The 260356-nt window shown below is 41.7% G+C and overlaps 12 protein-coding genes across 22 annotated transcripts; 7 read left to right on the top strand and 5 right to left on the bottom strand.

Annotated features, from left to right (window-relative positions):
* The first annotated feature begins 6222 nt into the window (after positions 1 to 6222).
* Positions 6223 to 13244, top strand: tp53 (tumor protein p53). The gene is made up of 11 exons (XM_034136829.1): positions 6223 to 6351; positions 7329 to 7451; positions 7550 to 7634; positions 7748 to 7939; positions 9134 to 9308; positions 9411 to 9523; positions 9840 to 9949; positions 10680 to 10804; positions 10880 to 10965; positions 11050 to 11120; positions 11348 to 13244. Exons 2-11 carry the CDS (start codon positions 7363 to 7365, stop codon positions 11442 to 11444), a joined length of 1143 nt encoding a protein of 380 aa, XP_033992720.1. The 5' UTR covers positions 6223 to 6351; positions 7329 to 7362; the 3' UTR covers positions 11445 to 13244.
* Positions 13245 to 13426: 182 nt separating this feature from the next.
* Positions 13427 to 21507, top strand: LOC117488085 (receptor-type tyrosine-protein phosphatase eta-like). Of its 3 annotated transcripts, none has more exons than XM_034136826.1 (12): positions 13427 to 13527; positions 13601 to 13725; positions 14272 to 14360; positions 14633 to 15653; positions 16015 to 16272; positions 18008 to 18259; positions 18563 to 18680; positions 18950 to 19092; positions 19172 to 19420; positions 19804 to 20070; positions 20755 to 20852; positions 21005 to 21507. In XM_034136826.1, exons 2-12 carry the CDS (start codon positions 13677 to 13679, stop codon positions 21074 to 21076), a joined length of 2616 nt encoding a protein of 871 aa, XP_033992717.1. In that variant the 5' UTR covers positions 13427 to 13527; positions 13601 to 13676; the 3' UTR covers positions 21077 to 21507. The 3 variants fall into 3 exon arrangements, with proteins under 3 accessions (XP_033992717.1, XP_033992718.1, XP_033992719.1); XM_034136827.1 differs by having other exon boundaries at positions 13430 to 13527; positions 13641 to 13725; XM_034136828.1 differs by having other exon boundaries at positions 13485 to 13725; positions 14633 to 15014; positions 15090 to 15653.
* Positions 21508 to 22564: 1057 nt separating this feature from the next.
* LOC117488049 (C-type lectin domain family 12 member B-like) lies at positions 22565 to 26820 on the top strand. 2 transcript variants are annotated; one of them, XM_034136777.1, is made up of 6 exons: positions 22565 to 22598; positions 24322 to 24423; positions 24755 to 24883; positions 25103 to 25263; positions 25341 to 25465; positions 26377 to 26820. In XM_034136777.1, the coding sequence occupies exons 1-6, from the start codon at positions 22574 to 22576 to the stop codon at positions 26492 to 26494; spliced, it is 660 nt and encodes a 219-aa protein (XP_033992668.1). In that variant the 5' UTR covers positions 22565 to 22573; the 3' UTR covers positions 26495 to 26820. The 2 variants fall into 2 exon arrangements, with proteins under 2 accessions (XP_033992668.1, XP_033992667.1); XM_034136776.1 differs by lacking the exon at positions 22565 to 22598 and adding an exon at positions 22630 to 22843.
* A 165-nt stretch (positions 26821 to 26985) lies between these two features.
* Positions 26986 to 32279, bottom strand: si:dkey-219e21.2 (nuclear factor 7, brain). 3 transcript variants are annotated; one of them, XM_034136772.1, is made up of 10 exons: positions 32237 to 32279; positions 31545 to 31591; positions 30819 to 30961; positions 30624 to 30722; positions 29537 to 29671; positions 29317 to 29433; positions 28963 to 29091; positions 28114 to 28192; positions 27672 to 27698; positions 26986 to 27584 (listed from the first exon to the last, which is right to left on the bottom strand). In XM_034136772.1, the coding sequence occupies exons 2-10, from the start codon at positions 31573 to 31575 to the stop codon at positions 27040 to 27042; spliced, it is 1305 nt and encodes a 434-aa protein (XP_033992663.1). In that variant the 5' UTR covers positions 31576 to 31591; positions 32237 to 32279; the 3' UTR covers positions 26986 to 27039. The 3 variants fall into 3 exon arrangements, with proteins under 3 accessions (XP_033992663.1, XP_033992666.1, XP_033992665.1); XM_034136775.1 differs by having other exon boundaries at positions 29537 to 29668; XM_034136774.1 differs by having other exon boundaries at positions 31545 to 31588; positions 32237 to 32253.
* Positions 32280 to 34375: 2096 nt separating this feature from the next.
* On the bottom strand, positions 34376 to 43752 carry capgb (capping protein (actin filament), gelsolin-like b). The gene is made up of 9 exons (XM_034136961.1): positions 43615 to 43752; positions 39932 to 40125; positions 37875 to 38029; positions 36951 to 37109; positions 36695 to 36844; positions 35987 to 36073; positions 35770 to 35902; positions 34855 to 34943; positions 34376 to 34736 (listed from the first exon to the last, which is right to left on the bottom strand). Exons 2-9 carry the CDS (start codon positions 40122 to 40124, stop codon positions 34671 to 34673), a joined length of 1032 nt encoding a protein of 343 aa, XP_033992852.1. The 5' UTR covers position 40125; positions 43615 to 43752; the 3' UTR covers positions 34376 to 34670.
* Positions 43753 to 49842: 6090 nt separating this feature from the next.
* polr2a (polymerase (RNA) II (DNA directed) polypeptide A) lies at positions 49843 to 64116 on the bottom strand. The gene is made up of 29 exons (XM_034136805.1): positions 64030 to 64116; positions 63134 to 63266; positions 62908 to 63044; positions 62625 to 62798; positions 62227 to 62508; positions 61973 to 62134; positions 61668 to 61888; positions 61430 to 61562; positions 61195 to 61319; positions 60783 to 60993; positions 60491 to 60700; positions 60236 to 60404; positions 60014 to 60108; positions 59701 to 59904; positions 59392 to 59614; positions 59116 to 59299; positions 58780 to 58951; positions 58571 to 58676; positions 57854 to 58059; positions 57506 to 57769; positions 57226 to 57433; positions 57037 to 57137; positions 56847 to 56951; positions 56575 to 56757; positions 56262 to 56465; positions 54301 to 54487; positions 54097 to 54210; positions 53858 to 54007; positions 49843 to 53387 (listed from the first exon to the last, which is right to left on the bottom strand). The coding sequence occupies exons 1-29, from the start codon at positions 64114 to 64116 to the stop codon at positions 52237 to 52239; spliced, it is 5901 nt and encodes a 1966-aa protein (XP_033992696.1). The 3' UTR covers positions 49843 to 52236.
* A 13322-nt stretch (positions 64117 to 77438) lies between these two features.
* On the top strand, positions 77439 to 92075 carry zbtb4 (zinc finger and BTB domain containing 4). 2 transcript variants are annotated; one of them, XM_034136946.1, is made up of 2 exons: positions 77439 to 77666; positions 83660 to 92075. In XM_034136946.1, the coding sequence occupies exon 2, from the start codon at positions 83676 to 83678 to the stop codon at positions 89097 to 89099; it is 5424 nt and encodes a 1807-aa protein (XP_033992837.1). In that variant the 5' UTR covers positions 77439 to 77666; positions 83660 to 83675; the 3' UTR covers positions 89100 to 92075. The 2 variants fall into 2 exon arrangements, with proteins under 2 accessions (XP_033992837.1, XP_033992838.1); XM_034136947.1 differs by lacking the exon at positions 77439 to 77666 and adding an exon at positions 77676 to 77814.
* Positions 92076 to 93319: 1244 nt separating this feature from the next.
* On the top strand, positions 93320 to 97383 carry shbg (sex hormone-binding globulin). The gene is made up of 8 exons (XM_034136949.1): positions 93320 to 93585; positions 94428 to 94525; positions 94904 to 95093; positions 95246 to 95413; positions 96049 to 96205; positions 96380 to 96516; positions 96661 to 96862; positions 97068 to 97383. The coding sequence occupies exons 1-8, from the start codon at positions 93484 to 93486 to the stop codon at positions 97199 to 97201; spliced, it is 1188 nt and encodes a 395-aa protein (XP_033992840.1). The 5' UTR covers positions 93320 to 93483; the 3' UTR covers positions 97202 to 97383.
* A 1094-nt stretch (positions 97384 to 98477) lies between these two features.
* On the top strand, positions 98478 to 117952 carry neurl4 (neuralized E3 ubiquitin protein ligase 4). Of its 3 annotated transcripts, none has more exons than XM_034136832.1 (29): positions 98478 to 98678; positions 103304 to 103832; positions 103930 to 103995; positions 104143 to 104624; positions 105085 to 105196; positions 105284 to 105372; positions 105466 to 105538; positions 106570 to 106843; positions 107247 to 107428; positions 107520 to 107605; positions 107715 to 107895; positions 107994 to 108204; positions 108432 to 108508; positions 108683 to 108761; positions 110257 to 110426; positions 110527 to 110655; positions 110931 to 111076; positions 111241 to 111459; positions 112067 to 112165; positions 112264 to 112416; positions 112504 to 112671; positions 112789 to 112947; positions 113072 to 113251; positions 113473 to 113566; positions 114372 to 114479; positions 114569 to 114713; positions 114972 to 115084; positions 115756 to 115915; positions 115998 to 117952. In XM_034136832.1, the coding sequence occupies exons 1-29, from the start codon at positions 98514 to 98516 to the stop codon at positions 116200 to 116202; spliced, it is 4854 nt and encodes a 1617-aa protein (XP_033992723.1). In that variant the 5' UTR covers positions 98478 to 98513; the 3' UTR covers positions 116203 to 117952. The 3 variants fall into 3 exon arrangements, with proteins under 3 accessions (XP_033992723.1, XP_033992722.1, XP_033992721.1); XM_034136831.1 differs by having other exon boundaries at positions 108656 to 108761; positions 110934 to 111076; XM_034136830.1 differs by having other exon boundaries at positions 108656 to 108761.
* A 1141-nt stretch (positions 117953 to 119093) lies between these two features.
* hdlbpb (high density lipoprotein binding protein b) lies at positions 119094 to 134400 on the bottom strand. Its single transcript, XM_034136834.1, has 28 exons — positions 134317 to 134400; positions 132525 to 132604; positions 131330 to 131431; positions 130862 to 131013; positions 130267 to 130482; positions 129017 to 129223; positions 128630 to 128845; positions 127387 to 127593; positions 127103 to 127210; positions 126866 to 126970; positions 126227 to 126305; positions 125043 to 125182; positions 124853 to 124957; positions 124622 to 124735; positions 124450 to 124536; positions 124158 to 124289; positions 123487 to 123705; positions 123168 to 123389; positions 122606 to 122824; positions 122292 to 122433; positions 121917 to 122044; positions 121709 to 121813; positions 121428 to 121562; positions 121195 to 121338; positions 120902 to 121081; positions 120709 to 120825; positions 120429 to 120587; positions 119094 to 120235 (listed from the first exon to the last, which is right to left on the bottom strand). The coding sequence occupies exons 3-28, from the start codon at positions 131403 to 131405 to the stop codon at positions 120143 to 120145; spliced, it is 3807 nt and encodes a 1268-aa protein (XP_033992725.1). The 5' UTR covers positions 131406 to 131431; positions 132525 to 132604; positions 134317 to 134400; the 3' UTR covers positions 119094 to 120142.
* A 2126-nt stretch (positions 134401 to 136526) lies between these two features.
* si:dkey-38p12.3 (rho guanine nucleotide exchange factor 15) lies at positions 136527 to 157076 on the top strand. 2 transcript variants are annotated; one of them, XM_034136843.1, is made up of 16 exons: positions 136527 to 136860; positions 143887 to 144409; positions 146813 to 147796; positions 147885 to 147930; positions 148691 to 148758; positions 149270 to 149610; positions 149996 to 150156; positions 150716 to 150868; positions 150958 to 151087; positions 151910 to 151984; positions 152313 to 152405; positions 152495 to 152649; positions 153965 to 154135; positions 154226 to 154311; positions 154398 to 154502; positions 156030 to 157076. In XM_034136843.1, the coding sequence occupies exons 2-16, from the start codon at positions 143989 to 143991 to the stop codon at positions 156197 to 156199; spliced, it is 3159 nt and encodes a 1052-aa protein (XP_033992734.1). In that variant the 5' UTR covers positions 136527 to 136860; positions 143887 to 143988; the 3' UTR covers positions 156200 to 157076. The 2 variants fall into 2 exon arrangements, with proteins under 2 accessions (XP_033992734.1, XP_033992735.1); XM_034136844.1 differs by lacking the exon at positions 136527 to 136860 and adding an exon at positions 140118 to 140381.
* An 88-nt stretch (positions 157077 to 157164) lies between these two features.
* Positions 157165 to 195313, bottom strand: LOC117488097. 2 transcript variants are annotated; one of them, XM_034136846.1, is made up of 7 exons: positions 195236 to 195313; positions 183835 to 183873; positions 173613 to 173680; positions 160555 to 162672; positions 160352 to 160472; positions 159183 to 159268; positions 157165 to 158060 (listed from the first exon to the last, which is right to left on the bottom strand). In XM_034136846.1, the coding sequence occupies exons 4-7, from the start codon at positions 160579 to 160581 to the stop codon at positions 157266 to 157268; spliced, it is 1029 nt and encodes a 342-aa protein (XP_033992737.1). In that variant the 5' UTR covers positions 160582 to 162672; positions 173613 to 173680; positions 183835 to 183873; positions 195236 to 195313; the 3' UTR covers positions 157165 to 157265. The 2 variants fall into 2 exon arrangements, with proteins under 2 accessions (XP_033992737.1, XP_033992738.1); XM_034136847.1 differs by lacking the exon at positions 183835 to 183873 and having other exon boundaries at positions 195236 to 195286.
* Between the last annotated feature and the right edge of the window lie 65043 nt (positions 195314 to 260356).

Here is a 260356-nt window from a genome sequence, read left to right as displayed (position 1 = left end):
TTCAGCAGAGGTCGAGACGCCAGCAGGAGGCCTTTTTAACCTTAACTACTATTGGCTAACCATGAAGTGCAACATAAAACTTTCTTACAGACGGGGCGGGGGGGGGGATCTGTTTTTTATTATGGTGTCAAGGCGATGAAGGAAAGTGAGAATGCTGCTGTGATTACATATTAAGATGCCATTAATAAATTATCCCTGTAGCTCATGAGCCAGAGGTTTGCTGATGGCCAAATTTGGTATCAATGTTTATAAGCCTTAAGGCTTATAAACATATGATAATTGTTGCATACAGTTGTCATGCATTTTAAAGAATTCAGTGCTAAAAAGAGACATTCGAATACAATGATGTGGCACATCTAAATCTTTTTCTGTGATCATGAGATGCAAATTTGCAATCATATGTTAAAGGTGGGGTAGGTAATTTTGGAGAAACCAGCTTGAGTGCGCTAGAATTTGAATATACACAGCCGGAAAAAATCTGCCACTTCCTTACAGAGCCCCTCCTCCAACACACACGAACACGCACATGACCAATGAGGGCACGAGATAAGTTTGTGCACAGATGGAAGGCTGACAGGCAGGTAGGCCATCCAGTTATTTTAGCCGGGCGCAGTGGCGGCTGGTGGAAAATATTTTAGGTGGGGCTGTGGAAATGGTGATCAAACAATACTAGGGGGCATTTTTTTGAGAAAAGACCCCCTAAATTATGACTTCTGGTGATGTTAGAGGGGGGGGGGGAAGGACAATTTGAGGCTTAAAAATATGAGAAAAGACTGATCAATACCTCCATAACTTCAGTGTGGTTAGCTATGAATCTTCCAAAACTTCCAAACACCTTGTCCTGGACATAGTTTCTACAGCATAAACTGTGCTAACAAGCTGAGATTCCACAGATTCTAGAAATATAAGTATCATCACTGAGCGATCAGAACTCGCGACAGGGGAAGCAAATACAGACATCACACGACGTAGCTTTAGGTAGCAAAACACGGAGATATGCTCACCTTTTGCAGAATAACAATTCTGATCAAAAACGAGAAAAACGCAGCTGAAGGTTAATCCAATGTGTCTGTCACAAATGGTTGATGATCCATAATTCCATTTTTATGTCAAAAACTGAGTTTTCATTAGCTGCTAATGGTAGCTTCCAGAGTGTATGACAGCTTCCTGTTTTGTCTCCTTGGATATGAGTCCAAACAACTCACAGACTGCACCGGGCGCTCACGTAGGAGCCCTGTGACCATCAGATTTGACGACGCTGATTGGCTGAAATTATGTTTCAGCGGCATAGTTTAAAGATAGCAACAGTTGGCTTCTGCTGCACTTGCTGCACTCTCGTCTGGGCGCTGTGCATAGCGCCCAGACGAGAGGGAGTAATGATACACGGGCAAGGCCAGGCAGGAAACATGTGACTTATCAGTAACTTTAGACATCATAACACAATTTTAAACGAGATTTTATTGTAGATTATACATTTTACTGATACCAATTATATAATATTTACCTTGTTTATTAAAAATAAAAATAAAAAATATATTTTTTAAATATATATATATATATATATTTTTTTTTATGTGGGAAGAGGGGGGGCGGTCGCCACTGCCGGGCCGGCTAAAATGATTGGTCGTGCTTTTTACAGTACTACGGCTGTACTCGGGATGTTAAGAGCATTCCATGGAATATAACAAAAAGTGTATCTCGAGCCGGTTTCTCAAACTTACCTACCCCACCTTTAAATATCAGATTTTTTAAATCAAAAATCTGTGAAGCAACCTCCAATAGAATGTTAAATGTTATCATTGTACCGGTGTTGGACCTCAGACGAACCCAAGTCAGTGTCCAACAGCTATCTTCTATGACTCATCATTTCTCGTACACAGGGGCTCGTCCTTTGACTGCCATTGTCTGTCCTCTCAGCAGCCATAAATCCCTTTCTATTTCAGATCACATGCCAATGGGGTCGCTTACCACGTTCCCCAAACCCTCCCCCTCCAAACAAAGCTTAATCCTCCTCCAGCAGGCAACAGGTGGACCCTAAATTTGGGCCATGCCACCCGAGTTAGTGGTGTAAATGTTGTTAGGGGAAGTTTGGGGATGGAGAGACGGTGTGTCCGAGACGGGTATTAGGGGGTGTGTTGTGGGAGGGTTACACTGGGCGGGAAAAGGACAGATATGCCAAAGAGCTCAGTGGAAAAATATCTGCTCTAGATCTCTTAAACAAATGATTCAATTCCACCCCCTCGCTGACACACCTCCACATCACGCCACGCTTGCCGACTGCTTTTTCCTGCCCACATTCGAACATTGAGAAAGAGAACCTGACACCCGTCATGCAGAGCCAAGGGGCCCCAAGCATAGTCATGTGGGTCAGTGTGACTATGACTAAATGTAGAGAAACTTTACACCATCAGAACAGTGGCGTAGAAGCATCACCAATATAGTTTAATGGTTCATGTGCGCAACCAGGGGCAGGGAGAGATTTCCAAAAAGTATCACATGAATTCATACAGAGAGAGCCAAGAACAAGAATATAACTACAAGTACTGACTGAGAAAATCTTATAAATATGCGTACAGGCACAACCTTGCTCGATTTGGTCAATATTTGTAACCAAATGCACATGCTCAGCCCTATTTCACAATGCATAATGTCACCTGTGTTATCCCCAAACACACCTCACACATCATGTGATTGCCGTCTATTAAATACCAAAATGTCATGCCAAAATGTCATGCCCAATTGTGTGTGTGTGTGTGTGTGTGTGTGTGTGTGTGTGTGTGTGTGTGTGTGTGTGTGTGTGTGTGTGTGTGTGTGTGTGTGTGTGTGTGTGTGTGTGTGTGTGTGTGTGTCTGTGTGTGTGTCTGTGTGTCTGTGTGTGTGTCTGTGTGTGTCTGTGTGTGGTTGGCAGGTCAGTCAGTTCAAAATCATGTTACACTGAAGTCGCGTGATGGAAGGCAGGTGTTGCACGTGTGATCAGCGTCACAGTGTGGGACAGCCAATCACAGTCACACCAAATTGCATGTCAGTCCAGTCATCTGCTGTGAGAAAAACGATAAAATCATATGTTTAAAAACCTCAGACACAAATAAGTTCTGGGTTACTTTATCGATACAATGAATGACCATCAAATAAAACGTTTACTAAACTGCAGATCACCAACTATGATTTAACAAAGTTCAAAAAGAGGTATAGATGTGAATTCAGTTGACTAAAGTAACAATCTATCAAAAATAAACAATTGTAAATGTGAGCTATGAAATAAATAAAGACAAGCATCTTTACTAGAATGAGTACAGTAAGTATTGCTAAAACTATGGGACAAGAGGCTTAGGATAAACGTTAGTTAGTCATAAACACGAGAACAAAAAGTGTTAACCACCCGGAACTGGCTAGCTTAGCAAAAACACTGAAAACAGGGGAAACGGCTAGCCTACCTCGTCAAAAACGAATTAGGCTAAGAGAAACAAGATTTTTTAACAGATTAATTAATTAATCATCTTGAAATGTGCTGGCAGGTGGATTTGCTTACCATTGGACAGGGCAGACTATTTGTTTCCCTGCTAACTTTAGTCTTAATGCTAAGCTAAGCTAACTGACCTCTGCAGTGGCGTAACAAGGTTGTGATTGGCCCCGGTGCAAATATTGTTTTGGGGCCCACCCCCATCGCCCCAAACATAAGCGCACGCTGATGCGCTCACACACACACGGACATACACAACCACTCAGAAGCACCACATGTATAGGCTATCAACAACAGCCTGCCCTGGCCTCAGACCACCACAGCCTGCGGCACAGCGGCACAGCGAACTAAGAAGAGGATTAAACCTGTTTGCTTAGTCTCTGGGGAATGGGCCGGTAGGCCTACATAGACCGGTTGCTATAATATAGCTTTTGATCTTGGCGTCGGGGGTCTCAATAGCGCCATATCAATAGAGTCCCCTATCGGTTGGGGCCCTTGGGGGAACTGTTGGACCACCGCCGGGCACAGCCAAATCCAGCCTCTCCTCCTGGCTGGCTGGAGAAGAAGGTTGCACAGCCACGACCACGGATACAGCTTCACTTGTGGAGCTAGATGGCAATGATGGTGGTGAGGCAGGTGAGCTATCGTTATCCTCCGGCTGCCGCTGCACGTCAACATTGCTAACGTTAGCGCTCGATTTCGAGGACGATGTATGACAAAAAAAACGTCTAATTTTGTCAGTTTAGCTGTTACATCTCCTTGTTCTCTCTTGTCCTTTCTCTTTTGAGCGCCGCTCTTGTGCTTTGGTTTGCTGTACATTATAAATACAAGCTATTACATTTTTTATAATGCTGCCGAACTTGCTGCTGCTAGCTATAGTACAGTACAGGTTGATTAAACGGTTCGCTCGTCACGCAAGGTATCACATGACATGAAAGGGAGAAAGGTCATTGGACAGACAAATTACAAATTAATTTAGGTTGCTTGGTTACTTTGAAGACTGCGTGAACCGGTCAATGCCATTGGGGCCCCAAAAGAAAAATATTAAAAAAGAATATTAAAAAAAATATATATATATTCTTTTTTTTTGCATGGGCCCCTTGCCGGCTTGGGGCCCCGGTGCGTTGCACCGGCTGGACCGTTGATAGTTACGCCACTGGACCTCTGGCTGTGGCTTAATATTTACTGTACAAATATGAGAGTGGTATCCATCTTCTCATCTAACTCTCGGCAACAAAGCAAATAACGGTTTTTACCAAAATTACAAACTTGTTTTTAAGTTAAAACTGCAGCGTCTTCAAACTAAAGTGAGTGTTTGATAGTTACACATTGAGTCAATACTGACTATTGCCATGTATCTGCGTGGCAACACCCCAACTAATTATGAAGCTCTCTGCAGCACGCTTGCAGTCATTCAAGACTGTGGTTGGTGACCACTGGAAACCTCACGATAATATTAAATTACACATAACATTGGATTAGTTTGACATTTTGTTGCAACAATATGCAAACTCTCTTTTCCCTCTCGGCCCTTCTCGTGTGTTCTACTAGTACTCACTATTGTATGTGTATGAAGTGCCAGTGGGATCAAATTCATAGTGGACCCGCTGGCACCATCAGCACATTCACTCAAAGGTCAAACAGCCACCTAGCCCAAAGTGGCACCCATAAATGCTATGCACCTAGGACCAACGTTCACTGCGTACTCTTTTGATGAGACTCTTGCCAGTTCAGGATAAGACACCAGCAGGGTGGCACAAGTGGCCCGATGCAGCAGCTGCAGGCACCTAAAGTCTTTACTGGAGTTTCTCAGCAGCTCTGGTCTCCATGGAATAGAAGTTTATCTAATCAGCACAGGGACATTTCAAGAGCAGATTATGTAATCAATACACAGCGTTTTAGTGTGAAAGTAACAGATTTCATCTCAAGTTTTAAGCCCAATATACAGTACAACGGTAGGACTATCTATCATGCTGGAGAAATTCCTTTTAGTCCTTAAGTAAGGTGATGCTGCTTTAAGTTGACCGCTGACCTCCCTCGAAAGAGAGAAACATTGGAGTAATGCTGGTTCTGCACTCAAAGATAGCTTTACAGGAACTCAACCAGCTGCAAGGTGTTACGACTTTACTGTGCATTGTTTTGTGCATGTAATACTTTGGAATATGTCATTACGAATATGGTTTGTTGATGATGCTGATTGTTTTTCAATGTAAAATAAAATAAAACTAATTGGACACCCACATATGCAGTCATGCAATGCAATGGTTTGAATTAAGAAACTGTTTTAGTCATTTGAAAACTGCTTTAAGTGGGGAAAATGTAGTATATTATAAATGTTGGGCCCTAAAAGTTTGAGGTTAAACCATAGGGGGTAAACTTATTTTTTTAAATACATGTTTACCTCACAAGGACGTGCTGTTACCTTCAGATGCTCATAAGAAGCTAGTATTTTCTAAGACATAATATGTTCAGTGTTTTTTTGCGGAAAACAGAAGTAAAACCTGACTGTGTGTCACTCCAGAGTTTGTCAACATAAAGGTTAATCTGAATCCAACCGTAACCAATAATTAAACAATCTACAAATATACATCCATGACATGAAACTCCCTCTATTTTTTGTGTGGTCTTTCTCGAGTTGGAATATTTCCGGGAATCATGAATGCAGCAGCAGCAGCATATCGCGATGTTTCATTCGTTTGCGTCGACCACATGAGGCTCTGTGATTGGCCAGCGAGTGGAGTTAAAAACCTGCCCATCCCCCTTCCTTTTGGTGGGATTCCCCGACAACAACGTGCTCCGCATAGTTCAAAATATTTTGACTTTTTCGGCTGTTTACTTCGCCTCATCCAGTAACTCATCTGCCTCGGACAGCAGTAGTGGGACACATAAAGGTAGCATTGTTGGCACACATGTGTCATTCTTAACAAGTCACCCAGCGCCACTTATTTGTCCGATAAAAAAAAGTTTCGCCGCTGTTTGGCTAACGTTTGTCGGTCGGATTCCGAAACGTATTGCCAACGTAATTAGCCACTTACGCTAAAGCTAAGCTAACACAAGTGTGCGTTAATTGCGTGACGAAACCTGTTATACCGTCCATAGAGTTAAGCTTGTTTGCACATTTTGGCGTTAAATTAAGTGGCATTCATTGAGTTATTTTGGAAAGTGCCGATATGGAGGCTAGCTTCATTCAGTTTGTGAGGGCCTCTTGCTAGAAAGAAAATGGACGGTAACGTAAGCTAACGTTAGCATGTTGTCTGATGTTCTTGTTTTGAGAGTCGCTCATCACCAAACTAGCTTACCTTGTTTCAGTTGTTAACTTAAACACAGCTTGCTGTAATGTGCTTTAATATTAGAAATGTGCAATTATATTAAATGTTAGATAGGTTAACTTCAGCGTTAGTTAGCATTTTATTGAGCAGAAAGTAAATTAAGAATAAGTGCAAACTTTACTTATTTTCAACGCTGTGAATTGTAATTTCGGTGTGACAGCCGAAGTACAATGTTTATTCTTTCTTTACATTTCGTTACCCTCGCCATGAATTTCTCCTTGTCTGTGTATTGTAAGTTAGCTGACAGGTCATTCATCAAACAGAAGTCATATCCTGGTTGTCTCTATCTATTTTCAAATGTTAGTTTATTTACTCTGTTTATGCCTATTGTTAATCAAAAGTGTTATTTTTGGGAAATCTAACTTTTTATCACTTGAGAATTGAAGATTATTTTTGACTGTTTTCTGACCAATCTATTGACCAAAAAAAAAAGATGTATAACACTATTTAATAGTGGGTCAAACACTGATTGATGAAGCTGTGAGTGTTTGTTAAAGACTTGTGACCGTCTGACACCTACTTCCTGTTTATCCCCTTAGCGCTCTGCACCTTTGCTCTTCCCTTTTTGAAATTATGATGGAAGAGCAAAGTCTGGACGATCTGACATTGAGCCAAGCCATGCAGCTGAGCCAGGACTCCTTCAGTGAGCTGTGGAGCAGTGTGTAAGTTGTGTTTTTTTTTAAAGAAAACATTTCAAAATACTAGTATACTCCAGAAAAGACATGTTGACTAACTTGTGACTTGTGTTTGGTTTTTGAAGTTCAGATCCCCCCATCTCAATCTTCCCAAAGGTGAATAATGTGCCTGAGGAAACATGGAGAACAGATGGCCACATGGATATGCTGGTAAACATGCACATTACTTTGCTTTCTGTCAATACTCAAATGATGGTATGTTCAATCTGAATTGATTTATTAATGGTGGTTGACTGTCTTTGTCATTCCCCTCCTTTTTACAGTTACTTAATGATCATTCTCTGACCGAGGGTTTTGATGAGACCATATTCGAGCTGCCTACTCCGGACATGTCCACCATGGATGGTGTGAATCCGACTTCCTCCACAGTCCCGGTGACTTCGGACCATCCGGGGGAATATGGATTCCAGCTTCAATTCCAGAAGACTGGCACAGCTAAATCTGTCACTTCGACTGTAAGTAATTCCAGGCATGGTCTCTCAAAAGTTAAAAATGATACTTATTTGACTTCACGTGTATACCAGATGATTTGTCTTGTATCCGTTCTGATCGATAAGACAAACTACTACTAACACAAAATAAATCTGTACTTTATTGAGTAAAACGTTTAAAGAATTTCGTCTGAATCTAAATGTTAGAGAGAAGTTGAACAGGGCTGCAGATGATCCTGCAACCAAACATGGCAGGGTTCTCCTCTGAGAAGACAAAAGGATTTTTTCAGCTGCTAATTTCTGCCATTTCCTGCTCCTCTGAGGTCCTTCCATCCATAGTGTTTTTAATGTATAATCCTTGAACCTGTGTCGTTTGAATTCCCTTTATCTAAACCGACTTGACCATACAGAATTTAAAGGTTAAATAACTGAAATGTTTGACTATATTAAACTCACTAACAAATATTTTTACGTTTTTATCACCAACAACTCATTTAAAACATTAGGGAAAGTTTTTTCGTACAAAGTTTCAATATCTTACCTTCAGTATTGCGTTTAAAATCCATTCTTTCGTACATCTCATGGTGGCATTCGAGTGGAATCTTATTCATTGTGACGATTCGCTGAATTTGCAGGTCTTGAGCCAGTCACTGTGTTTGACAAGCCAATGGCATTAATGTATCCACGGTGACTCACCCAGCAGTGCGCTGCAGTTGGCCGGTTTAGTAGAGGTTAGGTTGGTGGGCCCTAAAAGTCCCGCCCCCTGCGACTTGTTCTGTCTGTGGGACAGCGGCTGTAAAGGTCTGCCCTGACATGACGGGGCATGTTCCTGCTGTCTTCCTCCAGCACTGAATGGGTTAAAAACAGCAAGGTAAAAGTTGTCTTTGAATTTGACATTTTTAGACTTGCTTATTTAGATACCGTGATCGTTTTCTTCTTTCTTTTTTAGACGACAATTTGGTTTAATAATTTTTTTTTTTAAACTTTTTAAATAGTGTTTTCTTTGTTAGATAGACATCTTATTGTCTTCAACACAGCATATGGTCTATAGCGTGAGCACAGTCAACATGAAGTGAAGAAAACAGTTTTAAGAAAATGGTAAAAACATTGGGAGAGCTTGGATGGATTACATGCCATTATAATATGTACTCACAGCTCTATAGCTCCACAAGTGCACACATCATGACCCGTGTGGTTTCTCCATGTGCTTTCCCTCAGTATTCGGAGCAGCTCAACAAACTGTACTGCCAGCTTGCCAAGACCACCCCAGTGGAAGTTTTGTTGGGGAAGGAGATTCCTTTAGGGGCCATCATCAGGGCTACGGCAGTTTATAAAAAAACGGAGCATGTGGCAGAAGTGGTACGCAGATGTCCCCATCACCAGAACGAAGACGGTAAGAGAAATATTTTAGAGAAAAGTTGCTTTGGATGTACAGAGGACACGTTTCCTCGTTGAAGAGGCCATTTTAACATTTTCTAATCTGTTCTCCTTTCAGCTGCCGACCACCGCAGCCACCTGATCAGGGTTGAGGGCAGCCAAAGGGCCCAGTACTTTGAGGACCCTAACACCAAGAGGCAGAGTGTGACTGTCCCCTACGAGCTCCCTCAGGTACGCCCTCCCCACCCCATCTGTCTGAGGGGTTGATCTTGTCCACTACAGCAGTCATATTTTACTCCTTCACATTCATGTGACCTTTTCTACGTGAGTATATGAACACTGTACATTCAGCAAGGAAATTCAATGTCCATGCAAAAGTTGTGAAACTATTCATGATGTGTTTCACAAATTCCAAAAGTGTAGTGCATTTTGGACAACCAGGTGGGTCGATGAAGATTTTAGGAAAATAGCAAAGTTCCCTTTTTCCCCCTTATTGTATGCACTTTAACCAGCATTGTTTAAAAACATCCTACTTTCTCTGTTTCAGTTGGGCTCAGAGATAACAACTATTTTGCTGAGCTTCATGTGCAACAGCTCTTGCATGGGGGGCATGAACAGGCGCCCCATCCTCACCATCCTGACCCTGGAGACTGCAGAGTAAGTCCCACTTCTTTTAACCTGTTAAGCCCAAAAGCCCAGTCGGCGGGTCTTTTAAAAAAATTAAAAAAAAGGTATTTTTAAATTTTTTATTCTTTTTTTTTTATTTTAATGGAATGAATACCTATGGTGATAATTCAATGTAATACATCATTTTTATAGTCTGGTACCTGAAAAAGGTCAAATGGCACTGATGGAACCAGATATACCCAAATGTGCCGAAAGCTTATTCCGCCTGGACTTTGTTTTGCTAAACCTCTCTAAAAAGGTCAAATTTAACTTGTTTTGCCTCAATCTTGATACAGGGTACTTATTATATGTTATAGTTTGGATTCCTAAAGCTTTTAGTATACCATCCCATCATTCAAGGGTGGTTTTCACTATAAGTAATGTTTTTTCTTTAGGCGGAGGTAAGAATTTACCTTTTTTTGCTATGTTCCATCTGAATTTACTCTGACTGAGAAAAATCTATATTGATTCTGACACTTCTGACCTTGCTTTGATAAAATAAATTATTCATATAACCCTTTTAGAAGTGAAGTTGTAGTCATTTGTTTTGGGCATGTCATTTTCGAGCCTGAAACCTGAAAAACAGGCTCGGGGCTTAACAGGTTAAAACCCATGTCAGGCCGCTGGTGGCGGCAGTGTTGTGGTGGTCCTGCTACATTTAAGTTGTTAGTGCTGCTCAGGAAGACTTTTGAGCCCTCCTTTTTGTTCTTCTCCTTCCTAGGGGGCTCGTTTTGGGGCGGAGGTGCTTAGAGGTTCGCATCTGTGCTTGTCCAGGCAGGGACCGCAAAACCGAGGAGGAGAACATCACCAAGATGCAGAACGGGACCGTGCAAACTAAAAAGCGCAGTAAGTATTTCCTGCTTTCCTTTTATATTTGAGCCCGTTTGCTGCCCCCTCGCTAAACTCACTCTCTTTCCTCAGAGAGCACCCCCAGCTCCAGTTCTGTGAAGAAGTCCAGGCCCACCTCCAGTGCAGAGGAGGAAGACAAGGATGTGTTTGTTCTGAATGTAAGTTAAGATACCTAAAGCTCAATTTCTTTATAAAATGTTGCATTCTGCTTGAAGAATTTCCCTCTTTGGTTTCTCCTGCAGGTTCGTGGTCGCGAGCGCTACGAGATGCTGAAGAAAATCAACGATGGTCTGGAGTTGCTGGACAAAGACAGGTAAAAAATGCGTCCTGGAAAACCACCTGAATGACTTTCAGAGATTGCAGTTCAAACTTTCTCCAACTGGATTTTTAGCCCCGTCTTTACATATAACCTGACACTAGAGGTCACTGTGTGTTATATTTAAATCAAATCTGACTACCAGGTTATTCAATCATTTTAAGAATCTCTCACATGCCATCATTTCTATCCCTCACTGGATTGGTCTTGCTTCTTCTCTACAGGAAAGCTAAGACCAGGGTGACGGTGAAACAGGAGTTTGCTGCGCCTTCCAGCGGAAAGAGACTCCTTAACAGAGGAGAGAAGAGTGACAGCGACTAAGGAGTTTGTCGCTTTGATCATGAGAACTAACGTCCTCTCTTTCTCCCTCCCTCCCTCCCATCAGGTTTATGTCAGGCTTTTATTCGCCAAAATCATACCACTTCCTGCCTCCGTGCGCTTGATCCGATAACTGTACTGCCGTCGACCGTTTACTGTACTCAGAGTACTTTACGGTGTTAGTGTTTTTGACGTTTAGAAATGAATAAAGGTTGAATAGGTTATGTAGGGGGTGCATACTGTAAGCAGGACTGCTCCATCCTCGAGGTCCTATAAAATTGCCAATTTGTTTAGGAGGCACTATATTAAATCAGTGTTAACCTTGGCAGGGATTTTCATACGAGTCTCTATCTTTACATTTGTAAGTCATGTTGTCATTTATAATGCATTATTTTTTACAAGTGTTTTTATTTTTGGCATTTTGTCTTTTATTTGCAAGAGGACAGTGTAGAAAAGAGGGGGAGAAAGAACAAAAGGGGAATAACATTTGACAAAATGTCCCAAACTAGAAACAAACCAGTATTTGGCATGTGCCGTGACCACTCGGCTAACAAAGCGCTCCCTTTACGTTGTTTTTAGTCGAGGAAATCTAAAGAAAATGTTTCAGTTTTCATAGTTTTTTTTTTTTTGTTGCAAGATTGAATTAAAACAAGTCACTGCCATTTGTTAAAAGTCACGCTTGGAGAACTTGAATGGATGTTACTGTCCATGAATGTTGCTGTAATACTGTCAGGGTTTAGACATGGACTTGAGACCAAGTCTCTTTTTGATGGGGGCACAGCGGGGGAAAATACTGATTGCAGCATTAATGGTGCAACAGCTTTTTGCCTTTTATGTCTACCCTAATAAGCTTGTTTAAGCAAGCTAATTAAGCTGTCTCTTGTGGAAGCATCAACATTATAGCCTACACAAAACCTAGTGGAATGATTTATCTGTAAATGAATAAAAACACAGATTTCCATGCCTTATGGCGCTTGGCAATGATGTGACTATACCCGCCGGGCTATTAAGACGCCGGCAGATACCCTGACGGCATCATATTATATGATCATTATATAATTCCAAGCTTTTGTGCGTCCATGTTAGGTAGTTTGATCATATGTTGCATCCAGCTCAGACATAAAAGTGAGCTGGGAAGGGGATCAAAAGCTTGGCTGCTTTTCTTTTTATCACGATGAGCTGTAACTACATTTCAGCCCTGTTATTTCCAATCATCGGTCAGTTGACCTCAGCGTTGCCGCCTCTTGAATGCTGGTGATTCTGTTTGCAGGGAACTGTAAAATGTGCTGTCATGCTTCTTTTTTTTTGTTAAATGAACAGCGGATTCGGTAGATATGGGGCTGGCTGGATCACCCTTTTACTTTATGTAACTTTTATATACAGTAGAACCTGTTGAAAAATGTTGGAACAAATACATTAGCACTCAAATTTGCATCACATCACCTTTTGTGAATTGTAAGATGCAAGACACTGTTCAGATGTTGATTACTACTGTCTGGGTAAACTAAATAAATGTGATCTGATGTTCTGTTTAAATGTTTGGCCTCAGATCATGCAATGCGTCACCAGTTCTCGATGTGACCGATCCCTGTCAACCACTTTTTGTTTTTACACTGCCAAAAAAATAAACAAAAGGCATTTGTTTCATTTCTATATCTTCGTTGATGATTTGGGAACTTAGTTTTGTATAAGAGGTTTATCTTTCTATATTTTCATTGTCATTTTTTCATGGCTTTTTTTGTACTAATTGGCATTTTTGTAACTCAAAGCTGTAAGCCAAAATAAATGCTTAACATAAATCTATTCTTGTATTCTTTTATTCAACATGTGTGTTTTTGTCTTTTGTATCTACCTGGTTATTGCCCCCCCCCTGTTTTGCATGTACAGGAGACAGATGCAAAACCAGCAGCCTCCATACTCATATTCCCTTTCTTGGTTGAATGGAGTCAATGTTTTTCCAGTCAAATGAGCTGTACATGAACCTTTGACCGTATGTGGTACTGGAACAGGTGTCTATTTGTTTCACATCTCATCCTGAGAGATCATTTCCTCCTGTTCAGAGAAGCAATATGCATCTGTAGCCTGGGTGAGTAATGAGACGCGTACAGTATTAGTTTAACTTAGTTTTAATCTATTTAACTTGGCTCCCACTTGTTTAGATTTTATTTGACAGAATCTCTTGCATGGTGACATTTTAAGAAGCTGCCCTGAATTGAGTACCGTCACTAATTCAACATGGGAGGGACGTCTCTTAAGAATAGAGTCCCTATCGTGGTTTCTCTGGGTGAGTATTTTTATAAATTGTATTCCTCTGATAATTATAATTAATCATTTTTATGGAGCAAATGTTTAAGCTGCAGCTAAATAGAATTATAATCAATTATTCCGAATTACATTTTTAGAGGTCCACTGAATACAGCCAGTGATGTTTGTGAAATTCAATCAAAGTTTGCCTTTTAATGTCATCTCTAACTCTTGGTAAAAAAAAAAGAAAATAATTATCGATAGATTACTTTGGATTGTGTTTAGAACCAAAGAGAAATATTAAAAAAAAAAGTCTTGAAAGAATCATCTGAATAGGTAATTATTAGAATAATCTGTTGGTCAATTTTCAAGAAAGAACGGTTTACTCTCACCCATCCTCTTAAATTAAATGTTAAAGATTTTTCATTTTCATACCTTAATACTCTTTGTTTTCAATCCCTTTGTTGGACAAAACACGAAATTGAAAAGATTTTATCTGTGCGTTTGAGAAATTGGAAAGGGCATTTATTTCCCTACTTCAAAGCTTTGTCGACAAATGACCAATCTCCTGTATGTCTCTCTCTAGCTCTGGTGTTTGCTTGGAGCGCCGCAGAGCGAGAATACTTCCTTCATCCGAGTAATCGCACCTGGGAGGAGGCCAGGAACCACTGCCAGGTACAACGCGAAGATCAGTATAATATACAAAAAGAGACTAAAACATGAGGCTCGACAGTATTCAAATATTCAAGGAGTAGAAAGGCAACAACAATTTGAGTATGTAGAGAACCATCTTTTTCATAGATGTCAACTCCTTTAACAAAACAGCAGGTGTCACAACTTGTATATATAAAAAACAAACTTAACTTTCTTAATATGACAGTATGACCTAGTTGCGTTATAGCAGATGTTCTGTTGAAGATTGACTGTCCCCTTCCATGTCCTCTCAGGCCTGTTTCGAAGACCTGGTGACACTGACCCCCGAAAACGTCCAAACCGTCTCCAAGTTACTCACTTCTGACTGCTGGGTTGGCCTCCGCAAGAACTCCACCAGCAACTTCAACAGCAACTCTACCAGCAACTCCACCAGCAACTCCACCAGCAACTTCAACAGCAACTTCAACAGCAACTCCACCAGCAACTCTACCAGCAACTCTACCAACAACAACAACACCATCATGGATCCCAGAATGCCGTGGTTCCGCTGGGCCAACGGAGACCCTCTGATCTTCCAGAACTGGTACCCTGGTTGGCCCGTGTTCAGATCCACCTTCCCAAACAGATACTACTTTGTCTGCCCAGAAAAGGTCACCCCAGCAACAGTAGCCCCAGGAACGGGAACTCCAGACTCGGTAACCCCAGGAACCGGAACCCCAGGAACGGGAACTCCAGACTCGGTAACCCCAGGAACGGGAACTCCAGACTCGGTAACCCCAGGAACCGGAACCCCAGGAACGGGAACTCCAGACTCAGGAACCCCAGGAACCGGAACTCCAGACTCAGGAACCCCAGGAACGGGAACTCCAGACTCGGGAACCCCAGGAACGGGAACTCCAGACTCAGGAACCCCAGGAACCGGAACCCCAGGAACCGGAACTCCAGACTCGGGAACCCCAGGAACGGGAACTCCAGACTCGATCACACCAGCAACAGCAATCCAAGCTACAGGAAACTCGACTGGTCATCTTCAAGAAACCACATTTGCAACCGCATCAGCCGCATCAGCCGCATCAGCCCCATCAGCCCCATCAGCCCCATTAGCCCCATCAACCCCAGCAACCCCAGCAACCCCAGCAACCCCAGCTCGTTGCAAAATAACGCAGTGGCCAGAAGAAGCGCATTACGTGCTGTTGCCAGATTTCCCCAAGCCTGATGAAAACTACATTGAAGACTCGTGCGTTGCCATGCTCAGCTTCGGGCCGTGGGTTGAAAGGGTCTGCTCGGAGCTGCTCTCTTCCATATGTTATGAAGGTAGGACACCTTTAAAGCCCATATTATTTTTACTTTTACTCATTGACCAGCGGTTTAATCATACTACTGCCTATTGAAAAACCAATAAAATCAGGATACATTTCCTGAGCAACTCACTGTGTATGGTTGTGTTCTTTTTGTATGTTAAAGCCTTTTTTTCGTCTTCCACCAACTCAAAGTGCTTTACACTATGTGCCAACTAGTCTAACAACCAATTCACACACTGATGACAGGGCTGCCATACAATATACATTCCATATAAATCACATTTTTGAACCCACACAACTTTTCTGATTTCTCAATTTAAACTTTAATGGATAAAACATGGATAAAACAATTTCCCTCTGATTTCCCACTGCAGATCGTTTCTTTGGCGAAGTGAACGTGACTCAGAAGACTTCTAACAGCTCCATTCTCACTTGGCGATCCGGGCCTGGAAATATCACCCATTACCGGGTAGAGGTTACCGAAGGCGACAACATGCTGGAACGCAACTTTACTACTGAAGATTTGACCTTTGGCCTCGACAGCCTGACTCCAGGCACCCGCTACTCCGTCCAGGTGTTTGCTGTGAAGTGTACGAGAGACCTGAACCCGCAGGAGGACACCTTCTACACCAGTGAGTTCACCTCCATCTGTAAAACCTGCATTATATTTAAATACACTTCCACTTGTTAGCTCCAAAAGCGACCAAGCCTTTTTCCCATAATAACTTCATATTGTGACTTGCTGAGCTGAGAAAACTATTTGATTATAAGCAATCGTAATGTGTTTTTTTAGTGTTTACAATGCACACTGTTTCCATACTTGATATTAAAGGGCCCATGTCATGGCCATTTCCACTGATCATAATTCCTTTGTTGAGGTATACTAGAATAGATTTATACTGTGCATTTTTCCAAACTCACATTGTTTTCTCATACAGCATCTCTGTAAACTACTTGTATTCACTGAATTTCACTCTCTGCCTTTAACGGCTCGTTGTAGCTCCAATAGCTCCAGCCCCCACCCTCCCTGTGAACACAGTGTGCTCTGAATGGTCGGGACGTTGTGAATCGCGCTGAGCTCCGTGGAGGTGTTGTTTCCTTGTTAGCGATACACAGCCAAACATAGCCAAACTCATCCTGAGCACACACAAAGTCACAGCCGAAGTAAAAACAATAAGTGTGGCTTGATATTGAGTAAGAAAAAGGTTGATAAACGCTGTGAGAATGGGTCTGCAGAGAGAATTTCGCCGTGATCCCAACTGTCTGTTATCAGCCTGCAGCCAGGGAGGAGAAATCAGCACAGCTGCCTGCTCCCTGCACACAGATGTGTGTGTGAGGAAGTCCGTGGATTGGTCAATTTGAACCAATCAGCGGGGGCTTAACGTAACGGCTCCGCGGACGTAACGTAACGGCTCCACGGATTGGTCCATTTCGTTCCGGGTACGGCTTAACATCATGCCGTACCCGGAAGAATCAAATGGACAATGACGTATCTCCAACGAGGCGTTTTGGGGAGGTATTTTCTGTGTTAGAGTTTTACTCGCTACAGGGTGTACTTTGAGGGTTTGTGACTCTGCACACCGTTTACATGCATAAAAACCTTCATAACACACAAGGTGACGGGAAATAACCGGAAAAGCATGACATGGGCCCTTTAAATCAGAGAGTATCCCAGAGCATTTAATAATTCAAAAACAGTACAATTTAGAGGTACTCATTTGACAATTTTTGTTACTTTCCAGATCCACATTATTGATAGTGAATTTGAATAATGTATGATATATTGATATAGATGGAATTACCCAGCGTTATGTAAAGTAATTCAAATAAGCCCCACCAACACCAGCTAGAAAATAAAGGGATGCATATTTTATTGCATCCAACCTAATATTCCAATATTATATCTTATTCGATTCTTATATGGTCCATTATGCATAATAGAAATTAAATGCAAGTATTTTTAAAAGCTTAATTTTGTTCTTTTACTTCCCTATTATACTATATTTCAACAAAAAAACATAATGGTGCTCTAGGAGGAGATTCAGGTGATAAGGTGTGGGGGGGGTTACTTTGGTTGGTTATTTGCTAATGGTTACACAACCCAAAAAAACATTGTGACATCATAAAGTGGCCCAACTCTGATCAGCTAAGTTTCACACAGGTTTTTATATATAAATGGATCGGGACAATAAGAGAGAGAATCTTTTTTACTGAGACTTTCCAGATCTCTTCACACAGAGGGGACACATATTTATGTATAAAAGACATGAAAGGGTGGATTGTTTATAATAGGGGAACTTATTTATTATTAAAAAAATGTTAGCGTAGGACTTTTGTTACCATGATTATATCTCCGTTTTCTTTCAGCACCGAACAAAGTGGAAGACCTCGAATTCACCTACGTGACAGAAACCTCCGTCTTCCTGAACTGGACCAAACCAGCTGGGAATTTAGATTTCTATCTGATTAAGATCAAAGATGGGAAGCAGATTAGTAGCAAGACAGAGGGCAAGGAGGTCAGAGATTTGATACCTGGAAACTTTTACACCTTCACTGTCCTCTCAGGAGTCGGGGATAATTCCACCTGGAGTGAAGAATCCATCGTCTCACGATACACCAGTGAGTGTTTATCGCATAACGCAAAACATAATGCATGATGGGAACTGCTGTACTTTCCCCTACGATTGAACCGTGTTATTTGATCTTTTATTTGGTAGAGCATTTCACCAGGAAGTAAACTGTATGAATAAGACCAGTGAACACTTGTTCAATAAAGGACATTTTTATTGCTAGGTATTTCTTTCTACCAGTATATACGATTTAAATAAGCAAATGAGGGCCATATCTGAGCTGAACAGTGACTCGTGTGATATTGTGATATGGGGGGGGTAAACAGTGACGTTGTGTCTGTCTCCCTTTCAGAGCCTGGGAGAGTGTCAGACCTGAGGGTGTCTCGTAATACCCATCATTCACTGCAGCTCAACTGGAAGAAACCCGTGGGAAATTTCTCATTTTTCTGGGTTGTCGCTACATTTGATAAGTATGTATTTGTAGATAGATCGTCCAGAATTAATTTTTTCCTCACTTAAACTCAGGTACATTAATAGTTTGCCTCGCTAACGTACATAGAAAAAATCGAAATGACTTTGGTCAAAACGTCAATACATTAGGTACAAAAAGGTACAACATACAGAAGGTAAAAGTGGTAATGCAGGTTGTGATGGATAATTTAAGGAGGGAACTACAAAAGGTATACCCAAATTGAAATAAAATGGTGTCATATTTTGTATTATTGTTTTCTCTTCCTAGCAAACAAAAGGTCCGTCAAAAGGTGACCGTCACGGAAGTTAACGTAACAGGCCTGCCAATTGGCTCCAAGATAACCCTCAGTGTGACGGCACTGGTTAATGACAACATTGAGGGAGACAGTGTAACCATCGAGAACTACACCGGTAACTCATATTTAACTAATTATATATACAAAAAATGGTCCTCCTGTGTCACTAACATGCCTCTGTGACTCTTCCATAGCTCCTGGACCAATTGCAGACTTGAAATTGAACACAACGGACGTGTCGCTCTATGCCTCGTGGAAAACTGAGGGGAATTCTTCATCTTTCAAAGTCAAGCTCCTGCTGGATGGCAAAGTCATCGAAAAAGACACAAATGTCTCTGAGATCATCTTCACCGATCTGAAGACTGCAGCCAAATACCAAGTGACCGTGTACGCCTTTAACGGACATCTCAAGGGCCAACCATCGATCAAATGCAAATTCACCAGTGAGTCGCCTTGGTATTTGTCGTTTTTTGTGTATTTAAAGTTATCTCAACATTGTGGTCCCGGTTGATCTGGCGACACACTGAAACGGTGACTTTAATTAAAGATTTCACATAACTGTATTAGGTTGGTTGAAAGTAAATATATTAAGTTTAAATAAAGAAAATATTAGGTTCAACTTAATATTATTGCTTTTAACTAACCTAATACAGTTTTGTGACATTTGTTGACATAATACGTTAAATTAAAGTCAACGTTTTAGTTTTTCAGGGGAATGGGGATTATTTCACGGGAACCTTTTTAACTTCATGGTCTTTATACTCACTTTATTATGATAAAGATAATCTGATAAAACACTGCCTCGTTTTCTTTGTGTTTTTTCCAGAGCCGTCGCCGCCTACTAATGCCAGAGTCTGTAATCAAGATAAATCCAGCATTACCTTCGAGTGGGATCCCCCTGCCATCGTAGGAACATTCACGTACGCTGTCGGAATCAACTCCAGCTTCTGGGGCCACACCGTATCTGAGAGAATCGAGGACAAAATCCGCCACAAGTTTACAGGCTTAAAATCAGGGACCAAGTACGATTTTCAAGTGCAAACAGTGGCGGATCAGGACCTGAGTGCAGCAGCAACTGTGTCACATTACACAGGTGAGGCTTAATTTTAAAACAAACATTTTCACCGACAAACTTTGGTTGTACATTCGTCTAAGATGACCATAAAAGCTGTGTTTCAGACAGAAGGTGGATACGGTTATATAATAACATTAAAGCAACTGTTCTGATACAAACATTACACGTTTGAACCAGAAATTGGGCCGAATGTGTCCCCTTTAATAAACCTTAAATGGGGAAAACATAATATGCTAACTGAAAATGAGCATGTTATGCTATATTGACATTAACATTCCTAAAAATGATTTAAGAATCTTAACTTTGGTTGTTGATTTAAGGCACCATATGAAGGTTGTTGCCCTCAATTTCTTGTTGATGAAAATATGTGGCAAAAACGTGAAACGGTCTCGAGTAAAAATCTTTAAAAGAAACTCCAACACCTGAGGTTTGATATTCATCTGTTCAAAAGCATACACAAGCTAAAAAGAACCAAGGACGCTAACAATAAACCAACATGAGTTTTGTAGTGATTCATTAAAAAAGTTGCAGCAAACTCTCACATTTTAAGTTTCGGAACACCTATTTGCAACAATATTGTCATTAAAGCCGACACATTCTTGATTGATTTTCTGCCACTATTTGTTTCACAGAGACAAATCTTGCCAAAGCAAACATTCTTGCAAGATGGCCGTTAGATCTAACAAGCTGTTTGTCCCCCAGATGCAGACAAAAGGGAAATCAGCCTGTCCATGATGTGCTCTTCGACTGAGTCTCTCCTCTGTGATGGAAACACCACGAGGGAAAGTGTGTTTTTACAGGTATGTCTGATACACACACCAACAGGGTTTAGTTTAAATCTAAAACAGTAGTCTCTTCTCTACAGAAACGGAGTAAAGAGCAGCTGTTATTTGGAGTGTGTGATATGGACTGGATTAGCTTTAACAGCTTGTGTTTGTGTGTTTTGTTGCAGTTGAAGGCACATTTCAACGAGGTGCTAGGGGGAAATATTATCTGGAAACTCGAGAATCTGGAACCCAAATAAAAATGAAGAGACATCATTCATTATTTTTCCTCCTTTAATTGTTATTGTCACTATTTACATTATTGTAATGTTTTCTGTCTTTTGTAGATTATTGTTGCTCTGCTATTTAGCGAAAAACACTTAAGCTTTTATTTGAATGTGATTTTTTGGGAAAACTAAACTGCTAAAATCTTTGTCATACTGGATGATTTTCACTTTGAATTTTTTCTTTTACACAATGGTGTGCATGAGTGCTCATCCTGTATTTCCACCAGGAAAATATGAACATAGAAGACATGTATTGTAGGACAGCATTGTGACATAATACATTGACATATACTCTCATTTAGTCGAAATAGCAAGATAGTAATTCAAATGACCATTTTAGTTTTTTTTAGGTTTTCAAATATGTGTCTGATTTACCTGAATAAATAAAAAACGTTTTTAGTTCATTAGCATTTTTGGGGTAATTATTCTTCTCTGAAAAGTAAACAAATGTATGTTCTAGCGCTTAATAATGTTAGGCGCTTTAACCTTTGCAGACCATTTGACTCAAGGATGGTAAAAACATATAACACACTACAGGAATTGGTAACCCATAAAAAACATAAAAGTTTTGTAAGGTCGACATTATTTGCCCACAATAAAATTGAAAAAAATCTCAATTTAATAAAATGTTCAACAGGTTATAGTTAACAAGTATCATGTTCTACTCTACCTCTTAGATTTCAAATAATTATGAAACAGAACAGATAAAATAGCACAAAGATGTACATTTCTTCGGCTATAGGAAGTCAAAAGTCACACACACACACACAGACCTAAAGTGAGACTCACCTTTACCAGAGTCTGTTCCATAACGAGAAGACCATCAGTAGATAAGCAGCACATAGATGACATCAGCAGATAAACAGAGAAGTGTCTGAGTTACAGCTGTACCCCCCCCCCCCAGGGTCTGCTGTCAGAAATACAACTTCACTAATACGCCTGCCAGCTTCCCCTGTTAAACATCTAAGTATTCATTTATAACTTGAGTTCCCATGTTTAAGAGAAGGGCTGTGATATGAGGAAGGGGCGGCACAAACCCTAACCCGAAAGTGAGAATGTGTAACAGAGTCAACAAGCATGTACAAAATGTACCGGGCCGTCTCCACGGCAGCGTTAAAAAATCTTGAAACGCTTCTGCCCATTCACTTTGAATGGGGTGACGTCACTTTTTTTCGCTTTCGCCGAAATCCATTGTGGGCAGGCGAGCGGAGATTCTCAGGATTTTCAAGATCCAAAGTTGAACAATGTTCAACTTTTGAAGCTGAGGAGGAAGCGTCAGCCAATCAAATCCCGTGTACGCAAATCTGACAGTTCAAGCTCTAGCCAATCAAACGGCGTGTATGCTGGGAGAGACATACCGCAGATCATTTCCTCATATTCCAAAAAATGGAGGAGAAATTAGCGGTAGCGAATCAATCACCCGGTGCTTTATGACCAGACCTACCGGGATATAAACCGGAGGAGCCAGGCATGGAGGGAGGTGGCAGAGACAGTGGTATGTTTTCGCCTGTTTTGGGGAGTTTATATCCAGTTTACTTCGGGCTTTTTGGCTTCGTATGTCGCGGGCGGGAGATTCATGTGATTGGTTGATCGCAAAAAAATCCCCAAGCTTCAGATACGCCCACCTCCAAGATTTTTTTAACGCTGCCGTGGAGACGGCCCGTAGAGTAGAAATAGTATCATACAGTAGCATGGATTTGAGAAACGAACAGGATGAGGCGAAAAGAGAAACACCTGCAGGTTAGTTTTTTAACCTAAATGAATAATATTTTTCTATTTTTTATGAAGTGTTTGATTAAAATTCAAAGACAAACATCACACTTCAGAAAACCTTGACTTTTTCAGAACGCACAGGAAGATGAAACTCACCATGTGGGGAAACATTGAATTATTTAAATGATAGTGGTTCCTCAATTTGAATGGTCCTTCCCTGAAAACGTATTTTTCTAAGAAATGTGATGATGGAACAAAACATTTGATGTGAAGTGGGATAGACGATGTGCTCCTTGGGAGAACAGAGAACCATTTACCTTTTTAAAGTAGAAAAATGTAGTAGTATATAGTGGTGTTCATCATTCAATCCTGTCAAAGTACTATCTCAATGTGCTCGTGATAATAGAAACCTAGTTATTTTACACAAAATGATCTTGTAGAGCTTTTAAACGTTGGAAAGGCCATTTTTGGAAGTATTTACAGATAAGAAGTTGTGATATACCGAAGTCTTTTAGGTATATCACAAAGCCCCCCTACATACAGTATGTGCATAATAGCCAATATGGCAATAGTCACCCGCATCTTTCTTATATTAAACCAACAACTTCCTGACTAATGATTCTGTTAAAGTGAATAGTAGCAGAGGAACTAGAAGAAATACAGTGTGATAAACACATTTTCTAAAATTGTAACCGGACGTGTAAAATGTGTGAAAGACAAAGGGTAAAGCTCACAACATGCATTGACTCTCCACAGAGTTTCATGTAAAACGATATTTTGTGTTGGAAATGTAAAACTGAAATAAGAACTTTCTTGCATTAAAAACCAGGTTTTTAGAAATGTTGCCCTGTTGGTTTGGTTCAAAATACATGTTTAAGACTATTTCTGCCCTTTTTTCAGGAGGTTTTCGTTTTATTCTGCGAGGGTCTAAGGACAGAGGGTGTCATATCTGTGCTCACTGTCCAGCCCATAGACAAATGTGTAGTTTGTGAGATTGGGTTATATAATATTTGGCTGATTGATTGAAATATGTGTTTTTTTGGATTTATGTATTGTAGTCATAACATAAAAAGAAAATGTGCCATGTTGGAAATAATACTACATATATATATTACAAAACAGTTTGATCTTATCTTTATCTGCATCACAGTTAGACATTGTTATACTGTCAAACTCATCAGTACTTTGCATAACACCCCATTAACCTCACCCAGTTAAAAGCTGACGTTTTTTTCTGGTTAAAAGTCCAAGTTTACTTCTCGGAGAAAGTGTCCCAGTTTTATCTTAATGGGTGTCAGAGGTTAAACAGTGAAGCCACAGGCAGGTGATAGTATGATGTGTTTTAGTGCTCAAGTCATTGGTTAACAGGTTTATGTATATCCTACGTTTAGTCCTTTTACATTGTCATTGTAAGATAACCCTTCTTGTTGACAATGACGATTTCCGAAAAACGTCTGCTTACATGAAGTTTTAGTTTCATGATTGTTGATTTTTTTACACCACAGTTGCAGGATGCTGTCACACTTGTCAACTGACAACTCGTGTGGCTGTTGTTATGGCAACATCAATTCTGGTGATAGGACTTCTAATGGGTTTGGTATTATTTGGTGAGTATAAATGTAAAATAATACATGTTATATACATTGATCCTATTTGTGCCCGCATAAATAAAAATAATTTAGGACTACAGTTTATTTTACATTTCATTATTTTCAAACCATAATAAGTCAGATATCAGGTATATGAATACATTTGTAGTTTAAAAATAACTCATTGAAACATTTAAAGACACCATGTTGTAATTGACATGTTTTTTGATAATAAAGCGGGGCATCAACATCTATTTCCTGTTATTACTATACTTGTTATCATAGAAATTACAAACCATCTTCAGGTACACTGCATCAAGTTACTAAATGACTCATGTGTATTGGCCAGTCACGTGGACAAGAGCACCAGAAGTGGATCAGACCGCCAAAACGTCAAGCCATGAGCTGATGGAGAGACTGCAGCAGTGCCAAAGAGAGCGCCAGGAAGTGAACCTGATGCTCCACACCGTAACTCAAGGTGATTTATATTCTCTTCTCTGATGCCAACATCCGACATCCTGCACATGTGACTTCTCAAAGTGTGTGGGTGCAGTCGTAAACATTTGCAGGACATTAAGATGGCAGATCTTTGATTGATGACAGTGGTGAAAGCTCTCATGAAATCTTGGCATGTTGAGTTGTATTAACCGGTGTGTTGAATGCATTCAGATCAGTGTGTGCTGCCTGCTGTGTGTAGACCCCAGGTGCAGTGTGTGTCCTGACGGCTGGCTGTGGTGGGGGGGTCACTGCTACTTCTTCTCAGTGGGACAGCAAGATGATCGTAGCTGGATCGAGAGCTCAGAGTTCTGCCTGCAGCTCAACAGCAGCCTGGCCGTCATCAGAGACCCCGCAGAGATGGTAACAACACAAACACAGAGATACAATCAGGGAGCGTTTCTGGATATAAAGTCATCTTAATGTCTCTTATTCTTTAGGAGTTTATCCAAGGTGTGATGAGACGGTTCCCCCTCTTCCCCTTCCTGTGGGTGGGACTGACGGACGCTCAGCAGGAGGGGCTGTGGCTGTGGGGGGACGGGGGGGACGTCCAGCAATACATGCCGTAAGTCCAGATTCAGATGGTAACGGGTCAAAGGTTTTTCATGTTAAGGAACAACAATAGAAATGTGGAACATCTGCTTATAAAGGCAACAGAACAGATACATGAGAGAGGTTTATTTGTGAAGCAGCAGACACCAGAAGCATTATGCTACACTTCTAATTACACTTCTTAAATTAAAGCATCATTTTCATAATATGGACATTACAGTTGAAGCTGTGGTGACCAAGATGTGCTCACTATTACAGCAAGTGATCAAGAAATGCAAAAAGATATTTGTTGATCTATTAAATAATAATATTTATGTATCCAATTTCAAACCGACAATAATGTTCGTGAAGAAGCAGTAGAGAAAGAGCATTTTATATTTATTCCACGGGTAATTTCAACATCCTAGCCAGGTGAAACACACATGAGTATTATGTATGTACTGTAGGAAACAAAATACGACAAATAATCACATCAAAATCATTGTATGTGTTTCTAGTTAATAAATCATTCAAACCAAAGAACATTTTCATTCATTTCCTTTTGAAACATGTTTTTTTTTCTGTAAACAAAGTGGACCAAAAGGCATTTCTGCAAGTTCAGCTGACCTGTTGTACACGATTCTAAGTATTAGATCAAATATCTCTTTTAGGAATTACGAAAAAATACAGACCTGTACCTCTCGTTTGGCTCTTGAATCAATTGTATAGTCCAATAGGTATCGATACGTGGATAACAAATTATTTTATATATTCTTGGAGAATAACTCACTTCATACATTTTAATGAAATATGTTTTATTATTACAATATATACATATAAACAAGCATTTACATATACACACTGACATACAACTGATTGTATTTGTTTACATTTGAGTATTTATTCACATATAAATGCGACATGTCCCCCTTTGTCCCTTTGCAGGGTGACGGTGGAGTGGGATGCTGAAGACAGGGACTGTGCAGACCTGCGGGGGGGCGGCAGTCTCTTTGCCTCCAGCTGTGAGGCTTACGGACCCTGGGCTTGTAAGAGAGGCTCCTGACACTCATGTAAACACATTTTACATGTATTTAAAATATAAAACATTTGAATAAATATAAATGGTCATGCAAAGAGAAGAACATCAGCATTGTAATAGGGTCAAGTCAAATGTACAAAGATTCACATTGATGTCAGAGATAAGAATGAAAAAACACATATTACAGTATGTATATAAATATTTATTGCAGTTCTGAAAGTGCATTATAAAGTGCATAGATACGGGATGTGTTCACACTTTCATGTCCACACATAAATAAGGAGATTCTGAAAAAATTAAGTGTAATTTTCCAAAAATTCCATGGTTTCAAATAAATACTTTACACAAAGTTTCATTTCAATGTTTTTGTTTCTGACCGTCTGATCAAAATCTCCACTTATGTCATTGCCGATTTTTCTAATGCTATGATCAGATACATCTATTTACAGCATCATGAGCACTTTGATATAGATCAGTCGTCGTTTGCGTATCACTATTTGACAGCAACTATTTAAAGCAACATGGAAGGTCAATCAAATCCCCCCCGAAAAACCAACTTTTCCATCAAGTTACAATGAATCCACCAAAGAAGCTCTCCCAGTAGCTGTATGATGGACGATCCTCAGCACAGTGCGGCCCCCCAGCGGGGCGAACAGAGGGTACAGCTTCCCCCTGAAGCTCCCAGTGAAGGTGTAGATGTGGGTCTTTGTCTCTGCGTTGTAGAAGGAGATCTGGCCCTCCTCATAGTCTAAGTAGACCCCCATCCGTTTGGGCACCATGCCGACGGGCAGAGCGCTCTCCGGCTTGGTGCAGGCGTAGAAGTTGTTGTTGCTGCGCCACAGGACCCAGTAGCCCTCCTTGGGGGTCATGGGGAACCGGCCGAGACGCTTGGAGTCTGCGGTGGTCACTCCCAGACGCCAGAAGCCATTTTTAGATATGTCCACCTCCCAGTAGTGGCGCCCGCTGCTGAAGCCCTCCCACCCCAACACGCAGGGCCAGCTGTCGAACCGCTGGGGGCTGAAAGGCAGCTCGGCCTCAGAGAGACCCTCCTGGACCTGGTCCTCCGACATGTGCAGCCAGGGGTGGTTGGTCATGGGGTCCAGGATCACATCAGCTGTTAGGGAACAGAGAAAGCATGAGGTTGTTGTAAAATAAGTGTTGTTATACAAGACAAGATAAGATGAATAAGGGTTGATCTCACCTGCTGCGCTGCAAATCCAATTCCAGACTGCAAACAGAGACATGTATGTTATTAAATGTGCAAACAACAAATGTGTTAATGAAATGCTGTGATTTACAGAGGATGGGATAAAAGGTCACATGATCAACCTTAAGCGTAAGATGATTCACAACACACTTACTAATTCTTTTTCTCAGCGTTATTTTGAACTTGCCTGATAATGTTCCTTTAAAATACTTTTTATTCTAAAAAGGACAATCCATTTTTATTTGTATTGCTCACACCTTATACAAGACAAACTGTGTTGAGTTGCTGAAAAGACAAATAGCTTTTTATGAAATGATCAAAACCTCCACCGTCTCAATCAGATCAGAATAATATATTGATCGCACTTCGGGCAAACCTGTGTCATTTTTAAAACAAAGAGTCAAAAGATTATACAATTATTTGTTTTAATTCACACCTGAGTTTGGGATGTATCTTGAAATCCCGGCTTTCCAGGTCCTTTGTTTTGCCAGTAACCATAGCTGTGGAATCATTTTCTGAAATGGGAAAACAAAAAGGTAAAAATCACTTTTTTCCACAAGAGCAACATTTTCATTTATCACCATGAATCATGTTAATGCTGTGTGATGTACCAGTGCTTCCTGTTAGCACTTTGCTACGTTTGGCTGACTGTGGTGATGACCCTGGCTTTATGAGGGCAGTAATGCAATATAGACCAGACCATGCACCACCAGTCAACGGTCATTTTCAAGTTCCTCATTGTATTTTGTGCCTCTACTACTGTGACATTTTTGCAGACCATTTACATGCACAACCCTATATAACACACTACAGGAAAGGGACACCCCCGAGAAAGCATAATAGGGCCCCTTTTAGAGCCATAATTAAACATAAATAGAGAAAATGCAGTTTACTGTTGCTGCAGTTAGTGGAAATTCCCGTTTTCAAGCATGAAAGAAAGAAAAACTGGACTCTTAATTGTTGCGATATAGTCCTTCAAACTTCAATAAAAGAACTTTGGCCCGTATACCGCGCCTTCATCTGCATGTGAAATGTAAACTCAGCAGATAAACTTTTAGTTATTAAGGACATTTATTGTGGAAGTCAGGGTCATATAAGCCAAATCATTTATTGATGCTCTGCACGCATTCAGAGAGCAGGGTTCACTTTAACCACACGTTATGTATGTAACACACGTAGCGTATTCCAAGCCAATTATTCGTTTCATGGTCAGATTAAATGTTGGTTTCTATTTCATTTCAGCCTTCACAGAAACAACGCAATGTTATGGCAGAAATGTTCTCACCGTGCTGTCTTCTCTGAGCAGGGACCAGGTGATGAACTCCAGCAGAGGAAGCAGGTTCCCCAGACGCTTCTTCTTCAGGCCGAGCTGACTCAGCACTCTGCCCAGCTCCTCACTCGGCACACCACAACTCTGCAGACACAAACGCTTCGAGATTTGACATTGTTTCCCCCTTAAAAACCACACATTCTTACATACTGCCTACTGTAAAGAGAGTAAAACTAAGTCATTTCCCTTCATGCGCTTACAATTCCCAACTGATATGCACTTGGTAGGTCGTTTATGTTGAGATTAACAGATACTAAAAACCTTTCTACAAGTGTTTTTGGGACTTCTTTCTGGTTTAATGTCCCTCACCTCAGTGGCTGTCTGCAGCTCCTTCGCCCACTCCATGATCCTCATCTGTGGCTCCTCGTTGAAATCCTTCTTCTTATTTTCTTCACTCTCCAACGCCGAGGGCATCTCCTTCAGGAACTGAGGATACAAAATCAGTAAGTTAACATTGATATTTCTTTCACAACTATAGCTGTTCCAAAAAAACAAAAACAGAATAGTATTTTTTTTGTCATGTTCTGACCTTGTCGACATGGTGCAGCTCCTCGGCCCACTCCAGGATCAGCTTCCTGCTCTCCTCCAGGCTGCGCTCAGTACGGCTGTCTGCACTCTGGGCTTCTTTATCACTGGGACCCTCGTCTGGATCCCCCCCGCCCTGCTACAACACAGCAACACACACTCTTAAAAACACAATGTTACCTGTGCAATTATTCAACTGTAAAATAAGATTTAAGATTATTTATATGTATTACAGTGAATATTTCAAACAACAATGAGTTTTTATTCATATCTTTATCAGTCCCATCTTTTACAGAGTTGTTGTTGCACATTTGTACTTCTTATGTTAATATAAATATGTAATCTATTTGTCTTTTCTCATTGCATTTTAATTAAACTCCTTATGTTTATATTAATATATTTATTCTATTTTAATTTGAATACATTTAATTCTTTAGAGCAACTTTTGGGAACTCGTTTTCTTATTCTGACTCTGACACTATGACCATAATATGACGTTTAAAAAAAAGCACCTATGCCACATGTGGGACATTTGACCTTTTACGGATGTCTAAATAGAAAGGTTACAGTTAAATAAACCCTCGATCTGTGACTCAGCACTGCGAGGCAGATAACCGGGCATCATAAACAGGTAGCATCCACCCATCCAACTTACTCATCTATCTGCGTGATCAGGTAAATGTTTCCCACGGCAACGCTCATCTGTTTTGGTCATAAAAACAGGTTCATCTGAACTCCTAACGCTCTGAATAAGGCGTTGTAACGATGAGTAATAAACCTATACGTGTAAAGCTTTATCTGTATGGACTTTTAACAGACTGAGATAATCAGCAGTCATTTTTACCGTCCAAATCAAAGCCATTTTTTACTGAGCTGGCAAACAACCAGAGTCAACATTATAAGGAAATGAATGTTTAGAAATAAAAAATACAGTATTTCCTTCTCCTGTTCCCTAAAGTCTACCCTCTTTTCTGTTGTCAGATTGTTCTTTGCCCTCTAAATGAACACGTTGCCACTGCTATTGAAGACAATAATATGAGTCTGCTGAGACACTGACTCACATCTCCTTCCTTCCTTCCCTGATGTCCTACCTTGCAGACTTGGTCCACTTGCTCCTTCCAGTGATGGATGAACTGCGCACACTCCTGCAGGCTGCGCAGATCCTTCAGGCCGTTCTGACGAGGGTGTTGCTGCAGGAAAACACAACAGGGTATGGTTTAATAGAATGTAAACCAAAACGGAATTCACAGAAAAAATAAATAAATGAAAAAGCAGTTTCCATGTACCTGTGAGCGGTGAGTGAGGTTGATGGCGGCTCTGCTCGGGGCCGAGCTGTGGATCTGCACGTCCTCCTCGGGCAGGTTCCAGCGCACGGCCCCGATGGAGCTGCTCTGGGTGTTCCTCTCCCCCCCCTTCAGTATGCCCACTCCTGCAGGGGGACACATTCAGAATCAGAGTCAGAAACAGGTTTATTACCAGGTAGGTTGACACGTACGAGGAATTTGACTTGGTGTTGTGGTGCATACATAAAGGTAAAACTAAACTGTAAAACACAGATAGAAAACTATGTTAAGGAAACTATAATGACATACAAAAATGTATTGTAAAATATAGCAGTATTTACATTGACATAGAATGGAATAAAATATGTGCAGTAATAAAATAAAAACTGATATTGTGTACATTCAGGAGGAAACATAATTTGAGTCTCATTCGTTATCACTTGACATAAAATCTAGCAGAAAATGTTGTTATTTTTCCAACAAAGTGAGCATATCAGCAGAGTATTGATACTTGCAATAATGAAACTGCAATTATTAGCCTTTGTGATTATTAGCTTGAAGCTTTAACAGCCACTATTAAAGGCTTTTAATCATGAAGGACATACTTTAATGCCTTTATCTGATTGGATGTAAGCTGCATTTTCCAGCCACATCAGACAAAAGTTGTTTTAACATGCATGAAGCAGGACAAATGCAATTGGCAGTGATTGAAAATGGATTTATACATACTTTTAGCAGGTTTCAGAATAGTCATCTCCATGGTGGCGTCCTATCTTCTGTAGCAGAGGAAAACAAATTGTTGGGGAACCAGGGGTGTAAAAAGTAACAGCAGCTGTATAATTAAATACTCCAGAAAAAATAAAAATATATGAATAAAATGTGCATTATGTGTCAAAGGTAAAATGGCTGGTATTATATTATTGAATATTATATTAGTTAAATACTCTTTGAGAACTAATTTAACAATTTGACAGACTATTGTGTAGTTTAGTTAAGGCAATATAACATGGATGTTTTATTATTATTCCAGATATACATTATTTTGAAAAGAAAACCTCAAAAACAATGAAAAAATAAGTTTTGTGGAAATGTGAAACCTTTTTTTTTTAAACATAATAATGCTTTTAATGATAAGCGACAACTACCAAAAATATGTAATAATATAAGTCATTAATTTATACTCAAATCAGTGATGCTTGAGTATTAATCTGGAAAGAAAGAAAATGTTTCTCATGTTTAAAATAATATAATAATTCAATCTATATTCAGCACATACGTACATGTTGAACTACAATGCAAAATATATTTTCTAAAATTGTGTTAGATACCATAAATACAGTCTAAATGTTTCAGCCCCACACACCTGTACCATAGACATGTACAGCATATCGTATTAACCTCTGATATTCATTGTGTCCTACCTGTAGCGGAGGAGGGTGGTGCAGCTCTGCTGGTGGAGATCTCTGGACAGACGCTGCTCTCTAACCCGCTGCGTATTTGTTCCTCTGCTCGTTCTGACCTTTGGACCTTTTTTATTACTCCCTCTGAGGTGGCGAGGAAACCTCTGACAGAAACCCTCATGCTTCTCGGCAGCCGCTGGAGGAAGGCGTGAGGTTTAATGACCGCTGTAAGTCTCTCATATCACTCAGTGACGCACAGCAGGGATTCTGCTAGGCGTTACTGTAAATAGGTATACATTACATGACATGACATGACATGACATGACATGTCACTTGTTAGACACTTTTATCCAAAGCGACTTACATACTCAATACTGTGGACAATCAACACAGGAGCAATTTGGGGTGAAGTGTCTTGCCCAGGGACACAACATACTGACTGCAGTGGGGTTTGAACCTGTGATCCCCTGATCCGAACACAAACCCCCTGATCCGAACACAAACGCACAACCCACTGCACCACACGCCTATAAACAAGATTGTAACGGTAAAGGTGTTTTCCATATAGTGGCTGCTTGGGTAAAATTGGCAAAAATAAATGAACTCATAATAGACACGAAACACTGTTTAAAATACATAAAACATTTAGTTAAAAAGGTTTTAAAAAAAGGTGTTTTGTTCTGAACTGGATTTATGCAGAGTTGGAAGAAGTACTCAGATCTTGTACTTGAGTAAAAGTAGAAGTACCAGAGTGTAGGAATACTATGCTACAAGTAAAAGTCCTGCATTCAAAATGGTACTCAAGTAAAAGTACAAAGTATTAGCCTCAAAATATTATTAGAGTCCCAAAAGTAAAAGTAATCATTTCACATTGGTCCATTTCAGAATAATATATGATATGTTTTGATTATAATTATAAATGCATCAAAGCTGGTAAAGGTGCAGCTAGTTTTAATGACTTGATTATAATTCAAATACAAAGTAAATGTAGTGGAGTAAAAACACACGATTTTACCTCTGAACTGTAGTGGAGTAGAAGTACAAAGTACAGAAATACTCATGTAAAGTATCTCAACATTGTACTTAAATGTACTTGGTTACTTTACACCTCTGTAATATTTCCAATATTTTGCAGCATACAATTACATGACAGTTATAACTGCATGTATTAGCATTGAAACACTATTTCAAGGCTTGGAGATAATTGTTTGAATCTTTTTTGATGAACTGTAATCAGTCCTTATTCCCCTCCAACATAAACTACCATAACACGGTCAAATAACAAAGCCGTTACGCTGCGTGACGGCCTCAAATCAGAATCCTACATTTTGCCTAGTCATCCATTCACTTCCTCGTTAGCTACTGGAAGAGTCGTAAGAGTGAAACACATTGCGTCAAGGTACTACATCAGCCCCCTGACCTTTTGACCTTTAGTCATTAGCTTAATACGCCCTAAATACATCACACTGGGCCAGACGACATTTATTGCCTTCAGTGTCAAGTCTGTATATGAGTAAAGGCTCAGTCAAAGTAAAATAACTGTCAGAAATCACAGAAGAATTTATATATTATACTTTTGTAGAAGTAGCAGAAAAACACTGTAAAATACTGAGTAAAATAAGTCCTGCATTCAAAAGTATAGAATAGACAGTTTATTGTCTTGTTTCTGAATGCTAGGGGCAGAAAATGTTGTAGCATTTTCAAAATCTGCTCCTAGAAACAAAAGCAGTGTTTGCACAGTTGTGAAATTGTTTTGAATATAAGTATGACTCTTAAAGTTCTCGTACTGTAGATAGATAGTCCCTGATTGAAATGTATAAGATATAGTGTTATTACTGATGCATAAAACTCCTAATATACTAACTTATGAAGAATTAAATAAAGCAGAACATCATATTGTATAAACTGATGCCATACTACACATTCAAATGACCTCAAACCTTTACACAAGTGTAGCATTTGAGTTAATATTATGGGCTAGTTCCACCATTGATTACACTTGACGATGACTGTGATGCCATCATACTGGGTTATTGTGTGCAGGTAGTCACACAGACATGGGAACAGTGAGGGGATCAATTAAACAACGTTATACAAAACCTGTCATGGTCCGAGGCTTGGCCAAAAGAAAATGATGACAAAGAAATAAACACCACTCTCTACAAGTAGCAAGCAGTTCAAGTTTTATTTGTCAAATGCAGGCAAATCTGTGACACTCGAGCATCGTAAAAAAAACCTCTGACTTTATAATCTTTATCTCGAACAGAATAGACTTTGCATTTATAAAAGTGGCATCACATCTCTTTTCTAACTATTTCAAAATGAGCTACAGTGTGCTCGGTACCTTACAAATATGTACATCGGGTCATTGCATATAAAAAAAGTATTTTGTATCAGATGCCGTCGGTTTTCAGATGTACAGCGTCTTCTTCTCGTGTGCAGGATGAGTCAAATTTTAGTTCCAGTTCTTGAAGAACTGCTTGAAGATGATGGTCTCCTTCCCCTGGGGCAGAATCTCCACCTGCAGACATTTAATGCTTATTGTATATCTGATAAAGTCACAGTGTACTGAATCTGTAAACAATCCATCACAACAACATTCTAAAAGCTATTCATTTTGGTATGAACTATGAGCGTACCTGAGTTTTCCTGGGGTATTTCATTTGTTCGATGAAGTTATCCGCCATCTTTAGGGCCGACTGCTTCTCCTCAGCATTTGCTCCTTTACCTGAAAGTCAATCAATGACTCAGATTAGGAGCAGCATTCATAGAGATTGTATACCATATTGCCCAAAGCTGGATCATACATGCACAATTTAGTTTGTTCATCTTCAATATCTGTTATAGTAGTACGTTTTCAGTTTCTCCTGGTGTCCACAAGAGAAAATATCAGCAATTTTAAGTAAAATGTTTTACTAGGGGCAATAATATTATATAAAAAGTAGTTCCCACATAGTTTTAAACTAGCTAAATAAAAATACTAATACAACCAGCAGCACTACCAGGGCTGTTTCCAATGACTTCTTGATATAATAAGAGGACATGAGTCCCTTCTACACCAATCATATGCCCATAACTCAAAACTCTGAATTTCTTTCAATGATTTCATTTTCATACTTTATCATTTTGACTGTTATTGTACATTTACTTTCCCAACAAAGAGATGTCTTAAGCTTCTCCACTCTGCCAGGCTTACCTGAAAAGTTTTTTTTGCATTGAAATTCAATTCTGTGCCAGGAAATAAACTCTTAAAAAAATGTAATGTTAATCATTGATGTAAGAGGTATGGTTTTATCCAGATATCAGAAGAGACAGCAGCTTTGTTTTTAGGGATTTCACACCCTGCACTGCACTGGGGAAAGTATAGAGCTGTAGTGAGACTTTAAATAATGCTGATGTTCTTAAAAAATGCTTTCGCTCCACATTTTAAAGAATGTGTCTTGAGACTCTCACATATTTTCCCCAATGCTAAACTCAAATCTGATTTAATTAGATAGCGCACATCACTGGCATGGGTGCATTTGCTGGTTCGGGGTAAAGCAGTATTTTCTCACCTTTCCAGACGAAGATCTTCCCGTTGGCGCCGTTATCCAGAATGAAGCAGTCATCACGAACCAGCAGATCCTTGGCAAACGGGCTTTTCTCTGACACTTTGGTCATCGTCATGGATCCTGTGGCATCAGACACCTGTGGAGTAAAATACACAGTGTTACACTGACATGTAAACAGGTAGTTTAAAGTACGAGTGCAGGTATGAAGCTATAAAGGTACCTTGTAGAGGGAGGCAGAGTTGGAAGCGTCTGCTTTGCTGTCCTCTTCTGGTGTGCTCTCTGCCAGCTGGGGCATCTTTCCCAGAACCTGCCCGGCAACAAGACAGGAAGCTCAGAAACCAAGAAGATCCAACAGTCTTTTTCAGGAATAACCCCAGAACTTCCTTTGCATGCTTTTAAAGGTCTCCTATTACACTGTTTTTCATCAATATATTATAGGTTTCGGACAAAACATGTCTCTGAAGTGTTTGGCTGGAAATACCAAACAGATCATTGCAGCATCCCATAATCCCCTCTGTTTCAGCCCTGTTTCAAAAGTGCTGATTCTCTGTCTGTTACTTTAGATGAAAATAAGGAGCCACTCCCCACGCCCCTCTGAGAGATATTTGGTTAACAAGAACACAATGGTGCTCTAGGAGGGGGGGGGTTACCTTGGTTGGTGATTGGCTAATGGTTACTCAAGCCAAAACATCGTTATGACATCATAAAGTGGCCAAAATCTGATCAGCTCATTTTCAGACAGGTTTTTATATAAATGGATCAGGACAAAAAGTGAGAGAATCTTTTTTCCTGAAACTTTCAGAATGTCTTTACACAGAGGGGACACATGTTTATGTGTAAAATAAATTAAAAAGTGGATTTTGCATAATAGGTGACCTTTAAATGACCTCCTCTATGAGTAACATGCATGATAAAAGTGTGCAGATACCTTGAGCATCTCCTCTGGCTCCTCCCCCTCGTTGCTGTCCACGATTTTGGCTTTACCGTGTCTCTCCGTGTCTCGGATCAGCGAGGCGATCTCACGCACCTTCTGCTTCTCGAACATGTTGGCCTGAGAGCCGATCCACGACACAATGATCTGGAGGGCAACGAAATCATGAATGAGATCACCCTGGTTTCTCAGTGTTGAGGTCTTCCTGATTATGAAAGCTGATATTTTTTTGTTTGACAGTTTGTGTCCTCACCTCCCCAAGGTCCAGGATGAAGCAGTCCCCTTTGTTGAAGCTGCTCCAGGACAGCTCCACCTCCCTGGCTCGGATGTTGCGTTTCCCCTTGATCTGGTACAACCTCTGCACCGTGCCGGAGCCCTGAGCCCTCCTGAAGCCCGAGTCCACACCGCCCGTCTGCACAGAGGTTCATGGGATACTCATTTAAAAAATGCATCAAGGTTTTTATATCTGTTTTGTATGTTTCGTCCTGCTGGGAAATGTCTGCTTTAACATCCTCGTTGGTTTTAACCTTTATATATACAGTCTATGGTTTTAACAAGCTCGACTTGGCGCCCAGGAAAATCAAAGGGCATGAATGAACTTTGGCACAGAGGCCATGATATCCAGAGTGCTGTAAAATAAAAAAAAGAGATTCTTCCAGTAGTAAAAAAGATTCTGGATAAAATGAAAGATATGTCTTGCATCTAGTTTATTACTTATTATTTTAAAAATAAATGTAGATTATCGTTTAAAGTATCAAAGTTTAAGCTTTTTGAGTAAAAGTAAATGTTAGCTTACAATTGAAAATACATTATACTAAGAATTACATTTCAATTTTTTTAATTATATATATTTTTAATCTAATTTACATGTGCCTTTCAAAATATAATTGTTTCCCCTTGTCTAAATGCCCTTTTCTGTCTATAGCATATTTTGCTATAATATTGAAATGAATCATAAATGAATATATATATCCAGTATATCTTTTAAGGGAAACTAACATTTAACCTATAAGTTATACCAAATGATATCTTTCCTACCAGAAATCTTACCCATACAATAAACCACTTGCACCGTGCATTTGTTTTGCTGACAATGGAGATATTTATATAATTCTCTCACATTTCAACGGCATTTAAAGCATCTGAACTTCAGCACTCAGGTATGTCCCTCCCTCACCTTGTAGCTGACCCCTCTGGGGAACAGAGCCATGAACTCGGGGGTCTCGTAGCCCTGCACGTGTCTGTGCTGGACGGGGTCTCCGCTCAGGAAGTTGTCCAGCTGAGTGGCCAGCATGGCACACGCCACCTGCTCATCCCGAGACGACTGCTCACCTGTGGGAGGAAGGAAAACAAATATGAAGCTGAAAAAACGCTAAGAACCAAAGAGAGACTTTAAGTTTTTTAATAAATGCAACAGAACATACACATCCATTTCTTATGCATGAGACATGAAGTCAGCATTTGGGTCAATAACCTTTCATTAGGTTTTGTTTCGTTTGTTTGTGTTTGATTCCCTCTTGGATCAATAAGATAAGATAAGAGGTACTTTATTGTTCCCAAATTGCAGCAGCATAAAAAACAAGGCATTGCACATAAGTAGAAATTAAAGAGTAGAAATAGACAATACTAGAATTTAAACATCTCAAAATAGAATTAAAGCAGCATTAAAAAGTAGAAAATATACAGTAGAGCGTGAAGATACAAAATCTATAAACTTTGAAAATTAAAACACTATTGAAGGGCTTTAGACAAAATATAAATAAATAAATGGACACTTTAACAAAGCCAAAATATGATACATTTAAAAGCCCTAGAAAATCTACAGGAAATGAAAAGAAGACTTTGAGACAGGAGGGTTTTGTCTGTCTATTTTTCCATGGTCAATAATTCCAACTTTCATGCTTAACTTCAAAGCCAACATTTACAATTAGTCTTACAAGTGCTAGTTTTCAGTTCTGATCATGTTGTCAAACCAAACATCAGATAAACAATAAGGTGAAGGCAAACATAAGAGTTGCAGGAAAGAGTGATGGAAATAGAGGAAGGAAGGAAAACAGAAGCAGTGAGATCACATGAGGGAAAGAGAGCATTAGGAAATGAGGTCAGGAAGGTGAGGATGTCACCATGTGAGGAACAAAGAGCCGCTGACAGAGGTGATGGGGCATGGAGACAAAAGCAAACAGAGTGTGGCACAAAAGACAACACCGGGGTCATCAATTGTAAACAAGAGGAGGAGGAGGGAGGCTTCGGGACAATCAGCTTAGTGTTACCTAAGCACCGGATACATGCTGGAAACAACAGCAGCATTTGAGTACTGTAACACAGGCCTCGTGCATCTTTCATGGGCCCTCGCTCCAAAAACTATCCCAGTTTCCCTCAGGACTTCTGCCTCTCTTTCTCTCCCTCTAATCCTCCTCTCTCTCCGCACACTAATCCTGCAGCAGGTCAGCGCTGTGTCTCGTGTGTCATCACCATCAGCGGGGGGGGGGTTATTTCGCTTTTCACCCGCAGCACAGGGCCAGGTTTAGGAGTGTGGTAAGCACAGCACTGGAGAATGGTCAACAGGCAAATAGAAAACAATATACCGCTTTGTCAAGACAGGGATACACATTTTATCCAAAAAGGTCTGAACATGAGTCTCTCCTGGCTTTCTTAAGACCAAAATAACTTGTATGTTTCAATTGATCAGCAAGGGTATTTGATTAACTGACAACAAATCAACATGGAGAGCACTTCATGAACTGAAAAAGGTCTTAGGAAATCTGATTAAGAAATACATGTTTGATCTCCGCAGGGAAATTAGGATACAATACAGCTTCCTTCATTTTGGAATAGAAATATGTGTAAACATAGAGAAATTATATATATTTTTTAATTTGCACATTACTTCTACAACTGTAAACAATGTGTATACTACAATACTGTATATAAAACAGTATAAAAGCAATAATATGCTTAAATGTGGTGAAATGCAAGAATGGCATAGATAAGAAGATTAGATGAAATGTACATTATATAAATCAATGCAGTTGTTTTATATTAGTATATAAACAATACTATATTATCAGTATGCAGATAGTATTGTGCCTGCTTCTATTTATCACTAACTGAAATGTGTATGTGCATGTTAATAATCAATTGAACTTAAGTCAGATTGCATAGATGCATGCTCAATAACCCTGCTGTGTTGTGATTTACAGACACTCAGAGTATACCCAGATGTTTGCCTCTCACCTATCCACATGTGGAGGTCTGCTCCCAGCTGCCCGCGGTTCTCCAGCACTAGATAGGAGTCCCCGTTATAAAAGGCTCCCACCTCGGAGGGGTCCAGCAGCACTGCCTTCATCTTCTCCACCCTCCACACTTTGAGGCCCTCCTCCCGGACCTCTGCACCAAACTGGCCTGGCGCTGCCATGAAGGGGAGCATGCTGCGATTAGGGAAGAAAGTCATGGTGAGACAAAGGTAGAGAGGACACACTTTGCCATAGAGAGGGCAGACAATAGTGTGGACTCCAACAGAAAGAGTGATATAGATATGATCCACAATGGGTGAGTCACACTCAGGGGTTGCATGAAACAAGGAAGTGTTCATACAGTTGTGTCACTGTTCCCAAAGGGAAATGGATAGAGAAGTAAAAGCAGAAGTCTAGAACACAAGCAGGTGACAAATGGAGGAAGTTCAAAGGTTGTGACGATCAGACGATATTTGAAGTTAGGGGCCGATGTTTACAGAAATGTACGGTTCTTCACGCCAACTGAAGTGTTACAGACACTTTCAAACACCACTTCCTTATAGGAAAGACAGAGAGAGTGTGGTTGACATGATAAGCACCCTTACACTTGGACTTGACACAAAATGAGGTGTTGTGATGCTGCTTAAAAACCACGGGCTATGACGTCCCTTTCTATGAAACACAAGACCAAACAGGCGTTACTAAAACCAAAAAGTATAGTGTTACAAAGGCGGGGCTTTATGCATGCTACATCATGTCTTGGAGGAGAATTATCTAGATTTGGGTTGAGTCACTTTAATATATACCCTCTTCTCGGTATTGTAGTTTAACCCACCCTGTCAGATAGGAATAAGAATAAACCAAACCCACATCCTGTCTGTTCTCCCTGCTATATTTTACACCGCTGAAAGGAAGTCAGGTTTGTAGCGAGCCTACCTTTACTTTGCACAGAGTGAGATACAATCACTGCTTGGTCATTTCATCATTTTTAGGTAGGAAAAACTAAATAAAAACATGTTCAAACTTTTTTAATCAACACAACACCCTAACAAAAGGTTAACTGAGTGATGGGGTGTAAAAAAGTGTTACTTTTTTAATTGTTACTTAACTACGGCTGTGCTAAGAACTGAGTTATTGGCACAGAGGTAGAGTAGTTTATATGTGTTGTGCATGATAAGTATGTTTTGTAGAAGTCCAGTATGAAACAATATAAAAGTGTATTTTATTTGTAGTTGTGTGCTTCTACTGATAATCAAAAGTCCTTTCCTGCATGACAACACACACATTTGAAGCCCTATCAAACCCATCTCGCAGCATCCAGTTTCCTCTCTTCTGATAGGGCGCTGCAGCTTTATGGCAGTCGCTATATCTCCCAATAACATTGATATCAGTATCGCGGTGCAAAAATAAACATCAATTAAATACGGGCGAAGCATTTACTACACTGTTTTCTTCTCTAGAAAACAATTATGTAACTCAGCAGTTTATGTTTCAATTTGGCTGATAGACTGACGCCAGGAAACAATCATGACTGATATGAGAAGATTAAAAAGCAATTAGCAAGAGTGATTAGAGTCAACTGACGACACTGATCCAACAGGTAAAATACTGCTGCCAAATTTCCAATAATACTGTCAGAAAAAGGCCTCATTAGGCAGCGGAAACAAGGGACATATTATCTCTACTTCAGAATTGTGGTCAGTCAAGCATTTAAGGAAGCAGCAGCTACGCCCCTTTAAGTTTCTTTCAGTTTGGATGACAGTTTATCGACTCTCCTCTCTTGATATTATCAGCATTTACATCTCTTTTACATAAACTGTAATCATTAGACAGGTGCGGTTTGATGACCACAACAAGCAAGTTAAAGAGAACAGATACATTTGTAGAGTGGTGGAGGTAAGGCAGCGATGGAAACAGAAAAAGGGCCAGAGGCAGCACACGCAGGGCCCTGAGTTAGGGTTACAATGCTTGGACAGCCGCTCCAAGAGTAAGTAAGGATGCCAAAGAAAGGCCCCGTTCCACTTAACTGTAAGATCTCCTCTGGTACCTCCGGCATGCTGTCTAACTCGGGCTCCATTCTGCGTGTCCACTGGGGTGTGTGTGACCCGGTGTGTGAGGATGTAGGGAACTGAGGAGTGTTTGCGCTCACCTGGCCTGGTTAGCTTATATGAGGGAGGTAACTGGAGCCGGTGTGATGAAAGCCTACCTGCGGCCTGCGGATAGGACGCTACGTGGGGGGGGAAGCAGAGTCGGGTTCCTGCTTTCTGGCTAAAGCTAAACACCAAGTGGATAATTACTGGGAGAGCAAGATGCTCCTCCATGTTTCCATGTAACCTTTTGCCTTCAATTCACTTATACTACGCAATGGGAAACAAAGAAAGCAACGGGTATGAATGGAAGTTTGAAAATCTCACAGTTTCCTTTCCACGCAAGGCAAGGACTTGTAGGGCTCCCTAAAGATCTCTCAGGGCACTTAATCTGAACACACCTTTTTGAAAACTCTGCAATTGAAAGAGGCCCTATTATGCTCCTTTGGGCCTTCCCTTTCCTGCAGTGTGTTATATAGGTTTTTGTGCATATTAATGGTCTGCAAAGGCTATTATCCCAAAGTTCCCTCCAGAAGGAGTTTCTCTCCCACGGATTCAGGTTGCTAAAGTGTACAAGGGCTTTCTATTTGTAAAAGCATGTGATAAATGATACGCCTCCCTGATCAAGAAGAAAAGCCCTGTTCATTTTGTGCACAGACACAGATGCAAATATCTGGTTATTTATCAAAAAGCAAGTAAGGTGCATTCCTGTTATAAAAAGCGTCCAATCTCGGACAGAAAGATAGCCCTTTAGGCCATGGCTTCTGTGGTCAGTGGTAAAAGGAGACATGGAGATCAGAGGGGTTTAGGTGGAGGTCACCGATATGCTACAGGGGTCACTGACTCAATCAGTCAGTCATGCGTCGATAACCAGACAGAAATATGAGAGCGACAATATGCAGGCGGACAGAGCTGCAGGCGAGGAGAGATCTGAGAGCAATCTGTCAATTGAAGCCGAGTGTATACAGTGTGTGTATGTGTGTGTGTGTCCTGCATTATATGAGACTGAAATCAAGACATGCTGATGTATATGGGGAGACATTGAAAGGACCAGAGTACAAAGAGGAAATAGATATATGATAGAGTGATATGAATATCAAAACATTCTTTTACAGATGTAGGGACATTTTATGTAGGGACATTTTGCCGTTTAAATGTCAAGCTAACTTTTTTTTCTAACTAATTTTCCAGATCTGAGGCTGTTACAGTACCAGTTTGATACCCCGCCCTAACTTCACGGAAGTTGCTGCAAAAAGGACCAGAATTATGTTCAGGAAGTGAGACGGGGACACATAGGGAAGAAAATTATAGGCTGGGTTTTCCTCACTGATAACATAAAGGTGGAGCAGAGAATATGCAACAAGATTGATATCAGAGACATTTGAGTCTCGCTGAAGTTCAACTAAAGATTCATTGTCCCATTGTGACGGTCCTCGGCTGATTTCAGGAGAGGAATGTGATGAGACAGGGAAAGAGAGAGTGTATGGGAGGACACATGGGAAAAGGCTTCAGGGTAAAAGCAGGAAAACAAGTAAAAATACAAAGAGAAAATCTGACAGGATCGAAGAGCAAAAAGAATGGTTGAGCTAAAACTTACCTTGGAGTGTGAGTTGGTGGTGGGACAGAACACGTCTGAGCAGAGAAGGGAGAGAAATGCAAGGAGAAATACGTTTGTAAAACACACACATTCCTTCCCTCTGTCACACACACACACACATGCAGGGATTTCCTGCCTCTGTCTGGCAGTCTAAGCCCAGCCCTCTGACTCAACCACAAAAGAAAGCATTAAGTTCAGAAACTTGATTCAATCAGGACTTTAAGTGTTAAGAGAAAAAGCAAAGTAAGCTTATTTGATCAAATCAATGTTTATCTCATTAAACAGCAACTTTTCAACGTGATTAATACTTTTATTCAGTTACACTTTCTTAAAGGTGGGGTAGGTAAGTTTGAGAAACCGGCTCGAGATACACTTTTTGTTATTTTCCATGGAATGCTCTTAACATCCCGATAGCAATGAATATCTTAAGTGCTTTGACAAAAAATCCATTAAAAAATGTCATCTGTGGAAGCCGTAGTACTGTAAAAAGCACGACCAGTCATTTTAGCCGGGCTTTCGTGTGTGTTGGAGGAGGGGCTCTGTAAGGAAGTGGCAGATTTCTTCCGGCTGTGTTTTTTTTTTTAATTCTAGCGCACTCGACTGGTTTCTCCAAAATTACCTACCCCACCTTTAATCCTTTCTTTATTAAAGCAGTACAAAAATAAGATGTTACAAAAACACTAAATGACAAAGTTCATTCCCTTTTTAAAAGAAACTCTCTTTGTAAAATCTACCCTCTCAATAATGACTCAACATCTCCACAGTTGGTAAATATCACCACAGTAACTGATCCAAACACACCTAGCAGTCATATACATGGAATCCCCTACACAAACACGCCCAAGTGTGTAGGCAGCGAAGAGCAAACTGAGATCATTTCATGACACAGTGAAACTGCTGGTTCTCACAGGTAAAGATTGACTTTCAGTAGAGGAAAGGTCACTGTCGGACTGGAATTTAAACATGCTTAGTACCACGCAATCAACTAAATGACAATAGATAAGTTGAGTTAAAGTTTTAAGTGAGGTAGAATAAAAAATGTAGTGAGGAAAAACAAACTTTTGAGCAAACAATAAAAATGTATCATTACATGACGTCAGTCATTATCATCTCGTATTGGGCAGCTAAACATTGTTCAGACGCACCAAACTTAGTTAATGCTCCCAAAGTTTCCAAAGATAGCATATAACAGGTAGGATTTTAGGAAAATGTGCATACAAATGAATCATGAGACTCCAAACAGAAACACTGTGAAACCGATTGTGTTTGTCAGTGGTAGGCTACAGCCTAATATGTCAGCCTTTGAGTGGCCTCTTCTGGGGAAACAAATACACTACAGGTCCAGCTCTAATGTTTCTGTGTCCCATCAAATAGTCCTCTGTCCACCTGATAGCTAGGTGTGCTACCTGCTGGAGAGAGACGTTTAAAACAGTGGAGATGAAGCTCAAAAAAATATAAAAAGACACCAAAGCTTTTGCTATTTTTGGAAGGCAAATAATACACATTTTACTTAAAATATTTCATTTTGGTATGTGCATCTATAAGATAGATCTATAAGCACAACTGAACTAAATGTAAGGTATTAGATAAAAGTGTAATGTGTACACTAGTCATTTAGCTTGAGCTAGCTAGGTGTATGGTGACTTAGGTGTCTTAGTTATTTGGTATATTAAAAATGAAACTTAAATCCTAATCACACCGACTTACTAAACATTTAAGAGGAACATTAAACGATATTTGGCTTACATGATCAAACTAGCCTGCAGTGGTCAAAATAAACCAGATTTAGGTTGCTAACTACTAGCCATACATAGATGTCTCATGATTACAGCGGGGAGAGAGCGCCCCCCTGCGGATAGAGCGTGTTAGCTCCCATTGAGAGGAAACGGATCACGTGGTTTACCGGCACACAGGTGTTTCCCATCTGGGCTCATTGGTCTGTTGCCTCAATAAACTGCGCCATAACAGAGGACTGTTCGTTATCAGCATGCACAACTAGTGTAGTTTGAGTTGAATAAGGAGCAATAGGCTACCACTGACTTTTTCATCAATATAATTGAAGGTGCGAAAGGTAACGGTAAAAACGTTTGGCAAATCTTAAATAAACTATTAGGTAAACATACCAAACAGGAACATAAGGTTCTAGAATAAAAAATGAATGATGCCCTGATAAAAAGACCATGCAGTGTTGGTCAGCTCTCTCAATGAGTATTTCATAAATCGCGCTCTGGACACAAAGCTTACAAAGCTCTTCCCGCCATCTGAGGTCTGTTGTAGCAAACACCGTGGTGGTGGCTTAAAGCCCACCTCTGCTACGCGCCGTCCGTCAGATGAGCCTGGTTAGATTTAATAAAAGAAGGAGTTCAAAACACCGGAATAAAGGTTATAACAATAATCAGATTTTACTGGTAAAAAACACTTATACAAGTTTACAGAGTACTCTGGACTTCCAGTTCTACTGCCGTGCAATACAGGTATCGGGACCAGCCAGTCAGAAACAGGAAGCATTTTTGCATGAATAAACAACAGTATTCATAAACATTTTTGGGGCGGAGATGTGTTAACTCTTCCGTCCCATTTTACTCCGAAGCGAATCAGAGAGTCCGTGGGGAGGAGCTGTGTGAGCTAGAGATGGGCGAGTCCTGATTCATCCGGATCATTAACCCGGATCCTAGAAATGAGCTGGTCGTGACGAGTCTCCCCTCTCCATTAACCCGAGTCCTTGAGTCCCACACTTGGTGTGACGTACAAATTAAAACTATAAATTGCGTCACTCGCTACTCTCTTTATAACATGTAAAATCACATTACAACGTACCCCAGTCCATCTGCCTACCCTTTAGCAAGTATACAGGATAGCTGCCTGCCAGAAGTTATCGTTTGGCTCAGGGGAGGGGACGCGGATCAGTGAAACTTCCTGCAGACTCGTGGGGACTCAGAGGAGCCGACGGCTCCTAACCGTAATAGCATAGCAGATCCAGCAATCCATACTCGTCATGTGCACGAGCATAGCCCCTCCTCCAGCACCCGGCTCCCGCGCTATCAACAGCAGACTCGCAGTCAACAGCAGACTCGCAGACTCGCAGACTCGCAAATCCTGACTCGCTGCAACACACAGCAGAGCAGACTCGTGCGGACTCGGAGCCGTAACCATATAGCAGCAGATCCAGAGATCCAGCAGACTCGTCGTCATGCACGAGTCAACAGCAGACTCAGATTTGCCAAATCGCAAAATAACCCTTTTTTTTGTGATCAACATTTTTTATTAAAGCAAAATACACTGTGTAGCGGAGGTTAATATAACGTCAGTTTAATAGATAGATAGATAGATAGTACTTTATTGATCCCAAATTGGGAAAGTGTTGTTGTTACAGCAGCATAAAAGGCATTTTACAATAAAACAAAACTACAAAATATACAAGAATAGAAAGAAAAATAAAATAAAATATAAAATATACATGTCGAAATAGAAAATATACATGCAGATATTATATATATATATATATATATATACAAATATATATATATATTCAAAATATATGGAATAATAATATGCTCGTGAAATGCATCAACTTTTCGGTTTCACCGATAGGATTTCTACGGTCTTGGTGATGCTGACTCATATGACTCAAATGACTCGTATGATCCGGATCTCTTCAATGACTGACTCAGAAGACCCTGAGTCCGTAAAAGGATCCGGATTTGCCATCTCTAGTGTGAGCTGCTCACTCCCCCAGGTGTTTTTACTGGTTGGATTCACTTCTGGTTGGGTCCAATACAGCGAATCAGAGTTCTGTGAAAAAAGTATGTTTCTTCTGAACAGAGCGTGAGATTTTCGGAAGTACACAAGGACAGAGTCAATCTTTATCTCTGCACCTGTGTTCACTCCTTTACTTTCCCAAGGAATATTTCACACAAACTATTCTTTCCCAGACAACCAAACATTGTACACAGATATATTGATGCCCAGAAAGGACCTTGAAAAGAATATGTGTGTGTGCTGGTGGGAGGAGGTGTATGTGTGTGTAGCAGGATATCTGGGTCAGTGAGTGTAAGTGAGAAGAGAATATATATAGGATTACTTAAAACAGTTCAAACAATACATGTTCACTAAAATACAGTTCAAAATAATACATGTTTACTTCAATACAGTTTAGAACCATATCTGTTAACTTTAGGTCTCACCTAGCCCGACTGGATACACACCCCGTTTTTGACCTAGAGGAAATCACAGAGGTTGAGGTAAACAATATAATCTCAGGTTTAAGAGGTTCTAAGGCTAGGGATGCAAATGATTTCGACACCAACTTTATAAAGACACATATCGACGGTCTAATACAACCAATTACTATGCTAGTGAATCAATCTATCAGCATGAGGGAAGTTCCATCATCCTGGAAGGTGGCCACGGTGACACCGATCTTTAAATCTGGGGATAAAGCAATGATGTCCAATTATAGACCTATCAGCATCCTCCCCTGTGTCTAAGATAGCTGAGAAATGGGTGTCAAAACTAATCACCAAACATTTAGACAAAGGTTTTGCTCCACTCCACCCAATGCAGTTTGGTTTCCGTGCTCACCACTCCACTGAGACAGCTAACTGTGTCTTTGTGGAAAAGGTTAAATGTATGTTGGACACGAGCCCATATGTAGGTGCTGTCTTCCTTGATCTCAGGAAGGCATTTGACACTGTTGACGACCACCAAGTGCTCCTTACAAAGCTGACTCATTTCAATTTTTCGGCAGTTTCGATACATTGGTTTAAGTCTTACTTATCGAACAGAAAACAGTGGGTTTTGGTCAACGGTGCAAAATCCCCCTACCTTGTGAACCCTGTTGGGGTCCACAAGGTTCCATTCTTGGACCATTACTGTTTTCACTAATGACTTGCCTAATGTATGTCATGAGTTGAATGTACAAATGTATGTCGATGATGCGGTCATCTTTATACACGGGAAAAACACAGAAATAATCTAATTTTGTCTCTCAAATGCATTGGACAAGGTTCAACACTGGCTGAACAACATTTGCTTGCAGTTAAACATAAACAAACCCAGTATGCATGATGTTCAGTAAACGACCAGTCAAAATCGAAGGATCCAATGTGTTTTTAAACGGAGCAGAAATAGAACTAGTCTCCCAGTTCAAGTATCTTGGAGTCATATTGGACTCGAACTTGACTTTTAAGAAACACATTAAGAAAGTATCAAATACTATTAAATTCAACTTGCAAAATGTTAAACAAATTAGACCTTTCTTAACTGTCAATGCTGCAAAGTCATACCTCCACTGTATGATTCTATCCCATATTGAATACTGTACTAGGTCAGAAACCAGAGGAGACTGTGAAGTCCACCGCAGACGGACCACTTTTGGACAAAATGTCCTTTCCATTAAAGGCAGCTCATTCTGGAATAGCCTCCCAACTGATACGGGATTGTCCCACTCTCAATAGCTTCAAAGGTCAACTCAAAGAATGGTTGAGAAACAAACATCCGTGCAATCACAGCTAACTGCACTTTATGTATCTCTTGTATATTCTCTTGCACTTTATGTCGTTGCTGCTAGATTGTATTACCATGTGATAAATACTTGTATATGCTGCTCTTGCTCTTTTGCACTTTTTGCATATCATGTATTTGCTATCTTTGTAAAATGTCATTTTTTTAAATGTTTTATGTGAGGGATGGAAATGAGCTCAAAGCTAAATCTGGCATATTAACGCTTGACACATTTTATTGTTTTAAGTTCATTGTCCCTGCTAAATAAACTATTACATAAAATAAAACTAACAATATAGCACAGTAACTGTACATAATTAGGGCCTAAATGTAAACGTTCATTAAAGTACAGGATAACTTACTTTAAATCATGAAACGGTATAGTAGCCATCATGAGTAAGTATCACTTTAAAGAGTGTTGTAGAAATTAGTTTCAGATGAATTTAAGTTTAAGCAAACTGTTCATTGAGCGAATTCATCTACATATTTTATTAATTGGATACTAAAATTAAATCTAAAATGTTGTTTTTCTCCCCAAGTGACGCATACATGTTAATGTCTTGAATTTGTTTAGCATGTGTAAATACTTTGCCCCATTTACAAAAATTCTGGATTAAACTGGCCTTAAATAAGCATGAGTACTTTGTTTCGTTACCTACTAAATGCAGTGTTCTCTTTTCCCTACATATTGTGAAATGCATTAATCAATACAAAAAAAGACAGACATGTAGTAAAACTTTTATTCATTTTTTCCAAGTCAAAAAACAAACAGAACAAAGATACAGAGAATGAGATAATGAATTGATTTCTATACAGCGGCAATTTCAAGTTAAACCTTCCTTTGCCCAGACATGTGAAGTCTTTCCTCAGTTTGAAACCCTGTCTCGCCTCACACACTCACACACACACATTCATACCACCTGGGAGCCCCGATGTCCTGAATTGAAATGGACGGCACACAGTTAAGACAACAGGATTAGATGCAAACAGTGGACAAAAATATCACAATGTCTGGGGCTTAGGTCCACCACAATATTTACTAAGTGCAATTACCAAACCTGCTTTATCTCAAAAGGCCAGAAGACGCAGTCATTTCAATTCAAGACCCATCTTGGTAGCAATGTTTCAAAAATCATGACAACTAATTTTAACATTCTCAGAACCAAAAAGATTACTGGCTGTGTTTTATCTCCGCAGGACTCCCAGTCAGATTCATCACGTCCCCCCTCCCCATGATTTCCCCTCGTCACAGGTACATACACTGGTAGAAAAAAAAAGAAACACTGATTTCAGAAATGAGGATCACTTGTGGATGAAGAGGGAGGGTACCCAGCTAAGTCTGATAATTTCAGAAACCGTGGGGGGGAGGAGGAAAAAAAGGTTTCCATTATCATCATCGGGCGTAGAGACGGTTCCCTAACACAGTCGAACCGAGTTGAATCATGTGAGAAAGCACCTATATTCAAAAAGAAAGTTCACACTAATGTAGTGGGTAAGGTTGTTTTTTTGTGTGTTTTTTTTTTACAGAGAGCCCAAAAGTGCTGTTTCTTTTGACAATCTCTGCTTAAAAAGAGAATAAACTGTTCCAAAGGCCAACAAACAGGAGGACAAATGTTGCCCTCTGGCATCCCGAGAAGTGAAAACCCCAAACTTTTAGCCTCCGTCACAAAATGGTGACATCATGCAACATGTTAGTGACTAGAGCAGTCGCCGTAACGGCAACAAACTCAAACTGTTTGGAGAAAGAACAGGGACGACAATAAAAAAGAAAAAGCCTCCCCTCCGTCCCCTGCCCCTTCATCCACAGTATAGGAACATGAGCCTCCTGCAAACAGGTTTACAAAGTCACCAAAAGCAAAACAAGAGGAAAAGCCAAAAGAAAAGATTCTTAGTTTTCCTCTATTCATATTCACACAGAATAGTAAACTGTCTTTCTTAAATAATATTGAATAGTCCAAATAATCCTGTGTACACATCAGCTATCAGAAATGGGACGAAGATTAGCGAGAAGTGGGAGGGATTTGAACAAATTTTAAACCTAAAGTTTGATTAAAATGTATTAACATGTGCTACTCATGCAAACAATGACAAAGCAGCAACGCCACACTACTTTTCCCTCGTCCACGCGAGCCCCATTTCCTCCTAGAATCAAAATTAAAGACAGAATAATCATTCTATTATTTTTTTTCCATATAAATCTTTTAATTCCCAGTGTCAAGGGAAGAATAGTATCTTGAAAAGTTGTTGTTTTTTTTGCTTTCGATGCACAAGTCTCCAAAAATGGTAGAGGACAAGAGGATGCTGGTGGGTGTTTTCATGACATCTTTCAGTTTTTGGGGGTGTGAAGGAGAAGGAGGAGAGGGCAATGGGTACATACAGTTATGTATTAGTGATGTTCAAGAGACATTTCTTTTTCCCTGCAAGCCAGTTTCTCTCTCCAATCCAACTTTCTTCTTTGGACAATCTGACCCGACCATTTTAACACCTAATGCTCCACTTTTGTTGCATAAAACCCCCAAAACTGGCAGCAACTATACTTTTACAAAAGCAGCAAAAGGGTCTAACAAAATACACCGAGGTGAAGTATGCAGTAAACAAAGTCTAATCCTTCCTTCCTTGTTTTTTTTCTTTTTAGTGATGAATACAATCCACTTTTCAAAAAGGCTTTTGGCAATATGTACGCTTCCCACAACTAATACACCCGATGTTTTTAGAGAATGAGAGAGAGACTGGATGCAGTACACTATAAAGTTAAAAAGGGACACTTCCTCCCCCCGGTATGTGTTCACCTCATCCTCCTCTCCTTGTCATTCCCTCTTGGGTTTGCACCGACACCCCGTGGGAAATAAAATAAAAAACTATTTCAAAAAGGCAGCCTTTTTTCTTTCCTTCAGGCAGAGCAGTCAAGTCTTCACATAATAGTTTAAACATGTGGTAAAGGGGGCGGGTCTTAGATGGAGCATAAACAGATTTCGCCCCAATCGGGACATCCTGTGTCCAGAAGCACCGTCACCTCCAGCTGGTTAAAGGGGCTGTCCTTCAGGTGACGGGGTGCTGTCCTTCAAGTGTCCCCCATGAGGTGAGTTTCTTCAGGCGCCCCCCCTTCTCCTCCTCCCCTCCTCAGTTGTTCTCCTCGTCGCTGTCGTCGGGGCTGATGGCCGGGCTGTAGGTGGGCGACGTGGGGCTGTAGCCCGGAGAGGTGGGGGAGTACGTGGAGCCTTTGGGACTAGTCGGCGAGTACGTAGGAGACGTGGGTGAGTACTTGGGTGAAGTGGGGGAGTAAGTAGGAGAGGTCGGGGAGTATTTGGGGCTGGTAGGGGTGTACGTGGGGGAGGTAGGGGAGTAGGTAGGAGAGGTGGGGCTGTATTTTGGAGTCGTCGGGGAGTAGGTGGGCGAAGTAGGAGTGTACTTCGGCGATGTTGGGGAGTACTTCGGCGAGGTGGGGGAGTACTTCGGAGAGGTGGGGGTGTACTCCGGGGAGCTGGGGCTGTACGAGGGGGAGGTGGGGGTATATTTTGGGGAGGTTGGGGAGTAGGAGGGGGAGCTGGGGCTGTATGAGGGGGAGCTGGGGGTGTAGGTGGGAGACTGAGGGGTGAAGCGAGGACTGGAGGGCGAGTAGGACGGAGAGGTGGGGGAGTATGAGGGGGAGGTGGGGGAGTAGTTGGGGCTGGTCGGGGTGTAGTTGGGGGAGGTCGGGGAGTAGGAGGGCGATGTTGGAGAGTAAGAGGGAGAGGTGGGGGAGTAACTGGGAGAGGTGGGGGTGTAGTTGGGTGATGTCGGGCTGTAGCTCGGGCTGGTCGGCGAGTAGGAAGGCGAGGTGGGGGAGTAAGACGGGGAGGTGGGAGAGTAAGATGGAGAGGTTGGAGAATAAGAGGGGGAGGTGGGGGAGTAGGAAGGTGAAGTGGGGGAGTAGCTGGGCGACGTCGGGCTGTAGCTCGGCGACGTCGGGCTGTAGCTGGGTGAGGTGGGGGAGTAGGAGGGGGATGTTGGGGAGTAAGACGGGGAGGTGGGGGAGTAGGAGGGAGACGTGGGGGAATAGGAGGGAGATGTGGGAGAGTAGGACGGAGAGGTCGGGGAGTAACTGGGGGAGGTGGGGGAGTAGGAGGGAGACGTGGGGCTGTAGTTGGGGCTGGTCGGGGAGTAAGAGGGAGACGTGGGGGAGTAGGAGGGGGAGGTGGGGGAGTAGCCGGGGCTCTGGGGGGTGTAGCCTCCGGGGGAGCGAGGCTCATACGCGGGGGAGGTTGGGGAGTAGTTGGGTGACATGGCGCCACCTGAGGGAGGAAAAACAAATACTTTAACAAAGCGTTGTTTGTTTTCGTGAAGTCCTACTAATGTGTCAACAAACACGGATCCGTTTATTACGTACTGTGAGAGCTGTTTTCTATAGTTACGGTTAAGATCATTATTTAGCACGTTTTTTTACTTAAATACAAAAATAATACTAGATATATTTCCAAAAGTTTAGAAATATTTTAAGATAAGTTTCAGCAAAATGTACATTTGATTTGTTTTTTTAATAATGAGTGAAAGCTAATTTCTTAAGACAAATTTGAAACAGATTAGATTTCACAAAATGATGATCATCATACGCATCAAAGGATCCAATCAAACAGTTGTGTTATTATGTAGAAAATATTGAATGAAGCAAAAATGTTTAACAATTAGCTTAAAATATCCAGATGTATTTATAAGCTTTACTGTCAATCCTCCCAGTAACCTGTGTGTTCCTGCAGTGTCTCACCTGGAGATGGGATGTAGGGGCTGGCAGGTCCTGGAGACCCCGGAGAGCCAGGAGTGGGAGACCAGGCGGGGGAGTAGCCGGGAGAGAAGCCACTGGCGTCTGACGCCGCGCTGGGAGAGAAACCTGCCGCTCCGGGGGTCATGCCGCTTCCTGGAGGAACGACACAAAAGGGCAAAATTCAGAAAAAGAAATCCAAAACACAAAAAAAAGAAGAGACAACAGCCCGAGGGTCCACTCACCGATGCTGGGGGACCAGGCTCCGTAGGCGGGGGTCGCTCCTGTGTTCCAGGGGGTCATGGCAGGCGACATACCGCTCATGGGACTCGGCACCGTGCCGAAGAACATTCCAGTGGCTGCAAATAGGACGGGAACAGAATGTAAATATCATAGCTCCTACTCTATAGAAACCGTTCTGCATTATAGCTCAAACTCTCTGTACTCACGTCCAGCCACGCTGATGCCAGGAATGTTTGTAGGGATCTCCATGCCGTATTTACACTTCTCCGCATCCAACAGCAAATCGAAGCATCCTGTACCACATGGGGCCAGCTGGCCGAGCATGATGTTCTCCGACACACCCTTCATGGGGTCGTTCTCAGCGTGGGAGGACGCCTCCATCAACACATCCACCTGAAGACAGAGACATGGAGAGTCCTTAAAGTTAGGGGTGGGCGATATTGAAAAATATAATATCACGATATTTTTCAAGCAGTATCACGATAGACGATATTTTTTCATGTCGGTTATTATGGTTATTTTTCAAGTTACTTAACAGTACAACCACCTACAAGGTAACAAAAACTAAAATAAAAAGGAGTATAGGGATAGTGGTGGTCTAATGGTTAATGAGGTGGGCTGAAGATCGGAAGGTTGTGAGTTCAAATCCCGCCAGGAACACCACCACTAGTGTGCCCTTGAGTAAGGCACTTAGTCCTTAGTTACTCCAGGGAGAATGTCCCTGTAATTGGTAATTGTAAGTCGCTTTGGATAAAAGCGTCAGCTAAATGTAACAGACCAAAATACAATTTCAAGCTGGTTTTAATTCTGCAATGAATCCCTGAATGAACAATTCAACAGGAATTTTGATATGGCTTCCTCAGTGTTCAAGTAGGTAGGCCTACACGTTAACCAAGACAATAAATGAAGTGCAATACTGTCTGAATCCTGACCAGACAGCTTTAGAGCATGTCTTTCACATCAGTTTTTAAAAAAAATATAGTTTAGGGTACAGTCTGGGCACCTGGTACCGTGGGTCAACTCAGCCTCACGAAACCTTTGTTTTCCACGCTCTTTATTGGATGCATATCCTTGGCCACATAAAACGCCACCGCGTCAGTTATGTCTTTCCACCGTTTGCTAGTCTTTTCATAAGGAGCCCCTTTATCAAATGCCTGCGTTATGGTAGTTTGTTTTGGTCGTACTTATGCAGTCGCTGCGGTAGATTGTGCATTCACACGCGGGGGACCTTGCACTCGTGCATTTCCACTACACGGCCTCGCTCGGCATGGCTAGGCCTCGTTATGCCTTGTTAGGACTGGCTCACTTTATGCTGCGCTTCCATTACAGTTTAGGAACTGGGGTAGTATCTATAGTAACGCAGTGTAGGCGGAGCCGTGACGTCATCTTCAATGAGCACCCCAGAAAAACAACATTAGCCGTTAGCTGTTAGCACTCAAGCTCACAGCTCCTCATATCTGTTCAGAAACTAGACAAAAGTTAAACAAGTACAAACCACAGACTGCCTGTGTCATGGCGAATACAGTCGTTGCTTTATTTATGTCTGTATAGGCCGTTGTTGTGAGTGTGGACGGTCGGAGCATATATTGCGTTAGCTTAGCCAATCTCCATTTAGACAACGCGCATTTCAAAAGGTTTTTCGCCTGCCGTCTGTCTGCAGACTTGTCAAAGCATTAATTCATGGTTTTTACTAACCGGTATCAGTATGTTGTTACTTCGGCATCATTTTGAAACGTGTATTACAATTAAATCACGGTCAAATATGTTCATCTTGTTGTAATTGTAGCCCCCTTGCCAGCGAGTCTCTCTCTAGTTTAGCATACTCAGCCCGACTCAGCCCTGTTTGTTGGCCCCGATAGAACCACGATTTTGCAACCAAAAACGGGCCCGGCACGACACGCTTAAACCGCGCCATGGTGGAAATGCGCCATTACAGACTCTGCATACTCTTTCTGGTGCTTGCGTTTGAGGTGGTCTCGTAAGCCCGACGTGTTGCCATCTGTCGCTTTCACATTTTCTTTTTTGCAAATTTAGCAAATTACGTTTGTTTGGTCCGTGTCTGTTGTGTAAAATCCAAAATAGTTCCATACCACAGACGTTCTTTTTTTAAATGGTCCTTTTTTTTCTCCTATCAGTGGATAGACATAGTAGGGTGCAGTTTATTTACCGTTTCCTCAAAGGAACACTTCATGAGCGGTCCTGTGTCTTGACGGTTGATGCCGTGACGCGTGATGGCCATCAGATGACCGCGGGAGGTCATGGTGTCACAAAGCAGAGACAAATGGCGGTAGTTGACGTAGGAACCATCAAAGGAGATGACGTGGTTCAACTCCCTCTCCAGAGCCTTCCGCACCGCCTCAATTCCCAAGACCTAGGTAGGAAAGAATGTTAGGGAAAATGTTAGGAAAAACTAGTATATGTCAATTTTTCCACTACAGTTCTTTTGTTGAAACCAATCTTTTTTTGTAATGCTTTCGTACCGTGAAGATCTCCACGATGTCGTTGGAGGTGGTCCTGACGGGATCCACGTCCTTCTCGCTGAGGACCCTCATGAGGCTCACACCGTCCGTCTCCAGGATCCACTCTTGCAGGGCCTTGAACTCACCTTCCTCCGTGATGATGATCTTCTTCTTGTTGTCAGTCTGGGGCAAATGCATGTACACCTGGAGGAGAGGAGAGGGAGGTTTGACTCATGGCCACAGGCAGGTATATCCCTTTTGTTACCAATGACTGAGGGTGGGTGGGGGTCTACCTTGCTGATCTGGTCAATGCCTTGCAGGGTCATGTCAGTCAGCATGTTGGACTCGATGCACCTCAAGAACACGTCATCGTCCATTTTGTCCACCACCTCCTCATCCTAGAAGAACAAGCAAATATTTATGATTACAAATAAAGCCAACTACAGTGCCAGTATTTTCGTTGAATATCCAATCAGTGCTCGCCTCTTGGAACTTGTTCTCGTCGCTGTTCATGATTCGGATTCGCAAAACGAGCTTCTCTGCATTGTCGTCATTGAAGATGCAGTTCAAGTCATCTCCGAAACCTTTGAGGTAAAAAAAAAAAAAAAAGGGGTTGTTAGAAAAATCCATTGAGTTTATATAAAATAAACGTCATATCTGCACACCACCCACCTGAGTTGATCTTCTCTGCGATCTGCTCCATGGTCAGCTTGCGATCGGTCATGTGCTTGCGGTCGAGCTCGATACGCAGCAGCCACGGTGAGATGCGCGTCACGTCAAAGTCGGGCATCTCATAGTAGACGTTCACCCACTCCTGGTCCTCGGCCACCACCGTGTTCTGGGGGTTGGGGTCGTAGTAGATGGCGGTGTTGGCCGTCACCTGAGTAGAAAGAATAGCTTTTAGTCACTGCTTTTGTCAGGCGAATTAGTTTAATCTCATTCTGTCGCTCACCTTCCGCAGTGTGGTGTGCTCCAGCCTACAGAGGATGTCTTTGGCCCTCTCGGCGTCACGGGCCGCCTGACCCAGCAGGAACACGGTCAGCGAGGGGGTTTTGGGCTTCTTGGAGATGTTGATCAACTCCTTTAGACGAGGCACACCCAGTGTTACGTTCTTGGCGGACACACCGGCGTAATGGAAAGTGTTCAGGGTCATCTGGGTGGCGGGCTCTCCCAGAGACTGAGCAGCCAGAGCGCCCACCATTTCTCCTGGGTGAGCCTGGGAACGGAGGAAAACATGGAGGTCAATTGAAGAAGAAATCTCCCAAAGTCTAGCAGTGAACTCTTAAGGTGCTGAACTTACAATGGACTGGTTGAATTTGGCCTCGATCTCTCCCAGCAGCCAGTCGTAGGCTTCAGTGGAAAGGCGGAACTCCTCCGTCATGCGTTTGGAGCAGAGGGTGGAGCGCAGGTGGATGTTGAAGAGCAGGGTGGCGTTCTGCTGGGCCTGTCGACTGAGCGGGTCCTCACCGTTCACGATCACCAGCTTTTTACTCAAGTCTTGAAGACCTGGAGAAGCAAAGAGCACACCGATTCAGACTCATGCTACAGAGTTTTGGTTAAGTTCTGACATTTATACAGCTTCCTGGGGTAGTTTCATATCATCTAAATAAATACAGAACATAAGCTATACAAATTGTGCACTAGCATAAACACTTTTAATGAGGCAATAATCATATTTTTTTCTCCAAGACAATGTCATATTTGAGATTTACCTCAATACAATTCTCTCTAGCTTAGCGACATGGACTTGAAGTGTTTTTCCTGTTATGTAACACATGAGGATTCACCAGTGGGCTTAAAGTGGCTTAATGGTGCACCCAAGGTCAGGCTCAGTCCACCATTTCTAAAATCTACAGCAGGTGTTTCTACACAGTTCACAAAATCCTGTAACTTAATATGTGGTGAAGAAACTGTCTGAGTATCAACGTGGCTGTGTGAGTTAACAGCTAATGTAACAGAGGAAGAACGAACAGAGAGTGGTGACATGTTGCAAAAGGTTTGTTATTTTTTAGCTTACCCTCGACCACCCTCAGAGGGTTGAGGTCTGTCGGGGTCCGAATGTTGATGCGGAAGATCTTCTGAGCATTCCAGATCATTCTGGCCAGGTTGCATGGCAGCACAACCTGAAGGCAAGGATGAGAATTGCGTTATATGATTATGTTTTTGATTTGGCAGAACAAGAGTTGTAAAAAGCAGTAGCATTTCTACAGAAGAGAACACACACACCTTACTGTCCCCGGTGGGGAAAATGGCTCGGAGGACCTCCCTGTCCTCCTTCATCCTGTCATACTCCTTCTCCAAAGAGCTCTGCACATTAGCATTGGTCAACACGTCTTTCACTACATCCTCCTGCAGTATCCGCCTCAGCGCTCGCTCATTGGTGCAATCAAACCTAAACCTAGAGACAAAAAAGGAGAAAAAGATGGTTAATATTAAATTAAAATATGTTGTTACATAGTTGAGAAACGTACGCCATGTTTGGGACCATAACTCTCTACCTCAATTATATACAAATACAAGTGAAAATGCTTTGATTCTCCGAGTGTACGATGTCTGACATACTTCTTTTCGAAGGCCTTGTGTGAGGGTTTGAGCGTTGCCACATTCTGAAACTCCACGTTCTCTCCTGCCAGGCCGTCCTCTCCGTAGCGCAGCTGCACCACCTGGTTGATGGAGTTACGCACGGTGCCGTCGTACTTCACCATCACCGACTCCATGGACTTGATCAGACGACGCTGGATGTAACCTGGTGGGATAAAACAGATTTAACATGCTATAAAAAAACATTTCCCTGTATATTTATGAAGCCTATCCTGACTTGTGTCCTTCCACACTCACCAGTCTCAGCTGTCTTGACGGCTGTGTCGATAAGACCCTCTCTGCCTCCCATGGCGTGGAAGAAGAACTCAGTGGGCGTCAGACCGGCCAGGTAGGAGTTCTCCACGAAGCCTCTGCTCTCAGGACCGTAATCATCCTTGATGAAGTGAGGCAGCGTGCGGTGTTTGAAGCCGAAGGGGATTCGCTTACCCTCCACGTTCTGCTGCCCCACCACGGCGATAACCTGGATAAAGAGGTAAGATAAGAAATGTTAGAGTAAATCAAAGCGGTCATTAATCTATGAGATGGGAAAAGGAGGGGTTCCTGTACCTGTGAGATGTTAATCTTTGAGCCTTTGGACCCGGCCACCACCATGGACTTGAAGTTGTTGTACTCAGACAGAGACTTCTGGGCGGAGGATCCAGTTTTGTCACGAGCGTCGTTCAGGATACGATTCACCTGGTTCTCAAAGGTCTGCCTCAGAGTGTTACCGGGGGTCGGCTCCAGCTCGTTGTTGTGGGCTTTCTCGATGACCTGGCAGACAAAAAGGCAAAGGAAATAATTAACATTTCTGTTGGTAATTTCTGCTGAAAATCTGGTTAAATTTGAAATGTTGGTGACCCTACAAATAGGCAGTGCTTACTTCTATCACATCCTGTTTGGCTTTCTTGATGGTGTTCTGGATGTCGAGGTAGGTCTTGGCATCAGCAATGGAGTCACCAATACCAATGGAAGCACCTGGAGAGAATATCAAGAGTATACTCGTCAATTTTAGGGAAAACAACTAAACAAATGTGAAGGTTTGGTTGCAAAAACTCCTTAAAACAATCAGTTGTCATACAGCAATAATGGTGTGTTCACGTACCCTCGATGAGCAGCCAGTGGTTGACCACAGTCTGAATGTTGGAGTAGAAGAGTCTGGTGATGTCGTGGCCCATCTCCAGGTACGAGATGTGGACGAGGGAGCCGGCGGAGGTTCCCAGGGACTTCTTACACAGGATGCCCATGATCAGCTCCCCATTCTCCACTATGACCTGTGTGTGACAGAGTTCACCATGAGGTCACTTGTCGTCCATTTTCCCCCCCGTTTCATCTATACATGATAATGCAGGGAAAGTACCTTGGTGTCCCCGGGTGAGATGTGCTTGTAGGGGCCGCTGTCCTCCTCGTCGGGATGGGTGCTGTGTGTGCGGATCACGTTAATGTGTCCGGGAATGATTAGGCTGAAGATCTGCTTCCCGGTCCACAGAGGGCGGGGCTTCAGGAGGGCCGGCTGAGGCACTTTTCCATCCCAGGTGGAGAGGAACATGAGGAGGTTCATCACCTCCCCCTGTGGTGGAGAAACGCAGCGTGTTAAACCTCTTTCAAGACGGAGAAAGGCGCAGCTGGTGATATTGTAACAATCCCCTTACCCTCTCTAAGAAAACGTCTCTCTTGGTGAATTTGCGCACGGCTGTGAGGGTGTCCTGCACGATACCCATGACGGGCCTGTTGGACTGGGGGGTGACGATCATACGCGGCACCATGGCCAGCTCCTGGATTTCAGCCCTCGTCTCCAGGGACTGAGGCAGGTGGAGGTTCATCTCATCCCCGTCAAAGTCAGCGTTGTATGGGGTGGTTACACTGGAGGGAGGAAGAGAGAATGGGATGTAAGAGCAGCTACAGCATAAAGGATAATGTAACAGTGACAGGAACTTGTATAAAGACCCAATTAAAACCAAAAATCACTATGATAAAACATTATTTTTTAACTGGAGAACAATTATTATTAAGGTTACTGTATATTTCAAGGAAGACAAGGGATGTGTGGTTTTTATTCGGTACCTGAGGTTGAGTCGAAACGTTGACCACGGCAGGATTCGGACCCTGTGCCCCATCATGGACATTTTATGTAGTGTAGGCTGTCTGTTGAAGATGATGATGTCGCCGTCACACATGTGTCTTTCAACCTGAATAAGGAACAAATTAAAACAGGTTTAGTCAATGAGAAGATTTAAAGGATATTTTAAAATCATCCAACAAAAAAATGCAGTAGTTTATAGGTATATTTGAATCTTACCTTGTAGCCGATCTGCAGGTGAAGGTCACTTGGTTTGGGGTGAAATCGAAGGTCAATTCGGTCTCCGTTGTCCCGGATGATGTATTTGGCTCCTGGGTACTGGCTGTTGCCTCTTCGTACCAGCTCTTGTAATCTAAGACGGACATCGGAATGAATTAGATGACATCACTTTCCATAATTTGGAATACAGGTTCTCCCACATTACATGAAGTTGAATCTGCTTTCTACACGGCAGTACCTGTCGATATTAAAGGGTGTGACGAGTTCTGGGAAGGTCATGTTGGCTGCGATGGATCGAGGCACGCCTACTTGGTCGATATGCAGGTTGGGGTCTGGCGTGATGACGGTACGGGCGGAGAAGTCCACACGCTTACCCATGAGGTTACCTCGGACTCGGCCCTCCTTCCCCTTTAGACGCTGTTTAAGGGATTTTAGAGGACGGCCAGACTTTTGCATTGCCTGTGAAAGAAAAAAATTATAGTAAAATAAGCACCATGGAAACACAGAAATTGTCAGACAGGGCTCGAGGAATTGCATACATACCCTTGGCAGGCCTGGCAGCTCGTTGTCAATCATGGTGGCTACGTGAAACTGGAGCAGTTTGACATCCTCAGCGATGACGTGAGCCGCAGCACCGCTCTGCTCGTTTCTTCTCAGCTGGTTGTTGATTTTGACAATATCCGCCAGCTTGTGGGTCAAGTCATCCTTTAGAACACAAGTTAAGGGATGATTAATTGTTAATCACATTTTTTTACATGCAGGGAAAATAAAATCTGTCTGTGATGTTATTGCTTTACCTGGTTTCGAGCAGAGCCCTGCATGACGACAGCAGGCCTGACAGCCAGGGGAGGCACAGGTAACACCGTTACAATCATCCACTCTGGTCGGGCAAACTTGGGGTCCAGGCCCAAGATGACGTCTTCTTCATCGGAGATGCGCTTGAAGATCTCGTGCACACGCTCAGGACTCAGCAGGATTTTCTTCTCCTGCGAATCCTCGTTAACGTGCTTCCACTCGGCGTACAGCTCCAAGCCGGTGCGTTTGATGCGGGGTTGGTAACGCCCACAGCCACCGTGACCCTGCGTAAGTCACATGGTTGGAGAAAATAAAGTGAGAACGAGAATATTTTGGACAGTGACGTAAATGTTGAGACAAAATGCCCATTAACAATTATAACAAGATTCCACCCAAATACCTTGTCCTTGGTAATGTCCTCCTCAGCATCCTGCTGTTCCATTCCAAACTTGTTGTCCATCTCCTCTCCTCCTTCACAGATGTTTTTTCCCTTGCACAGCTCGTATACATGTGTCAAACGTTTCCTGTGCTGTCCTTTAGATTTTATTAGGATGTCTTTGATCTTTGGATTGGTCTGGAGATAAAAGCAAAAAGAAAAGCTATGAACACTGAAATCATACTTTGTTGGATTCAAATGGGTAGATTATCATCATAATGTACAGATAAATACTGAATTTACTTACTGGATCCACTAGAAGCTTAGAGCAAAAGAAGCAGACACAACGAAGAATCTTCATAATCTTTGTTACGAAGCCGACGTGGAAGACGGGCTTTGCCAGTTCTATGTGCCCGAAGTGGCCAGGGCATTCTGTCATGTTGCCTGAGGAAACAAAAAGCATGTTTATATGATTAATGACACCAGCCACCTGATAATATATTTTGGTAGGAAGTGCTAAAATGACATTATACCTGCACATGTCTGACATCTCCCAGATCGGTCTATGACCCCTTGTCTGGGGTCCATAAGGCCACCCATTTTAGGACGTCCTCCTTCTGTTGTTTCGGGGTATTTGATACCCCCCTCCGTAACGGACAACCGTTTCTGCAGACAAACACATCATAGTTGATGCTACACATTTGACAATAATCCGGAGTTGATCACCTACTGCCTATAATAAAATAAAATACCTCTGCACATACATCAGTTATAAATATTTATTTGTATCAAGCATTAATCGACATCAAGTACAAAATATTTTTAAAACATTTTTAAAACGTTAAATTCACAGAAAAGACGAGGACAAATAAAGTTATGTAAACATCAACTTTTACCATTATATAAAATAGTATGCTCAATTACATTCCTAATATAGTATACATTAATGCCTAAAACTACAACACCTCATCTTAAGTTAAAGAAAACATGCATATCGAAAATTGTTGAAGTACCCTTTTATTCGTTTATTGCGAGTACAATGCGGTGTATCAGTGGTAAAACCAAGCGAGCTATGTCTATATAACGGAAAGCATTAAAGTAAGCAAAAGGTCTACTTACTGATGGGCCTACAAGGTACATTGCATACATTAAAAGGGGGTTTAATTCATGTGATAACATGTATACTTTTTGAGAATGTTGTGCTTTAAGTTTTCAAACTTCCTGCAACATGCTAGTTAGCACAAGCTCCACCAGCCTGATACAGCTAGTTAGCTAAGCTAAGCTAACAGCGAGCATTTCACGTCGTAAACAGAACCATGTCTTTGCCATATATGTTAAACTACAAGATCAATGAAGCAAATGTAAGAGTGGTGTGTGATCTAAACGAAAATTATTAAAATACCCCATTCCCCCCAAAAAGAAAACCTACAAGCTCATCTGGGCTGATGATGCCGAATTGAACTCTCTTGATCGTGCGCAATGGGCATGCGCTGTCGCCGGAGGGCGGTCCATGCATCCTGTCTATTCAAAGAGACGCGTCCTTCCTCGGCACGCCGCTTTGTGAGCAGGAACAGTCTTTAAATTGTCACCACGACTCTGGTCAGGCCGCCAACGGTGACCGGAAAGTCTCCGAAGGCGATATCCCAGGGACCTCTGTTGTCGGTTGCCTTTATAGTCGAGATATTTGTGTTTTGGTCCTAAGTAAGATGGCTACCGACTGCTCCCTTCCCTTTTAAGGTCTACACTCTGGAGCGCTCTGAGCGCTTCTGAACATGAAGCGCTCCAACGTTTGGTTTTATAGACTGAGTGCCTACTACGGGGTTGCACAGGCAGAAAGACAGGGGCTGACTCTTTGGTAGGTGGGACATGGATCTCTGTAGTAAAACGCTCATTGGCCATTCAATGCAGTCACATGAATAATTAATGTTGCCACACGTACAGCCAATTACAGAGCACGTTTATTTTTTTAACGAATCACAAATAAAGGCGGGCGTTGATTTAATCTAAACTCACCCCGATTGGCTTTATTAAAAAGGAGTAGGCGGTGCGAGGTCTAATTTGCATGCAAAATGTGAATATTCAACTTAAATCATTTCTATTCGTCCGTTGTCTTATTAATATTGAGTAGTTGAAAAGCAATGACCAATGGCTACGAGGAAATGAACCTTCTTAGAATAATTTCAACAAAACCCGCCCTGCTTCCGATGGTTGCCGAATGTTACCGATGTGAATTTCTTCCCTCTGAGCAAAAATAAAAAAAATCTCTGTTCTCCCCGTTCGTCTCGCTGTAGATCAGCCTGGGCTCTAAGAAAAGAGGCTCAGGGCTGAGGCCTGTTAAGACCTTTGATTAAACATGGGGAAATGGTCGAAATACATGATATTTCCATCTCGAAACATTGCATCGTGGATTATTTTCGACATACTTTAAAAACACATCGACTCTTGGGTTTTCCGTCCCGTGCAATTTTGGATCTATGGGACTTTGTCTCAAGCCTCGGACTCGCCTCCGAGTGGTGTCCGGCAAGTCGAGTGGATTTTCCGTACGCCCTATAGGAAAGACTGGGGGAAGCCTTAAGTGTTCATTCTACATTTGTTTTCCAGCAGTTTTTCACGAATTGTATATGAACATGTTATGCGTGTAATATATATGTAATTGTTTTGTTCAGTTGTTGTTATATTTTCGATATATTTGTTAAAATGATAAACGTTGTCGTAGGCCACGTTTCGAAAGCAGTCTGATATACTGTCGTTTTGGCGGTTAACGCTTAGTTACATTACTTCGCTCATTATTTAATTGGAAACTAACTTGAATCACTCGAAACTGTGATCATTACAACTAATATACTAGCCAGCTGAGGACAGTTTTAATAACAAATGTAGCTTTCTTAGCAATTAGAGCCAGGTTAGCTCAACGTATGATTACTTTGCCGACAACGACGGTATGATCCCTGCTTTCTGTATTGTTATTGTACCCATGGACACTTATTATACATAGTTAACTTGATAGGCTTGCATAGCAATAAATATAGTATTTGAAAGTTGGGTTTTGCTCAGAAGATGCAAAAAAGTAAGCGAAAGGACCCGGATGGTTTAGCCTCGGAAAGAACGCTGCGGGACCAAACGGTCAGCTAGTTGCTAGCAATAGCTACGTTAGCTTAGTAAATCGCCGGTTCTGCTAGTCTACCTTTGTGTTGGTGTTAATGCTATAGTACAAGAGTGTTGGTTATAGCAGCAGATAGGGTTTGTATTGTGTTATAACTTTACCCCGAGGTCAAATATAAAGGCTATCTAAGCTAGCATTGTTGGACTCCTCTAGCGCCCAACATGGCGGTGTTCGACGATATGCTTCTTGTTGAGAAAGATGGAGTCTGGGATGTTCTTGTTGGCTAACTTGACTGGCCACATAGCTGCGTATTTAGAAAATAAATACAAATGTTGAGCACCTTGATAAAATAAGGAGCGGCTAAGTGTACGTTTTAAATTGCTAGTTTTAACGTGATTGGATATAAAGTGTGGATACGTTTCAACAGTCCTTACTCTTCGTCGAAGTTGAAGCCATTTTGCTAGCTAACTACGTTGATATTAGTCTGTTATTGAAAGAATATGCCTGCTGTCTACTCAATAATAGGGTTTTTACAACTGATTTTGCAGTGAATATGACATTGGAGGCATCCCACCCTTTTACTCAATCTAATGATTACTTAAAGTTTAGGTGTTATAGGTTAAAGTAATTATCTTGTCTCCAGGGACTTAGAGATGCCATTAGCTTGTTACACAATAGATTTATCCGGTTAGCTCTCCTTGTTTGAGCACAAGGGAAGGGAAGACGTTTGCCCATGGTTAATGGCAATATTGTTGTCTAAAAGTAGAAGGGAACACTGTTAATGTATGGTCCTTTTTGAGAGACATGCATCTCATCTTCCCAAACAAGCAGTACTTTATATTTCCTTAAAACAATATGTTGCTCTTGGCAGGCAGTGCATTCTTTCTCCATTTTAAAGACATGAAATTACAATCTAACTAGTGCTGTTGTTTATATCTCAGTGCTATTATTGCATAGGTATTTGTATACCTGATATTGTTTAATTAAATGTAATTTATATGTAACAGTGCTCAGAATGTTGACCCTGTGTGATACATGTTTTGATTACTGCCTTCTGTTTAAATAAAGACACTGAACCAATATGGTGGACTGTGGAATTTTTTTTATTTTTGAGAAAAAATTAAACACAATTCATTTAATCATAGTTTTTCTAATATCACTGTCATGTTAAATGGGACAGCTCATCAATGATGTGCTGCTACCAGCATGAGCTTGCCTGTTTGCCCTCATCTCTTTTTGGTAGGTTCAGCACAGGAAGGAAACAAGATGCAAGCCAAGAAGCAAGAACAGATCCACATCTGCAGTATCCTTATGGAGTCAAACCATGTTCTGTTTTGAGTAATTCAAATGAATATAACACATGTGTATGCTAGGTTTGACATGTAGAAGAATGTGACAGTGAATCACTTTGTTCACCATGTGCCATGCTATACCATGACTATACAAAGGATTCATTATTGACCAGCTGGCTCCCTCCTCTGGCTCATATTGAGAATTGTCAGCGTTACAAAGACATTGCACAACCACGTTTTCAATGTTTTTCGGCGGGCTGTCAAAGGAGCTCCCTCTACTGATGCAAGGAGGTTAGTACATAGATACTGTGGGCAGGAATTCATCCACATGTTTTGAATACATGCACAATCTACACCATTTATGCAACAAATATTACAAATACATGTGGCTACTGCTTGTGAACATAATGACAACCGAAAATGATTTACGAATTATGTCGATTTGGACTTGTAAGCAAAACATTCTTGCACATTTGATACATGCATGATATATTGTTTTCTAAACTTCAACAAGATTTTGCTGTAAAATGTACATATAACAGGAGCCGTTTGTTATAAGAACATTTAAAAAAAAAACTATCTACTCTGATACTTCAAGTATGTTTTGCTGCAAATACTTCTGTAATTTTACTAGAGCAACATTTTAATGCAATACTTTAACTTATGACTTCTGAGCTCTTTAATTCTATTGTATTATTTGTTTGACTCTTCCACCGCTGCAGTTAAAACATGTTGGTTTACATTTATTAGATGTTTGCAGGGAATGGGTTAAGAATAAAAAAAAGAATCCAAGCAAAGGTATTTTTATAAATAAGGTTGAACAATATCACACATTAAAGATATTTGGCATTGTTGTTGTTTTCAGAACCCCACTGTTGATATTCTGATATTTTTAATTAGTTATGGAATAAGTCATGTTTTATTTCTAATTTGCGGTATTTAATCTGCTATAAACCGTCTTAAATTGATGATGATGAAGCTTACCTCAATGACATGAGGCCTTGCTAAAGAGCAGTTGTTGGTTATGGATTTCACTTGATGGACCTTTTTGCTTCTGTGTGGCTCTCCAGCAGACATATTTAGACTATAGGTATATTGAGGTATTATGTCTTTATTTGGCAGTTAATATGTAAAATATATGTGCCTGTTGCAGCATGTATATTCCTCCCAGTGGCATTCATTCATGAAGTGGATGAGGATTCATGGATCTAGGGGGTGCTCTTGTCTGTTGGTGTCAGCCTGACAGTGAGTGTTTTCAGGGGTTGGTGGAGAGTAGGGGAAGGGGGAGCTCTGTAGCACAATAGGCGTACAAGTAGGGAGGGAGAGACAGCCAGGCAGATGCTAAGCATGGTGGGAGGAGCAGACTACTTTTTTTTTCTCGCCGATTTACAATTAATGAGCTAAACTATAACGGCACTCTGGCTTCTCCAGAAATAAACATAAACAGAGCTAGCGAGCCATCAAATCCAAAGCACAAAAAAGTATATACTTGCATTTTCTCTAAACAATTCAGTTACTGTTTGCAAGCATGAATGACCTCCAAAAACCAAAGCCACATGTCCTGAAGGCTATGATGATTTTCTTTGGATACAACATCCCTGCAGACATGCATACCATGGCAATTTTGTGGGAAAAAGTCTCAAGTGTGTATTAGGTTCTGGGAACATATTGCTGTAATAATAACAAATCCTACAGTATCAGCCTAATATGCAGCACCAAAAACTGCTATGAAATGTGTATCTTAAGCAAAATAGGAGAGATATGAATGATAAATGATCTGTGTTCATCCATATTTCCCCTTAAGTCATGCACCAGGATGTTATTTTGTAATAAAAGCGTGTGACGCAGGGTTGGAGGCATGCTCTCTCCGAGCCACATTGGAACAGGCCGGCCCATTTCTGTCCGCAAGAGAATGTCCTGTTCTTTAGATGCTTGTTTTGGCTGATGTCAGCCCCAGCCAAGCGTCTTCATCTTTCCTTTTATCCTTCCTTTTATCCTCCACACACCCTTTCAGACCTTCCAAATTCTCCTTTTAACGCAGGATTCTTCCTCTGTTTGTAGAGAAGAGACTCAAGTAGGAATGTTAAGTCAGCTAGTATTTGAGTTTTGCCGGTTTTGTTAGGGTTCTTTCAGCTTCTTCCTGGAACTATCTGGGTGCTAAATTAATTGCTCTTGATCCTACCTCGCGTTGCAATCGGCTTAGTGCTAATCTGGGCTTCTCACAGTGCCGCCAAGTCTCGCCCAGGCAGTGCTGCAGCGCTGAGCTGTCCACTGCGCTCTTCTCCCGAGGATTTGACCCCTGGCCCTGTCTGTCATGCTGCCCTTTGGCTTACATTCTCCTCTCACTCATTGGGAAGCCTTTTCTTAAAAATTGTGAATCAACATGGCCTACCTCTTCTCTGTCACATGATCCCTTTTCCTACCTCGCAGACGTGTCTCTTTTATTGTCTGAACCTCCCACTTGTGCACAAACCTTCTTCATATTTTTCTCTGACTGCCTCTCCCACCGTCTCATCTTCCCTCCCTCGCTGCATTTCCCTCACCCCGCTCTCCTGCACACTGAGCCTCTGAGATGACCACATGCTGCCTGCAGTTGCCATACAGCTTGCTTTGCTTCTTTTCTCACTTTTTTTTGTGTTTGGTTTCCTTGCTCTGCTGCTGTTTTCTGTCCCCTGGCTCGATGCCATTGCCTCCAACCATCTGCCTCATTTTCTTTTCCCCTCTTTTTACTGCTTTTCTGCTGCTTTTCCTCTGATGTCAGTAAATATTAGTTATTTATTATTTTATTTTTGATCACAGGATAAGTTTACTTCTTGTTGCCATTGCTCAAAAACTTGTTCTTTCCCTTTATCTTTGCGAGACTTTCTCAGCTTCCCGTCTTTCCGGGAGGTTCTGATTGAAGTTTCTATTTAAAGAGGCGCGCAGAAAAGCAGGGTTGTTTACAGTGCTCTCAAAATACAGGCTGTCTAGAAACAGGAAGTACCATCGCCCCGAAGCGCAGCAGCACACAGCATCAGCCGACATGCAGCTACTTCCTCCTCCTCATGGCTGAACAGAGAATCCAGCAAAACAACCCTCACGCTTATCAGAGAATTATGTACCCCTCCCCTCGGTGCCCGTCCTGCTGAATGGCGCACATACACAGCAGGCTTTTCACCCCTCCACCATGTCCTATCTCGCTTTCTCCCATTCTTTTATGCCAACTGCCCCCCCCCCCCCCCCCTCCCCTCTTTCCCCTCGACTCTCTTTCGCCAGTACAGCATGCCTGAGTAGCTGCCTGGAGATGAAGGAGCTAATTAATTTGATTTAGCCGTCCTCTCTCTGGCAGTGGAAAAACCAGCCGTCCGTCCGTCCCCCTCCCTTCCTCCCTTCCTCCCTCCTCCACACCGTATCAGCCACCCCTCCCGGATGATTTTCCACCTATCCTCTCCAGTCTCCTTTGGCAACCTCCATGCCCCAAACCCCTCTCCTCCTCTTCTTCTTTGCTTTATTATTTTTCCTGTTACACAACCATATTTTGCCAGCGGTTTATGCGTTTCAAACTAAATGTCATGCCAACTGTAACTCCTGTGTTGCCTGCACCCATCTAACTCACTTTATTCTCTTAACATTTTATCTCTTGTGTGTGCTTAAGGCTAGTTTGTGTGACTCAGCAGTGTTTTACCGCTCACACTAACACGCTGAACCTCAATGTTTCTGAAGCCAGTGCTTGATGAAACCCCTACTTCTGTCATTTGATACTCTGATGGAGCCGCCCGTTGAGTTATATTCGAAGTCTACAGCACAACTATATAACTGTCTGACATCACTTGTCAACATAACTCTTTGAATCCTGTCGGTGCTTTCATCCTGAACAGCATATAGACATTCTCTCAACTTTGCAGCATGCAGGTTTTGGACATCTGCTCAGAATGGCCTCTGTGGGATTTGTGTGTTTTAGTCCCTCAGTGTTGTCTCGCAGGCGAGGGCTGGGGCTGTGTTACACTCTCTAACCCTTCTACTAAAACATAAAAGATTCACGCATTCACAGCTGTTTGAAGTTTTTCATCAAACTGAAACTGATCATTTCATCAGCTGTAACACTCAGAGCCAGAAGGAAGTTGATAAGCTGCAGCGCTTTATACAAAAGGTCACAGAGTACATCATCAAAGATTTCTCTCTTCCATTTCCATGTGATCACTGGAAAATGCATATAAATGGTCTGCAAAGGCTAAAACCTCAAAGTTCCCCGTAGAAGGAGTTTCTTCCCCACACCCTCCCCCCTTCCTCAAACGCCTCCATTGGACTCCTTTGTTTACTTCTGAAACATAGTGACATCACTATGTAACACCTGCGCTTATTTTTGCAAGCACTCCAACACATTGTACGTGATAATACAAGATGTCAGGGTAGATCTCTTAATATTTTATAACTTTTAATCCCATTCTTCTTTCTTTAGTTCGAGCCCGGTTTCCTCAAAATCTCTTATATAATATTTTACTTGATTGCTTTTTCTACACCCCTTGATGTGTCCGGAAAGTATTTGGAAGCTTTACTGCGAGGTATAAGCTTGGATTTCTTAAGAAAAATGAATGAATATGCATTTTGCATGTTTGACATATATCTGGCACATATCTGGCACAATACGATACACAGTGGAGTAATACAGTAATTCGACCGTTAAAGGCTGCATTCTTACTTAATAATGCACGTCATGGCTCATCTGGAATAGATGAAATTCTGTGGTTTCTATTAACACAGAGAACATTTTGATAGACAAGTGCTTACATAAAAGGGATTTCACATTGGTTAACAGATATAGATTAGGGCAGAGGTCTTCAACAGGGGGTCCGCGACCCCCAGGGGGACCGCGGAGGTACTGCAGGGGGGTCGCAAAATCTTTGGTTGATTAGACAATGATTTATATTTCTTTAAAAAAAAGAAAAAATCCAATTTTTTCCCCCCCACAAATCCCTCCAAGGTCAACAGATATTGATCAGAAAATCAGCCAAAGTTAGTGAGCTAGCTTTGAAATGCTCTTATCAAATTGCTCTTCGGATTGCCCAGAAGAAACAAATCTGTGAATTATTTTAATAGCTCTGTGTTGTGTTCAAGATATATGTTTATAAATGGCAGTGGCACGGCCACCCTGTACCTTGCACATGTTTAAAATAAAAACATGAATATATTAACCTGTGTATTATTTGAATAGCTTAGTATTGAATGTACAATAACAGAGTAGCTATGTTTATACACGGCACTAGGCCCTGTTTAATATAAAACACAATTGTATGCCATACATATAGTAGGGGGGTCCCTGCTCCAGCTCTCCATCAGTTTGGGGGTCCCTGGCCTGAAAAACGTTGAAGACCCCTGGATTAGGGGATATCACGCAAAATGTGAACTGAAGGGTTTTCGCCCCTTAAGCTTTTTGGTTTGTGTGTTTTCTATTCCATATTGTTAGAATGCAGCCCTGACATTTTTTTGTAATCAGCAGAGAGGTGTTATCTCAGGACAGGCTCCAGCATGCTCAGATTTCCCTATTCCAAAAGAGGTTTCCTCAGGTTACCAACTGTCCCGCCCCCAAGTCTGTAAGACAATGCTGAGGGCTTAAACACCCATTCATCTGTTTGCGTGTGAGAGTACAAATGTGTACATATGTCATGGTTATCTGAACACGTACTTTCAGAAAATGCATGTGTTGTGTTTTCACTTCATCTGTCTGTTCTCAGATTTCTGTGTGAAGGCTGCAGACAGGAATTGCAGCGTCGTCCTTATGAAACCACTGCTTCCTCTTTAAGAAAACCACTGACATTTGAACTCCTCGAGCATCGTTTGACTACCCACTTTGATCTCAGTCCAAGTCAGCTGGCGAGCAGGTTAGTCATCCCAACTTTGAGATCATTGAGGATGTTTACAAACCCCTGAGCATGCCTCAGGATAAATTCGCACACATGTATCAGTAGGAATTCAGTCTGAATAACAAATGTTGCAGGCAATAGACTCATGCACTCTTACTGATCTTGCTGCCCTTATATTCTTCTGAACTATCTTTCTGTACTGACAATCTTTCAAACAAAACCAAGCTAAAGATTTGATTTTTGTTATGCAAGTCAACCAAAGATTCAGTTGAACTTAAACTGACATCAACTTTTCCCTTATCAGGAAAAGAGAAAGCTATTCACTCAGCGTTTTTGCTAGAAGCCACAGAGCACATTTAGTAGGTCAAAGTGGGGTCATTGAAGTCTGAGTTGTGACACAAAATAACCCTGTTAGCCATTTTAGCTATAATTAATATTTTCATGATAACAGTAGTTTAACAGGGGTTGTTTAAAGAAGTGAATCCAGAAATATTTATAACCAGAAATGCAGTAGACGGCAGTTTCGAACATAAACAAACCCCACTGTACCAGCATCAAGGAGCAGACATACGGTTAGTTGCTTATGAATATAGCAGAGCTTTTAGAGAAACATATTTCCCTTAGGAGGTGGACAAAGCTCTGAAATGGTTGGATGTGTAAATACACATTTTATTGTCAACTGAAAAGATGGTGATATGCCCAAAAAATTATTGTTTTTTTACAACCTTTAATTAACTTATACCTCATAAAACATTTGCAAAACATTTTTTAAATGTGAAATGCTCTATCATATTACGTTGTCTTCTCTTACTGCCCTTCACAGTCAGCAAAAATGTGTCTTTCTTTACCCCTTTTACATATACATATCTGCGACACACTTATTAAAATACTGCTCACACAGTGCTGCCATTGAACAAACACCCCGCCGCAGGTTGCCTTTAACTGCACTATTTACTTAAGGAGTGTGTGCGCGGGTGTGTGTTTGTGTGGGTCAATTATTCTAGTTTTATGTATTAGGATTGTGTCATACTTAAAATTGTCCTATATGCTGTCAAAGAGGACATATTAGACACATTTTCCGGTTCATATTTGGATTTTGTGGCTGTACTGTGACATGTTTCCATGCTTTAATGTTCAAAAAGCTCTTTATTTTTCTCTTACTGCCTGTGCTGCAGCACCTCTTTTCATCCTCTGTCTAAAACCAGAGCCCAGTCTGCTCTGATTGGTTAGCTGGCCCTCTCTGTTGTGATTGGTCAACTGCTTAGATATGTCCCGCCCTTTAGCCTGTCACATACAATGTGTTGAAGCGTGAGTGTTATATAGGGGATGTCAGTATTTTATGAATGTAAACAAAGGAGTCAAGGTGTTCAGGCAGGGGGGGGGGAACTCCCTCTAAAGGGAACTTTGGGATTTTAGCTTTTGCAGACCATTTACATGCACAAAAACCTACATCACACACTACAGGAAAGGGAAAACTCCAGAAAGCATCATAGGGCCCCTGTAAAAAAAGAAAACAATTTGGACCACGTCTTGTAAAAATAAAATCTAAAAAATCTAAATAAATGCACTGTAAACATTTGCCAAACACCTCATGAAGGATTAGTCTTAACGGTCAAATATCAAACTGCTTATATTCTTTTCTTTCCTAGTGTATCTCTTACTTCCTCCATGCTAAGATTCAATAATGGTGAGCTAATGGTTGAATTTTCTGCCAAGATGGCTTCCTTGGTTCCTCCATCTTTGTGTGTTCAGATGTGTGTGTCGCTTGGTAGCACAGCATGAAAAGCTATGATCACGTTTGGTCAAACACCCATGAATAGGGACGTCTGGACAACAGGGGAGCCTCTGAATACAGACTTTGCGGCCGGCTGCAGCCACGGGACAATGCCAGCACACATGTGTGGACCGAGCGGTCGCACTCCTGGAACACACACACACACACACACACACACACACACACACACACACACACACACACACACACACACACACACACACACACACACACACACACACACACACACACACACACACACACACACACACACACACACACACACACACACACACACACACACACTATTGTCTTCTCCAACGGGCAATCTGATTCACACACACAGCCTCTCTTTCTTTCACTTTTCACAAATTGTTCCATCTAGCTTGAATTCCACTGTCCTATCTTGAAGCTACTCACAACTGCTGTCCCATCCACACACAGCCAGCATGCCTTGAAAGCGTGCAGGAGTACATGAGAGAGGACAAGGGGGGGGGGTTCATTTGGAAAAAAAGTTCACCCAACTCCAACAGCCAGAGAGGTCACAGGAACAACACCCAATCCCAGAGCGGTTCCCATGGAGACAAGTGTGGCAGCGTACAATGAGGGTTGGAGCGAGTGATGAAAGAGAGGGAGAGAGGGAAAGGGCAGGGGAAGAGTAGGAGGAGGGCGGGATGTTGGCGTCAAGGTTCACTTGGTGGGTACTGGTGGGGGGGGGGGGTCTGTGGGGTGGTAGCTCAACTGAAAAGGACAGTGGGAAGTATAATTGGTTGAAGCATAGCAGTGCTGGAACATTCTTCCACCCCTCCTCTCATTTTCATGCCCTCTTGTCCCAGCTGACAGAGTACCTCCTGATCTAGGGCCGCCGAGTGGCTCATGGCCGCCGGATTGAGAGCAGAGATATGTGGAATTTCCACTGACCGTGACATGCATGGCCCGGGAGAAAACCAGGAGGAAGAGGGTTGTTGTTGTGAGGCATTTGGCATGGATACGGGTGAATCAGAAGTAATATCCAGCTGGAGGACGTGATGGTGGCGCCTTTGCTTAGTTTTGCTGAGGAGAGCTTGTGGTGTAAAACAAAAAAGGTCCTTGTCACTGGCAGTTTAAGTTCCGCCAGTGTCAGAATCAGATACACCCGCCGACATAAAAGCAGTTAATTGACATGGCTGCTGATAGCACTTGAACCCTTTTAGCAGAGGGCATGGACAACTAAATCGTGTCCTTGCTCCAGTTTCTGCTCTTGTCTGTCCACCTTTACCACCTTTTTTCTTTTGAAGAGGCACTCCACTGATTTTACATATGGGGACCAGTGTACTTGTCATCGGGAGTACTATTCACATTGTGAAAACAGCTGTATAATAGTCTGGAGGGAGCGTTATAAAGTATGAGAAAATAGAAAAGTGGTCTCTTAGCATTTTGGTACCACCGCGTTGGCACATTTGTAGAGGGCTCAGACAAAAAAGTTGATCCTCAGAATAATTTTACCAAATTCGAAATAGAAAGCCTGCAATTGTGTGGATGCCACCACCATTTGCGATATGTTTTCGCCATTCAATCTCTGTACAAGTGGCCCCCCTCTACTTTTCCCACAACCAAAGGAAACGTCTTCTAGCACCAGAATTGTGTTGGGCTATTAAGTGTGTGCAGATAACTGTTTATGTGCCAATTGTCAAAATGGAGGTAGAACTATTGTCGCTAAAGTCATAGCCAGATCTCAAAACACTCTGGGTTGTTTGCAGTTCTTGAAAGCAATCACAATCATTATGGGTGACGCAAAGCACAATATGCAAACTTAACACACAGATGGTGGACTGGAAAGTGAATGCAGGGTAAAAGTCGTGGCCAATGGCAGGATTTGACCCTAAATCTACTTTTGGTTGGCTAGATTGTTGTCGCTGTGAAAACTTTCCAGAGTTCTACCATCATCAAAGCTTGTTGCGTTGTTTTCACGCCTGGCATTTTGGATCTGAACGCCTTTGAAACTAGGGAAGTGGAGTTTGAAAGGACTTGAGCATTTGCCAGGTATGGGTAGGGAGTCTTGAGAAAGACGCTCTCAAGTTGCATTTTGGGAAATGTAGGATGCAGCATTATTGGAGCTTGACCAATACTACAGACTTTTAGTCAGATTTCAAAGCCTCTACTTTTGGCCTTCTTTTTGAAATCTGTCCCTAAAGTGCTAAATCACTGGATTTCTCCTTTAAGGCCTCCATTTTTCCCTGAACTTGACTTGTTTCCCACAGTGTTCCCATCCGCCATTTGACTACCACCAGTTTGTCCTCTCTCTGTCTCCCTTCCTCGCCGTCTCTCTGACTCACTCTCTTCTCGCTCCCTGTCTGCGAGTTTGTCCGTCCTTGTGCCCAGGTTTTTCAAGTTGGCGTGGTTCCTGTTTGTTTTCAGCCATTTTGGGGACTTGCAGTGCTCGTAACAAACTGCTTAAATGGCGTCCTCATGCTTGCTCTCCCACTCTGTCTCCCTCTGCCTCTCCCTCCCTCTCCCTATCGCTGGGCTTTGTGTATATAAAGTAGTGTGTGTGTGTACATGAGTGTGTGTGTGTGTGTGTGTAGAGAAAGGGAGAGAGGGAACAACACTTCCAAATAAAAAGAAGATTGGATTCAGTGGGGGTTTGGATGGGGTGGGGGTAGGGGGGGGGGGTGCAGAGGGGAAGGAGGGGGGATTCACTTGCTGGAAAAAAAGAGCAAAAACACTAAGAATCGAGTGTCAAAGGCAAAAACTGGAGTGAGAGAGGAGAGGCAGCAAGAAAAAGGGGGAGTGAGAGGGAGAGAGAGAGAGAGAGGGAGAGCAAGTTCGAGTGTGAGAATCGCTCCTGCCCTCTGTCTTCACACACTGCTGCCTGTATGTGTGTGTGTGTGTGTGTGTGTGTGTATGTATGCATGTGTGTGTGCACCGCCTCTCCCTGCGCTCTCTCTCCCCTCGCTCTCACACACTCGGACGTGCGCATACACAGACCAAGGGGGAGAGAGAGAGAGAGAGAGGGAGAGAGGGAGTGTGAGGGGAGAGAACACATCGCAGCAGAGATGCAGCAGGAGGTTTTCCGAGGTACGTTCTCTTGTATGCTTGCCTTCCTGAGAGACAGCCAGGGAGAATAAGAGGAAGAGACGCTGAAATCTGTTGTTTTCCTGCCTGTTTTTCTGCTTCACTCTGCTGCTGTGGCACTGCTTGCTCTGCGCGTGAAGAGGAGGAAAAGGTTTTTATTAAACCGTGCGTGTGTCGGGGCGTGAGTGTGTTTTTTATGCAGCGTGTGTATGTGGACGTGTATTTTTGTGTGTGTGTCCCTGTACTGGATCTGCCTCTGTGTGTGTGTGTGTCTGTGTGTGTGTGTGTGTGTGTGTGTGTGTGTGTGTGTGTGTGTGTGTGTGTGTGTGTGTGTGTGTGTGTGTGTGTGTGTGTGTGTGTGTGTGTGTGTGTGTGTGTGTGTGTGTGTGTGTGTGTGTGTGTGTGTGTGTGTGTGTGCGCGCCAGTAACGGGCCTCGTCTCCCTCATCCTCTTCTCTGTTGCTGGCGCACCACGCAGTTCTCTTTCAAGAGCGATGACTCGTTTTGTGATTGTGATGAAACTTTTAATTTATCGAAAGCCTCTTTGTGATACACCGCAGAAAGGGGGCGGGGTGGGGGGGCTGCCAAACACACGTCAGAAGAGATATGAGGTTTGTTGTAGGGGTCTTAACATGGTGGGCCCATCTTCCAATCCTCCTCATCAAGTTACTAGCAACATCCCAGGAAGTGTTTTAGCGGACAAACTTGCATGTAGGCGACGGTAAACATCTCTGGTTCCACCGGCTGGTTCTGTCTCTTATTTCGGTCACGGGCCGCCCAGTTTGTCCTCCATTTTCCCAGCCTGTTTTTCGGCTGGAGGTTGTCTCTGGTAGAGCAGCAGAGGGCATATTGATGTCACCAACCCCGTTGTTGCTGCCCGAAGCCTTACTTTTTTTTCTTTCTCCAACAACAACACAGCATCTGCTGCCAACTACTCCACATTCCTTGTTTCCATGGATGCCAAGCCAAGCCCCTCTGCTTACTATATGGAATATATGATGCACACTGCCACAGTGGGGTAGGGGTCATAGGTCAGCAAGAGGAAGTGTACTTTCTCGCTGCTCGGTGGCGTCACACAGATGATGTTGTCATTTGTATTTTGGTCAGTTGTGCCTGGGTCCCCCATTGGAGAATAGTATTTGTCTTTTTTTCTACTCTTCATAGATATGCTATCATGCAACTCTTAAAGACTTCAAGAACAAGTTGGTTTGCTTTGTTTGATTATGCAGATATTTTAATATATGCAACAAACATAAGGATGCGAATGCAATTCGGCGCAGCGCTTCATCTTTTCTAACTTGCCATAGTTTTACTTGCAGTAGTTTTACTTGCAGTTTACGGTGACTGTTGTAACATGCCGTTCTGGCTCAGCCTTACTAAAACTCAAATGTGTCTTGGTAGTTTGAGACTGAGAACTCCAAAGGGGGCTTTCACACCCCTTTAAACAAGGAGCACGCATGAAATTGAAAATGATTTTGTGGAAATTACCTCAAAAAGGTCACCGGTGTAGTGTTACCGCGCTCCGGGGTTACTGTTGGCCCTACTGTTTCCGAGGGGCCTCCTATGATTGTGTTGCAGCGAGCGGCATTATTGGAATTACGTGCTGGGCTGGGAGTTAACGGAGCGTGGAGAGTGTGGCGATTTTAGAACATGGGCAGGTTTCGCTGGTGCGTGGAGCTGCATGCGAAAACACCACCAATACGACAGTTTACACGTGGGGGGGGGGGGGAGGAGAGAGGGTCAGTCATGCTGAGGGGGGATCTGAAAGACAAGGAAACCATGACATGCGAACATGGGCGAGACGTGTTTGAAGGTACCCCTATCCCCCCCCCCCCCCCAGCTCCCACCACCACCACCACTACCACCTCCATTCAACCACTCCCCAACTTCCCTTACCTCCTACTTCCCTCTATCCCATCTGGCCGGCTCCACCACGCTCTTTTGGCCGGGGGGTTGAGGAGAGTTCAGTAGCCTTTCTTGCTAACGATGCCCCCTTACCCACACACACACACACACACATCTTCCTGCGAACACATACACTCTCCTCTTCAGAGACCAACTGCTGCTCCAATCGCTGGGCCCCTCTGGCTGCCCCTCACTGGGGAGAAAGCCCAACCGACACCTTCCTCTTCCCACATGCTACACGCCGCTGGCTGGCTGGCTCACCGGCTGGAAAACCGAGGCCCCCCACATTCTGCGTTCCAGGCACTCCCCTTAACCCCCCCTCCCAAAAAACACACACACATATGTTGACAGCACATCAGCGTTAACGTTTTGGTTAAAGGATGAATCTGGTTTATTCGAAGTCTTAAAGTTATGACCCTCACTCTTATCAGTCAATATAACTTTGCACTCAGTAACCTTTATGCTTGGATCTGTGAATGCGATGATGCTGCTAAAAAATAAGTGAAATACAAAATTGAAAACGGACTTCCTGGTTCAGATCTGGCCTGCAGTATTTCAGGCACCAGTACAGTCAGGGTACTGTTGCTTTGTGAACATAGGTTTCCTGTGTAATAAGGGATTATTACCAACGTTTTGGGTGTGCTCACTGTCTGTTTCATCGCAAAATACAGTGATTTAGATCCTCTCTGAATTGTTGGCTCATTTAAAGCCTGTCGCCTGATCACCAGTTTTTCTTGGCCACACACGGTTATGCTTTTGTGACGTTGTTGTGTTCCCAGATCTCAAAAACTCCCAATAGTGGACATAACTATGAAAAGAAAACCTAAGTTATAATCAAACAGGATTTTGTTTCAATAGTTAGAGTGTAGGGAAAGTAGATCTGACTTGATCTTTTTAGCTGTAATTTTAGGGGTTTTCAAAATTGTTAGCTGTTTACAATCATATTGAATTTTTAAAGTCATTTGAGTGGTACTAAAAAAGTATTCAAATGTAATTTGCTGTGATAATCCTCAATTATATAAAGTATTTGACCAAAAGGCTCAAAACTTTTGAATTTGGAGCCAAAGTATGTGTCAGTTTGAACCGCACATTATTACAATGCTTGTGGTTGGCTTTTTAAGGAATTTTCTTTGAGATGGAAGATGGCAAAAAAACAAAAACAAAAGAACAAGCATGGTGATTTAATCCTCACAGTTACAGTTACAAGAACTCGTGTCAGTGTTGGAATAAACAGATTGCTCAACGGCTGGTTCAAGGCCTTGACTTGGCACCAACCAAACTACTCTGCCGTCCTGCCTCATGTTATGCAAGGCCGCTTTAGCACTGATGTTCCTAGTGACTGATTGACCATTTCAACTGAGTGGATTACTAACTAATGGTTTCCAAAGTCATCCATGCTCTCCAGATGCTAATGGAAAAAAGTCAAAGTAAAATAGTGTAACTTCAGCTCTTTTGAATTGGTCCCAAAATTCAAGCAGACAGTTTGTTAGGATTAGGAGTCAAGTAGATATCCGTGAGTTCTGTAACTTTCAAATCATTTTGAACTCAAAAGAATGAAAATTCCCAGAATAAAACTTCCTATCTGTCATTTGATATGTATGGAGGACGATAAGGGCCAAAAGTGAATTTTATTTTGCACTTCTTAGCAAAAAGTCAGATGAATTTTTTTCTAACACAATTCTGACTTTATTCGCAAAGCTAAATCAAAATTCAAAATAACATGTGGCCCTACTGCTCAAATTAATTTCACATGTGGCTCTAATGGTCTTCCGTAGATATGGGATACAAGTTGAATCCATGAGTATAGCTGAAAGCAGGCCATTGTTCGCTAAGATGATTTGTCCTTATACCAAAGCCAGTGCGTTTTGTAGGTGTTTTATGTTTACGTGTGTCTAGTTTGTCATTTGTCCGGCACCACCTGAGAACCTGTTACTGCTTTGCGGTTTAGAGGTGTCACAGGCCTAAATAGATGAACCCTTCACAGGTTCACCAACATGTTTGTTTTGTGCAGAACATCCTGTCGCAGAGAGGTGTGGGAACAAGGTTGCTGTTTATTTTTATTCAGCTTTAGAGTCCTTGCCACATTCATGGTCACATTTGAGAAGGATGTTAGTGTGGATCCATCTGCTCACGTAATTAAGAGGTAAAAGTATATATCTGCGTGTCATATACGTTTGTATACACGTACGAGTGAATCCAGCACATTCAAAGCACGTTAAAAGCTGCCTGTCACAGTCAGATGGCGTGTCGTGCTGGCTCTGCTTGTGCAGCGCCTGTGTGCGTCACAGGGAGATAAAGAAGAAGAGCGAGGGGGCGACATACGCATTTTCCTGTCCCCGGCGCAAGCATCAGTTGAGATGGTGAAATGTTTAGCCTTAGCGCTGTCTCTCAGTGTTTCCGCCCACTTGTAGCAGACTTGCCATAAGGGATTTCCTGCACAACATCTATTGCTCAGCAAATGTGAGTGACAATGAAGGCCTGTTTCGATTCAAACAGAGCAGTATGGCAAGCCTGGCGAGACAGAATTCTGTATCCTAGTTTTTTATACATCTTGTATGGCCTGGATTGGTTTGTTGTCCCTGTACAAGAACAAACATGTGCTTGTGAGTACGTCACTCATAGACACCATGGTTGTCCTTTTGTTGACTTTACTTTGTTCTGCACTTAAAGTCAGTGCCATGTTGCACTCAGATTCACCTTTTGGTTTTGAATGTGATTTACAAGTGGGCCCATCCTTGTTGAACTGCTTTGTTTATGCCTGTCAGTCTTGCTTGTGGGCATGCATAAGTGTATGTACAGTGCTGTGTACACATGCATGTTTGTATTTTGTGTGTGTGCATGCGTGTGGTGTTTGTCTATGTGCTGTTGTGAGTGTGATTGTTTGCCTGGGCTCCTGTCTGTCTGACAGTGCAGTGTGTCTGACTGTTCCTGTTTCAACACCCCCCCCTCCACCTCCTTCCTCTTCCTCTATCCTTCTCTCTGTCTCCTGCTCTCCCACTAACCCTCAGCTTCTCTCTCCCTTTTTCTATCACCCTTTCACTCTCCCTCATCCTCACCCTCTCTCTCTCTCTCTCTCTCTCTCTCTCTCTCTCTCTCTCTCTCTCCTCTTCCCTCTGCAATAACAGTGCTGACCTAGTTTCTGCCTGTTCAGGGCTGCCTGTGGAATTTTACAGCGGCCTGCCTTCCTGGCTGCTTTGCTGCTTGAAAACGCAGGCAGAAAAGCATGACTGAGGATTTTTCTTCTCGTCGCATCATTATGGCCTTATACCGTCTCCGTTCTGCTCCCCAATCTGCAGACCTAAATAAATGAACCCGTTTTGAATAAGTAATAACAGCAAATTGCCTTTTGGGCGAGAATCTGCAGTTATCTTATGTACGGTGAATTTGTAGCAGAACTGCATGCGCCCTCATGGCGGGCGAATTAGAATGGAAATGAGAATGGCCTGTCGCTCATCTTCCACAGCTTAGCTGAGATTGTGCCGGATGCAGAAGGCGGAAAAACACCCCTTCTCTGTGCACATGCATGCAATCTCCCTCCCTTCTCCTCTTCCCCTCTTTCCTTCCCTTCCGCCTTCACAAATAAATGGTTAGAGTCATGCCCGGCAAACACTGGCCACTGCCAGGAATGGCTAACAAGCCTCTTGCTCAAACAGCGAGAGAGTGGGACTATTTTTACGTGCTTTTCGGGCCATGGATCTAAGTCAACGCTCTATTCTGAGAGAATCTTGATTAAATCTGAACGCCTTCCAATTAGGCAAAGGGAATGTTGTGTCACAGCCGAGAGAGATGGATCTCTGGAATGCCTTTCTGAAGGCTTGGTTGTGGCATGCTGAAATCTAAACCAGCACTGCCGCAGATTCATTCCTCCCCCCTACCCTCTCCCTCCTTTCACCATTCCTGGCTGAGCCGTTAGAGTTCAGTGTTGCTGGGGCATTCGGTTCACTTTCTCAAAAGTGTTCCACACGCATCATGGCTGCTACTGCAAAAGCTTTGGATGTAATTCTTTGCTTCATGTCGATATAAATGTAAGTGTCGTACATTTCTCTGAGGAAGTTCATAAAGCTAAGACATACTTTCTGATTTCTCTTTCAGATTTCGGGGGCTGGTCATGGTGTCCGGTGAAAAGGTGTGGGACCCCCTCCACACGGGCCTTATTCAGTCACGTCTGAGTGAACAACACCTGGCTGCTGGGCTAACTCCCCTCTGCAAAATCACACACAGTGCAATTAAGGACACCACGTGCCAACAGAGTCGGCGGTTGTCACCTTTGTCTTCCCCGTCACCGCCATTAGTGGCTGTAGACACCCTTCAACCGGCCCGGGACTCCTCACACCTGCCTGTCAATCTCCGCGGCTCAAGCAAGATCGAAGGATTTTACAAACGAATCCACTGTCTTGGAGGGGCCTCTCATTCTGAAGAAGAGGAGGAGGAAGGGGAACCGGTGGAGATGAAGGGTAAACGGCACGTAGGCCGGGGAGAGGCCATGATGGAGGACAGGCTGGAGGACATGGCCGACGGACCTAAAAATGCAAAAATCACCCTAAGCTTCCCACTTAGTGCCGCCCCCCTCCCAGCCTCCCTCACATCTCCGAACCACTGTCGTAGCTCTTCCTCGTCCTCCCCTTCCCCTCATCGAAGGCGGCCATCTTCCAAGAGCTCGGACGAGGGGTCGCTGTGGAAACTGGATGCTACCATGGACGTAAAGCACAGACCTTTTAAGCCCCCGAGGCGCGACAGCTCTCCGTCCTCTTCGCCTTCCTCCTCCTCATCTCCCATGACTGTTCATGCACTTAGCAGGAAAGATATAAAATCCCCGCCTCCTCTGAAGTGCTCCAAACTCAATTCAGAGACTCAGTTCCACAGGTCTCCCCCGAGATCTTCGGGCTGTTACGGCGGAGACGGGTGGGACGAGAGGCACAGGGTAACCAACAGCACCGCCTCCCCCTCTCAAACGGCCCAGATCCTCTTCAGTCTGGGCACGTCAGCCTATCAGAGAGGAGGGGACACAGAGAGGAGAGAAAAGAGACCAGCTGGGAAAGTGGGAAGCCCTCACGGACCAAGTCTTCACCCGCCCCCCCTGCACCTCCCTCCACCCTTACCGCCTCCTCCTCCTCCCCCGTCGGAGGATCTTACCGACCCCCCTCACTCCTCATCCTATCCCCCCACAGCCAGCCCGAAGCCCGAGCTGATTTGCGGTGTGTGCCATCGGCTTTTCAGCTCGGCCTCCTCCCTGACAGTCCACATGCGGCTGCATCGTGGCAGCCGCGCCCTCAGTTGCCGCTTCTGTGGCAAAGTCTTCATCCACAGCAAGAGACTGCAATCCCATGAGTCCTCCTGCCGGGTGCCAGGCCTTCCCTCCAACAGCCTGGGCCCCCCTCCTCTCACCGTGCAGCCAAAGGAGGAGCCGCTGGAGGAGGGCGAGGTGAGAGTGGAGGGGGGAGTGATCGTGGGACAATCAGAGATCGGAAAGGTGCGGCAGGGGAAGAAAGCCCGGAGCCTCCTGGCACGTATCCAAGGTGATGATGCAGCAGCCGCAGAGCTACTGGCAGGTGATGAGCACCATTTTGTGAAGGTGGTAGACGGCAATGTCATTTACTTCTGCTCCGTGTGTGAGCGCTCATACATGACCCTCTCCAGCCTGAAGAGGCACTCCAACGTGCACTCGTGGCGACGCAAGTATCCGTGCCACTTCTGCGACAAGGTCTTCGCCCTGGCAGAGTACCGCACAAAGCACGAGGTGTGGCACACAGGAGAGCGCCGCTACCAGTGCATCTTCTGCTGGGACGCCTTTGCCACCTACTACAATCTCAAAACACACCAGAAGACCATCCACGGGATTAACCCCAGCCTCATCTCCAGCGAAAAGACAGCCAATGGGGGTTACAAGCAGAAAGCGAACGCACTCAAGCTCTACCGCCTTCTCCCCATGCGCTCCCAGAAGAGACCCTACAAGACTTACAGTGACAGTTTGCATAATGGCCTGCTTCTGCCACCAACTGAGACACCTTCCCTCTCCCTGCCCGCCTTAGGCTGTACTCTGGGCCCTGAGGACCTCCAAAGCCTCATCAGCGGGGCCCACCCTCAGAGTGTAAAGCCTGACCCAGATGACTTCCCTAATGGCTTTCCTGTTTCCGTGTCCGCTGAGGACGGGGACCTCTCTGAACTAACACCCCTCCCCCAATCGGACATGCCCCAAGTTAGAAAACATGAGAGTGAGGCCCTGGAGTTAGAGCAAGGGAGAGGCAGCTTCAAAATGTCTAGTAGCAGCAAAACCAAAACTCCCAAAACTGATAGAGGCTCAGAAACAAGCATGCCTTCTGTGATAACATATGGCCACACGAAACCCTCTGTGATAGTTCACGGAACAGCAGTGTCATCCTCCGTCATCATGCATAGCAACCAGGTCACCTCTGGGAGTGAGAAAAGCCCAGTGAGCAGCCCGTCCCCTGAAACCAGCAGCAGTTCACACAAAAGCATTCCCAGATCATTCAAAAGACATAGAGATAGCGTAGATAGACACAGAAAGAGGTCAAGAGACGGTTCAGACACAACAGAGGAGGACTCAAGAGGTAGACAGGGTGCGGAGACAGGCAGATTATCTCACAAATCACGGAAATCCCACAGCAAGAGCGACATGTCGAACTCAAAGCTGCTGTCAGCATCTGTAGGGTCACAGGTCAAAGAGGCAGGGCCATTGTGCCAGATTACTGTACGTATTGGCGAGGAAGCAATAGTGAAGCGCAGCATCTCCGAAACAGACCTCAGGAGAGACAAGAGCCACTCTCCTCCCAAAACCAAACGGGGTGAAACGTCATCAGTGCGGGATGCCAAGGACACACGCCACTCACACTCCCACCACCATCACCATCACCATAAACACCGCCCCCACCGCCGAGTGGAAGAAGAGGGTGATAAGGAGGGAGGGGATGGTGAGGAGGAGGCAGAGCAAAAGAGCTCCAAATCGCCCGATGAAGTGAGGGAGTACTACTTCCGAAGGGAGGTGCGTCATCAGGAGAGTGACCACGATGAAGAGGATAATTTATGGCGGCCTTACTACTCCTACAAGCCCAAGAAAAAGGCTCAAGCACATCTACAGAGGGTCAAGAGCTGGCAGAGGAAACTGAAGTTCAAGCGCTCCATCCGGTTGAAGAGGAGGACAGATAGAATCAAGAACCATGTGAGTAAAGAAACGGAGAAATCACAAGACGAAGACGAAGAAGAAGAAGACGAAGAAGAAGAAGAAGAAGAAGAAGAAGAAGAAGAAGAAGAAGAAGAAGAAGAAGAAGAAGAAGAAGAGGAGGAGGAAATGGAGGAGGCTGAAAAAGTGTCGAAATCTAACAGAGACATGGGAGAGGGGAAAAAGAAAGATGATCTCTTTGCCCCGTTAAAGGAGAAAAACAAAGAGGCAGAGGAACAAGTTACAGCGGCCCCTCTGCACTCTCCAAAGCCTCCTCCCTCTACCCCAGCGGCTCCTACGGGAATAAAGAGGCGGCCTTGGACCAATGGGAATGCAGCAGAGTGTGGAACATGCGGCCGCTGGTTCTCAAGCCCCAGGAAGAGAGACAAACACGAGCTGAACCATCTGCTGGAGTTTGTGTGCCTCTTCTGCCGGGCCACTTTCCCCTCAAGGGATAAGTTGGAGGACCACCAGAGAGCCCAGCATCCCAAGCCTGCTGAAGCCCCCACTGTACCCCAAAACGAGGACCTTGGCCAACAAGTCGAACCTGTGCCAGAGATTGCAAATGAAGAAAAAGGGGCGCAAATAGGGAGGAATTCAAGTCCGAGTCGCCTAAGCAGAAGAGCGCTATCACGACACACCTGTCCGCAGTGTCACAAGGTTTGCAAGACATCTTCAGCGCTAACTCGCCATATCCGACGCCATGAGTTAAGCAGTTCCCCCGAGAGAGAAAAGGAAGATAAAGATTCATCGCCAAAAACGACTGAGACAGTTGTTAACACTGTTAGCAGAGACCTAGAGACGGAAAAAGGCCCCAGTGCTCTCTCTGTTTCAGTTATCAGCTATTTAACACCAGACCCGCCCAGCAGTACTGACTATGTGGCATCACGGCAGCGTGCAGACCCCCTCAGTGAACCGACACGTGAACATCACATGTCAGAATCCGGTGACAAACCTGCGCTCACACATCCAGTTCTAGAGAGAGAGCCCAGTCCAGACCCTCCATTAGAAATCCCAGTAACCCCTACTCCCACTAAATTCCCGCCTGCCCCACCCTCGACTCTCCAGAGTGTGCTGGTCATGAATGGACCTGAATGTCTGGACTACCGCACCCCCAGCAAAAAGAGCCTAGACAGCCACAGAATACCCAGCCCTGTGCACATCGTGGCATCCAGCAACACCTCTCAAAATGTGCCCACAACGTCACAGACCAGAATAACCACTGCTACTCCTCCTGTTTCCATGACAACAGCTCTCAGCTCCGAGGGGGGATTTATGAAACGGGATGGGGTCATTATGGACAGAGAGAGGCAGGGCGGGAGCGGGATATTTCGTCACGTGGTTTACGAGGAGCCCCCAAGGGTCCAGGATCTCAGAGTTCAGTCGCTGTCCAGGAGTCCCTCTCCCGACGAAGCACAAGACCTGACCATGTCCTCCATTCTAGCGAGAGAGAGGGAGATAGAGAGGGAGAGACAGAGAGAGAGGGAGAGGGACATGGTGATAGAGAGGGAAAAAGAGATAGAAAGGTCCCATCAAATAAGTAGAGAGATTTCAGATTTCCAGATTTCTCTGTTGGTCCCTAAAGAGGAGCCCTTGAGCCCTGTGCCGTCCCCCCAGCATATCCCCCCTCAAACCACTATGAATGGATCCTCGTCCCACAGGCACACTCCCAAATCCCCCTGCCGGTCCCCCTCAACTATTGGCCTCATAGCTCAGGCCAATCGCCAGGTTCACTCCAGTTCACAAGGCCTCGACAGACTCCCCCTGCCCACAGGAGCAGCAGGTGCGTGTGAGCGCCCCTCCGCCCACGCTCTGCTTCTCCCCCGGGCCCCTCAACCACCTGAGCCGGAGCACCACGATACTGTATCTTCCAGAGAAAGGGACGCCACCCCAGTGGGCTACCATTCCCATAATTACCCCCTGCCCCTTATTGTGCCGGACAGCTACCACTCCAGTAAAAACCAGGAGGAAAACCTGCTCATGTCCTCCTATCCTGCTGGAGCTCTTCCTTTCGGCCCACTGGGGAAAATGATGGTCCCGAGTGGCGGGGACTTGGCTAAGCTGCCATTTTATCCGGACCCTTACCAGCTGCTCTACGGACACCAGCTGCTGGCCTACCCTTACAACCTGGCTGCTCTTCCTGTGACTCTGAACATGATGGCACCTGGGGGGGACAAAGTGGAGCCTCTGCCTTTCCTCCCGGCCATCTTCAACTACGCAGCCACCGCCGGCCCCTACATGGGAGCAGCCCCTCACCAGTTCATGGCAAACCCAGGGCTCTACAGCAGCAGCAGCAGCAGCGGCGGCGGCGGCGGCGGCAGCAGCAAGAAGCCGCGAGACAGCAGCAAACCGTAGGACACAGAAGCACTCTGAGGAATATATTTCAGTGGTGACGGCCTGGCCTGTTAAGGATGGGATGGGAGGGGAGGGGTGGGTGCTCACTGGGTCACTGAGTACACTCGCACAGCATCCCTGCCTCTCTTTCAATGAGTGGAGATCAGAGCTAGGCATTAAATCTGGAGTAGGATGAAGGGAGGAGAAGGAGCAAAGGAGCAGGGAGAGGGGCTGGTGTTATAGTGACGTATCCCCTCTCTTTACTCCCGCTCACCTTTCTCAGTGTCTCTCCTGTCTTGCTGTAGTGTGTCGTAGTTCTAGAGCTTGATTAACCTTCCTCTCTGACTCATTATATTATCAATAACAATAAGAACTGCTAACAGGGTGTGTGCTGTGTGACACATTAGTTGATTCTGCTTCCCTTTATAGCCACCATATTACAAGGATAAACAGTCTTCAGGGGAGGCTTGTGGATGAGATCAGGATAAGGGATGAAACAGAATAGTCCTTACTCAACACAGCTGACGGTGGAGTGTTAAGCATCCTTATTTGTATGAGTGAATGAGAATGAAGGTGTGTCCTGTCGTTAAATTGTCCATGACAATATGTACATGCACATGCGAGCGGGAATGTGTGCATGCGGAGGTGGGCCTTAGCAGGTATGACTGTGTACACTTTGAAGTGTGTGTGTGTGTTTTGGAGTATGTGTGTGAGTGCCTAGATCATTCCGTGTGAGACTTGCACGGCATTCCTCCTATTTGGAATGGCTGCTGTAGGTCAATGTGTAGAAGTGCATTTAGAAGTGATTCTTCATATCCAAATCATTAAGAAGTAAATGCTATGGCTGGATGCGAGTCTATGACAATGACAGATCATTTGAGCTTCTAATGTCTCGACTAACCTGGCACTGTAGGATCTTTATAGCATTCACCATAGTTTTTATATTATGTGCACAAAAATAGAAAAAGTAGAGGTCACTTTATGGGGACACTTGTAGCTGCTTGGGATATGTAGCTGGCCACTGGGTTAGAAATAAAGGCTGGTAGGCCATTGCACTTCCGCTTCTCATCTCATTTCCTTCATGTAAAATAAGGAAAAGAATACAAACCAGTCAGCCTTCATCTTGCGTAGCTTTTTCCTCTTTGATTGGAAGAGAAAAAGGCTCCATTTCCTAAGCCAGAAAGAAGAAAGTGACAGCAAGGAAGGAAAAAGACAAATGGATTCAGGGTATTTTCTGTATAGGACAAGAATATATGGGCACAAAACTGTTGGACTCTTGAGTCAGAAGGACCCACAGAAATGACTTTGGGGACAAAAAAACGTCCTGCTCCCCAACCGAGGGGACTGAGGGGTGTTGGGAATAGCCTGGGCTACTTCTCCTCCTTCCCTTATTACTAAAAGGTAGGAAAAGGCTGAACTTAGCAGCCAAAGCGGTGGCCGAAACCCCCCCAGGTGCCCTCCTGGGGCCTTTTTTGTTTTACGTGTAATGTTATCTTTATATGTTTGTTTTGTTAAACTATGTTGTTGTTTATGTTGTTTAGCCCTCTTACCAGATGGAAATGGCTTCAGTGAAAAGGGGGAGTAAACTTTAAAATATGAATGTAAATGTAGTCATGAGGTTAATGAAGTACAGCTGCATTAATGGTAGAGATGGTTCCTTTTTGTCTCTCTTTTGACACAAATAACCTGTTAAAGAAACCGTATAACGTCTGGTATGCATATATACAGTAGTCCTAGGAACATGTCAGTAAACTTGGGTTCTGTATCCACAAAGCATGAGCATCACTTGCTTCCTAACCGTTTATATCCTCAGCAGATCTGGCATTGTGCGCACAGCTTTTGTTTCCGTTTCCTTCCTCTGGAGATATTTCTGGCCTCTTCATCCTCATACCTTTTTTCATTTTTTTTTGTATTCATTGTAGACAATTCCATAAAACTTGGGGCCACATTTACTTCTCACAGTCACTACTTAGGAGAATCCTCCTTCTTCCCTCAAACACACACTCGCACACCTCTGAATGAAGTGCATATGTTTCAGTGTGTGTGCATGTGTGATGGTACTCTGGCACCTTTTGGATCAGACAGGAGTGTTCAAACACATTGTGACCAACTGCAGGGGTGCACAAGCATCCCCCTTGGGTGTGGTTACAAGCCTTTTGCGGGTAGCCGTACGTACGTGTTTTGTGTACGAGAGTGAGTGCCTGTGCGAATATGAAAACCAAATTAAATCTGCCGGAGCAGCAGACCCCTTGGCAGTATATGGGCCACTTGTTCTTTTTTTATTTTCCTGTGGGTTAGTTTCAGTGTAAAAAAGCCTTGCTGTCTCCAATACACTATCTCAAGCCATTCCTTATAGATGGACATGTTTGTGTTTTGGACCATTTCTTATGCCATAGTTTGCCATCATGGTTATCATACAAACCAAAAGCATGCAAATCGACGTATTGTAGTGACCGAACTGGAATCTGGTGGTAATATAAGACTATTCACTGTATGTTTTCGTTTTTAATGAATGTGCCTCTGCTTTGATATTTAAATAATTATCTATAGTATGATGTGAATCTGCCAGATTTCAACTGTTAAGGTGCCTTGTTATGGCATAAGAAATATGAATAGTAAATGAAGCGCTTTCTTGAGAAATGACGAAGAGTTGGAGATAGATTTCATGGCTTTATTTGCTATGAAGCTGTTCATAGACGTAGGGGTGTGGCTAAACTGTTTTGGTATCGTGTACATGTCTAGGATAATACTGTGCCATATAGAGCCCACAAAATATGTTAATGTTATTTTTAAAAGATGTTTTAATGTTGCCTGATGACTTTGTCTTTAGATTTGATACAAAGGCTTGTAGCCACAGCTCTCCCAAAGTCTGTAGTCTCCTTTTTCCGACATTCTTCCTGTTCTCTCTCTTTCCCCCTTGTTTCCGTCTCTCCCTTCCTTTATCTTTGCTGCAATCAAACAAAATAAAGTATTAACCTGATGACCCAATGAAATCAACACTAGTCTGGCCTCATGTTTTTTAAATCAAGTTTCTTTTAATCGTTACATGTTGATCTCGAGGTCTTAATGTGAACCATGTGCTTAAAGTTGGCGTATGCCTGTTTTCACATTGTTGGATATTAATAGATGCTTATTGTCCACTAAGATATTCATTTTACAATTAGTGATTTGATAAAAGCAGAACAAGATATAGTCACATTTGCACTTCTTTTAAGCACATGGTCCACTGGTTTATACCTATGTTGTAAATAGTATTTGTTATCTTTGGTAATTCCTTCCCTGGTGTTTTCTTTTATGAATAATTAACCGCAGCCACGTCTGCGTTGTTTTTTGTTTGTTGCTGATTTCAGAGAGTTGATTCCTTATCATCCGTGACTTAGCACTTTCGCAATAGTGACACTCAGTGGTTTGAACAGAAACAGTCAGTCATTTAACTTTGCACTCTCACAATGTGATGTCAGAGATACTAATGAAATAAAAAAAGTAAATGTATTGCATCAGGGATTTTGGGGTTTTAAAGGTACAGTGCCAAAAGTAATTTAGATTTTCAGGAATGATTTGACCTCAAACGGTATTTTTTCCCAAAGCAGACGTTTTAGTTCACGAAAGTAGAAAAAACGCAGGTGTTGACATTATGACTACTAACATTCTCTGTGTTTTTTTCAAATGCCCCAGAGACGTAGTCCCTCCACTTACAATATAAAACTACTGTGAAAAAAAATACCTATTCACGCCAAACCTAATAGACATGTGACAGACTTTGAGTTCAAACATGAGAAATGCTATGTTTTGGTATGAATTTCAGAATAACACATCCAAAAAACCGATTGTCCCTTTCTGTGTATGTGTGTGGGGTTTTGCACTTTTCTTGGAAATTACAGCCTTCCTGGAAGGAGAATGTGTCACTTGAATCGTGCAAAGAAAAAAACTGTAGCAGAGTTAATCTTTCATCACTCTCTCTCTCCTCTTTGAAAACACAGAAGTGATTCCTGCGTATTGGGTAAACATCAGTCTGGCTTAGGTCACTCACCTGACTCACTCTACACGAGTCACCACAAAGGCCAGAGATATACAGCCCATTATAAATGAACATTGAAAAAATGTTTGCTAAATGTTGGATTATTTCTTAAATAACTCTCTTTGTTTTACTGCTGCCCCGTCTTTTGTCTAACCTACATAATTGCAAAAGTTATACCCCCGCACCCTGTGTGGATCAATACTGGGCATTCACCAATAAATAATGTGCTCTCTGGACCCGGGACAGTGAGCCTGCTCAACCCCCGCTTCAAAAACCTCCTGTTCCTCAGCCCATCACTGCACCTCAGGTATAACTTGGAGTGAGCAGACCACCTAAGGGCTAAACTGTCTGGACACTGAAAACCTGGGTGTGTGAAGACAGTGAAGGATGGCCGTGTTTTGGAAACCAATGGCAGCTGGAATGCTGCTCACTGTGAGCCTCACTCTGCTGGGATGGGGAGTTGAGGGGCAGGGGGGTACACAAGCAAAGGTATGTTAACACTGGTATGTGTGATTGTTGTTTTAAAATTGTCTAAGGATAGTCTAAATCTTGTGTATTCATTGGCCATATCAAAAAATCAAAGTCAACTTTATTGTCAATCTTCCAGTTTGTGTGATCAATTCATTCATTCGATTCAACATGAAATCCTCATATGGATAAACATGATACTGTAAATGCATTTTGTAGCTTTAATAAAGTCCCTAAATATCTTAATTGTTCAGAATATGTGAAATATCTTTTTTTTTTTGTTGATTAGAGGTCACACATTCTGTAATTCTTAGATTCATCAGTCACAAAGGCAAGTACTAAAAAAAATTCAAAACGTCTTTTAATTCATGCTTTGTTTTATAGGTTGTTGAAAGATTGAGAATACAAAACGTGCTTTATAAAAGTCAAAGATTAAAATCAACTCATATGCAATTCAGATTTCAGTTGAAGAGCTGTTTCCTGACCTCATAATAGCCTACTTTATTTACACTTTGGACTTTGCTCAGATCGTAGGAGGACAAATAAGGGCGCTATCAAAAACATCCGCTGTTTTGGCCCAATTGAAGGATTTTCTATCTGGTTTGATAATAACCATTGTTTATTAATATACTGTAATTAAGTAACTGCAATATGGTCCTCCTTCACATTGATTTTGGACTACATTACTGCTTGCACTTCCCTTGCTAAACCACTCATTAGCTAATTAAAAACGAAATCCCTCAGTTTAATAAGGTTTAAACCATTTGGCCACCAAGATAAAGACGATAATGAACATGAATTGTGCAAGAAAAAGAACTGAACCATGTTAAATGAATACCTTGTTGACAATGTGTCTTTTCTAGAAAGTAGTATCAGGCGAGGCTACCGTCTACCTCGGCCAGGACAGAGACATCTGGAGGCCAATAATCCACACCGCGTCAAACCTCAGTGACATCAGCAGGTACGTCAGCAGGAGCTGGAAGGCCTCACATCAACTTCTTGCTGAAAATATATGGTGTAGGAGGCAAAAGGCTCTTTCATATTTAAACATTAATGCCGGACCTGTAAGCTGGATCAAATTTTGCAGACGAAAGCCCAGATAGGAATTCTAGTCCTGTTGGAAAAGTGTTGATCTTTGCCTCCTTAATTCTGATAACATAAACCTATAAAACCCTTCATTGTAAAACCTTTGAGGCTCCTACTGTAACTATTAGTGATCTTTACCCCTCTGTCAGTGAGCCTTGTCTGGGTAAAATGTAAGACAAAGTATTGTTGGTCATCTTTTTTTTAATCACCTGCATCTCCTTGAATTTAAGACTACTCTGTTCTGTTTCTGCAGTATAAAGTCATCATTCCAGTTACGGACCTTTGACCCGGAAGGTGCCATTTTCTACGGAGATACCAAAAACGGGGACGACTGGTTTATTTTGGGTTTGAAAGACGGCCTCCCTCTGATGCAGTTCAGCATCGGGGGCAACCATGTCAGTGCGGAAGGCGGACCCCAGCTCAATGACGGAAAATGGCACAAAGTGAGTTTTGTTTTAATTTGTAGCAAGTGATAAGGATCTAAATAACACAGATCTCATTTCCTCAAAATGGACATCTTAATAATAATCATACAGTATTTTGGACATGAAAAACTGTTTGTCTGAATGCTTCTTGTGCTGCTGGTGCCACCCAGCTGGAGGTGAGCAACCAAGATAATTTCGTGATTCTAGATGTGGACGGCTCCAAAGGGCTGGTGGTGGGCATGGGGGGGCCGTCCAAACAGACAGAGGAGGTCCTTACAGGGGAACTCCGACTAGCCCTCGGCGGGATCTTAATCGACAAGGAAAAGATGATGATTCAGGTATAGTGTGTTCATTTACCCTGGAATACTTTGTAGTGGGTGACATTTTTTTCTGTCCTGTTATTTTGTAATGATATGGCCTAATTGTCATCAAGATGCGTCAACTACATTATTTTACTTCATACAATACTTTCACTAAATTAACATGAACCTGTCAAGTTAATAACGTTTTCTCAGGAAGTCTAAACGGTACTATTCATAAAGTCTTAATAGTTTTGCAATTAAGCTCAGTTAGAGGACCTTGATTTAAAATGACTTGCTCCACTTTTGAATGTCATCACAAAAGGATTTGAAGAGTCTCAGAGTCTTTAAGGGGGAATTTGTTTTTCATCTTGAAGTACTAACACCTGAAAATTGACTTCAATGTTGGTGTTGCACCACACTGCAACATGACTTAGTGTCAACATGTGGTCAGTTATCCTTGGTAATAAAACAGACATAGCACCATTACGTCGGTCTATAAATCACAGCGTGTGTTTTTTTGTTGTTTTACTAGTAAGTTGTAACAGTACTGTAAGGGGGTTTTCTGGTGGTCGCGCCCTGTAACAGGACTGTGACAATGCATACTGAGCCACTCACATGTTTGTCTTGCATTTCTCTCCCCTAAATGCAATGTTTTTTGTTATTTGCCGTAGTTTGATCCTAAGATGGACGGCTGTGTGCGTGAAGGCTGCTGGCTGAACCTCAGAGCCCCCTGGGAGGTGGAGGTGGAGGAGCTCTGGCCCTGCTATCAAGACATCATTCCTGGCAGCTTCTTCCCTGGCACTGGATTTGCTGTTTTCAACACCTCAGGTGGAAACATTTGGCTCAATTATACAAGCTATAGACAACATTTACCCAGATTATAACAAGCTTTCAAACAGGCCAGCATAATGCATTCTTACATATCATTGCATTTTAGGTAGCAATATACTTTTCACCTGATTTCAAATTGTATTCATTGTGTGACTTTTTTCTGGTGTGCAGTTTTCCCTGTTGAGGACGGGAAGGGGGTCAAGATTGAATTTCGGGGAAATTTCACTTTGATGCATGGGACCATTTTGAGCATCAGGGCTCCTGGGCAAGAGATGATGCTGACTTTAATGGCCGATAATAACACACAGGTATGAACACACATCTGAGATGAACTGAACTTGAGAACACTTCCATCTCTTCACATTTGCAGATATATACATATTTCAGACCACTTTGAATTTATTCACAGAGCTATATTACCTTAACTTTGTTTCTATTTTTTGAATATGCAGGAGGTCACCCTCACGTTCGGTTCAGAAGAAATCAGTATGAAATCTGATAATTTCAAGAAGCTGGTGATAACCTTTGAAGAAGAGATGCTGCAAGTATTTCAAGTTCGAGACAAATTTCAGGATTTACAAATCAAATCAGTGAGCAACTCAGGTTTTTTGACCACCTGGAGAAACGGTCGTATCGCCTTTGGAGGTCTCTTAGGTAAGGTTAAACAGCAATGACATTTTCAGTCTTGAATAATATCTGAACAGCTTGTCTTTATATCTAAGAGGAATCTGATTTGCAGACAGTGTTTATAGAAAAAAACACACAATAGAAACGTTTATAACCATAAATAACATTGAAAGCACATCAAAAGAACAAGTTTGCAATACAAGGTCAACAGTTTTTATTTTCCACTTTTCAGGTGAGGGTGAAGACAATGTGGGCTCCCAGTTCTTGACAGGCTGCCTGGAGATGATCCAGGTTATGGGGAGGGATTTGGATTTGGATTTTACTGTCAAACATCCATCAATCGTCTCTCACAGCTGCCCTGCATAACAAATGAAAGTACACATGTTCAATATGTGGACTCAGATGCATTTGGCACGAATTAAAACAAAAAGAATACAATGTTTTTAAAACTAAAAATTGTCTGGTTACAGTTTTTCCGTAGGCAAATTTGACATTTGTATTAATAAACTCCTAAAGTGTGAAGAGTTTTCAATAAACTATTAATCTGTTGTTGAAAATATATCTCTCCCGCTAGCTACATTTTGAAAAAAATATGATTGTTTTTAATATGGCTATTAAACGACATATTTTAAGGCAAACTGAAGGAAATTGAAACACTGATTTAACACTAATTATTAGTAATGTATGAGGGAGGCGGAGATTTAGGACATGGATTTTGCTCCCTCTAGTGGACTGTTAAAGATAATGTTAGAGTCAAACTATCCAGAGTGAATTATGCTACTCTTTACAATGAAACACCAAAAGGAAAACTATATTGTTTGTCATCCAATAATTGATTTTAGCATATGAACAAATGTCCAGTTGAAAATTAATGCTCTATTGAGTATGTACCGCAGACTTTTTAAATTTTTGTATTTAACAATTTGCAAACATCATGGCTTAAAGATATTTGTGTTAGACAAATAGGATCGTGTGCATATAAAAAATCAACACACAAGCAAACAAATAATCATCAAGGGCTAGGTTTTTTTTGGTAAATCATATTCTTATTTTAGAAATATTTCCATTGTATTATTTCTTATGACTTTAATAGCTTTCATGCTAAGCCTGCTTAGATCAGTGTTTAACATCCGAGAATGAAATGTTATTAACCACAAAGTAATCATTGTTGTAGTCCATGTATTACAGAAATAATAATAATAATAATAATAACAATAATAATAAAAAGCTTTATTTATAAAGCACATTCTCAAGAATAAAACACTATCAACCAGAAAAGCATCTTTGTTGTAGTCCACGTATTAGAGAAATAATAATAATAATAAACATAATTGAAAAAAATCTTTATTTATATAGCACAGTCTCAAGTAAACAAAACATTATAAACTAGTTAATCATCTTTGTTGTAGTCCACGTAGGCTATTAGAGAAATAAAAAATAAATAATAACAATTATACGTTTTATTTATATAGCACATTTCATACACCAGGTGCAGCTCAAAGTGGTTTAATACATTTGGCACACAATACAGAAATGGGTGCGGTGCGGTCCAGTCGGGTCCAGTCGTATGGATTGATTGCAGTCAGATTGCAGTCAGTTATCTCCCCGCTGCCCTGCCACACACCGTTAGCAACTGCCGCAAACCGCTACTGTCGTGAATACTGGCCGCCCACTGAAGATGGCGGCGGAGCTGCATCCGCGGAGCGGAAAGCTAATCGGCCTGTCCAACTCAAACCGAACCGCCCGGCGCAACCAGCCAGTCCAGGAGTTCAACCATGGGCTGGTGCTTAGTAAGGAGCCGCTGAAGGACCGGGATGTCTTCACCGTCCGCATTGACAAGAAGGTAAACAACAACAGGCCCGCCGCTGCTGCGCCTCCTCAGCGGGGAGGAGAGCAGCGGGAATGCGGGAGCAGCGCCTGCGGGACGGGCCGGGGGTCTGCCTCTGTCCGCAGTGACAACCAGGGGGGTTTGCACTGCTTGACAGCGAGCAAGGTTGTTGCAATTATTCAGGGTCATATTCCAAACACTGTCAGAGATTTAGCTGGGACACATGGACTTAAAAACACTGTGTGGACATTTTAAACGGATGACTTGGCTAACGATACCCTGCTTGTGTTGCCTTGGTACCGACAGTTAGCCATGCTAATGAGCCGCTAGCCGGAGCAAGCTGTGCGAGCTCAGGCTAGCTGGGGTTAGCTTCTCTGGAAGGTGCTATTGGAGCACTGTTGTGTGTTGACATGGACTTCATGTTGTTTATTGCACGACGGGAGCTTGACTAAGCTTGTTAACGTAGCTCTGCTTGGTTCTGTCGGTGACAGTCGTAGGTGCCTGTCAGCCTCTCTTCCTTTCTGGCTCGGTGGCTAATAATACTGCAGTGCTCATACCAGGTTGAGCTAGTGACTCAAATGCTATGTGTGAACCTAAATGGACAAAAATGCGGACAATTAGCCGCTGATATTAGTTACTAGTGTCATTATATGATATTCAGTGACGTGTTACTATTACACACATCTTGGTCCAGATATAAAGCATATTCAGACCATGATTCAGAGTCAGACCCTACCAACCTGCTCCTGCAGCCCCGCTGGTGTATAATGCATGAGGAGTTTGAACACTTATAGGTATACATCCTAAAATAAACCACTTTCTCTTTTATTGCAAGGACATTTGCTCTCATTTAACCTATTTGTAACTCAGTGACAATTTCAAGACATTTTACATAAAAATTCAACAAATTATAGGAACAATTTGATTTATTTCTATGTTATCTTTATGTCCATATTGTTGTTTATTCATCCAGACCCAGATATGTTAGTGTCCTTGTTTCCTAAGAAGTTCGTCACATATTCTTGGAAAGGTCTCCCTTTTGTTACTCGGAAGATATGTCAGATTTGCCATTAGAAATATACTGTTTACATCCATTTTATTGTAAGGTTTAGTAGTAATGCATCAGTTTTTATTGATTGCATTTTTGCTGGCAGCCAGTAAAAGCTTATCATAGTGCCGATGGCTCTCTATAGCTTAATTGATTATTTTAGAAAGATACATTATCATGCTGAAACTCATAACATAAAGTATAACAATATTATCCCCAAAATGTCGTTTATCTTTTCCCATGACTACTGTTCAGTATGAATACTTAATTTGAGTTGTGTGAAAGAGCAAATGTAATTCTTCCTTACGTACGTTTCCCTGAGTTTTTAATCTTTCAACATAAATGCTTATCAACGACTCAGACCTCTCCATATCATATCAAGGCCTTTCCACAGTGTTTACATTCTGGCTCTTATCAGCGTAGTTTGGTATAATGGCTTCTGCCTCTGTAGTCTTCAACCCTTGTGAGTTTGTCAACAACATGTCCGCTCCAGAGTTAGTGCCAACTGGGCCACACACACCCTCAGAATGACATAGTTGGGTTGTTTGGAAAATCTGCCATGATAAGACACAGCAGCATGTGAGACAGTGAGGCTGAACATGTGTTTTAATAGCACCCACTGTATGTGAACGTCAATGATTATCCATCCCTTATGGTGCTCTCAGCCTGATGAGGGCTCTCATAAACAGCCTCATGCTCTGATATGACATGCATTGTCTGTCTGAAAATCAATACTCTTCCATCACGGAGCGCCCAGATGGGCATGACTGGCCATCCTGTCTAATGATGTCCACAGTGGATTTTGGAAAACGAGTGCAGGAGGCAAGCAAATTAAGCTATTCATTGGACAGTTTTACCCAGAGTAGGACGCTGTCAGTGCTTCAGAGTTTGTATGTGAAGCTTTGATCTAAATAAATCCAGAGGAATATCACATACTGTGCGTGTTAGCCTAGTGTTGGTTTTAAAATCAAAATGCTCTAAACTTTAGCTTGTATCAGTATGCTATTGGTCAGCCTATAAGAGCTGATTTAATCAATAATTATATTACTACTACTACTACTACTACTACTATTTCTACTTCAAACTACACTCTATAGTGCCAGCTCTTCAGTTACTGTCTAAATCTTATGATAGTAAACTGAACATATTGGAGTTTAGGGCAGATGTTTGGGTACAAAATAAACAGCTAGATTTATTGTTGATGATAATAATTGTCACTTGGAGTGCCATAGCAAACATTACCCTTAGAATGCGACTTGTATCATATTATTCTGTTATCAGTAGAGCAGAGCGATAAGTTGATTGGAGGAAAAATAATGGCCAACATGAAATAATCAATAATTGTTTTATTTGTCTTAAATGCTTGTGCTGTTTTCAGACTATAACATATAGAAATGTCCTGCATTTCTCTGTTTTACATTAAATTAAGGCAAAACGGGACATTTAAAGACCAATAATCGAAAGCCCTTGTTATTAGTTTTGTTTTGCAATATCATACCCACAATTGAAATGGCTTTATACAGTATATCATGGACTTAGGATGTTACTTATAATTTTGTCTCGATTTGTTTACAAGGTCTGTTAGATGAGAAGCATTTCCTGTTAGTCCTTGCAGTGTCTCGCAGGCTCTGCTATTGATGCAATTAATTTTTCATTCTTTTTGGAAGCTGCCCAGTAGCCCTACTCTGCATGTATCCTGTAGTTATAGGTCTTTAGAACAGAAAGGGAGAGAGAAGGCTGGGAGGCAGACGCCCACAGGCTTCTGTTACGTAAGAGATGAGCAAAGGAAGTAGATGTCTGTCTCCTCCACACACTGGCCCGGTCAGGCTGAGTTACTACTATATCTGTTAACCCAGATACCCAAGCTTTCGTAGCACACTGCCTTACATCGCACCCGCCACAGAGCGCAGGAGGACACCATGGGAGCACACGAAGGAGAGGAGGCTGTGTAAAAGACAATATATTGAATATGACACCGTCACGGAGTAAATCTTTTTTTGTTATCTCCTCGGTGCGGAGGTGAGCTGCAGAAAAAGAATCCCAGGAGCTGATAGGGGATTTCAATGTTATGTTCAAGGTCACTTTATCAGGGTGGATATTTGCCAACTTGAGCTTGATTCCCGTGGAGTACCAGAGGGGGGGAGGAAAGGAAAACGTAGAGGGAAGTGAGATTGATAACAACAATTCCAGGGACTTAATTTTTTTTTCTTGAGGAACGAACCGCATGGCTTTTTGTGGGATGCTGTTCTCCGGGGGGGCAGCAGGTGGAGTGCAGCGAGCCAGGAGATCACTCCTCAGTGGGATGACGCGGGGTTCGTGCCCCTGTGTCGGCGAGCATCTGCCAGGCTGAAATATCTCGAAGCAACACTCCGAATCTCCGCCAGCTGCACTGACTCGGCACTATTGCTGACACGGCACTCCTGTCATCCACAATGAAAAATATAATTCACCCCTGGAGATCAATAAAGTATCGCATTATTGTGAGCTGATGTGGAGTCTTCTGTTTCTGGGAAGATATGGATATCTTCTGCAGCCTGTTATGCGATATGATTCCAAAGTCATGCAAAGACGAAGGGAGCTTCGAGGTGAAACGTCTCTTCTTTTCATATCTTGAATCTTTGGGAGGACAATCGTGAAGGGGAAGCTTTCTTGCTTGATTATGACTTGCTTTGTGCGCACAGGTTTAATCATCACAGCTGGACCGTAAATAGTTAATACGTCATGGTTGTTGAACCTCTTACTGTTGTTTCGGTCACTATACAGTTGAAAGGAGCAGACATTATAAAATAAGTGTGTCGTTGGTAAATCAAGTAGCTGAGGAATTATAATTCACTCTACTTTTTGTTGAGTAACACAAGAATCTCCACAGATTGTCTAGGCGTTATAAAAAATATATATGTCAAAAAGGAAAAACTCAAGATTATCTTCTCACTGTATGGAAGCTTTGATGCACCAAAAAACGATGCCTTTTGGGTTTCAAGTGGCCAACACGGCAAAAGAAACGTTTTGATGGTCAACTAAATGAGCAAAAGTATATACAAGACTAAACAGGAAGTGTGTCATACTGTCTTTTTTGCTCTTTAATCTTGTCTCCTGCAACTGGTCTATATATAGTACGGCTTTGTACATCAATGTGTATTGCAAATCTAATTTTAGAAGTGCTGGTGTACTTGGAGATGAGAAATGAATTAGTTTGACCCTAGGTGAATTCTCCTTCCTCACAGTATTAAGTTATTATTCCTAGACGCACAGTCATTGCTTCTACATTTTGCTATCACATGAGTTAACGTGTTTTTTCGATTGTGTCACCGTGTGCTCACACTGTCCTGGTTCATTTTCAAAGCAATGCTCCCTGAGCTACGTTCTTCACTGACAGAAGGACTAAAAATAACAAGATGGATCATACAACAAGGCACACTTTGTTTTTCCACAGATATCTACCTGCAGTTTTTAGCACAGCTCTTACATCACAGCTTAGAGTATCTTTGTGATCGGTGTAACAGCTGCTGGAAACTGTCTTGCGCTATTGTAGTAGGACTTGACCGTGACTAGTCCTTATTGTGATATATAAACATTTCATTTTCCTCCTCAGGTGAACTCGTGGAGCGGTTCCATTGAGATTGGTGTGACGGCGCTTGACCCTGGTGCTCTGGACTTCCCCAGCAGCGCCACAGGCCTGAAGGGCGGCTCCTGGATCGTGTCGGGCTGCTCGGTGCTGCGGGACGGCCGATCGGTCCTAGAGGAGTACGGCAAGGACCTCGACCAGCTCTCAGAGGGCGACCGCGTGGGCATCCAGCGCAGCGCCCGCGGGGAGCTCCACCTCTGGGTGAACGGGCAGGACTGCGGAGCGGCTGCCAGCGGCTTGCCGCCCAAACTGTGGGCGGTGGTGGACCTGTACGGGAAATGCACTCAAGTGACGGTGGTGAGCTGTGAGCCACCGCCACCCTCTACAGAGAAAGAGACAATAGAGCGGGACGAGGAGGTGGATGAGGTGGATGAGGAGGATGAGGAGGAGGAGGAAGAGGAGGAAGAGGTGGTGGTGTGTGGGGGACGGGAGGATGCAGGGATCACGGCACTGATGAATGTGGCAGCAATGAATGGAATGATGAATGGAGATGAAGGTAAGGGGCTTTTTTTTGTCTATCAATATTGGTCTTTTTTTCCCAACCTGTTATCTGGGATTTATTGCTTCACCCCTTTCTCTCTTCTCGCTCTCAGTGCCTGAGCTTAGCTGCAGTCACAACAGACCAGACAAGTTCCCCAACAACCTGGAGCCTGACACAGGTAAGGGAACATTTAGATCAGTTGATGCAAAATCTGAATCTGGCTTATTGCCAATTAGCTTTACATACCTAAACATAGTAAGATATATTTAGTTCTCTGGAGTTGTTTCTCTGACCAGTATTCACATCTTCCTCTCTCTCTCCACAGTTCTAACGGAGCACCAGCTCTTTGACGTGTTCAACAACGCAATAGTGTCTTTTTATCGCTCTGAGGATGAGGGTGGAGGGGAAGATGGCGGAGGTGGAGGAGGACCAGGAGGTGGCAGCGGCGGCGGTGCAGGAGGAAATTCAGGATCTGAATCCTCTTCCAGAAACGACAGGGGGAGCAGCAGTGGAGGAGGTGCAGTTAACAGCGACAGTGGGACACCAGGAGGAGGAGGAGGAGGAGGAGGTGGTGGTGGAGACAGTGGAAATACTAACAACACTCCGTCTGGTAACGGAGGGGTGGGGCTGGCGGCCGTGACGGGTGTGATGACCACCAACGACGCGCTGCTCTTCCACGAGAAATGCGGCACACTGATCAAACTGAGCAACAACAACAAGACGGCGGAGCGGAGGAGACCGCTCGACGAGTTCAACAACGGCGTGGTGATGACCAACCGGCCGCTCCGACACAACGAGATGTTTGAGGTGATACAGTCACACCTATTATACAAATACTGTAGTACAGCTGGCGAAGCACTACGGTTTAATAACCCTAATGTCTTTGTAGATAGTTGTCACTGTAGTAGAGAGTAGAGTATATCTGACAAAAGGCGTTGCTATTGATAGTTTTATATTTAGCATCAAACAAGAGTAGAGCTGCAAAAAATGATGAATTGTTTCTGACGGTAAATTGCCAAATTTCTATCAATTGTTTCCTTAAGAAAAAATGGTAGAAATTCCTTTCCTCGCTATGATTTTATTGATGAAGCTGTTTCTGAAATGTGCTGTCAAATACAGTACACAGTTTATTCTCCCCTTTTAGTCACACAAATGTCATGTACTTTATTCCTGATGGTCTGGTGCTAATCATTACCTGTGCTTTAACCAGAATAGAAAACACAATTCAGTATTATAAAGGTTAAAATCTATTCATTTTATATTTCAGATCCGCATCGATAAGCTGGTGGACAAGTGGTCAGGCTCAATAGAGATTGGTGTGACCACACACAACCCCAACAACCTCGACTATCCTGCAACTATGACCAATCTGCGATCAGGTAACATATACACACAGAAACTGCTTTAATCAAAACAGTGGTTGTTCATTGTGAAATGACTGACATTATCCTGGCTGCTTATATTAGGTACAATCATGATGAGTGGCTGTGGGATCCTGACCAATGGGAAAGGCACCCGCAGGGAGTACTGTGAATTCAGCCTCGATGAGCTCCAGGTTTGTGATGACGCAGACACACACTCTTTCTGCCACCTGCTGTGTGAGTGTGTCTGTTAATATTCTCCATCAACTCCTCTCATCCACGTTCAGGAGGGAGATCACATCGGGCTGATGCGCAAAGCCAGCGGAGCGCTCCATTTCTACATCAATGGCATCGACCAAGGTGAGGCTCACGGAGATGCTTCATTCAGGGTGTATGATGACCCTGCTGGGGGCTTGGAAGTGGGTGGTCACAGTAATGTGGCAAAGCGAACCGTGAAATACAGATGTTCAGATTTGTATTATCCCATGATGCTTTCCGTAATTATCTGTTATTGACTTATTGCAAAATGGTTAGGATTAATGGCCGGATACCCACAAACCATGGCTGTTAAAAGCATCTGTAGCTATATTAAGATCTGACTAAAAATACACTAACAGGAACAGCCTGAACAGCATTGTTAAAACCTGCTCTAAGATCATCGGCGTGAAACAGAGAGACTTCTGTAACCAACAAATTCTGCGGAAAGCAGAGAGCATTCTGGCCTCTCCAGGTCATGTTCTTTCACATGAATTTCGTCTGTTGCCATCAGGGTATAGATATGCTCTACCTGCTCTAAAGACTAATCGCTTTTCAAAATCATTCATCCCTTCTGCACTCAAACTTTTAAATTCTTGAAAGGCTTTTAACGTGATTATTTATTTATTTATTTATTTATTTATTATTGTGATGCTATGAACTATTTATAGTGTAAATTGGAATGATCCACATCTGTGCGTTTTCTTCCTGTATGTTCCTGCCTGTGTACATGACATAAGCTGCTGCTCATAACCAATTGCCCCTTGCGGGATTAATAAAGTTGTTGATTGATTGACTACCTTTGTAATTATAATCAATATTACGGCTGGGAAATACAAGTTATTATAAATATTATATCGATATCATGACATGACTAGATATTCTAATATGTAGCCTTTTCCTGCTTTTAAAGGCTGGTCGAGCCGTATAGCTTTTCTATGATTGGCCCACTTAGTCAATCAATCCAAATCTCATGTATGATGCATAATATCGAGGTATTTTGTCCAAATGATTGTGATATTTAATTGTCTTTGTGTATGTACTACACGCATAATAAACACAGATACTGTTGGCTGTGGAGCATGTGTGTTTCAAGTTCCTCTGTTTCCCTGCTAACCCCTCACTATCTGTCCCAGGTGTCGCTGCAGCCCAGACCCCCGCCGTTGTCTACGGTGTGGTCGACCTCTACGGCATGGCTGTCAAAGTCACCATAGTCCACAACCACAACCACAGCGACCGCCTCCGACGCAACAACGCCATCATGAGGGCTCTATCGCCCGACGTGGGCCGACGTGGGCCGGTCCTCTCCATCACCCCGGACTCAGAGGGGGCAGACCGCCTGCTCTTCCACCACAACTGTGGCCAGAAGGCCGCCATTATCAGTGAGGGCAGGACGGCGCTGCGGCCACAGTGAGTCCAGCTCCCATGATGCCTCTGAGTTATTTACAGGCTTTATTATTCTTTACATGGATGCTATTACTTTAAAATCTTTATGGACAACTGACAGCCTTAAGGCAAGACACTATATTGTTTATTCATACACTGGTCAGTTTTGCTTTCAGAAATGTCTTTTAAACATCTGACTTACACATTTAGGTATTTATTTTATGACACTTGCGTTTTGTATGCACCTTTTTAATATTCAGCCAAATTCACCAGAAAGCAACATAGATAATTAATGATATACAGTACATTTTTAAACAAAACATGTTACTCTTCTTAATGTATCTTTAGCAATGGAGAATGTGTAGAACTCCTCTACTTCAAACATAAACGGTTACGCATGAATACATTTACAACCCTGCTTCCACAGTGCGACTGACGACTTTAATCACGGCGTGGTGCTGAGTAGCCGGCCGCTGCGCTCCAACGAGGTGTTCCAGGTCCGCATAGACAAGATGGTGGACAAGTGGGCGGGTTCCATCGAAATCGGTGTCACGACGCACAACCCTGCATACCTGCAGCTGCCCTCCACCATGACCAACCTTCGCTCAGGTAACATACAAATATAACAGTGGTATTTCTACTACATTTCTTTGCAAGTCTTGATCCTACAACAAAAACAACTTTCTTGTGTGATTTCTAGGGACGTGGATGATGACGGGTAATGGTGTAATGCACAACGGAACAACAATCCTGGACGAGTACGGACACAACTTGGACCGCCTCAAGGTGAGTGATGTTTATTTTTACATTTATCACCCTGATTCCTTCCTCCGTTATCCTGCAAGGCTTTTCTTTGCCTTTTTCTTTAAATGTAACCCTTTCTTCCGTCTTGCAGGCAGGTGACACAGTAGGGGTCGTGCGGAAAGAAGACGGCAGCCTCCACTTTTTCGTAAACGGCGTTGCTCAGGGCCCTGCAGCCTGGAATGTCCCTCCCAGTGTGTACGCTGTAGTGGACCTCTATGGCCAGGCTGCTCAGGCCACCATCATGGACGACATGGCCATCATGGACGACATGGGTGAGAGGGGGGGAGACACACAGGGCTCCATTTTAAGAAAATAACTGATATTCAACTTTGAAGGGTGTAAACCTGTCTCTGTTTCCCCCCTTTCTTAGGGGACCTCTTGCCTCTCACAGAGGACAGCTCAGAGTGTCCCACGGCGATGTCCCCCGGGAGCCCCTTATCGGTGGGAGGAGCCATCACAACCAACGACCTGCGATTCCACCATCTGCACGGCACGAATGCAGTCATCACCAACGGGGGGCGCACCGCCCTGCGTCAGAACTGCCGCAGCGAATTCAACGACGCTATCGTCATTTCCAACAGGTGAGGAAACATATGACGAATCATTTCCAGTTAATCATATCCGCCTATAGATCATAATATGTTACTGGGAAGTGTTGTATGGCTTGGCTGGGACACCCCTGTCTTCTGTGGCATTGCTCATAAAGCAGGATTATGAACTGCTCCCATGAGCTAATAGCAAATCGGCATTCAAAGAATATTTTGTGATGTAGCTTCCTCTGGATTCTAAACGTGTTTTCTCCTTGCAGGTGCCTTCGAGATGGAGAGCTGTTTGAAATCATTATTCAGAAGATGGTGGACCGCTGGTCGGGTTCAATCGAAGCAGGTGATGTTTTTCTATTGTGCCCATACTGCTTTTTTAATATGTGACTACGTTGCATAGCAAAAATGACCATATATAAATGCTACTGTATGTTACCTAACCACATGTAAGACTTAACGTGAAAATGTATTTCATGTGTAATCACCACAGATTTTCTCCTCCCTCCTCTGTGTCCAGGAGTGACAGCCATCAGGCCCGATGAGCTCGAGTTTCCCAACACTATGACCGATATTGACTATGACACTTGGATGCTCAGGTAGACCACTTTATATACCTCTAATGAATATTAACATAACGCAAATGTGTTCTTATCCAGGTGCAAACTTCTCACCTTTCGGCGAAATTCGCCGTTTTGATTCCAAAATAGGTCGTTTGTGTGATTCATGTAGATCTGCAATAAAAATATTTTTGGGGTATGGGGGGGGTCTGGGACCCGGAGTAATCTGCGGCCGCGAGCTGTTATGTGCCATCATGACACGCATGGTGTTCTTTTTTTATATATTATAATGAAGCGCGAGCACAAGTCTTCCTGCCTGTCAGCTCTGCTCATGGATGTATAATAAGGCTCTGCTGCTCCGGGATGAGGGTCTAGCTTCAGCAGCTACATTACCTACGGTGCGTTCGTTAATATTAACTGTGCGGGCACAGACTGGACCGCTGGTTAGAACGGGGTGTTCAGAGCAGAGCTCCCTGTCGGAGCGGCAGAGCGTGATGTGCACTGAAAAGTGTTTCTGTCCCAATATTATTTAATGAATCGTTGAGCTAGCTAACTAGCATACATGCATTCAGATCTTGTACTTGAGTAAAAGTAGAAGCACTCAGGTCTTGTACTTGAGTACAAGTAGAAGTACCAGAGTGTAGGAATACTCTGTTACAGTAAAAGTCCTGCATTCAAAATGTTCCTCAAGTAAAATTAGAAAAGTATCATCAAAATATAGTTAAAGTAGCGACAGCAAAAGTAGTCATTGTGCAGATTGGTCCATTTCAGAATAATATATATGATATGTTTTATAATGATTGATCATGAAAGTGTTCTCAAAGCTGGTAAAGGTGCAGCTAGTTTGAATGACTTTGTATACTGCAGGGTAGCTTGTGAATTTACTCCAGGTGGAACTAAAGTCTGATTTAACACTTGATTATATTTCACATCATTCATCCACATCTGTGAAGTAACTAAAGGTATTAAATACATGTAGTGGAGGAAAAGTACACCATGTACCTCTGAACTGTAGAGGAGAAGAAGAACAAAGTAGCAAAACATTGAAATACTTAAATAAAGTACAAGTATCTAAAAATTGTACCCAAGTATAGTACTTGAGTTTATGAACTTAGTTACTTTACACCACTGGCTATAAAGATAGAAAGACAGCCTTGCACAGAGGCATGAAAATACATTTTCAAAATGCTCAACAGTCCTGCCAAAATTATAAACTGACTGCTACACAATTAAAATAAATGCTTAAATATATTTCTATTAGATGTGACTCTTTGGCGTTTCTGTTATTATTAACTGCTGCTTTAGTTGTTCTGACTGCTAAAATCCTCTGTTATTCCTCATTTTAAAGCCGATATTCCGTGGGGTCGGGGGGCTCGGATCCTTGTCACCTTTTTCATACCTGATGAGTTTGCATCCCTGCTTATCTAATATGAGAAAGAATGAAAAGCCAATTAGATAAATTAGGCTTTTCAGGTCAGACATTTGCAAGATAAAACCATATGGAAATAACAGTAATAATCTCCTTTTTTCACAGTGGAACTGCCGTCATGCAGGATGGCAACACAATGCGCAACAACTACGGTTGTGACCTGGACTCCCTGACCACAGGCTCACGGATTGGCATGATGCGCTCAGCCAGTGGTGACCTCCATTACTACATCAACGGTGTGGATCAGGGTGTCGCCTGCACCGGTTTGCCACCAGGTAAACATCAGCCAGAGATACAGCCGTCATGAGTTTAGAGTATAGGTTTTATTATGAGCCAATACTTCATCCATTTCTCTTCTCTCCGTCTCTCTCTCAGAGGTGTATGCTGTGATCGACCTGTATGGTCAGTGTGTTCAGGTTTCCATCACCAGCTCCTCAGGCCCGCTGGACAACAGCCTCTGCACCAGCAACATCACAGAGAAGAGCTTCCCCATCCACTCTCCAGGTACACCTCAGGGACCCTACATAGGTCCCCTTAGTTTGGAAAAAATATATAGGCTGATCTTTTGTCCACCAGAATCTTTTGTTTAATCAACACACTATTTAGTTGAACGATTTAAAGTCTTCATGTATGGAATTTTTTAAGATCATTTTGGTATTAATGTGTTTTTTATGTATTGGTTAGTTAGGATAGCAAATAAAAAAATGAAACGCACAAATTGTCTTCTGAGCTTCATCTCCATGTTTCTGTTTCTTTTCTGTCTTTCTGTGTGGTTTTAGTAGCAGGTGTTGCCCATCGACTCCACAATAAACATGGTAAGAATGTGGTGTTGCTCGGCGACGGCTGCCAAGGCGTCAGAGTCGGAGGTTACGCTCACGGCATCGTGTTCAGTGCCAAGGAGCTCAAAGCAGACGAGCTGTTTGAGGTAAACAAACAATTGCTTGATTATTCAGTTTCTAATAAATATCTTGCCTTTTTTTGTTAAACATATTGTATCTGCATCAGTAGAAATACACATTTCTTCAATGACATGGTTTATGTTTTCCTGTCCTAACTGCTACTTGTTTTCCTCTCTCCCTGTCTCTGCAGGTGAGGATTGATGAGGTGGATGAGCAGTGGTGCGGTTCGCTGCATATCGGTCTGACCACTCTGGCACCTCCGGAGCTGCCGTCCTGCCCGCTGTCAGGTCTCTCCCCCTCCCTCCCGCAGCTCCGCACCAAGGTCACCTGGCTGCTCTGCGGCTCTGAGGTCCGTCGCAACGGCGTGCTGCAGCGGCAGAACTACGGCTGCTCACTGGACCGGCTGACGGTGAGCTGCAGCTCCCTGCTCTGTCAGTGCAGTGAGATAGAGGTCACATCAAAGACGTTTAAACCCTCCAGGAGCTTTTCTTCTTTTAAAGATCCATAATAGGAGCCCTTGCTGCTGCTTAAGAATAAAGACGTTTTTAGAGCTGTGAGATTATCAGTCTGAAAGAGAGGGGACTTACAGGAATCATTACAACATCTTAAATCTCTTCTTTTCTTTAACCACCTCACCATCTTATTCTCTCATCCTTTTTATTTCTATTTAGTTTTCATATACAAATATTGCCAAAGCACTTAAAAGCATTATAGTGTTCTTTTTAATACGGCTATACAAATAAGAAGCACTAGCATTCACACTGCCACCCGAGAGATGTTTATTTGCAACCCAAAAATCATTATTCCAAGTTGTTTTTGATATAAATGCTATTAAAAATGTAAATTAAAGAGGGAAATGTTTTTATTATAAATCATTATTTTTAACGATCATGCTTCCCCTCCTATAATCAAACAAAAAGACAAAAGACACAGGAAGAACACTTACAAATAAATGTAGATATTCAAATGGTTATTTTTCTAACAACAATTCTTCACGTTGTTTGATTGTCTCTCAGGTGGGGAACCGCGTGGGTGTGAAGAGGTGTAGTGACGACACCATGCACATCTTCATAGATGGAGAAGACATGGGACCTGCAGCCACTGCAGTAGCCAAGGTACACACACACACACACACACACACACCCCTACACCTACAATACACAGCTTCTCAGCCCCACGCAGCCACTGAGCCCTTCTCTCTGTCCCGCTGCAGAATGTATACGGCGTGTTAGACCTGTATGGGCGGATAACGGCGGTGTCCATTGTGAGCTCTTCGTTGATGGAGGACATAGAGAGCGTGAAGGCGCCATCGCTCTCCTCGGAGAGCTGCAGCGAGGCAGAGGAGGAGAGCACCCCCGTCAGAGAGGTAGGAGCACCTGTCTGTGAACAAAAACCATTAGTCACTGCATCATTGGACTTTCCCAGAGACACTCACTCTTTATGCTACCTCCAGGTTGAGACCGAGCCGTGTGCACTGGTGCCCACCGCCGTGGCCTTCCTGGAAAACCACGGCAAAAACATCCAGCTGTCCAACCAGAACCTGACAGCAGCCAGAGTGTCCAGCTACAACCAGGGCCTGCTGGTGGCCGCCCAGCCGCTGGCCCGCCAGCAGCTGTTCCAGGTAACATCACTGTTATTGATACACATGTTGATGAGTTTTAAACAAAGACCAGGGAATAAATTCACCAGCAACAATACAAAGAATTATGACATTCAAAGTCCTCTCTCTCGTCACCAGTTTCAAATCGACCGTCTGAACCCGTCGTGGACATCGTCGCTCTCGTTAGGGGTCATAGGTCACTCCCCCGACCGGCTCAACTTCCCCTCCACAGCCTGCTGTCTGAAGCGCTCCGCCTGGCTGCTGCAGAGGGACTCCGTCTTCCACAACTCCCTAAAGGTACACACCCACACTGACATACATATGTCTGTCATGTCTCATTCATTTTAAAAACAGCTGTTACTAAACATAATAAATCATAGTTTTCGTAAATTAAATGAACGCTACTTTTCTCTCCCCTCAGATATGTGAGAACTATGGTCCTAATCTGGACACCTGTCCTGAGGGGACGGTGTTGGGTCTGCTGGTGGACACCAACAGTTGTCTCCACCTCTACGTCAACGGCATGGACCAGGGTGTGGCGGCGCAGGACATTCCTTCGCCCTGCTACACCTTCATCGACCTGTATGGCCAGTGTGAACAGGTAACACTACAGATGCAAACAAAAGATGAAAAGACATTCTAATATTTAAGAACCTCAAACCAAAAAACGGTTGAGCTTTTTGCTCGATGCCTGAAACAATTTATTAATCAACTTGATTAAAACTTGTCAATTACATTTGAATATCTCCCGATGGATTTATCGATTCGGCAATACTTAATTAAGAACTCAATTCTATTCAATTAATGTTGTCATCATGATAGGTTACCATAGTAACAAACAACGTGCCAGCTGTGGGTGGAGAGAGTGGAGAAACCCGTTGTCAAGGCGACATGGAGAAGGCGGACATGGTTGACGGTAAGAAGCCACTTGCTTGTTTATCTTTTTTTAGGTTCTGTCCAGTCTTTTAAATATTGATATTACATTTTTTTTATTACATTTTTATTTTTTTCACTTACATTTTTATTGACATTTTTATAAACATACAAAACCACATATAGTTCAGTATACAATTGAATTAAAGACCCATTGAAAAAAGAACAAATAAAAACAAGCAAACAGTGACATGGAAGCTTTCTATCCTATTTTAATGCAACATCATGGTCTGCTTCCAACTCTCAATTTGTGTCGTTCATTTTTCTTTTATATTCAACCTTTAATTACATTTTTTACATATCAGAAAGACTAGAATTTAAATGTCTAATTGAGTTGTGTACTTACCTTATCCCACATTTTTGAACCTAGAGAAATGTAGATGATTTAAGCCGCTTAATTTCAGTTGCCTGTCAGATCCGCGTGCGTCGGTGTTGTGTTCGTTTGACATAATAAATTGTCTTCTATCAAGTTTTAAGCAACATTTTAAAGTACAATTTGTAGATCTTGTTCGTTTTGAAACTATGAATTTGACCCGAATAAAGTATTTTAAGTCATTGGAAATCTGGATCTTAAATTATCGGACCTTTGCGGATTATCCGGCTCCTGGTAGAAACCTCTTTAACTGAAGGTATTCCCACTGGACTGCTATGACAGCAATAAATGTGTGGACAACAACTCCCATGATACTTCACACCAAGCTGTAGTTTCTGTTATTGTTTTAAATGAGAGACCCCTAGTGGCAGAAATGTAACATTGTGTGTTTGGTCTGTTTTGTTTTTACTTGTAGGAATCAAAGAGAGTGTGTGCTGGACGCCCCCTCCAGAGGTCAACCCCAACAAGACCTGCGAGTACCAGGCGCTGTGCGCACGCTTCAAGGACCTGCTCACTTTACCAGGTCAGTTTCACCCCAAAGCCTTTCAGTCATCATCTCTGTTTCAGATATAAACTCATGTAACAAATACAACGTTTATCTCCTTAACAAAGATGGCTATTTTAATGAAGACGCAAAGTACAACCTGTGCTACTGTGAGTCCTGCCACAAGCTCCGGGGCGATGAGGCTTATTACAAGAGAGGAGAGCCCCCCCGGGACTACGCCCTGCCCTTTGGGTGGTGCCGCTTCGCCCTCAGGTGAGAGTACCGGGTCTCAGTCACATACATGACAGGGGGAAAGTTTATTAAATGACCCTTTTGAAGTCACCATTATTGGATGTAATGACCAGGGAATTATCACAAATGCAGGGAGAGAAAAACACTGGGAGTTTTGTGTCTATATATATAAAGCTGAAGGGACTCGAGGCTCTGTGATTACATACAAAAATAATTCTCTGTCAAATCTGTCTGTATTTAATGTGAGTCTATATAAGTGCATGTACCCCCTTTGTGCAGGATCAAGACCCACTGTGAGGTTTCTAATGCACTGAAGAAGTGGCACATCGCGTACCACGGCACCAGTGTAGGAGCCCTGCGGCGCACACTGGACCACAGCCAGCTGCTGCCTGGTAGGACTATACTGGTTACCTTTTTACAAAACACTCTGTGACTTAGTTTTTCTGACTAAAGTGGGTACATTTTCACAGTTAACTAAGAGGAATGCTTCAAAGAGGACATATTATGCACATTTTTAGGTTAGGTATGTAGTGTCTCTACTGTGACATGTTTCCATGCTTTAATGTTCAAAAAGGTCTTTATTTTTCTCTTACTGCCTGTTCTGCAGAACCTCTTTTCACCCTCTGTCTGAAACCAGAGCCCAGTCTGCTCTGATTGGTTAGCTGGCTGGCTCCGTTGTGATTGGTCAACAGCTTAGAGATGTCCCGCCCCTTAGCCTATCACGTACAATGTGCTGGAGCACTAGCCAATAGAATTGCGAGTGTTATATCATGACGTCACTATGTTACGGAACTAAACAAAAGAGTCCAATTAAGGTGTTTAAGGCAGGTGGGGGAGTGTGTGGGAGAGAAACTCCCCAAATCAAACTTTTAGATTTGAGCCTTTGCAGACCATTAACATGCACAAACACCTATTTAACACACTACAGGAAATATAAAAATAAAGAAAGCATGATAGGGTCCCTTTAAATGGACCGCAGATTATTTGAATATATTGATGCATCTAATATCTCATATAAGGAACAGATAAAAACTGTAACGTCTGTGAACTCTTGTCATTGCAGGCACGTCGTCAATCTTCTCGGTTGCCCCGGTGAAGGCGGAGGGGCCTAATGGCTACACTGAGCCGGAGGAGAACTGCGCCCCCGGCAGGGAGGTCCCCAGGGTGCGGCTCTCCCCCACCATGCGCTACTCCGGCATGGAGATGTTTGCCCCCAAAGTGCAGTAAGTCAAGGTTTACAGTGGAGAGCTAACCAGGAACAAGCTGGTGAAACACTCACTGATACTTCTCTTTGTCCTCATGCAGATTTCGGGACCCCCGCTCTGACCGTGCCCACCAGGCTCAGGTGGGCTTCCAGGTGTGTGTGCGTCCGGGCTCCTACAAGATGGGGCCGCAGACACTGGGTAACAGCGAGGCCCTGGACCCCCGCTTCAGCAACTCAGAGATCGAGTGGATCACCAAGGAGCAGGGCGGCACGCTCCTCTACGGACTGCTCATCCGGGTGGAGTGAACAAAGGAGAGACAAGGGAGGCATACGGGTGGGAGGGGGGGGGGCCACACGGCGCTCCCCACTCTTTTAATAAACTGACAACCAAATCCAAGCCCTGCCTTGAGCGAGAGACTCCTCTGGAATCCAGCTGTTCCACCTGTGGATTGTTGACAATTCAGCATAAGATATTTTTTTTGGTTGTTTGCTCTTGGACTCTTTTAATGGCCGGGGGCTACGGCGGTCTCAAAGAAGAACAGACACTGCCTGCACTTTATGTTTCGGACACACTCGTGGGCGATTTTTAAACGTTTCATCGACTCGACACAACACGTTTGTTCATTCGCTACCGTTTTTTTTTTCAACACTTTTTTTGTTCTAATTCTTCCCGACATATTTTCTTCCACACAAACATCTTTTTTCAAATTTGGCACTTACTTTAACACCTCTGCTCTGGTCAGTGTTTTTTATTTAGTTTGGGAGGAGCTGTCCCCTGCCAAGCTGCACGTTCATGGACTGTCACCTAAAAAGACTGAAACGTGGTAAAAAAAACAAACAAGTGTTTTCACCGAAATATAAAAAAACAGAAAGACACTTGAATCTGAGAATGATCCCAAGAGTGTCTTGTGATTGTGACTTCATTTAGTGGGGGGGGGGGGCGGGAGATTTTAAAACTAGAGGAAGAAAAAAAAATGTTTACAAGTGTATGTTGGTCTTTTCTTCGTGTCTCTACATAAGCAGTTTGACTTCTTTATCTGTCCTGGTTCTGTTTCGTGGCCTAGCATCACGCCTGACTCATCCGGTCACAGGCTTTAAACTGTGGTGAAAAACTGGAAGGATTGACGGAAAAAATGAATTTGGGAAGTTGTGTGTTGAGATAATGAATGGCAATGATGTTCCAGCCTTGCAGCTTGTGTGTTACAACTGGGACGATCCATCATGAGATATTTAAATATGAATATTTAATTCTAGGCTGTTTTATACAGAAAAAGGGGAAAAAGTTCAACATTATTGGGAAAAGCTCTCTTGCAGAGATATCAATCTACTCAAACTCTTAGCAAGTTAGAAAATGTCCCGTAATGTGGTACTTTTTTTATTAAAAAGGTAGATAAATGGACTAAAGCCAAAAGGCTTAAGATGTTTTCCACATCACTCCCACTGCCTCGCTTCCCCCTCGTGGTTTACTCCTCCCTGATCGATCCATTAGTCATGTCTGACTCTGTTTACCTGGCAGGACCTCCAGAAGTGTTTACATGTGAATGTCATTCATTAGGGCTCTGCGGTTCTTTTTTGTTGTCGACTAACATCATTGATTTGTCAAATGTTTATACAAGGGTTTATTTAATCCATCACATCCATCTAACGATTGATTGTATGTGAACAGCTTTTCAAAGCACTCTTTTATTCACAGTCCTGTTGCCAATTTGATAAACAAGCTTACTGAACACGCCCCCCGACATTTTTCAGTTTTCCATGAGTCAAACTCAAAAAATCTAAATTGAAGAAGCTCAGTCGTCTTCTAAGAGCAGCTGTGATCTGACTGATGGAGTTCAACGGGGGTTTGGCCGAAGGAAAAAACTTCCAATCAAAAGAAAAATGTGAAAGATATTATTATATGGGTTATTTACAGCCCAGTGCTGCTTTGTACAATTTAATTTGTATTGTTTTCTTTATTTGTTTTTCTGTATGTTGCGTTGTACAGGCTGTTACATAACAAATCATATCTTCCTGATTTATAAAAAATGAAATAAACTGACAGACGGTATGCACAGAAGTATGGGTAAAGGTGTTTCTTGTTTGTAAAACAAAAAAAGATGAAGAAAAGACAACCTACTAGTGCTTTTATTTATTTAATTAGATTTAGAGTAGGAAACAAAAAGTATGGTTACTGACAGTTATAGCAGTGTTGCATACTTACTCAATCACACCTTTTCCAAAATGCTGTTGACTAATTTCTCATTAAGGCCGGTAGTGGGTTCTTTCAACGCTTTATACAGAAATAGCGGCTGCTTCGTCTTGCATTTAAAGAACAGACACAGTTATTGAAAATGATCAACTAAAAAGGATGCTAAAATTGTACAAGTAGAAGTACAATAACGTACCTCTGACCATCCTGTGTGTGATCCCGTTTGGTTGCATAGTCGGTTTTGTTTTTATCCATCTGTCGCCAGCTTTAAAGACTCATTTCTGCACAGGCTTTGACTTTAATTGGACCCTGAGTTTCCCTTTTTTTGTTCTAATGTCTAACTTAGAGCTGCCAATCTGATCCTGACCACTTCCTCCAAATAGTTCCACATTTTGAATCAGTTTCTTTCTTCAAGATCATTCATGTTGTTTAAATCGGACACAAACAGAAATGTATTTTGGTTTTAGAGGGTGTTAACTATAGCTGGAACTACTTCTTGACAAACAACGCTTTATCCATCCGCCCAGTACTTCTATGGGAAGTAGATAAATAGTTAAAGCACATTAACGTAACCTTTTTGCATTTCTGTTTGTAATTTTGTTAACTTGTTTTTATTTGCTTCACTTTCCCCCCAGATTCAAGTCTTTATGCTATGCTAAGCTAATCTACTACTGGCTCCATCCATTTGTCGTGCAGACTAATTCCCGCCAAGAAAGTGTGGTGCAGGTGAGTGTAGTTCAAAAACTCTTAAACTATTCCTTTCAGATTCCAGGCACAATAAGCTTTGATGCAAATTTAGCCTAATTTGCTTAAGATCTCAGAACCGGAAAAAGGAACAAAAGGTTTTTGCTACAAAATAGTATAGTATGAGAGAAACTGAAGTGAAGCTGTTGATACTAAGTTTGTTCTGTGGGAGATTTAAGCAGCGTCGTGTGCGTGTTGAAAGTTCTAAAGTGTTAATGGCGAGGGTAAAAGCTCCGAGAAGAGAGACAAACGGACAAAGACGATGTAAAAGTTTGGTTCAGCTTCATTCAAATATACATCTTAACTTCCACGCGCGCACACATACATACAAACTTCCAAATATGCCAGAAACCAACGGCAACAAAAGTCCCAGACAGTTTAAAAAAATAGCGAAAAGTTCTTTGTACACTTCCACATAACTGTTAACATGTTTCCCGAACCCTGACGTACGACATTCACTCCCGAACATAACGTTGTAAGCATCAAGCTACAGTGAGGGCTTTTTATAAAAACGAATGTTCACAGTAGTTCAAATAAAATGGCTCATTTTTGAATAAATAAAACAGTGACAAAATGACCTTCAGTACAAACGGTCGGCGAAGGATTTCCACATCTTTTGATTCATCAACACACGAGAAAAAGCTCCAGTTATGTGACTACAGCAGCTGTTTTTGCTCCCAACACACACACACACACACACACACACACACACACACACACACACACACACACACACACACACACACACACACACACACACAGCTCATTGCCTCACCTGCTGCACCACACCAGTGACAGATAAGCCACATATAAACCTCCTATAAACCGTCATCATTTACAAACGTTTCCTGCACATTAAAACAGACCCCCATCTTTGTTTTAGCTTAAATATCCTTGGATACACAATCACCACCCCCCTGAAAGCCCCATTTCCTCTGATCCCACTCTGATTCAGCAAGTTTTGAAGAGTTTAAACATTTTTTGCTTTGACATATTTCAGCTAGAACGTCAGGGGTGGTGCAACCGAGAGGCAGAGCAGGACAGCAAAGCTATGGAAAGAGAGCACTCAATGTTCTTGTTTCCCCTCTCAGGGGGAAGAGACAGAATGGAAAAGAAAGAAGGGATAGTTCTCCCAGAATTCATTGTGGCTGGTCGTGGGAGGAAGGTACAAGGGCTTTACAGAGAAAGAGAGACAAAAGGAGGTCACTATAAAAGAGGGGGAGGGAAGGAAGGCGAGCAGCAATTTGATTCGAGATTCGTCTCTCATCTACTTTACACGTTTTTTTTTTTTGTTTCCCTGCAGGATGAGCGGCTTCAGAATTTCTTGGGGCCCCAGGCGGATGTTTGCTTCGGGGCCACACCTGTCCCAAACGTGGGGAAATCCTCTGCACTGCTCATGTCAGGAGCCTGGAACAAACATACAACAATGTTTGCTCTTTACCCAGGATGCAATGCAACGCACTCAAGGAACAAAACAGAAGTATTTCTCTAAAAGTAGAAGCTGCTTTTCAACCATTTAAAACGCCTTTTCTAACGCTTCTACATATCATCCCTCCCTACATTCATTATTGTAGAGAAGAGAAAAATCAGTGTGCCCAACCTTGTTCCCTGATGCGTTCCAAGGGGCGTCCCGCACAACAAAGCCCTTAGCCGGACCCCCACTGCCGTCATCACCCCCTCCTGCTCCACCGGGCCCTCCATAGCGAGATGGAGGCTTCATGTAAGCTGCCAAGGTCTCCGTCTCTGTCACGTTGAGCATCTGAGAGGTGAGAAGAAGGCCGGAGGGAGAGGAGAATCGCTCATTAAAACGGTCTCGGTACCCAATTGACTTCTTCAGCACTTTACATGTTTAGTGCCGCTAACAGTCTTTGCACACTCACATATTCCTCCTCCAGGTTGAGCAGGTGGTCCACAGCGTTGTCCACAGTCTCAGGGAGGCCGGTCACCGTCACTTTGTCGGGCTCATCGGAGCCTGGCTGAGGGAACCTGATATCCACCTGAACGGTAGGAACGAGACGTTATAATATATAAGAAAACAAGAGAAAACCAAATAAGATTTAAAACAGAACCAACCTTGAACTCCTCCATCAGCTTGCGGATAGCTTTGCCCCGGGCTCCGATGATGCGAGCGTGGGTCCTCGGGTCCAGGCGGACATCTTGGCTCACCATCTCCTGCAGCTCGGCCACCAGCTGCTGGATGGCTTGGCTCGCCTCCTCCACGTTACGCTCGTACCCCGAGATCACAATCACATCCTGAAGATGGACAAAACAGGATGTAGAAAAAGGGAACAGCAGATTAATGGAAATGTATTAAAATCTCAAAGATAAAACACATACTTAATACTTATTTTAAGTATTAAGTATACCTGCTGCTCGTCTCCTTTGTCGGGGAACTGGATGCTGACGTCGTGGTCTTTCCTGATCTGAGAAATCACCGCTCCTTTGCGACCAATGATCTTTGGATGAAACTTTGGATCTACGGACATGGTCACCTTGAAACTGCGCAGGGCCTGAGAAAGGACATGGAGCAGCGTAAAAACCTCAAACGCTCAAATATCTTTACAATATAATAATTGTGATTACTCTGTTGGACCCTTACCCTGTCCTCCTGCTCCGCCTGCAGGTCTTTAACCCGCTCCATCAGACCCTGTTTGGCCCGCTCCACGTTGGCTACCAGCCCCGTCACCTTGATCACATCCAGCTGCTTCTCCGGCTGCGGCACCCAGATGTTCACCTGCGACATGCAAAATCCAGCTTCTTTACCAATTAGATGTATCACATTATATAAGCATGTTTAAAGCAGCTTTAAAAGGCAAAGGCTTCTACATGGAGTAATAACGCCTCATGGCCAGTAGATGGCACCAGAGAGTCAGATCTCACCTCGTATTCCTCCATCATCTTCCTGATCCCGCTGCCCTTCTGGCCAATGATGTAGCGATGCAGCTCGTAAGACACTTCCACGTCCTCCGTTATGGGCACCAGCGCCTGAATGAGGAAACAGTGACAGGATTAGGATTAAGGTAATGGATGATAAGAGAGGATAGGGAGCATTATATCCGTAAATAAATAATAGTATAATGGCGCCTACCAGCAGGGCGGCTTTAGCCATTTCACACTTCTCCTCATGCCCAGCGATGGTGATGATGTCACACTTACGGGGGACGAACTCCGCCTCTGGACTGACCTCACCGTTTTCCTGTGGTGGAGCATCCTGACCTGAAATGTCACAAGACGTCATGAATTTAAAGCCAGTTTGGCAGCAGTTTCATGTCAGAATAATACATTTTCCTAGCAGCCAAAATGTAAAAATATCACAAATGAACACAGTGACCACCCACTGTCAGAAGATCCCCATATATCCTAAAACCTCACCAGTACTCTTATTACTCTGCCCTCTTTGCCGTGGCAACACATTAACAACATCATTAGTCTCACAGCTCTTGTTCTCTCGTGTGTTCCTGACCTGCAGCGCTGTCGTCCCTCTCCGGGAACTTAATTTGGACTTCATTCTCCCTGGTGATGAGCTGGATGCGGCAGCCTTTGGGCCCCATGATGGCTCGGTGGAAGCGCTGGGGGATCGCCACCTCCACACACACCTGGGACTCCTGTAGAGAGATGGGGGTGGGGGAGAGAGGACACAGCTGGGTGACAACGGCAAACAGACAGGAGTTCAGATCACATCCATCACTCCTGGATTTAAAATCAAAGTGCAAATATGCAGAGAAATATACGTTTTTTTTATGACTTATGGTTTCTTAATGTCTCATTGTCTCTTACCAGGTCCTCGATGATCTCCTGGATGCGTTTCTTTGCGGCGTCCACGCAGTCCTTGGCCCCCTTCAGAGTGACCCTCTGACTGTTGGCCCCCGTGCGAGGGAAGCTGACGGCCACGCCGCCGTACTCCTCCGCCAGCTCCCGCAGCACCTGGCCTCTCCGGCACACGAAGTGACGGTGGTGGCGAGCGTCTACGACCATGCTGTCCTCCACCACGTCGTCCTGGAGAGGGAGAACAAGGGGATATTTAAAAAAGAATAATGTAATATACACTTTGTTCACATGCCAGCTGGATTATTCTAAATCTATCAACCTTTGCAATATAACATTTTCACTGAACGTTTGTTGTTGAAATATACAGTAAAAATGGCCCTGGCACTTTTGAATGACTGTGCTAGTAAAATCCAAATTAAACACAAGAAAGACAATCTGACAAAAAGAGCAAAAGAAAATTAGGCAGGCATACTTGTTTAAGATTGAAAAAGTAAACAAATTAAGGAATCATTCTTAAATATAATTAAAAAAAATCAAAGGAGATAAAAACAAGTAATTTAAATGTAATTACCAGGTTTTTGACCAGGCTTTCCAGCTCCTTCTGAGCCAGACGCACGGCCTCCTCCTTCCCTACAATGGTGATCAGTTCCTGCTCCGTGTCGTCCGGTGACGGGAAGATGATGCGGGCCCCCGTCTTGTCCCTAACTCTGCGAATATTAGCGCCGCCACGGCCAATCAGGAACTTATGATACTCTGGTTTGGCCTGGAGCTCCGCTGTGAAGTTGTTGACTTGCTGAAAAGGGAAGGAAAGAAGGACAGAAGACAAGAAAAGCGAGTAAGTATTTTCCTCCTCTCTCTATATTACTCCATAACTGTTCTGCCCCGCCCACCTTCTCCTCAGCCAGCTGCAGCAGCTGTTTCTTGGCCTTCTCCACCTCCTCGACGGGCCCTCTGATGGTGACCTTATCCGAGCCGGACCCCTCGGAGGGGAAGTGGATGTGGACGCCGCCGCAGTCCTCCATGATGGAGCGCACCAGGCAGCCTTTAGAGCCAATCAGAGAGTTGTGCAGCTTGGAAGGGATGGTGACCTCCGCCTCCTTCATGTTGGCCTGAAGGGATGAGGAGAGAGTTTAGAGCCAGGGATACATTAAGGTACGCCTACTTTTGAAACTTTAAGACTTGCCAAGTTTATGGTGTTAATTTAATCAGACTTATTTGACTGAGCATAAAGGTGTGTGCTTGACCTTAGAAAAAGGTAGTTTTCAAGATCAATTTACTAGCTTTCTCCAGCTTTATTTATTATAATTGTTGAGCATTGTCCGTCTTAAATAGCAAGCAAGAGTTGAAAGGGACAGGAATGAGCGAGAGGACATTCGAACCAGCATTGTTGCATTTAACAACTGCCACCGCTTTCCATGTTTGAAACCACATCTCTTATCCAAAGAGGATATGGCTCAAAGTTCATAAACAAACTAGGAGGTGGATCTTAAATTATAATTTTCTTTTTATCTGTTTCTTCCAATATATCCTGGAAGTTGCAAAAAATATGAAAAGTTCTTACCAGTTCTCTCTGGATGGAGAGGATTCGCTCTCTGGCCGCCTCACAGTTGCTCTTCCTGCCTGTGATGACGATCATCTCCGAGTTACTGTTCTCTGTCGGCAGGTCGATCTTAGTGGTGGTCTCTTCCCGGATCTGCCATAAACAATATGTGTATTTTGAAGCTTTGAATATTACAAAACATTTAACACTGGCTGAATATTACGGAGGAATTTGTTTCAATGTCGGTTTATTTAATGATTTGGCTTTGACAATGAATGCCTAATAAGTGACCATTTTTCGAAATTAAACACACCTTTTTAATATTGGCCCCGCCTTTTCCAATTATGTTTTTGTGGAACTGCTTGAAGATGGGAACTGAGAGCGAGAAGCTATTCTCAATCTGGAGAAGACAGAAAGCTGCTGTGAATTCAAATGTTGAAAGATAAGGAGAAATAGAGAGAAGGATTATGGGGGGGGGGTCGTACCAGGTCGGCGATGATTTTCTGCAGGAACTTTGCACATTTCTCCACCTCGTTCTTCGGCCCTCTCAGCTGGACGATGTCACTCTTCTGCGCCGGGTCGGGGAAATTGATAATGACCTGGAAGCAGAGGATATTATACTCGTCAAATTACATTTAGATCTGGATCAAAACTAATTATGTCTCTGTGATGAATGGGAGAGATAAAGTGCAGGAAGGGTCGGAGGAGACGCTCACCTCGGGGAACTTGTCTCGAACTTCTTTGATCTTCTCTCCCTTCTGGCCGATGATTGTCCGATGGAACTTCTGCTCCACGATCAGGTCTTTGGTGCGCTCGTTTTCCTGGGAATTGGACATTTATTTATTTATTTATTCCAACCCACAAAATAAATGAATGAACCACCCTAAACTTTGACCCCATCCTCACCATTCTCTGCACCATCTCAATGAGCTCTCTGCGGGCCATCTGGACTCCTTTCGGGTCGCCCTCGATCCGGACCAGGCCGCTGCGTTCAGAGTCCTGGGGGACCCGTACCGACACCTTGTACTGCTCCTTGATCCGATTGACTGTCGTTAGGGAACAGATGATGTGTTTTAAACAAGAGGGTTGCAAGTGTTTAACCCTAATTATTTTAGAGTTTCAATTGAGGAGCAAAACACTCACCCCCTGCAAGCCTGGAAAAGGGTTGTAGGTTTTTCTGGTATATAGTATATTGGCTGCTTTACACTTCTCAAATTGTTCTGTTCTGCAGTCAATTGTAACAGACATGAATTGAGGACAACCACATCCAATATGATGCTCAACGACAGCTGATATTACCGTCTTGAGACTTCATTAAAAGCTCTTTGAGGGGTCGTAAAGATTGGAAAAGCGCTATATAAATGCAGTATATTATTGACCATTTCATTACAACGAACTTAAATTGTCTTGGAGTTTCAGTGATTGCCAGAATGCATTTCGATAACCATGTGAATAACCGCGTTAAAACCGCCGACTACATAGTGAGACTGTGAAATAATATGATGATTACATTTAACTGGTTGTTTCCACTACTGTTTACAGTACCTAGCGTCATTATAAAACAATGAAATAATCACACAATCATTTTCAACTCAATAGACAGACTGTATACACTACTAAGTACAGATGGCCTTCAGTGGCTTTTACTTGACATTTAACTGCAAATTGATGAACGCAGCAAGCCCATCATTTATATACGGCAACCAGAGATGAGATTGTGCCTTTTGACTAATGACAGAATTACCTGAAATTAAATTGGTGTCTCTGTAAATATACAAAAATACAGTGTTTAGTGTATATACATTTGACTCGGCAACTGCCCCAACATATCTTATGTGTCAGACTGCATGTCAAAGTCCAGGTAGAAACAGCAAGATACTAAATGAATATACGCTGCTGACTACGACAGTATAAACCAGTATAAACCAGTATAAACCAGTATAAACCAAAAGCTGAATTGACTGAGTCAGTGGATTAAAAAGAACAGCAAATAAAAAGCTGGTCGCTGTGCCATTTGAACTCTAAAGCCCAGGAGTGTTGATGTCCCAGATTGTTTTCCTGTTGAGATCAGCAGAACAAAGTGCACTCACTGTTGGCTCCGTTCTTCCCGATGAGGTGTCTGTGGAAGCGCTGCTCTATGATGACCTCGGTGTAGTCCATCCTCACCAGCTGATCACGGGGGGGGGGGGGGGCAGAGGGACAGTAGTCACTGAACGTGTCCCAGAGCTACAGAACTGAACCCCTTCAACCCTGGGTGTATTCTCTATAGTCTATCCTCTGGCTTTATCAGCTTTCAGAGGGTCTTTATTCTAAGAGTTAATACAAATGAACTGCCGAAAGCAATCATGTCATTTCAAGTCGAAAAGTGACAACAACCGTAAAAAGAATATGAGCCTTTTACAAGATATATTTGAGAACTACCCTATTATTACCTTATTATAATAAATATCCCAGGTAGGGCTGCAACTAACAGCTAGTCTCATTTGTGATTGAACTTATAAAATGTGAAAAACGACCATCACAATGTCTTGAAGGGCATTCTAATCTGACGAAGAGTCCTAAGAGATATTAAGTTTCAAATACAGACGTAAATCAATCTTCCTGTACGACGTAAAACTTATAACATCACTATTATGTCTTTCTTTTCACTACTGTTGTAGTCTTTTTCACATCATACCATAGGTATCAACCACATTTTTAAATAACTTTGTTGATTTTAGCTCTGTTACCAGGTCCTTGATGATCTCCTGTATCTGGGCCTGAGCCTGTTCCACCTCCTCTGTCGGACCCTCCAGACTGATGCTCTCCTCTCCGTCTGTGAACTCTATGTGAACCTGCACACACACACACACACAGGAAAAAAAGATAAACCAATTACCATAATGCTGAAGCCAACTTCCCTCAGCTACATGAAGTGCACTGTTCCATCTTGTCCGTCATATAGTCTTTGATCATCCCTCTCTTACCCGTGGCAGCTGCTGTGTGATGCGCCCGATGTTCTGTCCTTTCTTGCCGATGATGTAGCGATGCAGCCAGGCCGGGGCGGTCACCTCCACCACCATCACACTCTTCGCCTAAAGAGGGGCAAAAGGGCTTAAAGGTTCAAATCCAACTTACATTCATAACCTCAATGAAATCACTTTTAAAGCGTGTTACAGACTGATTCAGCTTCATTAACAACTGATCAAATGCCACTATGTAATTCAAGGCTTTTAGTAACCAATATGATCTCCCCCCCCCTCCCCCGCACCTTAGCGTACACCTGTGTGAGCGCCGGCCCCAGCTTGTCCGGCTCCCCCCTGAGGATGATGGTCTCTGATCCGGAGTCCAGAGGAGGCATCTCCACAGAGACCCCCGTGGTCTCCAGGATCTCCTGCAGGGTGTTGCCCTTTGGCCCAATGATGTACTTGTGCTGAGACTTCTTCACCTCCACGGAGATGGTGGTGGTCTTTCTCTTCTGCAGGGGGAGACGGGGGGAGAAGAGACGTGAGTGGCAAGGAGGAAGGACAGATGTGGCACAGTGAGGGATGGATGGGCTCACAGCAGGAGACAGGAAGAGGAATGACGGGCAGGAAGCAGGAAGGACGGACAGATGAATGTCAGTCAGTAGGCGGACAGGGAGAGGAGATAAGCTGGCTGGAGGTGAGCGGAGTGATTGAGAGCGAGAGGGCAACACAGAGAATATATTTGTTTCTGCCACTCATGCATATGCACTGAATGACATTAGCATTCTCATCCTGTTGTTCTCTGGCCAAATCCAATTTTCTCTCCCCATTATCTCCAGCCTGTCTATCGCCAACACACACACACTTCCACGTCTCATCCATCTTTTAGAGTTTGTGTGTGTGTGTGTGTGTGTGTGGTGGAAAATAAAAACACCAGCACTGTTGAAAATAATGATACAACTTCCTCATTCCAAAAACAAACAGTTTGTGGAAAGATAATATGTGCAACTACGTGTGTGCCATAAACTCTAAACTAAACCACAATCTGTTCGGTTATAGCAGGGAATAGAAGTTGTTATAAATAACTGACAAAGCGACCAAATGTCCGATGATCCAATACACTAGCCGGTAGAATTGTGAAGAAAAAAGGGAAAGTACTCCAGCGTTCACTCAACTGCCATGATTCCATTTCCTTGTTTTGCTTTTGTGTTTTTCTTGAGATGCTCATTGATCGGTTTTCTTAGATTCTTAATTTAGAAAGCTTTGACATTTTCGAAATAAAATCTACTTCATAAGCAGTAAATGAAAAAAAAAAAAATTATAATATTAACAGTCAAGTAAGAGTTTAAATTAAGCTGATTCATCAACTACTGTATAAACAATATTTATGGTTGGAATGTAAACGGACAAGTTGTCCTCTACAAGGATACTTAATTAGATTACAGATTTAAGACCACTTTCTACAAATATAACGGTTTCGTTTTTCAGCTGTTCTTCAAAACCAATTTTACATTACAAACCAATTGTAAATACAACCAGGAAGCGCACCTTGTCGTCGTAGATGGCTCGGATGCGGCTGAGCGCCATGGCGACGGCCTCCTTCTCCCCGGTGATGACGATCTCGTCCTTGGGCAGGCTGGGGGGGGGGATGCTGATGCGAGCGCCCGTCTCCTGGCTCAGCTCCTGCACCAGCCGGTTGTGGGCTCCGGCGATGAAGGGGTGGAAGGCCTTCTCCAGGGAGAGACGCTCCACCGCACGCTTGTCCTGGGGGGGGGGGGGGGGGGGGGGGGTAAATGAAACAATAGAATATGTAAATAGGGACTGCCAAGATCATAGAGGCAATAAAGTCAAGTTTCAAAGAAGCGGAAAATGTAGTGTCTGACCGGGGTCTCTAACCTATACGTCTGGTTTCAGGTCGACATTCTTTAAGCTCACCTGTTCAGCAGAGATCAGAAGTATTTCGTGGCGGGCCTTCTCGATGCCCTCCTTGGTGCCGGTGATGCGGATGTTGGTGCTGGGGTCGTCAGGGCGTGGAATAGCGATCTTGGTGGCGGTCTTCAGCTCCAGCTCCTGCAGCTTCTCGCCGTTCTTACCGATGACAAAACGGTGGTGCTCCTTAGGGATGGCGACCGTAGCTGAGGCCTGAGTGGGAGGGAGGAAGTGAGTAAGGTCTGCATTGTTACACATTGGAAAATGGCAGAAAATCATTGGATCAGTGTGCGTTATCTTGCAGGAACTGATCTAATTGGCATTAAATCAATCTTTAAAGTTCAGATATATCCTTACAAATATAGAATTGTTGAAGTTTCCACATTTATATGATATTAGAGAAGAGAAAATTTGTTTTGTTTCTCACATTTCTAGTTTACCAAGGACATTATTAATGGTAACAGTAGCATATGTGTGTTTTTTAGTTAGGTAAACAAAAACAGAAGCATTTGACCTTGCGAGAAAGCCAGATTGTTTTCCTGCACCATTGTATCAATAACTGCAGCTCAGCTAAACAGGTGGACTTCAGTGCAGGTATTGAAGTGGAAATCAGCATGTTTACTGCTGAAGCCCAGGAAGGCGGCCGCCGGGAGCTGACTCAACTTTTTGTCCTAAAGCGACCTGCCTGCACGGGCTATGCTATATCAATTTGTGTGAGTATGAAAAAAGAACAAATGGCAATAAAAGTAACAGATGGAAGCATTCAAATGTCTTTGATCCAACCCATAGGTTGAAGTGGAGCAGGTAATTGTTCTTGCTCAAAGAAACATCTGTTATTTAGTAATGAGTAATCAACAGATGCTAATTATTCGACACCAGCACATAACAGGCTTGCACCAACATAAATTGTAACACACTGTATCAATGCCAAGAAGATATGATAGGCATTTTTTTATTGTTATTTCAGTGATGTCATGACGCTCTACAACTGTGTTACAAAGGCTACAAATTGCATTTATAGAAAAACAACGTATATAGTTTATATTTTGCATTTTTTGAAAATCAGCTGCAATATTGGTAACATTACTTTAATTTGCAAGAATGGACTTGACCTTAAATTATTTGGACGAAGGTGTCTGCTGAACCTTTATTGAGGCAAAGCATTTTAAATAGATCTTATCAACATAAAAACACCCTGCGATGACTTCAGTATCCTAGCAGTATGAACATGTAACAAACCCCTGCGGTCAGTTTACCTGTGTCTGCAGGCGAGCTACGATCTCCTTGCGAGCCTTCATGACGGAGTCCAGTTTTCCGGTGACCATGATGGACAGGCCCTGGTCTTTAGCCAGAGACAGCTCAATGTGGGCCCCCGTGCGCTGCATGATGTCCAGGCACACTTTGGCCTCCTCGCCCTCCCCGAACTGGCTGTTGTCCTTGTAGCGACGCTCCTCCAGGGGAACATGGAACACCTACACACAGAGCGGGTAAGAGTGGGTGGGTGGGGTGAGTGGGTTCAAATTTCAGGCTGCTGCAGCTTATGTTAACGTGACTAGTGGCAAAATAAGAGTTCAAGTTTCATGTCTTTATTGTCATTTGCACATTAGCTACAGTGTAGATATGGCAATGAACAACGTAGGTCACAGGCTCCTCCAACAGTGCAACATATATAGAGGACATAGAACAAATAAAACAGATAAACTAGTGCAAGAAAATGTTTTGACATTTGCAAGTAAACACCAATAAAATAGAATATAAAAAGTGCAAGGAGAGTCTATATACACAGACTAGACTTGTATCTTTATATACATACTGTTTCCTGTTTATGTTCTTAGTTACTGGCTGCCTGACCTGGGTGATGACAGAGGCTTTGATGGGCCTGATCTTGCCCCCCCACGCTGAAGCTGGCTCCCCCGCCTTTTCCCCCGGCGCCTCCTTCTCTGGCAGAGGAGGGAAGGCCTCCAGGTAGGTGGGGATGTAGGCCTCATCCTCCGGGACGCAGCCTGGCCCGAAGACACAAGAAGGAAGGGATGAAATTAAGGACAGAGGGAAAAAACAGAATGCATGTATGGATTGTTGAAGGAGCATGTCAAATGAAAAAATAGATAATACAGGAATAGGTATTATGTTTTAAAGGAGGACCTCAAAAATCGCACCACCCTCAGGAAGAATCATAAAAAAATACACAAAACGAGAATGTACCGCAAAGGCAAAATATGTTTGCCTCACTGTTTTGGCTAAAAAGTGACAAGTAGCTTCTGATGTAAAAATCTTCCTACTAAAGTATAAAGAGATGAGTTTATGACAGGCGGAGGTTACCTGTGTTCTCCTGGTCCTTCAGGCCACTGCGATGCTCTGCAAAGCTCTCCGGGGTCAACACTGCCACTGAGCTCATGGTCTAAGATTTATTCCGCTATTCCACTAAGAGGTGGGAAAGGATTGAGTATAAAAAAAAAAAAAAAGACATTAGTTGCTGCATCTGCTTATTCCTAAAATAGTTAAACCCTCCGCAAAAAGGCACAATAACTGGTTCAAACTGTGTCTCCCAAATGGTTCTCCCTTGGTTTGTATTTTCTCTGAGCTTGCTTTCCATAAATCCCAGGAGATTGAGGCTGTCCCAAAAGATTTGCTTCGCAGCACCGATGCAACATGTTACACCTGAGATGCTCCAATTAACACTTTAGAGGCCTCAGACAAACACACAGCGCCACAGGGAGAGAGTTATCACAAGTCTGAGAGCCGTCTTAGTCTAAAAACAACCACTGCTGGTGTTTCTTGTGATTCAGAATCACGGGATCTTGTCAGCAGTGGGTCTTCCCAGAGTGTTTTTTAAAAAGTAAAATGAAAGAACTATAAATCTGCAAACTGTTCCTCTGACTGTGCAAGTTTTTGTAAACTGAGCACAAAGAGAGTGTTGTGATTTAGGGAGGATATTGGCTTTTTATAGCTACTGACTGCTGGTGCAGCAATAAGAAAAGCATTCAGCAGTAAAATACAATCATTAAAGTCCTAAAAAAATTGTTTTCTATTTAAGAGTTAGTGGACAAAATCTTTAAATGTTTTACTTCTATTAATTGGATTTCTTGGAATGAGTAATGGAAATAACGGTTGAGCATCCTTAGATTATTGGAACCATTTATTTGTACGTAATATTTCTGCTAAGAGAAGTTTTTCTCGCTCTTAAATAGACATGTAAATCCATCCCCTCACTGTGTAAGGCTTCTGGAGTACAACAGAGACTTTGTGTTATAATCTAATATCTGTGACATGCTCCAATAAAATGGCTTCTGCCAAAAATGTAACTGTGCTCTCAGTGAAGATAATAACTGTCATGTGAAATCTCCTCCTGCTGGTAAAGACCCCCTTAAAAGCCCAGAAAATGAAACTACACAAAAGAAGTATCTCCTGGAGGGAAAAGCAGCCGTGTAGGCAATATAAGAGGACACAGTAACGCTAAGTTAAAGCTGTGGGAGAATCGATCAAATTGTATTTTACAAAGTGAGCCCACGCTTACCTGCAAAAGGTCAATTGCCAGAGAGTCCGTCCAGTTAGCGGCTACCGTAGGCGCTTCAGTGTGAGTGTGTGTTTCAGCTCCTGGGTGCACAGAGAAAAGAGACTGAAAGTGAACACTGTAAATCAAAAAGGCTGTAGCAGCACGGAGGCTGGGTGAACACTGAACACCCACACTGCACTGCACCTTACTCCGTCTGGATCTGATTCACTCTCCTCTCCTCTCCTCCCCTCCCCTCCCCTCCCCACATCTCTCTGCTCATCTTCCCTCCATTATAGTTCTACACACTCATTGGCTCAGGAAATTAGAAAATGAATGTAACCACAGAATATGAGAATATACTGTAGCTGATCACAGAGAATAATTATGCAATGCCTTTTCTCTCTTACTTGTTTTAGGTTTAGATCTTAGTGTTGAATTGGGTTCACAGGGGGCTTGGGGGGCCCAGCTGTGCAGCCAAAAACTCTTAAACTTCGTTTTTAAATGCTAGTTGAGATGAAAATGTATTCTAAGATAACAACATTGCTACAGTAAAGTTTCAGAAAGTTAATAAAATGATGTAGAGAAAATGTGGAATATTTCCAAATTAAGGAATAGTGCGGACACAGAATATATGAAGTCTTGGGTTTAATGTTTCATCAAAAGTGAAATCATCTTCAGTGAAAAGCTGAAATCAATCTGTTAGAGATTGTGTTAGCCTGCTACAGACTTCTAATTCACTGTATTTCAAATGCAAATACATCTACAGTTATTTGAATTTGACTATTGAGCAATAGTTGATTTGCAGAAATAAGATGCATACCATAACTACAATGAGTTTATGAAATATGATAGATCTTACGTCATTGTACACCTAATAGAGCAGCAGGAATAAGCCCAAAATAGAACAAATACTACAGGTAACGGCTACACATTAATGAAGCAATAATAATTAATGTAATAAGAAACGTAATACAACTGACTGAGAACGTTATCATATAATGAGTGACATATAATGTATTTGGCTATTAATGCTTAGGTACATGTACAACACACACACACACACACACACACACACACACACACACACACGTTTGCACAGCAGGTACAACTGTGAACTCAGTACTTTTAATTGTTTGTATTGTGTAGTTTGGTATTGCCACAATACTTCTTCCACCATTGGTTAAGGGGTTAAATAAGTAACTACTGCCGCAAGTTTCCCCATTGTGGCTCAGCGCCTGCTAACACTTTGTTACATTGCTAACAATTATACTGAAATGTAATAAATGAATGAAAGAAATAAAGAACATTTGGTTCTCTGTAATACAGTATAGCGTTTATTTAGCCACCACTGTGCCTAACAATACTAGTACCACCAGTTATCTACAGGAAAAATTAAATAAAGACGGTGAAATTAATCCCACTGTGCACCATGCTAGCTAACGGTTCAGTGAGACGCATCTCTCTTTAGCCGACTTATTGCTAGCTTGAGGATGCACTGCATGGCTTAATCTGCAAGCATAGGCGGACAAATGCAAAGGGTTTGAAACATTATTCAGCCGGGCTTGCTAGGCTAACACACATCACTGTACTCCGACCTCAGCCGGAGATGATTAGGCGCAAGGACTTTCTGATAATCGGCTAAAAAACAAGACAGGCGGACAGATAACCAGCTCCAGCTCCGGGGGCGCTGTAAAGGCTGCTTCCCTTTGTGTTAAAACCGGCTTTTTCGCTTCCACACATACACTCTTGAATCCATCCACTGTTTGGCACAATTAGATTAAAAGAAAATATGAAATAAATACATAATTCCTACCTTTCAGAGAGAAAATATAGCAGAGGGTGTGTGTTTGACAGGTGATGGTGTAAACACAGATGTGATTGGTCTACGAGCATTTCCTATGCCCGCGGAGTGATACCAGCATGCACTTGGACTCACATAGTATAAAGGAAATGCCGCAGTATCTTTGCGCAACAGGAGCATCCAGGTTAAATAGATCCGTGGGATTTTAGTCCTGTTCTTCACACCCTTATGTTTTATTGAGGTGTAAAGGAGTCATATGTGGTGTTCAGGATATTAATTGATTATTGAAATAATGTTTTCAAGTTATCAGCCCTCGCAACGTCTCACGTCCGTCAATCTGACCGGGACTACTTATCATTCATGATGCCCTGTGTGCTCTCAAGGAAGTCAGAGCGTCATACTTTCTCTAAAGTTCTTTATATTCTTGTTGTCAATTCAAACTACTAGATAGTAAGTCAATAGTTTTAGTTACTAAGTAAATGTTGAGATAATTAATCACCCAAAGACCTAAAAAGCCGAAATCATGAGATAAAAGTTTAGTCTTTGATTGATACATTTAAATCATCACCTATTCAATTACAAATGTGGCCTTTTTTAATGACATTTTTAGTAATTAAGTTGAGTTATGAGACTGAGTTAAAAGGTTTAGCTAGTCTACTTAAAATAATAAAATATAAGATCAAGATTTTAATTATGACGTCAAATGTATGATACATTTGACGTCATAATTAAAATCTAAGTGAAAAATATTAAGTCAAACTAATGAGATAGTAAATTGAAAGTTTGGATTACTAAATCAAATATTTTACAATAACAACTCTTGGCGGTGGTGGCGGTAGGGACTTGGCTTGGCAACTGGAAGGTAACCAGTTCAAGTCCCGGAAAGACCAAGTGCTACCGAGGTGTCCCTGAGCAAGGCACCGTTCCCTACACTGCTCCCCAGGCGCAGTACATAATGGCGACCCACTGCTCCTAACACTAGGATGGGTCAAATGCAGAGAAACCGTTTTGTTACATAGTACCTGTACTACGTAATGACAATAAGTTGAATCTTCTTCAATCTTCAATCTTCTTAATGATAATATAATACTTAATTACTTTTAGGTAGATCATGACTTACTTTTAACCTATTGTTAGATTTTCCTAGCAGAAATTGCCTTCCATAAGGTATTGATTTGCAGAGCTATTAAAATATACATTTAATATCTAAGGAATCCAGTTTAATGGAAACTTCATGTCTGTTCCACTCTAAGACACTAGGTGGAAGTATTATACAAAAGTAAAATACAATAGTTAAGGGAGGGCCAGATACAGTAGCCAAGTACAGCCTTCTGTACACCTGTAATCTGACATGGTTTTATATTGTACGCAACAATATAAAGTAATTCTGTAGGTCGTAAAAATGTGAGTGTTAGTTAATGAGTGCCTGTTTGATATCTCAGACACTTAAACAGAAACTTGTTCTCAGTTTTTTTTTTTTAATCACGGATTTTACCGTCAGTTACAACATATTTGTTTACGATACCAACAAAAAACAACAAATATTTGTATTTGTATTATAGTTCTCGGACGTAAGTAGATGGAAGGACCGAAGATGCACACACAGGAAGTTTCCGATTTGTCACATTTTGACTTTCAAAATAAGAGTAAACTCAAATTAAACAAAAAAATAAAGCATTACCATAAAGAAGTACATTAATATTTGATTTAATGAAACACAAATTGTAATGATTTCGATGAATTGTGTAGTTTATGCAAACATATGGGGATGTAATTAATTATTCTTTGATTTAGTTTTCTGAATGAAAACAGTGTGCTGTTTTATTCAGCTCTACTTTTTGTATCTCATTTTCTTTGAGGGGTAATTTGTCATGCAACCATGTAGACACTCACAGAATTGACCAGAACACCATTTAAGAAACATAAAAGATGCACACATTTGTAAAACAATATGCTATAACCTAACACACACAGGCTTGCTTAACATGGTGTACTTCAGGAGAAAACATGTATGGAGTACATCTAGCCATTATTATCCCACCCAATCATCAATTGTTAAAATACTAATACACTAATATCCATTTGATCACCTATTTTCACAAAGGGGAACCATCATAACCTACATTTGGAAATGGGCGGATTTTAAATATTTTATTTTGAAATCCCTCACCGGAACCAGTAAGCATTACCATGGGTAACTTGGAGGCTTCAGTCCTCAGGGGGGTCGCTGCTCTCTACCTCCCGTCCTCTCCTCTCATACATACATGCTGCTGCTAACAAAGGAGACAACAACAGGGGGATGATGGGTGCTCAGACAACAAGCCTGTCAGAAAAACAATAAGAAACTCAACCGGGTTGCTTTTACTTTGTGGATATATATTTTTTAACTAACTATACTTTTCGCCGCGGGACGACTTACGTTTAAAGTAACGTAGCTGTGCACCGGACCGATTTTAACGTAAAGCTTTTTTTCTTTCCAAATCTATCCATGTTGGACTGCCAACACTAGAGGCGAATAACAGAAGAGTAACAGTCAGACATGGCTGAATAACACTGGTGAGTTTTATTCCATATTTGAATTAAAATGGCAGTATTACTGATAGTTAAACAGGTGCGGTTTGGTAGGCGTTTACGGATGAATCTGGAAGCACCTGTTCCCATAAGAAAAACCGATGTAATACTTGTTTTAAAGATGAGAGTGACGTTGTCATACTGAAAGGTAATTGTTTAAGCTTTGTGGTATTTATTTAGAATATCCTGTTGTTTAATATTTCGACATATTTCCCAATCTTGTACTAGGTAGGTGACGATACTACTCTACGCCATATAATACGCGATTTAGGCATAGGCTACAAATAATTACGTTAAATGCACACTTTAAAATGTTATGAATAGCCCGCCATTGACACTTAATTCGTCTTTGCGTTTTTTTGTGTTGATTTTGTGTTTCGTTAGTATCATCAAATAGGGTTGACCACCATTGGCAGCTCCAGATGTGATATATCCTTAAATCACAATTAGGGATGCTCCGATCGCCAATTTTGGGGCCGATTGCCGGAATCAGTATCGGCCGATACCGATCGCCGATCCGATCGAGTGGGCGGGGCCTATGAGGATCTTCCATTTAAAGTGATGTTTAAAACTCAGTTAATGGGGCTCATTCACTGGCGCTTCCACAAACAACAACCAACATCATTATTGCATTCAAATGAAGTACATTATTCAAGTTTACATTAACTTTGGATAATAACACGGGAGAAATGAGCGGAAGCTCTCTCTTTTCCTCTCTCCCTCTCTCTCTCTCTCAGGCCCGGTTCCAGAACAAAATGACTCAGGGTGCATCTGAGATTAGAGAGGGTGCAGTGGTAAAGTGCTATTTTTATAAGTGGGGAGTGGACCCAACACCCTCTAAGGGGGTCCTCACCTCCTCTAGGGGGGTCCGGGGGCATGCTTCCCCGGGAAGATTTTTTTTTAAATATTAAAGTTAAAAGCATCAATCTGGTGCACTTTTGCCCCTTTCACACCAACGCAACTCCGGTTCAAGCTCCGTGCTAGAGCTTTTCTGGTTCAGAACCGGTTCTTCGGTTTAGCGCCGGCTCTTTTCACACCGCTCAGAGCCCGACTGGTGCTGCCGCTGCTGCGTCATGACGTCACAGTTTACGTCGCTGAGTTTCTCCCCAACGCCGGAGCTCACCTCACAACAACGGGCCGGGGACTGCGTTGCTTTTAATCATACGAAGCCAGATTAAATTAAATAACGACTTCTCCAACCTTGTACTTTTCTCCAGAGTGCCGTGGTTCATTGTTTATTAATGTGTTTCAGCGGCATTTACCGACCGCTGCAGTGCTGGCCGGCTGCTCTTCAACGGGAGTGTATTCTCCCGTTAGCTCCGGGTTAGCTCACACGGCTCTAAAGTATTCACTGTCTGACTGTCACACAAGCAGCTGATACATATCCCCAGTTCCCCTTAAGTGAATGTGTGTCAGTCTGAATTGACGCTGTTTGGTGTCAGTCTGAATTGACGCTGTTTGGCATCACAACGCTGTTATGAAAGTTTCTCTGGTATAACATGGGTGATGTTAGCATAGCAACCGAAGCTAAACTGACTACTTGCTAAGCAGTTTTCTACAGGCACTTTTTACCGACGTATTTTTCATTATGATTCTACTTGTGATAGTCGGACATGACAACCTGTGCAGCCCATGTATTGATTCCATCCGATAGCTGCTATAATAACAAACAAAACGTCTGCCTGCTCTCCACAATGATCAATAACAGCGAACGGATGGTCAAAGTAAACAGAATCACACGAAGCCTGGTTAGTGTTGCCTGACTTTATAAAGTGTGTTTTTTTTAACAAGTGTGTGGTTGCGTTCTAGTCACTTTGCTCAGCACTACTGCTTGTTACAACTTGTATTTTGCCGTACTCGCCTTAAGTGTTAGCTCAGGTTAATCTCGCCCCCCTCCGACGTAAGCGTGACGTATGCGGTTCTTGCTTCTAGACGGACAACTTTTTGGTGCTCGAAACGAACCGGATTCCGGAGCTATGACGCTGCTCCGCTGCGGTGTGAACAGGAAAACCCGGTGCTTTTCAAGCACCAGCACCGAACCGGCCCTGAAACACCGTTGGTGTGAAAGGGGTAAGAGAGAGCAAAATTAAGAGATCTATGGATACATCGCTCAACACCCATATGAAACAGAACTGTAAACAGATTTACTTTTTCTTTACGGATATTTTACAAATCACTCCCCTTTTAAGACCGAAATGTCTACATGCATAGCAGAAGATGGCATCTTTTTTACAGGAATATTCCAGCCAATCTCTGTTTTGAAACCATGAGCTGTAAAATGAGTGCCTTACCCCACTGTACAGGCGAGTTGGTTACTAAATATACCTGGGCAGGCTCTGTTTTGCCGAGGTCCTCTGGCACTTGCGGGCCGCCGAGGGGTGGCGGTGTTTGGGGCAAAGAAGACGGCTGCGGCTGCTCCGCCTCCTTGGGCGAGGCGGGCAAAGCCGGCGAGTCGGGCGGGAGGACGTTAGTGTCCACGACAGTGGCCGCGGGTAACGTAATGTCCCCATGATCTGAACTGTTATTACCTGCAGTAGATGCAGTGTTACTGCTGGCGATAAGGGCTGGTTGTTTTAACCATTTTCTGATGTCCATCATTGACTGCTGTGTAAGCACCTTGCAAATGACGAACGCGCAGGGGCACAGGTCACGCGCACCTGACATAATAACGTTACTTACCGTTTAAATTGACCAAATAAATGCAGCAGACAATGTTATTTAACCACAATTACAATTTATTTTATTTCAACTATATTCTTCTTCTTCAACTGAGGGTGCAATGCACCCTTATGCACCCCCGTAGAACCGGGCCTGCTCTCTCTCCTGACAGCCTGTCAGTATCTCATGCAGCTCACTGATCCAGTAATGAGTGACCCGACAGTGAAGAATAAACATATGTATAACTAGTTTAGCTTGTTCCAGAGGTAGATAAAATAGCTAAGTGTGTTAGGTCTAACTCTTAATGTGTGTTCTGCTCCGCTCACCGGTCCGTCACAGCGGGTGGAGCTGCAGGATTTCTGCTTCACACAAGTTGCATACCGCTATTTTATTGTCATTTTCGGACACCTTAAAATACTGCCAGACCGGTGAAGCCATTTTCGCGAGCTTGTTTTGCCGCGCACAGAGAATAGTGTCATGTATTTTACGTCATGCGATCGGCTCTCGCGATCGGCATTTTTAGAGAGCACCGATCGATCGGCAGAGAGTAAGTATCGGCCGATATCGATCGGCGGCCGATCGATCGGAGCATCCCTAATCACAATCAAATAGGACCTAAACATTATATCTACATTTGCAAATCCATAGGTGTGTTTTTCTTTTTCTGCTTATGTCACTAAACCAACTGTGTGTTTATTCCTCTTTCCTGTAAACCCACTCCTGTGTGTGTGTGTGTGTATGAGTGTGTGTTTTCCAAACCGACACACCCTTTCCGTCCCCTCTTCCTGTCCAACGTGGAGCACTTCACATGTATTGTAATGGTAGCTCTCTTGAAGCCCCCCTACCTGGTTTGTATACACACACACACACATACACACACACACACATACACATACACATACACATACATACACACATACACACATACACACATACACACACACTGACCCATTAGTGTCCAGATGGCTTACTGCACACACACACACACACACACACGCACACGCACACGCACACGCACACACTCAGTCACTCAAGAGCATTGTGTAAATGGTCGACCCCTTTAAGCACTTAAGGATTGTTCTCAAGCTGGTGTGATTTAAGGGATCACACCATATTTGATTTTTTTCTTTGGACTTACCAGGACAAACACACTCTGGAATGAATGACTGGCCCACTGACCCAGCCTGAGTGTGTGTAGGGTCCAGTAAACTAAAAGATGTTGCTATTGAACTAACCAGGTCAATAGATTAAACGGAGACAAAAGAGAAGAGAATTTGGGGCTTTTGGAAAGAAAGTCATGGGGGAATTGTTACCTCAGGTCTAGCGTCTCACTTGGTCTACAAGTGCATTGACACACAATCAGAATGTGTTATCGCCACTGTGTAGAAGAGTGCTTTGTGAGTGTACACACCCTCCTATTTGAGGTTTCTATGTCACCCAGTGGACAATGATAATAACCAGAGGGCTAAAACTGAAACCTGGTAAGACTTACACACACCCATAAATACAAACATTGCTGTGGTGATGTCATGTTTCCCAAAGTATTGATTATAAAGTACTCAAAAAGCAATAACTTGAAGACAAAGATGAAAATAGTGCAAAAGGGCGTAGTTTTTATAATTAACCTCCTGGCGTTTTAATGCCATTCATTTCTGCTCTCTGAATTTGTAATTATCTAGTGCATTGTTGTTTGTCTACCCAGAAACATTTTTCTTTGACAGACTGAAACATGAAACCCTGTCTGTCTTTTTATTATAAGCTCACTGACTGTGCAGCATTCACGTCCCAAAGAAACTGGTCCGACTAGCCGGTGCGCTTTCTCAATAACGTGTGTTTGACTTTGTGTGGAAAGGAGCTCAGAGATAGATTGCTGCCTGCGACGCTTTTGTTTACCTGCTGGTATCAGACACCATGCCTGTTTAATTTCCCAAAGGTGTTGCCTGGTCACTACATTATATAAAATCACTGGCGCCTACATCCGATGGAAAACACACTGTAATCTTTTACCAAGTGAGAGAACACTCCACTGAATTGCTCTTGCGTAATGGTGGGTGACCTGCAAGAGATACATTTAAAAATAAATGTAAAAAATGATTAAAAAAAAACCTTTGATAAAGATTTTTTTTTACTTTGAGTCAAGGCATATTCTTAGCAGGATGGGAGGAAATCTGAAAACCGCTTACCGTCTCTTCTTCTTGTGAAGTCATGTTACCCACTCATCTAATCCCAGGCAAAGTGTGGCTTTTACACAATCACGTTTTTAGTGATTGATACAAAATATCAGTAAAGTGTCCATTTGCTTCAGTGTGAGATCTCATATGTCTGCAGGTCAGTTCAAGCTCCAAAAACACAGACTAAATGGCACTGCAACCAGGAGTTATTTTCCTTATCAATGAATCAGCCATTACATTTTCCAAAATCATAATGTATTGTTCTTCTCCATCAGACTGTCAAAACCCCAAGATTGTACATTTCCACGAAAAGCTAACTGTTCTTATATTTGAGACGTGCAACAAGTAACTTTAATTTCACAAAATCCTTTTTGAGATTCATTTTTAATTTAAGTAATTGTTTCAGCATTTGTTTATGCGGATAGTTATTGAGATATTTCAGCCTGGAGTGGTCAAGTGGACCAACCAACATGAACATCCATAGAGAAATGCTGCTAGTTGACATATGATGACTTGGGGTTAATACGATATAACTGCCAGTTGCTTATTGGTCTCTTTATTTTGTAACACTTGCTAAATGATTGATCAATGTATCCGAAACTGAGTCACTACTTTTATCCTCAATTAGAGCTGTTTTGAAGTTGCAGCCTTTAAATGAGGCGTGTGTAATCCCTAAAACATGTAGCTACATGCAATATTCATGTTTGAAAGAGTCACACAAAGTAGTGCAGAGATGTCTTCCTCTGCATGACTCATAACATGAGAGACCCTCCTTTGGTTCGGTAGGGCATCAGCTGTTGCACACACATCAGAAACACGATGAGAATCTGCAGCATGGCCATTTGGTCACCACAGCCCAAGTGTTTATAAAAATAAACAAATTCAGTCTCATTTGACTGCTTCATTTGACTAGTCTTTTAAATAAGGACGTTTCTCAGTGAATATTTAAAGACTGAATCAGTGTGGATTTACTGCGGTCTCGAGTGTCATGTGTGTACATATTTAATGATTAATGGTTTTCTAGCATAAAAGTAAAAACACCGAACACACTTAGGGTAGCTTTTTTTATGAAAACATGGACTTCTATGTGAAGAACAATGGAGGCTTTTCAACCTGTTTAGGGCAGCAGTGGACAGGGTGGAGTGATCGTAAAATACGATTTGTATTGAAACAGTGGTTAACTATTAATTTAATTACAACAGTCAGTGTGTCATCGATTAAAGTATGCCGTTCAAAATGTTGTCTCGCTACCCAGGTGTTACACATGAATGATCAGCAAACCAGAGAACAATTGGCTTCTAGATTCTTCAATGTGTCTTTTATACGCTGAGGTTCAAGCTGTAATAATATTACATTTGAAAATAGTTTCCAAAGGATGACGGCTCTGAAATCGAAACCTCTTTGCTCGGCTTCCCTTCTCTGATAGCATTCCAGCCATTAAGCACTAAATGAATAAAGAGAGTCATGCTTTTCTGCTTTGATTCATTAATAATTAACAATTTAAGATGTTTGGCAACTTTACAATGGAAACATCAATTATCTCTAACTGGATTTCACTCCACTGCGTCACCTTGTAAACAGACATCTCTCGTGTTCTTTGTGAGAATGTGAAGGGATTGGACTCCTTGCAGTGCAACGTTCATTTCCCTCTGAGGCCTTACAGTGGGGGGATTGGAAGAATAGAGCTCGAAGTCTAATTGAAGGATTACACTATAATACAAACACTGAAATATGTAGTGTTTATTGCGTTGTGTAAATGTTTATTTCAACTTCAGTAAACGATAATTAGATATGGCCTTTTTTAAGTAATCACAGGCCTAAAAAGATAATAACGACTAACTTAGAAGTTGAATGCGCTCACATGTAATCACTACATCCCCAGTTTAAAACATGTCTGTTTCTCTCCATTCCTTGTTAGCTGTATTCTTAATCATTATTCCCGCTAACAACAATAACTTTCAAAAAACGACTTTGAACACTTGAAGCACCCTCTGTTTGTATTTGAGTTGTATTAGTTTGTTATAGTGAATTTTTTACTTGATTATTAAATGTGACATTGTTTATTCTATAGATACTCTATATATCTATATACGTCTCCTGTTTTTGTATGTATTTACTATTTACTGTTTATTTATTTACAGTAGAAAAGCTTGTTTTAACTTCCTTTTTCTTTACTCTTCAGGTGGTGATGTCATGCTCACATTGACCTTTGCCGTGAAAGCCTGACCTCTGATTGGTCAGCGCTGGGAGTTCAAACACCGTGAGAGAAGACTAGCTAGCTACCATGTCTGTTCAGGACACATCCCGGCGGGCCACGTCGCCATCACCCCTCAAACCTGAGGCCAAACCGCGACCGTACATCCCTCCGAAACCCTCCCCACAATGCACCTCCCCTCCTCTGGGGGAGAGGGGCAGCATCTTGAGGCTTTCAGGGGGGAAGGTGAAGAGCATCGTGAGCAAGTTTAGTAAAAATTATTCAACTGAAGCAGAGGAACAACCCACCAATGGTGCTGCAAAACCAAAGGCCCATAAGCGCTTCAAGAGGCCGCCTACGGTGAAGCCCAAACCGAACCGAGCCGGTCTGCAGCTTCAGCTCGGGGGGGAGAAGGCCCCCCCGCTGCCTGTGAAGAGGAGCCGCACCTTCAAGAGGCAGAGCGAGATTGAGGGGGAGGCGGACAGCATCGGGGTGGAAGGAGGTCGATCAGGTAGGGTCGGCTGACGGCATTATTCTCTCTGCCCATTTTTTTATATTTATTTTGGACTTTTGTAATGTTTCACTATAGTTTCTCATGATTTCCACCCAAACAAGAAGTCACAAGGGAAGTTTCAGTATTGTATGACCATTACAATTGATAAAATACCCCCAGATTAAAGCAAGGGCAGTATTACAAAAAAACCATTGTCACTCCTCCAGCTCGATATCAGGAAGGCGTGTCACGTGATTTCTAGAAAATGAAAAGAAAATGTGTCAGACTCTCACCTTTGGCTGACATTCAGACCTGGCAACATTTAAAGATACTCATAGCAGCTTTTATCTGCAGGATGAAGATCAGATGACACTGTGCACGGTGTTTTACTCACTCAGTGTAGTTAGAGATCAAAGGTCAATCTCATTGATGAAACCGAAAGAATAAAACATGGTAGTTGAAGCAGAAGGTGTGTTTAGAGACTTTTGCATGCGAGTGTGTGTGTGTGTGCCTTATTTATTTTAAAGTTAAATAGGCGCAGTGAAGGTATTGCACTGAATGTAAACTCTTAAACAGACAGGTGTGGCAATACTGAACCAACGGCCCTAAACAGGTTCTGCCAGTCAGCTGATCAAGTGTGTGTGTGTGTGTGTGTGTGCTACTCCTAAGTAATGTGAAAGCAGAAAGGGACGGTTACTGTGCTTACTTAGACTGATAGAAGAAACCATGGCATTTCTTTCATCATAAAGGATGTCCTTATCCTCTACTCCAGTCGTAAAGTCAAGGACATTCAATCTCAGTTTGTAGCTCCTTAACACCAGACATGTGTTGCTGTGTCATGATGTCCATATTTGGCCTGACTCAATACTATAAGAAAATACATTCATTGTATTGTCTTGGAAATAGTGTGTGTGAGACCCACCCCCAGTTACTCACACTGAGCTTTCACTTCCTCCTTTTGGTTCCCCATCAGCAACAGGAGGTCTCTGCGCAGGACATTAGGTTCTGTGGTGATATGTCATCTTACCATCAGTATCCATATTAGCTTCAAAATCCAATTATCTTTCTACTGGAGGTTTATGACCGAAATAACAATTATCTGTTCATTATTCTCGAATTAGAGCCCATGCACAGTTAGATCTTCAAATTGCATTTGTTTGATTTCCCTAATGTCCATAAAACCCCAACATATGAAATGCAGTATATAAAGAAAAAGCGGAAAACCCTCATATTTTAGAAGCTGTATCCAGATCATGTTTTCCCTGAAAAATAACTTTCATGATTAATCCAGTATAAAGTTATGGCTCTGTGACCTATGTTTGGAAGTGATCGAGATGGAATTAAGCTTAATGCAGCTTTTCAACTACAAAAGTTTCATGTTTCTTAAAATAATGCAATGCGTGTCTGAGAACACAAATACTCCTGCATCATCTGATATCATAAGACATCTGTGTTGGCATAACTGTACTCATTGACCCATTACTCTCCCTCCTCCATTCCCTCTCTCGTTCCTCCACTTCTTCCATTTCCTTTCTTCAGTATTGGATGTTTTACACATGCAACCTTCCTCAAATCTTCATGAATATTTGAGGAAACCAACCACTCGCAGAAATGCTGTATTTCTCTAGTGCTGAACTGCTGACTTGACGGTTCAGGGTGTGCAATGTGAAGCTGGAAAACAGCTCTTAATGAGAGAGAGCCGTCCTGTCTGAGGAGACGCATGAAGGGAAGGAGGGACAGGAAACTGCTCCTTCACACCCATTAGCTTCAGAGTCAGCTTCAGAGCCACACAGCTTTACACAAGGGAACTGCTCTGGGTTCTAATGGGGAATTCATAAACACAGTAGGAGGGAAAAAGGAGCAACAAATTGAATCTTATAAGAATAATTTAAATGCTTTTGTAACGTTTAAAATATTCAAAGAAATGTTCACAAGAAATGTAAAAATACTTAAAATAATATGACATATAATAAAATATGTGTAATATATCAGAATTTATATTGGAAAAGCTGTTTTTAAGGAATAGCATTGAACAGAAATATGCAAAAATATTTGTCCTATAATAATAATAATAATTGTATTTGTATAGCACACTTTAAAAACAATGTCATCTCAAGGTTCTTCACAATTTGATGAGGAAAAAAGTGATCTAAGAAACATATTTAATCAAAACATTTTAAAATAAAAATACATACAAAACTAGGGAGTTGAGTTTAAAAAAATAATAGGTGAAGAGCATCAAAGGTTAAAAATAATAATAAGGACAATCAGTAGAATGCGGTGTGGAACAGGTGCGTCTTAAGGCGTAGAGCAGCTACTAAGTGTTTCCTAATTGTATAAATACATCTATATTCTTCCTATAGTGACATTATAAAGAGCTCATTAACAGAAGCACTAACTGTGTTGCTTCTTCTGATGCAGCTCCTGATGGAAAAGAGGTGGAGTCTCAGATGGTGGGAGGGGGTGAGGTGGAGGCGGAGCTTAGTCCTCACACCCCTCTCAGTCCCAGCTGTGAGTCGGGCTGCAGCTGTGTGTGTCACCGGCAGTGGCCCGGCATGAAACTCATATGGGTGCCCGTGGATGAGGAGGAAGAGGAGGGGGGAGACGATGAAGAGACTGATGTGGAAGAGCAGCAGCAGGAGGAGGAGGAGGATGATGACTACTGGGAGGAGGATGAAGAGGTGGAGAGGGTGGGGGAAGGGGAGAGCGAGGCGGGGGACGAGGTGGACAGGATGTCGGTGATCGATGAGGGCGAGGTGTCCAAGCAGGACAAGGCGAAGTTCCACCAGTGTTTGGACGTTTTAATCTCCGATGGCAACAGGAGGCGCTCGGACCCCGGCCCTCACTGTGTTCTCACTTCTCTGGCCGCCATCCGCTCCGAGTCCCCCCCTGTCCCCCCAAAGCGGTCCCAGTCCCCACAGGTCCAGCCCACCCAGAACGAGGAGGAGAATATTTACGAGGCCACCCTTCCCATGGTCGACCGCGTCCCTAAAAAGACTGTGTGTAAGGAGCTGGATATTCCTCTTATAAAAGTGCGCAAACCAGCCCGCCGGAACAAACTGCCCTACAGCTCCTCAGACCCCACGTCCGAGTTTCTGACGGGCACTGAACCCCTCTCCAGCCCGGACGAGGAGGCCCCTGCCGTCCCACCCAGGATGCCTGTTCACCCCGATGGTCGCAGCCTCACGCCCGTACACAGAGCAGGGATCCCTCTCCCGCAGCCCACCCTGGAGGAGTGGCGCAACCTGCGGCCCGCGTCCCCCTGCGGCTCTGTCTCCAGCGGCCTGAGCCCCCAGAGAGCCCTCACTCCTCCACTCAGCCCTTGCAGACCCCCCCCTCCGCCGCCAAAGACAGACCCCAGGAGGCTCAGCAGTGCCTCCATGCAGTCCCTCACACAGAGAAAAGGTTTGCACCGAGCTGACTTTATTATCGTGGCCTGAGAGGAGCTATGAATGGTTCACAAGTTGTTGACAGTAGTGTTTTGTCTTTTCAGAAGAAGAGCAGAACGGGGGGAATGAAGGCGAGACAGCAGAAGAACCGTGAGTTATCACCCTCACATTTCAACTCACTTCCATTCTTTTTAGATTATAAGGATGATGATATTTGATATTGTTCTATATTTCAAAAATCCCAACAAAAGCCATCATAGTCTGAGTTTAGAGCTTATACAGATACATAGTATTTAGAGACTCAGTAACACAGGCCCTGCATTTTGAATAAGGCAAGGCAAGGCAAGGCAAGTTTATTTATATAGCACCTTTCAACACAAGGCAATTCAAAGTGCTTTACAAAAACCCAAACTACCATAATATTTAGAATGCCAGAATCAGACTTAGCATGTCCCAGTTCCTAGTTTATCAAAGTATGCATGAGTGGAATATATCAGTAAGTCCTTCTGCATCCAGTTGCATTTTCTATTACACAAGCCAGAATGCTGCTCTGGCTTTTTTGACCCATAATCCTTTGCGCGGCAGGTATATAATCCAGAGGGTCAAAGTTCAAGGCACAATGTTAGGTCGAAGTATATTGTCTCAATTGCATGTATACTGCGAAACAGCGCATACCTTTTAAGCTCAGCTGCGGTATGTACTACAAAACAAAGGAAGTGATTTGGTATGCAGCCATTGTTGGGTTTGGGCTATTTCTGGGTTTGTATCAATAAGACATTCTTATCCTCCAAGTCAACATTGGTGTTCTTGTGTGTATGTAATGATCAGTAACTGTTGTCAGTCACTCTTTTGTTGAACATTTCCATATCTCCCTTGTTAATCCTATTTTCTTCGTTCCATACTCTTTCAGGCGTCCAATCAGGAGCGGGTCCCTCAGGAGGGAGACCTCGTTCAGCTGGGAGTCCCGCCTGCAGGATGGTAAGCTGACGGGATACAATGTCAGTATGTTGCTATGCTAACCACCAACATGAACACTGCTTTGTGACGTTCAACTCTGACCACCTTGAGATAAAGGCTGAAGACTATTCTATCTTAGCCAAACTATTCATATCTAACTCTGCAATGTAACTTTTAATTAGATTGAAATACCTGTCTTCCTTTGTTTAACTAATATACTCTTGGCTTTTTAATGACAGTGTGTTTAAATGTAATGTTATCAGAATCAGAATCAGAAACAGGTTTATTACCAGGTAGGTTGACACGTACGAGGAATTTGACTTGACTCATGGTGCGTACATAAAAAATTAAAAACACAGATAGAGAACTAGAAAAATATTTAAAATAATAACAAATATAGTCAAATATAACAGTATTTACATAGAAATAGAATGGAAATGATAATGTTTCGTTCACACTGAAACCCTTTTAACTGCCTTTTTTGTTGAAATTAGCTTTATAAATAATTGTATTTAACATTTCCTTGCCTCAGAGCCTCTGTACCAGACGTACCGAGCCACTGTCATCACCAAGGAGATCCGACGGCAGACAGTTTGTCGCAACATCAGCAAAACCAGTGTGGACTACGCCATGGACTGGACGGCCCGTCGCCCAGGGGCCAGTACAGGGACCGGGACCAGCACTGGGTCAGGGACCAGCACTGGGTCTGGGACCAGCACTGGGTCAGGGACCAGCACTGGGTCAGGGTCCGGACCCCCCCGGAGCAGCACTGTGCCCACGCCGGGTCAGAGCACCCTGTGGCAGGACCTCCCAGCTGTTCGGGAGGCGGGGGTGCTGGAGCAGCTGACCCCGGAGCAGTGCAAGTACCAGGAGGTGAGGGAGTGATGTGAGGAGATGGGGGGAGGCTAATGCACTGAGGAGGGATCAATGATGATGAGGAGGAGAGGAATGGAACATGCAGGATCAAGTTTTTTTATATCTGCCCTGCTGTAATCAAGTATTGATTATATTTCATGAAAGCTTTTCCAGTCAACTTTCCAACATCAGGCAGGACTCTTTAAGGAAATACATATTTTTTCAAGTACAGGAAGGGTACTCTAAATCATGATGGTGTCATAACCCACCAACACATCAATCCTTATAAAGAACGCCCCAATGTTCTCATAGAGTGGATTGTTTTCACCTACAGTCTGTTCTTCCATGTGATAAGTCACCCTCCTGAGCATCATTTGAAGACATGTGTGTGTCTCCCTGGCAGAGTATGTTCGAGGTGTTGACCTCCGAGGCCTCTTACCTCCGATCCCTGCGAGTTCTGACCGAACACTTCCTGGACAGCCGGGAGCTGGAGGAGACGATGATCATCAGAGAGAGGAAGACCCTCTTCTCCAACATCCTGAGGATCCGGGAGGTCAGCGAGAGGTGAGCTATGGCACAAGGAAGGATGGAGGGAGAGAAGGGAAAAGGGAAATAGGAAGGAGGGTTATGAGTTGAACTACAACAGGGTCATTTTGTGACAAAGATACCAAACGATAGGAAGGATGTAATGCAATGAGTCATTTCCTAAGTGGATTTCTGCAGTGGTCCACTCTGCCAGAGTGTCCTCAAAAATGTGATATATAATACATGTATTCTTTATCATTAACAACTGCATATGTTCAGATGTGGACCATATGAAATCAATTGCTTAAACGTATTTAAGCTGTAAAGTTGAGCCCAATTCCAATTCAAATGAAAGTGGTATTTTCATTACTTAAATGGTCAGTGTTTGTGTTAATTACTATGAAGCAGGTCTGAAGTATTCAAGTTAAAAAGTGTATGATATAAATAGTTACAATGGCGGTGTCCTTGTCAAATGTTCCCCATGGTACTATAGGAGGTCCCTTGCCTCACACAAAGGTAGTAGCTATGAATAGGGCATCGTCTTTGTTGGTTAGGGTATAAGAAATGTTTAGTAAAGCCTTTTCTGTCTGACTCGCAGGTTCTTGAAGGACCTGGAGGACCGAATCTTCCATGACGTGGTCTTCTCTGACATCTGTGACATCATCCACTACCACGCCCAGCACAACTTCCCAGCTTACATCGACTACGTCCGCAACCAGATCTACCAGGACAAGACCTACACCTCGCTCCTGTAAGGAATGAAAAGCATTATGCACACATCACCAACACCAAATGCCTGTCTCTTCCGTGTGCATGAATGCCTTTTGTGTGTGTCTACAGGAAGAACAACATGCAGTTTGCCACGGTCATCACTCGTCTGCAGGAGTCTCCTAAATGCCAGCGGCTGCCCTTCATGTCTTTCTTGCTGCTTCCCTTTCAGCGAATAACACGCATCAAGATGCTCATTGAGGTGAGCAGCGTCACAGCAACACTAGTTACATTTTACTGTAAGCAAGTACAGACGTTTGATTAATCCAGCAACAAGGGGATTAGCTTAATTTAGCATTACAAACTGAAAAAGAAAACTAGCTAGCCTAGCTCTGTTTCTTGCTGCTGCCTACAGCATGTCCGTAACTCTCTGTGAAATCACAACTTGACTTTAAAAAGCATTGTCACAGTAGTGAGTAGTGTTTTTTGTACTTTATTTGTAATTATTTTGTTCATTCTTAAGTTCTTTTATTTATCTTTGTAGTTGGTGTGAGTGTCTTTCTAGTCTGTTCAGATCTCTGTGGAGTGGTTTCATGTTAACTCATTTTGAGTATCATTCTGGTGGGTATGGGTCTCTTTAAGCAACATGATTGTAGGTGAATGCACATTCGGTAATCCATCCATACCGTTCTTTATTCTTAAGCTAATATAATTGTATAAATGTAAGACTTAAGGTAGAGGAGGTATCCTAAATCAGGTCAGTGTCACAGTTTAGTGATTGGCACAGGAATGCAGTTCGCCTTTGCAACCTCTCCATTCTTTCCACCAGTGTCTGAACAGCATGCCACAGTACATGCTGGATAACTGACCCTGCTATAAGCCATCCTGAGTTCATCACGGTGCGTTGCTCGCTGGAATGCCCTCATTCCAGCGTAATCTTCCCCGCTCACACTTGTCACTGCCTCTTGACCTATGAGCAAACACACACCTCGTCTCAACCTATTGACCTTCTTTGCATATAGATGGAAAAAATGTATCCTGTTTGTCCGTCGCAGAAGTAGAAAGTTGTTGTTTGTGGTTGCAGAACATCCTGAAGAGAACAAAGGAGAGGACGGCAGAGGAGCAGACGGCTTCCAAGGCTTTGGCCTCAGTCTCGAAGGTAAACGGCCCCTCACCCTCACTCCTCACCCCTCGCCTGCATACAAATCCATATCATTCGCATGCCGCTGGATATTTGACATCGCCCATTGTCTGATTGAATGATTTCCTTTTGAATGAGCGGTGAGAGTGAGTCATACGTGTCAGCGAGGGCAAAGGCGGTGCGAGACAAACAGGGAGACATTAGTCAAAGCAACGAACCTGATACTCCCAAGGAGAGCTAGTTTGAAATAACAGCTGATGGAGGAAATGTGTAAGTGTGGAAAGAAGTCTACCCAGTAAGTGCTTATTTGATCATCTTTTCCCCCCCCTCTCATCTTCAAACACAGATCATTGTCGAGTGTAACACGCAGGTGGGACAGATGAGACAGATGGAGGAGTTGATCCATATCCATCAAACGCTGGAGTTTGACAAGCTCAAGGTAAACTTGTGTGTGCAATATTTTGTAGTAAGTGCTTAGTTCATTTGAAAAACCCCCGAAATGAGCCTATATGTTTGTGTTTTCTGCAGGCCGTCCCAATCATCTCCCAGACACGACACTTGGAGAAGAAGGGAGAGCTGCAGGAAATGTCCAAAGGAGCGACTCTCTTCCACATGAGGCCAAAGTTCACCCCCATCTACCTCTTCCTCTTCAACGACCTGCTCATCATCGCTGCCAAGAAAGGGTGAGGAAAGGAGTGATTATTACACAGCCTGTGGCCTAGATCTTTGAATTGCAATGTTTTTGTCTCGGTCTATCGGTAGGTCGCACACTTTGTTCAATTCTGAAATGAAGTTCAATTCATTATTTAATTAATTTGTGCTTGATTGACAGCTTTTACAGACAGGGGGAATGAATCCTAATGACTTCTGCCTCGAGCGCCATTCCGTTCAAGTTCATCAAGTTCTGTGATCTTTTGCCTCAGGATCAAATACCTGCGACACAAATAACAAAGCAAAGAGACTCAGCTGTATTATATTTTTGAATGCAAATGACAAGCCAAACTCAAATTGTACACATAAGATACATGCCGATGTTCACGTTAGCTCATGTTAGCATTGTCAATATACAGTGAGCATAATTGTGTTTGCATTCATCTGAATGAACAGCCTCACACAAATAAACACTATGTATAGCATGTTCTTTTCTTATCTTAACAAATTCAGTCTTTGGATATATGGGACTGCATGTTCTTCATAAGTCATTTGCACACATACAGTTCAAATACATTTGAATTAACACAATACTGGTGTTTTTACACATATTTCAAGTGTAATTATTTTTGTGTGATCATAATATGTCAAAGTTGTACTCGCCCAAAGTATGTCCATGAAGACTTTGGGCCCAAATTCCCGCAGAACTCTTTTTGACTTCACACTGACCTACATATGATAATGCGTGTCAACTAACAGCACTAATTCACTCTGCCATGCCTAAGTATGCACTTATGCTTGTAAGTTATTAAGCACAGCTGAGTCAACGTCACACCCAACGGCGAACCACTACACGCCTCGAGCCAAACGCTCCAGCAGCTTCTGTAAAACAATACCCCACTTTACTTTGTTGTTGTTCAGTAACTGAAGTTTCGTATATTTGCCTCAGGAAAGATGCTGTTTCAAATTCAACATCATACCCTATGGTTCGTCATTAACCTGGTGTGGCATTCATGAGAACAAAAGCTTTCGTAATGCTACTTTAAACATCGGGAGAATGTGACCGCTGACCGCAAAAGCAATCCGGACTCTTTAACAGTGTGTCATAACAAGTGAAATGACTCCAAACTTCCTCAAATGTGGCTGGAAATAGTGTTTGAAGAGATCTAAGAGGAAGAGAGGATTACATTACTAACATGCTAATTGTCGCCACAGACAGAACAAATGATGGCAATATCAAATTCAAATAAAACGCCCTAAATGCCTTTACCTCTGCATATGTATATTTCCTGAAGGGTAGGCTCAGCTAATATTTTGCCAAAAACTCACCCTTCTTTTCTTCCACAGTACGGAGCGCTTTGTGGTTCTCGACCACGCCCACCGCTCTCTGGTGCAGGTGCAGGCAGCAGATGAAGGTGGGGGGGGCAGCAGCGGCCCCCTGGAGCACTGCTTCAACCTCACCCTGCTGGAGAACCACCAGGGGCGCATGATGGAGCGGCTCCTCAAAGCCCCCTCGCAGTGAGTAGCTCTTTGTCACTCACCAACATGTGAACAGCCTCAATTTACTTTCAGGCGGCATCTTAATCCAACATTGTTTATTTATTCCAGGTCAGACATGCACAGGTGGATGGCAGCTTTCCCCAACCCCACCAACCCAGACAGAGATGAAGATGAAGTGATTTATGAGGACTGGGGTGAGAACACACACAAAGTGAATGTACAGTATGTGGTTGTGCGTGTTCCCCATACTCATTGTGATGTGTGTGTGTGTGTGTGTCAGATTGTCCCCAGGTGCAGTGTGTGGAGCAGTACGTCGCCCAGCAGGCAGACGAGCTCACCCTGGAGCCCACTGAGATCATCAACGTCATCCGGAAGACCAACGAGGGTAAGAACATGGATGGAAACCCAAACTAGGAGTTGTTCATTTGGTTTAATATAAAAAAAAAGTGTGAGATGGGCCGTCATAAAGCTCACTTGGTAGAGCTGGCAGCCCGTAAACAGCGGCTCAGTACGGAGGAACTGGGTTCAAATCCAACTCCACCTCTCCAGTAAAGGCTCTTGTGACCAGTGTTGGGACTAACGCGTTACAAACTAACGCGTTACTGTAACGCAACTACCTTTTGCGGTAACTAATAGCGTTACTAGTTACCTATTCCCATTCAGTAACGCCGTTATAGTTACTGTGATTTAAATGGGTGCGTTACTGCGTTACATTATGTGATCCAACTGAACCGAATCTCCCTGCGGATGTAACTTACAGGCGAATACAGTGCTCTCACAGTACCATGGAAAAGTGAAAGTGACCACAGAGGAGTGATGATTGGTTAACGCGGGGTAACATTTCAGGGTAAGCCAATCAGAGACAGAGTTAGGTGGGTCTTGCCTTATGGGGAAAATACACAGACACACAAACACTTGCCAACACACACACATACACGGCAACGCCCACCACCAGCACACACACACACAATGGCAGATGCAAGTATCAGCGAGAGCAGTTTGGAGATATAACCACTATTTTCAATTTGTGGGGAAGGCTGAGAGCACCTCTTCTTAAGTTTATCCACCATTATTGATTTTGTTTATGCTAAATGGCCAGATGTGAGGTAAATTACTTCACTGTTAGTTTGTTTTTGTGAGGCTGAAAATAGTTTGTTTGTCTTCAGTGTCAGTCTGACAGTTTATTATTTATTTAATTGTTACTGCCAAAATAGTGTAGTTGTTGTTAATGTGTACACTGCCAAAAGAGTGTAGTTGTTTTTATTTCATATTGCACTACAAGTGCCTAAACATATCTTTTGTGTTTTATTGTTCCACTACATTTCATAATGATAATTGCTACAATGATGGGGAGTTGTCTTTTCTCTTACTGTGCTACAGAACAACACAAAAACTTGTGTTTTTAAAGTAAAGTAACTTGTTGCTAGTTACTTTTATAATTTAGTAACTAATAAAGTAACTAGTGACTTTTTTGAGAGCTATAACTATTACTAGTTACTTTTTAAAAGTAACTTGCCCAACACTGCTTGTGACCCAAAAGATATGATATCAAACAGGATTGTAAGCATTTCCTCTTTTACAGAACACAACCACGCACCTCAAACTTAAAAGTGATATGAAATCTGTGCTTGCGTCAAACTAATCTGTCGTCTTTTGGTCTATATTTGACCTTTGTGTTTCAAATGTGGGAACCTACTTTTCCAAAAGGTGGAACCTGCTGACTCGACCTTGTGTTATTAACATGCCTCCTCCTGTTACTCTGCTTGTTTATACACCCTGATCCCCGTAACTCCTCAATCCTCTCACCTTAGCAGTTCATTGATTTGTTTTGACTCTCTTGCATGACAGAAACCTCCAATCTTCCCCTTGTTTGTTCTACCCCACCCCCCACCCCTTTTCTCCTCTCTCGCAGGCCTGTATGAAGGCATCCGCCTGTCTGACGGTCAGAAGGGCTGGTTCCCCATCGGAAACGTCATCGAGATCACCAACGAGCATGTGAGGCGGCGAAACCTCCGCGAGCGCTACCGAGTGATGCAGGCCGCCAGCATGGTCTCCAGCAGCAAGGCCAGCACCATTCACTGAGATCAGACGTTTACAGGAAATGATTCTTTAAAAAGGACCAAGAACTCTTGATTCGAGAACCAGGAAATAAAAGATAAGAGGAGATCACGACAGACCTTTAATCATAGCCTTATTTATATGACTGGAGTGAGTGAGTGAGTGTGCGGCTGGGAGCTTGACAGAAATAATTTACTACCGACACTGACTATGAAAACGATGTGAATGACTTGCATTACATAACAGCAGCTGACAGCATCACAGCTGTAGAGTTTACCTCCTGCGAGCATGTGGCTCTGCACATTTGAAATGCCAGTCTTTCTAGTCATTGCTCAACCAGATATCAGACCTGCAGCCTGAAAACAAAAGGGTTGGGTTCTCCTGTAAACGCCTTGTGTCACATGCACACACAAGTTGAAACATGTCATTCCTGCCATGCACGACAACCTGTCATGTGTCACTTCTGTGGCCAGAATACAGGATATGACATGTTTTTATGGAACAACAATCTTGTAGAAGGCTCATAACTACCAGTGTTTTAAAGCAATTGATCTCAGCAAAAGACCAACTTTGGAATACATATTATCAGGAAGTGCCTTTTGAATAAACTCTAAATCCCTATCAGGGCTTCTATCAAGCACAATAGCTTTGTAAAGGCATGAACATGTGGACCGAGCTGTACTGCCAGTAGGACTTCTCAGTCATTGTGCTGTCCACTACCTTGTGTCAGTAACCGTTGTGGAACAATAGCCCCCCCTGCTGCGTGGGGTCAGTAAAGGCAGGATATTATATGTTGATATGCTGTAAATGTATTATGTTGTAAATAATAAGTGGGGGATTCTCTCCTTCAAAAACAGTAGTAACGCTTTTAATAAAACAAACATGTGTCTTTTAAGCTCAACTCTTCATCATTTTTATTGATACAGTAGGAAAATATATGCAACTCAAACGTAGACTTTTGGAGATATTAACTCATCCAAGAAAAATAAGGAAGTATATGAATCTGTCAGATCAACCAGTGGTTTGCATAATGAGGTAGTAAAGCTAACACACAGGGACAAGAAGGTGAAAACAATATATAAGAATAATCCTAGTCTCCTAGGCTCAGGAGGACATGCACAGCCTCTCCCTCAGAATCTAACATGTCCTTTACCTTAGTAAACTCTACAGAGGTGCCTAATCCTCTCCCTGCCTTTGAGCCTGAGGACAGTGAAGACTCCAGCAGATGGACTTCATCATCATTCCTTCCCTCCTCCAAATCCCCCCAGTCCTCTTTGGCACAATCAGTAGTCATGAAGGCAGGAAAAGTCTCCGAAACTTGTTGGCTTTCAGAGCTTCGGGATGAATCCTCATGACGCAGGTGTAGCAGAGGGTGAGGAAGTGTTACTGATGATTTGTTGTGGCCCTGGATTATTTTCTCCTCCACCAGTCTAGAGCAGCTCAAGAGTGTGTTAGCAGCATCAAGCTCTGTCTCTGACCAACACCTTCCCTGCTGAAGAAACTCAATGGTTTCCCTTGGATATTGCGGATCACTAAGGAAGGGATTGGAAACTTCTTCAGCTGCGGTGAAGTCGATTGTTTCTGGATGACAGAACGAGTTGGGGTTGACACTGGTAAAGTCCGTAAGGGTCTCATCCATCTGTAAAGGCTCTTCTTGGTAGTGCAGTTTCAGGAGGTTAGTGATGGCCTGGTCCTCCTCCTGGGTGAGCTGGAGCACAACCTGGCCTTTCTGCACTGCAGGCTGGAGGTTGTTTATTTCCAGAGTGAGGTGGCCCAGATTCCTGGTGGGGTTTGGTCCGAATCTGAATGGGTCTGGACAGGGAGGTGGAGCCGGGCAGGGGGACATAACTGGTGGGGGAGTGTTGAGCTTGAAGCACTCGATAAGCTGAAAGAAATACACGTTTAAAAGAGGTTTTAATAGAAAATAGAGCATAACGGGTAAGATTAAAGCTGAACAGAGGAAATAAGAACATGGGTGTCCTCAGTGTTCATATAAGCATTACAACATTTACTTTTAGAGGGGTACATTTCTGATTATGTCCATGTTGCATGTTTTACTGCCATCGTCCTTTCTTTTCTGCGATAGGGCCCAATTATTACGTGAACTTCTGTTTCTTTCAATAATACAATCATCGCAGGTCTTTCATATTTGAACCTAAAATGAAAAACACTGATAATATGTCTTTACAGTCTAAACAAACTGCCTTTGCCCTTGGTCTCAATTTCCTTCCTGCCTCCTGGTCTTAGCTCCACCTAACAGGACTGAGCCTATTTTATTAAAAGTCATCGTCTGCCTGATCCCCTCCATAAGCTCTGCTCTCTACAACAAACAATACATAAAACATACAGAGGACAGGACCTCAACCAGAGCTCAATACATTCTCACAATCCAGGGTTATATTGATCAAAATGTTTGTTTTGCAGTTGGTATGAGTTCAGCAGTGGCGAACCGTGTCTATCACAACTGGACCTTCTGTAGACACACACCCCCCACGATTCTCATTTATTCATTTTATATATATTTTATTACATTTTATTTATATAATTAAATCGATTTTTTGTTTGTTTTATCTGAGTGTTCCAGGGTATTCTCTGAATACCTTGAAGGCCCTGACGGTTCGCCACTGGAGTTCAGTATGCCAGTCCAGAAACACCCTGTGCCAATTCAATATACATGAACCAGAAATATCCCCAAATATTAATTTAATAAATGTTCAGTATTATGCAAGTTGACTACTTTGAGATGAATGGTTGAGGGCTCAATTTGCCTAATTGTTAATGGCCAGTTTTAATCTAATACATCTGAAAAAAGGCCCAATTTATATTGATTGATTCTAAAACATTGATACCACGACAAACATCCAATATGTCCAAAAAAAACAAATACTATATTTAAGACATTCAACTTAAGTGAGTGTTCATGTCTTCCAGGGATTTAATTCTACGGATATTGTGGATGTCCATGGCAATCAGTTTTTTAAGATATGGGTTTATGAAGTCCACTTACCCTCAAATCACTTGCTACGTTGGGGATCCTTCCACAGGTCAGGGTGGGATCAGAGTAGAACAACTCTGCTGGGCCGAGGGGAAGGACTGGAAGAAGATGGAGTTGTCAGTTTTACAACATGATGATGCACAGCTAGTAACAGAAACTCCTTTAACCGATCTAATCTAATAAAGGCTAATTACTATCCTTTATTTATGATAAGTGCAGGGAAACAAAAATCCTACGTCATTTATAGCATATTAAACATCCTATAAAAATATTGAGAGTATTACAAATGACTGATCATCATTTCTTACTTCTGCATGTTAAGGAACATTAATTTGTCTGTCTGATTTGCAGTACAGTGCATGAGCAAAAGGTTAATTATTGCATATCTTGAAATGAAAAGCTTTAGTTTCATATTCCAGTTGTTCATCAAAACATTTTCAAATTAGATTATTTACACATTTTAATTTAACTTAAGACTTAATTAATAAATTGTAGTTGTTGCATTACTAACCCAGCCTTCCACAAGTGGTGAGTAATCTCAAAACTTTATTTGTCATCAACTGTAACAGCAGACACTTAAATCAGAGGTTTAATAAAGCTTTAAACCAGGGGTGTTCAAACTTTTTTCACCGAGGGCCACATACAGAAAAATATGCGAAGGGCTGGGCCGCTCACTAGAGGTTTGGTTTATTGACTCATAAGTTCAGTTATAAGTTAGCAAAATTAAACAAATGTAGGTCAATGATGCTTGTAAATGCCTTAAGACAAAAACAGCCTACATCACAGCTCTCCATAGGGTTTACTTTATTTTGTTGGCAGCCCATTCCTTACAACAGAAGCTTATAATAAGGGGAAATAGGAAGGGTATATTTCACGCTTGTTAGGTAAATAATTGATTGGGTCTTTTTTCTTATCAACTAAGATTTGTTAGAAAATGTTTCCAACTATTGACTGAATTTATTTCAAAAGTGGTCTTAATACATGAATAATACTGTGTAATATATGTGTACATATATATTTAAGAAGTACAATATAAGAAAAGCACAAGTTTCATTTGTTGGCCGTATTTCATTATACTTTTTTTATTTGGCGAGGGCCGATTCAAAATGGTCCGCGGGCCGTAGTTTGGACACGGACACCCATGCTTTAAACTAATGTGGGTAACTTAAAAATCAGTTTACCTGTTAGGCTGGCACAGTCGGCGTGCTGGTGTGTAAAGCCTGCAGCCAGGTACAGAGGCATGAAAGACGGGTGGGTCAGGGTCCTGTTGGAGACCGGAGGCAGGGTGGGCTGCCTGGGGCTCTGCGAGGAGAAACATGGGGACATGTGTAACTTTTTAGTAAACATTGTGCAGGCGAGCGAATAAATGTGATAGAAAACTCACCACAGAATAACTTTCATTGTAGTTCATGGTTGAGTTTTCATTTTTCAATGTTGTAGTTCGAAGAGAGTCATAAGTGACATCTATGTTGCGTCAAAAAGAAAATAAGTCAAAAACAAACAAGAGTTGCTGTCATGTCTAAGCTAGCAGCTATCTGGTGACAGCCTTTATATATACAGTCAATGGTGACAGCTAGCGCCCCCTGCTGTTTGGCTTCAGAGACCCCGTTCGTTTGATTGCTGAGCACGAATATGCTAATAAAGATCTTAGATTATTTCATGGACAGAATCTTGGATAATTTAAATGTTGGCAAAATGACTGACAAGTAATAGTATAGCATGTCGAAAAAATGCAAAAACAAACCAACAAACATGGTATTTTATGTCCATATTCGCCATACTATATTATGTTGTTATTTGCATATTTTTGCCATACTATACTTTGTCGTTTTTTGGCATATTTTCGACATAACTATACTATACTATGTTGCATTTTGTATATTTCCCACATACTATACTACTTCGTATTTTGGCTTATTTTCCTCATGGGGCTTACTATACTATTTCCCCGATCTTTTAACATAATGTACTTTGCCTGTTTTTCTCATTTCCTCATTCCATACCTTTTTCTTCATCTTCCTTTGTCTTCTGCTCTTCTTCTTTTTCCTCTTCTCGTACTCGTCCAAAGAGCTGGCTCCATCCGAGTGGGTTTTCTATCATTATTTTTCACTTTTTCTACATACTAATAGTCATTCTTTCAATTTTTTTAACACACTATATATGTACTTTGCTTACATGTTATCTAAATACTATACAATACCGTTATTTCTGATATTGTCAACACCCATATTATGCTTTTTTTCTCAAATGTTTTAACATGCTATACTGTCATTCAGATAGAACAACACTGAGTATCAAAACTGAAAGTTGACTTTGACAACCTATCATAATGTTCAAACATTTACAAGATCAATTACTACGTTCTCTAAATGTATTCACTCAAAGGGTACAAAGGTACAAATACTTTAAAGAAACAAAAGCACGTAATCAGGTTCTTTATACATTCAAGATTGATTCACTTTTAAAGATACAAACCTGTGAATAAAGATCAATATAATGGATTGTGACTATATAGATTGCAAGTAACACAATGAGTTGGCAAAATACTGAAAATGACAGATGAAAGACTATGGGGAAATATCAGTTGTGAGACACTTTTCCTACATTTGACCTTATTGCTGATTCATTGACGACTTTAGGATCTGGCTGGGCTCACAACCCAGTTCGACTGAGGTCAGATGGTTTGGTATGCTGTCTTTATGCATCTCCAGTCACATGGAGTGTTGTCCAAATGGACTGCAGCCTTCCTGTGATAAACCTTTCTATTGAATAGACTTTTATTTCTTAAAATCACATTATAGATTTTGACCATTTCACTTCTCCAATACGCAAAACCTGAGTGGTTTCAGGTGTTGAAAGCATCAAACAAGTTGTGTGGCATATCATTAAAAAAAGCTAACGGTTTCAATATTCATAAGCAACAACTCTGGCCTCAAAAAATACTTAAAGTAAAGTAACAAGAGAAAAGACTGGCCCATTTCATTATGTTGCAGTTTGTATATGAAATGACTGGATGATGATTATTGATGTATTAATGTGTCTGGCACAGAGGTTAATTACACAGTTAATGAACCTGTGGGAACATTTCATCACAAGGCACCTCTGAAAAGGAGTACAGGCACCCTAATTGTAAGTCTAATGTGTCTGTCCTAAAGCAGGTGACAAAGAGGCCTTGTTAGGATCAACGAACAAATCATAAAAACGTCTGTCTTTTTGTCAACTTGAATGACTTGAAAAATAAAATATAAAATGATTGATTAAGAGTGATAAAACAGAGATTTGCAAACGTGCTATCACAGCTATCACAAACCAGCAGAGCTCTCCTAACGCTTCTCTGTCGTTTCTAATTGACCTCCTCCACTTCACTTACAGTATAAACTCCTCACCGCTTTTCCCTCTCTCCCTCTGGGCGGGGTCTGGTAACTTGGAAGATGCAGTGACTGTCTCAAGGTGCGCTTCATCCAGTCACCAAAGCTTCCTTCTCTGATGTTTTTGAGTATATCTGTGAATAAAACATTGAACAAATTAAAATGTGTCTCCTCATGGCAGCGGCTGAGGGGGCTAACATAAAAAGCAGTGCAAACTGGCCGTTATGACTAACTGTATTTAAAAAAAAAAAAGGGAGTGTATATGACTTCTTCTATCAACAAACACGTCAAAATGCGTCAGAAGACTAACAGAGTTATTGCTGAGCCCTACTGAGATCTGACTGAGTGCTACTCCACTAACAGTATACAAACAAGCTAACAGGAAAACCTGAGCAGCATTATTTTTTTTACCATTTCCCAGTGTGCTTCAATTTACATTCTGGGCATTTACAGTAATTGTAATGGCAGAGTAAGACTAGAATTGTTCCTGATATTAATTGTTGGACTAATGAGGAGCCTGGAGCCAGAAATTATTCTTATCACCTTCCAAAAAGAAGCCAATGTTTATACTGAGGCTGCAGTGTACATTGCACATTGGTTCAATAATGGGACGGCTCAGGAGTCGTATGGATCAGACTCTGAGTGGAGAACTCGGCAGCGCTGTGACTCGGCGACATGCTGCAGTGACCTGGATCAGGTTATGAGCCGGCTGACACTCTGGGCGTCGAGGGGTTTAGTTTAATTTACTTTAGTTGATGAAACACAGTGAAACAATACAGAAGATAAAAGGAGAACAAAAGGAAGTACAAAAAATAGAACATTTGAGCAGATGAGATTAAACCCCGAACGTGCTTCATAGAAACTCACTCCTAATCATTTTAAATTCCTGCAGGGCTCAGCTCGGGTTTATTGAGCATTTATCGAGTGATGAGACCTTTCTGCAATTACGGCATTGTCCAATCTAAGAGGGAACAAATTATTCCTAAAATGTCTGAAGATCACATCTGACCTCGGTATGCGCTGCTCTGAAAATATTTGAATTTCTTTGACAGCAGGGTGTCAGAGTGGGAGAGAGGAGGGATACAAAAAATAAGGAGAGAAACACAGGATGAAAGAATTGCAAGAAAACAAAATAATCAGCGGGGGGGCCAAGGTCACCGAATGTGAGAGACTGCTGCAGAGGATTGTGGGAAATATTACAAATAAGAGAAAAATAAAAAAGATATCATGCAAGATCTGATAGAAAACATAAATGTATGCAGAAAATAACCTCCTAATGTTATTAAAACACCACCCTGTCCTCTCCTGCACTCATAACTCTGTTTTTAAGTTTAAGAAATCCAATCATTTCTATACGTCTCAAACCTCAAGCCCGATCTCTCAAACAAAGGCGGGCGAATTTGGTTTGAGGGAATTCAGGAGCTTTGTGCCGATGAATAAAACATCGCGTCTCCTTGATGTTACCCGGACTTATCAAGTCACAGATTCCCCCCTTTGAGCTCGCTGGTGACAGAGTGCAGGAACCCCGGCGCAGGATGAAACAGAGGAGATGAAGTTTCTACAGTATGTCTTCAGATTGGCTGCGAGGAAAGATAAGTGCACAGAAGATACATTCAGGTACACCGAAATGACAAGAGAAAGAGTTGATCTTCAATTTCATCTCATCTGTCATGAACAACGATATGTAAAGATTAGTAAAACTGCGTGGGAGCCGGTACACACTACACATTCCTACTTAATCCACAGTTTTACAGGCTGAGTGTGATTAGTGGCTGTGTTTAGCATTCATACATATTTAAGTGTTCTGGAAGCTGCTGTGGGTCAAATTAGTAATTGAAATGGGACTTACTTTGTTTTAAAGTAATCAATCAAAAGTGGAATGAGCAGTTTTGAGGGCAGAGATTGAAAAAAGGGACACCCACGTGGAATTATTCAAACTGTCAGTGCTGTGGTGTTGAACATGTAGGCGGCTAAATCGCTGCTAAAATGTAAAGTAACAACGTACTGGAGTAATATTCCCACTGGGTCTCTTTGTAGTTCACCCCCGACGCCTTTTCAAATCCTGCAAAACTAACTAATGCGAAAACTTCTAAGGCTTCATGGATATTAAAAAGATAGTGGATGAAATAATACAGCATGTTAAGCTAGGTAAAGCACACAGCAGAATCAGCAAACACTAATCAGAGTATTCAAGACTTTAAAGGGGTTTACAGCAGCAAAAACAACAACTTTTTGAAGTGTTGCTATTTAAACACTAATCACGCTAACTAGTAAGCCTTTTTGTAATTAAATAACATTCCTACGCACTACAGTGTTAGCCTTTTCAAACATGGCTCCAGGGAGGGCGAAGCCGGTCTTTAAAAGTAATTTGCAAATATTAGCTTGCTCATAAATGCTGAACATGGGAAACATACATGCTAAACATTAGCAAGTTAGCAAGCTTTGCAAACGTTAGCAAGCTTTGGGTGTTAATAAACATATCTCTAAAATAATATACAATTAATGACAAAGTCAACTACGCTTTTTATATACTGTTTTTTAAACATAGCAATGATTTTGTAGCATAGGATAGACATTAAAATACATAATGGTAAGTGCTGCTAAATTAAGTGACATGATTGTTTTACATTATTTTATAAAAGCCTATATTTAGTTGAATTTAATACTCATTTACTGCAGTCATCCAGTTTGGCTTTAGCACTTTAGCATCACAGTTCATTTAGCTTATTAGCTTTCTCTTAGCTTAATTGAATCAGGAAATATGTAATATTTTTTTCTAGTTTTTGAGAAACCATTGATTGTAATACAGAACAGATTTGATATTCATGTCTACTCATTCCTATTGTAAGTGAAAAAACATGATGCAAAACTACCTAATCTAGAGATCCATATACTTAGATACAGTACATAACACACCAAGCTACATTAATGTATCTGCATCTACATACAGTGCCAACATGCTGAAGTCTCCCCTCTCCTCAGCAGATGGCAGCCTTGCACTGTGCAGGCTGACACACTGCCTGTCTGAGCACCGTGTCCACACCACTACAGTGTGCGTCTGTATCAGGGAGAGAATGTGAATAAGAAAGAAAAGGTGGGGTTAGACTCAGAGAAAGAGGTGAAAGATTGTTTTGCTGTATTTATTTTTAAGTACTAGAAAATAGTGTTGCATCCATGAAACATGCATGCAGGTTGAACATTGGCAAACATTGCACCCATGGGGCATCGTTAAAATCTAATTTCATCCAGTGTTAAAAATTCAAAATACAAACAGATGGGTCTAAATTTGGATGTCATCTGCCACCATAATTTTGTATATTTTCTCAAATACATGATTTCTAACTACGTAGTAAAATCAAAAGTTTTCCATAATATGCATGTCTGCCATTTGCTAATTGCATGATTACACCATCAATACAATTATCACAGCATGAGTTGAACATAAGTGTCAAACAAACAAGCTTTTAGGGAATATTTAGGGAAGATTTACAACGTTCCCACTGTACTGTTGAATGTAAAGTCCAAACCATCGAATTGTAGTTTCATACTTCCATAATGTTCAGAAGAGACAGTCCCCATGTACGAGTCAACACTGGATCCTACCATTCACAAAAGGCAACCTGAAAGAGTTTTCCTCACAGACTCATTCCTGCTTGAGTCCCATTTCTTTTAAAGCGCATATATAAAGAAGTCCTCACTAACTAACAATCAGGTAACTAATATTACATTCTAAGCCTCAATTATTGAGCGTTAAACACTCAAATACTTTGTCAATCTGGTTCTTTAAAGGTGACATAATCAGATTTGATTGACAGCCACTAGAAAACTGCCAACTGCCAATTGAACCTTTTCCAAATGGGCTTCTTTTGGCTTTAAAGCCAGTGAAAAGAGCACAGAAAAATAAAATACAGGAGTAAATGTTATTATACTTATATGGAAATATACCCAACACCCTTTAAATCTAACTCTCCCTTTTACAAATTCTGTTTTCTATTCAGGGTTACATTTTTACTTTTGACATGCATTTCTTTCTGTGCGTTTCTGTAAGTACACACCTGTATTTTCATGGTGCATGTCTGACAATTACCACTGCTCAAAAAAATCGGAGCTTGTTACTTTAGCCTGAGGAGTGAAAAATATCCTGCTGAAAGCGGCCCTCTCCTAGCCAATCATCTTGTTTAGCATTTCCTTTGACTGCGCTGTGATTGGGTACAGCTTGCACCAAAAGAGTGCACCACACTATAAGGCGGTGTGAAAAATGGGAAAAGTGTTCTATTTTTCATGAACTCATGAACTAGTAAAAGGGTCGAGGGATTCCTGTTAGCATGGCAGAATATTTTTGAATAATCCAATGCGAGTGCAGAGCTTCCTGTAAAGCTCAGCTGGTAAAGTGTGACAGTAACACTAGCAGGGTTAGTGGTTTGATTCCCTGTGTGGACATTGGTGATAAAACTGTATGCACACATGGTGCCAAGAGGTGATACAAGCTGCAAATGCTATGTGTAGTGAATGCTAATCCTCACTGAAACAGCAGCATTACACGTACAACTTCTACAGTTTGGTGTCAATCTCTTGACTTGAAAAGCCTCAGTGTAAGTACAACGAGGTATTGGCTCTTGTTTAAGGTAAAATATCAGCCCTGTTAGTCCTGTCAAAAATACATCTGCTCCACGCTCTATTCATGTACCCTTCAGTGGACACAAAGAATGAGGATAAAATAAAATATTTCGCAAAAGCGTAGAAGTGTGGTTTTTCGAAGACAAAAAGTGCAAAAGGGGAAAGAATGAGGGTTGATGTGGTTGAGCAGCGGCGCTTCTGAATAGCAAAAGTAATATGTAAAAGGAAGAAAAGAAATACAAACTTGACTGAGTTTTGCGGTTAAAAGGTGAAGACAGGCGAGGAGGTGTGAATGAAAGATGAGAAACAGCATGGAGAATGGTCTTTGAGAAAGACAAGCATTAATGAAAATCATTGTAAATGTCAAATTACTTTTTAGTTGAGAGCTCATTCATTTCAACAATAAAAGCTCAAAGAGTGTGAATGATAGAATAGCTGAGAAGAAGAGGTCTCATATTTGACTCTAACAAGAACAAAAAAAGCTGAAATAAGCAGAGCTGCATTATCATCTTACCTCCAGTATCTCCACACACTGACTGCCTTAACAGTCTCAGATAATATAGATTCTAATGCACAACACTGTTCATAGGATGTAATACATGTGCTTTGCTGTGTGCTTACACAATGTATTCGTCTCTTATGTGTCGGTCTATTCACATGGCCTATGTGCGGTGTGAGCATCCATTTATAAGTTTAAGCATCATGTTTGCCAACGTGTGTGTTTATTGTTTTGAGCTTGTTACCTGTTCGCACTGTGATAGCGCACTCGCCTCCATTATTCCTATAAAGCTCGCCATTAAATCATTCAGGAAGCCTATTCAATTTGAAAACTGGGAACCATTGAGGTTATTTAGGGGCTCATGCATCAACCCGCTAAGGATTTCCACATCCGGCTTTATCCACATTGCAGACATAAAAAGAGAAAAAAATAGATTAGGAGCCAATGAGATGTTTGTATTAAGACTAACAACCCTTATGGATGGAAGCAGTTTGTTCCTTTATAAATGCAGCACATTGCTATTGATTTATTCTATGAAAAATATATACAATATGTGTGGGTTAGTTTTGACATCTTTGACATTATATAGCTGCCAGGAAAAGTCTATATTGATATAGATTTACAATCATCAAAAGGGTAAACAATTGTTAGAAAAACACTACAAATACTGAACATGTGAATACATTTTAATGAGTGTTAAACATCTCAAATTCTACAGTCAAGTGGATTGTTACATTTTTTAGCAGATATGCAGTACTACACGGATAGATATGATTATTCTACCAACACTATTTCACCCAGTTCGGCCCTTCTACCTTTGTTACATCACACATACAAACGAAAGCTTCATAACTTGGACTTCTGGATTGTCAACAACAACTTAAAAGTCCTGTAACAGTTTTGTTATTCTAACATTGCTGCTGTGTAAAACATCTCCCCCGTCCACCACAACATCCTCCATGGTGGCACCTGCTTGACAATAATGGCTGAAAGGTGGAAAGTGTGGAGGGGAGATGTTGTTTACCATTAAATATTCAACACTAGCAATCGCCTCTATAGCCAGTTTGGAAGATTTGTGGAAATAAGCTGCTCGCCTGTGTGCCGGTTTGGATGTAATTTGATCCTGACACATAGACATAGGGAAATAAAAAAGATCAGATTTGATGTTTACATGCAGAAGTCCTCACTCTCCTATTTCCTACAGCTGTCTTCTTTAAAGAATATCTAATGATTGACTGAGTGAAAAGGATGGAGACTACAGTGTGTTAACTTAAGTGGAGAAGAATGTGTTCTGTGACAAAACAAGGGTTGTTGTCCATCCACAAAACGCAACATTTCTGAAACTTGTGACACATTTATTGGAAACTATAAAGGGGTAAGTCTTAAGGCACCAGTATATATCATACAAAGTGTTTGACGTTTGATTTAGGGTGCTGCAACTGACCATTTCTGTGACTTTTAGAAACTGAGAAGCACTCGGGTGACGTCTTGCGCTCTATACAGCAGCAGTTATGTTAACAAAGTTGTGTTGGTAGTCTGAAAGTTAATATATATGAACACAGAGGAAAGGATGTATAAGATGATAAACCACACAGAGGCCAGGTCACGGCAGGGTACAGGAGCTATCTGATGGTACAAGGCCAGTCAAGACAGATTACACAGAACAGGACACACAATGATCCATTACACTTTGTCATTCTGCTTTTAAAGAGGAGCTTTTCAAGAGGCATGACCTTGAAAAACTTAAGCCATCCATCTAAAACACAGAGATAAGTTACTGAGCTGTGTTCAGAGGAGGGGGGGCAGTGTATAAACTGCCCTCTGTCTTATGGCTCATCAATGTGACCACAGTAACTAATGGCAAAGACAAATGATGGAGGCTAAAGGGGCCACCTACAAACATTATCAAATCAGCCTTCAGTAGTGTGAGAAACTTTTCTCTTTCTATTTCAAATGTGTGTGTGTGTGTGTGTGTGTGTGTGTGTTTCTACTTGTTGGAGAAATGTTTAATAAATACAAAATAAATGGGCCTAACGCTATTCACAATGCTAACAAATGCTGATGTATAACTTTTACTGTGTTCACCATTTTAGTTTTAATGTTTGCTAAATAACTCTAATAACAAAACACAGATAAATCTGATGGTAATGTATTTTGTTTAATAGGAGTACAAATGCTAATGGGATTAAACTAGATTTTTGCTGTGATTTTAAAAGGGATAGTCAGCGTGTTCAACATTCTGCATCAGATCAATGTGTGCATTCAGTAAATCCTACGACAACCATAACTCTGCTAGAATATAAAATGCAAAGCATGGGACTGTTTTCAGCACACCACAGCAGAATTAGCTGTGATAGCACATGATCATATGCAGGATATACAGCATGACAGCAGAATGCTCGAGTGTGACTAGTGTGTTTTGTAAATCAAGCTGGAAACAAGTTACTCTGCAGCAGAGCTGACTGAGCTAATATCTAATGGCTCTAAATACTGCTGTTGTCAGAAGGAACATCAATACGGAGCGGAACTAGAATAAACGCAGACTGGAGAAACACTGAGATAAATAAATGGGTAAAACATAAACGCAGCTAAGTGGAAGAACCAGGCAGCATGAGGAAAAGATTGACTCTACGGCAGAGAGGAGAGCGATGGAAAAATAAAGGAGAATGAGAAGAAATGGAGGTGAAAGAGTTCTTCCATAAGAGACAAAGTGAGAGACCGAGGGGAAAGGATGGGCCTGACAACGAGAATCAAGTAAAATAGAAGTAAGAAATATATGACATTCTGAGGGAAGATGGATGGAGGAGCATTTAACCGGGTACTAAGCTGATTTCCTATAAAGAGCAGCTGACATTTATCCAGCAGCATAAAAACGTTAGCTCTTAACACACTGTGTGTTTTAGGTAGAGGCACTGTTACATTATTGAGGACACGTCGAAGAGCCATTAGATGATGCATAGCACTCAGCATCAGATTGAACCAAAATCATTCACTTCCTGAGCTCCTACTGGCAAGAAATGCAGCATAAGCCTGAACATGTCTCGTGTTCAATACCTACAGCTCAATAAAGCAATGGCATCTGCAATTTTCAGCACTAAACCAAAGTAAAAAAACATCAATTCAAAGTTTTTGAGTCGTTTCCTTGTTTTTTTCTTAGCTGGGAAAAGATGCCAGGCAACCAGCGGATATTCAAGGAAGTTGAAATAAGGTAAAAGTCCACCATTAACAACATATAATATGTTAATTCTAGAGGTGCTTGTGGGCAGATTTCTTTTACATCTGGCCAAGCAAGCAGTTTTAATGCTAAGCTAAGCTAATACGCTTCTGCTCCAAATGCATATTTAGCATACCTACATTTGTGGAATCAATTATTCAACACTGCAAAAAGCAAAAAAGCACATTTACCAAAACGTACTTGTTAGGGCCAGCATTTAATTTGCCCTTTTGTGAATGACTTTTTTTCTGACATGACTGAATTATGTTTAATTGCAAGGATAGTTTTATAGTTTGAAAGCAAACATGATGTTATTACAAAAGACAGTTTGAACATTACAAAAATGATTATGATAGATGTTGTGGAAAATGTAATGACGCATTTATATGATTTTCACCAAATAGAAATAAAACAACAATTTGACTTTAGTGAGTATATCTGGAAGAGATCAACTTTTCTCATGTCACTAACTTTAACGTTTTTTCGAGAACATTATGGAGGATACTTTGACAGTTTTTCTTTAGCGATTCCTACCCAGTGTTATTAGGATATATTTTCCAGGAAGAAATGAGGGGTTTAACTACATGACCTTTTAGTTATGGGATGGTCTGGTGGTCAGACAGACCTCTTATTAAATGTTGATAAAATATGAGTTGGAAATGCTGAGTCCTGTTATCTCTCCTGTTCACTGGTCTCATTGCCTTGCTCATTCCAAACACATGGCCACAGGGACCTCATTTAGTGAGCACCAGCGCTACTCTTATTTAAAAAGGTAATGGTCACACATGAAATATTGAATTAAATACATGGGCCTGTCTACATTGGCTTAAACCCAAGGGCCCTGACTCTGACATGTGTTCATTGTCTGTGTTTTATTAGCATATGGACATGAGGGCCTGAGTTCCACTAGGGAGGAGAAAGAGCACGTCCCCCTCACTTTTCAAAATCCTTGTTATAGTTCTAGGTTGATTTACTTAATAAAATCCCTGAAAACTGTTTCCTCTGTATACTTTTGAATATATATACTAGCTGTTAGGGAATAATTTGCTTAGGTATTCAACCTTTGACACAGTTCATCATTTTCTCCTCTCACTGTCTCTTTTCCCATGGCATAGGTCTACAGCCTTGGGTATTGCTGCTATCTCTCTTAAGGAGGAGCAGCTAGGGCGCATTGTTGTTGCCAGTCTATGACAGAGCACAAGCCGCCATGAGGTAGTATACTGTTCAGGGACGTAGGTTCCCTGGCGCACATTCTTTTCTATGGACGAGAGCTCTAGTTAGATTCAGGGTCCATAAGTGTTTAGTCTCACTGATAAAGAATGTTGATTATTACACTCCGAACTAGTTAAAACCTCGAGCTGCAGAAGAGTTCTTCAGAATTGGTTTGGCAACCGCTGTGTCAACTCGTGACACACCACCTGTCTTGTCAATTCTCCGGCCGTAACTCCGTAATAAACCACCAGTGTTTGCCATCAAAGCTCCAGCTCTCCTCGTGTGTCTCTGAGTCCTCTCCATTGCCACAGAAGTTTCCCCCACACTAGCTGCATCAAATATTAACAACAGAGTGCATGTTAATCAAAACCCTTTGATTTGCTACATATCATGATACACTTTATTATATTATCATCATTACTAATATCAGTCTTATGTTAATTTGTTATAGTGTCTTGGCTCATTTCATGCTATATCATATATTTACAGTACTTATTTAAATGTATTGTTTTATTAATTATGTAAAAACAATATTTTCCATATTTACTTTTTCTCTATTAAAACACAAAGAGTGATTTGGAGTTGTAAGTGCATTAGTTATACAGAGAATGTAAAAACGTTGTCTTTTTATATAAATAAATAACCTAAAATTAACTTAATTGTTGCTCAGTGATTCTTTGTTGAGCTACAGTAGAGGGGTGTTAACACAACAAGGCATTTTTGTACAAAAACAGCAGTACATTTGGAAGTAGTTTGTAATTGCTGAGGTTTTGAGATACACTTTCCACCTATAAAAGATGTTGTCATGAAAGAAAAAGTAAATAAGTTCATAACCTCTCTTTGTCTGGCAGAGGTACGGTGAAACTGTCACATGTGCTCGATAAAGTAAATTGACGGTTATCTCAACCGTCGTAACATTTAATGAAATAAAGTGCATAACTAATGCACACATTATCGTTGCTGAATGGCCTTGAACACGGTGCATTGCTGACATTTCAAAATGTATTATCAAAGGGTGATGCACGGATGACATGCTTACCTTATAGACAGTGGTGTAGTGGGGATTTGTTTACTGGGTGGACGGGGGGGGGAGAGACTATGGACACGCTCGTGAACACACTCTGGACCTCTGTCGCCTGTCAGCGCAACTTACATGATGCCGTTTAAAACATATAATATTAAAGGGCGGTGCCGGCCGTCTGCGCGACTGTCACTCAAATGCGGGACATAGTCTCAATTTGTGGGACGCGATAAAAATGCTGTACACCTGGTCACCCTACACACACTTCAAATCAAGTTTGAGCTACGTTTTTATTATAATTACTGTGAAATGTAGGTTATGTTTTCGTCATTATTACAACAAATACACACTTGCAACTGATAACACTGGCAATGATTTTATATTTATTAGACTATTAAAAAAAAAAATCATGCTTCAAAAAAGTGGGGGCTCCAAATAAGTGGGGGTACGGCGACCCCCCGCGTCCAACGACCACTACACCGCTGCTTATAGAAAAAATGCATCCAGTGACCTTTGTTGTGCATTCTCCTCCTCCTCTTCCTTCTCCTCATCATCAGTCAGCTTTGGAGCATCAGTAACCTATAAAAGGAGTACAGATCAGTTAGTTAAACCCCATGTTGGATCAGGTCACGTGGGTGTGACTGAGATGAGAAGATGAGTGGAGTTTCCCCTCAAAAGTTCTCTCATATGGTTGAGTAAGCCTTACATAGCAGAGGTTTCTCAAGGGGCAAATAAAGACATTATTTCTTACGATATCTTACTGGTACCTAACTCTAAACACTGACAATCTTTCTGAATGTTCTATTTAATACTCTCCATTTAGACTTGTATTATGTATTTAGATCTTGTCAGAAGAAATAATAATAAACCTTAATTTAACTTGTGTGGCTGGTGTGTGCAGAGTATATGAACCAACTATTTCAGATATATTTCCAAAGTGAAATACTAGGCTTACTGGCAGATACATGAATCATGAAGGTTTCAAACAGGGAAGAGAATCCATAAAGGCAAATAAATCCAACATGGGGCAACAATGTTCAGGTGACTAAAGAAGAAACAAGCAGGTAACACAATTCAGAGGCATTGTTAAAGGTTTGCAAATGGCAAGAAGCACATGCAACTTTGTCACACTGGCAAGGAGTGTTTGGGAATGGATAATTAGGGACATTGGAAACAGCTGAGAGAGTAGAGGTGTGACTGCAGGGCTAACGAGGAGAGAGGTTACAGGTGTGTGGGTGGGAGAGGATGTCATGTGACCAGGACTGGTAAGAAAGACTGACGTGCGCATCTCTCCCAGATGAGCAGTTTTTTTGCACGATTTGAGAGCAGCCAGGCTGTGGAGGCACAGAAGGACCAGGAGCCCTGCCCTTTTGTTTTAAACAGGGCAGATGTGTGCAAATCCTTTAAAAGGGTTAACCCACACAAGGCTCCTGGACCTGATGGCATCCCTGGCCGTGTTCTCAGGGTGTGTGCAGTTCAGCTGGCAGAGGTGTTCAACAGGTCCCTGCTGCAGTCTGTAGTCCCCACATGTTTTAAACAATCCACCATCGTTCCTGTCCCCAAAAAGACAAAAATCCCCAGCCTGAACGACTACCGCCCAGTAGCACTCACCTCCATCATAATGAAGTGCTTTGAGCGGTTAGTCAAATCATTCATCACCTCCTCCCTCCCTGACTCTCTGGACCCCCTGCAGTTTGCCTACAGAGCAAACAGGTCCACAGACGACGCCATAGCCCTCACCCTCCACACTGCCCTCTCACACCTGGACCAGAGGAACACACCTATGTGAGAATGCTATTCATTGATTACAGTTCAGCATTCAACACCAATAGGCGCGTTCACACCAAGTACTTTTCCCACAGTAGTTCATGAGAACTTTAGTTCATGAGAGTTCTTTTAGTTCTGATGAACTAAAGCATATCGCGTTCACACCAAAATGAGTTCCTGGGGGTGGATTAGGCAAATGAGCCGCTGACGTCACTTATTCTTCTTCTGCGTTGGGTTTACTGGCAGGCCGCAAACAACTTCACGGCGAGTACAGTAGGTGGCGGTATGCACCTTAAAGTTGCAATTCGCCAAAAAACCGAGAGAAGAAGAAGAAAAACTTCCGCTTCCGCTGTATGCTTCTGTTTACCTTCCGACCTCAGACACGGTATGGAGTTGACGTTTTGGTGGTCGTGTTATACAGCTTCGTAACGGAGTTATTTAAGCCAATAACTCAGCCACAAATACAAATACAGATCGACCATTCAAATGCAATAGAAATGCTGAGTCGGAGGCGAAGGCGGTTAAGAAGCCTTAACAAAAGGATTGGACCACGAAAAGCACACGCAATGGACATGTTTCGCCGTTGGATAGCTGAGGATGATGGCCGTTATCACGCCCAAAGAACAGCAATGGTACGTTCATTAAATCACATTAATACTATCTAATGTAGGATTTATGGAGTTATGTAGGGCTAATTTGTGTCTTTGTATGTATTCCAGATATGCGAATACTACGGAACGCGTCGTGTCCCGCGCTCTCTCTGGGTGAACAATAGAACCTCGGCCTGGTGCACACCAATGTGCAGTGGATCAAAGTGGATCTTTTCAACTCCTCTGTATTCGCCTGGAAGCAACATTGGGGAGACGCAACCTAAACAAATCGCCACCGGGCAAGACACGCGCACAGCCCTTGAGGCATCTGAACAGCATGGAAATTGTAAATTGACAATAAAGCTCATCTTTTGTACAGTGCATTTGGTTCTCTCTTTTATTTACCACAGTCAACAGACACAATTACAATAGTGCAGACACATCTTAGTGCAAAGATGAAATGTCAGTATCAAAACAGTACTCATACTGTATATTTGGATATATATATAATATATATTAATATGAGTATATTATGTTAAATGTGTGTTAAAGACAATGGGATGAGGTTGAAAGCTCTTTAAAAAGCTTTTGTATACCATCTTTACTGTGATAAATACATACATGTTAAGCATACACATCTGAAGAACTACGTTACACACACACAGGTTAGTCTGTGTACCGCTGCACTGCTGCTGGTTTGAACAAAGACAGTCATGATGCTAGTGCCGTGCATGTAGGTTCTCTTTTATTTATCAGCAGCAGATCAATAAGTGTCAGTAGTATCAAAACAATATAATAACAGTGGCAATATATATATATATATATATATATATATATAATAATAGGTAGGCTCAGCAGCAGACACACCTTAGTGCAAAATTAGGTGTCAGTATTAATAAAAGTGGCATATATATATAATCACAATAATACAAAATGAACTGTCCCAGGTGTAGGCAATTTGGGGTGAAGTGTCTTGCCCAGGGACACAACGACATCCTGACTGCAGTGGGGTTTGAACCTGTGCTCCCCTGATCCGAACACCAACGCACCAGACCACTGCACCACACGCCTCCCAACAAGTCATTGTACAGTTTATCAACGACGACAAGTTTTTCTTAATTTTTGTATTGAAGGCCTGTTGGATTTCATCAGCTCGCTTAGCACTGCCAGAAGCCCAGCCTGAAAGGTATTTTGTTGCTCCACCTCGATTCCTGGGCCTTGTGTGAATGCAGCAGCCGTTCGTCGTGCATCTCCTTGGCACGCAGGTCCTCATTCTCCTTGCTGACCATGGCACGGCGGTCCATCGCCTGTACAAAATGCAGGTGTAAAGTATAAGATAGGATCAAATAATATCAAATAAAAAATAAATATCAAAGTGCCCTTATTTATTGTTTTGTGCTTAATGTATGCTTGAACTTTGTTTTATAGGGATTAGTGGACATCAGTTAGATGTGTAACCTTCTTTCAAGGCCAGAGTAGTTACAGTGTAAGTGGATTGACATCTAACATAACATGGCTGAGTACAATTATAACAATCAATAAAAAAAAGGAAAAAATAAATAGAATTTCAATTACATTTCTACTTAAATGTGCAAAAATATTAGAACATCAGTCTTTGTGGCATGCAGGTAATCAACTGTTTAAGCTTTTACCATTAACATATAGAATGAATGTTGCAAATTACTTGAAATTATAGCAACTACAATCTATTGTTTACCTCTATGCATTAGCCACAGAGGTAGCATTATGTCCAGCTAGCATGCTAATTGCTAACGTTATATTATCGTTTTATCCCGGAGGGGAAAACTAGTTTCTAATCCTGAGAGAAACACCTCGCCTGAAACACACGATTAGTGCCATGAGTTAGTGAAGCAAATTACAGAACATTGCACACTTATTCACAAGTCAAAACGTGTTCATAGCGGGCATGGCTGTTGTTAGCCAGCTTAAACCTAACGTTAGCAAGTTCTAGCATGGCTAGCTCGATCTACTGAGCAAATAAAAGTACATCTAAGACCAGTATTGTGCAGATTAAAACAGTGCAGTGCATGTATTTTATTTTACCTTCGTAGTCGTCCCGACATGACTTTGCCAGGTCTGCTAACTTTGCTGAGCGACGGAAACTGCATTCAGTAGAAGCTTCTGCCGAAGCGAGGAAATACAATGGCCGCTTCCAAAAAAATATTCAGAGTCAAACGGGCGTGGTTTGCATTCCACACAGCCAATCAGACGTACGAACTACTTTCTCCCACAACAGTCCCTGCTCTCTAGCAGGGCCTGAAAAGCGGGTCTGAAGAACTAAGTTGAGCTACTTTAGTTCCTGGGGCTTTTTGGTGTGAACGCAAATATATCGTAGTTCTGATGAACTATTGTGGGAAAAGTACACCAAAGTACTCCGGTGTGAACGCACCTATTGTGCCCTCCAAGCTGGTCATCAAGCTCAGAGACCTCGGGCTCAACAGCGCCCTCTGTGACTGGATCCTGAACTTCCTGACGGGCAGACCCCAGGCAGTGCGGGTGGGAAACATCAAATCCTCCACCCTGATCCTCAACACCGGAGCCCCTCAAGGCTGCATGCTCAGCCCTCTCCTCTACTCCCTGTTCACTCACGACTGCGTGGCCACACACAGCTCCAACACCATCGTGAAGTTTGCTGACGACACGACCGTCATCGGCCAGATCACCGACGGCGACGAGACGGCGTACAGAGAGGAGGTCGAAAACCTGACATCTTGGTGCCAGGATAACAACCTCCATCTCAACGTCAGCAAAACCAAGGAGCTGATTGTGGATTACAGGAAGCAGCAGGGAGAGGGACACGCCCCCATCGCCATCAATGGGACTACGGTGGAGAGAGTCAGCAGCTTCAGGTTCCTCGGTGTCCACATCACTGAGGACCTGACATGGACGGAGGTTCAACATGGACTCCAGGATACTCTGCAACTTCTACAGGTGCACCATAGAGAGTATCCTGACTGGCTGCATCACGGCCTGGTACGGCAGCTGCACCACCCTCAATCGTAAGGCTTTACAGAGGGTGGTGAAAACTGCACAGAACATCACCAGGATGGAGCTGCCATCCATGGAGGACCTTTACTCCCAGCGCCTCAGGAAGAAAGCCCTCAGGATTATAAAAGACCCCCATCACCCCAGCCACAAACTGTTCTGTCTGCTGCCGTCTGGCAGGCGTTAGCATCCTGACTAAAACCACCAGACCCAGGGACAGTTTCATCCCACAGGCAATAAGACTGTTAAACACCTGAACTGCTGAAGCAAAATCTGTTAAACAACTGAACAGTTGAAACAACATCCAAAATATTCATCTTAAAAATTATTTATCTATTTACCTATATATCCTATTTCAATGACTTGCATATACTGTAGACTCTTATTGCACTATTTCACTTTTTTAAAACTATTTTTCTTTTGTATTACTATTTACTTGCACTATATTTTTTCTGTTTATCTGTGTTATTGTGTTGCACTGTTGGAGAAGCCTGTGACAAAAGATTTTAATCGGCATAACTACACTGTAGCTATGTTCGTATGACTAAATAAAGAACCTTGAACCTTGACATCTAGTGGAGGGTTTGAGAACTGCACCATGCTAAGAGAGAAGCAAATAAAGAGCTAAGCATACATATACATTTGCCCATACATTTTAATAGATAGAATAGACAGAATATCAGTTTTTTGAAAGTTGTCAAAGCCGATATATTTCTGCTTTACTAAAATATTTACTTTAATTTGGTTTGTTCATTGGTTATGACCTATTTTTAACAGGTGGGAACTCTGTAGATTGGTTTCAAATCTTTGTTGGTGATCTATGAACCTGGGGAAATTGAAAATGGTTTGGCAAGCAGAAACATTCACACAGTAGGAGCACCTTTCTAACATTGACTTGCAGACCCTTTGACACATGGCTTAAACATCCCTCCTTTTTAGATGTTATTTCTAAAATGTCCTTTCATCCATTTCCATTCATCTGCATCAGTTATTAAAGAGTTATATGAATCTGGTAGATAAATAAAAAATAGCAGCCTGGAAATGCACTGTGTAGTCTGAAAGTAAATCATGTTTTTCATTTAACTCTACAGCTGCACTAAACAACATCACAATCTAATACAAGCTATTTCCAGTTCAAGGGAATGCACCTAATGGCTTTTACCACAGGATTACAGTTAACGCTGAAAGCACTGAAAGTGAAATTTTCTCAGCGATAAGTAGCCACCTATAACCCAACATGTGGGCCCAGCCTTTTCGAGCTGTAATGAGTTTAAGTCCCGTACTGGCCGACTGCGCTGTCTCATTGTTTGATAGTGTTATCCACACTCACTTACCCATTCTCTTAGGCACTGCAGGGCCTCGGGGACTACACTCGTTTGGTGTGTTTACCAATTCTCACAACCTAGCCGGCACTCTTGGGGCGTCTCTTGGAAATTACATTCTGGAAGGTCCCTCAGACTATTTAGCTGGATGGGTCATGATTGGAGGGCAGAACAAATCTATCAAGTACAACTTTCTACACATTATATGTATATGCAGTGAGACACATTTAAAAGTATATGGATAAAAGAGACAGGTAATATATTCCTGTAATTTCATGCTAGCAGGGCTACCAAGCTATCATCGCTTTTTTGTTCCAATGTTGTACATATTTGATTTTTTATTAAACTTGGTGTCCTGTTATTCAATATGTTAGGCTCCTTGTTTTTCTCTCTTTTATATTCACTGTGCCTTTGCAAAATTGTACAGTTCCCTAATGTGAGATGAAGGAAGGATTTCTGATGATAATGAATAAAGTTAGCAATATGTTGTAAGCCTTCATTGGTGGTTTTTTTTGTCCACTTGGGGGCAGCAGAAGGCAAGATCTAAACATATGATCTAAACACAGGACTGGTAAATAATCACCTGCTTCAGTTAAGTTGAAATGGCTAACTTTTTACCAAACAGCTTAGATATCAAGCGGTTACAGAGCAACATTAGCATTTGTATACTGTACAGCTGGGTTTACTGCTACCTGAAGAATGTATCTTAGTACAATAGAGTATCCCCTTCAGCAACTCCTCAAGGACATTTGGAGCTAGCTGCTAAATGCTCCATACACAAGCTAGTTTTGAACAACATTAACATTTTTTGCTATGTTCTGGTCTCTTCCAACTTCATAGGGAAATGATTGGCACTCTAGCTGCTTAATGCTCCACTATGATCACCAGTTTAAGGCTAACTTTGTCTGACTTAGATGCTAGGTAGTGAACAGTGGGCCTTCTTGCTGTTAAAAAATCAAAAATGAAAACCAAAATGATAAGCTTATGCTAACTTTGTAGATTTGAGGGGAACTGTTAAATGTTAAATGTTGAGTTTATATTATATACGTTACGATCAACAAAACCACCAGACTCATAATAAGCACTGACATGATATCCTGCATTTGAAAGGAATTGAATATGTTCCTATATCCAAATGTAGACAGTGGAATGGCCAACTTAATCTTTGGACTCCACCACATTTCTTCACATGAAATGCCAAACGTCTGTCTATTTGACCTATCTACCCGCTCTGAAGAATACAATGACTGACTGACTGCATGAGGCAAAAGGTAAAGAAAGAGTGTCAGGAGAAGGAGGGGTGGGGGTGAGGGGGAGTCTGATAGAGTGAAAGGCCATTATTAGACTCATTCTGCATTTTTGGTGGGAAGCGACTCTAGGAAATTGGAATCGTGCGACCTGCCAGCGACCGATAGGAGCCCTTTCAGTGAAATAAATAAACCAAAAATAAATAGATGACCCAGGTTATTTTTAAATTAAAACAATCAATCAAAGGGAAGGAAAGGGGGGGGGGGGGGGAAAGGCAGGCGGAGTGTGCAGAGACTGGCCATTAAGACAGTGGTGGGGTTGTTATTTCCGCACCTGTGGAAGGGCATTGCTCAGGCGTGTGAGCAAAGCTGAATATGAATGCAGTCAGACATACTGGACACAAGCCACAGCCATTATCTGCCACACACACACACACACACACACACACACACACACACACACACACACACACACACACACACACACACACACACACACACACACACACACACACACACACACACACACACACACACACACACACACACACACACACACACACACACACACACACACACACACACACACACACACACACACACACACACACACACACACACACACACACACACACACACACACACACAGCACTAGTTGTTGGGGAGCTCTTTTAATCTCAATGCAGTAAATGTCTCCACTCACTCTGCGATATGTCAAGCTGAATGAATTATGCGCAATAGGCTTTATTTTTCTTATCCATATTTTAGGAGAATTCTCACCACATGTTGCCATTTTTGAATAAGCAAAACAATGAGGTAAGAATTGACGTTTAAGTACGGTTTACTGGAATACCTTTAAGCTTCACTCTGTGGGATCAATGTTCCCAGATAAAGCAGCTTGCTGTAATGGAGTCCCATGTGTGACCTTATCACCCTGTCACACATTCGCCATAACAAGGCGGTTGATGTTATTGTAAACAACTGATATTGTTAGTCCCCTCAGCCTTCTGTCCTCTCCACACAGCGACGGCCTAATTAAAGATGGATTTAGATGCTGGCATTTGGGTTTGTGTGGGCTGAATGATGCTTTCTGGGAAATGACCACATTAACGTGATGATTCCTCTCTCTGTCTTACCCCCTCCCTCCTCTTCCTCTCCCTCTATATCTGCCCTCTTTCCATTTCCCACCATGAATGTGATACAGCCAGTGATCCATGCAGATGTGAGCCCCCCCCCACGCTGAGGCCTGTCTAATTGTTATCATATTTTGTCATCTGCGGCCTGTTATTTTAGCCATCGGTTAGGGATGCATATAAATACCCACTGACGTTTATTGAATGTCAAAGGCCACTGGGCGGCTGATTGATTTTGACCCCTTTTCCCGTGATGTCAGAATGTGATTTGTTGCCACATCATGGCAATCTTAAAAAGCTATTTTCCCCGCCAGTGGAAATACTAACTATCACTCTGGGAGGAAAGCGAGACTCATATAATTCCAGATTAAGATTAATGGGCATTTTAGGAAGCCTGCCAGAAACTATGAAGATCTTTTTTTGGATACATTTAAAATAGAAAAGGGAATGTCACAGACGGCAATAATTAATAGAATTTGGGTAAAACTTTTCAAAGGTGTGTGTTCGAGCATGTAATGATGCAGAGCTGGAGCTTGCAGCACAGAAAATAATAGTCCTTCGGATTAATATCCAGAGTTGTGCAGACTTTTTCATATGCTTTCCTCGTTATCATTAGAATATTTAATAAAGTGAATATCAATATGGCTGGCAATTACATTTTATCATCCACCTTCGAAACCTCTCCGAAGAAGTCTATACAAATGAATCATACATAACCGTGTTACATAACTGGTCTATATTGAGGAAAGTTAACTTTTATTTCAGACTTTGATTTTTCTGTGTAGGTGTAAAGTTTTCTACATAACTTCACACAAAGATTTATTATAATTTCTAAAACAAAGCATTCAACTAACTTTTTAGATCTAATTAAAATGACAACATTTTTTTCAGTTTAGCAAATCAGAGGCAAATGAGAAACTGCTGTATCTTACTTGCTAATATCCATTAATGCAACACAACTAAGTTATTTCAGGGCCAGAAAATACAAATCGGAATCTACAAATGAGCCCCTTTAATAACTTATCCCCAAGTATATAACACTCAGCTTAAGAAGTTTCATCCATAGCTATTTACAACGGAAAGAAATAATGACCTTGCCCTGTGCAATGCAACAATGTATATTGTATTGAACTTTAAAAAATTATTTAATTTCAGGTCATACAATTCAATAGTGTGCACATACAAAGAAATTGTGGCCTTGTTATACATTTTTTTTCTTTGTTGGCCACACAAGGGCAGAAAATGATTTGTTGTGTACCAAATGGAAACTCTCCGAACAAACTTCTAACCAAAAATATAAAACCTAAATCAAATCAGATGTAGGCGAGACATGCCTTTTCCTAACCAACCACAGGAAGAAGCTTCAGTTATGGACACATAGACCCAGAAGTGTTTATCAAGTATGACTCAACTATTGTCAAGAGCAAGGAGATAGAGAAAATAATACTATTTTTAAAAGGTCAGAAGTTTTTTCAGTAAAAGAAAAAGACATCTACTTTATAATTACTGACAGATACAACTGCAGTTGTCCATTAGGACTTTGGACAGCTTTGTTTCTTCAACTTTGTTTCCTTTGAGCTTCCTGCCTTTGGAAATATCATTAAGGCCAATCAATTGTGCAGCACGGCGGCGAAACACAAGACACCACACACTCCGGCAAGCTATTACCTGCTCATCCACCCACGTCGTCTGTCTCATCACTTCTTCCTGCGGACGGCGATATAAGAGGAAGAGCAAAATGACATTTGAGAACACACATTAATGAGTGTCGAAAGAAATGAAGACACGCAACAGAGGTCAAGCATGTAATGAGTGTCCTTAAATTCAGTGGCGTGTGTGGGCGGTGCAAGTAGCCTTCAAACTTTATTTACCATGTGTCAACATTTTCAGTGGGCATTATTGTCAGGAAATGTCAGCTGTTAGTGTTTTTGGTTCAGTTATTTCGCTATACAACCATTAAATCAGTCATGGGCTGTCGGCTGGACCTAAACAGCCTATTTGTTTGCATGCTATGATGGCTAAATTATTCACATTAAACTGATATACTTTACACTGCATTAATTAGGGATGCTGTTTAAATAGTTTCAAAGACACTTGTTTCAAGCCAGATACGTATTTGAAAATAACATTACAAGAGTCAGCTGGCGTTGCTGTGCTCTGCTAGTTATTAGTGTTGCTCAAACAGAAAGCTGACTCCTACCCTTAACAGTTGGGAGATGAAACATTATTCGACATTCAAATAATATGAAAATATTGGCAGGAATGTATTGTGTGTATAATTGTGTTAACCCTTGTGCCTCGCTAGGGATGATTTGGGCTTTTGAGGTCTTTTCAAACATTTTGTCTGTGTTAATGCAAATGGCTAAAAGATTGGCAAGTGTGAGAGTCTTTAATAAACTGCCAAAACACAAAAAGACCCCAAAGGACCAACATGTCCCTATTCAAACACACGGTTTGATCCCACAAACATTACTGTATATTATCAAACAATCTATTATATCAGGCTTTCAATCTACAGCCTTTCCTTCCACCAGATCTGGCCTATGGGGCAAATCTGAGAATCAAATCATGCTATTCCCCCTCAAGGCTTATAGCTGCTGCATTTAGTATAGATAACTTTATTTTGATGTTTTTCCAGATAAAAACATTGGGGTTATGTAACCAAAGGGCATTTTAAATTATAACATTGTGAATACAAATACATATTTAGTAGTTAGAATCAGCACTGATGTTGGTTAAAAAAGGAATTTAGTGAAAGATGATGAATATTTCAGCATTCTTTGGAAATTGACCTTTTTGTCCTAATTTTACATTGGAAAAAAATACAGAAATTATTTAAGAATTAAAAAAAATGAAAGTTAGGAGACCCAAAACCTTTTTTTCCCCTTAAATTGCCCCCATCATAAGTTTGTATGTCTAAAGGACACATTGTCATTTATCCGTTGAATCTGACTATCTACAGACTACCATTAAAGTGTTGTGGGTTCAAAGAAACCAGAAGTGATTTTGAAGGTAACTCTTGTTTGTCCGTTTCCTGTGTTTTATCAGAAAAGTTGCAGCGTGCTCTGTTAGCAGTAGTAAAAAAGACAGCCAGTAATATTGAGATGTTATCATTCGTCTCCAGCACTGAGTTATGAATCATTGTTTCCTCAGATAGTCAGCTCCAGCAGAGAACATTGCTTTCATCGCTCCAGAAAAGTGGGCCCAGCCTCCACCTGTACCCAATCCCAGAGCCTTCTCTGGGGTACACAGTCTGCTCCCTCTTCTAACTGTAATAAGACGGAAACTCTTACACTCTGTAGAGCAGGATGAAAATAGACACATGCTAGACAGGAACACTTTAATCTTTTCCCTCTCTCCTTCTGCCACTGTCACACAGCTGCTCAATATCTTGGGGTATAGGAGTATGGGATTTGAAAACCTATATCTGCGAGACAGAACTATTTTGTGTTTCGCTGCAGTCATACATTTTGCATGTGGGAGCGCCGCTTACTGAGGGATCTCTGCAGGCTGGGGCTGCTATTAAATAGAACCACAGCTCCTCAGGCCACTCGGGGGGGGGGGGGGTAGAGAGGCCTTTCTGTAGGAGGAGAGTGACCATGTGCAATCTGTTCAGCACAGCGCCGCTGGAGGTGCAAGCCAAAGCCTGGTTTGGTATTCAAAGCAGAAGGCCTTAATGCATTGATCCATGAAGGGACGGGCAGCACAGACAGAGTCGCACATGACTATAAATCCACAGCCAGTGAGCTATTAGGTGGTAATAGCAATGACCGGAGAGGTGCATACGTCTACATGCAAACAACGTCCGGACAGGGTGTGTGTATTCTGAGCGTTAAACACGGGTACAAACACAAGTGCAAACTGCATGCATACACATGTGTTACTGCTCACTGCACAGATTAGAGCACTCCGTACGCATACGAAATTAAACTTAATGACAAAAGTATTAGTTTTAATTGACTTAAAGTAACAAGAGTAAAAGTATTCATGATGTTAGATGGCTCATTTTTGATGTATATATAATATAATTGTGTTATACAATTTATGCATATCAATATTGCACTTCTGGGTAGAGATAGATAGATTTTGTAAAAATAAACTTGATCTACAAAATAGTTAACCCTATAAAGTAAATGTATTAATGTGAAAGTATAAAGTAGCATAATGTGAAAATACTAGAGTAAATAACCAAAAAGTACTAACTGACATTCCATCACTGCTGAACACACACATGCAGAAACACACACAATCAAAGGGTTAAGGGGGTCTCTTGGTTAACTGGTGGGCTCTCATTTGAGCCGCTGTAAATTAAATACTTTGTTGTGTGTGAATGTTTTATAGATTCATGAGAAAAACTGACTTCCACTGCCTGTTCCAACTGCCCCCCCCCCCGTCCCCAACTCTCTCTCTCTCTTTGCTACTATCTCACACACACTGGGCGTAATCACAGCCCTTCTTCTTCTCTCCCTCTAACACACGTGTGTGCACACGCCGAGAGAGGGCGAGCGAGAGAAAAAGGTCATCATATTCTGTGTGATCATGCCTTCAAATCTTTGCCCTGCCCACCTGCAGCCTCCCACGGGATCATGGGAAATAAATGACAGCCCTTTCCTTCGTAATGGTTTACACATGATCGAAGGCGATGTCAACCCTTCAGCCGGAGAGGGGGAAGTTCGGCGGTCCATGGATTAGTGTGCCAGGCTTGGCGTCTTAGTTTATGAGCGGCCAGGAAAAATGCCCCATTTTTTGGCCACAAATTACCTCCGGGCTCCCCTTCTCCTCCCACCCATGCCGGACTGGCTGGATTTATGGCACCCGGCTAACACCTGACACCGAGAATTTACTTTGGAGGGCTCAGTTTCTCTCCCTGGCTGAGGAAAGGTTTGAGTATAACTGCATGTGTGGAGGAAGACACACAGTTCACAGAAAACACATTTTACATGTGCTTCGATGGTAACTATGTACACTGTATATACTGGATAAAGCAATCAAAGCATGCTGTTTGTATTTAAAGCCATTTTTCAAACACACTTTACAGAGCACACAGAAGGAATGAAGGTGGAGGCAATAAAGCAGAAGCCTTAATGTATTATGTTCATTTTCTATTCTATAAATAAGTATAAGTCTTGTGTGAAATGTCCTTGATAGTTTTCATCATATTAAGTCAACTGTATCCTGTTTTTTTTAAAGCAAGGTCTAAAAGTCTTGGCATTTAAGTTTTTATCTTGGTCAACAAAATAAATATGCTAGTATTGTTTTGGAACAATTTGAACATTTTAGTAAATCTATTTCAGCCAAAATCTGATATATATTATATTAGCCAAACTTATGTTTTTGTATTTGATGTTATCATTATGTGATGATAAACATGTTGAATAATTAAGTGTGTGGTGCTCATTAGTGATGCGTTGTTAAGGTCGTTAGCACCCGTTGTTGCATTGCGATGCATTTCACTATCAGGTGCAAATCAGGTTAAAAATGCAAATCACAATGGCACATTCTGAAATTGTTTCTCCTACCTTCAACACTATTTCTACATGATAAAACACACAAGTTAATACATGACATACAAATAGTATTCCAAACAATTATGGCACTTTGCAGCTCGACAGGGGGCTTGTATATGATAAACGCTGCAGGCAATTTGCAACGACCTGACAAGCATTTAATGCATTTCAGGAGCAAGCAGACATGTTTGAAGTCTCACACACACACGGAAATGCCATGAAGAGAGGTGACGATCCCACAGGTGTCAGAGTGCTATCTCCTCGCTGTCAGCAGACAGGCTCTGCTCCATTGCGTTTTGTCACGCACACTGACCCTCTTTGTCTCCCCCTAAGCCTCACACTCAGCTCTCCTCTGGACACTAAAAGGCTGTTCGTCTCATCCCTCCTTCTGTCAGACACACGAAAACGATGCTAGATGTTTTAGGCTTCTGATAGTATGGCATGTTGAAAGCGATTTATTGTTTTCTTTAAGATCTGGATTGGAGGACTTTTACATAAAATAGAACCCAGTTTCATTCAAGCCCTCGCTGAATGTGTTGACAACATTTTGAGTTCACCTTTCGCCGCATAGGAAGCTCTCTGTATTTCAAGTATTTTAATGGCGTTCTTGCAAATGTCCCACTCTACCACATTGGCGATGTGTTTTACGTCAACTAGCCAGAGCTAAAGGGGGGAGAAAGCGGGGAGAGACTATAGCAATCGAGCAGAATCTGGGAGTTAGGTAAAAGCGAAGGTGCACAATCTTTAAAAGCTTCCTAGAAAACACTATGCAGTTGATGCTCCAGATAGAAAAGTAACTAAGCCTTAGGTAAAAAAGAAAGGAGATATCATATCGTCATAAGCACGTGTCGATACCGCTATGTACTTACTGTCCTTGCCAGAGGGGGGAGACACATTTCTGCACTCCAGCTAAAAGCATTTAATATTAGAGGAAACTCTCATCCATGCTGAGGTTAGGGAAGGGGCTGACAAATGGATAAAAGTACTAATGAAAAGGGAAAAGAAGAAGGTGCCCCGTCTTCATTGCTCCCAGTATGTATATTAAAACTCTTCCCTCACTCTACGATCGCACAGCGAGGGGAGAAGCCTCCGACACAGCGGTGGCTTTCTCTTTCTTTCAGCCCCCCAAACTATGCTACCTTCAATCAAACCACACAAAAGCACACAGTCAAAAAGGATTGAGTCAGAGATGGAAATCCATTCTTCATTCACAGCCTGTAGACAGGGGAGCTGCTCGAGGATTCTCTGCAGACGCCGTGTGAGTATTGCTCCATTTCTCCATCCATAATCCTCATCTTTCTATTAGGAGTCTAACAATTTATTAAGATTAGATGAAACTTTAATGATCCCTGTCGGAAAATGGGTCGATGCAGCGGCAAAAGGGATAAAGTAAAGTGACTAGGGAACACGCTGATAAAGGATCATATTAAAATTAATCTAACAAATAGAACATTTAACTTTGGGAACAATGTTGATGTATGATTCTGAATAAAAAAAGACCTTGCATTTCAGTTTCTAGATATATACTTTTATTTTCAGGTCACTATGGTAAAACATATCTCATCTATTAGTAGCAGATAACGTACAAATCATGTCTTTAAAATCAAAATGCTTTCAGAGTGTCTCAGGAGAAATGTAATGTATCGCTTGTTTTTCAAGAACAGGTTTTAATTTGAGCTGAGCAGTAATCAATCTTATTCGATTTACCACTGTGCATTTCATATTCACACTGCATTAATAATAATATGTGTTAATGTCAGTGTCTATTCAAAGTTATATGGAAACACAGGAAGAAAAAACCCTAAGATTTCGAGATGTAATTGCACAAAATGTCGATTTGTTTACTCGTGCATTTGAATCTGCTAATCATAAAGAATTAAATAAGATCTATAGCGAAATACAAATATTTTAAACATGAACATTTTTCGCGAAATTTTGAATTTTTCGGGCACATTTTACGAAATTATTACAGAATTTTTAAATTGTCAAATATGACCAGGTTCTGTGCAAGGATTACAGAGCATGTTTATGAGGGATTGCTTTCACACAGCTGTTATTATGGTAATAGCCAAGAGGGTAGCTAGTAGCTAACAATCAAAACAGTAAGAACAGTACCGACAACGACAATGGTTCTGAGCTCACGACGTTAACCTGAGAGGGAACTGGTGGGTGGGCGTTACACTTCCGATACCACGTTGTCAACAGTAACAGCTGTACTACATACCAGCTATGTAAATAAAGTATAGAGAAGAATCACAACACAGAGAAAGTGTGACTGAATTCTCTGCTTATGTAACCAAAACACTACTATACAGGAGGCGTGTGGCGTAATGGATTGTCCGTAGGTGACGTAGGTTCTAACCCCACTGCAGTCAGCATGTCGTTGTGTCCCTGGGCAAGACACTTCACCCCAAATTGCTCCTGTGGGGATTGTCCACAGTATTGAGTATGAAAGTTGCTTTGGATAAAAGCGTCTAACAAGTAACATGTAACATGTTAACAAAGCAAGGTTTTTGCTGCTATATTGAGCTAAAAAGGATGCTTAAACCATAAGGTAGACTTCATCTGTCTTTTATATCTATCAATCTGCACCCATCTGTCCCCGCAGCACCCTCTGCACCCTTCCCTCCAGACCTCCTCAGTGCCTGCTCATCCCTATCACACAGCTCCATCAGATGCAGACCGGCGCTCCAGCGAGAAGCCATGCAACCATCCAAGTGAACATAATCAATTCCGCCTTCGATGGAGCACAATGCGAGCGTTACGGCCCCTCACCCTGCCATCCATCCGGCCCCCCCCTCACCCCGGCAGCAGCAGGCTGTGCCACACAGATGGGCCTCTGCTCTGCCATGAAATGAGCTCCGTTTGTGCGCTGTACATATTGTGTATGTATTTCTTTTTGACACACACCAGGTGAAGGTGATGACAATGTGTGATATATTCAGGTGGGGATACAGATGAGTCCTCAGGAGACAAACTGGTGTGGTTTCGCCTTCCTGTCCGTCAAACTGAGGTGGTTCTGCTGTCTGCTCGTGTCAATCACTTACATGGCCACCAAAGGATAACAAGGATAATACTGATGCTTTTTCAAGTTGTCGTGGTTTCCAGTTTGTCTCCACTCAGTCAGCATAGTTGGAGAAATCAGGCTTTGTTTTTATTTTTCTTCAGAAGAAACTGCTTGATGCTATTTCTTGCTGCTACTACCAAGGCTTTTACATTTCCTGAGCTGGATAATCTATCACAGAACATTTGCCTTTGTTCAAACGTCCCTTTTATTTTTGATCTCATTGTGACCAAATTGATTGTTTTCATATCAGAGAATGCACATTGGACCTAATGTTATTTTAGGCTCACTGGCTGAAAGTGAAAAAGCTGAAAATGTTCCTGTCACGATGTACAGTACTTTACAAAGTAGGATAATTATGTTTTTCCACATTTACTGACATGAGTTTTTAGAAAAGCGCTATACAAGTCTCATCTATTATTATTATTATTTTTTGGGATTTTATTATTTTGTTGTCGCTTCCAATCTTCTACACCAGGGGTTTTCAAAGTGTGGGAAGGTGAGCCTCCCCTCAGAGAACATAAGAACAGCCGCGCCCCCCCCTCCCAATTATTATTGCTATTATTATTATTATTGCTATAATGCAGGGGTATTATTATCCAGTGGAATGCCCTTACCTACTGGCCTAGTTCAATCAAAGTGGTTACTTTCTTTTGGCTGGGCAGTGTAGTTTGTACTTTCTCAGGACTTACAACTTTTTTTTGGGGGCAGACCCCCACAAAGAAAAAAAAATATTTACACACGTAAGGTCATCATCTTAACAGTTTGTTATGCTCATCGAGTCATCCGTGAGCAGATCATCAAGTTGGCATGCTTATAACAGCTGAATGCAGCGATTACCATTCTGTTCAGCAAAACGCCTCACAAACGTATTAAGATCTAAAGCTTTAGTGCGTTTTGATTCAATGCTGAGTGCAGCCAAACTTGACAGTCTCTTCTCTGTCATTGTAGACCGCAAATACCTAATTCCTTCCGTCTACTTGGGTCCGAATGCTTCTCGTTTTGCGCCGTCCCCCCGTTAAAATGAAATCGCAGCCAATCACATTTCCGCGTCACAGGCTCGCGTCTTGTGCTGCATTCACTTGCACTCGGACATTAGAGATTTTCTCTCATAAATGTCCGATGAGCCACAACTTTTATTTCAAAACAAAGCTGCCAACTGAGGTGGCAGCTGGGGTGGCAAGGCTATTGTTAGGGTGGCAGTTGCCACCCCGGTAGATCCGCCCCTGCTTGACCGGTACTTGCTTTTGATCAAAGTCAATGTGGAAAACCCGCACTCACACAGGTAGGCGGAGGTGAAGGGAATGAGCACTTTTACAGCCTTTTTGGCGAGGTGGGGGAACTCTGTCTCCACAGACAGCCAAAAGTGTGCAAGTGACATTTTCTGCCAAACGCTGTCTCCTCTCTCACTTTAGGTAACTTCACTAAAAATCGATCCATGTTGCCGCTCACATAAAGTTAGCTGAAGTTAACTAGCTAGATTTCACTGTTTCTCGTTATCTTTTTCTCATGCTGCGCCTCCCCCTGAAGCTCTCACACTTTGAAAACCGCTGTTCTACACTAACAGAAAAGTAACTCACTAAAACTGAAGTCTTCACTAGCACAAAGTTGGCATTCAAAACATTTAAATATATTAGTGACTTAAATATTGTAGGGCCATCATAAGTTCATTATTATGAATATATATATGATGTAGTACCTGCAATACTAACTCAATTTAGCCTCAGTTAGCATTTAGCACAAGCATAGCGCTTCATCAATGGCAAATGTGAGTATCTTTGCACTTCCTGATCCCATCTACTCTACTTCTCTTTCTACGATATGCAATAAATCTGTAAATACTCCCCTCTCGAGTTTAAAAGCGTAACGCATCTCAGAAAAGCATGTGCATGTGGCTAAATGAGAAAACTTAACCTCATAATGCCAAACACTAGTCATGTGACTGTGGTGTAGTTTGTTGATATGCTAATGTAAGCTATTTACTTTTACATTACTGTACTAAATATATATTTTATTCCTATTTTATTTCTAAATAAATGGGTATATTTCAAACATATTCGATCTAAATATTGCTATATGTTTTATGTTATTATAGTTTTCTTAAAATTGTTTTTAATCAATGTTTTAATTATTTGTATGTTTATGTATACACCAAAAACACCAAGACAAATTCCTCGTATGTGTTAACCTAATTGGCAATAAACCTGTTTTTGATTCCGATTCTGAAATAGACACCTGTGAACAATTTTTAAGATGATTTAAAGAACATGTAAGCAGAGATGGGGTCGTTACTAAAAAAAAGTAATATATTACATATTACATATTACTTTAAAAAAAAGTAATATATTACACTACTTCGTTACTCTCTACATAAAGTAACTCGTTACTTTACTCGTTACTTTACTCGCAGGGCCGGCCCGCCCCTCCCTACAGGCAGATCACGCAGACTGCTAAAGTTTCAAATGTTCTCTTTAGTTCAGTTTCCATTGTCGCATAAGACTGATCCAGATAGCTCTGACCATGGCTGTCCTCTGTCTCCTGCTATCTGTATTTTGCGCAGTATATCTCTGAACGATGCGATGGTGATTCCACTGTGCAAATGGGCAACATTACCTCTACTATGAAGGATGCTACAAGCCTGTCCATCTCTGCTTTGGTTACCGGTCCTCCAAATTCTAATTTGTGCTGCTTCGGAGTCGGCGGCGGCGACTCACAACATCCTCACTCTGGGTTCGGGGGTCCGGTCCTTAGCTATTAGCTTCACCTTAGCATGTGTTCTTTGCAGGTGTTTGTTGAGGTTTGACGTGGTGTTTGCAGCAGTGTATAACAGCTTCTGGCCTGGACACAGTTTGCACCTCACCGTCACATTCCTGTCTATTCTTCGGACGAACTCAAAATAATGGGCATACCTCCACCCCTCGAAAGTTATCGCTGACTCTGCCATGTTTATGCAGCACTGCCCGTGGAGATGTGGCAGATTAGTCGCGCAGATTACGTACATATAAACCTGCGGCGGAAACCCCTCTTGTCTGTCAGTGTGATTATGACTGATTTTATAAAAGTAACGAAGTAACGCGTGTCGGGGCAATGTTAGTAACTGTAGTGTGATTACTGAATTATAAAAGTAACGCGTTACACTACTCCGTTACCGACAAAAGTAATATTATTACAGTTACTTTGTAACGCGTTACACCCAACTCTGCATGTAAGACTGCGCTTCCCAAACAGTGTTGAGAAAAAGCAAAGAAATGCAAAATACGTAGTTTTGGTAAAAGAAAGTATTGATTAAAGTTGAAAAAATCCAACAAAGGATCACAAAGATATGTTTTCCCTGAGCCATACTATGAATAAGGATTCTAACACTATCACACATTGCTTAACCACACACCTCGCTCCTGTCCACTCGTGGCACTGCTGACACATCTGAGGCCTGTCACCCACACAGCAGATATCTCCCTGCTCATAAATCAGCGGTGTACTGTACGTTAACTTCCACAACCCCGGCACACTATGCACTCCCCGAAGGAGGGAGCTCTGTCACAATTTTCTGAGGAGCTCGGTGTGCTGTGTAGTTATTTCTCTGCCCAGAAACTGATACATATAATTATGACGGCGAAACGCATGGGGAAATGGTGGGGTAGGTGACACGTCGATGTTTACTCTGTACAGCTGCTGTCAGCGAGCAGGGAAACAAGGCGTGGTGTAAATAAACACGGTGAGCAGTAGTCGCACCTTTTGAGCTCAAAGGAGAGGAAAGTAAATCTTACGTAAGAAGAGACAAAAAGAAAAAGGGGAAGGAAATAAATGCAAGGAGGTCCAGAGTTACTTTTCCACCAGAAATATTTGGAGAACTGGTAAATAAAAACTTTGTAAAGCGTCTATAAACAATATTTAGATCGAGTTATCAATGATTAATAATTAGATTATTGTAAAACTATCTATGTAATGTTTAACAAACTATTTCTTACTTTATTACAAATCATTTCCCCCCCATTAACCAACAAAAAAACACTATAACGTGCACCAAGAACATAGTTTACTAATGTATTCAAACACTATTTAATTTGGAAACATATATTTCATATTACCCAAGCTTGTGATAAAATGATAACAAAATTAAATATATTGCTTCACTATAATTCATAAGCATTTAAAAAAGAAAACTTCTAGTGTTTTGTGAGAAAACCTTTCTGCTGGGAACATTGTTATTCAAGTTTCAGTTAATACAAGCTAAAAACAACTAAAAATACTAAGAGTTGGCTTGAGAAAACAACTTATTTGTGTCAGAGACATTTAAATGAGGAACTGTCTGACTGTAACTCTTACACTACACTTGCGCTAGCCCATGCTCTCATTTCACTACCACATAAAAAATTCAAGACCCTGTTGCATAAATCCAAGCATTGTTAAATATAGCAAGGGCTCCCAGACATAGGACTTCAGTGCTGCTGTTATCACAGAAGGCATTACACAGGCTTACAGCAACATATCATCTGACCTCATTCGTTCCTGTGAGTCCTCGTGCGCCCTCAGATTGCAGTCTGCTGGTTACCTGACTGACATGAGAGGAAGTCAGCAGGCGGCAGAGTGTGCTCCATCTCTGGAATCGACTCTCCCCGTGTGATTAGGGAAGCAAATTCTGCGGAAGCCCTAAAATCCAGACTCACAGTTTATCTTTTTTCCACTTCCTGGCAGGGGAGTTTTACAGTTCCTTCTTCTACCTCAGCTCAGCATTAATACAGAGCCCAGTTAGGGCTGCCTCCTGGTTACTGCTATATGTGTTTGCGTGCATGTGGCTGGATTTGTTATGAGTATGTGTGGGGCTCTGCTCATCTTTTTCAGACCTGGTATAATGGTACTGGCAGTGAATACAAATTGTCAAGGTGCTGAATCCACCGCTGTATGCTAAGTCATATCTCGTTGTCATGACATGTTTATCTAGCTGGGGTTACTGCTGGGGTTACATTGGGATTTTTGAGGAGGGGGATAGTCCAATGAGGATAGAGGTTGTTCCAGCAAAATACACTTTTCACAGTGTTGATAGAGACTATTATTTTCAGTAGTAGGTACTTCTGGTAAAAACTGGACTCTATGAGCAAGGTTTTTTGAAAATTAATAATGCCAAGAGATTTATTTTTATTTGTTGTATGCTGCTCAACAATCTAAGGGTAACTTTTAGGCCCAGTAAAATAAATAAATAGTGTTTTCATGATAGGAAATATTATATTTTCTCCCTTTTTATTTGCTTTAAATGATCATATAAGTTCCACGCTGCAAATACAGCAGCACATCTGAAAACTCCCACCTTACACTGCGGAAGAAAATATTGAGATTTTCCAGAAGAAAACGCAATATTTTGACTTTTCAAACACATAAAGATATCCTGGCAGCGTTGACAGCGCTGTACTCATCCTGAGCATGGATGTTTTTTCCCTTTATAACTTAATTGTACAAACATGGAGTCTCTGAGCAACAGCTTACCTTAGCATTCCAATCAATAAGACTATCTCAAGATCACAATATCAGATTAGAAGATTTGAATAATGAATCAAGTTGCTGTGCCGCATGCAGACATTACGCACAACCCTTCTTTCAATTTGGAGACACAAGAATCGATCCTGCCACAGCTATTTAATAAAGTTAACGGATAGAAGCTTCTACATTTGATCGGTCGGTGTGAACAAGTGTTGAACAGAACTCTAAAGGCCGGACGATTAGAAACAAGTATTTTCTATGTCCATGGTGCATTGTTAAACTGCTAAAAGTAAACACTAGCTCAAGGTGTTAGTATAAATATAGAGATGGTTTATGTTGCTTGGCAGTTGGAAACTCCTGCTTTCTGGCTTCAGCAGACACCCTGAGAAACAGTGGCAAAGAAGCTAAAGGTAGGAATTAAGGAAACAATGGGAAAAGTTGGGTTCAGCCGAGTTAATGCACAGTAAGACCTTGGTGTCACCGGAACAGAAAGCTCTCAGCAGGACTTATTCTGCCATACAAAGGTCTGCGTCTTCCCATTGTGCTTTAAGACAGCTGCTTATTCCGTCTTCGCTTTCCGACAGTTCTTTCACAACAACTCCCTGAAAGAATGTAGACCCGAGATATGTGACATTTTCAACGTTTTCACTGCATAATTACTTTCAGTTCAGCGCTAAAAGCAGCTGCTGCATCTATGAGACTCATTTTATCTTTGGTTGCGTACATTCTGAAGTCCTGATGTTGTATCCATATTCAAAAGTGCCGTGTTTAGCTGCTCACAGAGAGATAAATACCTGCCAGCTCCAGTGTGATTTGTCAAAGCAATTTATGTTTTGGTGGGAGTCTATTCCTCGTCTCAAACAAGCCAAACTACACAAGATTTTAAATAGATTCTGTCAAAGAACACTCTTTTACATCATAAAATAGGTTCAAGAATGCTAATTCTCTTAGCATTTCCCAACAAATTTGAAAGCTCAAGTTAGAAAAATGCACATATTTTTAGAATATACTTTGGGTTGTCTTTGATTTGGCCATAAACGTTCAGTTGAAAGTGTGATAAGGAAAAATGGTTTTGGTTTGGACCGTTGACTGCCATTCATTCCTGTCTGCCCTTGTGAGCTAAAGGTAAGTATTTAAGATAAGTGGCTTAGCCTGATTACCGTTTAATAACTAAGAGGTGTCATAATTACATTTCCATCAATCACGCTACCCCGCCTCTAACAAATGTCTGAATCATCTGAATCATTATGCAAATGAATAAGTAATATTCTCTGAATAAATTGGTCTATTACCCCGAGGTACATGCTCTATCTGGTGCAGCTCAGTGGCGCCGGATAGTGTGTGTCTTTAAAACACGCCCATGTGTGTAACTGATGTGATTTAATTGCGGTGTGGACGTTTTTTCCACTTCTGAGACAACTACATTGGAAGTTTTTTGCGCCACTGAACTGAGAAAATCAAACACGAGGGAAAAAACATGCAGGCGAAATAAATAAACATGGTCCTCTGCAACCTTTTGGTTATCAAAAAAAGAAGAAGTGGAAAACTGCAGTCATTACAGCTGAGAAGTTAGAACACTGTTATTAGAGCTGAGAAACTTTTGACGGCTGAAGCTTCAGGAGCATGAAGGAAGAGTAGAGAGAAAAAATAGGGCACGAAAATATCAATATGAGATATGAGCGATGGTGGGTGCTCCCTCCCTTTAAAATGCTGGTGGCGGGAGCCACTCAATATTCATCGATTTGAGACACTGCGTCGGCGGGAGAGAGAGCTGACGCGTCGTGAGAATGCTCCTCATCGAGTTCCCCTTGTTTTTCTAACCCCACAAATAAGTTATTTTGTCTACAAGGCAATTTATTTCAGAGATAAAACAGCCTGTGGGTTATCCCGATCCCGGCAGCGCCTTTTGCCTTTGCTTCTTGTTTTGATTTTGTCTCTTAAGCATGGGGTGTAAATTGAGGTAGTAAGCCTAACCCCGATTGGTTCCGCTCTTAAGTGTTCAAAGACAAAGAGAAGAGGTGGATGTTTGAGCTGTTTCCCACATTCTCACATTCTCAATAACTTCTATTCGCTAAGGCAGGTGAAGGTGCCGCCACATCTCACTGTCTGTACTGTCTTTATCTCCATTTCAAGGGCCTCTGTCGTACACTCTTATGCTAATATAAAGCAGCCATATTCAAACCCCCCCATATCAGAAATCTACATACGACACAGCACGTAGCCTCTGCAAGGGAGATGGAATTTAACTTTGTCTTTCTTTGATTATCGCTGGATGTTAGCTCTCTATCTGTGGCCACCAGCTAAGCTCCTCAGCTGCTCCTCTGCATAAAAGGCACACAAACACACACAATACAAGTAGTGGAAAGAACAAAAAGTGTGTAGGAATGTGCAACAAACACACACTGCGCTTAGCTGTCTGTCTTTCACTTTTCTTTCTCTTATCAGTCACTGCGTTTCAAAGTAAAGAATCTCAGCTTTCACATAAAAGGAAGAACTTTCACACCTTCCACCTGCTTCTTCCCTCTCTGCTGCTCACTCACTCGGCATTATCCCTCTTGATTGCGCTCGTGCCATCTGCTAGATTAATTGATCAAAAAGGCTCCGAATGTTCCTCGATGTTTGCTTGATTGAATTTGGGACAGCCGGAGCCTTTTTTTTTTCAACTTCCCGAGCGCCTCGAACACTTACCCCTCTTCCCTCTGCTGTTTTCATTGTCACTCTCTTTTATATTGCTCTACATTTTAACACCTACACACTTTGTAATATCCTAGATAGTATATCACACAGGGGGGGAAAACGACATTTATGTAGCGAGGAGAAACTGATTCGCTCAAAGCCAACCAAAAAATGTGACTGTAGGGAAAGTTGAAGATCTTATCAAATAAGTTTTTTAGTTTTCTTGAAAAAATAAGTTGCTTTAAGGGCTTGTGCCACATCACATGCTGCTTGTTCTTTACGGGGCATGCACTGGCTATTCTAAACGCCAATACAAATACCCTGAATCAAGCAAGAACTGGGACTCCCATGTGTTTTTGTATCGGCATGTGCATCTGAGCATTCACTACTTCCTTTTTTTTCTAGCATGCCATTTCAAATGTACCTGCATGTGTGTTGGTACTTTGTTAAACTGTTGTTGTTTCTGCCAGATAACCCCGCTGTGAGCTTCTGTGTAGCACGAGGCTCGGATATCAAACAGCAGCTTTGCATCTGTTGGACCTGAGAGCGAACACCATGCTGGGCTGCTTTACTGAGCTATAGGCGCACAGAGACAAACATAAATAACAATTTACATGACCTCTTAGACGCAAAGTGGCTCTTCTGGGGGGTCGACCCTATGAACACACTACGCCGCCCCTGATGCTATTTAATGAGTTCATGTTGTTGGAATTTGAAATGTGTATGTTCATTCTTCTCTTCAAGAAATGAAGAGATTCACCAGCACATAGCATTTAAGCATTTTCACTCCCAGTACAGTAAGATTGAGGTTTGTTTTTAGGCCAAAGACAAGCTAATACAATATTTATATATATATATTCAAATAAGGGGCCCTATTATGCTTTTTTCCTGTAGTGTGCTATATAGGTTATTTTGCATGTAAATGGTCTGCAAAGGCTAAAATCCCAAAGTTACCTCCAGAGAGAGTTTGTCTCCCCTCGCCTCAAAACATCTCCATTGGACTCCTTTGTATACTTTCATAAAATAGTGACATCACTATGTAACACTTACACTTCTATTGGCTAGCGCTCCAACACATTGTACGTGTTAGGACATCACTGAGCAGATGACCAATCACAACAGAGCCGGCCAGCTAACCAATCAGAGCAGACTGGGCTCTGGTTTCAGACAGAGGGTGAAAACAGGTGCTGCAGCACAGGCAGTATGAGAACAATAAAATAATTACATTCCGTCAACGACACATTTTCTTTCACTACTTCACTAACTTTCTTTAAAACTTGCATGTTCCTACTTTTCACACAGGGCTGTCTAACATCATGGGAAAAACATATGCAAATGTTGATTTAGTTTGTTGTTTCCTTTCATGTCTTGCCAATAAAAGTGCCAGGTTGTTGACAGAACAAAAGGAAAAATACGGGGCGTATCAAAGAAAGACAAAACGTATGTAGTCATGTCGTCAATTTGCAAGAGACATTCATTTGCAGGAATGAAACAGCTTTGACATTGCGGCTGAAGCGGGAACAAATACGGCCTTATCTTCATGAACATGCCAACTCGGCTCGACTATGATCAGGAGAAACAAGGAAGATTGGAGAGGGAGAAGAGAAATAGTCCTGAAATAAGCCTGCAGGTTTGCTAGCGATATTGATATAGCTACTGTGGAGAGAGCAAACACACACACACGCGCGCACAGGAGGCTTAGAGACTCAATAAGGGTTGTGCTAAAAAAAAGAAAGAAGAGGCTAACTCTTAGAGATCAATAAGAAGTGTCTTTGTGTACGTCTGCGCGCATGAAGAGACGAAGAGACAGACACAGAGAGAGGAATGCAATCAGCGAGCGTATGAGCTTTCTCCAGAGTGAGGATTTGGGTCATTTGAAAGAATACGGCTGAATCAGCAACACTGCCGCCACCGCTGAACTTAATCTACTGAGCAGTCCTGCAGGCGGGAGACTGAGCGAGGAAGAGAGGGAGAGGAGGAAGGGGTGAGGATGTCGGGAGAGGAGAAGATGAAACAAAAGGAGAGAGGGGGGGGGGAGATACAGCGAGAGATACAGGGCGAGATGGGAGCGGCCGGGGAGAAGAGAGATGGGGAGAGACAGAGGAAGTGAAAAGCAGTGGGTGAGAGATTTATCAGAGGAGACGGCAGGAGCGTGAGGGGAGAGGGGAAGAAGGGAAGGCAAAGGAGAGAGGATGTGAGGGGAAGAGATATCGCAGCCAAACAAGAGGGAGATAGAGAAAGCTCAAACACTGTCTTCCAGCTCTCATGGATTGTTCTCCTCCATCAGATTAACAAGAAAGGGGTTGAGAATTCACCCCCCTCCCCCTTTTCTCTGCTCCCTCTGCTTATTTGATTATCTTCTGACATTAACCCCATTTTATTCTGTCTCATTCGCTTCATCCCACCCAGCACTCGGTCTTTGATTTAACACACAGAGAAACACTAATTGTTTTTAAAGTGTAGCTCAACTCTGAATCACATCATTGCTCTTGAAGCATGTTGCACTTAAAGCTCTGGTGCTGCTTTGCTATCAGGCAGAACCTAAAGCATCGTACAATGGGGTTTATGGGAAGAATGTTGGAAGTCACTGGATGAATCTTCTTGGAGACATATGGGACTACTTCCCCTACAAAATGAACATTTTTAAAGCAATTACTCACCTTGTGATACTGGATTTCTTGAAGGTCGGTTTTCTCGTATGCACCAATGGTGAATGAAGGATCAAAAAACCTGATGAGGAAAAGAAAATGTTAAAACAGGTATTTACAAAATGTCACATTTATCCAATCTTCATCTCAGTTCTTCCCAAATGCCTTTTTTCGCCTAAACTTTTTACTGTTTATTAACTTTTTTGCAGTTGAGTGCAAAGTGCCATTACGTTTTTGGATTCTTTGTTTATCCTGGAGGCATTAGAGAAAAAGAAAGTTCAAGAACTCAAGGTGAGAATTGATCCTTTTGGGTCTAAAGTGTTTCTATAAAACTACCAACCTGCATGGCTTGTATTGACTTTTAGAGAAGTCACCTCTCTGTCAAAGTGAATCTTGTTTTTACATCGACCTTACACTAAGTCAGAGAACATTGCTTTCCCTCCAGGGTGTACAATATTAGTCGTATAACATATTTCACAACCGACTGAAATGTTTGGGTTCCCTCTGATAGCAATCCAGGACCGAAAACGTCCGGTGATACTTAATAGGAAGTAGCAAGTTAGTTAATGCCTAAATATTATAATAAAACACAGAAAAACTAATAACCCACTTAACATGATCAAGTTAAAACTCAGGGTCCAAACTGCTTACTGGTTTTGAATTAAGACACAGTATATCTTATATTTGCTTTTCTACTCAATTAACACCTTTTCTATCACCTCTTCTTCATCACCACTATTATAAATAGTCAAATCCCAGACTTTATTAGGAGTTGATCGACTTGTGCTAAACATAATCCAACAGATCTTCATGCATTCGAGTTTCAACCTACAGCGACCATTATTGTCTCGATGTAAATGTCAGATGCCCTCACAAGCGTACAGTGGTGGAGATGAACTCAACAGAGTGCAAAGTAATTAATAATTGACCTTTAGCAACACACAGGAGCCTCCACACGTATACAGTCTTCATATACAGCTTCGGCTTTTACCCAACTGAGACAAACACTGGACGCTTGTCGGACGAAGCAATGTATGAATGCATCGACTAAATAAGAGAAAAACAGTTAGTCATGAAATTCAAGTTTTTTTTTTAACAAAAACCTGGAGGGTCTGTGACTTGGAATCGAATTGAATGATGTTATTGAGAAGGAACACTCAGTATTTTACTTCATTTACCCTTTATCAAATCATAGTTTGCTTAAAAAGTCCCTATTTTGCATTTAATAGACTCAAAATGTCTGTGTGCTCTGTGAAAAACAACAGTTAATAAAATAAGTGCTGACTGACTTTTTGGCTCTGCACCCTATTAAAGAATATCTCCAATTAATTTGTAGAAAGCAAGGTTGCTATATTCCTGAATAGAGCCCGACATGACAACAGCACGAATCAGGGCCAGATCCAATCATACCTGTTCAGCTGGAAAAAACAACAACTTCACAAATAAGTATTCTATTCTGCTTTTCAACAAATTGGATGGAGATTTGCCATCTAGAACCCAGCTCATGAACACAACATCCCCTCACTCTCTCCCCCCCCCCCTCCTCTCTCTGCCTTCAGGTCTGTCTCCTCACCACGAGATGGCAGGCGTGCTATGCGCCGCCACCAGAAGCCCCTCTCCCTCTCCCTCGGCTGAGCCTAATGGCATGTGGCGGCTGGTGCCTGTGAGTAATGCCGCAGGAAAATGCGTTCCATAACCTATTGTTCTTATTGGAAAAGAGAAGGAAGAGAGGAGAGGGACACAAACACAACAAACAAGAGAGGAAGAAAAGGACAGAGAGAAAACGAGTGGCACCAGGCGAGCGCCGTGGGTGAGGCTTGTGCGGTCCTATCTTCTGACAGGAGGGTGGGGGGGTGTGGGTTACTGGGCGATACAGAGGCAGAAAATGGTCTGCTGATGTAGTTGGTGTATTCAACACTTGTGCAGACACACAAATAGACTGCTTTAATGCTCCGATTTGCAGTACGGGGGGGGGGGGGGGGGGGGGGAAGTGATTCTAAAGGCTCACTGACTGAATGTGGACCTTCTTTCTTTGGGCTCTGTTTCTACTAATGAAATGGTTACACTCGCCTCACAACACAAATCAATGCCCAGGTTGAGACTTCTCTCCGATCTTTCATGAGCACATTCGGAATTTTCTTTTTCAATTTTTAAGGAAACTTAATATGCTGAGCAGCGCAGAACTGCCTCCCTAATTTTCCTAAATAAAAGAGACGTCTCCTGTGAAGCTAATGGGCTGCAATTAGCAATCGTTAATGACATAGAAACACAAATGTATTTGACAAATATTGGAGACTTAAAAGGAGTACAAATGAGGACAAGAGGGTAGACGGCTAAAAGTAAATAAAGCAGTATTTTCTGTAATTAGATTCCTGCTGATGAAATCCTCCCATCAGGATGTATTGGCCCGGGGTCTGCAGGAGGCGAGTTGATCAGTCAGCGTGAAGCCTGCGTGCAGCTTCTCTGACTGCAGTCTGACACACAGCAGGGCTCGGTGTGTTTTTGAGGGTGTACTGTACACAGTGTGGCGGCACAGCGTGGGCTCTGTGCACTGCCCGCTAAATCACTGTGCCAAAACAAGAAGGAATGTATAGACCTTTCTTATATAAAAAGATAGCAAAGTTAGAGAGCCTGTGATTAAATCTAAATATATACTTTAATAAGTTAAGACTTTAATCTTTGATACTGAATCACTCTAATTGTGTGTTTTAGAGCAACATGTGTGGATTTAGTTTCCTTTTCCACCATTGGATTATATTAAAACACATGAACATAATATAAACTAATGTGGTTATTATTATAACACAAATATAAGCAGCCATACCTACACATATATAACATATTAGTGATATTCTTCATATCAGAGAAGGGAGAGAAAGGGGTAATACTTTGTCAAAGCCACACATAACGATGTAAAATACCCCCCACCTTTTCAAAATCTGCCTCATGCCCCCCTCTGTGCCTCACACTTCCTCTTCTCCCTTTACTTTCCCTTTTTTATTCCCTAATGCCGGATTAGATGAAAATCCAAACACTTTTGTTTGCTTAAAAAAAGAAAAAGAAGGCAGGGGGTTCGGCTGGTGGTATGACTCATGAGCGAGGCTTGATTTTCAGATCGTTATATCCTCCTGAGAAGCTTCTGAGTACAGCTTGTAGAGCAGAGGAAAAAGGCAGGAAGCCATCTCGCTGGAGTTTACTTTCCCTCATCTCCCCACTGCTGGCTAGAGAGGGGTTCCCCATTAAAGTGCTTGTGACCTTTGCAATAGAGGGGCAGGGGTTTGATTGGGCCTTTTTGTCAAATTGGGCTCACAACGAGCACAGGCACAGCGAGGGCCCATTTACTGGCCGCAGCCGCTGCGTGTGAGCCAGAGAGCTGTGGTGCCCACACTGCTGGTGCTATGAAAAGACAGCTGCAGCATCGGGGTCTTTCTTTTATACTATACTTGATAGAAAGAAAACCACTTTACTCTATAGAGCTGCAGCGACAGTGTGAATTCATATTTCTTTTAGGCATTAAGAATACAGGAAACTGCATTTATAACTGTACTTGTGTGTTGGGTGAAGTAAAAATAATAGATTTGGTTGAAATTGATTATGAAAAAGACTACATATAGTCAGATATGGGCAATACGTGCGATGATTAGTATTTTTAAGGAGTACATTACGACTTTGGGTCAGCAGAAGAAGCTGTAAACCATAACATTGACATATAATTATCTTATCAAATCCAAACAGCAAACACGCTTGTATGGTAATAAAGAAAACAGTTGCCTGTTCACACATCTAGCCTAGACGAAACAACGTTAGAATTCAGAGTTGTGTCACCCGTATTCCACTTTTAGCTCTTTTTTGGTCTCCATCCATTCCGCATTATCAAATTGCGTTATTAATAACGTTTCGAGGAAAACTAATGCCAAGCATTTTCTTATAGCACCTATGTTTCCCTAATTGGCACGCAGTTTTATGGAAATGCAATTTTTTGTGAAAAGGTAGGCTACCCATTCTTTTTGGATTTGTTCAGCTTCACACTACTGGAAAAAGTAGCGAACCGAAACAGTGAAGTTGCGGGCCTCCCAACCCAAACTCGCTGGTTGAAAGACGCTAAAACACTCTCTGGAGTTGACCTGTCGGTTGATCATTTTATGTAGGTTCACCTCTGCGAGTGACCTCTTTCACATTATTCGTAGTTACTTGATCAATTGTTTTAAAACATTTTTTAAAGAATTGCAGCGCTAATATGTAATTACTATATTTAAGTAGCACTTCAAAAAAGAACTAGTAAAATCGAATGAAACTGTGAAAAGGCAGTAAAAAAACACAGCTGAGAAGGTTATGAGAAATGTTTATTGTCCATGTATTATCTATAACAGACCAACATATCTACGAGATAAAAGCTATGGTCTACAAAGCAGCTGACATGCCATTGAAGTGTGAAAATGCTACGGATGCACTTTGTCAAAGCACTGGATATATTGTCTCTCACTCTCTCTGAGTGCTTTTGATATTTCAAAATGGCTCTCTCCATTTATATGTGCATAATCTTTTGTCGGAGTCTCTTCTTTTCTGATTTTAGCCTTCACTCACAAGTCCTGTCATCCTGCAATCCTCTTAAAGCAGTTTCTTGTCAAAGGAAATCAGACAAAAGTAATCACCACTCACACACATCTGCCCTCTACTCTTTTATACCACAATTTCTATTGGCCTACCCCACTTTCTCCCTGTGTCTTTTTCTCTGTCTCATTACTTTGCAACCATATGAGTGTGTGTAACTGCCTGATCCAGATGTGGAACCCTACAGTAAATGGGCTTCATTTTCACATGCAGACACATGCGACTGGCTGGAAAGCACTCCAGTATGTTCATATACTGTATGCGGCAAAGCAGTCGTTTTCCACTCAATGACGTATGTGTGACAATCTTTGGAGGAAAAATGGCGCATCCCCATTTGTTTGTAAGTTATAATAATGGATTCATATTTCAGGAACAGCCTGAAATAAGGGATGTAGGGGTAGGAGAAGGATATAGGAGGAATATAAGGACAACGCATAGGAAGGGATGTCAGTCCAGCAACATGGATGCCAAGACAGGATTACAAAGTTTAAAAAAGAAGAGAAAGAGAAGGGACAGATATGCTGTGGTAGGGAAGGATGCTAATAGTCTTGGCAGACTTGTAGCAACTTTGTGTCCAACTTAACTGTCTCTTTGTTTGGGCTGCCATCAGCTAACGTGCACCGCATAGCAATTCCTCCCCTGGTGCAGAAGTGATTCTTTTAAATGGACACCTTTTCCTCCACCTCCATCCCTCAGTTTAAGTCAATTATATCCTAATTCGGTTCATCAAGTACAAAGATGATGGATGATGACATTGATGATGATGATAATCGATAGCGAGGTGAATGCGATACATCCGGGAGTAGAGAACATGCACTTTTTTCGAAATGAAAAGACTGTTTCTGCGCGTGTGCATGTGACTTCCCGTAGCCGCTGCCTTTTTAATCACCAGATCAGCTAACAGTGCGACTGTGACTGTGTTTAATAAATGGAGCGTCATATCTATTTCAAATGCACACAGACACACGGAGGCGCATGTGTTAATCTGAAGCGACATTGACTTTAATAGCCACTTTAAATGCCTTTATTATTTTAAAGCACTTTACGAGGGGCCCCTGGCGTGGAAGAGAGTACAGCATGAGATTGGACTTGAATCACGGCAACAAAAGCTGGCGCAGACTCGTTTAATGTCCCCCCAACCCCCCCCCCCCCCCTTTTTGCCATTTGCAGGTTGCAGAATAAGTCTGGTTTATTACAACTTAAAGTGGTCTGTCCGAGATTTAGTATTGCACTTCGATAAAATTGGCCAAGACGGAATAAAAAGAGGAAATGGTAAAAATGGCAGTAATAGAGGCAGACATGTAGTGACTTTTAGTCTGGAGTGTGAGTCAAATAGCTTCAAAAAAGCTGCATCATACAATTCCCATAATGCAACTCAGAGCATATTTCACTAGACTCCCTAAAATGTCTCCACAATAAGTGTACTGACCTTTTATGTGTACTGTAGCATTTGTTGGAGTCTCATCTTTAAAGTTTTGGGGCGTAAATCCTGTCAATTACAACAATATTGTCAAAAGCTGAGACATTGGAAGGGTTTAGTATTCTTTCCAAATATAAATCTCCGTTGTCTATTTTCCTTCATGTCAGGGTTTAGTTTGCATTGTCTTTGATGTCTTATCCACCACACAGGCACATCTGTAAGTTGCCAGTCATTGGTATGCACCACCAATCAGTGATTTGATTCTATCCACAGAGGAAAGAAGCCACACAAAGACAGCGAAGGATTCAAAAGGTGCCGTCGTGGTAAACACATGTAGTCTAACCCAGTTATGACCTTCCGTCTTATCAGTATTTTGAATGCGGCTCTTGTTTACCTTTAATGCATGACTAAAGAGCTGCTGAGGCAATACAAAGCTGCCTAGAGGTCATTAAAATGTGAAGACACTTCCTTATCCTGATGAAAAAAAGGAGACTTTTCATTAAAAGACTGGCACAAACAAATCTGTGTCTAAACTGGAGACAGAGGAAGATTACCTCCATCACGCCATGAGCTAGTGCAGAGAAATCTCACAGACACATCCGTACACTTATCAGCTGGGAAATGACACAATGCTGGTACCAAGGGGACTTAAATATTAATTCCCAGCCTGGTGAATATAAAAATAAATCCTTTTGCTAATCGTGCCGGGAGATGCTCGGCGGCGGCAAAAAGGTTTTGTGTAAAGTGCTAAAAGATTAGTTCCTTCGCCGGTTTATCAACAGGACCAAACCACCGAGGTGCACTCCTCAAGCGCCGAGAATTCCTCTAAAACTTCCACACTGGAAATGTAAGGATTTAACATGTGTGTGTGTGTGTATGTTAAATGTCCCAGCAGCTCCTTTGAAATCCTGCGATTGTCTCTGGTGAAACAAGATAGCGATGGCGCTTTGAAGGTGCGAAGCTGTGACAGGATGATATTACCTGCGCCAGATATCGCTACGCGGGAAGTTTTGTCCAGACGGACGTTTGTCACATGTGACGAGAAAACGCTGTTATTTTTCATGGGATTAGAGCGCATTAGCCAAGGTGGGTGCCAGTCAAAACACACACAGTTGTGTTTACTATTCTTAATCTTTAGCAGGAAATAAACATTGGTAGCAAAAGAGAATTTAAGCTTCTCTCTCCGTCACCAATGAACGCAGATTAATGGCCCATTTAGTGGACATTTTAGCTTTTAACTGAAAAAGTCGAGGGACATTTTGTATCACACACTTAGCTAAAATGTTAAATCACCTTAGAAGATTACCCGTTGCTTAAGGCCTCACTTGGATGTGATAATATACAGAGGTGCCAATGCGCCTTGTAATGAAATAGCCAATTTGCGAGGAAGAGACAGTTATAATATCTCAATAAAAAACAGCCTCCACAACTGACCAGCATCAGCACTGCCCACGGTAACCAAAGGTGTGAAGTTCCTTCTTTTTATGTCAAGATTTGCTTGCGGTTGCACATAAAAGTTTATGAGCTTGCTACACTTAAGGATATAGCCTTCCTGGTCCTATTTGTGTTTAAACCACAGGACTGGCTTCTCACAGGAGTCAGAGCTGATCAATTAAAAGCTTATTGATCTGTTATGGAGGCGGCGGGAGAGATAGTGGAAAGGAACATGGGAATTACTTTGCCACATAAAGCCGTTCCCAATCCCACCTCCTCAGCGTTAAATACACACTTGGAATTAATAAAAGATCCGATCACGTCAGGGACTCGGCTTTACAGCCTCATGGTGTACATGACAGGTAATACTTTAGAAACGTGTGGTCGAGGTGATGTGGTCACCAATGAAAGGACTCATGTTGCTTTACAGATACAGTAGGTCTGAATGAAAGTGTTCAAGGTTAGAGAATTGTACCTTTTCAAAGCATGTTCTCCGTGAAATCTGGTAGTTTTTTTCCCTGAGAATACACCATGAAAGAGCAATTTCTTTCTCCCCAAGGCATGAATTGCTTGCTTTTTCCCCGATATCATATATATTACGGTGACTGGTGCACAGACACACTGCGCACATGCCTCTTTTAGATACGGATAAAGAGCTTAGGCCTACACACCTTTCTTTCAACCCTTCATCGCTTGATTTTCCCTCCTTCTCCTTTGTCACTTTCTCACCCCTCTCGAACACAAACAGAAACTCACACACACATGCTCACACACCCCTGGAGCTTAATTTGCAATAGAAGACTACTTCATTTGAATGTCTTTGATGTAGCGTGGCTTTGCTCAAATGAAGTATCTGATCCCAATCCCCTGGACAGATCCACGTGAGCGTATCGGTGTAACCAACCAACCAACCAACCAACCAACTACTAGCCTCCCCATCCTACTATAGCTCCTTCTCTCTGTGTTCCTCACCTATGAATACGCCGTCCCCTCTCCATACCCATCACCCATCTACCCTTCACTAATTTCATTCATTTACAGTTTTAACAAGCGTGCTTCGTCATCCGGGTAATTTATGGAGATGGGGTCTCGGGCTCTGTCCCCTGGTGGCCTTGACATGTTGCTGAACTTGTCTTCGGACTACAAAAGGCTTAAGGAAGAGGGGAAATGTAGAGGGATGGACGTTTTCAAGAGCCAAACTGGTGTTTTTGCACGTTTTCTTATCTACAAATCCTGTGTATTTTAAATGTGTCTTTATTTCATTATTATTGCATATACTTTGATATTGAATTTAATAATGTATGGAAATCAAAGCAAGATACATTTTAAGCTACGTTCCGCAACGTGCTTTCGAGTTTTAATAAAGGTTATAATGCAATCATCTAAGTATTAGTCTTAAGTGTCAGTGGCACACACTGATACAGACATGTGACTTTAAGGGATTAAAGCATCCCTAAGCCCAGGTTTGCCATTGACTGTGAACATAAAGGAGAAAAGAAAAGGGCAGCTGAAAATGTGCAGATTAAACACACATGGTATGTTCTAGGTGCATGCATAGCTGGAGTGGCACAGTACATATACTCACACATCTACCTTATTGGGGCTAATCCTGTGCGCACACCCTGACAGGCTTACAGATGCCCCCATAGACCCCACCAGCGCCAGCAAACATGAAGAGCATTGCTGAAGTGTTCTATTCAGGGCATAAGCACGCTGCAAAATGTATTGAAATGACCCATACGTAGAAACAAGCTGGCAGACAGCAGCCCCAGAAGTACTAATTATGATGATGAGGGAGTGGGCAAACACTGAGGAGTATCAAATGGCATGTGTTGAACAATAACATTATTACCTGCTCTTACGTGAAAAACAAATTAATTGTAAGTAAACCTGGTTAACCCTAAATCACATTTAAAACAAGTGCAAAGATCTATGCAAACATTTAATTGTTATTCTTGAAAATCCAACTAAAAGCGTAACAATAATGATATTTAATTAACCTCACTAACTGTTAGCTGGAAAATAATGGTGTTTGCTTTCGAAGGTTTGAAGAAATAGCCCACGTATTGTTGAAAATAGCCATACAAAAAAGGTGCTTTCTTGACAACAATTAGATAAGATAATTACTGCGGTAATGTTTGAGCGAAATAGAAAAGGTATAATAACAGCAGACGGTTAGCTTAGCACAAACAATGGAAACACGGTGAAAGCCTGGTATTTTATCCTGTTTGCTTAAAGGGGACCTATCATGCACAATGCACTTTTGCACGTCTTGTATACATGAATATGTGTCCCCGGTGTTCCAGGGAACTCACCAAGTGTCAGAAAACACAACCCTCTCTATTTTCCTCCATACCCAAATCTCTAAAAAAGGGGCTGCAACGGATCTGATAAAAACTGATTCAGATTTGAACACTGTCCTGACGTCAGGACAGTGGCGCTACGGCTATTGGGCCAACTCCACCAATCAGGAGGAGACAGCCACGGCCATTGCCGTTCGAAAGCGCTTGAGACGCTGTAGTACATATGCCAGGCCTGTAGTTGGTGCTGTTCTCACAGAATCAGCCCTTGCAAAAACAGAGCTAGAAATTGTCAAATTGAGCGAAATGAGGCATGGCTAAAATGCATGATCTGTTTGGTATTTTGAAAAAAAAAAAGTATAAATATGCCTTATATAGGTATGGTCCTACACTATATTATTCAAATATAGCATGATAGGTCAACTTTAATTTATGAATAAATTGAATTATTGTGTAATATATGTGCCAAGATATGTCTCATTTAACTTGATAGTGTATACAGCTAATAAGTGCATTTTCCAAAAGGTCAAATTAATCCATCTTATGTCAGTTTTAATAGAGTTCCTAAAACATAATTTAAAGCCTAATGTACATAAAGATTTCCCTTAAAGGCACAAACTCAAGCAGCAGAGCAGAGATGATCTAAAAGCAGAATCTGTTTGGAGTTTTACCTTAATCAAAAGTAAACATTTCAGGCACCCCCTGTGTGATTTGTACCTCAACTGCCCTCTAAAATATGAGAATATCTCACCTCTAGTTTGCACTTTCTGCCACAACCTCCTTGACCTTCAAGAACGTACACAGGGTGCCTTCTCTGAAGTGTTCACTCATTGGGTTAGTGTTTGAAGTGTGGAGGACGACATTCATTGAGGTTAAACAGGGGTAAAGAGGGTCGGCATCAAGTAAGCCTTTAAAGATTGCGACGCGTTGAAGTGTCTTATCATAAACACTCCTTCTGTGCCTCATTATTTCTGAACCTGTACTGAACACGATGTACAGTAACATGGACTTAGCATATCTATCCTTTAATATTATGTGTGGGGAAATGTAACAATCTCTGAAGAGACGATCCACACTGACTGCAAACACAAAGAGCTGTCACCATAGCAGCCATTTCATGCATTTAATCTGTTGTTTCGCAGCTAAATTTCCCTATTCACTGAGTTAATAGAGAAAAGCCGCCCTCTGGTTCTCCATTCGTTGGAGGCAGGGATTTCTGGAGTTTAGTTTAGCTGTTGTCTGGCCTTGCTTTGCTTGTTTACCTCTGAGCACAAAGGAGAGGCTGATAATGTGGCAGCAGAGTCATGGCCGCTGGCCCTTTTTGATGAGGAGAAAGGTCTGTTTGACTAATTACCCTGGTGGTCAGACACACTTGTTTTTCCAATGCCACATTTTAACATCTTCTCTCTCTCTGGCACTTATTTTTCGTCCTCGGCTCCTGGGCACAGGCGCTGAGCCATGACATCTGTTGCTGATATTTGCATTTGAATTAGCGCTCAGAATCACTATTTATTGATTACCTGCAATTACCTTTCTTTTCTTCCTAGGTTCACCATTTGTTAAAGGGTATTTTTTACTGCTTTCATGGACTCATTTCTCACCTTCACTGTTTTCCCTTTCTCAATTTTCTCCCCTCGGACTCCAGAGTTTGGGCTTGGCGGCAGTTCACCTTTACCAAAGGTGACTAATGCACAAATCATTCTTTGACATGAAATCTATAATCTGCAAAGTGGATCAAATAACTCCTAAATGCACCAATAGACCAGGAGTTATTGATGGCTATTGCATTGGACTGTAGGGGAGGGAGAGAAAAAACAACCACACCTATGTGGTAATGGTCCGATCACTCCAAAGAGTCCAAACGTGTATTTCACAATTAATAAACAACATGTCCATTATCAACTCCTTACTTTCATATGAGCATATCACTCAATGATTTAAGGTTGGGCCCTAATGGAATAATATTGATGAAGTTTTAGCTTAAATCCCCTTCCATTTAGTGTGAGGCTTGTTCGCACATTGTTATGCATTTTAACCTACTTGATATTTCAGTAAATATAAATTAAATCCAAATTAATTTGAAGAAAAGCATGGTATGACTGCACTGGGGAATTGTGTTTGTTTACTAAGACACATTTAAGATGCATAAATTGGTGAATGTTACAAGTTCTCTTAAGACACTTGTACATATTGTTTACTAAATAATTATTTTCACACAAAGACTGTAATAATGAAGTGGATGTGATCATCATGATGTTGATTTGTGGGCTTGAATGTGTCGTTTACAAAAAAATCTAGAATCTAATAGAGGAATCTCCCCCTGCTGGCCATTCGACATTATCCAGGTTTAAGCTTCACTTTTCAGACCAAGCGGTGAAAGCTTGTGTGGGTATTGTTAATTTTTCAGAGGACAATTATCATTATAAAAAACCTTAAAACTAACTGCACAATACTGCACGACACGTGGCAACTTACAAAGGCCTCATCAAATGACATTGGAGCTGCTTTTCACCAAAGACGACTGCATTATCATGTCCCAAATTGAAACGACTGTTGCTGGTCTCTGGGCACAAAAACCCATCCATGGCCATTTTCAGGAGTTGGGTTCCATTTTGTCTCCTGATGAAGAGCTTTGTATGGACCACCTGCGCTCAAGGTTTGGACAAGCAGAACTCTGATTGCAAGGTGGACGGAGCACATGCAGCCAGGGAAGAGGCACCATGCCGGGGCTAAGTGGCACTTAAACACGCAAACGCATCTCTGGCTGTCTGGCTGTCCACCTAGATGTGGGCACCGCCATGATGCCAAAGATTGGTTTGCTGAAGGACACAGAGAAGCAAACAAGCAAAAGGCTGAAGCACAGGGTGGTTAACAGGGAAGATGTTTTTAATGATGCTAAATGATGGCAGGTTTTTCTCTCTCTCTCTTGTTAAGGTTTGTTTTGTTTATTCCCGACCAAAGCAATGCAGTGACTGCTTGTCTTTCGGGGATTGTACGTGTGTGTATGTGTTGGGACAGATGGTGTCTGTGGGGGTGGTGAATGATAAAGTTAGTATCCACCCTTTAAAGTAGTATTAGCTGAGAGAGCTGCAGGTGGCTCATCATGTTTGTTCGCTAAACTGCTGACTGGTATCCCTCGATTAAAGAAACAATTTTGTATGTACTGGTGAGAGGAAAATACTTCTGTCTTCTCTCTCCCTGCCTTAACCATTTGCCATAAAAATATGAAGAAACCTTTGAACAAAAAAAATATCCTGGCAGAGCGTCTTAGGCTTGATTACATTTGATCTAATAATTGTCACCAAAAAAGTGATTTGTAGCACCAGTTGTTCATTGTTTTGCAGTGTTTTAAAAATGTATCTGTTGATATTAGAAAAAGAGCTCATTCTATATGGATGGAGTGTAGACTAAGGGAACCAGACTGAAGGCCTCAAGGCGGATACTCGCTGTTACTGTAGATAAGTCGGGGGTCATTGACCTGATCGATTAAGACTGATAGATACGAATCTAAGCTCAGAGCTCAAACTGTGGCAAGGCCAACGCAGGACAGGAAAGGCTGTGTGGGCGGCATACTGTATAAGAAATATTGAAGTTTCAGTAAATTCAAATAAAGGGCAAAAAACCTTGAAAAGAAAAGAAATAACAATGCATGTCATGTAGTTCAAAGAAAAAGAAGTGGGAGTAAATGTACTCTATATAAATTCCTATTACTTTGAGGGTGATGATCTTTCTCCTCACTTTCCATTTATTTGGGCCCGTGCATCCTTCGCTCTAGCTTCAGAACTGATACATATTTAAAGGGAGAAGTCAAAAGTCAGCTCAGCTTTGCACAGTAGTTTCTGGACAATCCTCAAAGTTCAGATCTGTTTTGTGCAAACACAGTGAACTTCAGTCATTCCCAAGACGTTTGGGCAGTGGGGAAAACTGTGATACTTACAAGCTTGTTAGCATCAAGACCAAGATCAAATTCATACTGTTGTAATAAGTACAACAGTACCTCCTAATTTATATATCAACTTTCAACATTTTCTGAGATGACTATTTTACTTAAATCTAAAAGCTAGAACGGTTTACGACGTGTGATGGCCCCCAAAGTCTCAGGGGCCCCTCTGGTCTTGAAGTGGAATGTGCCACTGTAAGAGATGCAAAATAAGGGACACAGGTCGCTACAAACAGAAAAAAAATAACCAAAAAAACACAAAATGAATATAATGAGATGCAAATGACTGTGCTTTTCATTCCACATGCGATGAGTCTCTTCAAAATAGATTGTATTTGAACGCTACATGAGCGTAGCTCAAAGAAAGATAATTACTGTCACTGACCGCAACTAAGTTGCCATGCCTGCTGGCCTCCTGTGCGCAAATATTCATCATGTTCACCACTGAATGGAAATGAAGTTGCCCTTATGCCGTCAAACTGCATTTGAAGGCTCCAGGTATACTGGGAAAATTATCTGGTTTGTGTAGGCAATTTGCTCCAGAGTACATGAGTGGGAGTGAATTAAAGAAATGTCCAACCAATATTATGAGGGAGGGAGAAGAGAGATAGAGACTGGATTGGCCTTTGCATGAATAGATGCCAGAGAAAGTAGATGTAGGAAGATACATTTATATAACCTGGGTGGAAAAAAGATACAGCAGTGAGGTAGAAGGGGGGCGAAGGGGAGAGGAGCAGGGAGATTAAGTAATTATCCTTTCAAGCCTAATTTGAGGTGCTGTTTGAAATTAACCTATGCAAATGAAGTGACTAAATCACATTGAGGACCACGGTGACTCAGACTACAGGAACAAGATTTATCATCTTATCATATTCCTATCAACTGCAAATTCTGAACTGTAGTGAAATGCCCATGGAATTTGTTGAGGAACAATTTTCCATTGCATGTGAATAGGTCATTTTGGTTTGTTATCTATTTGTACATTAAATATAGCCGGCGATGTGTTTCTTTTGAATAGAAAAATAAAGACCTTTTTGAATATTAAAGCGTGGAAACATTAAAGAGGAAGCTGTATTATCATAAATTACAACAAAAGAAACCACCACCTTCTGCTACTATCTTCCTTGTTCACAAACAGACTATTTTTAAACAACATCTTGGCGCTATCCGTAAGCTGGCACAGGCCCATGAATGTGACCTTCTGCAACGACCTGCAGCAGAGCGGGATCCCCAGTGTGCGAGCGGGAGGAGAAAAGAGGAAGTGAGGCGCATGTGTTTAACTGGCGGAGATGAAATTAAAAGCGGTGATTTCCCTGTCGATTGCTCCTTCTAAGCAGCTGCTTGCTTCTCTTTATGGTGAGCGTGTCATTATTTAATTCATAAAAGCGTTTTTTTATCAAGCTCTTTCACCCCTCTGCGCACAATCACTTGCCGCCTCTTGCTGTTTACTCAAGCTTGCATTCCTCCAGATTGACTCTGCTTCTGGTATGTTCTTCTACTCTGTAAACACTCTGAACTGGTGAAAATCTAACTACATGTTTTTATCTTGAACAATAAAAGCACTAGGAGTTGTACCGTGTTGTCTGGTAAGGTGCACGTCACTGAAGACCTCTTATACCTCATTCACACCAACGCAACTCCGGTTCAAGCTCCGTGCTAGAGCTTTTCAGGTTCAGAACCGGTTCTTCGGTTTAGCTCCGGCTCTTTTCACACCGCCCAGAGTCCGACTGGTGCAAACGATTGCGTCATCGTTTGCGTCATGACGTAACCGTTTGCGTGCCTGCTTCATAAAGCCAAACCGCGCGGAAACCCCTCACAGCTCACACCGACAACAACAACAATGGCCGATTGTGCTCCAGCTTCCTCTGTACCTCTTCGGAAGACCAGATTCCCAGTAGGTAGCTGGTCTCTTCAGTGGACCACTGCTGCTTGTTACGTTTCTCCATCGTTGTGTACAAACTGGATAAAATGCAGGCTTTTTGTTGTTGTTCAGGAGTTGATCCCGCCCCTGCCCCCGTGTGAATGAGGTATTATTCTGCACAAGAAAGAGACAAATCAATCAACATTTATATACTGAGTGTTGTATTACTCAATGCATCCATGCAGCATAGTATACTGCATGGATGCAGCTTTAGAAAGGGATGAATGGACATTATGAAGAGCTTGCTAGGGATCATCTTGCGATCTAAATGCAAATTTAGGAAGGGTGTGAAAGCACTGAGGAAGTTATTACCTACATGGCTGGCTTTGATGAACAGCTCACGGCATTTGAGGCAAATACCAAAGTGGAGGATTGCGTCCATGTGATTAAGATGATTAATTACTCTTTTAAATGTATTCACTTTTTTCTTTTAATACCTCCTTCAACCTTAAAGCATCACAGGAAGTGTGTGCGGAACCCGTGTTGCCACTTGTTTGAAAGTGTGCTGTGAATTCAAGTGTGGCAGTTGGCAAAGGCATGGGGAGCCCACGTGTAATCAGTACAGATGGAGTGAAGTAAAAACCAGGCAGGGAAGATGTGTTCAGGAGATGTAATGCAAGATTGGCATACGAATGTCGAATATGCTCTGTCTGATCAAGAAAACGCTGACATTCCTCGTTCAAAAGGAACATTAAATGCTGTGAAATCCTCAAAAAGAAGGGCTGCCCTAATGTAAACCGTGTAGTCATGCCTCTCTTTGAATCTCGCCCCATACACATTTGGAACAATGCTCATTGATGTTAAACACATCAATTTGTGGTACTGCTTTGCAAAGATTCCCAAGGACATATGCTGATGTGACATCACTCGGCGACAAACCCACTTAAAAATAAACTCCTAAAAAACACACTTTCAGATATAAAAGTCACCTTTAGAGGGGTTTGGGGGGGGGGGGGATTCTGTGTGAGGGAAATGAAAGCAATTTTTCCTTCTTTTGAAATGTAAATGCGCAGCCATTTGCTGAATACCTTTGAAGAAATCATGTTATTAAGAATCAGGTGTCGCTACGCAGCCACCATTGATAGGGAGTTCATCATTTTTAAATGAAATATATTTCTTCCTCTTGCAATTTCTTCACCCTTTTCACTTCTCCTTAAGTGGCGAGTTGGATTTGTGTGAAAAGGTCACAAGCTTTTCATGGAGCGCACACACACCTGCTGACAGGCGAATGTCATCACTTTCCTTTAAACTTAGTAATGATTCTTTTTACCAGCCTATATGCACCAAAACATGTCACTAGGCTTCTTTTTAAATGTATTTAGCCTCACAGTATGAAAACATGCAGTTCAGTTAACTGCCACTTTGAGAACTTTCATCTCAATGGAGAAAGTGTACTATTTATTTTGGTGTTCATAGAGGACATTACACAAAACTTCATGTATCACCAACACAGATTTTCTTTATCCAGCAGCCACTTGGACCATGGCGAATAAGGCACTATTGGCAATAACACAATACAACTACAGGGTTATCAATATAAGAATATTCAACTTTTTCCAGCCTCGGGAGTGTGGCATAATGTGTGTGTGTTAGGAATGTGTGTGTGTTAGGAGTCTGTTTGTGTTTGTGTGTCTGAGATGAAACACTGAACACAGAGGCTATTTATTAACGTTAGATCACAACACTGATTCCAGACTGGGAGTACATTAATCACTTTTCTTATCTTGTTGTTTTTTCTAATTAACAATGTCATGAGCAAAATTAATTAGGTCGAATTAAGACATTAGGAATGAATTAAAGTACATACAGGTAAAACTATAAATAATAAACCGCAAGGCAAAGCACACCACAAACATATCACTTCTCAACCTATTATGTTTCCGTTAAATTCTCTAGTGTACTTTGGTACATTGTTTTTTTGAGCTAAAGGCTAATGATAGCATGCTAACATGCTCACAATGGCAATGCTAGAAGGCTGTTAAGCAAGTATAACGTTTAACTTTGTTCCCACATATTAGTTCAGCATGTAAATAGCCCAAGATACAAATAGAGTACAACTTTTTAGGTATTTGGTTTTAAACCCAATTATTGAATATATTTAGTTATTAACTAGATGAAAGTGATTGTTCAGCACACTCCACATTTTCCTGAGATATATGTGTCACAAATGTATTGGTAGTCCATCCAATAGGCGTGACTGCATGGGCTGAATAAAACAAACTTTGATATCAATTGATTTGACCTATTTTAGGTTGACATTTTTTAAATTAGAACAGGACTTTTTCAGGAACAATACACTGAAGGTGCAAAAAGGCACTTATACTGTAAACACTGTAATTTAGCTTCTGGTGTCAGAGCTCTCCCTTTCCCATTTCAAATGTGTTCATACTCCCACAGTGGGGTTGAATTTGTCATAAAAACTACTACGATTCCGTTGATATGGAACAAGAGCAGATTGGGTGACTGATTCTGTTTGTTCACAGCAAAACAAGGTATCAGGATGCACTTATCTGTGACTCAGGGGTGCTCAAAAGCTGTATTTTCTCGGGTCTGATGAATGAGGATATCACAGTTGTTTGGTCTCCTGCAGTTTCAGGGAAAAGTATCTATGAGCTTACAGTATGTCATGAATGGCAGTGGTGAGGGAGCTTTGTGGTTTGTTCGGCCTTGGGATTCACATGCTGCTGTGGAACATACTTTTGAGGCGATCATATATGTTGCAATGCACCTCAAGTGTGAAGTGGATGACAATATGTCATGTTTAACTCTTAACATGTGCTGTGGGATTTAAATTAAGCATGCGGGGCACACACACTAATCTTCAAAACAGTCACTTCTGCTTTTTTTTGGAACTGAAAAACATTTATTTTGACACCACTGGATGATACATTTAAAATGTCAAGCTGTTTACTAATGATTACTCATTTCCAAATAATAAAAAAAAACATGATTTTTGCTTACCTTCTCTAAATGCTAATTATGGTGGGCAGGCTCACAGTTTCCAAAGCAATGAAGTGAAGGAAATACAGCAAATGTATATTGACAACCGTTGTCCCGAGTAATAAAGAACACATTAGCATCCCATTAGAACAACTAGCTGTACATTCGGGCTTCCTCCGGGTGCCTGTTTTCCCAACCGGTCAAGTTTGTTGGAAAGCTGCGCAGCCAAGGAAAAAACATGGTATTGGACAGTTAGTCATGAAATCCCAATAATAGCAATAGAAGTTGTTTATGAAAACCAACATGGGAAATGATCAACATGCCAGAAGGCAATGAGCAATGGAGTATTGTAGTCACTTCTCAGAGTTCCTGGCAGAATATAGTCTAACTGCCTCACAAAGTTCATGGGAGCAACAACTTAAAATTCGTAACCAAAAGTAGGAAACTTTGCCTTCAATGATAACACCAAACCAAACTTCTCCTAAATAGTAAATACCCCCAAAGTTAGAACTGTGGAATATGACGGATGCAGTCACCAATTATTTTTCCATGTTCAGTCCCAGAATAAAGGAGATCATTAATGTCTTGACATATACCATTTATAAAACGTAATCCTCAGCCGTATAATTGCTGCCACCACCCACACACACCTGCCAATCCTCGAGAATCAAGGCTCCCTTAAATCCCAGTTTAACTCCCAGGTGTAGGGTACATTCTTCACAAGTGTTGTTACCACAATTCAGACTTACTATTCAAAGCTGTTTAAAACAACTCTACAACCAGCCTCATTGCTTTGCCATGACCTCCATTGCAGGATTTTTCGCTTTCCACGCTCCCACATACAATCCATATTTCATGCCGGCTCTGTATTGTTTCAGTCCATTTCATTTTGCTCCTCTGGAGGAGAGGTGTGTTGTTTTTTCAGGGATAGTGGTGTGTGTTGTAGCCTGCTGAGCCCAGGCAGTTGGTTGGTTAAACCATGTGCTTGCTGAGCACTGCTGCCGTCTGGCATAGATGCAAGCAGTTATCACAACCAGCGGCCGATTCCCTTCACTGCGTCTTTCAAACTTCTTTACTTTCTTGACTCTATTTGTCTTAGCACTCTCCCCTAGTTGCAAATCATTAAGTGACATTTGCTGGGTGCTTCTTACCAACACATTTACAACAAACTTCCTGGCAGTACCTCAGCGGTAATCTTAACAACATTCATGAAGTTTGTTCCCATAGATTGAGGCAATGAAATAAAAGCACCGTAACTCGTAAAAAAACAAACATGTGGGCTTTATACCTGCGATAGAACATCAAGCTGAAAGGTATAAGGGAGCGTCTGCTCGCCTTTATCACTAATGGAGCCCAAACTGCAGCGCTTAGACTGAATATGAATATAGCTCCGGTGAATTATTAATGTTGTGGTGCGCTTCGTATTCTGCCTGGCACTTCCAGAGGTGATCCACCTCCCACGCGGATTGGAAGCTGTCACCCGTAATTGGAGAAATCACGACAGCACGGAGTTAAGTGCTCCACAGTCCCCGGGTGAAGAATCTGACACAGCACACTGCGGCACCAAGAGGTGGGAACATTCTCCTATAAGCGTTTTTTTATAACGTTCCCCCCTCACCATTTCTCTCCTCAATATTTAGTCTTTCTCCCCGATCTCCCTTTTTACAGTTTATTTCACACTGCAGGTATATTTAATTTCTGCTTTTTCTTAATCTATTAAGGATGTCCCACTGAGTAAACAATGATGAAGAAATTAAGTTTGAGAAATACTTAGAAGGGAGATGACAATGTTCAGTGAGCGCTTACAAATAAGCTACAGCAACTTCCATCATGAACTTTGACCCTCACCACAACCCAAGCATTCCCCCCCGAACGTATTCCATAAACCGCGTGAGATGAACCGCGTCTGATGAAAAACATTGTAATATCGCAGAAGGCGCCATTCATGAGGAGTCTGCGGTACATTTTTCTGACAGAGTGACAACTCTGTGCAAAGCGTGTGGATCCCAGGGTCCTGCGCAGGGCCCAGGGCGGCATCAAACCGACAGCTCACAGCACACATGGACCCCCGTGTCCCAAAGATGGAGGCAAAGTTGTTGCTCCAGCGAGGAGTTTTGATAGTCCTATTGGCCCTTGATCAAAGAAATGTGTCACTTTTCATGACAGGAGCAAGATTGCAATGCTTCGTTCTGTACCAACCATAGCATTTATGATCCACGGTCAAATACTGGCAGATGCATCTCAGCTTCAGCGACCATGATTCTTGGAGGCACGTCTGTCTGTCAGAGACAACATTGGTGATTGGGAGAGACAGAGCTTATGTTGACAGAGGTTCAGGTCAGTGCAGGTCATGTGTGAACTGGTGACAATGTCCAAAGATGAAATCCATCCGGGTCTCGTCTGCAAAACCGTGGAGCGATCTTCGAAGCGACACGTGAAGCTTCGAAATTGGATAAGAATGCTAAACTGGGGCAAGGATTTTGCTCTGCCTCACAGGAGTACACACTTTTGTCAAGAGGAATCTGTGCAGTCTGTTTTTAGCTCCACAATTGGAACTTAATCGCTATAATCCATTCATTGGATTATGATGCCACTGCTTCGAGATAAACCATCTGTGTGAGAAGGTGCCTCTGCGATACATTTAGAATTCACCTTTCATCACTTGTAAATGCATTTCACTTCGTTTTCCACTGATTTATTGACTACATTTATTCATGATTCTTATAAATATCCATTTTAACTATATGTTTTGCTTACACTGGACATATATCTAATACATTTTCACTTCCAATTATATAAAAAAGCACATACTGTTAATAAAAAGACACTGACCCTAAAGGTATTTCATTTCCTCTCTTGGTGAACGTGAACAGGGGCAATATTGCAACAGATCTAAGAGATAAGTTAGTGTGCAGTCTCTGAAATGCAAATGTAATGGACATGAAAAGGAAATGAGAAAATAAATGTGCCACCATCAGAAACACAATGGAAATGTATGCAACCATAACAAGAATTTAATGATGTGTTTAAAATGTAAATAGGTTGGGCAACATTCTTTATAACCTTACATTAATGATCAGATTTTAAGGCTATATATCTAAATGTGTTTACTGGTTGAAGCCATGCACATATTTGCCAATGAAATCCATTAATGAGGAATGTAGGTGTTGCTGGTTCAGTGATGATGGCAGTAAAGTTGGTGTCCTTGATTTTAAGGGCCAGCGTAGTTTACATTATTTTTATACCGGAGCTAATTAGATTGTAAACTAATTTCCGTTGGCTGGATGACTCATATCACTGATGTTACACACATAGTTTCTTTAATTAAAAGTAACTATGTCAGCAGTCATTTAAAGACAGCTTTTCGTTGTAATTGGATGTGATCTTACAAGAATACGGTCATAAATAACACAAACATCTTCAAACGTCTAGAAAAGCAAACTAACAACACAAAATGTGCATTCCCCCCCCCCCCCCCCCCCCCCCCCCCCATTTGGGCAGAGCAAGACCATCTGTTTCACCCTATTCCAAGCCTTTGTGCTAAGCTAACTAAGCTAACTTGATATTTACAAAACAGGAAAAAGTGGTATCAATGTATTTCTCCACTTTAAGAAAAAACAGTGTATTTTCCAAAGTGTCAAACTGTTCCTGTACGATAACTTGTGTTTTATATGAAGTAGCATAGCTTCCTCACTTCTATCAATCTAATGCTGAGCTTGAAAGTACACTTAGCTAGTCAATAGGCTGAAAGTCATTCATTACGTGTAGTTTCTACTAAACAATAATAAAGTAACATTTAAATTGTACTGATAACTTTCTTTAACCTGGTTATTTAAAGAGCAAATGAGAGTATACTATTTATGCTATCTTATCCTGAACATGTGGTAGAAATGGCTTACAAAAGCCGCTATACATAACATTTTGGACCTTCATTTCCTGTTTGTGAAACACCACACTAAACCACAACAATCGACAGGCATCAGTAATAGGAGACACAAAGTATACATATATCATGTTTCCCGCGAACACTTACTTTAGCTGAGTATATCTTCAACAGCAGAAGAATAGCAACCAAAGAACCATTCCCCCCCCCCCCAATGTATTTTTCAGCAACACAGGCAGTTGAACATAAGAAGAGAGCATACAGGGAGCGCTTGAGGGCAGCATTATACCACATCGGTTGTACCTCTGGCTTTTCGAATGATGTGATATAGAATAATTCATTTCGATGTTGAATTTGTAATAAAAATGTATGAGCCGATATGTGAAATGCGTAATTCTTTTCAAAGATTGTGTTTAAAAAAGGCTAAAATACTCTGTAATGAGGTTCATGGCGAAGGCCGGTGGTGAGAACCCTTCAACACCACTTTGGAAGATTTCAAATATTTGATCTCAGTTGAACATTTGTCTGTGTTTAGAAAGTGCAGCAATATTGTGGATATGAAATATTTTCCCAAATCTACTGGATAATTCCATGTATATTGACTCAAAATGTTTGCAAATGCGGTATTGTGGAGATTCAAGGTTTTTTAACTCAAAGCAATGATATGTTTTTTAAATTTTGATGCATCTACCCCGGGTCATACCTCATTCAAAGTGCTTTGTGGTGCAGTATTGATGTTTCTGATGCGTTTGCTATACCTATGACGTGTTATAGCCAACAATAAATAAAGCTTACAAAATGTATACCCTGGCTTTTATCACTAACTTGATGTAGTTAGTTACCTGTGTTTAAAAGGTATTTACTATAGTACGGGTTTTAATTACAATGTTGTGGTTCTTTAGTTAGTATTTTCATTTCATACTACTTTGTGTTTCAACTCCAATACAATTCAGGCAAATAATGTCATTTTTCCCAAATTACATTTATCAGAAAACTTTTGAAAACTAGTTATTTTCAGACTGGTAATACAAATATAATATAACAAATACAATGGGGTAAAACCCAAACCAAAATTCAAATAGATTAATTCAGACATAAAGATAAATGAAATAAATGAACTCATAATAAAAAAAGAAAATGATAATCCTTATAAAGTTCTTACGCCCCCCCCGGCAACCTTTACTGTATGCGAGTGTCAATAGTACCAATCTAATAAAATATTTGTTATTATTTGGAAACAGAGTGCGGTATCTATAGTATAACCAAGTAAAATATACTGCTTCTTCCACCACTGGTTGTTAGAATATGCAAAGTTTTACCAGACTTATCTAAAAAAGTTTTAACAAGAGTATAAAATAATGTTGCCCTTCATTGTATAGGCGTTATGAGGCATATAAAGTACGAGTGTTGTCCTTGTGCCTCTCTTCTTCTTCTTCTCCTCACTTCTTTAATAGATTCAAATGAATTCAGCCTCGCCAAGAGCAACTGACAGAGTTAAGATATTTGTGCTGGGCCGACACCCTTGTTCCACTCGTCTCTGTACAAATTCAATTTCAATTTGAAAAGCTCACTTGCTGTTATTGCACATTTGTCAAAACATCAACATTAGCCTGAATAGTCCAGTGAGGGAGGCTCTGGCATGTGTTGCTTTCCCGGAGGAAATCAGATCGAGCATTGTTAATGTCTCCCACACACCTTTGGTTTGGAGCTGAGTGTTAATTCTTTCAAACGGAAGCGGCAAGAAAGACCTAGCAACAATGGCATGAGTCTATATTTATGCCATTTTAAGTCTACAGTAGGTACAGTTTTTATCTACAGGAGAATAAAGGGACTTTTTTATTATCGGAATAACAATATGGATACAGTAGACACATGAAATGAATTCCTCTGAAAGCATTAAATAAAAGCTCCACAGCTCACAGTGTAGGAGGACAAGGGGAAGGCTAGTTTGAAATAGAAAGTTTGAAAAAGGAAAATAGCATTAAGGTCTTTCAGCTCAGGGTCAGCAGCACTAAAGGCTCGCCCATGGAGCCAAACTTTGCGAGAGTGTGGGAGAGACAAAGTGTTTAAGAGGGAGTGAAGGGCTGCTAGAGGTTGCAATTTATTTTTTCTTGGATCGAGTGCAAACAAAGATGCTGGAATTGCCGAGACGACTGTTTGTCAGCATATTTCGCCTTTCTGGCAGCGTCAGATGAAGAAAGACTTGATGGAGAAAGAAGAAGGTGAATACATAAAGGGGAGATATTGAATTGTGAAACATAAGCAGTGGTTTGATTCACCTATTGATCTTGGCAGACTGACACTCCCTCTCATCCTTCACAGTCTCTTTCTCTCTCCCATCTGAAATCCATTTTTGGCCAATGTCAGCAGAAAGGGGGGAAACATGGCTTTGTAGTAACGATGAGTCAACCCGAACGTGCGTCACATGATTGTTGGTATGAGGTTGAATAAATATTTGGGTAAGTTAATGAGAAAAAGTTTAACATTTTGGGAAATATCCTTATCTGGTGTCTTGACAACAGTCAGATCAATACCAATCTCAATATCTTTGAAGTACATAGCTTCAGCCAAGATGAGGTTAGCCTAGCTTAGCATGCAGTCTGGAAGAATGGAGAAACAGTTAGCCTGGCTTTCTTCCTATAGAATATTTCTTAAAAATGTATCAAGCACCAAATTCTGGGGTAAAACAATAGCGTCCATGCTGGAAGTGCCTAACAACTGCAGTTCATTTAAAGGCCACTTGAGGCTGGCTACACAAGGGAGCAATCTCCATAGAACTCCATGATAAATGTCCACAGAAGTTTAAAGCCTGATCTATAGAGCTAATTACGGTAAACACATTTATGGAACACTTACGGGAACTCTTAATGTACTTAAGGGGTCCCAAGGTGCTAGGAGGCATTTTAAACCCAAGTCTGACTAATGATCATTGTTGCATCGCATTCTGTATCCTCATGCACTCTTTCCCCTTTTCTACCCGCCATTCTTTACCTGAAAATTGGCTTACAAATAATTGTGACAATAAAACACTTCAGGCTGAGCGCTTGATTGTCATTTGTCTTGCTAGGCTTCAGAAATACTGCACATCAATTTGGAAATGATTGCTTTAAAAGGGAGGGGCAATTTGCTTTCAGTCAATTTAAGTTGACATTAAAAAATACCATGCTGAAAAACACTGTGATTTCAGGAGAAAAAAAAATCTATGGATAATTTTGCTCTAAAACAATTTGACGGTTGGACTGCAGATAATACATTTTTCACATTGAAGTCAAGTATTGTATTAGTCAGGGTCAAAGTGAATGTTGAAGTGAGCATTCACCTGCCTGATCAAGTGGATTTAAAGTCCCAAAGTTAGTTTGACCTCTTTTCTTCATCAGCAGTGTACTATCAGCTATATACTTGATGTACTATGTGTACGATGTCGGGTTTATTATGGTATGGTGATGTAACGATCGACTATCTAAAATAGTTGTGTTAAATAAACGCACAAGGGGTTCTTGAATGAAATAATATTATAAAGGCAAAACAGAACTGATAAACGCCGAATCTACTCTTTCCACAAAATAAACAGAGACAGGTTTTATGCGTTATTCCATTATATTGACAGTTTTCCAGCCAAACAACACAAACAAAAAGTCCGCTCTGTGATAACCCCAAAGTGTCTTTACTGCCTAATCCAGGCCACTATTGTTCATTGGAAAAAACTGCTTCTCCTGCGCCCGTCGGCAGCAAAAACAGAAATGTTTGTCGGCCTATTCAGGCTATAATCCACGAAAAAAAGGAAACCCTGCGTTGTAGAGAATACCTGTCTCTTTCTGAGCGCGTCCTCTCCACGGAGACGTGCTTCTTGGTCGGTCGATGCAATATCCACACCTTCGGTTATTTTCATTTACTTCCCCGTTGCATTTAACCACATATATACATGCTAAGGAAAACTTCAATAACCCGCTGAATACCAGCATTCGCCACACACACCTTTTCCTCCCGTGAGAACCAACCTCTCGCATCCCGGTGACGCGCCCACTAAAAAGCCTCTGGGCGTGCCGCGACAGGTGAATATGCAGATGAGGCTTGCAGAACCACACCCTCAAACCGTACATAACAGTGGACATTTGAACAACTGCAGTTGCGAGGATAATACACATGTATCATAGTTTTCATTTAATTTCAATACAAACCACATGCTTTAAACCTTTTACCCTGCCACTACAGTTGATAAGAAACACTTAAATCAATGTGCGACCGTCACAGTGTTACCAAGGATTATACTCTCCCAGGCTCAGAGCATATTGCTTCAACATCTTTCTGAATGTGTAATATAATTAGAAAAGCAATTCACCACATAAAATGACTTGTACAAAGAAGTTTCATTGTTCTTCACATCTGAAATAAATTATAAACTTTTGCAGAATCTCATCAATTAGGATGCACAAGTTAGTTATTCATCATTATCATTCATCATCCTCCTTATTAAATTGAAATCTAAAAGCCCTCAGAACAAATATGTAAATTGCGGCGTTGCTAACACTGTTGTTTCACAGTGTGGCAAACAGGAACAGGTTTCAATTGATGCCTAGCCACTCATTGGAGCTTTTTCATTGATTACACTAGGGGCCAATATTCACTGTTTGTATATGATTATGAGCCTTTTTGTGCAGTGTCCAGACTCTGAACGTTTGCTAATGGTTAACATGCAATGCAACACAACATTTAACATTTGAGATAGAAAGGGAAGGTTGTAACTGTGGAACAATCATTTCAATGTCTATTCTTGCACTCAGAGTGAGACCAGCCTGTCTACACCCAAGTCCCTTATTTGATTCAAAATTGATTAGCATGACATTTTGTGTTCATATTGCCCCATCTTATTGATTGTTGTGTATATTTTATGGTGCCGTCAGTAAGCCAATCTCAATCTCATTTTGGCAACTCAAAATGCAAGTCCTTCATCCCAAGATCAATCACTTTTCTTAATTCAACAAAATGATTGAGAAGATCTACAGAAAACTGTTTTAGTATGTTATTTCATCCGTCTGTGTTTTTATCTTTCTTTTTTGTTAGTAAGCCAGAGACTATTGTTCACCCTTGTGGACAATAAAGGTGCATTTTACAGTTTATTGTATAAAGAAACAATGGTCAGGTTTGCATAGCACCCATGAAAGAAAGAAAAGAAAGATATTGGTCAGACATTTATTTCCCAATCAATAACTCATAAAACAGGACTTTCTGTTCATTGGTTCTCCAATGGGTTTCATTTTCAGACCCAATGTTCTTTACTATACATCGATATCGGCCAACTTTTTCCTACGCATCTGCTGACCTGTTTATCATGAACGCTCAATATTGTGCTTTTCCCTTTGGTCGCCGAACACTGTCATCTACCCAGTACGATGTTTGTCTAACTGGGGATATTATTGGGCCTTGCTAGAGGTCTGCACTGTGTACGTATTTTCTCTTTGGCCATTAGTTGCAGAGATTGTTTATAGTGGTTTTACTTTTGAGGCTCAACTACAGAGAGCAGTCCAGTTGGGCTTCCTTTTGTTCAGAAACATCCATTTGTTTTTTATCCTATATAGATTTACTGAAAGTTATTTGGAATTCTACAGCGATCGTTATTCCCACCTCAGTACTCTTCACACATCTCTGTCTTTTCAGAATGCAGTTACACAGGATACATCCTAATTACTCTGGTGATCACCTCATCTGGCCTCTAGCATCACCAGGGGAGGGGGAAAGTTTTCACTTATCTTGTCATATATCTCCACATCTAATACATTCATTCATGGTTCTCAGACATTTGATTTTAATAACTTTCTAGACCCCCTAAGGATTGGAAACCCATATTCTACTTTAAATTATCCCTCTTCTAAACTTTGAAATCCTGATCTATCAATCTGTTTGACCACATTTCAGAGGACGCTTCTGCATTCAGATTCAAACCTAAATGTAGAAGTTTAGTTGGCTAAACTCCAGATAACCCAATGGACTCTCAATATTCGCCATGATTTCTCTGGAAGTCTCTTTAGCTCAGATAAGCGGGACAGCCACTATTTGGAAAAACTGCTTCCGATTGTATAAACAAATAATAAACAATAGCATGTGATATCATCTGTAGTAATCTTTGGTTTGTAGAATGTATGATGAAAAATCCATTTAAGATGGTTAGGTCTCGAAATAGCTACTACTTTAATGACGTTCCCATCCTCAGCTTGCCTTTGTGTTAATTAGCTAATTTTAGCATGCTAACACGCTTAAGTAAGATGGTGATCCTGGTAAACTTTAAGTTAAGGCAAGTTTATATACAGTATAGCTAATGTTAGCATTGCACACAGAGTAGTTTGATATACCTTGAATCTTGCTAGGTTTTTTTTTATCAACAAACAATCATCACCATCTCCCAGTGAAACTGCAAATCTAATAGCTGTCAAGCTAACCTGACAGGAATATTTACTCCAGAACTTGCTGCAACCTTTCACTATAATCTGCTTAATCTGATGGCAGGGAATGCAAAAATCAATCATATACATCCTTGACATAAATGTAAAGAAAATCGGTAAATCATATCCATGTCATGACCAAGCTGTCTTAAATATAAATGTCAAATAGTTGGATTTGTGCACAGTAATTCTCCCAGTTAGCTTTCCTTCGATTGGAAATGAAGCTTTGTGATTAACTAGATTTAGATACACTTGGGACAGAAATGCATCATGGGTTAATATACCATGTGATATATTATGTCACCATTTGTCCTGGATCCTTTATTTCTACGAATAACGCCTAAAATCTTCATCCAGGAAAAATGAACTTGTTGAATTGAAATAGCAGATTCCCCCCTTTTTAGCAATTCAAAATAGGCTTGCAGTTACGGAAGACTTACTGGAAACCAGATTACATTTAACAGCTTTTCTACGGCATTTTTTAATCATTTTGCAAACATGACACAATGAAGTGAACCTTGATTAAAAAAAGAACAGTGGCGCTTCGTCCCCTGAGAGCCGTTTTAATCAAAACGCATGTGATCATCAAACATGTCTTAATATTGTGAGCGTGTATCAAGGAGAAAGGGATTGTGTCATTTAATTCTCCGATCAATAAGTCATTGAGAATGTTTTAGAATGGATATTTCCCCCCGGAGGTGTACATTAAGACTGTAAGCTGTGATTTAGTGTTGAGGTCCTGTTGTTTGTTGCACCCTGAGTTCCTCTCTCTTCACCTTTCATCATTGATTTCCATCCCACCACTTCTTTTTTTAAATAACTAACTCCCTCTAAGCTTCAAAAGGACCTGGATTTCCTGTTTGTTCTTTGTGAGCATTATGAGAGGGAGTCTTCATGTTCTCTTCACTGTGTGTCCCTGTGCATATTAACAGTAAACAGCAGAGATAGTCTCAGATAGCACACCTCAGCATAACACATTTGTCAAGCCAGGTCTTTAATCGTTAAAAAAAGTTCCTTCATACATCACACAGCGTGATACATCTGCGAGAATTCATTTGAATGTATTTGTGAGTAAAAAAGGGGGCAGAGATAAAAAAAAAACATCAACAATATTTCCTTCAACAGCTGGTGTAAATGAATATCCATCCTTGCAAGACTGGGGGAAGCGTAAAGTTCCAAAATCAAAGTCTTGCAGGTGCAAAATTGAATTTTAAATTTAAATTGATTTGGAGATCAAACATTCTCCTGGCCCTCTATCATTTTAATCAGGCAAAGTCGAGACACTGCCAGAGTAGAGAGGTGCTTGAAATTCTGAATTCACCAAATGCATCTTCCAACCTTGATTAAGGGTGTGTGTGTGTGTGTGTGTGTGAAGGGTGGGGGCTCAGCTGCCGGTGTGACACTTTTAAGATAGGTTTGAGAGTGTGATATCTGCAGATTTCGGCATGTGTTGTGCTAATTTTAGTCACCTGAGACGTTCACGAGGTTAGCAAAGTTAAGTGTGGTGTATTGTGGTCGGTAATTGTAAGAATCAATCCAGCATTTTGAGATGATAGAGGAACTACACCGACCTTCTGACATTCATTTCAGATGTGTTCAGAGGAAAGGCACTGCAGACATACGGGAGCCAATAAGGGCCATACAGATTTGAAATGTAATCATGTGAATCTAATCACTACTGATTGAATGCCAACCTTTATAAAAACTTACAGTGAGCTGTTTTTCTTAGGGTTCATTTATTTATAGATTGGATCTACAAAATCCAATCAAGTCATAACGTGCAAGAGCTCAACATTTAAAGTAAGTACATCTGAGGCGAACAGCCAACATTTTCAGTTCAAAAGTGACACTTCTACTGAAATAAGTTGTGTACTTTATCTCCAGTATAAGTATTTTTATAAAGATTTCACAACTTGACGACTGAAAATGTCAAAGAGGAGAATTCCGCTGCCAACCTCTGTTATTGCTGACCTTAAAGCACTTAAATGTTGTCTTTATGTGGATGGAGATGTTCTTAACTTGTGCTTATGTGCATTTCTTTTTTAAAACAAGGCTGGAAAACCATGTTAACAAAATGTCCCAATTGGGTTTGGACTAAGACTCAGATGCATGGCTTACAAAATGAAACATTCAGGCCTTATACATAGAACTTGTGGCATATAACATTTCAACGTTAGTGTTTCCCCTAGGTTTACTGCTTTGCGGGGGTGCTGCCTGAGCGGGGGGGCATTGGGATATATATTTTAAATCCTCTGGAGCAGAGAGAGGAGCTGTGGATTATTGTTATTGATTAATGCAGCAGTGTTTCTTAGGGTAAAAAACACTAAACTCACAACTTAAAATGAAAGTGTTTAGTTTATTTAATAAAAGAGCACATGTTCAATGTGAAAAGTGACAGTAGATATAGATTAGTTGCAATTTGGTGCTATATATTTAAAAAGAAAATTATAATTTTTTTTTTTTTTTTTAAAACACCTTCAATTTCAGGGGGGGGGGCGCGGGGCTCCGTTGGCGGGGCTCTGTTGGCGGGGCTCCGTTGGCGGGGCTCCGTTGGCGGGGCTCCGTTGGCGGGGCGCAGCGCCCCTCCAAGACAATGGTAGGGGAAACACTGAACGTTCACTTGCTTGTTAGATACAAAATGTATGGCCATGATTTGCTGTATGTACCGGATGCAAAGACCCAAACTGCAACAAGTCATCTGATGCCCAGGATCACAACTAACATCTGTGCTGTGATACAAGAATGGACTTTGGTCCCTTTGGTCTTCTGAGAACGTCTCATCTTCTTCATCTTCTGTCTTCTATTTCACTGCCCCTCGTGCATTCTTGCTTCTTTTGACTTTACGTCTTCCTTTCTTAACACAGTCTGCTCTCTTTATGCCTAGCTAATAATAACTGCCTATACTAGGGGAATAGTGTAGGGGAGAGAAAGGTGTTAGCAGGCTAGCACCGCCCAGCTAATTACCCATGTGCGGCTAGCGTCACTACCCCCACCTCCCACCTTACCCAAGAACAGATTAAACACTTGGGAACGACCTGCCCTAGATTTGATGCTACATTGAACTCTTAACAAATGATAGGAGGGTCATCCACGGACAGCTAATTGCAAGAAGCATATGGTGCATTAACTCATAATCAAGATTAAATCACATTTCCAACTTAGATAGACATTTGGCCTCCATCAGTTTGCATTAGCCACTCAAGTCTGCTTTTGGTATACTGTAAACTGCCACTTAAATCAGAGCAAAAGAGCATAAATACTGAAACTGAGAACTATGTTATTTGGTTTTAAGACCAATAAAATACTTTTCAAAAGGCTGAAAATGAGACTGTAATTTGAAAGGAAGGAAATCTATCTAACAAAGTGTCTTCTGACGCCCTGTCATCTTCCATTCGACAAAACAACAAGAGATAAATTAATCATATGTTTTAATTCTCTCATGAGTCGCTCTGCTTTGGCTTATCGTCTCACAAAGACGTTTCTTTTTTAAAGAGACTGTTGACAAAATGAATAGATGAACAATTGTGGGTTTCATGGGAATGGCAGATGGAGGCAGAATCAAAGTGAGTGTAAACTGTAAGGGCTCAGCAGAATTTACGAGGGGGGGAAAACAACAATGCAGATATGCCAGAGTTTCTGTTTCAAGTCTTCTGTTGTTCAGGAAAACACATTGATTCATTGTGTGAGTTTCTGCTTTGATGTGCCATATGAATTACACAAAATAAGTTATTTGATTTTAAGTGTGGAGTGTGTAAAAAGTGAAAGTTCGTTTTGGAAATAGTCAGCTATAGTGAGTCAGTGGTTGAGAAGGTTCCCAGCCACCAGATATCATCGATTTCCACTTTCTGAGAGGCGTTTCGGAGGAGCTATCAATAGCTAAAGCAAAAGCTTCACTTCATCCTTCGGAAAGATCCACACTTATCAGTCTTGCAGTTTGGCGCATGACCTCTTTTGTATAACACAATAAAGAAACTCAAAAGGCCTTGCCATTCATGTTGGCCTTTAAGTGGCCTTTAACTCCTTTTCTCCGTTCCTTTAGAGAAAAGTCATAAATAAGCTCGACCGATGTGTGTTTGTCTTTTGTGGCGATATGTCAGAGAGTTTGTGTTGCTGCTGGAATTGGAAGGAGATGCGGGCCGAGGTTGATGCTCAAAAAGTGAAGTGAGAGAAAGACATGCCAAAGGATAAAGATCCCCTGCCAATGAAGCTGACATTTCTCCTCTCTGCGCTCCAATATCTCACCAATAACAATTAGCTCGGTAATTGTTTGGCTAATTATGATTAAATATCTGGTGTGGTGCCATCGAAGTACTCTCCACTTCGGCATGTGCATTCTCACTTTTGATAATGCAAATGTCAAGAGGAGGAAGGTGTTGGTGTGAAACAATGCATGGAAGTGAATGCATGTGAGTGTAGATACAGATACAGCCTAAATAGGGACACAGACAAACAGAATAGGAACTCATCAATTCTCTCATTTGACCTACATTTCGAAGCAGGGCAAATATATCTATTATATTGGACTTACACTATTGCCGTTACCGCAGTTCAATTCCATAACTTGTTTCGATTAACAACACCGACCAAGTATTTAAAAACCGGCTATAACCTTGAAGAAAATACATTGCCCTTGAAATGCAATTTACAAAAAAGTGTATCAGTATTGGAAAATATTTTGTAGCGGCTTGCCATCTTTGCATAATTGGTAGAACATTGGATTTTGACATTGACAAATCTGCATGTTTAGTTTCATCAATTAATCGTGAAGATCTGAATTGTATAATTTTACCTCGAGCTCTTGGGAACAATGATGGGAATGTGTTGCCATTGTCTTACATTTGCACGGAAAGGTTTTGACATTGTCGGCTTGGTCAGTTTCTTGCTACGAGTTAGATGAAAAGATTGATACCACTCTCATATTTACTTGGTAAATACTGTACAAGAAAACAGCCGGTAAGCTTATGGCGCGTTTCCACTACACGGCCTCGCTCGGCCCCGCTCGGTATGGCTGGGCCTCGTTAGGACTGGCTCACTTTATGGCGCATTTCCATTACAGTTTAGGAACTGGGGCAGTATCTATAGTAACGCAGTGTAGGCGGAGCCGTGACGTGATCTTCAGAGGACCCCAGAAAAACAACACAGCCGTTAGCTGTTAGCACTCAGAGCTCACAGCTCCTCATATATGTTCAGAAACTAGACAAAAGTTAAACAAGTACAAACCACAGACTGCCTGTGTCATGGTGAATACAGTCGCTGCTTTATTTATGTCTGTATAGGCCGTCGTTGTGAGTGTGGACGGTCGGAGCATATACTGCGTTAGCTTAGCCAATCTCCATTTAGAAAACAAGCATTTTAAAAGGTTTTTCGCCTGCCGTCTGTCTGCAGACTTGACAAAGCATTAATTCATGGTTTTTACTAACCGGTATCAGTATGTTGTTACTTCGGCATCATTTTGAAACGTGTATTACAATTAAATCATGGTCAAATATGTCCATCTTGTTGTAGTTGTTGCCCCCTTGCCAGCGACGCTCTCTCTAGTTTAGCATACTCAGCCCGACTCAGCCTCGTTGTCTCTGGCCCTGGACCCACGATTTTATGAGGCCAGAAAAACTGTGAATTAGGACCCGCCGGCCGGTACTAGGCCAAGTGGAAACGCAACCAAAGACGGGCCGCTGACGTCACAGCCCTCTTAAACCGGGCTGCGGGCTGTAGTGGAAACGCGCCATTAGCTTAGCACAAAGACTGGAAGTTGGGTGAACAGCTAGCCTGGCTCTGTCTGCACTCCAAACAATCCGCACCGCCAAAGCTCACTTATGTTGATTTTTGTCATTGTTAAATTGTCACGGTTAACAACTGCCAGTCAAACCCTATTTTTCTGTACTCAAAGCTTAAACACAGTGATTTGTAAGCACATGCCCTTTGATAAACAGACAATAACCCCAAATAAACGTATTCACATTCATCTTATCACCTCTCGCTGCCTCCATGGCGATCCACAGGGACAGGTGAGCATGCTATTGCTGCTTCACTAACTCTTTACCCGCGGCTCCAGCTGTGTCCATATTGCTGCTGTTCCGGTCTGAGTGTTACCTCTTCCCCTCCCTCCCCTCTTCTTTACCTCCCTTTCGCTCTGGGGCGCTCTTCACTCCGCTCCTGTGGCGGAACTGCCAGGTCCTTGTTGCTCGGCAACGGCTGTCTTAAGGTTTTCCCAGTAGAGTTTTGAAGGTAATAAAACAATGCCCCAAGACAAACAGCAACTGGAACCGGAAAGGCCTCAGGGAGAGAAAGAGAGGGAAAGAGGGAGGGAGGAAGGAGAGCTACGAAACTTTGCTTTTAAATGAAAAAATAAATGTTGTTAATGGCACCAAACCTTATCTGTGAAATTCATTCCACAGTTACACCTCCGGTTACTTAAATTGAAATCTTATCTCATGATGACTGAGCATCCAAGCTGAGAAACAGCTGTCTTTTTCAAGGTGACTGAGCCCCAAGGTTATGCAAACATATGGTAATGTATTACTTCCATCTCCGTCTATGGATACACTGCCGAGCTCACTTCCATTACACTCGCAGGATGTCTGCACGGGAGTTTTGATTGACACCTGTCTGTCTGATTTTCTACGTGTTCCCAGGTGACCTTGCGGGGGATGGTCAGCCTTTGATTCACCTACTGGGATGGCTCTTTCCTACAAATTTGTCTGGGAAATAAATGTGAAGAAAACTCCTATGTGTGCACTCCCAAACAAACCGATTTGTAAGGCACATTTGATTGGAAGACGTTTTCTTTTTCTCTCCCTACACAAGATTCCCTGTGAAATTATTGCAACACAAACAAAACATTTTGGAGACGGCACAGAGATCCTCTGGCACGCTGAATTACGCCGAGGCATGAGGGAGATGAAACTTTTGTTTTATTTCATCTGCTGTTTTCCTTTTCTCCCCATGCAAGCTCTTGTAGGAGATTGAACATCAAAGGCAAGCTCTTACTAATACAAGAAATAAACGACTCCCACATGGTTTGAATTTAGCTGTTCTTTCCCTATGGTGCGATCTTTACGAGTGACACGAGACAGCTCAAACATCCCTTCCCGTATTTAGAAAAATGAACAATAAAAAGGTGTAACATATTCTAAATCATGACAAAAAATATCAGGTTTTGAGGCTTTCTCTTGACACTGAGCAACAGGGAAACACTACTCCAAAGTAATCATCAGACATGGCATTCAAAGAGATCTACAGAGCCCCCCCCCCCAACCAGCATGCCTCCCATTAGACCCATTATTTAATTGTATAGTTTCAATCTGTGCAGTTGCGGTTAGATTGTCGCGTGTGTTGCCGGGTGGAATTGGAGACGCGAGAGAGGCGGTGGCGCCCTCTAATCAAAATGCAAATATCTCTCTCCCTATTGGGGCATTAGTGCATCTTGTAGGCTGAATCTCAAGGCTCTAAATTGAAAGATGATGAATGTGCAGCTTGTTTTTTTCATGCTTGTGATGTGAGGCAGCTCTGAAATGAAAAAGTAGTGAAAAAAAAAGGAAATAAATAAATAACAGTAAATGGTGGGAGGATGGAAAAGAAGAAGAGGGGTTTTATAACAACATGCTGCCAAACACCACAGCAGACACCAGGTTAAGACTTGATTACATGCTACAATGACAAACGGACTGCTTGCCACTCGGCTATCTGGCTGTCAATCACGGCACGCACTCGGCTAACATGACAGCCGTGTCCTTTGACCATCAAGTGTATCAGCCTATCTGGCAGAGTGTTCAATCGGCGTGTGAATTTTTTTGAGGCGCAGACTTCAGGACTGTATTGTATTTTGTGAGAAGGGACAGATTTATGAGGCTAAGATGGTTATGGATCATACAGAAAGTGTTCTTGGGAGTCTTTTATTTGACCTTGGTTTGTATAAAAGCAGAAGACACTTGTTTTCAGTTTTGCTCAGATTGAACCTTCCAACTAAAGAAATGAAAAATATGAGATTGAAATGAAATATTGAAGTTCACTGAATGGAAACCTGGTCACATTAGGTCAAAAAAAACTGGCATTAAGCTTGATCTTGGAATGCCAGGATAAAAGCACACACTTGTATACTGTATTATCCATAAACAATTTTAACCTTGCCCATTTTTTGTCAGTTTGTAAAGCCCTTTCTAAACAGTTTTAAAAGGTTTTGTTATACCGTGGTATTGCGCCTCACATTCCTCACTTGTTCTCAGTATTGATGGATATTAATGTAAGCATGGAGTCATATCATTTATAGGATTATAGTTCATTAGCGCACACTAGATGAACAAACCAATTTGTAACTTTTGTTTTCCCATTTAAAAGTAGTTGTGGTCGTCCATTTTTTACTTACATTTCGAGAATATCAAACATATCTAATGGCGCGTTTCCACTACACGGCCTCGCTCGGCCCCGCTCGGTATGGCTGGGCCTTGTTAGGACTGGCTCACTTTATGGCGCATTTCCATTACAGTTTAGGAACTGGGGCAGTATCTATAGTAACGCAGTGTAGGCGGAGCCGTGACGTCATCTTCAATGAGAACCCCAGAAAAACAACACAGCCGTTAGCTGTTAGCACTCAGAGCTCACAGCTCCTCATATATGTTCAGAAACTAGACAAAAGTTAAACAAGTACAAACCACAGACTGCCTGTGTCATGGCGAATACAGTCGCTGCTTTATTTATGTCTGTATAGGCCGTTGTTGTGAGTGTGGACGGTCGGAGCATATATTGCGTTAGCTTAGCCAATCTCCATCTAGAAAACACGCATTTTAAAAGGTTTTTCGCCTGCCGTCTGTCTGCAGACTTGACAAAGCATTAATTCATGGTTTTTACTAACCGGTATCAGTATGTTGTTACTTCGGCATCATTTTGAAACGTGTATTACAATTAAATCACGGTCAAATATGTCCATCTTGTTGTAGCCCCCTTGCCAGCGATGCTCTCTCTAGTTTAGCATACTCAGCCCGACTCAGCCTCGTTGCCTCTGGCCCTAGACCCGCGATTTTATGGGGCCAGAAAAACTGTGAATTAGGACCCGCCGGCCGGTACTAGGCCAAGTGGAAACGCAACCAAAGACGGGCCGCTGACGTCACAGCCCTCTTAAACCGTGCTCCGCGCTGTAGTGGAAACGCGCCATAACATTCGTACTGTAGGCCTAACATGGAGGCATAGTCCACTAAAATAAGATATTTATTATGTTATTAACACTTTTCTTATTTCAAAAGCGAAAATCAATTGTAGATTTAAAAGCAATCGCATACAATTGTAATTCTCTATCTTCATCGTGGGCTTTGCTGTACGTAAATGCTGTTTGGATGTTTGTTGGTTCATAAACGCATCAGGGATTCTCCCTTAAATCTGTCTGGCTGCTGCCTGCTTCACTTTCCCATCAGGTTCTCATCTCCCTCACCACATCTGTTTGTGTTATCTCAGTCTGGGACTTCTGATTTCCAGAAACAACAGGGCTCTGTCAGCAGTGAAACAGAACCCCAGAGCAAATCGCCAACACAACACCAGCGTCGCAGCAACTACCGACTGACAGGGAGATACGTCCCCATTCCAGATTACATGTGATGCATGAGCTGTTTGTCGGAACATGCTTGCTGATACAGATAAGCAGTGGTGGAAGACGTATTCAGATCCTTTATTTTGGAGCAATACCACACTGTAAAGATACTCTACTGCAAGTTAAAGTCATGGATTCAAAGTATGTATCACCAAAATGTACTCAAGTATCACAACTAAGTACTGATTATGATGTGAAATGTTCCTTGTTTGGGTGTTTAACCACTAAATAAGATGTTTTTTCAATTATTATCCTTGATGCGTTATTGTTTAGCATTTCACTTCGGGATATGTTTGAGGTTTTACTCATTTTAATTTATGTATATACTGCTAGGTAATGTTATCGACATAAAAAATCGTTGTATTCTAAAGATCTTTAAATATTTGTAGCTGTGTTGTTGTCCTGTGAGGGACAATTATATTTAAAAAATCAACGTTTTTTATTAAAAAAAGAAAACATTTTCAACTTTAAGACAATACGTTTTCCTTTGTAAGTTAGGCTTTGTAAGTGAATTAATCAACACATTTAGAGATACGTGGCTATCACTTGATAGGGAAGTTATGTGAAGTTGTCAAGTGAATGGAATGGAAAATTGAGTTTGTTAACTTGCTGTCCTCTCCTTTTTGTTTTTGTTTTGAGAAGTCTTCGCTTGGTTTGATAAAGAAACATTACAGGTGCGAGTAAGCTGTGTGGTGGGAAATACCAAACATGTGGGCGAAAGCAGTTTTTCAAATGCCAACATGAAAGTATGAGGAAAGCAAAAAAAAAGACAAGGACATATTTACCTCTGAAAAGAATGTACAAGTATGCTTGATTACATTCCTCTTCAACGGAAATGTGTATTGATGATGCTGTCTGTGTACGACACTATGGGATTGTTCTGCCGTGAGATTCAGTCATTGTTTAAAGTCAGCAGTCAGCCATTTGACTCTGTTTCAGAGTTCAAATCTTCTATAGTGAAAGTCTACAATAAATGTAAGGACCCCTGCTGTTAAATAAACTTGCACCTACTGGTGGTAACTTTAGAAAGCCCTCTCTTTATCAGCACACTTCATTATCATTCCTCCAGTCATTCACTGTCCTTTTCAGGCTGAGCTAATCTTATGAAGTGTCCTTTACTGCTCTAATGGAGAAATCTTCAAACATCTGGAGCACCAATTAAAGAAGCGGCCGTCGTCATCCTTGAGCCAGCCTGAGAGCTGCAAGACGAAAACCCTTCAGATCCTGAAGATCTTTATTCACGTCCTCTTTCTGTCCTTTTCTTTGGAAATGTTCGCTGTGAGCACTCTCTTGACCTTCAGTAATGTATCCACACTTAACATTTAAATCCCATCAGGGAGTGGCCTTCAATGAAACTCTCACAATGGATATCTTCTTTAATTTAGGGCCAAATTCTTAAGCGGAGACGCGTGGTAGAGCCCTTCTTTGTCAAGGGCCATTGATCCTCCCCTGTGAAATGCGTTGCTTTACCACGGATCAAAACTCACATCACATTTCCATACTGGACTCTGTCAATTTCCTTCATTCGGAGGTGTTGTGGCAGCATTTGGACTACAAAATGCTGGATCAAAGGGTTCCAAAGAGGAGGGATTCTGGCATATTTACATGTCAGATGGCGCCTCTTCTCCTGCTGTCCTGTCGCTGAGCTACTACAGGAGGGTCATTAGAGGAAGGAACATATGCCATTCAGCATGCATGGTCTGCTGTCCAATTAGTGGCCTGGAAGCACTCGGCTGAAGCCAAGCAGAGAAAGTGGAAAAACACAAGTAGGGAGTAATCTGGCTCACATTGTGTACCTGCATGTTTGAGCAGCTACGGTTGTAAGTTTTCAGACTTGCGTCTTAGTTTGAATACAGAGTGGGGAGGAAGTGAGATTTCATCAGCGTCTCGCTACGGGAGTGTACACATACAGGAACACACAACCGGCTCCGTGTGTTTCATAAATCTTTTAAACTCCTGTCAAGTCACACCAATATTCCCCCTCACAAAGAAAGTGTGTCGACTCTCTGAACACCTTAGAAGAAAATATCTTTCTTGAGCTATTTATTTACTTCTCTTTCCCCCCCCCCCCCACTTCGCCCACACAATCCTGGCGGTTTTCATCTTCTTCGTAGGTGCTGATATCCAGGATTCTGGGACTTTTTTGTATTTGCTGTCAGAGGAGAAGGCAAGGACGAGGCTTAGCTAGTCACACAGCAATAACCAGCCAAAAGCCTGCAGCTTGCCATATATCATTCACAAAAAAACCTTAGTGCACTACAGCAACAATGGGTAAATAATACTGAACTATTGGAGTCATGCAACTGGAAGCAACAGGTCAACTGAGCAAGACCAAGCAAATAAATGCTTTATATGTGTGGATAAAGGCAAGTCTCGCAATTATGTATACATATATAAGTGGTGAAATGATTGAAGGTAAAACTCAGCATGGGTTGAACAAGCCAAAGATTCATGCTGGGGAATGTCGGCCATAGGTCAGCTTACATCACTGCGCTCCTAAAGTGGAATGCTAATTTCATGCTAATGGGAAAGATTTGTATTCCCTTGATTTATATGCAACTGTTTATGAGAGTCTTTCAAGTACAGTACATATTCTGCACCTATACAAAACACACACCACGTCAGTTACCCTTAAATAAGAGACAGGATATGTGCACATTTATATATTCCTACATTGACCATTTTGAGCCTGAGCTGACGGTCGCAGCCTCCCACAGCTGATAGAAGTCACTGATTCAATTAGAGATTGGACTGGAAGCTACCTTATTGATCCTTTAAAGGTAAATCACATGTCATCCTCATGATTGTAACATACTATGTATCTGGTAGTAATTAACTATACATGCTATAATTTACTTTCTAAGCCAGTAGTAAAAGTTGCCCTTACTTTCTGTGCAAGAATAAAAACTATAGGGATACTGTGAATATTTCACCAGTTTTTCAGTGAAGATGCTTTTATCCTTAAATCAAATGAAATAATGTGGTATTCAAATGAGTTCTGAAGTATAGTAATTACTAAAGTGCCTTTGCATGTAGGTGTGATATTTGTGAAAAGAAGAACATGTTGTTTTTGCAAAAGCTGAAGAGGCACACGTGGGAGACAAGACAAGCTATTAATCAGGGTCGAAAGATGTAAGTGTTGCTGTCCTCGTTGAAGGAGTTCTCAACTTTTTGCTAAAACAAAGTAGAAATATCAACATTATCCGCTTACAAAAAAAGGAAGGGTTCTGTATGGGAGACCTTCTGTTTAGTTTGGACAAAGATGACCTCAGAGGAGCCAAGGACTAGCGGTCCAACACCCCGAGAAAGATGGATTCCGCTGCTCGGAATGTGCCCAGATTATCTCTCTGGCACAGGAGTGGGAAGAAAGGGAGCAACGGAACATCTCTGGGTGGTGAAAAACGAGGGAGAGAGAGATACTATTTCTCCTTTAATTCACAAAGGGTGGCCTGGCTCTGCTCGCGATAAGACACAAGTGATCAACATCCTTTGAGTCTGCGGTGACTTGGCCTCCGAGACGCTCCCCCCCTCTATTCTCCCTCGCTGATATGCAGGACGTATTTTTGCTTCCTCCAACAGGTATAGTGTAGGTAGTAAAGAGAAATAAAAAGGGATGGGGGGTGTAATCTTGAGGCTGTAGGCACAGAGCTACTGCAGAGCCCAGATCTGGATTTATGATCATGGGCAGAAGAGAGTGCTCCATTGGGCCTGGGGGGGATGTCGGGGTACTTTGAGTCCCTTTTTTCTCATTTCATGTCTTGTTTCCACATTCTTTGTTGTATTTTCTCCAATGACAAAAATACCCTTTAAACGTAACTCCGTCTCAATCTTTTCGTCCTTCCTTATTCGAGGGCTGCGTATAAATAAATCGACATGCCTGGTCAAATGTCTGCCTTTACCAATTTGAGGTGTTTTACACTCGGCCAACTTCAGTCATTCAAGTGGAGCCTCTTGTCAGCAAGTTTTGTGCGTTTGTGAATATTCAAATTAACTCAGTGAAAGGAATCTCGCTCGCTTCATTTAAAGCATTGTTAACACTCAGGCACTTCCTGTTCAGTGGCTCAGTTTGCTCCAGAAAACACAGTGTGAAGTAATAAAGGCAATCAAGGAAAATGTGATCAAACAATATCCCTTAATTTAAGCATTGTATTAAGCACTCCATTGGTAAAATGTTGCATTATGCAAGGATAAAGAACTACAACTCACTACACAAAGCTGCTGTGTAATGACACAGATTCTTTCATTTGAACTGAAAAGCTACCTTGATTAGATAGTTGGATTCAGACTACAAATGGTTTGATCAAATTAGGCATCAGCTTGTTTGTTTCGTGACACTTATATCAGCTTCTTTTCACATTAAGGAGTTAGGTTCTGAAGAGTGTGAACAAAAGGATCCCATCAGAGACAGAAAAGAGGCACTTAGAGAAGAAATAAGGAACATTTACTTTGTTAACTTGCTGTCCTTTTGTGTTTGTTTTTAGAAGTCTTTGCTTGGTTTGGTTAAGAAACATTATAAGTGCGAACATCCAGAGTAAGCTGTGCAGTGGAAAAGACCAAACATGTGGGCGAAAGCTGCTTTCAAATGCCGACATGAAAGTATGAGGAAAGCAAAACAATTCAGGAAGGAAAATGTAGCTGTGTTATCTGCATCCTCTATCTCACAGGTGATACAAGTTGTAATGGAAGTCCCTGTACCTGTCGTACACTCTCCCTAGAGCTGGCTCCGTGGCGCTTTATCTCACCTCGGTCAGGACACATGTGAGTGATTGCTGGTCTGTTTCTGTGGCCAGCAGGCTGACACCAAGACTTGGTTCCACAAGCTCCACCCACTTACAAGTTTTCCTCAAGTTGTCACAACCAATGAAAGCAAAAGGTGTCTAAAAAAAAAAAACCCAAGCCATGATTAAATCTCCAAGTCTGAATTACCCCAGTTTGGGCTGGCATCTACTCAATATCGGCTGATAATTACATTCTTCTAATTAATTAACCTGAAAATGATAATTGTTCAACTTGAGATAATTCAACTATGTGTGATCCATTGCTGCAGATTGGTTTGATTGCATTAACCGAGTGGAATGAAAACAAAGCCTTTTCCAAAATAACCAAAGAAGTACAATAACAAAGGGTTGAACGTCCTTCAAAAGTCCTTCAAAAGTGCTAATTACTTGGTTCTGCTGACCAGTTTCCAAGTACACCAATTAGTGACAATATCCGTGCTTAATGTTGGGCAATGTAACACAGCCATCTGATAAAGTACTGTTATGTTGGATTTGTTTGTTAAAATAAAACAAAGACATGGACAACTCCTGTAAAATGTTGACCATGATGGATGGATTGGTTGATGGATGTATGGATGGATTGGTTGATGGATGGATGGATTGATTGGGCGCTAAAATACAATTTGATAGATTGTTAATTGTCCTATTCTGTGGAAATGGGTCAGTATTAAAAGATGTCCTATTATGTTTTTTGGGGTTTTCCCTTTCCTGTAGTGTGTTTCAAAGGTTTTTGTGCATGTGAATTGTCTATAGAAGAGACAAGAGAAATAAAAAAGAGAAAAATAAAGCACTTTTAAACAATAAAGCGTGTAAACATGTCACGGTAAAGGCACAAAATACAAATATGAACCTGAAAATGAGCCTAATATATCCTCTTTAATTTTGTTCCATTTCTCTGCAACTTTCCAATAGTTCCAACACAACAACCAACCCAAGCCAATAGCTCTCAGAGAACACTCCAAGGCTGCCAGTATGTTCTTCAGAAATGCATGTTGGATGGTTAAAAAGCTTTGGATCCACACATTTTCAGTAAATGATACAAGTGTTTGCTCTATTTCCATACTGTGAAACTGACACTGAGTTTTAAATTCTTAATCTCTTGAGCCAGTAAACAAAATGGCGTAGTGTCAAGTGCTTGATGTTGGACTTTTATCCTTCTGTAGTTGAAATAAATGGGTAAACAGTCTTTATCAGTACTTTGTAATCTGTAAATCAAGATGTTTAAGATTCTTGTTATCTATCTGTTTGTGTGTGGGTTTAGAAACATCATCAAACACCATTCAGAATTGTCAACCCCTGCCAGGGCACAACAAATAAATACAAATAAAATTATTTTTCTTCTTCTGTAGATAATCCTTATAGTCTTCGATCGTCAAACCAGTGCAAAAAGCCTTGTCTAAGAATTATTAACGTCATGACATTTAAATATCACAAAAGCATCACACAGTGTCTTCTGATTGGATGGAAAGCATCTCATCTGATTGCTTTGTAATGAAGCTTACCTTTGAAAGATTCCCGTTCTTAGGAATTAAGGTGTATCTGCTATGGCGCATTTTCCTAATATCCCATCTCCTGTAACAATCCTGACATTTTGATTGTCTTATTTGTTTCTCGCTGTTTGTCTTCTCTTTGAAGGTCACTCTTAAATGACTTTAAAGCATGCAAATCACTATATCCACAGCCCACCTTTAACGCTTGATGAGCAGAGGAAAAACAAAAGAGAGGAACACTGTGATCTTGAGACATTTCATACATTGTATTGAGGAGTAATTAACTGGCACTCTCTCACATCCCCTCCTTAATCTTTCTGCTACTCTCATAGGAAAAATGACTGTCATACTCCATAGAGATGTCGAAGGTCAGTTTCAAAACAGTTCTCCAAGTGCTGGCAGTGATATCTTGTACAATGACGCTAATGCTGAGACTGAGAAATCTCTTGTAAGAGGTGCCCTTCAATTTGCCAGTCAGAAGTCTTATTCATACAGGCCTTTTATACTCCAACTTGTAATAACTGCAGAGGTCTTCTGTATTATTAATCCTGCAGTCCACCACAAATGACTTAGCCAAACAGAGGTCACATGATGATATCACACTTGTGTGAATCAGCACCTTAGTAATTATGGGTTGTACCTTTTTCCATGAGTCTAGTTGGCTTTTCCTTCTCCCTCCTCCCCCTTCTTCATGTCAAGAAGTATGAATGCTGCAGTGGAAATTATTAATGAGGGCTTTAATAGATTTTTCGGCTGCAAATTCAGAAGGCTCATCGAGCTACTCAGCATTTGGCGAAAGCTCAAATCATTTTGTCAGGAAATTCAAGTGAAATACTGAGAAAGGCTGTGAATGTACTGCGAGAAACACATATACATTATTACATTATGTTCACTGGTAAATAGGACTAAACCTTGACTTTTAAGGGATGTTGCCTCGTAGAAGCTGCCATGTATACAGTCCAGTATCCTTATAGTAATATAGATATTGGACAATTTTAAACTTCATTATGTAGGCTTTCTGCCTTACAACACTACTTTTGGACCTTCTGTTAAACATACTTTCGGACGTAAGGGTGTGGTCGTATTGGTCGAAAGCATCTCACCTGTTATACCTTCATTCTTTAGTTACTGTTCCCGATTTAGAATCCCCAAAAATGTGTGAAGAATCAAGATAAGAGGACTTTAGGGAGAAGTTTAAACAATGACGTCCTCAATGCCTCAACACAGCTAGCCAATCGCAGCGCCATCATCACGTTTTCAAGGCTATTTAACCATCTGACAAGCAGCTCTGATGAAGCTAACTGACCCTTTGACAAAGTAAGCAAGTATTTTTACTACCTAGTAGTAACCCTAGTTTTTTTCCAACAACCCCAACCTCCCCTTACCTTAACCGTTGCTAACATATTAACGCTCGTATAGATCATAACCACCGTCGTTTACTAATGATTAGCCTTAACTATACCGGTATAATATACTGGATTTCGTTTCAAAACATGGCTGCTTTTGGTGTGACTGCCATGTAGTTATCTCATACTAAGCAAATGTCTAACTTCTGTTCTATGTTAATAATAAACTGTTCACTGTTTCATTCTGTTTGTTCAAAACACATGTTGATTTGTTTCCATCAGTCTTCACAGATACTACATTTGCTGCAGGAGCATAAGAGCACTCCTCCTCCAGGCTAAACAGCCGTCTGAGTGAGCGCTGACCCTCCTGGATGTAGAGAGCCTGTCATTGTTTCACATATTCTCCACATCCATCCTTTTAGTAATATGCCTCCTCTTTCCAGCGTGTATTTGAATATTTCATTCAAGACAGATGGAATCCTAATCTTAGCTCCAAGCCGTGGCGTTTTGTCACCGATCCATTTTCCAATCAGGCAGTCTCCATCTACTCCTCCATTTTTCCTCCCTCTGGCTCTGCCACCCATCGCTCACTCACTCAACTTTCTTTCTCGCCCTCTTTCTTTCTTCGCTGACACACTTTGCTGAGGTGCGTCAGTTTGAGACGCTTGAATATTTCATTCCCACCAACATATATTATGTTGAGGCTAATGAGCATGCATTCATTTAAAGCCTTGTCATATAATTGGCTTAAGGGAGTGGGAGTGTAATGCCAAGTGATGACTCATGTTGAAAAACGATTGCTTTGTTGTTAAAAGAAGCCTCTGTATGAACATCACGGGTACACTTTATTACTTGTATTTGAATGCGTGCAAGACAAAAGAAAGAAAAAAAAGGTGATAGAAATTACATCCTGTGTACTAATTGCTCATCATGGCTGGGCTGCAGAGCAGAACAATTTAATTTTACTACAGTGGTTTCACATTTGCATGTGTTAAGCAATAGTCTCACCCACAGTTCTTAGCTACATTATGGTAAGTCCATAATGAATAATGAATGTGGGAGGACCTAGACAAGGAAGCAGTGACCTTAAGCTCCGAGATACACTGCTGATAGTGGAGGTAGCCCCAGTGACAGAAATGGTAAGTAGATATGAAGCATTGATCAATGTATCCTCAGTCGACCTTTTACTTAAAGCTGGGACCCTAAAGATACTGTTTAACAGCCAGTGCAGACTAATAAAGAGCAAATAGAAAACACTTCTTTGGCAGAAATACAGCGAAGGAGAAGTGGGAGTATCAGTTTACAGTGCAGCCAAAAACAAACCTGCAATATTTCAAAATGATCCGCTGACAAAGAAATACTGAAAAATATGACCGCGATGAACAGAATCGCCACTGCAACAAAAAGTTAAGTAAACAGTGAGATTCAACAACAAAACCCTAAGGCTGGATCGCATGACTTCACATGAGTCTCTTGTACTCACAGGAATAGAGTGGTGCAGGAATGAGTCATAACACCTGGGAATGAGTCAGCATTGTGTTACCTCATCTTGAAGTCAACTGTTTTTTTTGTACATGCTTTTGGTTAAAAACTTGAAATAACACAAGCTCAAGAGATGTTCACGTTTTATTATATGACATAAAATACGTCAGTGAATACCCCACTCGTAAATGTCCCGAAGCTTCTATGTATCATAAACAGTGATGTAGGGCTGTGCAATTAATCGTATTTTAATCGCAATTACGATTTTGGCCTGCCACAATTACGAAAACAACATAATCGGAAAAAACAATTATTTTGCTTTGCTAGGTTGTGACAATGTGACAGTGCACTGCAACATATTTGATCTAATTAATTTTGGTCTAATTTATTTGTATTTATCATATTTACATATGTTTAGTAGCTTGTGGAAGTGCGCTCCAAAATATTTGTTGATCTTGTTTATTGGTATTTATTATTTTGATATTATTCATTTAAATGTATCATTTATTTTATTTATTTTTGTATTGGTTTTTCAGTTGAATTATACGTTCAGGGTAATCAACAGTTAAAAAGATACTGTTCAAATTATTATTTGTATTTGTTTTAAAGTTCAATAAATGCATTTTTTCAAAGTCAATGAATAATCGTATTTAATAATCGTGATATCAATTATTGACCCAAATAATCGTGATTATGATTGTTGCCATAATCGCACAGCCCTACAGTGATGTATCTCGCTGAACACAAGTTAGCCTTTAGCTTAGCAGTGGTAATGTAAAGCCATGCCACCTTGATGTAGCTTTTCACTTCCCGCAATTGCATTCGAATATTAAAGTATTGTATTGTCCTGTTTCAACAATTATAAAAGTATTGTTATATGTGGAGATTGTCCTGCTGAACAACTGTGTACTTTAAGTATGAATAACATTTTTGCCACAAATTGCAGATGATAAATAGTATCATGAAAAAAGGTTTTGGTATGATAAACATTTTATGGATTGCAACTTACATTAGTTTTACATTCAGAAAAGTCCACATTTGGTTGTTTAAAGTACTATTATTGTGTATGTATAATCAACCCAGTGGATACATCTTTACATGTACATATGTAAAAACAATAATGTTAATCTTTCACTGATGTTGTGTTAACATTGTGTACACAGCCATCAACCACAGAAAGAGAAAAACAATTCTATCAATGTATTCAAATCTTGACTCATTCAGATTTCGATCCTCGGGTAGATGCTTCTTATTTGTATCGGGTGTGAGGAAAGTTTTACAGATTAAATTATTTCAGTTTGAGGTGGAAATCTAACTTTTCTCATCAATCCTTATCAGCCACTCACCCATAATGGATGCGGGTTTGTTTACCTGACTCTCTAATGGTTCATCTCCCTGATGAGTGTTTTTACTCGCTACAATTAATTATCACTGCTGAATTTGCTGAGGAGAGCAGCATCCAAACAATTCCAGCTTTCATTTGCTAATTTCAACGACGGTCCATCTATCTCTCTGATGGGATGGAATCGGTTTTTATTTGAGGTGTGTCACCTTGACAAAAAGTCCAGAGTAAGGTCCCAATGGCACACTGTGGAGCATCAAAATGAGCTTAGTATAGATTTTGTGCAAGTGTGCTTTCTATTATTTAATACACAAGTCCGGCAGATGGAGCACAAACAGAATCATTTCTAAAAAAAATGCAAGGATTATGCTGGACCGCAGTTTTCAAACAGTAGGTATGTATGTTAGTATGAACTTATTTGAGTGTGTATGCAGGAACGTGTGTTTGTGTGTCCCTCCGGGTTGTCAAATCCTATTAATTACTTCCTCCCTGCTGCTTTAAAAAGTTGTGACTAGCTCACCCCCTAACTGTCACTCTGCTTTCATTATTTACTTATTCAAATGAGAGAAAAATGTTCACGTCAACATTAATGACTCCACGAGAGAGAGGAAGAGAAGGACTAAACTAATTAAGGAAACTGACTCACCTCACCATTACAGATAATTTAGTGGGGATATAGCAGCGCACTTCCACATCCCCCTCCTTTAATTACCAAATTAAAACGTTTTTCTTTACTGCAACAACAACAGAGGAATAGGAGGTGGCTGACGCTTTTTGTTATACTGGATTTTCTCAGCAGGACTTTGCATTTTTAGCGATTTTTCTTAAAATAAAGGGCATCCATTTTCTTTCAAACGTAATTACTGCAGCAGAAAACACGTCAGATTATACATAATGATTTGGTCAAGTATTAGTATAGACTAGGGCTGTCAAGTTAACGCGTTAATAACGCGTTAACGCAAAAAAAAATTAACGCCACTAATTATTTTAACGCGATTAATGCATGTGTATTTTTTGTCCTCGGCCGCCGTAGTTTCAGAGCGCATCGAGTTTAAAATACCATCTACAAGCTGATGCTGACAGCCCCGCTCCTGCTGCCCGCTTGTGGCAGACCACACTTCCACGCTCACCGGCAGGCCCGGACTGGCCATCGGGAGGACCGGGAGGGTGTGTGTATGTGTGGCGCGAGCGAAGCACACCTTACGTGTTGTTGTTAGCATCTGGTGCTAGCTAGCTGAGCTAACGGATATAAGGAGCTGTTTCAATGAAAACAGAGGAGCGACATTTCGCCGACAGCTGCGCCGAGCACTTGACTTTATGCAGGTAGCCAGACAGCACACTCAGCACGGATAGTGCCGCAACACAGCTCATACACACAGGCATATATGCCTTGAGCTGCACATAGCTCCAACGATCCTCCATATTCACACACACACACACACACACACACACACACACACACACACACACACACACACACACACACACACACACACACACACACACACACACACACACACACACACACACACACACACACACACACACACACACACACACACACACACACACACACACACACACACACACACACACACACACACACACACACACACACACACACACACACACACACACACACACACAGTATTGTATGAGAGAGGTTCTAGGTTGAATTGAGGCGAATATTTGTAATGTTCAGGTTGTTGTGTTTAATATTCATGAGAATATTTGTCATTGTTCAAATGATAATAAACAAACATATAAAGCATAGTTGTCCACTCATATGTTGATAAGAGTATTAAAAACTTGAAAAATATCCCTCTAAGGTACATTTAGAACAGATAAAAAATGTGCGATTAATTTGCGATTAATCGCGATTAACTATGGACAATCATGCGATTAATCGCGATTAAATATTTTAATCGACTGACAGCCCTAGTATAGACACAATATCTGTTTACATTGATTATCTGTCGACCCTCCTTCAGAGGATGATTCTTTCAAACAATTTTTCAAACCCTTTTAATAATATTCCGTTTTACTTAATAATCTAAATGATTATTCATCGATGCATTCTTTAGAAACAGCAACTTTAGTGAAACACTGAATACAAAACATTAGCATTAACATGTCCGCAAGCTATATAAACCAACAGGGTTCACTGAAATGTAACAACTTATAATAATTAATGTGGATAGAAGTGTTTTTCTAATTTATGCCCAAGGAAACCGAGACATAATTGAAAATCTAGTCCTAACGGCAAACGTTTCAGATACTGATATGATATGCATTGCTATCTTGTAGTCATTGTTTATTTATATTAAAGGCAAATTCAAGATATTTTACACTTCAAAGGCTCTTTAGCTGTCTTTGGATACAACTGTACATATGGAAAAACCTCTATTTTAAAAGTCTATTTTCTCATTTCAGTTCATCAAAGTTTAAACATAAGGTTTAAAAATTCTGTTATCAACCTTACGTTAAATTACGTTAATAACCTATGGATATTTTTCTCAATTGACTATTAGTTTGGTCTATAAAATCATGAAAATCCACCATTGAGAACTTAATGTGACATATGCTTATGTAGGGTTTTGTCTAACTTTTTAAAAATCCCTATTAACTAAGAAAACTGTCAATAATCCAGAAAATATTCTCGATATCTCCTTAATATACGACTTAAAATGGATAGTGAATTGTTTGTAATCTCTATTTGTTGTTGATTCTCTTATACTCTGTTGGTCTTCATTTTATTGGCAGCGTTGGAGTCATATTTGGCTGGATGTATAAACCATATACGAGTATTTATAGCATCTATTAATGGCAAGTGCGTCAAAATGAATGGCCTGTGAATGACAGATTCTCAGGTTTATGAAAAAAAAAGAAATGGAGAGAGGGATTTAGATGAAATGGCAATGCAGAACAGGCAAGACTGATCTCCTCTTTCAGTGAAGGCGACTCCAACAGAAGTACCTGCTAAGCAAATTTATTTCACTCCAGTCTAATGCTCCCGGCCTCTCCCCCCCTCTCTCTGTTTCCCCATCTCTCCCACTCTCCGTCTTTCTGTCAGCCCCCTCTCCGTTACTTCCTCGAAGCCCTTTCACAATACTTCCAAGACAAGCACTTTCCCCCCTTTAAATCACATCCCTTTATTTGCAAGCCAGACACTTTTTTTATTTTTTTTAAGGGCAGGCTTTTAAGAAATTAATCTGGATGTTGAAAAACACTATTGCTAATACCTCCACAGACACTGAGAAGGCAATCCTGACTATTGAGCGGGTGGTAAATTGCCAATTAGAGGGTAACATTGCACTGAGATACCTATATGGGGGCTTTTCCTATGTTGTAAGACCTGTCAATCAAACAGCACCTGGGGCCATTTTGTATTTCATTAAGCCATAATTAATGAAGATAGGTGTTATTCCCTTCCATTGGGATAAAGAGGCAGGGCTTCCAATATGAACCCATATTTCTTAAGGAGTAGTAAGGCAGGCTTTGAAAACAGCCCATAATAAGGAATTCTCTGTTCATGCCACATGTGATATGTGGGTGGAAAGGGATCACGTGAGAAAGTGTCAGTATTTATAAGTACAACTGGAGTCATGGTGTTTGCAGTCTACAGAAAAACTGGAGGAAAATAAGTCATACAAGTGTCTCTTGTTTTGTCTTGATGGTTAGGAACATGACTTTTAAGATTTTAATTGAATACCCCAACATTAATGGAATTTGGGTATTCAGTGATTTTAGAGTGGGACCCTTACTTGTGGACTAAATGTCAGGATAGCTTGGTAATCACTCTTTTTTTCTGTCTCAGTCGACCAACTTGATGGAAAAGGAATATCAAATAGCTATAGAGAAAAGTTTTAACAGAGCTGACTATGGATATATACAAAAATAAATGTACATTTCTGGACACAAAAATATACATGGTAAAAAATAAGTATTTTGGTGCTGTAAGTAGTTTTCTACAGATTAATACAAAATCATTCTTTGGTATTAATCCTCCAAAAACAACAACGTCACACTATGATCATTTTAACATACTTTTCAATGATAGTCTGAATCATGTTCAAAAAGTGATCATTTCCTTTAATCATATCAAATTACAATAGGTAAAATCACAATTTGTTATATTTTGCCAAATCATGCAGCCCCCTAATCACGCCTCACTCAATAATGTTGAAATGTTTATTCTAACATTTCCCTTTTGAAACTCTTCTCGTCTATTCGGTTACAAATTGATGTGAGAGTAATTCTTCAAAAAATAAATAAACAAACAAACAAGGTGCTATGTATAGAAATCTACAGTATGAGCCAGCAGAGTAGGTTTTCCCGGAGAAAAGAGATGGCGCTACACAAGTTAATCAAGGTTTGCATGTTTGCCCTCAGGCTCTTTAGTGGCTGCCTCCAAGATTCCTCGCTCACACAAAGCTTAATATTTGCAGGGGGGCAAAATGTTTAGAGCGTCTGTCAAGGTTGTGAGTGTTTTTTTCAGCATTTGAAAGGTGAGTCCTGAGGTGATATTTTCCTCACAAGTGTGATAGAAGAAGACAAGAAGAGAACTGCGACTGCGTGGGAGGGGTTGAGAAGAAAAAGTGCATTGTTGTTGTCTGCCGGGGAGGAAAAAAGGATTATGAAAAATTCAGCGCGGCGATGGAGTTTAGTTTGACACATCAGCACTACAAATCTCAGCCTGCGTTTCACAAAGACAGTTGATTTCATTTCTTAGAGAGCCAGGTGTGTTCGGTGAAAACAGCAAAGTGAAGGTCAAGGTTTTTAAAGGTTTGGAATAGTGTTGATCATAGAAATAGAGAACAGAGTTGTAGTATTTTAAATTATGATGTTTTTGTGGTTAGTCTGAAAAGGAAAATATATTTTAGTATTATATAAAAACACACAGAAAGCTCTCTTACTCTAATTGGCATGTCGAATTTGCTACTTTGATCATAGAGAAGCAGAAGGGCAAATGAGAATAGCTGAATTGTTTAAACTGAACTTAAATACAATAAAGTATTGCACTGTAATATATTCAGAACACAATACAGAAAGAATATGGACATTGGGAATGGTTAAAACACGTTATACTGGGTGTAAATGCAAAGACGTGTTGCATTTAAAGACTAAATGCATTAACTACTGGTCAAAATTGAGTAAAATACTTAATTCTGACAATCAAATGATACAATATAGAAATGTATCATTACTGTGAAAAGAGCAGCTGTCACAGGCAGACATGATGATTTTAATATAATATGTTCAACGATAATGCGAATAACGTTTGAAAAAAGATAATTCCCTCTGCTATCGCCATTGCAATATCAGTCAAAAATAATGGCAAATCAGTTTTTTTCCCAGATCATCTAGGCGGTTAAAGTAAGGGTTATAAACCAGTGGGATAGCCTTAGCTTAAGATATAACTATATTTCTCTTTAAAAAAAAGATATGTGTCTGCTAGGAAAGGTCCCAGAATCCATATAAAAATATGAGGGAGTTCAGTACCCTCCTTTATGATGCCGCCAGTGGAAAGTTGTAAATTGGGGACACCAATCAGATCAATGTATGAAACAATTATTACCATAGTGTGTCTCTTAATATGTAAGCTCTGAAAAAATCGTTATCATTTTTTAATCAAAGTCATGTGACATTATGGCTTGTTATTTTCTTCAGTAAAATGGAATAAAAGTAAAAAGAAAAATACCTATTGGCGTATCAGTCTCTTCAGTTTGTAATGAAACATTAGTAGAAGCTAAATCAAACCTAATGGATGAAAAACAAAAGACAACTATCTCAGCAGACCAAGAAATAAAAGGTTTCAGCATTTTTGTTTCAGCAAATAAAAGCATTTTTTAAGTTCTAGTTATCAGATGCAATACTTCAATGAATATTCATATTGTAATTCCAGGTGTAAATGGACATAGTTGTAAATGAAATGTGATAATGAGACAAAGCAAACCACAGAGGACCTTTATGAAGTGTAGATCACTAAAATAGGAATAGAAGGTAATCTGTTAATCCTCAAGTTAACGTTTTATCACCAGACAACCTGGAAAAGAAAGCAACCCGCCTCATTTGTATTACAAACACACTTCTTGTTTCACATACCACACTTTCCTGTCACATTACATCAGGTCTTGGGAGACAAAGCAATCCGATAAAATGTATCAGTATCTTCTGGGGGGAAAAAAATGATCGAGCCTTTCACGCTGTCAGTTGGATGTGCGCAGGATCTTCTTTGTCCTGGAGTCAATCTGTGCGCGTTAGTGCAAGTGTGGAAATAAAGATAAAAAAGCTCTTCTTGAAAGGAGGTATTCAGATGTGTTTTGTTTGTCAGTGAAGTATATCCAGAGGGGTGGAAGTTTGTCAAAAGAAATAAAAACTATGAAAAGAAATGAGATCCATGCTTAACAGCTTGCCCCAGATACAAGAATATGTGTAGGCCTTCACGCCCAATGAGTCAAATGTTTGACTGTTTACTATTTGATATTCCCCCTTGGGTGATCATTCAGGGTATACGGTTACAACTCTTGCACCAGCACTTTTAGCAAGTGGAATTAACCAGGAATTATCTTTTAAATTGTACTTTTTGAATCTAATAAAAGGCCTTTGAAGAAAAAGCCCATTACTAAAAGTACAATTCAAAAGGAGGAGGAATTACATTTGAAAGTGGAGACAAAAAATATGATTCATTTGCGCTTAACATGTTTTAAAGCTCCCATGTCATGCTTTTCCGGTTATTACCCGTCCCCTTGTGTGTTATGAAGGTTTTTATGCATGTAAACAGTGTGCAGAGTCAAAACCCTCAAAGTACACCCTGTAGCGGGTAAAACTCTAACACAGAAAATACCTCCCCAAAACGCCTCGTTGGAGATACGTCACTGCCCATTTGATTCTTCCGGGTACCGCCTGATGTCATGCGGTACCCGGAACGAAATGGACCAATCCCGAAGAGCTATGGCCACACCAGCAGCAGCGTGTTCCTCCTCCAGAGGTTCGAAGAACCGGCATTTCACAGACGAAAGCTTCCAAAACATTGCCCAGTTTGAGGCTGGATATGCACAGCTTGTTTGGACCGTTTGGAGCAGGGGAAGATCTGGGTATACAACCTGTAAGTTTGCATTGTTATTTGTGTATTTATCAAACAAGACTGTTTAAATGTGTAAACTGTGTTGGACTGCTAAGCCATTGACACAGTGCTAACTGTGCTAACTAAGTTGCTAGAGTTTCCATATATCAACTCTAATATCAGCAGATGGCCTTGCATACATGTATCTCATAGCAGGAGAATGTCTGCATTCACACACAAAATACCTATTGACAGTATACTCCGGGTGATTTGCCGGTCAGTCGCGAAACGTAATTACATTATAGCTGGCGTAGCGATCTAACACACGGAGCTAGAGCTAGTTTTGGTCGGAAAAACATTTTTGTGATGCTACGTTGCTAGCGTTTAAATATATCAACTACAATGTCAGCAGATGGCCTTACATGTTTGTCATGGCAGGAGAATGTCTGCAGTCACACACACGGAATACTCATACAGTATACTGTACTGTGATTTACCGTACATTGTGACCGTACATATACTGCATGTAGCTAACGAGGCTAGCTGTATGCTAGCGCAAAACAATGTATTCATGCAAGTTACATTGTATGGTAGCAGAATACCCGTATACGATTGCAATTATAAACACGTTATTGCTAGCCTAATATGAACCACTAGCTTTTGTTCATAGTAGTTTTATTACACTGCATTATAGTTGCCTTTCCTCCAAGCTAACGTTCATATCGTGTTAGCTACCAAGGTAAACAAAGCTAGGTTAGCATATTAGCAGGCAAGCTGTTCATTACACAACTACTACTAACGAATCTAAAACAACTAAGTTTCTCTAATATTTTGTGATTTGCATTTGATTTCGTCCAGCCAGATCCTGGCGGACAATCCATGACGTGCTAAAAGGCACTTCTACTACTACTGAGGCGTCGTGCTAAAAGGCACCGCACCGACTGTGGCAGGCAAGATGCGAGGAGGAGGAATGAATGATATACCGTGTGTATATATGTATATTTATGTTCATTTTGTACATTTCTAAAAATAAAGTTTAATGGAAATACTTAGTAGGCCTATCCTTTCTTCCCTGAATTCATATATAGCAAACCATGATTTGATTTCTCATCAAACAGTAGTAGTTTATAACGGGTAAAAATAACTTACTCTTTGTTATGAGAGTGGCTCGTAGGCCACAACGGAAAGACAAGGAGACATACACGAGTTTACAAAACCACGGCACATTTATTGTGGTAAATGCAGAGATAGGTGGTTGAGAGGATCGCAGAGTTAGTCTTCCTGCAGCCGCTTTGGAGAGAGACTGGGTCCGGAGGTGTCCGTGATCGTGCTGATTAGCCTCTTCAGCTCCACCCCATCGTAAGACAAAGGCCCTGGGGCCGTCACACTCTTCTATAACAACAGTTAAAAATATATATGTATATAAAATATACCGCTGTACCGACGCCATGATAAGACTGATGTTACGCTGAGAGCAGCCGGGAAAAGCACTGACATGGGCGCAGCCTCTCTGGTGGTTGACTAATCAGAACGAGTGGCCGAGCTGACCAATCGGAGCACACTAGGCTCACAGGGAGGGGGGGGCAAGAGCTCCAACGAGTCGTTTAGTGGAGAAAGTGAATACTGCTGAATACACATGCTTGACAGAGATGCTGTATGCGAAACCAATGTGAGTTTGGAAAATTGCACAGTATAAATCTATTTTAGTATACCTCAACAATGTAATTATGATCAGTGGAAATGGCCATGACATGGGCCCTTTAAGTATTTCTCGAGTCTTCAACCTTGCTCGCTGCCCTGCCCGTCGGATGCAGTTGCCATGACAACGCTCATTACCTCTTGATTGGAGATCTAATGTAATCTCGACAATAAGCGGTGCCATTTATCTGCTGTTAACACAGCAGTGGCGGCATTAGCAGAAGTCAGAGTCGGACAGCCATAAGCAGGGAAGGAAAGTCATTAGAGTGAGGAACGTACCGTGGTGCCTTCAGGGCTGAAAGTGGGCATGTCGGACAACACCTGGAGTCTATGGTGTTAGCGTACATCTGCGTTCAGGTCTATGACTCAGTGGCTGAATACTTCACAGCAGATTGTGGTGCCATCTGAGCTCTCAGCGCAGAGACACAAAGATAAGCTCTCCCGCTCGAGCTCCAGATCCCCACATCGAAGTGGGACAGGATTACATCAAGAAAAATTGGTAACTCGCTGTTAACAAATCTGCTGCGATGCCACATGCTCTGGATTTCTGTCAGTCGGACCGAAAACGAATAATTGTCGCGCACTTTTTCTGGAATTCAACCAAAAGATGAGGTGTTGTTTTGAAGAAATACGTTAGAACTCGTAATGAAACAACATGGAAAGCCACTGTTGTCATTGCTACCAATCTGATGGGCTACGTGTGGCGCCTGCTGGGCTTCTCCAATTAAGTTGAGGGACAGAATAAAGGGATCGCAGCATGGTAAATCACAACCTTTCCTCATTTCCTGTCTTTGCGTTTCCTTCCCTAAAAATGTGTCACTGCGAATCAATCCTGCCACCACTTTTCTCCATATGCAACAAATAAAAAGTGACTGACATCAAATTATTTCCAAGCTGATAGATGTTACACTAGCTTTGTTAGTGTTGTCACTTCTTTGGAGTGATCTTTTCTAGTTTAGAATAATTGAAAGAGTAACTGAGTTTTCAGACAAGTCGAGATTGGCTGGAAAAGTTGGCACCGGTAAGATGACTTTCTCTCTTTCTCTTATATCACCGTCATCTCTTTCTCGTTTGCATTCAAGGAAGAAATAATGATATTGGACTGCCATGGGCAAATATATAAATATAAAAAAGAAAGCAAATTAGCATTGTGCA

Source organism: Trematomus bernacchii, unplaced genomic scaffold (genome assembly GCF_902827165.1).
Source record: "Trematomus bernacchii unplaced genomic scaffold, fTreBer1.1, whole genome shotgun sequence".
Classification (NCBI taxonomy): Eukaryota; Metazoa; Chordata; class Actinopteri; order Perciformes; family Nototheniidae; genus Trematomus; species Trematomus bernacchii.
This window is presented reverse-complemented; position numbering and strand designations above follow the sequence as displayed.

Excerpts from the sequence above, each read along its gene's own strand:
- shbg (XM_034136949.1), top strand. The coding sequence starts at position 93,484 with ATGGCCGTGTTTTGGAAACCAATGGCAGCTGGAATGCTGCTCACTGTG. Across the intron at positions 96,517-96,660 it reads TGGCCGATAATAACACACAG|GAGGTCACCCTCACGTTCGG; the intron begins GTATGAACACAC and ends TTGAATATGCAG. Across the intron at positions 96,863-97,067 it reads CGCCTTTGGAGGTCTCTTAG|GTGAGGGTGAAGACAATGTG; the intron begins GTAAGGTTAAAC and ends TCCACTTTTCAG.
- zbtb4 (XM_034136946.1), top strand. The coding sequence starts at position 83,676 with ATGGTGTCCGGTGAAAAGGTGTGGGACCCCCTCCACACGGGCCTTATT.
- si:dkey-38p12.3 (XM_034136843.1), top strand. The coding sequence starts at position 143,989 with ATGTCTGTTCAGGACACATCCCGGCGGGCCACGTCGCCATCACCCCTC. Across the intron at positions 148,759-149,269 it reads GGAGTCCCGCCTGCAGGATG|AGCCTCTGTACCAGACGTAC; the intron begins GTAAGCTGACGG and ends TCCTTGCCTCAG. Across the intron at positions 154,136-154,225 it reads CTCCTCAAAGCCCCCTCGCA|GTCAGACATGCACAGGTGGA; the intron begins GTGAGTAGCTCT and ends TATTTATTCCAG.
- neurl4 (XM_034136830.1), top strand. The coding sequence starts at position 98,514 with ATGGCGGCGGAGCTGCATCCGCGGAGCGGAAAGCTAATCGGCCTGTCC. Across the intron at positions 107,896-107,993 it reads GGCCATCATGGACGACATGG|GGGACCTCTTGCCTCTCACA; the intron begins GTGAGAGGGGGG and ends CCCCTTTCTTAG. Across the intron at positions 112,166-112,263 it reads CAGCCACTGCAGTAGCCAAG|AATGTATACGGCGTGTTAGA; the intron begins GTACACACACAC and ends GTCCCGCTGCAG.
- LOC117488049 (XM_034136776.1), top strand. The coding sequence starts at position 22,660 with ATGTCGCGGGCGGGAGATTCATGTGATTGGTTGATCGCAAAAAAATCC. Across the intron at positions 24,884-25,102 it reads GCTCCACACCGTAACTCAAG|ACCCCAGGTGCAGTGTGTGT; the intron begins GTGATTTATATT and ends TGCTGTGTGTAG. Across the intron at positions 25,466-26,376 it reads GACGTCCAGCAATACATGCC|GGTGACGGTGGAGTGGGATG; the intron begins GTAAGTCCAGAT and ends GTCCCTTTGCAG.
- polr2a (XM_034136805.1), bottom strand. The coding sequence starts at position 64,116 with ATGCATGGACCGCCCTCCGGCGACAGCGCATGCCCATTGCGCACGATC. Across the intron at positions 62,509-62,624 it reads AGGACATTACCAAGGACAAG|GGTCACGGTGGCTGTGGGCG; the intron begins GTATTTGGGTGG and ends TGACTTACGCAG. Across the intron at positions 56,952-57,036 it reads ACGAGAACAAGTTCCAAGAG|GATGAGGAGGTGGTGGACAA; the intron begins GCGAGCACTGAT and ends TTGTTCTTCTAG.
- LOC117488085 (XM_034136826.1), top strand. The coding sequence starts at position 13,677 with ATGGGAGGGACGTCTCTTAAGAATAGAGTCCCTATCGTGGTTTCTCTG. Across the intron at positions 15,654-16,014 it reads CTCTTCCATATGTTATGAAG|ATCGTTTCTTTGGCGAAGTG; the intron begins GTAGGACACCTT and ends TTCCCACTGCAG. Across the intron at positions 16,273-18,007 it reads GGAGGACACCTTCTACACCA|CACCGAACAAAGTGGAAGAC; the intron begins GTGAGTTCACCT and ends GTTTTCTTTCAG.
- capgb (XM_034136961.1), bottom strand. The coding sequence starts at position 40,124 with ATGCTCCCCTTCATGGCAGCGCCAGGCCAGTTTGGTGCAGAGGTCCGG. Across the intron at positions 36,074-36,694 it reads AGCCAGAGGAGATGCTCAAG|GTTCTGGGAAAGATGCCCCA; the intron begins GTATCTGCACAC and ends GTTGCCGGGCAG. Across the intron at positions 35,903-35,986 it reads ACTCTGCCTCCCTCTACAAG|GTGTCTGATGCCACAGGATC; the intron begins GTACCTTTATAG and ends TTTACTCCACAG.
- hdlbpb (XM_034136834.1), bottom strand. The coding sequence starts at position 131,405 with ATGAGCTCAGTGGCAGTGTTGACCCCGGAGAGCTTTGCAGAGCATCGC. Across the intron at positions 124,290-124,449 it reads GCGGGGCCAATATTAAAAAG|ATCCGGGAAGAGACCACCAC; the intron begins GTGTGTTTAATT and ends TGTTTATGGCAG. Across the intron at positions 123,706-124,157 it reads TCTCCATCCAGAGAGAACTG|GCCAACATGAAGGAGGCGGA; the intron begins GTAAGAACTTTT and ends TCATCCCTTCAG.
- si:dkey-219e21.2 (XM_034136772.1), bottom strand. The coding sequence starts at position 31,575 with ATGGAGATGACTATTCTGAAACCTGCTAAAA. Across the intron at positions 30,962-31,544 it reads TATTCTGAAACCTGCTAAAA|GAGTGGGCATACTGAAGGGG; the intron begins GTATGTATAAAT and ends GTCCCCCTGCAG. Across the intron at positions 27,699-28,113 it reads AAGATACATCCCAAACTCAG|TCTGGAATTGGATTTGCAGC; the intron begins GTGTGAATTAAA and ends CTCTGTTTGCAG.
- tp53 (XM_034136829.1), top strand. The coding sequence starts at position 7,363 with ATGATGGAAGAGCAAAGTCTGGACGATCTGACATTGAGCCAAGCCATG. Across the intron at positions 7,635-7,747 it reads ATGGCCACATGGATATGCTG|TTACTTAATGATCATTCTCT; the intron begins GTAAACATGCAC and ends TCCTTTTTACAG. Across the intron at positions 10,966-11,049 it reads AGGATGTGTTTGTTCTGAAT|GTTCGTGGTCGCGAGCGCTA; the intron begins GTAAGTTAAGAT and ends TTTCTCCTGCAG.
- LOC117488097 (XM_034136846.1), bottom strand. The coding sequence starts at position 160,581 with ATGAACTACAATGAAAGTTATTCTGTG. Across the intron at positions 160,473-160,554 it reads ACAATGAAAGTTATTCTGTG|AGCCCCAGGCAGCCCACCCT; the intron begins GTGAGTTTTCTA and ends TTCTCCTCGCAG. Across the intron at positions 159,269-160,351 it reads CGACTGTGCCAGCCTAACAG|TCCTTCCCCTCGGCCCAGCA; the intron begins GTAAACTGATTT and ends ATCTTCTTCCAG.